At 42.2% G+C, this 228,027-nt stretch overlaps 4 protein-coding genes across 6 annotated transcripts; 3 read left to right on the top strand and 1 right to left on the bottom strand.

The window, feature by feature from the left end:
* The first annotated feature begins 17,016 nt into the window (after positions 1 to 17,016).
* Positions 17,017 to 21,926, top strand: LOC138609054 (mediator of RNA polymerase II transcription subunit 30). The gene is made up of 5 exons (XM_069681659.1): positions 17,017 to 17,143; positions 17,599 to 17,838; positions 18,859 to 19,017; positions 19,249 to 19,338; positions 21,022 to 21,926. The coding sequence occupies exons 2-5, from the start codon at positions 17,611 to 17,613 to the stop codon at positions 21,115 to 21,117; spliced, it is 573 nt and encodes a 190-aa protein (XP_069537760.1). The 5' UTR covers positions 17,017 to 17,143; positions 17,599 to 17,610; the 3' UTR covers positions 21,118 to 21,926.
* A 1,353-nt stretch (positions 21,927 to 23,279) lies between these two features.
* On the bottom strand, positions 23,280 to 127,495 carry ext1c (exostoses (multiple) 1c). Of its 3 annotated transcripts, none has more exons than XM_069681012.1 (12): positions 127,270 to 127,495; positions 113,019 to 114,407; positions 39,383 to 39,476; positions 35,897 to 36,004; positions 33,218 to 33,337; positions 30,497 to 30,629; positions 29,312 to 29,430; positions 29,025 to 29,120; positions 28,504 to 28,590; positions 28,261 to 28,421; positions 24,171 to 24,342; positions 23,280 to 24,052 (listed from the first exon to the last, which is right to left on the bottom strand). In XM_069681012.1, the coding sequence occupies exons 2-12, from the start codon at positions 113,963 to 113,965 to the stop codon at positions 23,867 to 23,869; spliced, it is 2,223 nt and encodes a 740-aa protein (XP_069537113.1). In that variant the 5' UTR covers positions 113,966 to 114,407; positions 127,270 to 127,495; the 3' UTR covers positions 23,280 to 23,866. The 3 variants fall into 3 exon arrangements, with proteins under 3 accessions (XP_069537113.1, XP_069537115.1, XP_069537114.1); XM_069681014.1 differs by having other exon boundaries at positions 127,408 to 127,476; XM_069681013.1 differs by lacking the exon at positions 127,270 to 127,495 and adding an exon at positions 126,633 to 126,740.
* Positions 127,496 to 129,418: 1,923 nt separating this feature from the next.
* Positions 129,419 to 133,022, top strand: LOC138609053 (probable thiopurine S-methyltransferase). Its single transcript, XM_069681658.1, has 9 exons — positions 129,419 to 129,563; positions 130,224 to 130,349; positions 130,633 to 130,725; positions 130,897 to 131,029; positions 131,307 to 131,359; positions 131,453 to 131,527; positions 132,211 to 132,296; positions 132,494 to 132,538; positions 132,704 to 133,022. Exons 2-9 carry the CDS (start codon positions 130,252 to 130,254, stop codon positions 132,820 to 132,822), a joined length of 702 nt encoding a protein of 233 aa, XP_069537759.1. The 5' UTR covers positions 129,419 to 129,563; positions 130,224 to 130,251; the 3' UTR covers positions 132,823 to 133,022.
* A 12,373-nt stretch (positions 133,023 to 145,395) lies between these two features.
* Positions 145,396 to 201,527, top strand: sdc2 (syndecan 2). The gene is made up of 5 exons (XM_069681977.1): positions 145,396 to 145,818; positions 191,863 to 191,977; positions 192,713 to 192,885; positions 195,277 to 195,406; positions 199,131 to 201,527. Exons 1-5 carry the CDS (start codon positions 145,759 to 145,761, stop codon positions 199,292 to 199,294), a joined length of 642 nt encoding a protein of 213 aa, XP_069538078.1. The 5' UTR covers positions 145,396 to 145,758; the 3' UTR covers positions 199,295 to 201,527.
* The last annotated feature ends 26,500 nt before the right edge of the window (positions 201,528 to 228,027 follow it).

Raw genomic sequence — 228,027 nt, 5'->3', positions numbered from 1 at the left:
AAAGCTGTAGAGACGGTTGTGGTAACCGCTGGAGGCATGGACATGGTAGTTCTTGATCCAGTAGTGGATTGAGGTGGAGATGTGGCTTCAGATGTATCAGCAGTAGGAGTTACTTCAGCCTGATTGGGAAAAGAGAGGGGAAATGATTTCAATCAGTGTTACAAACCAAAGCAATACCACTGTTTCCATAGTAACCATCCATCTATAAACATGTTTTAAGTTTAAGCTGCGTCCCAATCAAGGGGCCGCAGCCTTCAAAGAGCATATTTAAAGGCCAATTGCGTCACAGCAGTGCGTCGAAGGCTGTCCCAATTTTGAAGGCTCCTTCAGATGCGGCCGACAAATGCTTCCTCCTTTTCCGGGCCACAAAGGATCCATCTGGTGTATCCTTTGCAGCCCAACGTATCCCGAGATGGCCGACTCTTACATGGCCAAGAAATAAAGTTTTTGGTTTCAACTCAATCGAATAACTAGCGTTACGCATGTTTACAAAAACAAAAGGGCCCCTGGATTGGGACACAGCTATTTGTTATCTTGTCCTGTTATTCAAGCCAAATTTCAATGGGTAAGAGATTCATATCTGCATTTTGCTTGACTTGAATGTATCCCATCAGCACTCAAAAATGTTTAGTTTAGACAGATAGGTATAGACAATTTGCATCTATACAAAGCATTTTTCTATCACAACAGTATGACCATGATAACACATTAGATGGCTTTAAAAGACGTATTAAAGCTGCTGTGAGGAACTTTTTGTTTGTGGCGCCCCCTGTGGACAAAGCCGTACCTCTTATCTCTTGGCAGATTTTGTCCTGTACATGCTTAAGTGGTGGTTTTTAACAAAAAATCTCCTCCTGCTTTCTTTAACAGTCATATGTATCACTCACTTTAAATTGTTGCCCTGGAAAATTTTAACGAGGCAGGGTGCAGTTAATCGCTTCGTCTGACACCTACCCCCCCGCCAGCAGTTTCAGGCAGTAAAAATTACTATATAGAAATAATCAGTCTTGTCGCTGATGGTCTGGTTGGCTTTTGTAGCTCATATAGAGTCATCAGAATTAATTTCGGTCAGTTTTATGATCAGCGAAAAACTCCTCACAGTAGCTTTAAGTTTCATAAAAACCTTGTCTGACCTTTTCAGGACAATGGACTCAACAGCACTGACTAAACGTTTTTAGAGCCCCTTTGTCTCTTATGTATCGATTATTTTTTGTTCAATCTTGGTATGTATAAAGTATTTTAGCACATTTTCTTGAAGAACAAAATATTTATATATTTAAGTTTAAAAGCAGTTACCTGTCCTAAAGCCAGCAGAGCCATTACGTAAAATCCCACAGCCATCATCTTCATGTTGGAGAGAAAAAAGATGCACCAGAAGTGTTACTGAAAAATGTCCCGGTGGTTCAGAAGTCAGGCTGATGCTGTGAAAGTTCTCCTCATATGACCTGGTCTACTTCCACTCGCTTCTGGGAAACTGAGCAGAAACTTTTTGTTCCCACTTTTATACAAAAATATCACGTTTCAGGAGGGGCAGGTGTGAATTTATGACGTACAATATAACTTGGCTCTGGATCCAGGAAGTTGTTTGGGGATGCAAGTGTGAGATGCAGGTGTGTGTGTGTGTGTGTGTGTGTGTGGGTGTGTGTGTATGTGTGTGTGTGTGTGGAATTTTTCCTGTTTTGATCCATTTCTCTTGACCTTTATCTACTGACTATATAAACTCTACACAACTCCACCCACTATACGTGTTAACCATTCGTGCTGACACTGTTCCTCTTATTAAACACACTGAGGTCAAAAAATGTGGTTGAAAAATGATCAAACTTCCTCAGTGTTTTTATGACTCAGATCAGTTACACTTATTTAGATATCACTTTTGCTCCTTAAAGACAAAAAGTACTTTAACTGAGTGTTTTAGAACCCTGAGAAACTTTTGTAATGTTTTATGGAGCCAGTATTCAATGATTGGAAATATTCTGTTTCCTCACAGTGATGTTGACCCCTGGTTTAATGATTAATCTCAATAAATATATATAACAGGCCCCAGAAATAACTTCCCTGTACTGGTAGCTGCATGATAAGTATTCAGAAATTGTTGAGTGCTTGTGTTTCGTCCTGATGTATAATTGACAAAAAGATCATAAAAAAGGTTACAATATTATTTCCTTATTGGTGACGGATTGAGTCGCAGGATGAGGGTCATTTTAAAGTTGTTTTTTTTATCAGATCTCAAAACTCCACTGTTTGACACTTACCAGTATGGCTTTCTTTTTTTGCACCCGTCCAAATAAACCAGGTCAACAGGGTACACTCACACAGTAACAGAGTAACCCCAGTTTGGCTCATTTTGAGGTTACAGAGGGAACAAAGTGTCCAAAAGGTGACTGAGTTCAGCTTAAGGTCAAACTCTCAGGTGCTATTTAAGTAAAGAAATCACCAGATTAACATATCACCATGTTTTGGGAGTAACCTTGACAAATTCATACCACTTTTCAAAGTTCACTTTTACTTTTTTATTCCTTCTATTCAACCTTTTGGAGCTAATAATAACAATCAACCCGTTGGAGCCTCTGCTGGGAATATAAGCACAAGGAATGAATGACTTTTTTTTGTAACTATGTGCTATTATCTTTGTCACGGTATCTATTCACTCACTAAAATGTCACCTGTGCTTGCTTCTCTTTCATCTTTTTCTTCTGTCATGGGCTTAATAGGCCAATACCAGACAATATTGGTATTTTAATCCGCTCTGTTTGCTGATATGAGGACCAGTGCTGCAATATTTAAGGAGTTAAGTGAAAAGTATAAACTGAGAGAAACAGAAATGGAAGCTAACCTCATGTATTGGGGTGTTGGCTCGGTATTAAATTTCACTTTTAATCGTCTTCCTAAAACACAACAAAAGCTCGTGTTTAGCCTTTCATCTCTCCCCCCACATCTCCTCCGTTAGAATTTTTTATCATGCAACATGATACCTCAACCGAACAGAGAAAAGACGACACATCACATCAGCTTTAAATGGATTAGCTCCACAATATAGATTAGCTAATTTCATATTAATCCCGGGGGTCACTAAGGTCATCCTCAAAAGTTCTCTAATGTCCCAACTCTTTTCTCAAAACCAAAGATGACAAAGCTTTTGTTTGGTTCAGCTTCTTAGCTCTGGAATCTTCTACAATCCTAAATTAAATCCTGTTCATTAACAATTTAAAATCTAACTCAAAGACTCTCCTTTATTGTCTTAAAGCTACTTCGAGGAACTTTCTGTTTGTGTTGATTTTGGCGCCCCCTGTGGACAAAGCTGTGCCTCTTATCGCTCTGCTGATTTTGTCCTGTACATGCTGAAGTAGTGGTTTTTAACAAAAAATCTCACCCTGCTATCTTTAACAGTCACATGTATCACTCACTTTAAAGGTTTGCCCTGGAAAATGTAAACAAAGGCAGCGTGCAGTTAATCGCTTCATCCGACACCTACCCCCCGCCAGCGGTTTCAGGCATTAAAAATAACTATATAGAAAAAATGAATCTTGTTGCTGATGGTCTGGTTTGCTTTTGTAGCTCATATAGAGTCATCAGAATTAATTTCAGTCTGTTTCATAACCAGATAAAAACTCCAGGAGCTTTAATATCACCTCTGTCTGATTATTTTTAAGTCTAATAAAACAGTATATGTAACGTCCTCTTACTGTATTTTATTATGTTATTGGCTGGATTGTATTAAGTTTGGCTTTCCCTCCATAAAATGTGAATAGTTACATTTTATTGGGTTTATTTTATCATATAAACCTGTATTGAGGCAGTTTCTGACCCATCTGCCTCGTATGTAAATCACTGCAGGTAAACTGTTGGTTTTAAAGGTGATATATTAATACTAGGAGTTGGCTTTACTTACTATCTGTAGCTTGCCGTACCAACAATAACCTGTTAGATATCACAGACTGAGCACGTCAAATGTAAACATGAAAAAAACAACAACTTTAAACTTAAATTTAATTAAGTAATGCTCTTAATTTGATGGATTTTTCACTCTTTATCTCATGTTTTTACATTATACATTACAGCAAATTGTAATGTACATATAATTCTGCTATTACAGTTCCTTTAAAGGTTAATTCAGCAATAAGTGTGACGTGTTATACAATTAAACCATATCGTTAATTTATATAATATTTATACATGTGCAGTAGATAACATTCTTGTGCAGGACAATAAATAGGCATAAATAACGAGCAAAGTTAAATGTGATTTAGAATACACCACCTCTAAATAGATACAAACAAACATGTTCAAACTCAAACTGATTCTCATCTATTGCTGCTTCACAGTTAATAAGTAAGCTTATCAATGTCTAATCTCATAAACGACAGGCCTGTGTAAACTGTCGACTGAAAATATATTTATTCTCTCTACGGCAATCACACCTAAATATAAATTTTTAGATTAGATTAGCATGGTGTTAAACAGTAGTGACGTACTGGAGTTTAAGATTAACTTTAACTTCGAGCCACCAGAGGGCGCTCAGTGCCAAAGTGCCTGAAGACCAACGGATGCAAGCAGCAGACCGACAGAGATGAAGACGGTGCTCTGGCCGTTTGCTGTAGTCGTGCCAGTGCTGGAGCCCGAACCCAAACCCGAACCCAAGCCTGTGCCCGAGCCCGAACCCAAGCCTGTGCCCGAGCCCGAACCAAAGCCTGTGCCCGAGCCCGAACCAAAGCCTGTACTCCAGCCCGAACCAAAGCCTGTACCCGAGCCAGAGATAGAGATTGTACCCGAGCCAGAGCTAGAGACTGTACCCGAGCCAGAGCTAGAGCCAGAGCTAGAGCCTGAGCCAGTGTTGAGCATGTGACCACCACTGCTGGAGCCGGTTCCCGGGGAGACATAGTGGGTGTTGGTGTTATTCAAAGTTGAATTTAAGGTGACATTTTGAGGCATTACGGTCACTGCTGTTTCCTGGAATAGAATGGTAACACAAACAGACATTTATGACACAACATGCTATTAAATTTGATGATAAATGCATTTTTTTAATTGAATGGTGAAAAATACTAAAAGAAAATGCATGTTTACATTTTTTAACATTGATTAAAATAACAAAAATGCTTTCGTGCTGAAAAATATGAAGGTAGGATGTAAACATTTATTTTTTTATTTATTTTATTGTTTAACTAAAAAAAACATCAAATAAAAGTATTTTTGTTAGATTTTTTTAAGGCTCACTGCTCCCTATCTACTCGCTGCTCTCCCTATCTACTTCACAGCTTGTGAAGAAGATTTTTACCTCCATGGCACAGGAAAATCCCAGCAGAGCCAGCGAAAACAGCCCCAGGACCTGGTTCTTCATCTTGGATGAGAGATGATTTCCTCTTGAAGACAAACAGACCGCTGGAGACGTCTTGTTTAAAGCTCACAGCTTTTTTTTTTACAGCTATTACTCCTTCAGGTCTAGTATTCTAGTAAAATGTGTTTTCAGAAGCTGCTTTTTTATATGTCCTTCAGACCATTCACCTGATACTTATTTCCATTCTGGCCCTCCATCAGTCTCCACCCCGGCGATGGATCTCAAATGCAAAACGTCACACTGAGCCTATTGACCTCGATCGTCTCCGCTGTCTTTGTTTAGCAAAGTGTCTCCTGCCACTTTGCTGCAGCTGTTTTTAAAATGGCTGTGATTGTCAGTTGAATTTTGTAGTAATTAATAAGTAATACATGGCCGTATTTGAAGCAGCCTTGTGGATCCGTATCCCACGGAAACAGTTTGTTCCTCTGAGGCTTAATTAAACTCGCTCATTTTAACTTAAAACATGCTGCCTGGTAAAAGTGCATTGATACATCTGTTACTGCATGTAAACCTCACCCTTGGTGCCCAAACGGCAAACTTAAAGGCAAATATTTCAACCAATAAGGTAAAATTAAAGCTATTACCTTCAACTTAACTTCAACTTTAAAGCTCCTGTGAGGAGTTATTTGCTGATTATGAAACCGACTGAAATAAAGTCTACTTAATGTATATGACTTATAAAAGCCAACCAGAGCATCAGCAACAAGATTGATTGTTTCTATATAGTTATTTTTAATGCCTGAATCCGCTGGCGCCGGGGTAGGTGTCAGACGACTGCACGCTGCTTTTGTTTACATTTTCCAGGGCACAAATTTAAAGTGAGGGATACATGTGACTGTTAAAGAAAGCAGGAGGAGATTTTGTGTTAAAAACCACCACTTAAGCACGTACAGGACAAAATCAGCAAAGAGATAAGAGGTACGGCTTTGTCCACAGGGGGCGCCAAAACCAACACAAATCGAAAGTTCCTCACAGGACCTTTAAGTCTCCAAAGATAAGATTTTAGCCTACCTGACAACAGGAATGCGACATGGATATTTTCCCCATATTATGTGCCTAATTTTGATCTTACATAGTATAACACATTCTCATTGTATGTGTTATACTGGATACAGGTTTACGCTGATAGAGAAAGGGACAAAAGTACAGAAACAAACATTAAACGTGGTTCACAACAGGATTACTTTTAATATCAAAACCAAAATGCAAACTGAGCGGCAGCTCAGTCAACTTTCACATTTCCAACAGTTTTAGTAGAAGTGAAAGTTCTTGGTTGGTAGGATTAAACCAGTTTTATTTACACTTTCCTTACTAGTTACTAATATGCTCACTCAGACACTAAATGTGGTCTTGAAAATGTGTTTAGAACCCAAAAGCAATTACAACTTAATTCTCCATAACAGAGAACCGTCACATCCTGGTGTTTATATTTCACCATTGTAAATTTAATTTTGTTTTGACATCTAAATCATGTAATTATACATCATTTATTAACATTGTGTGGAGTATTTTGGGTCAACAGTGGAAAAGAGCTCAGCGCAAACAAAGCACTTCACAGCATTCACATAACAAATGTTTGACGCCACTGTAAGAGCCGATGAATACGAGACTCTGTCATAAACCCAACATTCATATTGGGGAATGTTTTGGACTTTTTCAGCCCTCTGCAGCGTAGATCAGCGCTGAGATCACAGGCATCAACAACAGCTGACAGCAAGACCCGACCAAAGAGGCCGACCCTCCTTTTGTCGTCGTAGCAGAAGCTGTCCCAGGACTCTCAGTCGGAGAATGCGGAGAGGTGGAGGGCATGACTCCACTATTTTGAGTCGCTCCAGAGGACGTTGATGGCCGCTGCGAAGAAGTGGAGGAGGTTGTGGAGTTTGAGGACGCCGCTGAGGTGGAGGAGGCTGTGGAGCTCGAGGACGCCGCTGAGGTGGAGGAGGTGGCGGAGGTTGGAGGGGCTCTGGTGGTATTAGTATTGTGCACATTAGTGGAGGTGTGGTTGGGCAGCATTGTGGTCGCTGATGAAGGTTGGGTATTGTTAGTTGTTGCAGTTGTGTTATTTGTACCATTTTGCGCCTGTAAAAGAAAACAAGAGTTTACATTGCATATGATAAGTCAAGAGTCACTTCCTATTTTAGAGTAACAATCAATGATAGATCTCTATACGCAGTTCATATAGTGCCTTATAGCCATATATTAAATTTTTATTTACTCATGTTTTGATATAAGTGTCTTGATCATTTTCACCTCCATCCCAGCACAATGGGGGGGAATAGAATTACATTTTTACAAGTCTCAGAGCGATCAAAATCAAGACCTATTAGACAATAAAACAGCAATATATTTCTTTGTGGCAACAATTTCTCCTTCACTCTGAATAATCAACTCACCCTGCTGTAAACAGTTATTACAGGGACTATTTCTTTAGCAAAGAGAAGGTACAAAACTGAGTTTCACAAACAAAATACTTTGTCATTCCTATTACTATATATGTTTGCAGTGTAAATGGAATATATCCATAATCTAATGTCTGTGCCTTCAATTCAGAGATTGAGTCGGGGTGTGTTTAGCCTAGTTTAGCATAAGGCACCATCAAAGTGAAAACACACGCCTACAAACAACGCTTTTGACACAATTGGCCAAGTAGTGCAACCTAACTGGGATAACAACCTCCATCAAGCTGCGCACAGCCACCCCACCTGGCTGTTGTTCGCCAGGAAAACTTCCCCTAAAACCCCAAAATGAGTCCTTTAAACATTTGTTATTCATATCTGTTAAAGTAATAATCTGGAAGATTTTCATTTAAATAAATGTCTGTTAAGTCACTATCTATCGCCGAATGAGGTAACACAATGGTGATTGAGCCTATGGCCCACTGATGAAAGCCTTTGCATTTGCAGTATTACAGACTGGGTGTCTGTGGTGACTTTCACGGAAAAAAATCAGAAGCAGCGCCCAGTTAGTGACTGACCATCAGCCAGCAGTGGTTGGTCTGCCAGAGAGGGTAGGCGGAGCTAAGCGGCTGCTTTTCCGCTCTCTGCAAGTGTTGCGAGTAAACAGTAATCTACTATGGCTGAACAAACAAAGAAAAGATCGATGACTACAGATACAACTTCAACAATAAGTGAAAATCCAAACAAAAAGACTAAAACAAAACAGTCTAAAAAGGAAAGCGACCGCCAGCGAGGAAAATCGAGAGTTACAACCGGAGCCAACCGTGGACGTCACACATGCAACACTGTCTGGATATCTGGGAAGTGTGCTCCCGCAATTACCGTTTATCACCACAGGTGCCGCCAAAGAGAACGAAACTGAGATCTTCGAGATTAAAACTTTAAACAAGGATGACACAGCATAATATTGGGTGAGCTTTAAAGGCGTTGTTGGTTGTATTTTTCTAAATTAGGACAGAGAAGGGCAAGCTAAATAAAAAGCTCAATTTTTTGTGCTAAGCTAGGCTAACAATTAAGACTCCAACTCCGTACTTTAGCACAGAGACATGAGATCAATTTTTTTTTTACCCTGTTTATGAATTTCTTTATTGTATTGTTGATGTGGAAGAAATTCGAGACACAAATGTTGTGTGAACTGTAGGCAAACTAAATAACAACTTTAAGAATGGGGAGATACCATAGGACGTAAATGAGAAAAAATACAATCTCAGTGTAGCAAACCTTTAAGAATCAGAGATGTAACAATATAGATGGTATGAAAAACTATAATGACATTAAGTAGATTAATTTACATTATCAGTAGACTAAATTTCCACCTTCACTCAACACTGTTATCATATCCTGCCCATTGTGCTCTCAGCAGATGCCACAGATAAAACAACAGCACAGTGTCTCTCTGTGCTGATGACAAACCACTCACAGCCACAACATGCAAAGGTCAAGCACCTGCTGATCCAACGGAGCCCATGAGGCATGAAGAATTAATCCCACTTTGCATATTTCTGTGGTTGGAGGAAGCCTGCAGCACATGTTTGCCCTTATTGTCCTCTGAGTGCACGCAGTAGATCAGCATCTGTCCCTGTGTTGTGTTTTATCTCCCCTCCAGCTTCATTTTCCGCTGATAGGTCATATCTATAAATCTGGAAGTATGAGCAGCCCAGCGGCCTACAACAAATAGCTTCCTCTAGCTAAAACAAGGATGAGTTAGGGCTACTAAATCCAAGTAGGTCAAATATATTTAGTTTTACGGAAGTATAGAAGTGGAGGAGCAATAGGTACGCAGATTTAGACATGCTACATTTCAAAATAAAAGTTTAGTAACACTTTTCAGTGGACATAAATAAAAGAGTTAATCATTTTCCCTAACCATTGATGAGCTTATCTATGAAGTAGAGATAGACCGATATGTTTTTTTCAGGGCCGATACCGATACCGATTATTAGTAGTCAAGGAGGCCGATAACCGATATTTGGAGCCGATATTCATTTGCAGTAAAAGTTAAAATATTGGCGTCAAAATTTGGAATAATACAAACTCCAACACTTAACTTTGTTTCAATGCCTTTAAGCATATGTTTATTAAACAAACAAACAAAAAGCGCAGGGAGTTCCCAGGGTCAGCAGCATCTCTTATAAAGTTAACTGAAAATTTAAATAAATAAATAAATAACTTCCTGAAGTTTTATAAAGTAAATAAAACAAAGTGAAATAAAATTTGCAAAGAAATTAACTCTTATCGACTGTCAGATTAAAAAAAAAAAAAAAGGCTGATGCCGATATGCGCCAAAATGCCGAATATCGGCGCCGATAATCGGTCTATCCTATGAAGTAACCTTTTTTTTTAAGTTAAAGGTTTAGTTTAAAACAATATGACGAAAAAAAACCAACAAAAACAATTACAAACATCAAAAAACGTACATTATTTTATCCACAGTTTCACTTATTAAGTTTTACGCATGAGATTTTTTGTTCTCAGACTAAATAAAATCCGAACGAACAAAATGTACTTTTTCCTTTTAAATTGTTGGCTTACCTATTTGCCTAGATCTTGGCATGCATGTAAATACTTCATTTACTCCTGACTAATTTGACTGTTCTTAAGGCAGGAAAACAAAGGCTGCTGTGGTTGTCTAATCAGAGAGGCTGTTTGATCTTCGCTGTCAGGAGTCCAAAAGTGTCTCTTACCTGGGAGCGGCCCAGTGACATGAAGGTCAAACACACACAGAGGAAGAGCATCCCTGTTCTCTCCATCCTGGTCTTCATGTCTTTCCTGCGTACTTTATGACAGACCCCACCTGTCCGTCTGTGCTTTTATACCTGCCAGCTCTCCATAACACGGATGCTGATAACTGTCAGTCGTCAGAGAGAGCTGGGCAGGGGGGGGAAAAAATCATGCACTTGTTTGTGCTCGAGCATTTCCAACGTGACCTGCAGTATGAATGAGAGAGCAGACAAGTAAGATATATCTGATATGTAAGAAGAAATGTTGCAAGAGGAGAAGCTTGTGTGAGTAAGACTTACTGCACTGTATTATATAAAGAGTAGATTGCACTGAATGTGCTTTTACCTTAGACAGAATATACTTCCCAGCTCAACATGCGGATGAAATAATGGACACTTAGGACTGTCCTGTGCCTCATTACAGGGAATATTATACATTTTATCCAATCTTCAAGGTATTATATGCTTATAGACTTTTTCTTGCATTTTGTCAACAACACATTCAAACTGGGCCCCTCCTCCTGGGCTCTTCGTCACCAGGAGCTCACTCTCACACTCTCGTACGAGAACACGCCCACCCCGCCGAGCTAACACCAACATGGTTACCTTTGCACTAGCATGCTAATCGCCGGTTAGCTTGTCCTACCCGGTTTGAGGCACCTTCCTGTCCAACAGAAAGAAGGCCAACTCTGCATCGCTCTTTCGCCATGTTCGCCGGTCTGAATGGGGCCCAGTTGCTAATTTGAACCACTCCCACACTCACCTGTACGCTGTGATTGGCTCAGGGAACCACAACAGCGCCCCTCCTGAAAACGTCCCGTGCAAAGCAAAACAACAGAATAAATGCAGGGGTAAGGGTCTCCCAAGGGTCTGCACACACACTCACACTCAACACACATGTATAGAGGCCCATAAGCGATGATTTATATTATATTTGTAAAAGTCTATATTTTATTTTTCTAGGAAAATCCAACTTATTATACCTTTAACTAGCTTGTTCAAATTTATGTGAACAGGGCTGAGTGAGCTGTATACGACTTTAGGGCTTGTGTCCACTACCTCAATTTCAGAGCGCTTCTCACTGGCGCTTACTGTTGCTAGGTAATGACAGCTGATGATTCGGTATTTGCCTTAACAACAGAAACGGTAGGCTTCAACAAAAAAGGCAGGCGCACTGCCTTGCCTTTTACAGCCTGCAAAACGCGTTCTGTCTGATCGAGGCCATTGTCTGTTTTAAATTTCTCTGTATGCTTAATAATTGCTTTTATTCAAGTACATTTTAAAAAGAAAACATAAAAACAATGAAAAGGAATCGTGTCCTGGCGCCTCGAAAAAACGCGTCTTGGTGCATGAGACAAACCGTGCGAGAAATGTAACAAAATGTCACTTTGTTGCGAGTCACGGTTTAAAGATTATAACATCGAGATTCAGACTTTATGTTCAATATTCACACCTCCTCCAGGTTGCATGCCATCACAGAAGAGGAAGGATGTGCCTGAGGCCTCAAAAAACAACATCCTTATCTGCAACATCACCCTCTTCTGTTTATATACAACTTTGAAACATTAATGGGCTGGTAGCTGCGACTTCTCTAATTCGTCTGAGAGCAGAGGACATCTGGTATTTTTAAAAGGTGTTTCTTTTAATTTATCATCCATATCATACATATAAACTTTGGTCTACAGTTCAATGAAGTATGAGTAGACTTATACATTATATTTTGTCCTCCCATGAAGCCACTTTAAAGTTAGCTTAGTTGTATATTTTCATGACCCTGATACAGCTGCAAATGCTAATGTTAATTAAAGATCCTTGACTGTTAACTGATATGACCTAAGTGTCCGTTGGTGTCAGGACCACTAACATTTGCAACACAATTTTCTCAGTATTGATGTTCATCATGCTGTTAACAACAGTTCTCCTTCTGTGGTAAAAGCTCTGTGGGAGAGTCTCTTCTTCTTTTTCAGAAAGACATGCCGAGCCTTGTAGATTTCAACTTTTGAACACACTTGGAGATATTTGCAGTGTGTACAAGTTCATGCTGTGATTCTCACAGTTTAAATATGTGAATGTTCAATCCCTTTAAAAGATTAGATGCAATCTCTCGTTACGTTCAAAGAGTCCTGAGTCACACACACACACGAGTCACGGTTTAAAGATTATAACATCGAGATTCAGACTTTATGTTCAAAAGAAAAACTTTCTTGGTGCAGCTGCAGTTGTTTTTTAGTCTTTAATAATGTTTTTTTATATTTCTATGTTCTAACAACCTAAATGAATCCTTATTTTGCCCAAAGAATATAGACTGGCATTTGTACTGAGCATTTTGATGAAAACAGAAACTCGTCTGTTTCTTCTTCATATTTCACTTTCGACCAGGCTCAGATAAACCATGGAAAAGAAAGCTGACAAAGTGTTGATATATGATAAGGTTATTCACCTCAAAATAAAATGTAACCACAGAAACCCATCAGCAAACACTGCCAGGCCTTACCCGACAACACAAGAATTATGTATTGAATACTTGACATTCTTTGACCCTCGTGAACACGGTTTTAAAGAAAATATGGGGAATAAGGCACGTTGGATTTCACCTTGCTTGTTGACTAGCAGCTTAAGGATCTGTTGGAGTTTCTGAAGTAAGCGGAAAGGAATGTGCTACTGCAGTGTTTGACTTTTGATATAGAAATTGTACGAATACTTAAGGTACAACTTATCGCTGGAGAGGAAAGAAAGAAATATTGCCTCAACCTCATTGAACTTGAAATAATGAAAAAACTTTGGGTGGGTCCAACATACGAAAAGGGTGTTTCCAGTTTTAAGCTAGCAGTGTTTCACTTTTACTAGCTTGTAACTGTAAAATCCAGTGTCCTTCTATAAAAGTAATCTCCTCCGTTTGTGAGGAAAAAGCAAACAGACGATCCCTCTCGTTTTGAGTTTATTGGTTAAAAGATGATGGGTGTGACAGAAAGTTACACAATTCTCACCTCAAGACTAAAACCGACTCTAGTCCACAACTTGAACCCACTGATTTTACTTCACGTCATCCTCACACCCTTTCCTCTCATCACACAACGTTAAAGACAGAGAGGGAAGCGTGTCCCTGTACCAGATTGTTCTGGTAGATAATAGTTGAGCCATTGTGGGGCTTTATCAGCCGTCTTATCACCGTGCGGCATATTTCCTGGTATCTACCATTTTAGCCTCTTGCTGATAACCTGATGTCGCGTGCTGTACCTGCTACTGGTCACTAATGCAATAGCTGATTGATGACAATTTGTGACCTAATTGTAATTTTTTCTACTTGCTGTTTGTAGGATTAGCTCCGTATTTCAAGATGATACGTTTATCAGTGGCCTTAAGTTTCCTTGTGCGGCTCTGTTTTTGACATGTTCTTGTGTGACGTGTTTTATCTGATGACTTCCTGATCGCATCAAGTCATGTTTTATTACCTTGGCAGCTTCATGGAAATTAACTAACCTATAAAGATAAGAGAACGCAATTAGAAGGAGGAGGGGCTCTTGCAAAATGTTGGAGTACATTGCGACAACAATGAACAAAGGATGATGTAAGAGACAAATGAAACTTGGCAAGCTGTAAGCCGAGTCAAATACTCATAAACGTGAAGCTTTAAAAGGCGAATAAAACTTAAAGCACAGATAATGTCACTGATGTTCATTTTGTGGTTACAGTAAAAGGAAACGAAACATGTCTTACAGGCTATACTAGCAGCTCTGTGAGGCCGTACTTGGCTGTAAATGCTAACATCAGCATGCTAACACGCTCAAAATACACTGCTATCAAGGTATTGTCTAGCAGGTACTAAGTTTACCATGTACAACATCTTAGCTAAGCATATTAGCATGCTAACATTTGTCTTTTCACAAACCCAAATTAAAAGTTTGACATGATGTTTCTGCCAAATGAAAAGAGGATCACAAAATTGTTTATAATTCATTCTTTTGGAACTGTGTGTACAACTTTTCTTGGCAATATATCCAATAGTTGGTGTGACATTTCACTTACCTATGCTAGTGCTATAAGAAACCATAGGCTAAACAAAGTCAGTATATGCATCCTGTGGGGGATAGGGTCTTATTTATGACCCCAGGCTCCCATATCTCAAGCATTCAATGTTCACCAACATTGTAAGAGTTTGGTAAGGGCTATCAAAAGAACAGAGGTAGAAGGATAAAACCCTGAGGAGGGTTTTTATTGCAGCAACGCATGGGTTGTTACTCATCATGTTTTTTGGCATGACCTTTCAATGTCATGCCATTTGAATAAAGTCTTTTCTTTTTTTTTAAACTTTTGAATTCCTGTGTTTCCCACCAAAGAGCAACTTCACGACACTTTGTTTGACCTTAAGGTAGGGGGATGTTTTGAATGCAGTTTAAATGGCACACAAATGTTCAGCCACTGTGGACAGATCATTGTTTTCTGTCTTAATGCCTTACCCTCAAATGTCAGGGAGTTTCAGGTTTCAAGGAGTTACATCAGCAGCCTATATGCTTAAGCTGCGTCATTTTAACATATTAACCAAGGGAATCATGCATTGAACGTTTGACCTAGAAAAAAAAAAATTGCTAAAAACCTAAAACTCTTCGAAAGGTCCCCTAAATGTGTCATACTCCAAGGATTTTGCGCTAGGGAACGTTTGACCCTTGTAGGATCGGACACAATAGTAACATAGAACCCTGAAGCCTTTCAGCAATGCAGTATAAATCATTTTTAAAAGTCCTCCATGACACATAATTAAAGTTTTCCTTCTTCTGACACAGAATCCACTTTAAAAACTTCAAACGAGCATTAAAGACAAAGCAACAGCATGACGGTAATGTTAACAATAGCTGTTGTTAGCTTACATGTATCAGTAGAATCTTATTTATCTGTCTCTCTGACTTTGTTTTGTTTTTACCAAACTACATTAAAACCATAATAAAAGTGTGTTTTTGGAAATTGTGTTTAGAACAAATGCTTTACTTTTAACGTCACCAAAATAAAATAAAATTGTCTGATTAAAATATATTCAAATTCAGTGTTAAATATTTGCCTATCCCTTCTGTTCATTGTCATCAGTGTCTTTCTGACCTTTGTAACGCCAGCCTCCAAACAAATCTTATTGTTCCAAAGTTCTCAAGTAAACACACATAAAAAATCATGGAGCAGAATAAAAAAAATTCCATCCCACTTTACTCATGTTTGTTTAGATGAAATATAGACCTTTGAAATCATAAACTACACCACCTGAAAGACAAAATGTACTTCTCGTCTGTCACGGTGGCTGCAACCTTTGATCCTATGTAAACAGAGGATAAAGTCAGCCACACAGGTTTAACAAGGAGAGCTGGTGGACGCACGAAACATTTGCCAGTGATGAATGTCAATGTATCCTGCTGGACAGGGCTCAATCATAGGACCTTTGTTTAAGTCTATTAAAGTCTATTATTATTGCCTATCTTTATGAAACAGTGGGTTTATTTTTATGTACATTGGTAGGTCTTGGTAGAACACACAATCCTAAAACAGGGGATGAGTTGATGGGAAATCTGTAGGCCTATAATACAGGAGACACATTTAGTACTAATGTTGTATAGTATTTCCCATAGCTATTGCTTGCAGCTGTATTTGCTCAGACTCTATGCGTTAACGCACACTGGACTTTTATATTGTCTATACACTGCATGATTTTTGATTTTATACTGTAAGCTTTTTCACTCACCAATAGCCTGCACATCTGTACAGTATGTGTTGTATTATACGTATTGGTTTTTTATATTTTTATTCTAATTACCTATATGTTTTTTATCTTCTATTTAAGTCTTTTACTTATTTTTATTCTTATTCTGTGTTAATTGTTCGGCATCAAAACACCAAAACAAATTCCTTGTATGTGTAAACCTACTTGGCAATAAACCCCAATTCTGATTCTATTAGATCTTTAAATATGTAAATAGCAGCACTCCAATGTTACATTAAGGACTATATAGGTAAAAGTGGTAGAAGGGAGTAGGTAGAGGTACTTGTACTTAGCATGACTGTTTACATTTATACTCCTTCCAGAAATGTAGGCCTATGGAAGCTAGTTACTTTGCGGTTTAAGTAACATAGTCTATAAATAAACTATGTTAATTGTCAAGATTAGATGCCCACAAAGTAGTAAAAATAAGCTTTAGCAACAATATGTTAATTCTGGGTAGGCTACACATGCAAAAGTAGTATTAGCCTAATACAATAATAAAATGTGTTATTATTAAACTGTAGCAGGTATGATACTTTGAATTAGATTTACTGATAATATTGTGTTCATGACACTACTTTTACTCAACTGAAATTGTACTGAATGCAGGATTTTTAAACAGCAATTCTTCTACCACTTCTGAGTACATCACTTTTTAAAACAACTTAATTTAGCTCTGGCTCCATCTAGTGGCGGGAAGGGGAAATGTGTCATTTACCAGGAAGTGACGCAATGAAAACAATAACGTGCGGCGCTTTTTGAAAGAAATAACTGAAAAGGTCTCACTATGTCGTACTTAAAAAATAGATAGGCATACATTATTTTTCGCAATTGTTAGAGCAACCCGTTCTATGTTTGGACCGTTTTTCGCCTAAGGACGTTAATTAAGGTAAGCATTTTTTTCAATCCCGACGAGGTAGCTTAGTCAGCAAGCTAATGGCTAACTAGCTTGCCATTGAATGAGTATTTACAATCAGGCTAGCACGTTTAGCCACCAAGATGAGCTTTTGTCAGTCAGTCGCTGAAACGCTGTGTTTTTGTACTTGAATGCGTATAATAGAAGAAGTTGTGCGGTTGTAACTTGCGGCTATGTTATGAAAAGCAATTTATGTCAATTTCAAACAAAAGTGGAGTTTTATAGTGGTTCATCTTCAGGAAATGTGAGAGTTCATGTCGTGCTGTTCTTTTAAAGTAGTTATTAACACCACTCTAATTAACTAGCCTCAGTGTTAACGTTGAAGAGTAGTCGTCGTTGTGTCACCAGCAATTTTGGAGTACTGGGCTTACAATATGTTTAGACACTTTATCAAGTTATCACGTTATTTTAATCTCCCTATGACATAGATCTGTGCAGTGATGGCAGCCTCATTACCTCAGAAGCCAGGGATGGCAGGGATGCCCCCTCAGCAGCAGCCCCACCTGCCCCCCAATGCTGCCTCAGCCGGCCCGGGACAGCAGCCCATGCCGCCCCAGGGAGCCCTGAGGGAGATCTCCCCCGTGTTCCTCTGTCGGATTGGACAGGAGACTGTCCAGGATATTGTCACTCGGACTATGGAGATTTTCCAGATCACACGAGCTACGCAGGTAAAGGACATCAGAAGCTAGCTGAAGACAATGTTTTGAATGACCGGGAAATGTCCTTTCTCTTTTTGAGGTGATGTTATTGTTTTGTAAACGGGAGCTCAGAAGTTTAATTTAGTAGGCTCGAGCTAACATCTGTTATCTCTACTGAACCGCTGATGAGAATTACCAGTTCATTAGGTCTTTATGGTCTTATGCAATTAAATTCAACTGCCCCTGTCAAGTTTATTTGTCATATGATATGATAACGTCTTGGACTGTAGTTAATCTTGCTGTTTCTTTGGACTACATTATATAAAAAGATTTAATCCAGGGCTGCAACTAAATCTGATGTTTCTAATTTATTGGGATTTTCAAAAACTCAATCTAGACTTATGGTTTACTTACTTGCTTAATCTGAAGATTTCAACCCTTATGATACTGTTATAATCAGCAGATTGAGTTTGCACAGTTTCCATGGAAATGTAGATGTATTTCGGTAGCTACTGTGAGAAAACTTTACTTAGTTTTCTACAATCTGGTCTTTGCTGTGTCCCTTCTGGTCGGTGTGGATGTTAACTGAATGTCTGCTGTTTTTCTGTCTAACAGGATTCCTCTGTTGTTTGTCAGTCTGCATTTGTCCCGTCCTCCTTTCTGGTTCATCTGCTTGGCGTGCCTGTCAGCATCTGTCTTCCTCATCCTTCCATCTCCACCTGATCCAAGTCTCTAATTGTCTTTCTCTGTTATTCTCAGTGTATCACTCACCTCTTTCAGCTTGTCCTTGTCCATTAAACTGAGCCCTTCTCTCTTATTAAGCCGAAAACTCTCGGAGCAAAAGAGCTGCATCACTCAAAATTTGTGTTGCCATCGTTAAACCCAGGCTTGATGCATTATACACTCAAATGGTCTTATTCCTAAAACACTATGAAAGCAAGGATATGTTTCACAGTATCATTTTTATGTCTTAATATTAAAACATCTAAACCAAAATTTTCAACAACACTGTAATGAATGAATGAAAGATGCTGTTTGTCCCCGATGTAGCTTCCTAACGGCGTGACCCAGAACCAGGCGACGTACCAGGACCGCTTCGGGAAGCTCCAGGAACACTTAAGACAGCTCGCCCTGCTGTTCAGAAAGCTCCGGCTCCTGTATGAACGCTGTGTGGAGATGACCTCTGACCTGCAGGAGGGGCCAGCAGAGGTCAGGAAGGAGTCCAATATTTCTGCTTGAATACTCATTTAATTCCCCCCCTCCAAAATATTTAGCTTTATTGTGAAATCAATTATAAAAACCGCTTGAAACCAGTTTCAAGTTCAATTCATTCAAATTTCAGTGCATTTTTTGCCTTGTGTTTTTTCCAGTACCAAAACTCAATGCATCTATAGACACGAGGGGGAAAAAAACTCATTAGTATGTATTTTATGACTTCAGCTTCTACCGTATGTCGGGGAGGAGCTGGTTTCTGTCAAAGTGGAGCCCTGCGGTTCTGCTGTCAACCAGGAGAGAAAAGAGGTTCTCGAGGTACGTTCCTGTTTGCTTTCATTTGGCCTTATTTGGATTCATGCTCACAGTTACAATAGAATAGAAGCAGAATTTACATTAATAACAAAAACTCAGACGAATATATTACATTTAGTCAAGTTATAATTAGCATGTACCGGTACTTCTTAAATCAACTATGGTGCATTGGATAACTCAACTGAAGTAGTTGAGTTAGACTTCCCTGTGCTTTTGTCAGATTGCAATACAGTGTGTAGTTATCCTTCAGTAACCCATGCACTGATCAACACAATATGTATGCTGTAGTGTAACCGTAAACATGTGGCAAAGTGTTACTCATGACCTTTTCACACAGCAGTGTTAATTTTGGCAGCTATTTAGTCTTAGTCTTCAGACGAAAATGTTTATTAGTTTTATTCACATTTTAGTCTTTTTTACTCTTCATAGTTTTAGTCCAGTTTTAGTCAATAAAAAGTCACATTTTAGTCATTACTTTTAGTCTAAACAATTTTCTCTCTTGAGGAAATATGATCCCCTCCAGTGTCCCTCTTCTGGTTTTTACCTGTTTGCTTCAGGTAAAATTAAGACTTTGAATTTCAGCAGATCATCCATACAGTAAATGAAGGATGTAGACACCGCATCTAAAGATGACTTTTCATCATCACTTCTCGTATAAACAGTGTGACTGAAGCAGGCAGCCGATGATCGCTCCTTTTTGTGCAGAAGCAGCATCACATGTAAAACGCCCCTTTTTCTGAGCGCACGCGGAGCCTGAAGCAGAAAGCCTGAGTGACACAGAGCAAGTTCACAACCACCTTTGTGATACCCGTTACCCACTTACAGGAATGCATTGCTTGTTTTTTGACAGATTAGACGCACAGTGGAGGAAAATATGCATTTTGAAAGTCCGACAGCTCACCAACAACATTTTAGTCCCGTCTCGTCTCGTTAACGAAAACAATACCGAGTTTTTATTATCAACGATCTATTTTTAGCTCTGCAACGTCTCGTCTTCGTCATGGAAAAAACATCATTGACAAACATTTTTCGTCATTATTTATGTTAACGAAATTAAGACTGTCACACAGGACTAGTAGTATTTACCTGATCTCAACTAGTTTGCAATAATTGTGGTGGTCATCTATGATGTCTATGATCTATGATTCCATGTCTGCATTATGTTAAGTAAACATTTCAACACAAAATATGTGTTCAGATACGACTCATTTTATGACTGTTAGACATAAAAGAGGGCTCCTCATTACCTTTTTAAAAGAAAACTCAGCAGGATATCAAGCCTTTAAAGTCCTCCCTGTAAACGCCTGTAGGTGGCAGTGCTGGCTCTGGCCAACAGTACCCCATGCTTACATGGGTGCAAAATGCAGAAATCGTGCATCATGTTAAATAAATGGTCCACATTAAGGTGTTGTTTTTGTAAACATTATTGCCAATATTTCAAATATCCCAGCAGGATGAGCATTTCAGATTCAGGTTAAGAAATTGCCGACAGGTAGCCAGTGGCAAAATACTTTTAAATGTTGCCTGCGGCAGGTCAGCTTGTTCGTTTTTATCAACAACATTCTAGCAAAGCAGGTAAAAGCAAGATGTAAAAAATCAAGATTCTCAGGATGGTAACTGCACCAAAGCTACGGCTAATGTGCGTTAAGTAGCTTCACTAATGGATGTTTTGTGATTCGCCCGCAGAGAGTGCGTCAGAAGAACCAGGAGATGAAGGTTCTGATGGATCAGATGAGGAACCTGCTGTGGGATGTCAACGCCATGCTGACGCTCAGGAAATGACGGCATGGCAAGATCAGCTGTCTGTTTAAGAGACGCTTTCCTCCGCAGACGCAGGGACCGCGTAATGGCAAAGAACAGGTGAAATAAGGGAACTTCTGCTGGATTCTCAATAGGGGATCTTCTACTTTGGGACACCTCCTTTGAAACTCACACTTCACTCACAGTTTACTTAACAACCTCTGGTGTTTATTTTGTATTATATTGGAGTTGTTGAGAGGCGAACTATTAACAAGAAAGCTGAAAAAAACCTGAAACACTCCAAGAGTTTCTTTTATTTGTAGTTTTTTCTTCTGTCTTTTTTGTGTTTTTTGTCACTCCATCTCTGTCCAAATAAGTTTTGGAGTCCTGCTTTTGTATTGATGAGTTGATACCTGAATTGCCTCAGGTCAAAACAACAACAAAAAGTCTTTATAAACACTGTATTCTGGGTGTTTTGGTCCCAGGTGCTGACTCGGCATCAGACAGACTTGAATTCATTGCAGGTAATTCTTCCACAAAGCACAGAAGCTGGTCTGACGGCTGTGTTTACAATAGGAACAATTGCCCTTATTATGCTCTGTCAGTTGTAAAAACATTATGGGCTCAGACTTCAGATCAGCCCCTTGGCAGCTATGTATCTCAGGTGCTCTGTACATAAATGTGTGTGCGCATGTGCTTAACGAGATTAGCTTCCCGAGTGCGAGACAACACACCTGTTTAGCCTGAGGCTGTTGAGACTTGCTCGCCTGTGAATTTATTTTTGTAAACTGTGGTATAAAAGGTAGGCCTACCACATCATTTCTGTTTTGTAATAAAATAAACTTTTTTTTTTAAACAAAAAGTCTGAACGTATACTTCAGAGTCCTGCCTCTAAAAACAGCGGCGCAGACTTTGCAGAAAGCGTTTCTTTGTGTCAGTGCTGACCCCGAGGGCTGATGTGGGAACGCATTATGTCACTCTGAGCTGAGATGATCTATAAGTACATCAAGGCAAATCCACCAACACATCGTGATGCATTTTCTGCCCCTGACCCTTTGTATTCATCTGTCTTTACTCGTCTGTGTAGTGCTCCTACACTACAGCGAGGCACCAAAGACCATGAGAATCATAAGAGTCACAGAATCACTAAGTCTGGAGTGGGCAGCACTTTGGCTGCTGTAATCGTATTTAGAATAATTTCACAGCTAATTCAATCTGCCCAGAAGAGTTTTTTCTTTTCATTGAATTATTCACTAGAAAAATAAATTCCCAGGATTTTAACTGTGTAAGCAAAGGCTCGCTACACACATCGAATTATCAGCCTAGCCGTCAGAGAAAAAGAAGCATGTTTCCACAACATTAACTGAGCTCATGGTAAGTTTGCTCAGTAAAGAATGAATTGCTTTTTACTCCAGCTTGTCAAAAGTGACCATTTTGGTAGTTTGCTGGTTTTCTCAAAAATCTTTGAAGGCAAATTGAATAACTTTGGACTGTGAAGCAATTTGAAGTTTCCACTGTTTTCTGACACTTTACAGGCGGGGCTTTAATGTGGATATCTGGATCATTGAAGCAATAAATCCCTCAGTGCATGCTACTTTGAACTTGTCCTTGCGCACGAGCAGCCCCGTGCCTTGTCGCGCGTCTTCCTTGTATACTCTAATTAATACAACTAAACATTCATGTCAGCCAGAACTCTGTCGGATATATCCATGTCCACTGTATTATTGGCTTATTTTCCTTACTTGCTTTTGATACATGTGAAAGTAGAGGCTAGAAATCCATGTTGACGTACCCTGTGGTTCTTTGTGGTCGCCAGCTCCATCAAATGATGGTGCTGGAAGAACAGATTCTGCAACCTGAGCCTCAGAGACGCACCAGACATGGGCAGCAACAGCAGGCGTTTTTCATGTGATATACCTAGCTCAGGAAGATCGATAGGCGAGAGACAACTGGCAAACAATCCCTGTTTTTTGCCTCATTGAATCCACATATAACTATTTTTTTTATTTGCCAATAAAATGGCTAATGAGCTTATCATGCATCCATGTTGTCTTCTGGATACACGTCGAGTTAAAGTATTTCACTATCTTTAAATGTATCATGAGGCAATCTGCTTCCTTCGTCTCTGCAGAGAATCTTTAAGTAGAGGGTGTGCGCGCCAAGTAGGGGGGGGGGGGGACTCAAAGTGCATGCAGAGCCATGAATTTGCATTTATAAATCATTTTATTGGTTTTACAGTTAGCATTTTGATGTGAAATGATCTGTTTCCATGGCAACAGTCCCTGCACAGTAATGCTCAGACACACATTGACAGTAAGAGTGCATGGCACCGATACAGCCGTTCTTTTCTTATTGTCACAGCGGTTACTCTGTCTTCTGAAGCCTTCACACACATTTCTTTTTTTTTTTGTTCACGTCCAATAGCGAGTGTCCTTTCTTAGCGAGAGGCTCAATAACAAGGACGCTCTCAAGGCCCAATCACAGGGACGCTCTCAAGGCCCCTTATTGTTCTCCTCCACGGTCACACCGGACTCATGGAGGTCGGCAGAATCCTTTAAAGCTCCTGTGGGCCTTTTTCTCTTCATATTTATACGTTGATAGTCCAGAACAGTCCACCAGGGTCTGTCTGATGATTGTACGCTGTCCTTGTCACAAACAGACCACTTCCCACATCCCAAACAGTCTTATCTAGACTGTCCACCACCGGTTGGTCCATCTGTCTTATTGAAAAGGCCACACAAGACCAGACCTCGCCTCTCCCCGGCCTTTCTGTCCATTCTGTCCGCCGTTTTCACGCCCTCTCCAGGTCTTTGTACTTCTTGCGGAGGACAGACACTTGATCTTTGAAGAGCACGGGGTCCAGGCGAAACTGAGAGTGGACCAGAGGCATGTAGCCAAACCAGCTGGCGAAGGTGTTGACACACTCCTGCCGCTGGTTAAAGTGCTCCGGGTTGGCCCAGGGGACACTCTTGGTACCCTGCGAGATGGAGCAAAAATGCTGTTATTTACCCTCCAGCTCTGACCTGACCTTTGAGTCGACAGCACCCACAGACATCAGAATTCAACACAAGTAACAAAGACAAATGGCAACATACCCCCGGACTGGGCAGCTCTTTGTACTGCTTCCTTTGAGCCACTTTGATGGGCGGCAGGTGGGTGACAGCGGAGACCAGGAAGTTCATGAGGATGTCTTCACAGTTGGACGTGCGATCCACCAGAGTCCTCAGAGACTGGGGCAGGTAGTGGGAGAACAGGTAGTGGTAGTACCTGTGGGGGAGGAGAAAGTGTTACACAGGCATGTGTATAAGGTCATTGAAAGGTAAGACTTCAAAAAACATTTTGTCTTTCAACCCCAATGGAAAAAGGGAAAGTCAGACTTTTTTTTTTGCCAGAAACGTGGAATTTGATGGCTTCCCCCTCCCAGCACCACAGTTACCACAGTAACGGGGTAGCTCCAGCCAACTCCAGGTGAGGACAGCAAGGAGTGGTCGAAGCCTTTGTGCCAGTTGCTAACTTCTGAACTTCTGGTTGATTAGTTGGTTCAAATAAACTTAGTTATAGTAGTATAAATGAGCAAAAACAAAAGTTTAAAGGGGTAACTTTAAACATAATCTCTATTTATGGGACGTGTTCGACGGCAAGTGTTCTGGTTTCCGTTTGAACTACGCTTGTAGTCCGAGTAATATTGACCAATCACGTAACAGCAGGCTGCAGCGTATGCAGGATAAACAGTCCGGCTCCCATCAGCGATCATCTAATGATGATTTCGCTTCTTATTAATCTTATTAAACAGACACCTGCATGCTAACCGCTAACAAACCGTTCTAGATCAAAAATTCAACTTCCCTGACGCGGTGTCACGAAAGCCGTTCAGATTTCCCAACTTCCTCAAATGCATCAAAATGATCAATCGGACCTCCGTTCAACAAACGAAAATCAACTAATTTTAAAAGTAGTTTTCTTCTCCTCTTGATGACCGACCTGACGAAGCCTCATTTTTACTTTCTACAAATCTGCATCATGACGTTATTTCAGCAAAGGTAAGACCCGTTAATTAACGTAAATCACAAGAAGTTTCTTTTTCTGTAATCAATGCAGCACGCGAAAAACGAAGCCTTGATAGGAAGTCGTCTATTGCTAACCGCTGGCTACATGCCCGGCCCCCAGAGGATCCGAGATTGCTGTAAACACCACTTGGCTGTACAGAACAGACAGACTATTCTGTTGACCGGAGTGCCACTGATTTTGCTGCAGATATTGACCACCCTGTTTGATTTTTCTGTTTCTCACCAAGGGAAGATAAAGAAAAATATAGATTCAATGACATCCAATCCAAGAAGCGTTAAAAAACACACTATAGTGTCTATTAAAAAGACACTGCTGGGTTCTTCCTCCTGAGCATTCATCACAGTGTCTTCAGGCATCTCATAAAATCACTGTTATCTAAAAAAAAAAAAACGTCTTTAAAAACTAAGGTGTTATTTTCTCACCTAGGAGATCTATTACACATTCCTGTGTTTATCTTCTTGCAGGAATGTTTTGTCACATCTGTCGCCAGTGTGCAGAACCTGATGTTCTGCCCCACTATAATTAGTCTCTTATCAATTTCAGCGTCTTGTACTTGCGCTCGCAGCACCGTAAATCTCTTTACACACAAGCTGCACACCTACACGCGGAGTACAGAGATCTCCACACGGTTTATCGTAGGTGGAGGCCGGGGCAGCCAGCACCTGTACGGAAACGTCTACAGAGAAGGGTAGATGGTGTGATGTATGTTGATGATATGTATCTGGGACAAGTTAACCATTTCACAAGTGGGATTTGATATTTATAGTGCACAACAAGCTGAAGCCCTGTGGAACGAGGCATATGTTCTTCACTCATGGAGCTCTGAGTGTAGTGCTTTCAATTCAGACATTTTGCATTACAAATGACGGACTCAGCACCTGTCACTGTCTTTGAAACGTGGTTTAAACGTGCTTGGGAACTTTAAAGGACCACATGTAACTTTATGGAAGTTGCTGAAATTGATTTTGGGGATTTCGTCAACTTTTTTCTTTGTAGCAAAGCAGCCGTATAGTGAAAAAGCCATTTGGTCTGCTCTGCTGTCACATCATTTAACCATAATGTGCAGCAAGTAATTAGATAATTTGCGTGCAGATTGCATAATTGAGGGTTCTCACAATGAGAAAGGCAGCCTCTAACTGACTGCTCATTGTCTTTTCACTGTCTAAGCGGTTAAACAGGCTTCTGAGGTGCTGCAGAGGAGCCTTGCAAATATCCACGGTCGTAACCTAAGGTCTGAAAAGATTCAAATTAGCATCGATTTTCAGGGAAACTGCTGACAGAAAAATGACCACTTTGTCTCACAGCGTTGCAAGGCTTCAGCAGCTTTCATAACTGTCAGTCTGTTGAGTAATTACACTCCGATTGTTGAAGAACTCGCGGCCCTCCGCTGCTGCACCTTTCGAATTCAGGCCTTTCAAATTAATCAAACTGCTCTAAGAAATCCCCGAGTAATTCACCCTCTCCTTTCTTTTGTCTCACTCACATACAAATAATTATCCTTAGTGCTACTTCTCTCTGTTTGATTGTCCCGATTTGCTTTTCTTGTTGAAATTCCCGTCAGCTGCTGCTGCAATTCATCAAGTTGTCCCTTGTTTTTAGCGGCTGACCTCTGAGAGGAAACCTGTTTTGATCACAGTTGCATAATGAAATCTGAGTTTGTATGAGTCTAATTTTAGGTGTGAGCACAATAAAAGCAGTTAATGATTAAAAAACAAACCAAAGCACATGTAGCTTGAAATGGCATGCTAGCCCACGCTACAGATTTGGGGAGTCCTCCACTTTTGTTACAATATAAAAGATGGATTGCAATGAAATGTTATACAGCCAGTCATGGCTGCCAAAGGATGAACCCTTCACGACCTTTATGATCCGCTCACCTTACAAGCAGTAGAAATGTTCCCCAAAAGGTCAACTGAAATATCTCAAAACTTTACTTTAATATTGTACACAGACATTTATTGATCCCACATTATGAAGCCAAGTAACTTTGGTGTTCACAGCTCATGACATTTATTTAGGTTTCCCGCAGTGTAACTGTTTGTAACTTTGGTGTAGAGGTCGTCATGGGTCGAAAATGACAGATCCGAAACCATTCTGAAGTTGTTTTTAAGATCTATTTGGACCCGATCGTTTCAATCATTATTAATACACGCCCCATCTTTTGACATAACGTATTGACATCTTTCAGACATGACCCTGGTCTAAAAGGAGAGAGACCCAAGCTTCACAAACCCAGTAATTTAATTGCTGGTAAAAATGGCCTTATATTGCGAAAAGAACAGACACGACTGACCAAAATAAAACGTGGACCACAACCTTACAAGCTGGGTTTGGTCACAGATCCTATGGTCTGGTTAGACCTGTAAAGAACTCAACAATCTCCTAACTTTGCTTTAACGCTATGTCCACTTTTCTAGCTTGGGACCAAATATCTACAAAACCACTGACTCTAGCTCTAAGTGGGAGATATACTTGCTTTTAACTACGTGTTCGTGTGCATGATGGCTGCCACACGTTCCCTGCGTCTGTTTGGAGCGTCGGTTGTACACGTCCTCAAAAATGAACACTACGCGTAGCCAAGATGCAGTATGCACATGACAGTAGGTGGAGTGTAGAGGCAGGGGGGATAAGAATGGCTGGATGTTTTGAAGACAAGCTGATTAATCAAGTCCGCAATTATCCACATATGTTCGATGTGTCACTACCACTGCACAGTAACAAACATGCCTGGGGACAGATTTAGAAGTCGACGTGGAAACCTGGTAAACACAATGGAAACAAGTCCGGGAACGTTACGTCCGTGCACGGAGGAACATGTTGGAGAAACGGAATGGGGATGGTGCCCAAAAGCTGTCGCTTTTTCTGTCATGATCTCAGAATTAACATTAACCTCCTCGAGTGTTGCCATGTCTGTTGTTTACATCCCGCAAATACAGTAGTTGCAAACACCCTGAGCTCTCTGGTGTGCCCTCTAGAGGTATCCTCCAGTAACATGGGAAGTGCATAGACATGTACGTGAACAATTACATTCATGACGCAGACGGTTGTGTACACGAACACGAGGTTAAAAAGCAAGTATATCTCCAGCTTTACTTTGCATTTAGTCTGTCGGTGTACCTGTGGTAGAAGGCGGCTCCAGTCAGGACGATGGAGTAGTCATTGGTCCATTTGGACGTGTAGCCCCAGGCACGCTTCAAGGGGTCCCAGAAGTGGCTCCTGGGAGGGTAACCCACGATCCGCTCGGGGAAGCTCCGCCACACCAGGAAGGCAAAATTCACCTACAAGTACAGAAATAAACACTTAGACATTGTTGCAACTGTTCGTCTTTACGTGTGTGCAGCTCTGCTGTGCGTTTGTTACCTCGCTGGTGAGCAGGACCGTATCCTCGTCCAGACTCAGCACCGCTTCCGTCTCAATGGCAACATGAGGTAGGAACCGACTGGTTGTCTGAAGGAGAAACACAGTCGTAAATCTCAGCTCTGGTACTGTGAGCTTTGTGATGTCTGGTCTGTGCTTACGGAGATTATAGGAGATGATCGTGTTACAGTAAATCATGATGAATGACTGAGATGAGTGAATCACTATAGATTTTTTGCCTCTGGACTTAAAAAAGAGAGACAGTGTAAAGGAGACCAAAAGGAAATGTTGAGAGTGAGTGACATTTATGAAAGCGAGCGCCACACGGATCAGTGGACAAGTCAGATACACATGGATAGGAAGAGAGGTGGAGAAAGTACACACCAAGGAGAAGGAGCAGGAAAACAGAGCAACGGAGATGGAGAGTAAAAGATACATAAACGGAGTGAGCATCCGACAGTTTGTCACGCTGTCACTCAGACGTCAGAGCAGAGCATGAGGCGTGAGTGACACCGGCTCCTCACCTTCCTCCTCCCGTCTGTCACAGTGAGGGGGACGGGCATCGGAGGCCATTTGCTCCGGCTGGGTGGCGGCTTCTCGCTGTTCCAGAGAATGATGATCTGGAGAGGCAGGGGGAGGATATTTTTACGTAACACATACACAGAAATATCTGCTGACATCAATCAACCAGCTGGGTTGGTATAAGCATGCTTCCTTATGAAGATATCCGGTGGGCTCATCAGTGTGGAAGTTACCATTTATGGCTACATTATATTTAATTGTAGTCTAATCTAAAGATTTTTATATTTACCTGCGAGCAGTATTTCGACTTGGAGACCACCTGAAGCAGCTTCATGATCGGCTGAGACTGGGAGATCAATGGGGAGACCGCATGGATGACAGCAGTGAACTCTTGACCTGGACTGACCCCTGAACAAGGTCACGAAAAGATAAGTCATGAGAGTACGTATAATCTGTAATTATTTTATACAAGGAACTTAATCAATGTATCCGTGTTGGTCAATCAAGGATCTTGAGACAGTTTAAAACCACTTCTCTCAGTCATCCAGGTCGTGGTAACTCTACGCTTAATCCCCAAGGCAACCGGACTTTGGTTGAAGTTCTTGAAGACGTTTCACCTCTCATCTGAAAGGCGTCTTCAGTTCTTCACTGACTGCTGGATGGAGCTACAAATATAAGCCTCTGTAGGTCTTTAGGCCACCACCTGTGTTATGGGATGGTTTTTCCAGCTTTACATAACCCGGCGCCGAGTTTGATAAACAGACTGAATGAGTACAATAAAGACCTAACCACCGTAACATCTTCACTGTTTACTAACCCTGTTTTGGGCAGGAGGTTTTGGGCAGAAAGGAGGATACTTCACTGACAATGGGAACGGAGACAATCGGCATTTATGAGCGGGTCTTCCCGGGTCTGAAAAACCGGCGCCAACACGCTAAATTTAGGTGGGAAAGGGGCATATGACCGCTTCCTTCCAGACAGGCCAGAGATGACAGTTGGTTCGAAAGAGGCGTCAAGGAAGCCATCCATGTTAACCACCCCTTAACAGAGGTGGTGGCCTAAGACATCACCTATCACCTGCTTACAATGCAGTGTTGAATTCTCTTCCCTAACAGCTGAGATCACACTCACACTCAGGATCATGTGAGCTTAACAACCCATCAACACCAGACGGTGCCAACGACTCTCAGTGATTCTGGGTTCACAGCTCAGGCTGACGACTCACCCTTGATTACACATCTATTAGCATACTAATGACCTACAGAGGCTTATATTTGTAGCTCCGTCCACCAGTCGGTTTAGAACTGAAGGAGCCTTTCAGATGAGAGGTGAAACGTCTTCGAGAGCTTTAACCAAGTCCGGTTGCCTTTTGGATTAAGTCCTGACATAATAGTCTCATCACCATCCTTAATGTACAATCAAATCTAGACTTTCATGTCGATCTGTCTCATTTAAAACTCGTGTGTGTGTTTACCTAAGCCCAGGTAGTAGAAAGGGAAATGTGCAAGGTGAGTGGAGTACTCCGGCAGGACCAGCAGACCTCCTGGCAGGGAGTTCCACATGTACTTGTTCCTCGATATGTGAGAGAAGACGCGGTCCTTAATGATCTGGAGAGTGAATAAAAAAGAAGGATGAGAGTTAAAACGTTTGTTGTGAAGTGGTTGTTGTGCTAATCTAAGCCTGCCGCACAGTCATTACTTCCCCTCTAAGCCGTCGGATGAGAGTCTCGGGAGCTTAATGTAAACTCTGCCATTCAAGAGCTGACACACTTGTGTTTGCGTATTACAGCTCTAATGATATGGTTTGTGTACTTCCCATTGTGCACCAACAGGAGGTGTCCACGCAGCATTAACACCGGCCTCCCCTCTGAAGCCCTCTGTCGCTCTGACCCCAGGCTGACTGCACATCTGTCTCCCATGGGGAGAGGTTCCCCTCTGGATGCTGTATGTATATAAGCAGCTTATCACCAACCTCCAGAACCTCTCCTTTATTATCTCTAGCATAAATCCCCAGCAGAGACAACACTAGGGGCTGCCATACTTGCCTTTTATAAACATGTGTGCAAGCCCGCCACTCACTGTGTGATTTATCTAGAAATCAGAAGGGTTAAATCTGCTGTTTCCCCACGTTTTATGTGTTTTTTATGTGCTAAATTGACACTGGCATACTGTGCAAAAACAGCTCATATAAGGCAATTTCTTTTCATGCATCGTCTAACCCTTGGGCTAACCTTCAAATGACATTCCCTTAGCTGGAGCAGCTACCTTTTGAAGTACATTTTCTCTCAGCTTGTTCAAAGACCAGACGGGAAAAACAAAAGACGGACAGAGAAGATACACGCATGAGCACGCGTGGATGATAGACCTGCGAAGAATCGAGGAAAAGAAGCAGAACACTTTTTTCTGAACCTGACCTGTAGCTTTAAAAAAGAAACATTTCTCAGAGTCTAATAACAGCGAGCAGCGAGGCAGAAAGTAGCATGCTGAGACTGATATTTGAAATGTAATGACATATAATTCCGATACATTAGGGGATTTCTGTGCGACTTCACACGGATCGGATGTGGACTGCTTTGAAACGTTCCCTTAGACCTGCAGTACCACACAGAGCTGAGATAGTAAAAAAGGGTAGAAATGCAGAGCGTTGGCCAAGATCCAACCCCATAATCATAATGATAGAAGGGTGGTTTGATTCAAATGTGGAGGCTCTGTTGGAAAGAGTTTGTGAAAGAGGACTGATGATAGCACACAGGCAGTAAACCGCACAGAGGTAGCAACTATGGCTGCTGCGTGCTCAACAGAAAACCTGTGTTTACAGCAGTGGCTGCTTTTTGTGGATGTTTTCACTGGATGCTCCTGCACATTCCTCAACAGAATTGCATGGTGGGAGTATTCGGAGTTATAAAACATAGGCTCACGTAGGTTTCTAGACGGTACTTAGTGGCCAGGAGCAACATTTCCCCTTAGTTTTTGTGGGAGATAGAAAGAAGTTGGAGTGGTGACACAAAGGGTCAAAGTTGTACTGACTAAGTAAGACATTTAAAATTCCTCATTTTAGCATCTAGCATTTCGCAGTTATCAAGGCTAACTTAGACAGACTATAGCTGTGTTCCAATCCAGAGGCTGCAGCTGTCGGAGGAGGCGGTCTACCAAGGATGCGCCACTCATAGCCTGCGTAGACCGTTGAAGCCGAATTTAAATGAGTCGGTCTTGTTTACGGAGGATTTCCTGTTTGTGTCACCAGCTGTTACCCTTGCGTGACCAAACGCCGCTCCTGTCGCTTAGCAACAGGTAGCTAGCGGGCTAACTAGCTTGCATACTAATGTCACGTAACTTAACCATTTATTTGTAAGATAATTTGATGGTGTATTCCTCGTAAGAGTCCGCCATCTCGTTTGAACTGGCGCGCAATGAATCTCGGGATACGCTGGGCCGCGAAGGATGCACCCGATGGATCCTTCGTGGCCCGGGAAAAGGAGGACGCATTTGTCGGCCGCATCAAAAAGAGTCTTCGAATTGGGACAGCCTTCGACGTGCAGCCTTCAAAAACAGCCTTCGAAGGCTGCAGCCCCTGGATTGGGACACAGCTTAAGCTATTGAATCATGTACAACTTCCCTTTTAGCCATTAGCAACAGAGCTAACAAGCTAGCTAACTGGCTTACAGTTAGCTTTTTTTGCCTTTCTCGGTTAAAAAAAAGAAGTTTGAGGAGCTTGACGGAGTAGCATGCATCTGGCAGGCTAGCATGTTAGCATTGCCAGCTCAACAGTTCAACAACTAGCCCTTGTGTAAAGTTTAAACTATGTTGGAATAAAACAAATAGCAGGAAAACCTGTTATTCCAGTTCATTTCACACGCTATTTCAAGGGGTTACTTTGAAACTCAGGCAATTTGAACGTCTTAATTTTGCAACTTTGTACAGTGATCTATTTTTAGTCTTCAGTTAGGAAGAGAAACCAGTTACAGACAGACAACAGCTGAATTAACTGTGTTAGTAATAACAATTGTTATTACTGAAATTTAAATGGTTAAATGAAAAAACACAGCATGTTTCCAGCTGGCTAGTAGGTGGGGGCTAAGGTCACCAACTACAGTAGCCAACAGTTAGCGCGTCACTACATCAAGGCCATCTGGATACATTCTATTGTGCTACTTCCTGTAATCAAACTTGTTGTGTGTGTTAAAGTTGAGGCTGACCTCCAGTGTGGTGAGGACTATCTTGTCCACAGAAGAAAAGTAGGCTTCCCATAACATCTGGGTCCTCTGTCTGAGTGCCAGGACCCTCTCATTCCCCACTGCTCTCACCGTGGACGGCACCTGAGGACAAGAGATGAGAGGAGTAAAAGATCCACACGCTCTAATGAGGAGAAAATAATTAAAAAGAACAGAGGAAAAAAGCAACAAAGAGCTTCACTTGTGTTTTTTAAAGCCAGTCTCTTAAAATAGACCGCAGAGAGAAATAGAAGGAAATGACATTTAAGAGATCAAACCTGCGTAAACTGAATCAAGTGGTTGCTTAATTTGGCCTCTTAAAGAAACATTTGACACAGAGCTGATTTGGGGTCTGTTGTTCAGACAATTAGACCTTAATTAGTCAGGACTACATTGCGGGGTTTCAAGTGATTCTCCGAAATTGATTTAATCACTTTGAGAGTAAAGCTCAGCGGCTCAATCAAAGTGGAAGAAAGCCGTGTTGAACAGAGAAAAGTGTGAGCAGTTAACTCATTTAAGCCTTTTTGTCTTTTCCCCGCTAGCACATTTTCTAATGAGCGCCGGTTAAAGAAGCAGCAGGCCGCTAAATCTCTGTCTTTCTGTCCTTGTTCTTTGAACCTCTGAGTTTCTCTTTGCATACCTCCCTTAGCTACATTTCCCCTTTCTCTACCCTTTCCACATCTGAAGGACAGCTTCTTTGTAGCTCCGTCCTCCGTCTGTTTGAACCGCGTGCCCTCGCGGAGCCTCAGATCACTGACTGGTTGAATATTTGTGTTTCCAGGTGAGAGTTCTGTAGGTGTGCAGAAATGCCGCTGATTAGGCCACCTCTTTCAATCCAAGTCCTGTCTAAATTCGAAAATGTCTCTCGTCTGAGCTTTCGGGGGCTTGTTCCTGTTCATTAGCTGAATGCCAATTCATGTCCTCCACTGGTCGAGATCAAAACGGATCAATGCAGAGGAGACATGATGTAATTTGTGCAGGGGAGAGAGATAAAGGTTGTAGCTAAAAGCCAGCCGGCTTTGCTCCCTCATTGTGTTTATTTGTGTGTGAAATGAGACGCAGACACAGAGGATGAGCGAGCGAGTGCTTTTGAACTGAAGCTGGATTAAGGCCCCTACGGGTGTTTAATCTCAAAGGGCTCCAGCCTGTAAGCACACCGTTTGATACAGGTAACTGAGAGCCTGGCTAGTCTCTGCAAATGGGATTTTGAATGCGGTTCTTACTTTTGAAGTAGTTTGGGAACGTGCCAAAAAAAACCCCAAAAAATTAAAAATTGCTCATCCTCCCTTTAGTGAACAAATTTGATTGGTTTGATAGGTAGAATCCGACCGATATTGGACTTTTGAGACCGATACCAAAACAGATATGTCGACCGATATTGTGAATTCTGAGGCTGGATTTTCCATGAGAACTGGCGCTGATTTTTTTCACCAATATAATTATGTAAACGTACTCAGAAAGCTGCTTTCTTAAACAAATACCTTAAAAAATATTTAACATTAATACACATCGTCAACCACTTCAAGTTCAGACCACTGTCTGCTTAGCTCTGATACTCTTTGATGCTACCTGTGGTGCAGACAGTGCTGAGACTGTTGTAAGATACAGTCGGAGCGTGCTTGACATCTTTTCTAAATCACGTCAAGAAATGATTTCTGCGTCTTATGTTTGTAAAGAAAGTGTACATAGGGGCACATCATAAAACATATACACCGATATCTGCGATATCGGCCTGAATATATATCCGCCAATTAATATATCGGTCTTGCTCTAATGTTAAGCCTACTTTAGATACCTGGAGCCGAGTGCACCAGCTGAGCGTATAAAAATAGGTCTTATCTCTTACGTCTGACTTCTTGATTGGAATTTACACCGAGTGCACCGAGCCTAACTGACTCCGGTCGTAGCTGCGCGTCCACGTGAACACTCCAAAAGCGGTGACTGTGGCCAAGCAACACACATCTCCACTCGCTAATTGCTCTAATCAAATGATCGGATAGTGAAATGAGGAAACATAAATAATCAAGTATGGCTTCCTCAGTGTTTTGAAAGGCCCTACTGGCACAAAATCTGAGCTCAGTCAGCACCTGCAGGGCGGGGACAGCGCTGCGTTTCTGTCCGACACATGCTGCAGCTGAGGGGAGAGCTCTTTAGTTAATTGAAACAGGACTTGTCTGTCAAAACAAAACCTTTCGATCGACTTGCTGTCCGATCACGGATGACTCTCTCGTTTTAATGCCCTTTTATTTATCCTGTAAAACAACAGGACACGCTGCCACTGTGTTTTTCTTTTAGTTTTTGTGACTGTTACTTTTACCATTTGTTATACCTTGGATTTAAGTCTGACTTTCCAAACTTACGCCTGCTCCATCCTGGGCCTAAAAGATACACCCGGCAAAATCTATCGTAACTTTCAGCTCTAAGTCAGACGTAACCTTACACCCAGGCGGACGCCCAGCTGGTGCACTCGGCTCCAGATGTTCCCCAAAACAGCCAATAAATTAAATTAAATACACCAATAAAAAATGTGTTTCACTGTGGGTCTTTCCCAATTTATTTCAAATGTTTAAAGTACAGTATTGGCTCCCTGTTGGGCCTATCAGTTAGCCCTAAATGTGCGTTGGCACCTGTAAATTAGCATGAGTAAGTGCTTGTGTGTGTTACCTGTAGTAGTAATCTCTCATCTCCCTCAATGACCGCCTGGTTCCACTGTATGACATCAGAGAAGGGCAGCTCCCAGCCGTTACTCAGCAGCACTGGGATACACGCCGCCTGGACACAAACACACAAGGTATTTAAAGAGACAGTGACACAAAAAAGTTCCATTTAATCTGTGATCAGCTGCTGACTGGACCCCTCCTTTGCTCTCCTTTGGCAGTGAACCTTATAATATGAGATACTGCAGCTGCATGCATATAACACAATCTGTACGCCTCCATTCCCAGCTGCTTGGCACTGCCATATCCCAGCTGATATGATGATCAATGCTCCTGTGTGTAAATGTATACGCAGCTGAGTGTGTACATGGCGGCTTCAATGACTAATACTCCTGTCTCTCTTTTCCCAGGAAGCCCTGGAGGTTTCTTAAAAGACTGTCACTCATATGTATTCAAACACAGATGTGGCTGACGGGGCTGAATCCTTGTGTACTAATTAGCTCCATTTACTGAGGGGACTTATGCAGGGAGAGAAGTAAAGTGAAGGAAAGAAAGGAGGGATGAGGGATGGGAGGAGAATGAGAAGGAAGCGGCTGATACGTGGAGGCATCATGCTTTATTGAAGTTGCCTTATCCCCTCGTTCACTGACAGGTGTTTGATGTTGTTCCACTTTATTTTTTTTGCTTTCCGAGCCCTCCTTCGCTCTCCATGTCTCTCCGCTGAACTCTCATCCAATCCTGCTATCTTCCTCTTTTACTTTGGTCCGGAGTCATCATAGGTCTTGGCGTTATTTATTTCTCCACTTTTTTTTTTCTAATTAATCCACCAGAGAACAGCAGCAGTGGGAGCCGAAGTGGTGGAGATCAAACGCTCCCTCCGGCCCACCGGGGGCCTCCGCGCTCCCGCATTTCATCTGAGAATAGACCTGCTGAAGGACACTCGAGCAAATAGGGCCACTCGTATGTGTGCGTACGTGTCAGAATCAGCCTCCAGGTTACAACAAGGTCGCACGCAGACTCCCAGAGTGATAATCCAAGGCCTCAAAAATGTGAAAATGCAGCCTTAGGCTAGCCTGAGTCTCCTCCCTGAGAGATGAGGCGCTCTGAGGGTGAGTTTCAAACATTTTGCCCTTCTTTTCGCCTGCAGGAAGGGTAACGCGAAGGCCTGCGTGTTTGGTTTGTTTGCATTGGGAGATAAAGAAGGGGAGGCTTTGAGTAAATGTGTATGTGGAAAGCTGGCAGTAAGTTTTTCTACCACAACTTGTAATTGCCAGGGCTTTTGTGGGCTTTGCTGGCACCAAAATAAATAAAATACACACAGAGAAATCTCCCAAAAAAACGCCTCAAATGGAAAAGAAAAAGAAAGGAGAAGATGGAGAGAAAGAAAGAAAAGGCAAAGAGGAGGAGAACAGGACCATGACTGCTGCCTGCTGCCAAGCCAAGTGGGTTGTGTGTGTGTGTGTGTGTGTGTGGATTTGTCCATTCAGCAGACATCAGCGGTGGTGGGGCAGGCTGCCACTCCTATGGATGCTTCCGGACCATTCAAGCACACACACACACACACACACACAAACGTAGCCCCAGAGAGCCGTGCAGCCAGGGAACATTTGTAGCAGCGAGAGAGTTCAGTGTTTGGCAAATCTAAAAACAGCCACTACTGCTTCCTGCTCCGGTGCGAGGCTGCCGACTTGGGTGGCAAAGAGAGAGAACTACAGCACACTGACTGCTTCAAACTGTCCTTTCACTCCCCTGCCCGCCGCTTCTCCATTGTTTGCCTGCTTGCACTTTCACTGATGGACTTAAATACCAGTGTTTGCACCCGCCCGTGTGTGTTAATGGACCCGTTTTAGTTTAAAAGGCCCGACAAATAGCAAATAAAGCCTTTATGGCGAGTTCTGCACTCAACACTACACAATGGTTGGGGGAAAATACTTGCAGATGTGACCATTAAGGTGTCAATAACAAAAAAAAAACACACATAAAGCACGGCTCTGGAACATAAACATTCTGCTCCCTGCGCACTTCCTCGCTGACTGAACTGTATACGAGCTGGATCTCGTTGAATCGGAGCCATTTCCTGTAAGAGTGTAATCTGGTCACTCTAATGTGTTGTGTTTGTGCGGAGGGAAATGCTGCAGCTAATGACTTGTTGATGTCTGCTGTGTTGGCATGTAGTATGTGGAGATTGAAGCCGTTTGTTTATGTGGGCCTCAGAGAGTCCTAAAGGGCTCAGGCAGGACGCAGGACGGACAACACCAGTTTTACGCTGACTATAAATCAACATTACGTGTCGATGTTGTGTTATTATCTATGACACAGATGGAAATGTGAAAGGAAATGAGTTTTACTTGTTAGCACACACAGTATAACTTACATTAATGATTGTGTACAGCATACAACAGATGATTTAAAGGGCTGGTCAGGGTTGTGGTTAAACCTCTGAAAACTTGGTTTAAAATCTTGTAGTTTGATGACATTAAATATAGACGGATGTGTTACACAGTGTTTTAAAGGGGCACTAATGTCTCCGATACAGTGTTAATTTGGGCAGCAATTTTAGATTTAGTCTTAGTCTTAAGACAAAAAGTTTTAGTCACATTTTTGTTATTTTTACCCTTTCTAGTTTTAGTCGATGAAAACTCAAAACATTTTAGTCCAGACAAAAAGTCGTCACATTTTGGATCACAACTAATTCAGTTAGCTTGATACAGATTCAATTTGCTGTAAAGTCCTTTCATCCGTCCTTACATTAATTGTTTCCTGACGTATTCTGCACTGGCTATACAGACCCTCAGCTGAGGTTACATGTATATGGAAACTTCTGGAACGTAACGTTACGCGTGTAAAGCCACAGAAAGAAGCCGCACAGTTACAGTCGCACATCCTGCACATTCCTCTCTTGCCTTATTTGTAGCAGCAATGTCGGTTTTTACCGTTAAAACATTTTATATTTTCATCATCGCTTCTCATTTAAACAGTTTGACTGAAGCAGGCAGCCAGTGATCGCTCCTTTTAGTTTTTTGATGGTTATGAAACAGACTGAAATGAATTCTGATTGCATACGAAATATATATGACCTACGAAAGCAAACCATCAGCGACAAGATTGATTATTTCTATATAGTTATTTTTACTGCCTGAAACTGCTGGCGGGGGGTAGGTGTCAGACGAAGCGATTAACTGCACGCAGCCTTTGTTTACATTTTCCAGGGCAAAATTTAAAGTGAGTAGATATGACTGTTAAAGAAAGCAGGATGAGATTTGTGGTTAAAAATCACCACTTAAGCTTGTACAGGACAAAATCAGCAAAGTACTGGCTTTGTCCACAGGGGGCGCCAAAAATGCAGTTAAAACTATAAAGGGTAAAAATGACTAAAACGTGACTAAAACTAAAAAACATTTTCATCTGAAGACTAAATCTAAAATAGCTGCCAAAATTAACACCGCTAATAAAACTTCCATAATGATTAGTGTTGATTAGTGTTGTTATTTACCTGTAGTGACTCTAGGAAGCGAAAGGATCCCAGGCGTCGACCTCGAGGCACCAAACAGAAGGTGGAGTTGTGGAGGAGCTCCTGGTAATCAAACCTAGAAAAGAAAAGAGCAAATTAATTAATTAATAATTCATATATTTCATTTTATTTTCAAGTTTTAAGCAGAAAAAAACTGTTTAAAAAGATGCAGGACCCTTAAAGGAATGAAGACACAAGGCTGAGATGAGAGATTTAACGGCTTCCCGTAAAGCCAAATTATTCTTATGACACATTTCTCTGACTTTATTCCATACTTCTGAACATGTACACCTGAAAAGACCTTAAGCAAAGTGTATGAAAAGCAGGTATGAGATCACATGGCTCTTGTGATTCATTGATGTCTCAAAGTGAAGAAGGTGAAGAGCTGTAGCGCTACAGAAAGTCAAAGCTATAGATTATGAAAGAACTTCACAAGTGTGCATCCAAGGACAAAGATGAATCGCTTCATTGAGGAATCAGACAATTCACTTCATAAGTTCAGAGGTGGAAAGCAACCTGGTGATAATAAAATAGGTAAGATATAACCTAATCCATCTCTTCAGCTCTTCCATACATCTTGAATATGCACAATGTATTTGTTAAGAAAATCATAAAGATGTTTGAAATTCATGAACCATGTGAGTCTGGTCGAATCATGTGTAGTGACTTCTCTGGGAGAATGGAAAGACATTTATTTCATGTCTTATTAATAAAGATTTATAGCGGGGTGGTTTGCCAGTAATATAAAGAATCAAAGTCAGAGGAGAGTTTCCCCATCCCTAACATCTGAAATAACTCGATGCCAACAATCAAATCCAATAAATCACCCGCCACTGTTGCGACAATCGCTCCTTGTGATACATGATATTTAACGTCTGTCACACATAAAATAAAGCCGGACTTTTGTGGCTATAATGGCTCCGATTATGTGCAGTAATCAATCTTCAGAGTTTTTTTTCCCCCCGTCCACAGAAATGTTGGCTCCGCTCCAGGAAGCTACTGTACGTTGGAAAATATATCCATCACCGAGCTGAGAAGTAAATATGCCCTAATCTCTGTTCTCTATTGATTTGTGCTGTAGACGAGAGAGCCTGAACTCCAGCCAGAGTCAGAAATTTTCAGAGCGCTACTTCGACGGGCTGCTGCCATACGTCAACCGTGTGAGCTCCGGCACTTCATGCTCGTATTTCAAACTGGCGCGGCGAGAAAGAAGGCGCATGGAAAGCTCTGCATCAGTGCTCGCCTTTATCTGCCGAGTGCGGCGGCAACGGACGAGCGGTGCGACGGCCTCATGGCGAAGAACTGCACAGTGAGGTAAACAGATGGTGGAAACAAACAGGCTCTTACATGAGAGGTGCACTTCCCCTTCACTCTGCTCCTCCTCAGCTCCCATTCCTCCTTTAAAGGGACAGGTCGAACTATTTGAAGTGGGGTTGTATAATACAGTGTGTTATCTACAGCCCCTGTTTGGAGAAGCCCGCCAGAGTACAGACCATTGATCTTTATAGCCACAGCTAGTAGCCAAACCCATATACAGAACATTGTGAAGTCTATATGGTTCACAGGACTCCTGAAAAACACAAGCATGCACCAAGCATGAGCTCACCACGGTGCTTTCAGAACCAATCATCTGATCTGCGTAGCGCAGCACGCGGCATGTGGAGGATCACAGAACTTTAACGGTTCAGGAAAACTAGCGCCAAAGAAAAGGGCTGTCTAGACGCTACTTGAGATACTGAGCAAACTTAAACAGATATTGTTTTTTTTTTGTTTAAGACCAGCTCAAGTCAAGTTTAAAGACATAGACAGTGCTCTGCTTAAAATAATAAATTGTGTCTGATATGTTTTTTCTGCAAAATACGTTTAATTACCTTGTAAAAATCCTCCCAAGGCATCTCCTCCTTCTCCCTCATTAAAAACTCCTGAATCTGCATAGGCCCCGCCCACTATGCAAATTTCCAACCGCCCCCTCTGTTGCGAAAACAAAACACGTCTCTGCCATTGTTTAGTGGCAACTTGTAGAAACTTAGCTAGCATACAATGTAGTAATTAGCAGTAGTAACGTTAACGTTAGTAGTCAGTAGTGAGTTTGCAAGCTGGCTCATGCATCGCCGAAGTGGTTGCCATAGGTTGCACATAATGATATGCATAGCGTCACCCCGTCCATTAACGGGATTGGCTCCTTAGGTTTGTGACATCACAAAGCCTGCCAATCTGAAAACGTGTTGTTCAGCCTGTCCTCGGTACACTGCAGTTTAAAAGCAGACAGGCCCAGCCATGGAGATGTTTACAAGGGCAAACACTTGATTTTCACTGGAGGGGGTCTTTTAAGCTAGAGGTACATTTTGCTCAAAGCCCCGCCCACAGCAGTACGTAGCTTAGCTGCCGTGTCGGTACTTGGGCTAGCTTCTCCAAACAGAGGCCGTGCTGACCGTCATCTATTGTAGGTAGGCAGGAGGTGGCTGCATCTTATCCTGCTCGCTCCTCTTCTCCCTCCTCATTTCTGCATCCAGCCCTCTGTGTTTGTTTACTTGCAGAAGGAACAACAGAGTAAAATATGCCCGCCATTAATCTTCACTCCGTCATTTATCTAACCCTCCTTGAGAGACGAGATGCAGGCCACTTTTTTTGTTTTTCTCCCTGCATGAGAAAAGTGGAAGTTCTCTGATGATGTAAGCGTCAGTGAACACTGCTTTAGCATCTTTTAGCTAATTGTTTTGGTTACAGATGATGCATTCAATGTTTTGGGTCATTCCATGAGCATTATTACAGTTGTTTTAAGCAAAATAAAAGCTTGTGTACACTAATGTACTCAGCACAAATGGCAACAAAGTTAGCGACACGCTAGTGAAAATAGCATAGCACTAAGTGGCTAACGAGTTATAAGCCTCAGAAGTTGGTGGAGAACAAAACTGAGGTAAAAGAACAGTGAATAAATGTGACCAGACAAACAAGAAAACAATGAATGTTAACGTTGTATTGTGTCTGCTTGATCTGTAAACAAGTAACTGTTGTCTAACAAACATAGCAAATATGCCACTTTATTTGTGCTGCGTCTTCTCCTGCTTCCTCCTCCTCCTCCTCCTCAGCATCCAGCTCTGTGTTTGTGTATTTGCAGGAGGAACGTTGGAGTAAAATCTGCTTCTGTGCCATTAATCTTCTCCCTCTCTCCCTCATTTATTTAACCCTCCGTGAGTGACGAGACACAGGCCTCTCTCTCTGCTCCCTGGATGACAAAATTGCGAGTTCACTGCTGATGTTGGTATCGTTTAACACCGCTGCTCTCAGCCCTGGACACGAAGATCTGAATGGATGTCAGTGTGCGAGCCCACACTCAATATGAATGTGTCAAAACAAGCCAAACGCACAAACACATACACAAACGCTGGCGTCGGTATACTGAAAGGCGGCCCTGTCAGACGTTCGCTACGCTGCCGTTGATATTCCTCCACCTGTTGATAGAGCTTTGCAATCAGCGCTGTTGTGCATATATGTGTGTGCGTGGGCGTCGTATGGATCAGCGTGCATCTGCAGAAATATAAATCTCCAGCGCGGAGCGATGATATACGTTGGAAATGAATCACCAGGAGACGCTTAAAGAGATTTAAACAATGTACATCTGAGGGATTTAGTGTCCAAATGTGGTGCTGAGCTCGGGATTTACGTAAACGCACTCGTTTAGTAATGCATGAGTAACGTATTGGTAGCATCTTCATCTGCAGTCATGTTAAAGTGTTTACTCACAGGACTGTGTTCGAGCAAGGGGAGTGAACTACCTGCAAGTGTGTGGCATTTAAAAGTATGCTGATGTGAGAATATATTAATATTTTCCTGTGCGTGCATGTGCTGAATATGTTTGTGTGTGTGCATGCATAATACCTAATGTAAGACAGTGGGACCCCTTGAATATTGCAAACATAGTGTGACTGAGCTGGTTACCCTGACCCACTTCCTCCTCTCTTCCTGCTGTGTGCGTGCGTTCGTGCATGTTTGTGTGTGTGTGACGTTGCACAAGGAGTCAGCTTATGCATGCATGGGAGTAGTTTGCGTGTGTGTGTCATGTGCACGACTTTCTCCGTGTGCAATCCTGCAGTCTAGCCAGGGCCAGTCTGCTGTTCTTTAATGAGGGACTGTACTTAAACGCAGGGAGCGAGTAAATCATTTAACAGCTCTTTGTTTCCACAAACAAACGACCAGGCCTGCTGTGTTTGTCTTCTGCTCGCTCTCCCTCCCTATTTTCTTCTTCTCTGCACTTTGTCGCAGCATTTTTCCCATGAGTTTGGATGGATTTGTTGCCTTTAAAGTTGCAGTGTAGGTTCGTTTATGCATATAGATTTCTACTGCATTAGTACATTCAACCAAATGCGATTTACGGGTCATTTATGCATCAATTTGTGTCTATTTATGAATGTATTACAGGATGGATTTTGCCCACGAGTGCTGAAACAATTAAGGTATTAATCAACTGGGCAGTCACTATTACATTTTAAGATCAAAGGGATTTTTTTGTGCTAAATTTCACATTTTCCAGCCTCTAAAATATGAAAATAACCTAATTTATTGGTGTCAAATGCATAATAGCAACCGAATATCTTCCAGTATGACTGAATAACTGGGCCAGTGTGTCTGTAATGGGGGTTGCCTGCTAGGTAAACGCAGCCAAATTACAATGACTCACTGTGTATTCATGTGTGTATGATTGCATGCATGTCATTTCATATTGTGCCTGGCGAGGAATGTACCGCACTAGCTTCCCTGCATGTTAATGTGGGAAAGCACGCGTACAGTATCTTGTGCTCTAATGTACATGTGTAGACGTGCACTTACGGTATAATGACGGGCTTTCTAAATGAATGCCGCGTGCACAGGATGGCAGTTTGCATGATCATTATCCGTAAGCACTCATTGTCAGTGCGCTCAGATCTGCCGTGTGTGGATGTGGATTATGTTAGATTACAGTACAAAAGAGATGCAGCGGTAGATTATGGTGTCAGGGTGCATATTTCAATGAATACAGTGGATTATGGTGTTAGCATCTATGAGAATACAATATACTGTACAGTTGTTAAAAAGTGTTTCATAATGGTTAAAAGTGGCCATCACGATTTCCAAGAGGATGAAGCGACATCTTTAAATCCATCCATTAAATCTAACATTGTAAAATACAGATTTTCACTGACAATGATACAAGCGCAGTTAACGCTGCTATGATAAATACTGTAATATGTACACTGGATACAATGAATGTATGTGAAAGGGGTCACTCTTATAGGCAAATCCACCCAGAAGAATGACTCGACTCGACACAGTTCCCCTCAGCTCTATGCAGCCTTTTTGGGTCTTTTAGCTACCGTAAAATCTGGAATATAAGTCCCACCGGAATCTAAGATCAGCCTGTTTTAGGGGTACCCCAGAGGGAAAAAGGTTTTCTATAACTATTTATTATAAAAAACCAAAGCAAATACAAGTTATTTCGACACTATTTTAACTTATTTCCATTTGAAACATGTTCAAAACACACACATTACCACTCACCATCTGTTTTCGCCAAGTCAAGTTTGCAATCCTGCTAACTACCGCTCCGCTAGTTGAGCTCAGTCTACGGTAACATTGATAGTTGTGAGGATGGCAGCTGCACTGGCTACATGATGCCGCATGTCCTTGACTAAGCTTTAGCTAGATTATAGCGCCACCGCCTGGGTAAAATACCGTAACACAATAAAATACCCCTCTCTATATTTTATACTGGTACATTGGTCGCACTGGTATATAACACGCAGTACGTCTCATTGACTGAATTTTATCACAGTTGTTTTGGTTCTGCAGAACACAAGTTTTTGTTCCACTCTCGTCAGCATCATTTTAATTGTTTTCAGTAAAACAAAAGCTCTTAAAGCCACAGTACACTGCTTACTCAGCATTAAAAAGCAGACAGACAAAGTTAGCAACTAGCCAGTTTAAATTAGCATAGCATTCAGCGGCTAAAGAGACATGTTTTTCTCAGGAGCTGGTGGAGACCAAAACTGAGGTAAAAGTGTGAATATTTGAGTTACATTTTTCACATGACCCCCCCAAAAAAGACTTTTTATTGAAATAATTGTTAATCTATGTCTACTAAATCAGTGATTCTCAGCTGGTCTCGCCTCCGGACCCACCTCCTCCTTAGTGATAAATCATGACCCAAATTTCAGATTTTTTCAACCAACCAATTTATTTAAAGAAAAAATTGTGCAGTTTGGACCTGAGACGGAGCGTCACATCACAGCATGTCGACTTCCCAAAACGCAACAGTATAATAGTCAAGCAAAATGGTGGCCGTGCATGAGGGGAAAATATTCCCTCTGCAGAAATATGCTAAAAACAGCCACATAAATGCAACTACTGTAAGACTCATCAAGTTTCAAGAATGTAACTGTAGCTGGGATTACCCAGTCAGTGAATACATGAGTGTGACTAAACTACGCTACCACTGCACGCACATCATAGGAAACCCATGTCCTTCAAAATAAAAGCGCAGCATCGACTATTTGCCAACTTTTTTTTCTCCAAGCACACATCTGCGTCCCACTGACAACAGCTCTGCAACCCACGTTTGGGTCCTGATCCACTAGTTGAGAACCACTGCACTAGATGAGATATAAGCGACATATATTTGTCGTTTTTGCTTAATTAGAGTTGAATGATGTTTCAGTAATCAATCAGCTGTACAGTTAATCAAGTATTTGTTTTTTGTTTATGCTTGTCGAATCTGCAAAAGCATGGTGTACTTAACATTTGGACTCCAGAGGTTCTCTGCATACATTTACATCTCATTTCTACGGTCGTGATTGCATATTGAGCGTTTCTGTTTTTGATGAAAGATTCTGATTGTGTACACGTCAGCACCGCTCTGTGATGTGCCTGTGCGTATTTTTGTCCCTGTGTGTGTGTGTGTGTGCGTATTCCTGGATGTGTCTATGCACACATTACTTCCTCCCACCTTCTTCCAATCCCCCGCTGTCCCAGGGGGACGGATATAGTTAAATATTTAACATCCAATATGCAGCCCATCTATGAAGAAGGATGGGAGTAGTTGATTGTGTAGTCAGGACGCACACTCGCACACACAGATTTAGACCTGATGTCGTTATCCTGCTATGATTTTTTTTATATTTCTGCCTCATAGGGAGACATAAATAGAGTCACAGGCCACACAGTTTCTCACACCCACACACACACACACACACACACACATCACAGCAGGCTTTTTCTCTCATGTCGAGGCATTGGACTCAGTGTGACACCACTATCATCAAAGCTATGTTTACTAAGATGGCACTATTCGGAGCTGCTGACTGCGCGTGTGTGTGTGTGTGTGCGTTTGGTGTTGTCTGATAAGCAAATCTGCTTCTTTCTGACCCTGTCAGCTCCCTCATCTTTGCTCTCCCTGACTTGGTTCTCTAAAACATTTCTCTGTTCTGCCTTCATGCGTGTTTTTTATGGTCTTAAACAATAAAAAAATATTCTCCGTCCTTTTTTCCCTTTCTTATGTTCCCTCATTTCTCATGTACTGACTGAATGAAAGCAGAGATTCGACGGATGGAAGGAGGGAGGATGGATGCTCCTTGATTGACAGCAGCTTCTGGTCAGTTGATCTCCACTCTGCTTCCTGTAAAAGGTCAGGTGTCAATAGAGCGCGTGTGCTTCAGCATATGTGTGTGCGTGCACGCTCGTTCCGGCTCGAGAACACAAGCGTGCGGTTGACCGAGGTTATGGATTAGCCGCCACCGCGCTAACAGGCTACTGTCAATACTTTTCATTCTCATGTCCACCTCATCGAGCACAACAAGACCTGAATGACAGCAGGGACTGTCTTGTAATGTCAGCACAGACACACGTCTACACCCTGGTAATGCATGGCCAAAGCAATAAGCTTCACCGATACTGTTGATCCACTGCTGCCTCTAATGAAATGAAAGATGACTGTTTATCACATGCATAATCTTTATTTCCCATAAAGTTTCACAGTGAAAAGCTGCCAAAGAAATTTTCTTTGATTCACATCAATGACTGTAGATGGACGCAGGTCTCCATCTGCTCTGATTGCATGAAAGTAATGCCAAAATAGCCCCTGTGATCTTGCGATGGTGACATCATTTGGAGCCAAAGTCTGCGCAGTAGAGATCGGCAGCCGTAGCCACCTCCGCTAACCAAAACACACACACTTAACTTACCGAAAAAAGCAGCAAAGATCCGTTGGCGTATTAAAGAGCAGAACAGCTTCTTGTGTTGGTCTGAGGTTAACGTTCACAGATATGGAAACTTCAATGACTGTAGTGATTGTTTTAGTTACGTCTCCTCTCGTCGTTCCTCCTCTACTCTGCTCACACGGAACAGATTGGCTGCAGGAGCCGCCTTTGTCAACAGAGCTGTCAATCATCCTTTTTACAGCACCAAATAACTAATTAAAAGTAAACTTGTCAGAAAAATAAACACTTGGACGTAAATCAGCATGATAATAACTAACTATATTGACAGAAACCATGTTTGAGAAAAATGTATCTGGCGTGTATTTTGATTTTATAGATTGACTCATGTCCCATCTGTTAACATGGAGGAGGCGGGCTTTATGACCTAACTGCAGCCAGTCAGCAGAGGGTGCTGGAAATGTTTTGGCTTCAATTTTAGGGAGCTGTCATGTCGTCCATCTTTTTATACAGTCTATGGTTCACATGTATCAAAATATAACAGAGCACCTGATGATATTAAAGTATAGTAGTTCAGATAGACTGTGTCCCCAGTTAGACCCACTTTCTCTCCCCACATTTCCTCTCATCTCTCCACTGAATGCAACCAAAATACTTAAAAAAACACAATAAAATATTACTACAGCTTTAACAATATTTTCTACAAACTTTGGCTGAATCCATACCAGCTTTCAAGTTTGTTGCTGGTTCCTTGTCAACTGCTAAAAGTTAATTTGAGCTCAGTGCAAACCAAACAACAAAAACTTTTCTCTTTCTTGTCTTGCTGCTGAGACTCCGATCCAACCCTTCGTTGCACACCGACTCAACCACTGCAATAGTATATTCTTAAACACCCTTTGAATTTATATCCAAAAATCTGCTCGCTCCCTCCAATTCTTGTGGCTACAACCCTGACCGCGTCCCCTTCAACCTCATGTGAACTCTCTGCTGCCACAGTCCTTCCCGCAGGCTCCAGTCTCACATACCAGCCTCCTGTCTATGTTACCCAGGAACGAGCACCCCATTCCAGGGAGTATAGCCTCCTCTAACCCCTGGATAATCCTAAAAATAGATTTATTTGTTATGCTGCTTTCCTGTTAACCTAAACCACAATATTAATAGAGTGTAATACTATAATTATATAGTTCAATTAAGTCTATTTTCAACAAATAATTACACAAGGTGCTCCTCAAAATAGAGCACAAACAATGTCCGTATTTAAGACAATGAGTAGGATAGAGGGAGAACAAAGAGCACAAAAAGACGAGAGGAATCAGGGTTAAAACAGGACAGAAAAAGGGATAAAAGAAAAACACAGAGGGAGAGAAATATATATACATATGTAGCCAGCTGCTGCTTCTGCCTCTGGGACTCATGAGACAGGGAGGGTTAGAGGAGAGAGTCACAAAACTACAGCTCTGTCTGCAGGCAATGGGTCAGACGCTGGGCTACAAGAGGCAGAAGCAGAAGGGTAGCAACCATGTGACTGCTGTGTTTTATTTGGACGAAAGAAAATTTAAAGAATGAGGCGAGTGAAAAATGTTAAAAGATTAGAGGGCATGGAAAGGGAAAAGGCAAGACGCAGATTTCTGGAATAGGAAAGATAGACGGAGTTAAAGCCAGGAGTTTAAATAGACAGTTCAGGTTTCAGTGTGCAGAGGAATGAGGTCTTCCAGTATCCGCTTACATTAAACACACAGAGACAGAAACCGAGAGAGGGAGGGAGAGACGAGTGCTCATCTTTGAGTGGAGGGGGGGGGGGATGTGTTACAGAAGCAACAACGTCTGTAATCTTTTTCTCCTCCTCATCCTCCCATCTTTCCTCTCATTTCAGTAATCTCCACGCAGAGAAAGAAAATGTTAGTGTGTGTGTGTGTGTGTGAGAGAGACGAATCAAGAAGAGAAAGGAGAAGGTGTATCCAGATGTTAAATCCTCTCTTGCAGCTGTTATATGTAAGGAGCTGTTTCTCCTACACACACACAAACACACACAAAGCTACCTCCCAGTCTCAGAAGCAGATGGATGGATAAGCTGTATCCTCCAATCTTTCTTTCTTATTCATCACCGTCTCTCTCCCTCTGTTTCGTTCTCTTTCAGCACCTTGATGGCGACATAGTGTAGCTATCACAAAAACTCCTTTCGGCAGGTGTAGAAAACTGTACGCACAGACAGCGCTCGCACAAAATTAGCAGTAAACTTTGAAGGACAAAAAGAGACAGATTAAGCAGAACACGACTCACAATCTTGTCAGTCAAATCAGATGTGGCTGCTCATCCGGAAACTTCCACTCTTGGTCCCTTTTTGTTAGCGCTACAACAAACTGCTTGAGTCTCATGTTTCACCACGCACGCTAGCTGTCAACTGTACATTAATACACATCAAGGCAACTACTTTCTTAGTGTTTCAAGTGTCACCATCTTTTTTTACAATATACTTTAACTGGATTGACATTCCTTAGCTAGTGAGCTAAAGTTAGCTACAGTTTGTCACGCAGCCAAGCTAGCTGCTCCAAAGAGTGTCTGAGACGCTGATTTTAACTTTAAACAACTTTATTCAGTGTTTTTACTGGATTTAATTACCTGCTCTGTTTATTTTGTAGAGACTGAGACCTCTGATACAGTACTGCTCTGGAAAAAGGACAACAAAGGAATCCTAACCTTTTAGCATCATCAAACAAGCTAACGACAGCTCGGCTAACACGTGTGTTAGCTGAAGAAAAGAGCATTAGAGAGACACAAATTCTTAACACTAAACTACTTTGTTTCGTGTTTTTGCAGGTTTTAAAAACTGGGTGTGTTTGTTTTTTTTGTCTTCCGGTAAAAACCTTGTGAACATTCAAGACCTTAAGGGTCTTGTTTTTGAGTTTTGAGACTCTATAGCCGCTTTCCCATTGGTCAAACAACCCGCTAACAACCGCTAACACCTGGATTTTTTGCTAAGAGGGAAAGGTTACAAACAGCATTCAGACCCGGGTCAAATGACTCTGCAGTAGACCCGGGTAATTATCTCCACAAAACCTGTGTCAACGCGCTAATCTCCACCCCCTTTCCGGCGTGATGCTATGCATCCGTCGGTAACTTCTGCGACTCCTCGTCATCTCAGCTACAAATTCCACCTGTCTCCATCCAAGCAGCGCTCGAACATCGTTCCAAAATATGTCGGCGCTGAGTTTAATAAGCAGACTGATTGAGTAATAGATACAACAAAGGGTTAACCACCGTAACGTTTTCACTGTTTACTAACCCTGTTTCGGGCGCGTTTGTGACGTCGGAGCAGAAGAGAGCGACAGAAGTATACTTCACTGGCAATGGGAAAAGAGACAATCGGCATCTATAAGTGGGTCTTCCCAGGTCTGAAAAATCATCGGGCTAATTTCGGTGGGAAAGTACATTTGTAGAATTTACAGCCTGCCATGCTGTTGTTCCTGCACTGCTGTGTGTACAGTGACATTAAAAGTGCAGATATTTGACTGACAAAATGAGAACTTTCTCTTTGGGACTGATGACAGGACTTTTAGGAGGAAGCTGTAGTGTGTCGTTTCTGGTGTTCGCAGAAGCTGGCATGAAATTCTGAAATATTGAACAGTTACTTCCACACATTGAATCCCAGTGCAGCTAAACTGGTAAATGGAATTTATATTTAGAAATGAACCAGGAGGGAGTCGGCTCCAGCAAAAAATGCCAGACAAGCATCTTCGGCAGTAGATTGATCGTCTGCTGCGTTATTGATATGGTATCAAACCTTGAACAACGTCTATCCCAGCAGAACCTTGGTGCTGTACATATTCTACGTTTGAAGCTTTCACATAAACCCTGTTAGGTCTGACAGGTTATTAAGTTTGATTGGAGTAGAAACATAGAAAAAACTACTTTAGGGATTGCGCATCAATTTTTCACCTCTTATTAATTAGTTATGACGTCGTCCTTAGCGTGTCTGCTACATGTTAAACTACAAACCTCACAGACACCAGTGGCGGATTACTCTTTTATAAGTGCTTGATGCTTAAAACATATATTTTCTAACTGGATTTTTTGGGGGGGTCTTTCACTTTTTATTCTTACCTTTACATCTTTTATTGCTTTTATTGATCTTTTGTCTCCTGTTATTGCTTTTATTGTTTTATTCTCTTCCATTGCTTTTATTTCTTTGATTGCTGCTATTGATTTTAGCTTTTCTATTGTTTTTATTGCTTTTACAGCTTTTGTTTCTATTTGCTTTATTTCCCTTCTTTTTCTCTTCTAGTTATTTTATTTTATTTACTGTTTCTACTTCTTCCTGCTTCGTCCCCTTGGTCTTAGTTGTGTGGGTTCTCCTATTGCCTGTTGGGTTTTGCGCTTTGCTGGTTTTGTGTGAGTTGCTAATTTTATCATTTGCTGGTTTTGTGTGAGTTGCTGGTTTAATGATTTGCTGGTTTTGTCTGAGTTGCTGGTTCTGTGTGAGCTGCTGGTTTTGTCTAAGTTGCTGGTTTTATGATTTGCTGGTTCTGTGTGAGTTGCTGGTTTTGTGTGAGTTGCTGGTTTTGTGTGATTTGCTGGTTTTGTGTAAGTTGCTGGTTTTATGATTTGGTGGTTATGTGTGAGTTGCTGGTTTTGTGTGAGTTGCTGGTTTTATGATTTGCTGGTTCTGTGTGAGTTGCTGGTTTTGTGTCAGTTGCTGGTTTTATGATTTGGTGGTTATGTGTGAGTTGCTGGTTTTGTGTGATTTGCTGGTTTTGTGTAAGTTGCTGGTTTTATGATTTGCTGGTTCTGTGTGAGTTGCTGGTTTTGTGTGATTTGCTGGTTTTGTGTGCGTTGCTGGTTTTATGATTTGCTGGTTCTGTGTGAGTTGCTGGTTTTGTGTGATTTGCTGGTTTTATGAGTTGTTGGTTTTATGATTTGGTGGTTCTGTGTGAGTTGCTGGTTTTGTGTGATTTGCTGGTTTTATGAGTTGTTGGTTTTATGATTTGCTGGTTATGTGTGAGTTGCTGGTTCTGTGTGAGTTGCTGGTTTTATGATTTGCTGGTTTTATGATTTGCTTTGCTTGGCTGTCAAAGCACTTTGTGTACTCTTGTTTTTAAAGGTGCTATATAAATAAAGTTATTATTATTTAAAATGTAAATATTTTTAACTCAAAAGGCTCTTAAAATCACAAGTGGCTTCTTGCCGTGGACAATGAAGTTGTTCCTTCACAAAAGCTTTTTTGTGAGAAATTTATTTGTGTTTTTGAAGTGGGTTTACTTTTTTTTTTGAAATCTTATATAAACTATGAACTTCTAAAAAAACGTTATCTTTGCTAATTTAGTCATTATTTTATTATGTTTGTGATAAATATTTCAGTGTAGGCTTTAAGGCTCTGGCCATACAGCACAACTGCAAAGTTTCCCCCTGCTTTCTTTTCCCATAGCTCTATACCAGTCTATAACTGAAGCTAAAAGGAGGCTTTAAAAGACGGTTAACAGACACACATGCTATATTTGAAACTGAGACTACTGAATTATCAATATTCTGGTGTTGTGACTGCCTTTGCTGGTCCAATCCCCAAACCTTAACCTCCTTTTCCCTCTGTCCCTGACCCTGCACACACCAACTCTGACACACTCACACACCACGGCTAGACTCCACACTGTTGCAGATATTACTCATCCAGCGGCGTTCAGACACGGGGGATAACTTGTGCCATCCCATGAAAAAACGGAAAACACAAGGCGTTTATTTGTGATGCCTCCAAAGCAGTCGACCTCGCAGTATCAAAAGCCACCATTCCTCTGTGTCTCTTTGCTATCTCGCAGCAGACGCGCTAATGGATTTTCTGCCACGCAGCTTTGTCTTCCTCAGTTACCAAGAGTCATTACTGCTGAGGTCTCGAGTGCCGGGCTAAAAAGGAAAGTTTTTTTTCTCCCTTTGCAATTGGGTACATTGCTTTCCCCTTTGTGACAGTCCACCGACTTCCGATTAAACTCTGTTATAATAATTAATCTACATTTCCCGTTTATAACAAGCGTCTGCAAATATGACACCCTGGTTTTAGATATCTTAACCTTATGTCAAAAAACATTGTTAGCTTACTTAAGCTCAGCTGGACTCCTCCATGTGTGACTTGCTGATACAGCATTATCTGTTAGCAATGTTGCTTTCGTTAGCATCAACTCACATTTTCACCTTTTAAATTAACACTTATTAACACCCCTCACAGCATTAACAGCACCAGAATCACCCGACGCACCTGCGACCAGAGTTTGGGCCTCATCTTTGTGAAGGGACAACATCTAAGACGATCTACGACCTCGTAGCAGGGTAAAGATACATTTTAGGTTTCGCAAAGTGATTACAATGATGAACTGCTACTTTAAAAAGAGTTTGATTACAAAGTGCGGCTTTCTTTTGGTGAAATATTTCTTCTTGACATCAATTTTCTCTACTTAGATTGGTTAATTTAAATCCTTTCAGAGCCTGAGAAGTTGAGAAGCATCAAATACAGCAGCTTGGTCTGTGGCCCTAAGCTTCAAAATCAGACTATCTAGGTATCACTCAAGCATCGTGCAGGGCTCTGAGGTCTAATAAAGGTATAATAAATATGTAAGGTACCATTAAACTGTCAAAATAAAGAAGTCAAGTTTGCAATAATAAGTAAGGTTTCGACATAAAGCACGCTGCCAAACATTTCCTGAAAAGTTGCTCAATGGTTGAACTTCAGTTATGCTTAGGCACCAGAAATATTTTGTAAGGTCTGAGAAAAAGATCAAGGTTTGTGTGTGTATAATTTCTTACATTTGTACGCTAGTGCCATTACAAACATAACATATATCAACTTACGCACCATATAGAATATAAGTAATAACCTTTCTTCTGTAACTAATGTAGCTTCTGAAAAAGAAGCCAACAATGACTTTGTATCGTGGATCTTAGTGGATCTTAGTCCTGTACCCCAAGCGGACTTAAGCCACTTTCCAACTGGTTAAAAAACCCACTGCTTTTTTGCTTAGTGGGAAAGTTACAATCTGCATTCAGACCCGGGTCAAATGACTCTGCAGTAGACCCGGGTAATTATCGCCTCGGCTCCAATCGGCATTGATGGGAACACATATCGACACGCTAATCTCCGCCCCCTTTCCGGCGCTATTTTATGTGCCGTCGGTAACTCACGTTTGTGACGTCAGACGGTGACGCAGCAGGAAAAAGACCGACAGGAGGATACTCCACTGACAATGGGAACAGAGACAATTGGCATCTATAAGCGAGTCTTCCCAGGTCTGAAAAACCTGCATCAACGTGCTAATTTTAGGTGGGGAAGGGGTATTTATTGGAGTCTCTGGTTCTGACAGCGTCACACCCGCTTTACGGCACCTTGCGCTCATGCTTTCTATTTCTATTGTTATTTACTGGCGCTTAGCAAACAGCTTTCAGATGTGTTACAGCCACCGCCTGGCGGTAGGACCACATTACAACTAGGAGTTGGTTAAAAAAATAAATAATAATAATTAATAACTATTTGAATATTCTATATTGTATATATATTCTAGGATGATGACCCATCCTTAGAGAATGGTCTGTCACATAAATTTATCTTCCTACATCACACAAATTTCTTGTTATTACATTTGTTTAAAATTTGTTTTGCGCAACTTTATTGTTGTGTTACGACAAAGATTTAAAAGTCAGCCATATTTTGCTATTAAAAAGGATATTGCAAAAAGAAAAGAGATTGAAAACGAATCTAAAAGAACTCCTATTACAAAATGAATTGATCCTGCTACCATGGACAAATGTACTGTTGTTGCAAATCAAACAAATGTGTGCTTGTGTATTCAGATTTCTGTGTCTGCTGTATTTAAAGCTTTGTGCGGCTGCATTCCTGCCGTCCTGCAGTTATTATCCCCGTCAACGCTATCGAGGTCCTGAACTCTGCGAGACGAACCGCACAACCAGCCCGACCCCTTTTATACCCTATCTGCTGTTGTTTCTGGACGCGGCGCTTGGCTGCACACACGCTCATCATGTACACAAATACACCGACCGCTGTGCACCCTGTCATTACACACGATCCCCGCTCTGCTGAGTGTGTTCCTGTACGTGTGTGTTTCATAATACCTCTCTCCGTACTTACTCCCCTCTTTGACTCTTTGTCTTTATCTGTTTCTCTCGCTCTCGTTAATTACGCGGAGAGGGGAGGACTAAGCTCTCTAATCTGTAAGGATGCGACCCCACCACCAGCTGATCCCTTAACACTGTTACTTATACCTCCGTCCTGCGCTCGCACACACAAACACACACATACGGAGCATGTAAATATTAAAAACACATAAGAGGGGGATTTGTATTTTTAATCGTGTTCATTTCATGACGCAAAATGAGAGGCAGACGGAGCAAACTTTCTAACTTTTAATGCCTGTAAACGTCTCTAAAAATAAAGTGGACAATTGCATCATTTTACAAGAAAAATTATGGCTTTATACAGATTAGAGCTGCATTAAATACTGTATTTTAAGTAGTTCCAGTAAAGCTTACCAAAGTGCTTTCACTAAATCTATTTAATGCACCTTTATTTGTTCATAAAAGCACATTTTCTTCATGTTTAACTAAAACAGATTAAATAAAAAGTGCAGGTATTTAGGAGGGAAAAAAAGCTCCCGAGATATGAGCACCAAAGGGTTGCAGATTAAATTTGTGTATTTAGGCCTTATCACTACACGAGCACACACTCTGACACACACAGAGCTCCTCGGGGCATTAACACAGCGGTCAGATATGTGGAAGCTACAAAGAGGGTGCGACAGACTTCATCATGTGGGGTTGTTGGTTTATATATAGAAATGGGAGCACAGCTGTCCGTCCATTAGGCTAAAAGCACAGCAGCACAGGAACACGAGCACCAAGTCGGAGGCCCGCTTGCCTCTGTATGACAAGACGAGAGAGGCGGGCAGGAGGAGGAGGAAGATGGAGAAAGAGATCTCGGCGTACAGCTGCCGGGAGAAGGTGCAGATAAAAGATGCAAGCTAAGGACAGTGGACAGTAGTTGGGTTTGATTTGAAGGGTTTTAGACATCTGTGTAGAAATGTTTGCCAAGACAGTAGCCTTAACTGACTCAACATGATGCAACGCAAAAAAAAAACAAGCTAGTATTCTGAAAACTGCCTCGAGGGCCCGGATCCCTAAAGCCCAAATAGCCACAGTCTTACTGCATGTCAAATGATTTTTGGTCATTGGATTAATTGGCTGTTTCTAAAAGAAACTGCAGCATTAAAGTATAAAACCGAACCTGCATGCAGCCCCTATTTTGAAGACGAACCCTCTGCTGAAGTTAAGTTTTTACTGCATCAATAAAGCAAGATATAACTCGTTATGAATGAACCTTAGACGTGTTGTTAGGTGTATTTTACTACACTGGAATCAAAGCAGATGTTTCCAGCTATGCTAAGGTAACAGGATACCATTCATTGGTTGTTATCTGACCAATAAATGATAGTTACTTGTTGTCATTGCGAGCATTTTATATTGTAATAGGGCCCTACTGTAGCTTTAAGTTTGCAGAGCAGGCCCTTGTCATCTATTAGTAAGATCCAAGCAGTCGTATAAAGATTCAGGCGGCGGCAGAAAGTGGAAGGATGTAATTATGACGGGAGGAAGTCAGGAGACAAAGGACAAAGAGGGAGAAAGTATGTGTCAGGAAATAGTTTGGGGTGGATGATTCAAACAAACAAACTAACAAACAATAGGCTTTTACACAGGAGACTTTGTGTCCTGAAGTGAAAGGTGAGTCATTTTAAATCATATAATTTGAATCTTCTTTTATAGTGTCCTTAAATTACCCGAACCAAACTGTAACTGTTTCATGAACTTTACCAACTGTTATTATTGTTGCCATGACGACAAAGGTGTGGTTACATTCCCCCCCGTAGCTGCAGACGTGTTGATAATTATAGCCCCTTGCAGCCCATTGTTTGTTGGTTGCTGTTGGCCCCCGTCAGGACTTAGATGTGTCATTTAGACCTGGATACTGAACCCAAACATGGATCCTATTCAATCCAATAAGAATTCCTTGCCTGGCGCTTACACAAAAAAGGTTTTAGCTCCCTGGTTTACTTCCAGGGTATACGACCAATAGCCAAGCCTTTAATGTCCTGTTACGCCTGTAGACTTTGGCTTGATGTGATGTCACAGAATTTAGGCCGTGGAAAGTTTTACAAATATAAAACCTCCATCAATCAGAGTAAGGTCCCGAATTTGTTTCTTTTTCTTTGGATTTTCACTTATTTTTGAAGTTGTATCTGTAGTCATGCATCTTTTCTTTGTTTGTTCAGCCATAGTAGATTACTGTTTACTCGCAACACTTGCAGAGAGCGGAAAATCAGCCGCTTAGCTCCGCCTACCCTCTCTGGCAGACCAACCACTGCAGACAGACAACAGACATTTATTTCTGAAAAAGTACGAGATTATTACTTTAAGGCAACCACCGAATCATGAGCTGTCATTAACCTAACTGTTATTTTGTTAACTGACAGATCTGTTCCCTTTTATTTTGGCTCGCTAAAATAATTAACTTTGTGCTCAATAGATTCGTTATATCTGCATTAAAAACTCAACGGTAAACTCGATGTCGTCAACCCCCCAGAAAGCCCACTTCTCCTTTCATCTGATTAGACAATGAAAAAAACCGCCCATGACGTCGGGCGCTTTTCTGCTTTGAGTTAAAGTTCTTTCAACTCGAGGCGCTCGGAGTGTTTCCCCAAAAACGCGAGGCGCACAGATCGTAAAAACAAGAGGCGCATTTAAAACATCCAAACAGCTCCAAAAATGCGCTCTGTCTGATCGGGACCTTAACGATAGAAGTCATTGACCATGTTATTATTCGAGGTGTCTTGTCAAAAGTTTTACAAAAGTCTCTTTAATGATGTTGCCCTATTGGGAAGTGCTTTTTGGTTGCAGAGGAATTTGTCGTTGCAATACCGCAAATGGCCACTGGGCCAAGCTGGAAGCAAAAATACTGAACAAGCATCTGAAGCGTTCTAGTGATCACAATAAGTTGTCCCTCAGTCTCCCTTGAAAGCATCTTTATGATGCTGCACACAAAACAATCTTATTTCAAAGATATCAGAATCAAGTCGCAGCACAAAATATGACTCAAAAATTTCAGGGTGGAAATGATTTTATAACACTGGCGGCTTTTTCTTTCAAGAAAATAAAGTAATCAGACAGACAAAAGACTTTTGCAGTGTGGAGAAACTGCACTGTCTGTGTGTAAGATGGGGAATAGCAATAGAGCTGGAGGTAGATAAGGACACATATAGAGGCAGGGAGAGGAAGCAAAGGTATGTAGAGAGAAAAACACAGCATGCATTCTTTGCAAGAGAGGATAGAACGAAAAAGCTCAGTGTCTGCCTGCCGTAGGTGTCTGCTGCAAGTCTAGCGTGACTGATCTGAAATCAGGTTTTCTGCCTATAAATATAGAGCTGAGCAAGGCAGGGACTCTTCCACTTCTCCTGTTATTCACACCGAGCGAGAGCGTAGGCCACAACCCTGCTTTCAGTTTCCATTACGGCTGGGTACTTCCTCCAATGTGCCCGTCGCAGAGTGAAGGAGGGAGGGAGGCAGGGACGGATGACTGAGTGGTCTTAGAAAACACTGAACATGAGAGTGTTTCATTACGCTGCTTCATAAGTAATGATGCTGGGAGGGATGGATACAGGGAGAGTGGGGGTAAGAGAGAATAAGATGGAAGAAAAGCAGGAAGCAGGAGCAGCAAACACACATCAAGACGGTCTTTCGGGTGAGACGGGAGAGGAATTATTTATACTGAATTTACACATCAATGACAGTTTTTTCCCCCTTATGATTTCTCTGCTGCATGCTGAAAGTAAAACGTGTTGGGGAACCCGCGCAGATTGTGGGGTATGCCGCATTTGTGGGCGCACGTATAGGAAAAGGAAAGAGCGACAAACAGAGTGTGTGTCACTGTGCATCTTCAATTGTTCAACCTCAGGGAACAGCCAAGAAGTGTTTTGTTTCTTTCCTGCCTGAGTCACGATTGCCAAATTTTCGGAGCTGGTGATGTGACGAGCCAACTGGCGGCTCACTGGGAAGTCTATTAACAACAGAACCCTCACACACACACACACACACACACACACACACACACACACACACACACACAAATCCAATCAACTGCAAGACTGTCAGTGCTGGACCACCTATGGGCCACTAACGTTCCAACTACCAAAGCAGCCATTTTGACTGTTAAGTTGTGTAATGTGCTAACTTTATTTAACTAAACCCACATAATTATATGATTTTCTAAATGAATTTATTTTAACATATACTGGTAAGTATTTTAACCTTGAAATAATACCAGTAGAAATTTTGTCTTTTTGTTTATTTTATGCCTTTAGCCTTGAGCTAACACCATGTAGGAAATTGGCCCCCAAAAACAAACCGGTAGTCTGTTCAAGGGAGCCTACTGAAAAGACTTTCATTGTCATATTTAACTTAAGCATGATACTTTCATTACAATTTTACAGCATATTCTGTCTGACTTTAAAGCTGTAATCTCGAAGATTACAGTTTCGTTGTCTTTGGCGGCATCTATGGCGATAAACGGTAATTGCGGGAGCACACTTTCCAGATATCCAGACAGTGTCACATGTGTGACGTCCACAGTTGGCTCCGGTTGTAACTCTTGATTTTCCTTCAGTGCGTCTTCATCTGAGCGTTGAATTTGTTTCTTTTTCTTTGGATTTTCACTTATTTTTGAAGTTGTATCTGTAGTCATCAATCTTTTCTTTGTTTGTTCAGCCATAGTTGATTACTGTTTACTCACAACACTTGCAGAGACCGGAAAAGCAGCCGCCACTGCTGGGTGATGGAAAATGCGTCACTAACTGGGTGCCACTTGTGTGATTTTTTCCATGAAAGTCACCACAGATACCCAGTCTGTAATACTGCAAATGCAAAGGCTTTCATCAGTGGGCCATGGGCTCAGTCACCATTGTGTTACCTCATTCGGCAACAGATAGTGACTTAACAGAAATTTATTTAAATGAAATTTTTGCTCTCTAAATCTGCTTGATTTACTGCTTTTTCATGAACTCTCATATTATTTTCCTTTGACAGTTTTAGTAAAATGGGGTATATGTGTTTCATACATGTCCAAATAGCTTTTTATTATGCAATGAAACACACATTGGTCATTTTTAACAAGTTATGATGGAAGGAAGAATAGGTAAGAAAATATTTATAATATATATATTTTCATATTTCATTTTGATTATTGAAATTCAATGCAAATAATGTATGAGCAGCCAGAATGACCGCCAAGGCCATGCCAGTGTGGAGTGGTTAAAGTGTTAAGCCGAACAGACAACACCAGACATTACATCAGTAACAATGGGTCTCCTTTTGAGCGCACACTGTCATTAAAGCTATTTAAGCTCTGAACAAATATAGACAAGCAGCTGTACTAATAGCAGAGGTTGAAACGCCCATACACAGGTGGGGCTACAATAGGTATGGCTGTCATGTAGCAGCTTCTTTTGAAGTCAAACGAGAGGGAAAGTTTGCAGAGACTGTAGGATCATTAGTGTGTATGTGTGTGCGGCCATCAGTCATACATATAAACCTCCTTTCATGTCCTCACAAAGCCCAAAATAGCTCCTCTGCTAACATAAAGGGCACAATGTGTATGTTCTTTCCCCTAAAGTACACACGAAATGTAAAAGCAACCAACTCAACCACAGAAGTTTCCAGACTGACGTTAAACGCTGCTTATTTTCTACCTTAATGAACATCATGTCACGAGAGATTAACGGCCGCCCGGCAAAACGAGAGAATGAATCTCATTCTGGGATTTCAAACAGCGCTGACCTTAGCTTTTATGACGAAACATAAAACAGTGGACGGCTGCTTGTTTTATGGAGCAATCTCTAAATAGAGCCGCTATTCATAAAGTCGGCCATTTATCATAAACCTTCACGGTCAAACAAGTGGGATTGACTCTTCAAAGTGGCTTGACTAAACTTATGATTGAATGGCTTTCACTCTTCGGTGTCCTGCAAAGAAGTTTTTGTTTACTCAGAAGGCGATATAGATCTGGAACTTTCCCTAAGCAAACTAAAAATGTCAAATGATTATTTCAGAGCAGGTTTAAAGCTGCTTTTATCAGATTCATGCATCAAGTGACTCTGTGTAATGTCAAAGGGAACACTTATAAGGATGAAGCAACAGAGAATGACCATCTCTGCTCTATATAGCGTTAGCATAACTCAGCCAATTGTTTAGATTTATCGCCCACAACTTAACTGCTACGTTTCACGTTTAGCACTATCATCAGCAATGTTACCGTATGCATAACCTCATTAACCCTTTAAATGCCAGCCGAATAGCACCGAATGGCACACTGGCAAAGCTAGCTAAAAGAAACATTTAGCATTTAGCTAGTCAAGTGTTGGGGAAGACCAAAACAGAGCAAAAAGGAGAGTGAATTTTGTACTTCCAGTCATCAGGTGATATATTAAGCAAACAGTTGATGTGTAAATAAGCTAATATGTCATCTATTATCTGTGTTGCGCTAGCTAAACACATCAATTGATACAAATGTTTAAAAGTTCAACATCTTAGGGATTGAGCTTTTTTTTTTGGAGAGTTAAATAAGAAGACGGACACCACTCTCATGTCTGAAGTGTAAGAAAAGCAAAAGAGCAAGCAACCTGTTAGCTTAGCTTAGAACAAAGATAAGTTAGGGTGTGACTATTTCCTGAATTTCAGCACATACCTGTTCATAAAATTACACATTAGCTTTCATAGTGAGAAAAGGGCAATGTATTATTTACTTAGCTTTGGATGTTCAGTGGGTTTTGTAGCCTAACTGTTGCCTCTGTTTTAAGTCTTCAAGGAAGGCTAACCTTTAGCTAATCTGTAGCTTAGTTTGCTGAAGCTTTACATTGATCTTAGAGACATTCACGAAGTATCAGTTAATCAAACACTTGGTAAGAAAGAAACAAAATGTGGACCCACCTTTAATGTCAAAGCATTAAACAATATTATTCAATTACTCAAGTGTATTTGGTTTTTTAGGTTGTTTGGATATATATGAAGAATATATTAAGTTGCAAAGCTCACTATTCGATTTTTTTTTTGCATTCGTTCACAATTGTCGCCTTGCTAAACACCATAATGAAGCATACGCACTGTAATTAAATAATATTAACCCAGATTGTTTTTGGAAATGGGGTGTTATGCATTGTTATGAGGGACTGCTAAAGATGGTTGAGGAAAATTCTCCGCCGAGACTCCCTGCTGCGAACATAATCTGCCTCAGTGATATTTCTTCTTCTATTAATAGTCTCGCGGTTTAGAGGATTTTGCATATATCAGAGCGCCGCACTGAAAACCTGAGTCATGATCAAGCCTGGCTTAACGCTGAACTGTCGATGTGTACTGTTATTGTTAAGCAGTCAGTCGGACTAACGCAGGCGTGAAGTTTGGATATAAAAGCAGAAAATAACAACAATCTGAAACTATTCCAGGGTGTCGAAAACTTTAAATGACCTTCTACAGATAAAACAGATATTACAGTCACAGAAAAAACATATTAATGTTGAAGTGAAGCACAAATCTAACAATTTTCTGCCTGACTCTTTTCACCTGTGGAAGATATTCGCTAGATACACACAGCCCTTATTTTAGAAGGGGTTTAGAGGATATTGGAGCTCGCTGTGACCCTGTCACCTGTGAAGGATATTGAATGGACAAAAGACAGTCTGAGGCGGGTTTGCAGCAGACGTGTGCAGACAAGTGGAGCAGAAAAGAGAGAGAAAAAGACCAACAACAGTGAAACAGACAGCATGGGATGGGCAGAGAACAGATGTGTTCCTTTGTAGGGGTCATAAACATGAGCCATTCAACTCTGAAGATGGCTGAAGGGCACAGAAAACAGGAAAGAAAAGTGTCAAGACAGGATGTATAGGGGAAAATAACGGCGGAACTGAATGACGGCAAATCATGTTTTTACAAATTAACATTTTGTCATTGCAGTCTCTGCGCTCTTGTTTTTTTGCTGCAAGCTACAAACCTTGTCTCAAAATATATCAAACCCCTCAGAAAAAATGGAAAAACATTGACAAGTGATCAGAAGGGGCTGTTAACTGAGCTACAAACATGCTAGCTGCAGCCTGGCTTCTGTTTTTTCGCTGTGTCATTGTACACAGAGCAGTGCAGGAACAGCTGGATGGTAAGCTGTAAACTTTACAAAAGGAGTCTCAACTTGTGCCACACACCTTTCAAAAAAACTTGTAAATACACAGAATATAAAGTAATAAGTATTTTTATGTTACACATTGGTGTCGGCCCAATGATATTTGGCACAGGAAGACAGAAGGGGCTGCTAGCTAAGTTGCAGCTAGCTTGTTTTTTTGTTAGGATTCCTTTAGTGTTCATGAGATTTTTAACCAGGTCTCCTCTTCTTAAAAAAAAGGCCTGGTGATTAAAACCAGAAAAGAGGAACAACATTAAAGCAGTTCCACGTTAAAAATCATCAAAGTGTGGCTCCTATGATCTAGGAGGGCACAGGATGTCAGGAAGGCTGTTAGCCGAGCTGCAGCTAGCTCATTTGTAAGTCTGCTTGTTTTTTAAGGTTTGATTCCTTCAGTGTTTAACGGTCTTGTCTACTCAAACGAACAGACAAGTTTCACGTTAAAAATCTGTCATTGGACGCCCCATGTTTGGTCTTGTGGGATCACTTGCTGAGCTAACTTTAGCTCAACTTGAGCATGACATCAAAATATTCAGGAAGTTGTCGGCCAGAAATTGTATTTATTTATGGAAAACCCTGATTTACACGTGTTCTGCAAGTGATAGATGAGACTTGTGTGACTGATACAGGACTTGAGTGTGGTGTTGAGCTGAAAATAAAGTGACCAACAGTCAAGCTTCAGCCTATTTCGGTTTGACTGACAAAATTCAGAGTCAGGTACAGCTGTAGCGATGTGATAGAGGAAGCAAGAGAATAAGGCAGAAGTGGAAGAATTAAGAGAGCACTGAGGGTCAAAGAAAAAGCGGCAGGGAGACTAAATGGTCTGTTTTTCGGCAGCAAATGTGCTCTCAGTGAAATCCATCACAGGAGGTGCGGCTGGCAGCTCATCTACACTGCAGCCTTTGTTTTATGGCGTTGACACCACCACTGCTGCTGTGTTTTCATCAGTCAGGGCGCTGACACCACCCTGGGGAGTCTGTCGCACACGAACCGGCAGCCGTGTGGGCGAGGAGATCACATCATCTGCATATCTGTGTTTGTGTGTGTGTGTGTGTGCCTGCTCACACTTGTTAGTCTGTACCTGTATGTCCCTGTGTAGTGAGTGATAGAGAGTGTTAAGATTTTACAGATTAGCGAGCTAGACGATACCGTGGAGGGGAAAAAGGAGACACTGCAGCATTGTCGGCCCCTGATTAAATCCTTAAAATACTCAAAGTAATCTACATAAGAACCTCAATGTGCTGCGACCGTCGACTTATTTCTCTTCCTTTCTAGTGGAGGATTATACTTTTTCTTTGTGCGAGCCTTGCAGCTCCTAGCAGTTTATATTTCAAACACTAATTCTTCATGCTCTAAGGACAGCAGCAATATTTCCAAAAGAAACTCCCGTGGGTGTTTATTTAGGCCACAAATACAAGTGCGAGGGCTGTGTTCAGCAGTTACAAAACTGCAGAGCTACAGTTTAGAATAAAATACCTTTTCCATTGTGTTTCTGAGCGTAAAGGGCAAATGTGGCAACTTTTAATTCTTTTAAACAACGGTAGCCGTAACTCCAGTTGCAAGAAAATAATCTCTCTCTTGTATTTGGTGCATGTTTGTCTTGCATCATAGCATGTTTTTTTATGGTTACAAGATTAAAAACTACATTGCTCCACTCTTTTATATCAGTCAGGAAACTCTCCAACAAGCAGAATAAAGCAGTAACATCATAAATTATACATCTAAAAACGGCCAAACACAACAAATTCAATTTATATGAAGTGTCACAGAGCCTCATCTTTCCCCCTGAGGCCTGTGTTCATGCTAATGCAGTGTCCTAAATCCATACTAACTACTTATGATATGCAACATGTATATTATATTGAGTTACAGCGTTCTAGTTTTGCAGTTGGTATACAACGAAGTGAACATACTCAACCACTTTGTACAATTAGACGCAAACAACACGTAAGAAGTGAATGTCTTTCAGAAGATGTAATACTTCTTTACGTTGTCTCTCTGCTTCCTTTATGCATTGCATTCTGGGACAATTATGCACATAAACAGGAAACCAGGTGTTCTGACCTTTTTCTGTGTACTTGATTTAGTCAGTTAACAATATATGGTAAATAAAAAAAAAAGGTTGCAATGTCATTTTTGAACTCAATATTGTAATAGTCTTAATATGACAGAGATAGTGGTAAAATATTAAACATTGACAAATTATCTTTATAACCTTAAAGAGGGGGTATTATGCTGTTTCACATTTTAAGACATATATAGATATAATGTCACAATGTTGGATGTCCGTACTAAACGTGGGTGAAGTTTCAAATCTGTAGATGAAAGTATTGTTGGAGTAATCCCTCGGCTTCTCAGCTCAGTCTGCAGGCTGCCGTGAACGCCAGGTTTCACACAGTTATTTCCACACTGCACCAGGCTGCACTTTGTGACGTCACAAAGTGCAGCCTCAGCAGGCTTTGGAGAGCTGGCCAATCAGAAGAAAGTGGGCTTGTAGGGAGCGGGGTTTCTTAAAGGGACAGAGCTGACTGAGTCGTTTCAGGCAGAGGCTGTATGAGGGCCTGCACAGAGCCCTCAAATCTGTCGGTAAAAGTATGTTGGAGTAATCTCCAGGCTCCTCACCTCAGCCTGCAGACAGGTTTCAGACAGACTCTTCACTTTGTGATGTTACAAAGTGGAGGAACTCTGTATTTGGGAATCTGCCCGAAATGCAGCAGCCCCTGCCCCAGTTCAAAGACATGCCCACACAACTGCTCAGTCTGCCTCGGATATTTTTTTCACTCCACCACTGTGCTCAACGGCTCTATTCAACTTGGTTAAGAATGTCTTGGAGAAAGTGTTTCTTTGGACAAGAGCACCAGACATTCCTTTCAAATCGTAAAAGGGAAGTTTACTCTTTGTCGACAACTCTGTAACACGGCCACAGGGTAGGAGGCGTGTCTCAAACACTGAGTTCTTCCACTCAGCAGACTTTCCACTCTACAGAGGCTGTATGAGGGCCTGCACATTTTTTTTAACTGTAAATTATGCTAAGCTACTCCACAGGTATCACAGAGTGAAATATGAAGCTTGAAGTTAGCATAATACCCCACCTTTAAACGACAGACTTCTGCAGACATCTGTGCATTGAATGCATTTTGTAAGATTGAGGCCAAATTGGAGATAATGAAACTGTCAGAAAATGCACTAACGCAAGCAGTAACTTATCTTTCCTCACTTTCCAACTTCCAAGACCAGACAGTCTACATTGCTTCAGCGTCCCATCCTGAATCCCTAATCCCAACTCTTAAAACTTCAAACCTGTGTTCTCGTCACCTGCCTCCCTTCTTTCCCCCTTTTGGAGTAATTTCCCTAATTCTGACAGCCTGTAAGACGTCTTCATTGACCATGGATTCCAGGAAAGTAAAGCCTTTAATTCAACCTGCTCAGCTTGAGTTTCTGCATTTATATCATCTTGCTTGTGGCCATGTACCTAACTTTGACAGCAGTTTATCAGCTCTTACTCCCATCGTGTTCAGATTATCTAAACACTCTTGCAACATGAAGCAGAGCGCAAATATATAATTCAAGAGCTCATGTGTGCATGGGTCCATAGGTGTGTTTCCATGCCAAGACAGCAGGCTAGGAGGTGATTACTCGTGGTCTTTAGGGGATGAAGGAGGCCATGGCCTTTAAGGAAGAGCTCAGCGTGAGGTGAAAGGAGCTTGCTGACCAGCAGGATCTTCTATTACTCTGAGTGCTCCTGTCAATGTGTGTAATTTACACAATTTAAAAGCCGTCCAGGAATAAATGTTGACTATTTTTTTTGCATGTTTTTCTCCTTTCTACATTATTTGTATGATTTTTTTAGGCCTGAAGAGGTGAAATAACCAGATAAGCTGCTTTCTTATCCTGGTATGTGTTTCATGACTCCTCTGATTTATCTTGTGACCCCTTGTGGGGGCACTGACCCCAGGTTGGGAACCACTGAAGTAGAAGATCATCAGTACGTGCAGCAAATCCAGTGATGCGGCTAATCTGGAAAGGTTATGGTTTATCTTCACGCATGTCTCTCTCCCAAGGACATTTAGGCATGCAAGGAGCATTGAAATCTGTGTGTGTGTGTGTGTTTAGAAGTGTGTGTGTTCATAATGTGTGTATGTGTTTGTATATATGTACATGTGAGCAAGTGGAGACAGTATGACTGCGTGTGTGACACTTGCGTAAACACAGATTGCTCAGATAAATCGCAGACACAAGAGGTCATGTCAGCGGAGCCAGTTGCATTTTATGTGTGTGTGTGTGTGTGTGTGTGTGTGTGTGTGTGTGTGTGTGTGTGTGTGTGTGTGTGTTTGTGTGTGTGCGTGCTGCAGGGCAACAGTTAGGTATGTGCATGTGTCTAATGGCATTCACGCTCACTCAGACGGTTTTACAGCTTCCAGGCACAAACGCCATCGACTACTGTCTCTTACGGAGTCGCCGGTTTATCTACATCACAACAGAACACACACGCTCAAAACAGTCTGCCCACAAAATAGTCACACTCACACAGACACACGCTATGAAGTAAACCACGAAGCTTATGACCTCAATTGAGCTGGACACACAGGCCCGACGCTGTGACCTCACTTGATTTGCAATGACCAAACAATATATCACCAGCCTCCTTTCACACACACAATCACACACACGCACACACACAAACACACGTCTGTAGGAGGCTTTTATGGTATGTCAAGTATTTGCCTGCAGTCGGCATTTCTGTGGGATTCCTACCAATTCTCGGTGTGTTAGATGAATTGTCTCCCCTGTGCTTCTGCTTGCGTGATTTGTGCGCCCGACTCTGAGTCATGATTATGTCGTCTCCATTCTGTTGTAATTTATAGCTCAGATACTCGGTTAATAAAGGTCGTATGTTACTGTTTATTGGGATGTTGTAAGGAGCGTCAGATTTATTGGCCAAGTTACACACAAGTAGTTTAGTATTACACACACAATAGACAAAACGACAAAGCTGAACGTAAATTAGAAGAATTGACAGAATTAGCGTAGCATAAATGACAACCCCAGGATATTTCATAGGAATGACGTGATATTCTAGGAGAGATTTAAACGAGAAGTTTGATACCTCACTCGTGTCTGTGCAACACTTTTCAAGCTGGAGGAAGTTAGCTTAGCTTAGCATAAAAAGTGGAAGTAGCCGAAAACCTAGCCTGGCTTTCCCACAGGTATAAACAACCAGTTGCCCTTTTCACTAGGATTCAAAAGAAATTTAGAAAAGTGAGCTTTAAAGTTGCTTGAAGTTGGATTCAGTTACTTATAGCTTAGCATAAGGACTTGGGTAGAAGTTAGCTAAAAAAAATTACCCACATAATCACTTTTTTGCTGACGTGCTCATAACCAACAGAAACATGCATCTGTTGTTGACGATGTCTCAGGTCGACATTCCTTTATTTATTATTTTTATCCTTCAGTCAAAAGCCAAACAAGTTGGGAACAACTGCCCTAAGCACTACTATTTCTGCTCACCGACCCCACAAATTGTTCAAACTCTTTCTAATCTGTCCACACAGATAATTCATGGAGGCGTTTGATGCTATTTTTAGTCACATCACTTTAAAGATAGGGTCACCTTCTGCCACCAGACTGAACTGTTGCTCCAGGGTCGAACGTCAACCTCCTGTGTGCGTCTGTCCCTTCATAGAGCAAAATACCTCCAAGTTAAACCTCAGCTAAACCGTTTGTGTTCATAGCAGGGATGTAAATTCAGTCCTTTGTTGAACTTTCTCCTCCAGAAACACTATCAGCATCATCGGTCAGTGAGAAACAGCAAAGGTTAACCAGCCGCCTGCTGCAACAACTCTGCCTTTGAAGTTTGGTACGAACATGTTTTCTCCTGCAGGACGGCGAAAGGTCATTTCCCCAAACATACGCTGAGCCTGGTGCTAACACGACCATATGCTCCCACTTTCACCTCAGGACCTCTGAGAAAACAACCGACCACACAACACGCGTTCATGTTTGACTCACTACCAGAATACAAACTGTTTGACTACATACTTTTTATTTTCACTTACTTTTCTGTCCCCTTCCTTTTAAAAAGATGTTTGCCGTATCGTCTTAAAGGCTTGTGCGGCTCATCCCTGACATAATAAGAGAAGACGTGTAGCTTTCAGATAAATGGTGATTACACAAAAGGTGGTTTGGGCAAACAACATTTAGATTTCTCAGGTGATAATTTGCCAAGCTGAAGGCCGTCTTTTTCTCAAAGCCTCAAAGCCTCTCTTTGTGCTCAACACCAGCAGCTCGGCTACTTCGCGCTCGCACGGGGTCAGTCAGTCCGCGCTGAATAATCAGGAATTCACATTTTGCCAATACACAAGCAACACTGTTTGCTCAAATCAAAACAGTTTCTCTGTTGGGGATTCTCAACGCTTCACCTACACTTTTAAAGGCAGTGTGCTCAGCAATGTGACTCCTGAAACAATTGATTTTTACCTGTGACTTGTTGTCACAGATTACAGCAATAAGCAATTCAACCAAAAAGTGATTTTTCCTTTTTAAAATGTGTTTTATTCGTTAGACTTTTACATATCCAAAAGCCAAAGGGACTTACTATTTTACAAGAAAAGAAACTGAACTGGGGCAACCTAGTCTTCTAAGGCACTGACCATGAACCACAACATAACCAGTTCAAATCCTGCTGGGGCCTTTGCTGCATGTCATTCCCCATTGATGTCTGCCCTGATTTCCCTTTAAACTCATTAATAGCTTCGTCCTAAAATACTTTGGAAAAAATAAACAGAATTTTGTGTAACAGATTTTTCTTTTTACAACCCTTCAAATGAATTGGGATCCCTTTGACGGTTTTGGGACCTCTTAAAGGGCCCTTACCCCCAGATTGGGAACCACATTTATTCACATATATTCAGTCCATGAAAACAAGACCTAAAACGCGCTTTGCTATGGGCTAGGTAAAAATGTGTGGTTTTACCTGCTACATAGTTGACTGTTTAGAGGGAGGGTATTATGCGTCATATTTCACTCTGTGATACCTGTGGAGTAGCTTAGCATAAAGTACAGTTAAAAAAACTCGGTGCTCTATGCAGGCCCTCATACAGCCTCTGCCTGAAACGACTCAGTCAGCTCTGTCCCTTTAAGAAACCCCGCCCCTACAAGCCCACTTTCTTCTGATTTGCCAGCTCTCCAAAGCCTGCTTTGTGACGTCACAAAGTGCAGCGTGTAGAAAAAACTGAGAAAACTGTGAAACCTCGCGTTCACAGCAGCCTGCAGACCGAGCTGAGAAGCCTGGGGATTACTCCAACATACTTTTACCTTTAGATTTGAAACTTCCCCCACGTTTAGTATGAACATCCAACATTGTAACATTATGTCTTAAAATGTGAAACAGCATAATACCCCCTCTTTAAAGCTTGTAGTAACAAATTTGTTTGGTCACTTAGGTGTAGCAACACCCAACACGGACATATTATCACTTTTATAATAGACATGATGAACCTGTTAGCAAACAATGGCTTACCTACACATCCAGCAGTCAGAAAGCAACATGATCATAAATCTGGAGTCATGTTTCTGGCCTGCTAATCAATGCGAGTCAAATATTTTCTCTCTTTTAGCTCTATTAAAAGCCGTAAAGCCAAGGTTACCTGCCTATTGGAATCTGTAGGTTCAGCACAACGAACAACCATTTTCACATTGTCCTCTGATACATTGCTTTAACAAAATTTGGATCTTTTTGGCTGACAACAACCGTTATGTTTTCTTTAATGTAGTAACATTAATGCAGGTTTGTAAACAAGTATCATTTACAGTGTAGTATTGCCACGTATGCTTCAAGTAGAGCTTAAGAATCTGAAAAGCTCTTTACCCCCTCGTAAACACAATACAACGCATGCAGAGCGGGTTTCTTATGACCTGTGGTTTTGAAAGCAGTTAAACCAGCGCGGACACTTCCACTCTCACACACACAAACACTCTCAGGCTTCCTTATTGGCCGTGCCGTCCTCAGCCTGTGCAGTGAGATGAGGAGACAGTGGGTGCAGTGTGGAGAGCCTGGCCTCGCTCCAGAGACTCTCCAGAACATTCCACTGAGACCGCTGGCTGCTGGCAGGCGGGATGGTTGGTGGTAAACAAGCCAAACAACAAACAACAACACCAGCTCGACATTATTCCTACAGAGAAAAAAATGATTATGACAGGGGATTAACTCCTGTCATATTATTCCTGTGATCTCTGACAACTCTGCTTTAATTCATACGTACGAAAGAAGTCTAATTTCAAAGGAAGATTATGCTATCTTGTGGAGAAGTGCTCTGCTGGTTTTATTACATTGATTGAATATTAAATAAACAAAGATACAACTATCCCTTTTTGGGACACTTTTAAAAGGTATCAGGGCTTATTTTCTTACTTTTCTGAATCATCAAAATAGCAACAGACTATAGTTTAACTGTTAAAAAAGGTGGTTATTGATATTTTTATTAAAAGATGATTTCAAAATTTTTGGGAAATAAACTTTTTTGCTTTCTTGTTGGGTGTTAAATGAGAAATTTGACACAACCCTCATGTCTGTACTTTGAAAATAAAGCTATGGCCGGCAAGTGTTAGCCTAGCTTAGCATAAACACTGGAAACAAACCTTAAGAGCTAGCCTGTCTCTGAATATTGAATAGACAAGGATATTGTAACATTTTTAAGGGTAATATTAATAAAAACTAGCGACAAAGGCTACTTGAACTGTTAAACAAAGATCAAAGCTATAGCCGGCAAGGGTTAGCCTAGCTTAGCATAAACACTGGAAACAAACCTTAAGAGCTACCCTGACTCTGAATATTGAAGAGACAAGGATATTGTAACATTCTTTAAGGAAAATTTTAATAAGAACTAGTGACAAAGGCTACTTGAACTGTTAAACAAAGATCAAAGCTATAGCTAGCAAGTGTTAGCCTAGCTTAGCATAAAGACTTGAAGCAAGCCTGAAGAGCTAGCCTGGCTCAGTTTAAAGGTTAAAACAGCACCTCTAAAGCAATTAACATGCTATCAGTTATCATCTATCAGTGTCTGTGCAAAAACAAAAGCTTATGTTCATTCAACATTTATGTTTTTAGTCGGCTTTGACAAACAAAAATATTCTAACATTTTTAGGATAATTTTAAAAGGGATAAACGCTTATTTATTACAGTTCTGAGTCTTAAGAATTGTATAGTTCCTCTCTTCTATTTCTCCGGCTGGATTTTCACTTCAGCGTCACAATAAGTGGAAATGCAGAGCGTGTCGTACAGCTGTATTCATGTCAGAAAAGGCTGTTAAACGCAGCCACTGACAGAATAAGTGATCAGTGTTTCTCTCAGGCGCCAGCTGTCGACCAGCAGGGACTATTTGATTTCTTTCCAGACATTTTATTCCTTTTAATATGAGGTTTTTGTTCATAAGATCAACAGTTCATGCTTATCTGCTTGATCACTTGATGGTATATCTGCAGGGGTTAAATGAGGATTTGTTAAATGACTTAGCAGGGTTCACAGCAGTCTGCAATTGTGGCAGCAGTGACAGACTTTGTGACAAATTTAAGTTCACACAGCGTAAAAAAAACGATAATTAACATAACAGTACACACACACAATTCTAAACGACTTGCTTCTTGTAAATTACGGCCTGTTATAGCAGTGTTGTCACCAGATTTACTCAAAATCTCAACAACTTAACCTAATCAGTAACCCAGACGTCCATAGACGACACAGACTCGCCCATTCATTTCTAGCTTAGCTGACCTCTGCAAGATTGACAGCCTCTGACTGACTGCAGTGCCACGCCAACCGCTGCCAGTCCACACACATTAATCATGTCATTATGTGCTGAAACAGCACAGAGTGGGTGCAGAGTGCCATTAAAACCTGGAAAAATAATGTGGCTTAATTGCTGTGTGCACTTAAGTAACAATCATGTATAACACTTTCTCCGACAGAAAGCTCAAGTCTATGTCGGCCGTAGATTTACAGAATCACAACGGGTTCATTTTGGGATATTGTGAGGGACAAGACCAGCACCAGAGGGTGCTTTAAATGTTAACAAAGAGCAAAGAAGTTTTCTTTTATTGGGTAATAAACGTTTTTGGGGTAGCGAGACGAGAAGATTGATACCTTAGTCATGTATGTTTATTAGATATGAAACTACAGTAAGCAACCTTTAGCCTAGCTTAGCATTGAGCATGTAAACAACGGGATGCAGCTAGCTTGGCTCTGTCCAAAGGTTAAAAAAAACAGCACTTCTGAAGCAATAAGCATGTTAGCAGTAGTCACATTTGTACAAATAAATGAAAGATCTTTGTCAACGGCTGCTGATTGACAGATAGATTGAAGAAACAAATATATGAGATAATTCTGCATAAAACTAGCATCCTCATGTAAAGCTATGAAGTGAGCCACTTGACACACAGTTTAGTTCCAAGGCTGAATTATTCATTATTAGCGTTGTTACAAATGTCAGTGCAACTTCCAATCAGGTCAGCACTCTATGGCTTTTAAATCAAGGCGTGTTAGGGGTCCTGGTAGGAAGATTTTGCTACATTTGGTCGGATCCAGGCTAGCTGGTAGACCTGTTTCCAATCTTCATGCTAAGCTATGATAATCAGCTGCCAGCTTTAGCTTCATATTTGGTAAAACATCAATATTTAAGCGTTCTTCTCAGCTTACTTGATGGAAAAGTGATTTTGCATTTGGATATTTTGCGAATCACATACAATTAAAACAATATTAATGATGAAAATACAGATAATCTCTTGTAAACACTAAACGGTGCACTGTGGGTGGAGGAGAACGCCTGCAGCTACGAGTGACTGTGTTTTAATGTGTTCCTCAGAAATTGATGAATTACATCAATGAAAAACCAGGTGGCATATGGAGCCGTGACACTGCTGCACAGCTGACACAGCAACAGTCGTCTGCCGCAGAAAACAGAAAAGATTAAACTTCGACTGAAAGTTAAAAGCCATTGAATCCAACCTTTATTGATTCTCGCGTCTCTGAGCAAAAAGGAGTGAAGTGCAAAAGTGTGGAGGCGTCGTGTGTGGGACTGAGAGCAGGTATAATCCATACACATTAATAGAAATATTCCATTAGATCTTCGTGCTTTTAGACACGTCTTTCTGTATGTCTTGTGTGTATTTGTCTCTTTTATGACAGTGTTCCATAAGTATATGTGTGTACGTGTGTACAGTTGCATGACATTAAGTGTGTTTGTCTACATTTTTTCAGACAAATGTAGATATGTGTTTGTTTTAGCTTTGTGTGTCCATGAGTGTGTGTGTGTGTGTCTTCCGGACGAGCGAACGTCTGTGTGAATTACCCCTCGTGGTGCTGTACTACAGTCGCAGGGTTTGAGTTGCGTAGAGAATTCAAAGTGGACATGTGATTAATGAGTAAATACAACAGTGACCACAGGAGGCCGTACAGAATGATTGAACCCCACTGAGTCTGCGTTGTTAGTATAAAGCCTGTGTGTGTGTGTGTGTGTGTGTGTGTGTGTGTGTCAGTCACTTCCACTTGAGATAAAATCCCGCTCAGCGTGACGCCTCTATCGACAGACCTCCTACTTCCTCCTACACAAACTCTCACCTATACGCACACGCAGTTATTATCACGTTAACGCTTCTTATTCTTGCTGTCGCCTCTCAAACATCAACTGCCTGATGTCTGACGGTTCATCTGTGACCCTGAAGCCACATTTCAAAGTCAGTTATCAGAGGATAACTCTGGTTTATCTGAAGATAGTTCTTCTTTTGTAGGTTTGGCTCTTGGTATTCGTTATCGTCACATTGTACTCACTGAGTTAATTGCTGGCGGCATCACTGAAAATAACTTTATTGTAGTAAGAAAAGAGATCTGACAAACTGACCTTTGACCTTCCGATGTGAATTCACTTTTTGTTTGACATTTTTTAGATCTTTCTGCAGATTTATGTCCGCATTGCTTTGAATTGTGGGACATTAAATCAGTGAAGTCTTGTGAAATCTGCGACCCAAGGCAACGAAAGTCTGACGAGAGTCTGCTCGAGGACCGTAGAGAACTGGATGTATAGAGGGTCCTAAACATACACAGACGGCTCAGCAACATGTACGCAAAGAGCCAGAGCAGGGATGTCAGAACATTAATACAAAATATGTATTAATCCACAGCTGAAAGTAGTCCCAAAAACGTAAGTATTTGCTCCTTGGATTTTGACTTTGCTGAAACTACATGTGAAAGTTTATTTCTGTAGACTTTACTTCAATAAGACTAAAAGACTCGGGCCTGAGGGCTAAAATCAGGCAGGAAAGTGTTGAGAGACGGACAAAAAACTTCTTGTGTTTCGGTCTTATCACTGGTTTTGCCAACAGTGAGAAAAATATAGCCTTACACCAGCCTTACATCTGTGATCTGACAGATTTTTTAAACAGGCAGCGTGAAGCTGTTTCAAGGCGTGCACATCTACAGGTAGGCGTTAAAACAACAGAACTCCCAGCGCTACCTCGCTGAAAAGACGTCTCAGCGGCAGAGCAGGGCTGTCCGAACAACAGCAAATGGAATTTTTTATATCATTTGACCAAAGTGCAGGACTTTGTGCACGGTGTGATAAAAGTAACCTGAATGAGTGCCCTTTGCTGTGGAAGAATGTGGCATGTGATCAAATGCTGGAGTAACAGCCGAGCCTTATTCCTACTGATGTGTTTTTGCATACACAGATGTGCTCACATGGCAACCAAAATGTCCCGACACTGACCTTTGCAGCCTGTATATATGCCTGTAATAAACCATGTAAGTGAGCAAATCTGTTTAGCACTATTTTTAGCCTTTGACTTTGTAAGACAAATCGGAATGATGGCTAACACGACTGGAATAAGAGTTAGGGCTGGAACAAACTGAGGCAAGTAAAACACACTCACGTAAACAGTGACAACACTTTGTTCTTCACATCAACCTCCCACAAAAATACCCCCCTCCATCTCTCTCTCCATCTGAGCGCAGATGATCACACGCTCGTCACAGCTCTCCCTCTCTCTCCCCTCGTCTCCGTGTCCTCCGCCTCCCACCTTCTGCTGCAATACCAGTCCAAATATTTCAGTCTCCTCTTAAATATTTCACATTCAGTTTAAATAATTCGCTCTCATTTTTAGCACCGGCAAAATAAGCCACAATACACAGCCGAGCCCACACACACACACACACACTCACACTCACAGAGACACACACGCTACACAAACACAAGACAAAATGAGGCGTAAAGTTAATTAGACATGGAGCTGAGAGAGAGCCTCTTCCTGCTGTGACACAATCATCTACACGGCACCTCAAGGGGAGAGAGGAGTGTGTGTTTGCGCCTTAATATACACTCTGTTGAATCCGCACGCAGACAAGCTTATTTACATCCAAACACATCTAAAAAAGTGAGGAAGAGACAAATATAAATAAGTGTGCGCTCAGGCCGACTAAAAAAACACACACAGAGAAAAACAGTGAGTCAGTGTTTGGTTCACGGCTGTGAAACGAAGGAAAATACAGCACAGAGTTGAATCATTATCAGACTTCATAAACTGCTTTCAGATGATACACACACTTTGTTCCACACAATACATTCCACAACAATCTTCCACTCTTCCACCTGCTCGGCGTTTCTTTGTATCGAGGTGAAGTGAGGCCGCGGCAGGTGAGACGACTTCCACGCGCAGCTCGTCAGAAGAGTTACGGAGTTTATTTTCCTCCGTTTACCCCGCTAAATGTAGCCTCGGCTCGGCCATGCTTTGAATTCAAAGCAGCTTCTTTTCGTCCACATGCCTCCTTTAGTGTGCGTGCATATGTGTGTCTGTCTATGTCCTCGTTAAGACAGAGAAGTATCTGGATTTCTGCCTCCATCCAAAGTCATTCCAGATGAATCGACTTTCATTTGTGCCTCACCAAGCATTACAAATTACAATTTAAACATTCAACAGTGATGTATCTTTGCAGAGACAATGTTCTGGTTCCTCAGGACGACCCAAAGTCCTCATTTTAATCACTTTTTGATAATCCTGTCTAGAGAAGTAATGGCTGCTAAACAGCTTGTCTGTGCTGGCTTTAAATTAAGAAAGTTAACAGGAAGTTCTAAAGAGGACATTGTTTCCTGCATCTTTAACTTCCCGACACATGTTGCTTCTGTAGGTCAGAAATAAACATTTCACTTCAACATACAACATCCTGCTGCTGTAAATACTCACAAAAGTGCAAAATATATATTAATCCGCAGCTGAAAGTAGTCCCCAAAACTGAAGCAATTGCTCCTGTTGGATTTTAATCTTGTTTAAAACTATGGTGCCCAGATTTAAAGAAAAATTGTTTAACTTTTTTTTGTGGTAATGTTGAATATCTCAGTTTTGAATGGCCATAAACAGTAATTGCGGGAGCACAGTTCCCAGATATCCAGACAGTGTTGCGTGTGTGATATGTGTAACTCTGATTGTCCTTGCTGACGGTCGCTTTCCTTTTCAGACTGTTTGCTTCATCTGAGCGTCGAGTTTGTTTCTTTTTCTTTGGATTTTCACGTATTGTTGAAGTTGTATCTGTAGTCATCCATCTTTTCTTTGTTTGTTCAGCCATAGTAGATTACTGTTTACACGCAACACTTGCAGAGAGCGGAAAAGCAGCCGCTTAGCTCCGCCTACCCGCTCTGGCAGACCAACCACTGCTGGCTGATGGAAAACACAGTGGGCAATAGGCTCCATCATATTGTGTTACCTCATTCGGCGATAGATAGAGACTTAACAGACATGAAAATCTTCAGGATTATTACTTTAACAAAAATGAAATTGTATCTGTGAAACTTTATTGTTGTAGTCTTTGCTTCTATAGGACTAAAAGGACCGGAGGCTAAGGGCCAAAAACAGATTAAGGAAAGTAACCAGAGATGCACTGAAACATTGATTTCATGAGTTTTGCTAACATTAACAAAAAACAGACAACCTGCCTTACATATGCAATCTGACTGATTTGAAAACAGTAGCATAGAAGCTGTTCTAAGGCGTGCACATCTAGCACAGGTAGGTGTTAAAACAACACATACAAACACAGAACTCCCAGAGCTACCTCGCTGAAAACAAAAGAACTCGTTCTTGCAGCTTCAGTGTATAAAACACAGCCGACAAATAAAAAACAGAAAGAAAAACCAATTCATGAGGCATCGGTTGCCATCTGCTCCTGAGACGCTGTTTCTGCTGATAAATCTCTCTCCCCCCCGTTAATCCCTCCGTCTCACTTTATTCCTACCCTGCCAAAACTTTCCTCCTATTGTGTGTAAAAGTCTTCTTTTCCCTTGTTCCTTGACTTTATTTGTTGTTTCTTTGCAACTGTCGTTTTTTATTTCTGCTCTGCTCTTTCTGCCTCACGTTCAGTCAGGGTCACGTAGGACATTAAAGACAGCGAAACGCTCGCATTGTCCTTGCGTGAGGCGATAAAACGGAAAGAAGAATGGAGCAACAGGGGAGGAGCTCAGGAGGGAGATGTCTAAATGTTTGTTTATGCCGCGGATGAGCCAGCGGCCATCTCAAATAACAGTCCACCCTTAAGGAAGGAGGAGACATCATGAGGGGAAGAGAAGGAGATAGGGAATACAGCAGAGGAGAAACGAGGAGCAGCGGCCGGGTTTGAAAGAAGAAGAAAAGAGGAAGTAAATGTTTGGCTGTGAGGAGAGAAAATCAAGGACGGCACTGAGGAAAGGGGGATGAAAGAAGCTGGAGTGAGGAATGAAAGCAGTGGCAGTGGTACCTCGAGGGAAGTGGTATCCAGTAATTAAACAACAGGGCCCGTACAGCGTGTGTGGCCGCACAACAAAAGTTTCTTCACGGCTCCCCGCTGAGCACGTTCAAAATGGCACATTGCGTCTAATTAGAGCAACATATTGGAGCTAACGTTCCCGCTGAACCTGCCTGGTGGGCTCGCACTGTAGAGGTGCAGCAGTAATGTACAATCAGACATGAAAGGGCACATCCAAGAAATATGCAAATATGTTTTAGTGCATTGCTACTGAATTCGCCCGAAGCTAAAGGGTTGACGGGAATGCTAAGTTCAAAGTGGGTGCTGAAATGGACAAAAAAAACAGTCGACAAAGGAAGCAGAAAGTTTGTACTGGAAACAAAGAAGGGAAACACTCCTCTGTGTGTACTGTAAATACAAGCTGTGGGAATGTTTGACTCTCAGTGTGACCTCCGCAAATCAGTGCAAGTGCCGATGACCGTCAGTCTGTGGTTTCGTGTGAAAGGCGTCCTCCTGTCGGTTTGACACAGGCCGTGTGAGCGGGTAATTAGTTTACATAGTGGAGCGACTGAAACAGGCAGCGCAGCACATTTACATTCTCCTGCTGGAGTCTGGTTTGTGACATTAAAGCTGCACACATTCATATTTTTAACAATGGATTAAATACTAATGTGCAAATTACTTTTGGGGGTACAATTAATTCAACAGCTACTAAAATAAGACCCAATCTGTTCTTTAAGTTTTCTAAATGAACAGCATGCAAAGATTTGGTGATGTCCAGTCAACAGAGTAAAAACATCCCCACACTCAGTCCTGCTATCTGCTGTTGTTCCCTCTGGACAGATTCAGTGCACCAACCAAAGGCCCGGTCTGACACTGTGAGAGATCCTTTTATCTTTCGCATTGTCAAGCTGTTAAAATGGGAAAGTCAGTTGGTGGTGAGGGCAGAGTCATGTTTTACTGATGAGGGTAATGATGGCGGGATGAACTCTAGGGTGCACTGCGTTTTTTTTATAGTCGTTTCACAGAAAATTCTGACATAGGTATCTGCTGTGTTCGAAATCGGATACTACATACTGCATACTGCGTTCAGCGGTAGTATGCAGTACGGAGCTGTTCAAATTCATTTTGCCCTATGCAACGCCAGGCGCCAGTTTCCGGTTTTGGAAAGTGGAAGTAAACAATAGCCCGCCAATAGCAAAAGGCTGCTTCTTTAGCTATAGCGCCCCCTTCCGCTCGAATGCTGCTGCCATCCGCCATTTCAACTGCCGTTGTGACGCTCCAGTGCTGAGAGCTCTGCTGTAGTTTATTGTTTAGGGTCAGTTTGCCTTTGAAGTCAGTGACAAAGTATAAAGAGCGTCAAAGTGAGCTTGGAGGTCGGCAATCTTGGATCTCAGCGGCTATAGTCTGACGAGGATATAGCCTCTGAGGACGTCTGTGAACATGCCGGGGCATGAAGCCGGCGCTCAGCGATAAACGACTTCCTTTTCCACGTGCTGCATTGTTTACAGTAAAAGAACATGTTTTTCTTGTGATTGACTTTAATTAACGGGTCTTACCTTTGCCGAAATTTCAACATCATGATGCAGAGTAGTAAGAAGTCAAAATGAAGCTTTGTCAGGTCTGTCCTCAAGAGGCGAAGAAAACTACTTTTAAAATGCTCGTTTGTTGAACGGAGGTCGGATCAATCGTTTCTAATGCATTCGAGGAAGTCGGGAAATCTGAACAAATCAAGTTGAATTTTAGATCTAGAACGGATTGTTAGCTGTTAGCATGCAGATGTCTGTTTATAGAGATTAATGAGAAGCTAAAGCGTTGTCAGATGATGCTGATGGGAGCTGGGATGTCATTACGGCGCATTACGTTCCGCCTGCTTTGGCTCTCCTCATGGACTGTTTTTCCTGCATACGCCGCAGCCTGCTGATACGTGATTGGTCAATATTACTCGGACTACAAGCGTGCTACAAACGGAAACCAGAACACTGACTGTCCCTAAAATCCAGGTCCCTGCCTACAGACTCTACATTTCTGTGTAGAATCTGTAAATAGAGATTGGGGGGTTGGTAATGGGTGATGATAGATCAGACAAAAAGGAGTCTTTTCGAGTTACTCTACTGACGTTAATTTCGTAACGTATGTACTTTAGTTCAGTTAAGCATGGTGCGTTAGTCACGTTAAATTAGCATCTAGCTTTCGCTTGCTGGTAATTATTCAAACCTCAATCTACGATCTTTCTCCCAAAGCCAAATCGTGTTTTGTTTTAGTACATCAACACTTGCAATTTGACCTGTTAATGATTGTTGCGCGTCCAAAAGTCGTGAAATGTGAAAAGTGAATCAGCAAACTTTATTTTGAAAACCTAACCAAGTGTTGTAATTTATTGTTAAATTGGCTGCTTTATTTTGAAAGTCTAACTGGACGTTACATATTTATTATAGAGCCCTGCACATGCCACACTGAAGCTAGAGTGGGACCCAGATCATCCTATTTTGAAGCTTAGGGCCACAGACCAAGCTGTCGTATTTGAGGTAGGAGTTAGAACATGTTATTATGTTTTATGTTTGTTTACATCTGTTTTTCTGTTCCATGTTTCACTTGCTTGCTGGATAAAGTTCCCGACAGGGACAACAAAGTTAAAGTCGAAGTTGAGACCAAAGAGTGAAGGAGCTATCTATTGTGCTGCCTTTGAAGGAAGAAAAGTTTCGACTGAGATTTTTTATGTCTGAGAGCAAAATGTATAAGGGTGCTGCGCCTCCTGTTCGCCAGCAAAACATCTTTCATCTTTAAGTAAGCGGAAACAGAAACCTTTAAGGAAAAAAACATCTCAATTAAATTTATTTCGAGCAAAACTTGCCGAAAGCAACATGAAGCAGAGAAACAGGAAAGTCTGCGGTTTCGATTGCAGGTGACTTGTAGACTAACCACCCTGCCTGTGTAACAAACGCTGACATCAATACCCCCCCACACCCCTCCACCGTCATTCCAGCGGAGAGAAATTCATTACATTCCTCTCCAGCTGTCCGTCAACTACTCCCTCCTGGCAGGGGTGACTTGTCTTGCATTATCTTTTTTTTTACACGTTAGCGAAAAATTACAGTGCCTTTTCACTCTCTGTAACCCAGATTTCAATTTCCTGTGGGTGGCTGACGTCTGCTGGCTGTCGAAGCGGGACGACGGCGGGTATTTGATGTCGGCTGTTGTGCGGTTGGGTTTGGGTGCTCTCTACAGGGACCCTGAAGCTCCTGGGAAAAAGTACAGAGAACAGCGGGAGATTGAAGTCACTCCAGCTCCCGCCTCAGAAGCTGACAGCTGAGAGATTAGTGGTTAATTAAGTCGGGCGATTTGACTGGCATGCAGGGAACAGCCCCCCCAGCCAATCAGGGTTTTTTCATTTGGTCGGAAAACAAGAGAGAACTACCGCAGCCTCTGGGGAGGGCTCTCTGGAAGACACTAAAATGTAGCCAGAAGCAGCACAAATACTTCCTGACTCCCCAGTTTGTCATCCCTCCCGCACATCTGGAGAGGCTAGATAAGGAACACGTAATGAAAACAAAATGGTGATTGACACCTAGCTTGCTATGTGAATATTTGAAGCCATGTTAATTTACATTTCAGGTGCAGACGGATGCAAAAATTGAGGATGAGAGGCGAGAGGAAGAATACAGATACAGTATGAGAGCTGAATGAAAGGGAGACAGGAGATTTGCGTGTCGTATTTTTAAAATGTCACACCCCAGTAGGACCGTAAACACCTTTCTCCAACCTATCCCATAACCACACACACACAAACACACACCTTCTCTCGAGCTGGCCACTTCACAAAAACACTACAGCTTTTCCCTTTGATAGCTCCATCAAAGAGAACTTTCTGCTTTTGAAAGACATGTAAATAGCCTTTCAAAAACATCAAACAGGTCATGAAAATCACATCAAAAGGACGGCGGGTTCAAGGTTTACCTTGAGCAAGGTCATCACGATGTTTTTTGGACCCACTAATTATGTTGTACTTTAAAGATAATTAAATATTCTATCATTTAATGTGAAATCAAAGGTTTTGTGTAGAAATAGTTGGACAGTTGTCATGTGCTTTGATGATGAGAGTTAGATGAGGATCCGCTTTCATGTCCGAACTGTAAATATGAAGATACGTCCAGCAACCTGTTAGCACGGCTTAGCATAAAACATGGAAACAGCTCACCTGGCTATGTGCAAACAACAACCTTAACATGTTTTTTCCTTGATTTTCAATATTATTGAGCTTTAACTGGGCTAGCAGGCTGATTTTGTTACCTTTGGACAGAGCAAGGCTAAGTGTTGCCCCACGTTGTCTTTATGCTAAGCTAAGCTAGGTGTCTTAAATTTAGCGCACAGGCATGAGGGGTATCAATCTTCTCGTCTCACTCTTGGCAAGAAAGTGATTTGGCATATTTTCTAAAATGACAATATGGCTTTAGTATGTGTTTAAAAGTTTAACTTCCAGAATAGTGGCAATTTCTCTTTTCTCAAACTAAAAAGTTGTTTGAGCACGAACATTTTCAGGATACAATTCACAACATAAGCACACAAAATAAACCTTGAATTTTTCCATTATAATTTAATTTAATAATTTAAGTTTTGTACCCCCAGAACTTTGTGTGCTCTATTTCATATTTCTTAAAAAGCAAATATCAAAACAAACCAAACAGACTGTCCTGAAGGCTTTAAGCTTCAATTTCTTCATTCTGGATTCTTGAGAAATCGGCCTGTATAAATAAATGGTTAAAAACCAGCATTCAGACGTAGACTCTTTTTAAGTGTCTGCCCTTGGTAAAGCTACCACAGGCACAACTCTAAAGGGTTTACTTTAATTGTAGCCACTGTGTTTGGGAGGTTGCCCCACCTGGCTTCAGATGATGAATGAGGGAAGAAGTGAGCATCCTTATGTTGCAGTGAGGGAGTTAGGGACGAGAGACATCTGAGAGGGAGAGAGAGGGCGTCGTGGCCTATGGCCTGTGTATGTGTTATAGAAAGAGATAAAGAGGACTCATCAAATACACACACAAACAAACCAGACTCTAAAATTGTTTCCCTTTGGACATCTATCCATCTTTGCAGTAGGGTCTGTGGTCCCTCTGTCCCAAACTGTTCCAACTTGTTTTCTAACAGGATAAACAGACAACGCAATTATTTGTGTCCCTTTTTTAACTTGATTTTGAAAAACTGATAAAAGAAATGTACAATACAATTGACCTTTAGCTAAGTCCCGCCCCCCCCCTTGGTTACTGTTGCTACGCCTGTCAAGCTTTGCACCGGCCTGTAAATAGTATGGCGTTTTCAACTATAACAGTGAGAGAGTGTTCGAAGGGAAATGATAGCAAATCTCTGGAAAAATAGTTCCCAAATATCAGAGAGAAGTCGACAGAAAGGACGACAATACGCAGGTCAAAGCTACATCCAGAATATAATGTGTCAGCGGAGTGTTGAGAATGAAGAGGACTTGACAGCATCTTGACAATTGATGTTAAGGACAAACAGGAACAACAATGTTCTTCACAGCAGGGTAAGTCAACATATTGTTTTATTTTAAGCTAATGTTTAGTGATGACTTCCTGTAACTTTCATTATCTAATATGTTTTAGCCCACTGCTAGCAAAACGAAATCATTGTTTTGTTTAAAGCGCATCAGGATACTGTGAGCTTGATCCATGAACTGGATCTGGATTAATATTCAACCGTCTTTGTTTGCGAACATGCTAACCTAGCCAAGTTAGTTAGCGTCTTACCTTGGAGCAAACAAAGGAGTTTTGATCTCCGATGGACTAAGCTGCGAGTGAGGTCTTCCACAATTTTTAATCCACGTCCAACATCTCTCCTCTCGAGTTTTTGGCTAAGGAAAAGTGAAAAATATGACGCCCCCGCTCTAAACTTTGCGTAATCTGAGACCTTGACAGGCCTCCCGCACCTAGTTACGGTTGCTAACGCAGGATTGGACAGTGGCCGTTCAAGGGAGGGGCTTTAGCGAAGGGTCAATTGAATATCGACAAACAACATTCATGGAAAACCAGAAAATATTTTTGCTTCTATTTTTACATGTCCCCCTGCTGCATCCAAACACAAACACAGTCATGTGCATCAGGCCTCTTCACATGAACAACTGCAAAAACAAAGTAATGCATTTGTTTATTCTGTTGTCACACAAGTTGAGCAGAGCTTTGGCAGGATGATACACAGAACCAGTATGTTGGTACTGTTCCCCTCACCTCTAGTTAAGTTTTTTCGTTTGCATGCGAGTTAAATTACCTTGACAATAAAACTCCTCATTCTCTATTTCAGTGCATTTTTATCATTATGCATCAATCACATCTTTGCAGCTGCTGAATTCTAATCAAGAGCTACCTATGACTTAATGAGCGGCTTTACGACTGAACCAGACCTCATTTAATATTTTTCCACTTTTATGATTCTGTGGATGAAAGTACCAAAGAATGAGAAGGGGGGGGGGATTAAGTTAGGGGTCATCATTAAAATTTAATTTGTCTGGAGTTCATCATTTCAGGAAGTTAAACTGCTGCAGAAGTTTTCATCCCAACTTTCACATCGCACCCACACTGCTGCAAGCGCTGCTCATCAAATCATCGCTTTTACAGTCTCAGTTCACTTGCCACTTGTTCTCTGGCGCTGTCATCATTAGCACCAGTTGCTGCAGAGGACGAGTCTGCCTCGCCATTAGCCGACAGCGGCCCCGCAGCGCTATGAGTCTGAGGGGTTAAGCGTGTCCGGTTCGGGGCGCTGGTTAGAGCTCAAAGAGAAAGGGAACATTAGGGATGAACTGGTGCAATCAGCCCGCGGCAGAGCAGAGGCTGAGCAGGGTTCAGTGAATTAGCAATATCTTTTCCCAGCATAGCTCAATGGAGCATTACCGTAAGAAAGAGGGAAGAGATGGGAAGAGGGAGGGTAGAGACACACAGAGAGAGAGACAGTTACAAACTAATAATTTGTCTCTGCCTCGAGCATGCTTTCTCTCTCTTTCTAGTTCTCTCTGTTACTTTCAAATCCCACCAGTGACATCTCCAGTCAAATAGGAAGAGCACAGAGGCCGGATGGCAGGTTTCCAGCCGATAATCACGGAGCAAAACCATTACAATCCAAATAAAGGCCTGATTATAGGCTTAATGAATTAAGAGGCTACCGGTGGCTAATAGCACTATTGTACACCCACGGCAAGGTAGCCCACACGCGCTGAAAATTGGATTTTCCACAAGCCTAATTTTCTACGAAATCCAGCAATTTTGTGTCATAACTGTGACCAAAAGCCTCTCAGGGTGATGATGCTGTTTTTGGCCGAGCTGCAGACACACCACTGTGCTGGCCTGCAGTTTAATTATCGGCTAGTGTAACATTTAGAAATGCACAAGAGTGTGACCACAGTGGTTTGGACAAGTTTTTCTTTCCTCTTTTCAGAATAAGACTTTTAAGTAGTCCGAGTTAGATAATCCACTGCACAGGATTTTATTTCTATTCTTGACACTGTAGTTTCTACTTTAATTGTCGATTCATCACACCTGGGTTGAGATTTTATTTATGTCCATGTGCGAATGACATTTCACTCAGTAATCACTGTCGGTCGCCTCACCAATCTGTGTGAGTCTTCATGAAACCAGGAAATAACACCTATAAGAAGTAGCTGCACAACCTCACAGCCTGTCAGCTGGTGACAAATGAATGGAAAAATGTGAAATATATATCTAATATAATATAATATAACATACTGCAGGTACTTTCCTCAGAGACAGGAACCTTTGGAGGACGGTTTCCACTGCAGGGACCAGACTTTCTAATACATTTTGGGACATAGTTTTACCCTCAAAAAAGTACTCCCCTCCTCGTGGGGGTGGAGCTTACAGCCAGACCTTTACTGATTGGTCGAGTACTCGCTGCATTTAATTATAGTGTTGCTTCATCTTTCTTGTATGTCCCAAACAATTATGTGTTAAAAGTGCCATCCCTTTTTCATACGTCAGTGGACTCATTTACCAAATCTTTTGGGACTTTTTCCTGCAGCTGAAGAGTACTGAAGGAACCTTTTGAGAAAAGTAGTTCCTTGGATTTATAGCTCTGAGTACTTTTGGGTACTTTAGGTGGAAACGTGACTTATGTCGAGGAAAGTTGAGGCTCTTCTGGTGGCTTGTGGTGGCCTAACACCTTAATTAGATGCTTAAGATATTGTTTTTATCATTATTAGTCACCTATTTGGCCTCATGTGACCAAACTATTTCTTTGTTTGCTCAACTGCTTTTGTCTTTTAATTTGCTACCACCAGTTGATATTACCAGAATCAGTTCACATTCATTAAAGGGGGGGTATTACGCTGTTTCACATTTTAAGACATACATACAATGTTACAATGTTGGATGTCCATAATAAATGTGGGTGAAGTTTCATATCTGTAGGTCAGAGTATGTTGGAGTAATCCCCTGCTAAAAAAGTCTCTGTGAAAAGGCTGCTGTGAACGCTTGCTTTCAGACAGACTTCTCCAGACACATCACTTTGTGATGTCAGAAAGTGGAGGAACTTCATGCCCCTGGCACACTTCAAGGGCACGCCCACCCAGCAGCTCAGTCTGCCTCGGAAAGATTTTTTCACTCTGCTCAACGGCTGTGCTCATCAAGTGGGTTAAGAATGTCTTGGAGTAAATGTTTCTTTGGCTGTGAAGGAACGACATCGCTGTTTACTTTTCCAAAGGACAAGAACAGCAAACATTTTTAAAATCGAAAAAGTGAAGTTTACTTTTTGCTGACAATTCTGTAACACGGCCACAGGGTAGGAGGCGTGCCTCAAACACAGAGTTCTGCCCCTCGACAGGCTTCGTAGAGCTGGCCAATCAGAAGAAAGCGGGCTTGTAGGGGCGGGGTTTCTTAAAGCGACAGAGCTGAGTCGTTTCAGACAGAGGCTGTATGAGGGCCTGAACAAAAGCACCAGTGTGAGAAAAATAAGGCGTTTTTTTAACTGTAAATTATGCTAAGCTACTCCACAGGTATCACAGAGTGATATATGAAGCTTGCAATAAAGATAATACCCCCCCTTTAAATTTCTTTAAACATGTCTGTATCTGTAAGGAGCTCACATGGACCGATGCTGCCGACATATATCTTAAAAAATGCAATCTTTGGTACAACCACCTTTTTTGTGTATGTATTGCATGATGTTTTAGTTGTTTAACATTATCGGCCTTGTTCACAAACAGTCTCTAAACTGGCTGCTTGTTCTACTTTCACCCAACTCTGTAATATATAAAGGATTTCATTCATAATATAATGAGCAATAATCAGCTTATTAAGAAACGCTCTGATTTATTAAGCTTCATACAGAGACGTGCGGAAAAAGTTCAGATGGATCACAAAATTAAATCTCCAGCAGTGCCAACCCTTACAACTCTTTATAACATTGTAAATCTAGTGAAATATACACTGAAATATTTTCACAAGGTTATCACAAGCATCAGATACTATACACTCCCAGTTTGTGCTGTGGAGACAGGAAGTGAAAGACCAACTACTGCAGCAGGGTCTTTTTTCTCCTGCTGTAGATCACAAGGCAGATAGTGTTTGAACTGAAGTCCAGAACAAGCAAATCAAGCCCCGTATCCAGCAACACATCGACACCACCCAAAGTAAATAACGGCTGAAAAACTCCAGATGGTGTAGTGATCACCTGTCACTGTGCCGAGGCGTCACTGCGTAATTCATCCAGCGCTGACACCTGTCCTGCAGCTCCTCCTGATCTCTGAATAGAGAGAATTTTTCTACAGGGATCAATAAAGCTCCACGTGTTTAATCATCATTGCATTAACCTAAGAGAAGATTTGGCCGCTAGGGTCCTCTCATGGGAAGTCGCATTTTATGGGACGCTAATATTGTTACTCCCTTTTTCTCGTCTGCTGCAGTCGCCCTGTAGTAACCCGATACCCCGCAACACTGAGAAAACCAAGCCTCATTACCTAATCCAATCTCTCCTTTTCTCTCCCCGACTCTGTCGCTTTCACTTAGTGGCTCTCCGTTACACACTGAGCTGCAAATGCCTGCACACAAACCTCCACTAAACCAGTGGACCTTCTTCACCGATAAAAAATGACCACATTCAGACACTCGGCCTTCACAGAAAACAGTCAGTGCCCCGTGGAGTATTGATTGCATTCAAGGGAGGGTGCCTTCATAGATCACAGTGCGTTTATTGGCTCCATGGATTCCCTTGAGTTCATCAGGCTCCAGAGGAGGAAGAAGAAGTGCAGAGACTGAATATAGATTCTCCCTTCCACTGTCTGCTGAGCAGGCCCGGCTGCTCCATCAGCCTTTACCCTATTAGAGGCCATGATGGAGTGTGACAGAGTGTGCGTAAGTGCTTACATGTGCATAGTAAGTGAGCAGAGGCTGTGTTAGTGCGGGTAAAGAAGGGGGGCGTAATGCAATGGACATGCAAAAATATTAGAGGCAATTTCATGCTGCAGCCACTTTTGTGTGTCTGAATGGTTTAAAATCCTCTGCGTCACCCACAGTTTCTCAACTGCTCTCATTGTTAAATCAATATAGTGCTTTAGCTAAATTCACCCACTTTGCATCATAAAAAGGGAAGAGTGGATAATACATCCGTGTTTGACTGTTTGTGTGGCTGTTGGTGAGGTTAACAAGGCCTCAGTGCTGGAAAGCGAGTACGTACATTTAATCAAAGTGAGACTATGAGGTATTTTAAATGGAATGGTAAATGGACTGGACGTATATACCGCCTTTCTTGTCTTGCGACCACTCAAAGCGCTTTTACACTAATTGTCACATTCATCCATTCACACACTGATTGAGGCTGAGTGCCCAACTGTCAATCAGTCATCACATTCACACAACAAAGGCTCTGCCACCGGGAGCAATTTCGACATGTAGCCTGAGGGAGTTTGGGTTTGAACCACCAACCATTTACTTGGGCGTGACTATTTTTTGCCACATTACCTCTGATATGTTGTGCAGAAGAAGTTTAAATATAATGTACTTTTAACCCTACCACATTTATATTCGATCGCTTTCACACATGCACTACAATGCTGAATTTGTCTGGATGTTACCCCAAGGAGCTGCGTGTGAGAACGCAAATGCCCGGATCCATTGATATGGATCCTAACCTTGCCACCTCCCTTGTACAAAGTGCTGATGTCTGATTGAGACATTAGCTTTTAGTCAATTAGTCATTCTGATTGGAATCATTCAGGTCAACTGTTAACGTGGTGCGATCCATTACGATCTGGTGTTTACATGCGCCGACGCATTTAATTGGAACAACTGTGTGACATGCGCAAATTATCCAGGTCTACACTCCCTCCCGCCCACTACGCTCTGTTGCTAACTAGACTCTTCTCCTCTGTAGTCCCCCGGGTGGTTACCAAACTCCATTTGGTCCGCAGAGTCCCTTTACACCTTTAAGAAGAGGATATTCATGATGATGATGATGATGATTATAACAAATAAAAATACGCCCTATACACTGCCTGTCGGCACCTGTGTCTGATTGCACTTGAAGCTGTTTTTTTGTACTTACTGACTTCGTTCTCTCCTGTCTTGATCGTTGCTCCTGTTGTATTAACTCTCAGATGTACGTAGCTTTGGACAAAAGCGTCTGCTAACTGAAATTGTAACATTGTAAATTATGCATTGGGTTCGGTGCGTTTTAGATCACCTCAAGATAGAGCTCTATCGTCTGTTCAGCGCGGTAGTTGCTGTTGTTGTGTTGCTGTTAAGCAAGCAACAGTGTGACGCCAACGTGTGCTTACTTTTCTTCTGTTTAGCCATCCAATAATATCAAGGTGTATTAGTGTTTGAATTAAGGTCGAGGTTATGCAGTTTAACGTGGATGCCGCTTGTGAAATGTACATCACCACGCAATTACGTGAAGATGGAGGACATGCGCAGGTGAACGCAGTCCAAGATGTAATCGTGTGAGATTGTTTACACGATACAATTTATCATTAGACCGGTTTCTGCAACCGATTTAAATCTCAACCGGTTTGGGCCTTTTTATACTAATTGAGGTGTTTATATGGAGCATTTTATTCGGTTTGGGGTTTTAAACCGATTATAATCAGAATATTAGGCTCAGGGTAAACCCAGCTAATGTTTGAATAGAGCATTCACAATGAGCGGGTGGTTTTTAGCTTGTGTATTGACTTTAACGCAACAACAGTCATGGACAAGTCCTACTCCTCCTGCATGCTCTACCCAGGTGCCTCCCTGTATTCAGTATGTAGCTGACAACGTGCCTGACTCAGACAATCTTTCACCGTGTGCTACATGAGTGCAACCTCAACTCCAGACGATGTCCATCCTTGGTTCTCCAGACAAAAAGGCCATGTCTCGTTGGGGCCCTTTGTCATGTTTCGATGTCTCAGACTTCTTTTCAGATCCACCAAAGAGTGAAATCCCATCAGATGGTTTCGTTTAATAACTGCTTAAAGCTAAAAGGATTAAATGTGACACTGAAAGATTAGATTCTAAAAGCCCATAAATTAATACAAATTTCAGATATAACTTTAGTGTACGCTTCAACGGAAGAAGGTTTAACATTAGAACCATTTCATTCATCTTATAAGGAAATGGATAATAACAAATCAGTTGCACTGAAACACTTTGATGGCTGATAATACGTGTGCACGTTTTTCTATGATTTTGAATGCAGAACTTTAACTTGGTAAAAAAATTCTTTGTGTTTTTGCGACTTTTTCAAAGTAAAAGGATCTAAAAACTGCTTCCACTACTTCATCCGGCTATTCACCCAGCAATGGAGGGATTACCGAGAGGAGGAATACATGAGGAAAGGATAAAAAGAGAGGAGGACACAGACATAATCTACTTTTTGAAGTGAATATTACCAAGATGGTTCACACACTCACACTGCACCTGATCACATTACATCCTTAAGAGCGGAAAAGCAAAGGGGATAGGGGAGCAGGGGAGCAGGGGAGTGGCGGACAAAAGAGGAGCAAGTATGGAACTGACAATATTCCCAAGGCGGCCATTTTCCTCTGACATTCGGCTCAGGGTAGGAAGCTAAATGAGGTTAAAATGTCAGAATGCTGTCTTCCAGGTTTTTTAAGTTATATAAATTTGGGATATCTGATAAATCTTTATCATCTCGCAGCTCCTTGATTGATCAGCAACTAAAAAAAAAATTATGTAGGGTGAAAATGCGGAGGGAAATCTGGCCATATTTCAAGCTTAAGCAACATATCTAATAACCAATTCAGAACCAGGTTCAGTTTTGTCGGTCAAGTATGTGTGAAGACAAAGAGTTTGACTCAGTCTTTACATAACAGTCAATGCAGAGACACACAGATAGACATACGCTTAAAATCAGCTACGGTCCGACAACATGCTAACGTTAGCATTCAGACGCTTTCTAGCTAATATTAACATTAGCTAGAAAATAGCTGAAAGCTACGAGTACCTTTTGCAGTGTTATGCAGTACAATAGTGTAGCGTCCACTTTAGAGACTGCTCACTAAAGTAGCCCTGTAGTTCGTGCCACTCACTCCCCTCGTCTGAGCGCGCACCGCAGCTTAAAAAGGTTTAATCAACGTAGCAAATGGCTTCTGGCCGTCGCCGGCTGGAGCTCCACTTTAACACGCCACGGTCCCTGTCCATGAAACAGTTCTACCGTGACACTCGTCTCCCACATCGCCATCCATACTGTCACACTTCAGTCCAAACATGACGCTCCAATGAGTACAACTAGCTAGCTTAGCCAGCTGGAAAGTTCAGTAATTGTCCAAAGAGAAAGTCAATCCAATAGAACAAAAACACACACTCCAATTACCGCTGCCACCAATGTAGCGTCCGAGGTGTATGGGGCTTTGACTATACTCTTAGGTACAAAAACTCAGGAACTTGTTCTCTTGGAGCGCCGTTCATTTATTAGCATACAACACAACAACTCCTCGACTCTCCCCCTTCACTCCAGGCATTATCAACAGCTGTACAGTCCAGTGCCTACAATAGGAAAGGTGTAAATTCCTAGCTAACATTACATTAGCTAGAATTTTTTTTCCAGTGGACGTTATGTTGGCTAGAAAGTGGTTGACTGCTCGCATATGCTGTTGTATCATGGTAGCTAATGGGTTATCAAATGGGCTATGCTGCTGTACAGTACAACAGTATAACAGCAGTTGAAGGAGGAAGGAGAAAAATGGCCGCCATGTGAATTTGGTGACCAGCAAATCCCCTGTCCTAAAGGATATAAAACAGAAATAGAGCGCGGAAGGAGAGACAACAAAGAGAAGAAACGAGGCATGTGAAGACTCATCTTACAGTTAGAGAAGGGAAGGTCACTGCATAGAGACAGAGACGGTGGCAGAGTGCTCCGGTTACTGGCAGCCAGTGGACACAGAGACAGAGAGAGTGATAACCAAGGGACAGCTGGACACACAGAAGCAGGGCAGCACTGCCGGCTGGGCACACAGCGGGAAACATGAGCAGGGGCGTGTGTGACTTCATGTATCTTGTCCTTAGAGGACGACCAAGTGAAAGACAGAGCAGCAGCAAAGACGGGAATGAGAGAAAGAGTGTGTAAGGGCACATGAGGGGTATGTATGTTTGTCATCTGGGGCTTGGCACTGGGTGAAAGGTTGGGAGTGACACTGAATGCCACTGCCGGACTGTTAGAGGTCCTTATAGTAGATGCCAACAGCAGGCTAATAGTAGTAATGGCATAATCCCAACAGGCGATAAATACACCAGGCTAAAGGTGAGTGACTCCAAGGGAAGTGGAGGATCATGTGGGACAGCCTGCAGGAATACATCACATATCATTGTATTATTTAAGTCTCATTTTAAGTGGCCTTGTTAGATGTCTATGAAGGTTCTCAGTCATCAAAACTTAATCCAGAACTGAAGAAGCCTTTCGGATGAGCGATCAAACGTCTTCAAGAAGTCCAGTTAACTTTTGGATTAAGCTTTGAACGGCTTTGTTAGGAATGGCAATTTTGGTCTGTTGCTTTGTTGGTCCGCCATTTTGGTCCAGATTTAAGTATCTCAAAATATTTATGGATGATGAAATTCATGGTGCCCAGGAGATAATTCCTTGTGAGCGTGGTGCTCCCCTGTCTTTGAATCTTATGCCACAGGAAAAATGGTTTAAGGGTGAAATTCAAGGTCCCGTCCTAAATCTTAACCTCAGATATTGTGTTCATATGGCATGCAACTCAACCGCTCGGTTTCCCAACAGACGCTCCCAGGGTAAATTAAAACTATGACCCATGACCTTTCATACAGCAGGAACCTCAGCTCTGAATTATAAGCGGTCCAAAATCTGCGAAACTAATGGCCTTCCCATCAGGCTCAGGGGCGGCTGTGGCTCAGCGGTAGAGTCGGTCGTCTCTCAGTTGGACGGTTGGGGGTTCGACCCCTGGCTGCTACAGTCACATGCCGAAGTGTCGTTGGGCAAGACTGAACGCCAAATTCATCAGGTATGAATGGGCAAAGATCTGATTGAAGATTGCCACTTAGGTCACTGCTATTAGTGTGTGAATGAGTGCAGCTTTCAGTGGTTGGAAAGACTGGAAAAGCGCTATATGAGTACAGTCCATTTACCATTTTACCATGCTAACTTGGAAATGTCAGCATGCTAACACAAGATGGGCAACAGAGAAACATTATTCTTGCTTAACAACAGCAAGTAAGCATTATCATTTTGAACATTAGCATTCTGTTGCTAGCTCAAAACACAACTGTGCCATAAAGAGCCGCTAGCACGGCCGTGGTTGAACTCAATTGAATCTTTTAGATAATATTACATTTATATAATTTGATGATGCAGTGTTATCTCTAACTTTTCCTGACGTACCTGTTTGCTGCACATGGATAGCTTCATCAGTAAGAGCATGAGACAGCGCAATGGCTTGCATTGAACTTAATATGCTTAATGGTGTGTATAATGTAAAGGAAATGAGGATTGAAATGAACGGCGGATCGGAATGAGTCAGGGCCTGCTGTAGTGTGAAGGGGCTCAGTGTGCCGAGGTTTTAATCTCGAGACTTTTAGGTTGAGCAGGCGGAGGGAAACATAAAGCCCATTTTTCACCTGACGTACAGGCCTGACAAAGTGTGTGTGTATCCGGCGCGGGGCCATTTGGAGGAAGACTGTTTTGTAGCGTGCTGTAGGTGAGTGTTCGGAGTAGTAGGCCATCTGACAAGGAAGAGCAGCAGGCCATACATCATGCACTCTGAAGTGCAACTCCGCTTGTAAGGTTTGTGTCTGTGGTGCAGTTTCTAAGAGACTACAGCGCGAAAGACATTTTGGGAGCAACTGAGGGGAAGTTTTGACTCACTCGCTCTTCCTCTCCGGACTTGTTTCTCATTCATCAAAGGTGATGAGGAGGGAGACAGGCGAGAGGTACAGAGCGGTCCCAGCACGGCTATCATTAAATAAGAGTTCAACACCAGAACTCATGAGTAATTCATGATCTTCTGCACACATTCTTCATTTGCTATAGGTGGCGGGAATAAAAGCCCTTATCTGGGGCGCACATACTGTACCGTCTGCTGCAGGGCTGGGCAACAGTGACGCACACAAACACACGCTTGCACGCAGGCGATTTGCAACTCGTGATGAGCGTATTACACTGCAAAAGACGCAGGAAACAGGTGAGGCTGCTGAAAGAGTTTACTTTTAACTCTCTCTCTCTTCCATGCATTTTCACTTACAGATGTAACGATATCATTTTTTCCTTGCCGATACTGATTCAGACTTAAGTATTGGCCGATACTGAATACCCAAAGATGTACATTTTATTGGTGGAAAAACACTGATTGCTAGCACCCGAGTGTTGTTTTTGCAATCCTCAAATGATTGGTGGTCTTATTTTTGGGGTGGCTTCTACGTTATGGTATCATATCGGTTCATTGATACCCAATAGGGATAGACCGATTATCGGCCGGGCCGATATTCGGCATTTTGACGCATATCGGCATCGGCCTTTTTTTTTTTTCTTTAAATCTCACGGCCGATAATAGTTCATTTCTTTGCAAATTTTATTTAACTTTGTTTTATTTACTTTATAAAACTTCAGGAAGTTATTTATTTATTAATTTAAATTTTCAGTTAACTTTATAAGAGATGCTGCTGACCCTGGGAACTCCCTGCGCTTTTTGTTTGTTTGTTTAATAAACATATGCTTAAAGGCATTTAAACAAAGTTAAGTGTTGGAGTTTGTATTATTCAAAATTTTGACGCCAATATTTTCACTTTTACTGCAAATGAATATCGGCTCCAAATATCGGTTATCGGCCTCCTTGACTACTAATAATCGGTATCGGTATCGGCCCTGAAAAAACCATATCGGTCTATCTCTACCCGATACCACCTTTAAGGCAGAGGCTGATACCAACATTACTCTACAGTAGTTAAACTAAAGAAGAAAGTAAATATAAGAAGGTTTTTCCAAATCATATTTAAAGTCCTCTTGTACAGCTTGGGCAGTAATTTCCACTCTCATTCCAAGCACAACAGCAGGAGCAGGTCCAATTTCAAAACCTCTCTGATGTTTCTGAAGTCATTGTAAATGGCGTGCTCGCAAGCCGCTTCAAGAGATGCCCTTTTCTGTCTGCTCACCTATTTATTCAAAAAGTACCCAGTGTTCTTTAATAGCAGCAAAAGAAGGACTATAAGTACTCCTTAGATGATGGTTTTGAAAGACAGGTCAGCCTCTGAACAATCTTTTATCCACTAAAAAGCCATTTCAAACACCTTAAGTGGAGCTGAACTATTTGCACAAATGAAAAAGCAGAGGACGGTCTGTACGTGAGCTGTCAGTCCAAGTAGATTGTCAGGAATGATGAGGTGGAGGGAAGCTTACGCAAACATTATTAAAAAGGAAAATGCACTTATTTATGAAGCGACCGGGAGCACAAATGCTCATATAAAGGACAATATGTGAGTGAAATAATTAAGCAATATGCATGGAGGAATTGTTTGCATCAAAAATCCTAGACGCCCTCTCATCCAAATCCCAGTTTAACCCCAATACCCCACTGCGTTATTAAAAAGTGGGGTACATACAGTAGATCATTTTAATGCTGATCATGCAGCATACATTAGCGAGTCCTTTGAACCCTCCAGTGGTTGGGATTATCACTTTGTATCAGTCGTTCATCTCCAGACCGGCCAATCAGAGCGCTTCTAGCAACATCAAAGGGAGTAAAAAAAAAAAAAGCCGCTGTTATTAAAAAGCCTTTTCATCTTATTGCAAACTTACGCTACACAATATTTTCTGACCTAATTTCACGCCATATATCTCAGGCAATTTGGGGGTCCTGTGAGGAAGCGGTTGGATCTTCAGAGTGTGTTTGGGACGGACTAATTGAGGCGTTGAGGAACGCTGTGTGTCTGTAAGTAATGATTTGGCTGCTAGCTTCTTCTCCACGGTAATGGTTTGAACTGTGAAACCTTGACATTTTAGCATATTTCTTTCTTCTTATCTTTTTCCTGGTGAGGATGAGTTTTTTTTTTAAAAGCTATACCACAGTATGTCTCACATTTCATCAGGAAACTTGCTGCTAGCTTCCTGTCGACACTTATGGTTTGAACCTTGAAACGTACACAGTGTCAGCATATTTCTTCCTTTTGTGTGAGTGTTTTTAAAGCCTAATAAATTAATAAGACAAAAACGACACTGAATTCAATAACGTTTGTTCCTTGTAATCACAGAATTTCTCAAATGTATTCAGTAAACTTGCTGCTAGCTTCCTCTCCATGTTAATGGTTTGAACTTTGAAACGTTGATACTGTTAGCATCTTTCTTCTTCATGTTTTTTTTCCTGGTAAGGTTGAGTACTTTTTGAAAGTTATGTTTCCAATAAAATAAGCCACAAACAACACTAAATTTATTAATATTCTTCCAAGAGATGACATCATTTCCAAAATTTCATCAGGAAACTTGCAGCTAGCTTCCTGTCCACACTAATGGTTTGAACCTTATAACGTAGACAGTGGCAGCATATTTCTTCCTTTCTTCATAGTCAGGTTGAGCTTTTTTAAAACCTAATAAATTAATAAGCCAAAAACAACACTGAACTCAATATAATTTGTTCCTTTTAAACACAGAATTTCTCAAATGTATTCAGGAAACTTGCTGCTAGCTTCCTCTCCATGTTAAAGGTCTGAACTTTGAAACTGTTAGCATCTTTCTTTCTTTCTTCCTTCATGTCTTTTTTCCTGGTCAGGTTGAGCACTTTTTAAAACCATGAATTAATAAATATTCTTCAAATATATGACATCATTTCCAAAGTATCATCAGGAAACTTGCTGCTAGCTTCGTCTCCATATGGTTTTAGCTTTCAAACTGTTCTTTCTTTCTCTCTTTCTAAATTCCTTTCTGGTAAAGCTGAGTGATTTTAAAACCTAAGCAAAACAAGTTATAAGCCACAAAAATGTAAATTCAACATCATTTTCCTTGATATCACAAAATTGTACAAATATGATGAGAAAGCCAAGGACAAATAGATGTAGCTCTAATCTCTCTGCTAGCCGCTAAGCCATATGCTCACAACATGTGCTGGGAAAGCTAAAGGTCAAATAGATGCAATCAAAAACCAGTAAACAAGTAAAATCCAGGCCACTTCAGCTCCTTAACTACATAAAGATTGAGAAATGTCTCCCTCCATGTCTCTCTCTCTTCTCTCCACTAACCACATTGTCATTGTCAAAGCCTTTTACGCTCCAGTTGGCCGGGACAAAAGCGAGCAAGGTCGCCAGAGGCTTTTCCTGCTATGATCGCTGTGGTGTTAGCAGGGGTTGATAAAGGGCCCATTACGGAGCTGAATGGACACCCATTAAGAGGACACCCACACCAGTGAGGGAGCCTCGGGGCCAAACGGCTTTCCTTTAGAAATCTGATAGGCACCTGACCGACCGGGGACGCCCAGTCGATATATATATATATATATATACTGGTGTTTACAAGAGAAAACAAAAGCATGAGCTGAAGTGACAATGAGGAGCTGATAGTGAAATCTGCTTTGTGGGTGTGATGCTCACGTTGCTCACAAGCAGTGGCTCCAAATTATGTAAGGCTTGGTATTTCCCTTGCAAATATACAGTGCAACCTTAACCAAACCTCAGACACCCAAACATGCAAAGAGGCTGACAGAACAAGTTTCCGATGTGTAGGGGGCTGCGAAAAGGCTGAACAAAATGTAACTCCTGTATTTAATTAATTAAGACATTTCAGCCAAGAGAGAAGAAGAGGTGTAAAGAAGAAAATACTGACAGCTAACAAAATGTTCAAGCCAAAACCCTGCTGGAGGTGTGAAGCCAAGAATTTTTTACATCAAAAACAATCAGCCATCAGAACTGACTCATCACTTTGCACTGACAGGAACACGGTGATAAAAGGCAAGTGTCTCCAATTCAACACAAATCAGAGGAATGAACGGAGAACAAATCATGCAGACCGCGATTAATGGAAGCTATTAAAAAGTATTTTAAAGATTTTTCTTGAAGGCCTTTCGCCTTTATTGATGCACACTGAAAATATGAAAGGAAATGTTGGGAAGAGGCCAATGCAGTGAGAACTTTGCCTCTGTATATGGAGCGCTTACTCAACCGCCTGAGCTGCAGCGCTCTGCAGATACACCCTATTCTTTATGCTATAGGCCTACCCAAGAATATGTGGTGGACCCAATTAAATCCATCATAAGTAAACACTTGGCAACAGCAGCTAGAAAAACTTCCATTTAACAGGCCAACAACTCGAGCAGAACCAGGCTCATTGGTGGATCGCCATCTGCCTCAAGCAGGTTTTGCTGGTATTCCGCTTGGTATTTTGAAAATGTATATCCTCATGACCTCACAAACAAGATTTTATGCAGGCTTAGAGGAAGTTCTTCTGTTCTGCAACAGCTCAAAACACCAAAGATGTACAGTATATAACTAACGAACCAAAACGATCAATTGTGCAAAATATAATTCCTGCATGTTTTTACTTTTGTTCAATCTTTCACTCTGCACTATTTTTTGTTCTAAAATTCTAGCACTTACACATCCCTCCGTAACTGCCGTCGTAACTTTGAGCCAACGTTATCAGTAGGACGCACGCAGAGCCCTTACGGTATCTGCACGGCAGCGCTTATACAGTCTACCTGGATTAAACAGATCTTCAAATCCTTTGAAAGAAATTGAGGTTATGCTCTCCAGGATTTTTCAGCAGCTATGGATTGTTCCTCTACGACCTGCGTAAGCTACTTTTACTTTCCAATTCTCCACAAAGATTAGAAAATAGATTTTAACATGATCACTGTTTGTATGTCTGTTGTCAACAGACAGAGAGAGGATATTACAGGTAAGGTGATATTTGCAGCAGCTGGACTGTATGAGCTGCACAATATGACTACCTTTTTTAGGCCTTTCTATCCAGTACGTACTTCGTTTTGTTGCCTCTACTGACAAAGCATGTTTCGACCCAAATTGCAATATCATGCATTCACAAATGTAATGCATCCTTAGAGAAGTATGTGAGCATAACTGTAGAAGTTTTTGGCCAAAATTTTAGCACTGAGGTAGCATTTAGCATAGCTTACTTTAGGGGTACTGTCTCTATAAGTCATAACTAACAGCAACAATATTGCTAAATAATGCTCCCATGGGTTAAAAGCGATTAATAAAGGAAAAGTTATTTTCCAGTTTGTGAAAAATTGTGTGTTTTGTGAAAGAAAATTGATATCACTCATGTTAAATGAGGCTACAGGCATGAGCAGGTTAGCGTAGCTTAGCATTAAATAAAAAAGAAAATGTGGGAAAACTGTGATGCTATTACAGGAAAATAGTTATAAAATCCCCCACATGCACCAGCACCAGGTGTTCTCACATTCTGTACAATTGCCCCCCTGCCGGTCAGCTTTCACATTAATAATTTCGCTCCGTACCCGAGCACACTTGCGGTAGGACTCCGAAGCAGAAGGTGGTGGTAATGAACCTCAAAAACAAGATGAAGAAGAAAACTGTCATCAACTACGGAACACTGTTTATGTTGTCGTTACAGTGTCGAAATGTGTGCAGCCGACCTTCTTTCTATGTCTGCTATTATTCATATTTTGGAGCAAATCTCAAGAACGACCCTCTCGCCTACATTCCTGCGGTATCAGCCCTGGTCGTGCAGTTCAGAGGATGAGATCGGCGGTGCAGCGTGAGTACGCGGATTTCGGAGGGGACGTTATAAAAAGCAGTTCACAGCAGTGTTTTGGTACAGTTAGCTTTCACACCTGATGCATACCGTACCTGAGTACACATGAACCGTACTCGAGACCACCTTTTCAAGAAGAACCGTGCACGAGTGTTCACACTCATCAAACAAACTGGACTTTTTGGGGTCAAGTGTACCCGGGTCCCTAATGTTAAAGCTCACATTAACCAAAATGTATGTCAAAACTCTTCCTTTCGGCATTTATTTCTAGATGTATGTTCTATGCTGCATGTTTGTCCAGGTCCTCCGAAGGTCTGTTGGTCCTATTAAGTGTCCTTTTGGAAATGGAGACATCAACACAACAGCAAAAGAATAAAGTAAGCCGGAGTAGAGTAAAACTAGGCCTGAACTAATCAAACTTTCTAAGACTTTCCTCTCTAAAAAAAAACAGAGCTTTAACAAAACAAACACAAAAGGTGAAAGCAGCCAATAACCTTCGAGTTTCCAGGCATTGATTCCTGCAAAAATTTAATTAAAGGGTACCGAACTTACCGAGCATCCTCAACCTCCAACCGCAAACCTTAGTTCCTATATATTCTCAACCACAACTCAGACAGCCTCCGGGCAGACACCAAAGAGAGACGATACCTAATAAGTATCTGGTCAATTAAAAGCTGGTTTCATTTATGGCTTAAAGCTGATCTTCAATTTTTAATGACATTAAAAAACCCTCCATTAAAGGTGCTTTGTTTCCATAGTTACTAATCAATCCATCCACCTGTGCAGGGGCTGAAAAGTGCAGTCGTCGGGCCCTGCTGATAGAGGGCACCACGCTCGAGCACAGCTTGGTATCTAATTTGTCGCTCCTTATAGATTGGATTAGATGGCGCCTCGTCTGACTCTCTGACGCTGATGTGCTGTAAGATCTTTCCCCTCTCCCAACCTTTCACATGCTGTCCGGCTCATCATAACATGCATGACGGGAGAGCGGTGGGGGGAGGGGATGGGGAGGCAGGAATGCGCAGATTATCAAGTAAGAGCGAAGAAGGGACAGTTAGTGTGTGTTTGTGAGCATGCGTATGAGCATTCATGTGCACGGAAGCAACACAATGGCGTGCGAGACAACTGTGTGTAACACTGGAGACAAAGCACTGCTGTCAAAAAAAGTTCGCCTTCATGGAAATCCCTGGTCTGGTGATAAATTATGCATACCGGAGCGAAGGAGTATGGGAGGAGGCTTGCAGTCAGCTGGAGGAGGACTCTGTGGAGTACAGTGTAGGGGGTGGAAAAAAGAGGAGGAGGAGGACAGTTCAGAGAAGTTCTGGGGTCGTGCAGAGGATAAGAAGGTGTGAGCTAGAGACAGGGAAATCATTATTAAGCTGCGAAATCCGTGCATGTACTCGTGCACAAACGCCACACTGACATTAGGAGTTGTTTTTAAAGCAGGGATTCAAATTAAGACGTGATAAATTGTAGGTTACATTTCTGATGTTGTGTCTGTGTTAAAAACATTGGAGCTGTTCAGAGCTTGTACAACACAAAGCCACTGAGACCTTGTTTGACTCGTGCGGTGGTGTGGCCACACTGGTTCTGCCAGTGTGACTTGTAAACAAGCTTTTGTCACTTTAAATGCCCTCAGACCAGACGGATAAATTCACAACTCATTTGAGAGGAATAGAGGAGCAGGACTGCCGAGAAACTAACCGAAATAGCGCCACGGAGGAAGTGGGAGGCAACCGACAGTGAGCAGAGGGTGAGGAAACAATGAGCGGGATGAAGAGTCGACCACAAACATTTAATGAGAAATGACAAGCAGGTTGCGACTGGTTTGTATTTGACCAAGAATGAGGGTTTTTGTTTTTGCAAGACGGAGGAATGAAAGCTGCGGCTCTCAGAGGAGCAGTCTGACTCCGAGTGAAACCTCCGCCAACACAGAGCCAGCGCTCCGCCAAGTCGACGTTACAGCCAAAGACAGCATTACTGTGAATTAATTTGGAGCTAAATTTATTTCCTGACCTTGCAGACGTGCCTTTTGGAATTGGTATCACGTGTCTCGCTCTCTCACAGTCGAGGCTGAAACATAATAACTAAAAGCTGGAATTTCACATATGGTCAGACTAAAAACTTACAAATGATTCCTTGGATTGAGAATGATCTGTTCACCACAGCTCAGAGTCTTTTAAGCAGTGAAAAGATGTTGAGCAACATCAGCATTAATATGAGGATTGCAAATCAAACAAGGCCTTTCTCAAACCACTCCTAACACCCTCTCCCTACACACTCGCGTGGAGGGGCCGCCACATTGAGTGCCATCCAAAACCTCTGAGCGTAGAGTGCCTCCACCACCAGCAAGCCTGCACCGATGCTGACTTACTGACCAGGTGCTTTTTTTTGTGTGTTATAATCGTCATGAGATGAGAGACGCTTTAATTAAGACGAGAACTGCTTTAATTAAGATAAACAGGAAATAACATACTGACGTCGGCGTCTTCAGGTGGCTGCACTCTGCCCAGACGATGCCCAACTCACCTCAACATTCTAAAGTTGGCAGTTGTTGGTGGAAGTCTTTAGAATGTTCCGGAAACCAACTGCCAGCTCCACACGGCCCAGACATCAGCTGACAGGACAGACTTTTGTTTTTGTTGTCGTGCGTACTGATGTTCCACACGCGAGAATAGGCTAGTTGTCATGGGAACGCACTCTCAGAATGTTACGGTTTGTTGGGAAAAGGCGCACATTGGTCCGACTTTACACAACTCCACCAAACCCGTCTGGACATGTCAAACTCGAACAACTCCATCCGTCAAACACAGACTGTCGGCACACTCTGACCCGCCAGTTGGTGTTGGTTGGAGTTGGTCGGCGTTTGTCTGGGTCATTTTCTCATCTAGAAACCATACAAGTGAAAAGTTTAAAGTGATTATATTTATAGGGACGGCTGTGAAAACTCAGCAGTTCATTAACATCAGAGGGAAAAATAAATTTAAAGATCAGAAAAAGCCACCAAGGGAGCTCAGGATGAAGTTTATTTTCCTCCTAATGTGAGTGATGTTATTTGTGTGACATGAAACCATGGTTACACACATGCCCTGAGTTCGTCTCAAAGCTCAGCTCTATATTTAATCCCTTCACCTTAACGAAGGGTGCTCCTTTAGCTGTGATTGTGACGTCAAGCGGAGTTCACTCCGTGCCGGAGTGTGAGAGGGGACAGTCCAGTTTGAGAAAGGCCCCTAATCTCCTGTCAGTGCTGAGCTAGTGTCCACCAAATAGGCTACGTTCACCAGCTAGCTGCTAACCAATACAGTCTTTTGGTATGAAGCGTGTAGAGTGGCTCATTGGATTATTATTAACGTTCAGTTTGCAAAAACAAAGCTAACAAGAGCTGTAAAAGTGAAAGTATTAAAGTTACAGCGTGTAAAACCAAAACAGCTAGCTTAAAGGTGCTAACATGCTAAAGCTAGGAGAGAGGCAGTGTATGTGGGTCCAACACATTTCACCCTCCATGTTGTTCTTCGATCCATTGTTTATTTAAAAATAATGACTGCAGCAGCCTTAAATTAAAACTTATTAGCTTTAGGCTAAAGAGAAAGCATGCTAATATGACGCACTCTGCACAACCTCTGCTGCTCTGTAGATATATTTGACCAGACTCGCAGAAGCCCGCTGAGGGAGGAGGCCGATGTGTGGGATTAGAGAGACACGAGCCGGCGCTGGAGAGGGAGAAGGAAAAGACCGGATGGAGGACGAGTGCCAGAGAAACACAAAGCTGCCTCTCGTTTCCAAGTATTCTAAACAGAGAGCAGAGACGGGCCACACAAACCACGCACAGACACACACACACACACACATGCTCAAACCACAGCATCTTCAGAGGTACAATTTCACAGGCTCTAATTACAGCGGTGTGCTGCGTTTCTTATTCGGTTTGCCGACATCTCTCACACTGTCGTATAGAGTTTACACACACACACTTTGCATGCACGCACCCGCATATTCATTTAAATTGTGCCTGTACGGATGTAGATACACTACAATAGGAGGCCTCTTTTATGTCTGCAGGCAGATAACAATGATTCTGTTTTTCTTTTCAGTGCTGAGTCAGCTTTCACGCTGCACATTAAAGTCCCTTGCAGGAATTGTTGGAGTGTTTTTAACGTGCATGAAAGTCTGCAAATTTCCTCTTCAAATCCCGTACGCGTAGAAGCGTTTCTAAAGCGTCTAACTTTTTCCCGCAGCCAATATACTTTCTTTAATTAGCATTCTGCATTCATCCCCGAGCTGCTACCCAGGTTTGAAAGTCTGATTGCTCACTCTTTCTCTTGCGACAACCTTAGTTCCTCCAAGGAGGACTTTGAATAATGACCCATCGGTTTCCAGCAGCAGCGCTTACACACCGAGGTGAAAGCTAAAAAGAGAGACGCAGCATTTCACACACTTTCCCCGTCACCTGATTTCCCTCCATCCCGTCCTGTCCATCTCTAATGAACGCTTGTTCCTCTCCGCACAAACTTGGTTTTTAGTTGGTCCAAAAGGGAGCTGAGAACTTTGTGTCTCCTGGTGTACCTTTTGTATCTCCCAAACACTGTTTTTCACACTCCTGCTCATTTACATTCACTGTACAAAGCAACGTTTCTCCTTCCTTTCTTAGAGAATTCTCCAAAGTGAGGGAAACTAGGCCATTAGGCTGCAGCACAGCTTCTCCCTTTGCTTTAAGTATCCTCTCTCTTCCAATTCCCCTCGTTCTCCGCTCTGTCTTTTTCTCCCTCGCTTTGTCACCCTCCCTCCTCCCTTCCTGCCCCGTCTCATTTCCCCCTCGAGTTGCCCGCGGTATCCCTCGCTCTTTCTCCCAATTTTTTTTGTTATCTTTATCACATGACATTCTCCTTTTCTTCCTTTCTCTCTCGCTGCTCTTATAGCCTTGGGTACCACTGTGTCCTACCTCCAACTTGTCTCTTTGCTGCTTCGTTCTGTTCTCTCCCCTATCATCTATAATCCATGCACACACACACACACACACGCTCAAAGTTACACACCAATTCAATAGACCAGAAAAGTATTTCCAGGCACCTTCTGTTCCTATTCAGATGTCTTTTTCCCTATGGCAGATTTTAATGGGATTTTTGGGGACCATTTACCGATCATTCTGCGCTTTAAAGGAGTGAAATTATGTTAATAGAAATGGCTGGGACAAAAGTATTTAAAGTTAATCTGTTTTTTAAACTATTTAGCTAACCATGGAGGTATTATCATTGTTTCACAAAGGCAAAAGATTGAGCAACTCCCAACAACAGTTTTCATTTCAGCTTTTTATCAACCAGAGAAATATACACAATCGCTGCTGCTGACTCTCTCAATGACAACAAAGCCATTTCATTTCCCACCATTGTATCAGAGGAGCGGAAACATCCCAGGTACACTATCTGCATGGTTAAATACTAAGGTTGGGTAATATCTACCACATTGGCATACCATGACGTCCAGAGTGAAACTTAAACAGCATGATGGGCTGTAAACTTGAGTCTCAAAATGACCTCAAACCACAGAATTAAGCAAAGGAGGCTTAAAGGTCTGTTGGCTGCTCCGACGCTCTCCTCTTCCGGTGATTTCAGCTAAAGCACTAATCAATAACACAGTGGTCACTGTACATTACGGCAGGCCCTGCCGCCGTCTGAGAGGCCGTAACACGATGAAATTATGTAACTGGATATGAGCAGGACACATCATTTCACTTTCGCTGAGTGTGTGGTGGACTTACAGTATGTTTTCATAATAGACAGGACAAAGAAAGGCATTAAACCGTAAAGATCTCAGTTTCGTTCTCTTTGGCGGCACCTATAGCGATAAACGGTAATTGCGAGAGCAAACTACCCCGATATCTAAACAGTGTTGCATGTGTGACGTCCACGTTTGGCTCCGGTTGTAACTCTTGATTTTCCTCGCTGACGGTCGCTTTCCTTTTCAGACTGTTTGCTTCATCTGAGCGTCGAGTTTGTTTCTTTTTCTTTGGATTTTCACTTATTGTTGAAGTTGTATCTGTAGTCATCGATCTTTTCTTTGTTTGTTCAGCCATAGTAGATTACTGTTTACTCGCAACACTCACAGAGACTGGAAAAGCAGCCGCTTAGCTCCGCCTACCCTCTCTGGCAGACCAACCACTGCAGGCTGATGGAAAACGTGTCACTAACTGGGCGCCGTAATACTGTAATACTGCATAATGCAAAGGCTTTCATCAGTGGGCCATAGGCTCAATCACCATTGTGTCGCCTCATTCGGCGATAGATAGAGACTGAACAGACATTTTTTCATAAATGAAAATCTTCAAGGTTATTACTTCAAGGCTGATAGAGGAGTGTGGTGCTGAAAAAAAAGAACAATGGTTCGACAGGCTGAGAAGAATTACAATTAAGCTGCACGATATGAGAAAACTCTGATGTGCCATTACGTTCAATGTTGAGATAACAATATGTCGTGCCATAAACAAACAAATATTAAAGAGAACAAATTGGCAATAACTCTTAGTTTCTATATCTACCTGCATGTCTCACACAATACATGTGTTTACAACATGTCCTTCATGAATCTAATATAAATGCAAAAAGCTGTTTTTGTTTCACCACTAAACTGACACCAATTAATCTGAGGGTAGCCGATAGCTAGCTCTGGCTTCATCTGATCGCATCAAAATGGACATTATTACAGAGTGCTCTGTGGTGACTGTCAGCCTCAACCTGGTCCTACAATGGAAGATCGTTAAACGGCTCGACCGCACTGACCTGCACCAAACGTAAGAGAGAAAATGTGTTTTTTGGTGACTTTGGGTAAACTTACTCTTTAATATCTTTTGCTGCCACCTCTGTTAAACAGTCATATGTAAAGAGCTTCAGTGGCAGACTGCAGCCTCTGTGAATGGTAATGACTTGTGCAGTGTTGTCTCACTGACAGGTCTGCATAAAAAAGACAAAGAGTTAGAGGCACGGCAGCCTTGTTCTAGTTACCTGACAGACAACGATGCACAACGCAGGAATACCAATCGGAGAAAAAGACGCATGAGTTTGAGACAGAAAACACTGCAGATTCGTGTTTGTTATAATAGGACGTATAATAATAATTAGATTTTACAAATCGAGAGAGGTATCCGTGCGCTAATCTCCACAGTCGAGTAAACAGAAGAAGTTTCTGCCAGGAAAAAGTGATTGCTTGCAGAGAATAACTCGTTTGCAGCCAATCAATCAAAATTATTATGAGAATTATTATGAAACTTTTGCCATGCTTTCATTTTAAATAAAGTTAACTATAAAAAAATCAATAAAACAGTTTGTGTAATCTTTTTAAGCAGTTCCTTTAAGGCCCAATTTATTTTTGTCATTCCTTCCATAGGGAGGCCGGATTTTCAGGTTTATATTTGGACAGAAAATGATGTCATGACGGTCTATTGATCCGGCTGAGTCCCACTTCATCCTACTTCCTCCTCCTCCCCCATCTCTTCGTGCCCTTTTGTTGGTGTCTGTCTTGTCCAGGTCCCTTCGGGCTAATCTGCCGGTGTACCAGATGCATGGGCTCATTAACCTGGTGCCACCTTCTAAGAGCCTCACTGACCGTGTCACACAAAAACAATCTCATGCATAGCCGAGACAGTCGCACACGAACAGACGCAGGCTCGCTGTGCGACTTGAACTATTATTTTTAGTCCCTGCGTGTTTTTCAGGTGCAGCGTTTTTGGCAAAAATTGAAGAGAAAAGAGTGAAAGAAAAGGATAGAAACATAAAAGAAAGGGAGAAATGCCAGAAAAGCAGATGGAGGCAGGGGTGTGTCTCTACCTGGCCCTGCTTTGCAGACAGAAACCCTCCTCACGCTTTGTTTATTGTCCTCGTCTCTGTTTCTTTAATTCTCATGCTCTCTCCTTTGAAATCCCCTTCTGAGATGGATCCCTTACCTTCCCTCCCTTCCTTCCCTCCTTCACACCTCTCTTTCCGAGGCAAAAAAATCTCCAAAGAAAGAGACTTCATACAAAAGAGAAAAAAAAAAAAAAACTATCCAGCTTTTTGTGTTTTGTCTCAAAGCGGCAGCTGTCTGTCACATTGCCTCCCCCATTCACACCCTTACACCCTCAGAGCCGTTAGCCGTAGCTGAATCTACCGCAAAATTCCACATGGGACCCTCCCCACCTCCCCCACTATCCTCCCCTACCTCCCTATCCCACACACACGCACCCCTGCCCACCCGGGTGTCTGAGTGAGTAGTGGGTTGTGTGGAATAAATGAGCTCATTCATACAGTGTCGAGCAGCCCCATCTCGTCGCTGCCCGGCCCAATGTAAACAAGCTGAAGGTAGCCTGTGATAGGCCACAGCAGCTAGGATTGTGCTTGGGTCACAACCGCCCTTCTTACTGCTGAAACAAGGATGAATGATATTTGAAAAGTCATATGCAGAAAAGTCTGAGCATTCATTTGATTGTAACTGAAAAAAACTGCCACTTCTGAGTAGCTTAGATTTGAATTGGTGATTAGAAGTTTAGCAGGCTTCTCTTATGCTAGCAAAGTGTGGCTAGCCCAACAGAGAAGAAGGATTTCAATGATGTAGATGCAGTTGATAAAAAAATGTTTAACGCATGTTTAATGCAGGACTAAATCAAAATGGCACTAATCTTTTAACAAGTTATTACTTTTGATTAAGTCTAAGTGAGCTAAACATCAAGACTTGAATGTAGCTTGCTACTTAGTAAAGCTAATAAGATTGACAGTTCATAAGTTGTCTGAGTCCATAAGTTGTCTGAGTCACCTTCAAAGCAAAAACATAATTTATATATATATATAAAATAGTTTAAAATAAAAATATTTTTGAGCTGAATCCATTAACGTAGCAGATTCAGATACTATTTTAGTTAGCTTGTTAAGGCAAAGTAAGCTAGGCTATATACAAACTTTTCACCTCCACTACTGGAGTTTTAACTACTCTAAAAGAGTTGTTTTAAATAAGTCTGACATTTAATAAGGTTTAAATACATCTCTTAACTAAACTGTGTCCTTATTGTCCCATTACCGGCTTGCTAACATACAGTTACTAACTAGCTAGCTCAGAACATTTGTGACAGACTAGTGCTAGCATGCGCTCAGCTTGCTAGCATTCTAGCTTTTAAAGTTGTTCACTATGCGGACTTGAGAAAGGTGACTGGGTCACCAAGCTTTAAGCATGACATTATTAACAAGGACACTCGGTAGTTCGCTCTGCCAAATCCGGATGTGATCCGACCTTTTCAGTGCAGCACAGTAAGAAGGATAAGGCTATTTGATATATTTTTGGAAAAAGACGACACAAAATCAAAGCTGTTTTCTGAGACCTAGAACATCTTCGAGCTTTAAATTGACTTAAATCTGTCTCTGTACTCTGCTGTCTTTGACTTTAAAGTGTATTCTGTTTTTGTTTGTTAAATCGGACAAGGGATTAATTTCCCACAAACTACTAAACACTTAACATTGTCTGTCTTCCATTATTAGACAATTAAGCCACTTCAAGATATTTTGATAGCTGTTTCGAGTTTTCCACTGCAGTTTTATTGTCTTTGTCGTACACTCCAGAGGCTCTAACTCCTTATTATCATTGTTTCCCTTATTTTTTTACTTTAACTGAAATCTTCTCCTGTCTGTGAATGTTCCGCACCATCAGACCGTCCTGCTCTTGGTATCTGTGTATGAATGGACGGGCACAGACTTTATAGCTAATGAGGAGCTCTGTCAGCACTTCAGCTTCAGAGAGTTTCTCTGCAAAGTGGAAGAAGTGGAAGTGAGGCAGAAGGGGTATGCTATGAGTTGGTATAGTCATTAGGCTACGACTGTATGATAATGACCTTGCATGAAACTAAATTTCACTAGTACTTCTTATTCAAGCTCAAATCCTGCTCACAGGACCTCGACCCTTAAAAGTCAGGGTCTTTTACAGAGACTGTTATGGGAGAATGTGACTTTTTTTTAAATCCAAAGTTATGTGTTTTGAGTCCATGCATCTTTTTCCATCTGTTTTTCAAATCACCGCCTAAGCTCCTATACTGCAGTGGGAAAAAGAGGCACAGGAAGGATAAGGCATGTTTACCAAACTGATGCTGCAACATGTACATTAGCAGATGGGTGTGTTTCCTAAAGCTTTTCATTATAACCCAACAATGGCTCTCACATTCCACTCTGTGAAACAGCCTGCACAACACATAAGGCTGAAGCGGAAACATATACTGTGTAATGCAACAGTACGCCTGTTTTCAAACCCCAGCAAAGGTCATACGCTGAAATTAATTGGTTTCAATAATAAATCATTGCTGTGAGTATTGCAGATATTGCCAGAATCTCATTTCCCAATGTGTTTCCATGCACTCCACCCACCATCTAATCAGCAAACTCTAAATTATAATTGAAATTAAAGTGGAAACCACACGCTTATCTCTTGACGCAAGACGAACACCTTTATAAAGCACAAAACGACTGATTAAAGAAATACTAATCATTTACACCTCCCACCCAGCAGGGATTTATTCACTGCGGTAATCAGAGATTTCACAAAGCCATTCTTTGTGTTGACCTTTGCCATGGCTCATTACACAGTGTAGTTTCATCTGTAATTAATTAGCGGTAGCTGTGTTATTTCTTTGTCTTGCACTGGTAAACACCCAAATGCAAAATGGATTTCGCTGCATGCGCTTCCTTTTTCACATTTTTTGACAAGCACTTATTGTAATATTTATTCACGCTCTGAATAATAGAAAAGGTCAAGGTCAGTTCTTACAAGCTGGCCACATTGCAAGCGCTGTTCAGCTGTACCTTTACAAACACAAGAACAAGAAATCTGCTTTGAACAGTGACCTGAATCTAAATTTCCAGAGACTTCAGAGTGCGACTAAAATCTTTGATCTCAAACGCAACTGCCAAACATCATAAACCCAAACAGTCAGGAATTGTGCAGCTATAAAAGAGAGACAAAAATAACCAGTGGGACCCAAACACTACCACTGACACTGCTTGTAGAGAATCAGTGACATCTAAAAGACCAATAAAACAGCATGTAAAGTTCAAATAAGACGGCAAATGGAACAACACCACTGTGGATTCCCCAATAAAAATGAATGCTTTACACTCTGTTCTTTGTAAATCCCTGTATAGCACCAAACAGGCTCACATCTCGCTTCTCATTTTAACATCACTTCAATGGCACCCTCCCCCGCTGGTCATGCGACCTTTGTCTTACCTCTCATATTCCAGGTTATCATGGTCACAGCGGGCGTCTTTGTGCTTCTCCCAGTCCTTCCCGTGGCGGCACGTCGTCAGCGACACAATGTCCTTCCCGTTGTGGATGTGATGAAGCGCGTTTCTGGTGTCCGAGCCGATGCCCGTCAGATAGCGCTTCCCTTTGAACATCAGCAGGTACTTTCTCCGCGGCGGTATGGTGTTCCTCACCAGCCAGCCCCGCTCTCCACCCTTCTGCGGGTGATCCTTGGAGAACAGCGGGATGGAGACGTCAAAGCCTGGCCTGAAATGTTCCGTGTTGAGGCTGGCTTTGGCTAGGATGGCCTGGCCGATGTTGAAGCCCAGGTCCTCCGTGTAGTTAGGCCAGGTCCCCGAGTACAGGTTGAAGATCAGGTGGTTCCGCCCGTCATTCCACAGCGGGTAACCTCGGATACGTTCGTCCACATTGGGGACAAACTGTCCTGACAGCTGGTCCCGATCTAAGGTGTCTATCCCGAGCACGAAGAGGCACGCTTCACGGGGGTCAGATGTGTAGTACCGTGACTCACCTATCGACGTCAGGATCTTCCTGTAGCTTTCCGACACACGATCATTTTTCTCGGACGGATATATATACACCCTGAACCCTTCCCGTCCTCTGCGGCGGCACCGCGAGAAGTCAAAACATGTCTCCATGCGGCAGCGACTGTCCTTGTAAATGGCGGACCATGCCTGGCGGCGCTGGCGGGGCGACTCGGCCGTCCCCGGGTCCGTCTGGAGCTCATCTAGGTGGGCATAGCGGGGCAGGAAGGCCCGGTCAGTCCAGTTGGGCCAGGGGCGCACCACTTCCCCCCGGTGCCGTGTCAGCAGGCGAAGCAGACGCAGCTGGACTCCTCCACCCCAGTAAAAGAGGACCAGCCAGCAGCACGCACACAAGCCCAGCAGAACATACTTCTTACGCGCCTGCATGGGGGCCCGTCACAGTCTCTTTATTCTGTTCTCTCTCTCTCTCTCGTCCTCTCTGTTTCCTCTCCTCAGCCCCTCAGCTCGATAGCCTCACAGGGGCGGGGGACTGATTTGTGATTTCTAACAAGGAGCTTCTAACGGAGGACAATGTGTTAACAAGGACATCCCTGCCTCTGAGTGCAGCACAGTCCACTTTGCCATTTAGGATGATGCAATCTAAGTTACTTACTACACTCTCAATCTCTTCCTGTCTTCCCCATTTGCTCTCCACTGTACTCTCAGATGAGCGTATTAGCCCGTCTCTGCTGCTGCTGCTGCTGCTTCTGTGTGCATTTCCTCCCCTGCCCAGTCCAGTTGAGAGTGATGAAGGGTGATTTCTCCGCTCTCTCAGGCCAAGCTTGCTGCCTCATGGTGCCTGGCGCGACTGCTGTCTGCAGGGCCTCTCCTGGGGAGGAGTAAACAAACAAGAATACAGATCAGTACACAGACAGAGTGGCCGCTCTGCAACCAAGAAAGAGAAGCACTCTAGGGTAAGTCGTGAAACTCTGTCTTAAGAGACGCCATAAGTAACACTTTGGTCGGGCCAAAGGGTATAAGCTTTCATTTGATTTTCATTCGGGAAGACAGATGTAATTTGAAACCTCAAACGGATTTAAACACCCATATAATCAAATAACATTCACCATAAGGCATTTCCCCTTAATTCAGGCTCAAAAGCTCAAATGCTGTTATAATGATGTACTGCTGGGTTCCACTTTTGCAAATGATCAGACACATGAATATGACAAAGCTATAATTTCATCACGCCTGATGGATCAGCAACAATGGATAGTTAGAGTTCAGAGGGACATAAGGCCATGATTCAATTTAGAACACCAATTAGAGGGCTGCTTGGTGGTGCCGTGGTTACTAGCACTGTCTCCTCACAGCTAGACGGTTTTCTAGTTCGAATCCTGGTTCGGACGTAGGGTGGCCTTTCTGTGTGGGGTTTGCATGTTCTCCCCGTGCAAGCGCGGGTTCCCTCCGGGTACTACACCTTCCTCCCACAGTCCAAAGACATGCTCGTTAGGCGAGTCTGGTTGTAAGGTTGTCTGGCTCTGTGTGTCAGCCCTGTGATTCACTGTTGATCAGTTGTACCTGGCCTCTCGCCCAATGACAGCTGGGATAGACTCCAGCCCGCCCGCGACCCTGAACAGGATAAGCGGTATAGATAATGGATGGACAACATATTGGACAACTTATTAGCTATAGTTAGACAACAGCTAACCACTCTCTAGCGGACATACCCGCTTTAATAGTGTTAAACTCAGCAACAGGACATTTCTAGCTAACGGAAATGTAAGCTAGCTAACGGTAATGTTGGTGAGAAGTTAACTTTAGCTTGTAACAAAGCTACAGGTACCAAATTAAATAGGTTTAAGATAGATATATGGCCTGATATCCCTCCAGATTATCACTAATCATTGTCTTTTCAGTCAGTCCAGCAGCAGTGAAAGTTGTCAAACTCCCTATACAATCTGCAAACCTGAAATACAGCGGTGCATCATTATATGAGAATTTGAGCTTTCCAATCTGACGGGGTGTCAGGAAAATGGCCGTCGGGTGAATATAGTGAATTAAAGGTAATTTTTCACAGGCTGTAAGTGATTTCAACCTGTCAGAGTGCTTCTTCCGCGACAGCTCATGATGACAAAAAATAACACGAGTTGGACTCAGTGCTCTCTCAAAAGGGCATCCATCCCTGATTAGCCACATATCAAAAACCATCTCCTCATGATGCCCTCCTTCCCTCTATCTCCATCGCTCCCAGACTGCCACATTCCTCCGTAAAAGATGGATATTTACAGGCTCATCTGCGCCGCGATGTGCGCGGACTCCTGGAACAGGTCTTTTTTGCGATAGTACGTTAAATCTGGAGCAGCAGACGGGACTAGATATTATCATGCTCTTCAAGCTCCAGTTCAGCTGAGCCAGATACAGTTGATGTGCAGTGGAGGAGAAAATAAGAGTGGGTTAACCATCTGAAATGAAGATTTAGAAACGCAGAAGAAAAAACAGAGCCACTTTATGGCTCTGAGACGTCCGTTAACCTTGGAGCAGCAGCGTGAAGGCCTTTTTTGTTACGTTTTCAAACTCGTAACGGATTTTCAGCCTCATGTTTTTGCCAAATATCCCCCCATAACTCCCCAACATGTACAGTATACTAGTGTGCGTGTGTGTGTGGAGAACACCTCACAGTGAAGGGTAGTGTTCGTACTGCCAGCTGCCACACAAAGGCAGCTTTCAGGTCTCACCTGGCCGCTCCCTCGCTACCCCTCTCATTCACATTCCCCATTCCTGCGTCTTCTCCAGCCAAGCAGAAGTGATGCCTGCCTCCTCTGCTTGCTATAAAACAAACTGCGCTCGGGTGATGCGGGTAAACAATACATCCTCTGATTTCCTCACGTCTAAAGGAAATAAGGAATTATGTTTAATAACCACAAGCATCAGAAAATCATGTTTTAGCTTGACCACCATTTTCAGTTTAGCTACCCAACAGTAACAAACTTGTGCTCTGCCTGTGTGTCTCTATGGATATGCAAAAGAGATTGCACAATGGCAGTGTCTGTCTGGAAATATGAAGGTGTATATGTGACTGTAGGTGTTGCAAAGTGTGTGGAAACTATGTAAATGAAGATGAATCTAGTACTGAGGCAGGAATGACTTTTCCAATTTCTACTTGTCATGCGAGGTGTTTTATCTTAGTTAATAATTAGATTGATGATGGGATTTTGCCAGTTGGTTGGAAAAAAACATGTTAGCTTAAGTTCCCAAGCTCAGAAACCTTCGAGTATTACACACAAAGGAGATTCAAGATGTTAAAATCATCCACCAACAGATAAAACAGATTTTTTACCAATCAAACTGCCGGGGAAACATCTGTCTGTTGAGTAGAATTAGAGCTACCGCTAACCGCTAACTGCTAACCGCTAACCGCTAACATTCAGTGACACAAGAACAGGGGAGCTTGCAGCCTTACATTCTCGACAAACAAACAAAAATAAGGCAAATGCGGATCTGTTCAAATGTAATGTTCTCAGGATACAACAAGCTTTGCCTGTTCTCCTTCAGGCTCTCCCAAATTGCCACTCAGATCTGCTGTTGTTCTCTCTGCTAACGTGAAAGCTAGCAAGCTGTGCTGAGTGGATAATCATGACAACAAAGCATCGGAGAAGTTTAGTGAAGAGACGGTTTTCAGTTCAACACCACAGATGACAGAAATGAAGAATGAAAGGTAGAAACATTTGATGACTTTGAGGGACTAAACTGCCTGACAGCAACGTTAGCTTGTCATGATGCAGCATAAATAAATGCTAACATTCCAGAGTTTACAGCTACAACTTGGTGTGTGTTCAGTGTTAGTTTGAATTCATTCATTCTGCTCTTGTACTCAACTGCCTGGCTGTAGCAGAAGCATCTGGGCACATGAGCGTCTCTGGAAATGATTTCTTACTGTACTAGTGTGTCAGCCAAACGGCACCAGCTAATTCAGGTCACCTACTCTGCCAGTGGAGATATAAGGGGGGGGTTGTTTGGCACCTTCCTCGTTTCTACTTCACCGGCTACGACTGTGGCAGCCTGCTTGAGCAGCAAGCAGCAGGCCAAGTCGGGGGAGAAATAGACACTTGGGATCCCATTACAAACTCCTCATCAATAATTCACTCACTTCTTTAGTTAAGGCATTGATTTTCTCTGTCTTTATTTTTTTCCCCCTGCTTTATATCCCCTGCCACCAACGCAGGGTTAGACCTCAATCTTCGTCAGGGTTGCTCTCCTGTGAGGGATCTGTTTGGCGATCCGTCCTGGTGATTTGCGGTTTTGGGGGGATAATTGATAGTGATGGGAAGAAGGTGTAATGGAAAAGTGATGGAGGGCGTCATTACCATGATGGTAATGATGATGGGCGTGAAGTATTTATTCGAGCACCTTATCTAATCGAACGCCTTTGGACACCTTTGTAAAAATGACAGTCTAATAAGGATGTTTACATCGATTTAAGCGAAATGAGGGCTCTCTGTTGGAGTTTTTATTTCCACGCTAACACTGCAATTTCAAAATAAATTGAGATTAAAAAAACCTTCACTAGGCGCCCCTTTGTTTAATTTAACTTATCAGATAACAGCAGCTCAGAGCTGGAATCTGAATTGATTTCAAAATTACAATATGAAGAGAAACAGCTGAGACAACGAGGTAGAAAAGATCTAAAGAAAGATGGAGGGTAACAAGTGAATCGAACATAATCACGGAGATAATATTACAGGATATTAGCGCATGAAAACAAATCCATTCCCTCATTTGACTTCCGACGGCTCCAGGTGTGCGAAAGCCTTTTGTTGATCCCCGCCATCCTACTTTCGTGTAGACAAACCTGCACAGTGTTTGGCCACAAACACGGAGCCGGCGATGATGAATGTAAGCCGGTGAAAACTCTGGGACAAGCCTGGATCTGACCGCGCCTGACAACATCCGTGCAAATTGGCAGGAAAACACACACGTATGGATGCACACACAGCCACACACGTAAGTGGCTTTAAGTGGTGAGAGAAGTCCCTCTGTCATGGATCAATGATGGATCATTATGGTTGGGTGACTACTGCTGGAAAAAGCCACAAGGCTCATTGAATAGAGGGGCCTGAAGGTGGAAGGACGGGGTTCAAGGAAAGGTGAGAGCCCGACATTTCCACCCCTTCTCATTTGTTTCCCGTTTATACCTTCTTCCCTGCCTTCCATCATTCCCTTCCCTTGCCTAATTTTCTATCCCACTCAGCCCGACTGAGGGTCTTAATAAAAAACAATACCCCTTTACTCTTTTCAATTATCCCTGCTTCATCCTCAAAAGAGAATGGGGGCTGAAGGAGGTGAGATAAAGCAAGGGGGCCCAAAACACTTAATCACAGACATGAGGAATGAACCGAGCAAGGCCAGCAATTCTTTGATGGTTGGCTCGCCTTGAGTGCAGAAGAAAACTTTGAGGTTCATTTAGAGTGTGGCAAGCGAGCGAGCAATGCAATTGTGTCAACACTGCAAAGAGAGAAACGTATTAATGCACACTGTGTGAAAATCAGCCTATATGAAGTGGCAGGTGGATCATGTAGCACCCGAGCAGGACAAATGAGCTTTTCTTCAGCCTATCCTTCCTGCAGAGAAAGTACCTAACAAGCTATTTCCTGCTTACTCTGCCTCTCTGTATGCTGCAGCTTTTAGGTTCTCTCCTATTAATAAAAACTAACTTAAAGCTGCAGTCAACATTTTTTAAACTGAGCTGAATTGATGATACAATTAATCTGTCTGTCTGACGTCTGTTTTTTCCTGCAATAGTCATTCATGTATTTACTTCCTTTAAGTGGCTCTTTAGTCCTTTTTTTACACAGGCAAGTGATGCACGCACATTAACCTGTCCTGTGATTAAATGGAAAACCACATACGATTAACTAATGGTATCAGATCGGTGCATTAGCTGGCATATCTGTCGATACCTGATACCGCATCGAAGGCAGTATCGGAGGCATGTAGCTAATATTCATACTGAGGTTCCGCCACAGCGCCGTGACGAAGCTCCGCCGTCATTCTGCCTTTGCCATTGTACATTGGACCAAGCAATGTCCAGTGTCCAGTGTTTAACCTTTTAAACATCTCCATGTGGTGTTCTTCATGTGCTACAAGACATATCAGGGACAACATCAGCAGTCATCTCCATGGCTGGGCCTGTCTGCTTTTAAACTGCTGTGTACCAAGGACAGGCTGAACAACACGTTTTCAGATTGGCAAGGTTTGTGATGTCACAAACCTAAGGAGCCAATCTCGTTAATGGACGGGGTGATGCTATGCATATCATTACGTGCAACCTATGGCAACCACTTGGGCGATGCGCGAGCCAGCTGTAACCATCATCATAATTTATGCAAACTCAACTCACAAATTTTTAATGAGGGACTTCCTGTTGAGTCTGGTATAGAGGACACGGGAAGGTCAGTGCTTAGACAGACAGGACAGGAACAAATCAAGGGGAAATAAAAGGCGAGTATGAAAGACATTAAAGTGGCATTGAAGGAGACACTGACAAGAAGGAGAGGGACTTTAGGATCGATATTTCATGGATGACAGCTGCACCCATCCCTACACTTCCTTCCTTCCTCTTCCGTAAGGGCTTCCCTCAACTGTTTCTACCTGCTGCGGTTTTCCACACAACTACGCTATTAAGCCATTCATGGAAATGGAATCTAACTTTGTCATCCCACCTGTCTCCTTTAGATTGTGTTTACGCAGCAGCTCATTCAGCTGTGGTTATCCTGGCTTTGATAGAAAATGAAAGCTGACGTGCTCAGAAATGGATGTCGGCGATGACGGCCTTGTGCGGGGAATTCTGAATTTGTCAATTTGCGTTTATCTTGCACGAAATGGGTGATTTTTTTTGCCGTTCAATGACATATTGGCTCTTTCCTTATTTGTCCAATTTGCTGTTTTCTTGCCACAGCACCAGAGCCGAGCACCACTGACTGAAATCCACCACCATTAGAGCCATTTTCCATTCATTGCCACTGTAACAGAAGCGGCAGCAGCAGCATTATTATGTCAGGGTAGTAACATAATGCAGGTTGTAAATTGACACTGGATGAGCCAAATGGCTGCGAAAATGAGATTTCCATCCCTTCACAAATGACACGGTTAGCTTGTGAAGACAGTTCACCTGAATGATGGAAGCCTACAGTATACTGATGCAGATCCTGGGTGACTGCGCTGAACAAACGCAGCAGGCCCTTCAGTGACTTTTGTGGTCGTGTGTGTGTGTGTCAGAGTGCGTCTAAACTATACTTAAACACACATCTGGCGTGTGTGTTTTAGCCGGCGATATATTAGTTCAGCAAAATGAAGCATTCTGAAGAAAACACAAATCTTGTGGTGAGGTGAAAGGCTCTGTCGGGCTAAAATTAAACCCCGGGCTCTGTCATTACGAGCCTGACAGATATGACAGCGTGCCCGGGGAGCAGAAGATAGCCGCACTGCGTTGTCTCTGTTATTGCAGTGGTTCTGAATCGTTTCTGCTCGTGACCTCCCCAAAAAGGTCGCACGTGTAGCTGAATGGAGGCCAGTTGGACCAGAGAGTTTTCCTGCTCGTTTAGTTGTGAAGACTACTACTCCCAGGATCATAGAAACAGTAAGTGCACCATGTCAATATCAGAAATAAAACATCTTTCTTAACACTGCAGCAAAACTAGCGCCCGATTCTGCCGCACCATGAACAACCACAATCTGATTGCATGCTGCACGTTATGCAGCGAGCTCTCCACAAATCAGCAGCTTCCAGATGAGTCGGTATTCTTCCAGAGGAGTTTCACATGTGTACTCTCGTAACTTCTATCTGCTCCGTGCTCCATTGCTCCCTCGCCAAAATCACAATCTTGCAATCAGGAGATGCGAGAAACGACAGCTGTCCATTTGCAGTAAAAGTCAGCTTGTGTTTTGCCACTTGAACGCTTTTAATGTGAAGCAGCAGCAGAAGGAAACGATGGGTTTTTGCAGTAAATTAATACAACCCAGATTCAGTGTAAACAGAGTGGACAGAGATAAAATAACACTGGATCACATGCTGTATTGTTTCCTGATGGCGGACTCCACAACTAACAATGACATCTACTATGAAGGCACGAAAGCAAACTGGGATAGGATTTCAAGAAACTGGGGTAATATCTTGCAGAGCCTGGAGGTATCAGATGATTCTGCATAAGTATTCACCCCCCTTGACCTTTTCAATTTTTCATGTTACATCTGCAGATTAAAATTTATTATATTGGGTTTGTATGTAATGCACCAACACTTTGCTGTGGACTGAGAACCGGGGCAACCAACTGCCTCTCAGTGAATACTTGTGCATCCAACAGATGTCTGCTTTTTGGACCGCTCTTGTTTGTCAATCAAACATTTAAAGGCCCTAATAAGTATCCTCAAATCCAAAGTTGTAACACCTTTCACTGTGGAAAAGTCCAAGGAGATAAATACTTGAATATCACAAGCATAAATCACATACTAGAAAAATAAACCTTGACTTTTTGGCTTTGACATTTTCAGCTTTTGGTTCCTTGGTGTTTTTGCACGACCTCTCAAATTATCTTGTGACCCCGTGGAGGCTTCTGACCCTCAGATTTGGAATCCCCATGTTAGACCCCTTTCCCACCAAAACTAGCGCGTTGACGCAGGTTTTTCAGACCCGGGAAGACTCGCTTATAGATGCCGATTGTCACTTTTCCCATTGCCAGTGAAGTATACTCCTGTCGATCTATTTTCTGCGGCGTCACCGTCTGACGTCACAGACGCACTGGAAACAGGGTTAGTAAACAGTGAAGATGTTATGGTGGTTAGATCTTTATTGTGTCTATTACTCATTCAGTCTGTTTATTAAACTTGGCACCGACAAATTCGGAACGATTTTGGAGCGCTGCTCGGATGGAGACGGACAGAATTTGTTGCTGTGTGCGTCATAGCATCGCGCCGGAAAGGGGGCGGAGATTAGCGCGTCGACCCGGGTTTTGTGTTCCCATCAATGCCGATTTGACCCGGGTCTGAATGCCGTTTGGAACCTTTCCCACTGAGCAAAAAAGCCAGGTGTTAGCGTTTTGTTTGACCAGTGGGAAAGGGCTTTACTGCTTCTTAGTTTTAGGGACTAGAGCAACAGAAAGTCCAGCCAGGAATCTGTGTGTGTGCTCATCAGCTCTGTGTATTATTGGAATGAATTTAACTGGCTGCTAATAGCACAGGTTACAATCTATTTCTGACTGTTTCAGTCAGTTTGTGGCGTGCCAAAGACAAAACGACTGCAGTAAAAAGCAGGGCCAGTCTCCCCTGACAGACCTGCATTAAGGGCTTACAACTGGGATGTGATGCATGTTCTATTTTCTGCCTTCACCTACTAGTCGCCCTTAAAAATTGAGGAACTCTTCACGCTCCCACACACTGTATGCATATATAAGCAGCAACACACACATGCTGAACAAATGCTTTTTATTGGAACGAAAGTGATCTCTCCTGCTGTCTACACGCAGCTACCAGACTATTTTTCCATTAGCTCGACCACCTCTGAACCAAAATGGCCGTAAACGTAATCAAGCTCTGGTTCTTTTACAAGGCCATTTCCCTAATACGGATAACAGCACATTCGTCTCCACCTTAATAAAAGCGTACAGGGACTCTGACACGGTTAATAAGATGTTTACCTCGAGCCGTACGCCCTGCAAATGCAACCAGCCTCCCAACCGAGCTCGCATACCAAAAACCCGGCGTAATTACAAGCCGGGTTGATTAATTATGTCTCAACAATATGCTGCACTCCAACGCCACAAGGGCTAATTAACAGAACGAACAAGATGGGTAGGAGCAGTTATTAGAGGGGTTCAGGCTCGTGCTCTTAATTTGAAAGGGCTGTTTACAGGCCCAGAAAAAGAGTGACAGAACATTTGCCGTATCACACACAAACACAAAGATCAGAGGTAACAGCAGAGAGTGGGGGAAACCTACTGGGGACACTGATTCAGCAAGTGCACCGCGATGCGTTCAGGGAGCCTGCCTGTGCACCTGACAACACACAGCAGCAGCGGCATGTAGTGAAATCCATCTGCCTTATTAACTGGTGCTGCTCACAGTGCATCCTTCCCGCTACTCGTCTTATCTGCAGCTCCTTCAGCCTCGAGGCATTCCTATTGCAAGACTCAGATCAGATCGGCCTATAAACAATCTGACCTTGGCAACGCGGGAATGATTCACGATCTGACCCTGGGATAAGTAAAAGTGAGCACATTCCAGGCGGGGTTAAATTAGTACTGAGTCCCTGATATGTACGATTAAAGCAGAGGTTTTTGGCAGAATATTGCTTGGAAAGATTGACGACTTCAAAGCTTTCCGCTCTCTGAGTGTGGCTGCAACTACAACGATTATAGATATAGATTACAGATTTTACTCGCCAAATATTTTTACGATTATTAGAATCATTTGGTTTAGAAACTTCAACAAAACATCTCCATTTCCAGGAGCCCAAAGTGACGTCTCCAAATTGTTTCTTTTGTCAAACAAATAGTTCAAAAACGAAAGACTTCTCATTTACAAAACACCAAAAAGTCGCAGAAAGTTACATATAAGAAGCCACAACCAGCAAATGTTTGACATGTTGGCTTGAAAATCACCAAAACCACTCATCAAAAATCAAAATATTTGGTAGCTTCAGAGCTTTTCCTCTCTCTGAGTAAAGTGGCAATTGTTGTTAGTTAATCTGCCGATTATGTTCACGATTAATCAATTAATCGTTTAGTGTTGAAAATGTCAGAAAGTTGTAAAAAATGTTAACCAGCTGCTTCTTTTGTCAAACAGCTCAAGTCCAAGGACAAAGATTTTTGTCGGCGTATAACTGCAACTGCGATTATTGTCATTATTGGTATAATTTTGAAAATTCTTTTTACGATTAATCAATTAGTCGTTTAGTCTATTAAATGTCAGAAAGTTGTACAACATGTTCAGAATAAATATCCAGAGCCCAAAAAGACAAAAGACTAATAAGCAGCAAATCTTTACATTTAACAGCTGAAACAGGCAAATGTTTTATGTTCTTGCTTGAAAAATCATCAAAACGATTAATCGATTATCAAATAATCTGGCGATTAACTGTCTTTCAAACAATGAATCAGTTAATCACTGCGGCCTTGTTATGACTTTTTTTGGCTTTCCTTTACTCTGACTTGAATATCATGGAGGAACCTAGCCGTTGTTGTTAATCTGCTGATTATGTTCACGATTAATCGTTTAATCGTTAAGTGTTTAAAATGTTGTAAAAAATGTTCATCAGATGCTTCTTTTGGCAAACAGCTCAAACTTCAAAGACAAAGACTTTTGTCTGAGTATAGCTGCGATTATTGTTGTTATTGGTATAATTTTGACAATTCTTTTTACGATTAATCAATTAATCGTTAAGTCTCTAAAATCTAAAAAAGTTGTGAAACATGTTCATCACAAATCTCCAGAGCCCAAAAAGACAAAATGACTAACATGCAGCAAATTTTAACATTTAATAGCTGAAAGCTGTTTGCTGTTCTTGCTAGAAAAATCATCGAAACGATTAATCAATTATCAAATAGTTTAGTCTTTCAAACAATTAATCGATTAATCATTGCAGCACTTCCTTTGTTGTTTCTACTTTAAGTATATCCTTTACTCCCTGGCTTGAATATCATGAAGGAACATAAGAATACGTGATTCTTATGCTGTGACCCGTTGAGGTTAGCTGCTTTTAAGATCACACACTGATATTCTCCTCTAATAAAAGCCTTTCTTATGAAAATGCCCACCCTCTATGGAATGTAAATATTGCCTCTATTGGCCAATTCTTCGACAAGACGAGATTTGTGCTTCTTTTTAATCACCAGGGATGATATTACAGAACCATCATGAATGCAAAATCCCATTAAGACGAGGGGGTTGCCGTTACAATGGAGCCATTTCATAAATCAGATGAATCTGTGCATATCTTGCCACAAGGATCCATCTTCCCCAGAGAGCCATCGCTCATCCTCGCATCCCTGATAATGACAACATTTTACACAGGATCGCTGAAGTCTTCATCTTTTTTTATCAAAAAATAACCAGAGAGTTGTAATTAATTGCTACAATGAACTCGGGCAGCCTTGTTTGCTTCTTTGGGATTCATTAATACAGCACGTAGGGCACTTAGCAGGATGTGAAAGCAGGTAATTTTATGCTCGTTCCTGAGCTATTAGCCGCTATATCTTGAATGCATGAGGGACAGCTCAGAAGAACAAAGTGTTTTTAAATGTGGACTGCATCAAGTTAAACAGCCCTGTGGTTTGTTTCTTGTTAATGTGAAATGAAAATAGTAGACAGCAGTTCAAAATAGCTTTCATGTAAAGAGAAATTCCCTACAGCTCTCGAGGAATACTTTGATTTTAGTCTCGGAATTGGACCTAATTTGTTGTGCTGGTGTCTGAGGACTTTAGGGGGAAGTCATGTCTTACAGTTCTTCTGATAGGTATAGATCTGTCTCTGTCTCCTGTTAAAGACTTTAAATTCAGTGTACTTTAGATTCTGGTGTTGCCTCCCACTATTTTGCACCCAGAAACAGTGTGACAGCTGAACTCGTAGGAACATTATTTAATATTCTTGGATGGTGGCAGAGAAATGTGCCACCCGCAGCCCATCTGTCCAGTTGGAGAAGCTTGTAGATCATCTGCCAAAAAGATTTCTACGTGTACTGAAGATTTCCCAAACATTAGAGGGCTGATATAAAGCAGCTAGATAAAGAAGAGTTATCCACAGTAGCTGCATAATTACAGTTAATCATCAAGGTCCATGAATGCATCAATCATATGGAATATGAAAGGGAACGTTCACTGTCAAAACATGCCTCCTACTCAGCCTACCTGTCACACAGGTGACTCAGATCCGTTGCGAGTGGCGGAAGCAGGTTCATCTAGTTCTGGGCTCGGAGATCCAGACTCTCCATTCCTCTCTGAAGCGGATTCAGTAGCGAAATAAGTGAACTGTTGAGCGTCCTGCTACAGCTCCGTAGCGGCTCCAAACACCAACTTCTCGATTTACGAGCCCTACGATCTGATTAAGTTACAAACATACGCACCGTCCGGGAAAATAATCCGAGCCGGAGTGTCCCTCCTCCTCCTGTCCGTCTCTCCCTCCAAATATCCCAGATCGCTCACTTGTGCTCCTTTATTATCCAGCATGCACCTCTCTCTCACGGACCTGCACATCATCACTCCCTGCTGCTCTGACAGCCACCCAGATTTACTGGCACAGGCTGTCAGATAGGCTAAAGGCTGGCATGATAATCCAGTGGTGAATTAAAGTGCCCCTGTTGCACTTACACTCAGTTTAGGTTACAATGACCTTCTGGGATTATGTTATCTCTATACAGTAGCTAAAACAAGACAAAATATGTTGTAGTTCGGCGTTTTTCGTGAGGAATCCAACATGTGTGATTCAAATGTCAACACCAGAGCAGCGTGAGTGACAAAGGCAAACAATACATCAGGAGCTGATAGCAGTTAAAGCTAATTTAAGGTGGAAAGGCAGAGGTATAGTCTTAATGTTACAATGGCAACCTGTGCCGTCACAATATGTCAGAGGGAATTAAGCGTTCCGGTGTATTTATATGAGCACACGCTTGCATTTCAGTCTGATTTAAATTAAACAAGAGGATAAGATCCATACGAGCCATAATAATGAATACTGTAGAACTCTGAACGCAGATCATGTACCTTTAATCTCTTCAGGTTTATCCGTTGTTACTCAGATGCACCTACAATGAACACAGCCTCCACGCACAGACAGCAGAAATCACCCAGCACCAGCCCCGCTGCGCTCACTCTTCTCCCCGACACAGAGCTCGCCCTTACCGGGTGGCGAGCCGCGCTCTTCCCCTCTCTGCTGATCTTCCTCTTCACACCACGGCCGGGCATTTGCGAATCAATTCCGCGTGCGAGGGGCAGGTCTCCCCGTCGGGATATGAATGATGAATGTGCGTGTTAAATTGTCCATTTTCCATATCCACAACAGTCCTCACACACGACCCGCCCCCGGGCGGTGCTGATTGGTTCAGAGGCTCCTCGACGTCTTCGTCGCACCGTAAAGAAAAACACACATCTGGATGCGACCCCGCGCGACTGGAGCGCTTTGGAAACACCGAGTTACGCACAGGAACTGAACCGACGTGGAGGGGCGTTACACTTCTCAAGGCCCCTTTATATGCAGTCTATATTTATTGTAACTGGAAATAGAAATCTTGTCACATTCGAGGACATGTTTGCAAATACATCTCTGTAAACACAGAGCCACATGATGATTTTGTATGGGGCACAGGTCTGGTTCGTTTCATGGTTAACTGTTGGATTCTCCTACCTAAGATAATAAGTGTTTGCTATGAGCCAGTACCGTTGACTATGTGACTATGTGGACTATTTAACGCATTATTATTATAAATAAAAGTAGAATTAAGTAATAGTTTCACTAATTTGGCCACAGACAAATACTAACGACCAAGTCAACGCGTAAAGGCCTAACATTTTGACTGTAGGATTTAACAATAGGTTATTCTAAAACACACCACTACCAGCAGTATTTTTATTGCATAGGACACTAGCTTATACATTGTTTATGTGAGTGTCTTTTAGATGCTTTATGGCTGTTTAACGATTAGATCTTTGCTAATTTAAGGGGGCACAACATGATAATATCACGGGAAACGCTTCTGAGAGTGACAGGCGCCTCATTGCCACAGTGAAACCGGCATTTCTGAGACTTTTGCGCCGCCTTGTGGCCAGACAAAGTCGACTTCTTTTTTCTTGCCTTTCATACTGTCTTGCTCTGGCAGATTATTTTATCTCTCTCTGGGTCTGTCTCCTCCTGGCTCCAGCGCAGCGCTGAACCGAGGCAGGCTGGGCAAGCGAGACTAATCACTGAGCGCCAGTGCAGAGTCCCTGAGGAAGATTAGTGACAGCTGTCACAGTCTCAGCGTGGTTTTCATTCTTATTTCACATAGAAGGGAAAGGGGAAAATGTATGCATCGAAACACAATTATTGTTTGAGAATAGTTACATAAATAAATACACACAATTGAATTGAGGCCTAGGCTATATTAAGATGACTATTATGTTCGCATAGGATCTTGAATAAGATGCGTCTGACAGATCCACAGATTTATTTAAGGACCCTGAATTAAGAATTTAAGAATTAAGAAAAAAAACTTTTACCAGGGTAAAAACAACAAAACTCCTAACAAGGGTTTTGTTTTGAAGTAAAGTTTAGATGGGACATATTACAACTAAGTTGATGAATGAGATGATTCTACATTGATTTGACTATTTTTATTGCAAACGAGGCTTTTTTTCTTATTGTAATGTGGGATTATGTTACCAGGAGCCCAGCATGAAAAGATATCCAGAAGTCATAACAAACGCACTTGTTAATGAGAGAGTATGCACCATTCTTTAGTCTGAAATTGAATTAGCCTCATGATTTTTCCCGGAAATACGCGAAGACCCCTTCAGGGACCATTACTGAACCCCACAAAAAACAAAGCCAAAAAACAGGCAGGATTTATCCAGCGTAGCCTACTTGGCAGAAGGGGCGCTTTCGTCTTCACTGGTTGAGGTGATTATTATGCTTGTATAAGATAATCAATGGACTAAGAGATAGGCTAACTATTTAAAGTGGAGGCATTGTTATTAAATCGATACTGGTATCTCCCATATTACACACGTCATTGAATGCAGCACTAGGCTCCTCCCAAACCAGAAGTAAAACCGAGTCACGTAGATGTTTTCGCCCGGAGTTTCTCCTGTCAGGCAGAGCTTCATAGGTATCCCTCACCACTGTCGGCAGTCTAACCACTTGTAGAGATTGCCTGACAGACCGCACTCGGGATTTGTATTCTGAAAGTAAAACCTCTCACTGTCTATTGATCGGGCAAACAGTTGCATCCAAGACTCTCATGATCACCACTGCCGCCTGTGTGTGCTGCTGAACAAATATTAGCTGTCTTCATTCAGGAAAGGTAATGTCATTGTTTCAATTGACAAACATGCGGGATTCCGATTTCCTCTTTAAAATACTGTGGTTGGTTTTGTGCCAGGCTGCTGCTAGGTAAGACCGGACCTACATACAATGTTATGTTTTACGAATATAATCACTGCTTGTCATAATACGACACATTCGCTTGAGCTTCTTTGCATATTATAACGGTAAGATCTCATCTGTTTACATTGGAAAAGATTTGTCCTGTTATGCAAGCCGTTTGACAACTTCTCCTGACGTCACAGTTTGGTTACTCACGTGACAAAATATTCAAACGCTTTTATATCAGAAAGCTGTATATTTGAATCTTACATAAAATCATAGCGGCTAAAAGCTGTGACTTCATACTTTAACAGTTACACATTAGAGGTTAGAGATTACTCTGTATACATGAACTTTGACCTCTTTCCTGGCAGCCGCTGATTCTTCAATTATTATCTACCATTTCATGTTTTTGTGACCTTACAAGTTTGTTAACTGCTCTGTAAAGGCTTGATTTTACCCAAACGTATACATTAAATATACAGCTTTGTCTATATGCAGTATTGTGTTACTGTGTGTATCATATGTCCGCACCCCTGACTTAATCCATAGATATGAATGCTCCGTTCTTTGTGTCTCTTTCTTTGTTATCCTACAGTAGTTGCAGTAAGACTAACATAACCAGCATGCTGGCACCGCAGGCCAATCGGGTCATGGCAATCGGAGAATGGGAAGAACGCTGGCAGGAGGACAGGACTGGCTTCCATCAGCAGGATGTACACAAGTAAAGGCACCAGGTTTATCTACCGCCTCAGAGGGATAAGGGAAAGTTTTAGAAATGCCTGCATGATTTAACAAGATGAATGTAAATTTGTCATTGCTTTGATCTTATTAAAAATGTCAGAAAAGCTACATCAAGGCTATTTCAGCCAAAACACAGCCATCTCATTCAGATATTACAGGTTTTTAATTTTGAGTGTTGCCATAGAAATGAGAGGTTTAAATTGGCAGATAATGAAAGATTAATGTGTAGCTATTTTGCTGTTAATGTTTTATTGCTTTGACAGGATGCTGGAGACTTATATTGATAAAGTCGTTGCCGGACGGACAGGCGTTCGCTTCTTCTTCCCCCTCTGTGGGAAAGCTGTAGATATGAAGTGGTAAGAAAAAGAGTACCAGTACTTCATCCAGAAAGAAAGTCTACATGTGGTGCTCTCATTTTTTAAGTTATCACTTCTACTTAAAATCAAGTCCCCATGTAAATATATGAACACCATAAAATTAAACATTTACAACGTTTGAATTTCTTCTACTTCCTGTTTGAATCCCAGGCTGGCAGATATGGGCCACTCAGTGGTTGGAGTGGAAATCTCTGAGAAGGCTATAAAGCAGTTCTTTGAGGAGAACAATATGACTTACAGCGCAGAAGACGTCCCTGCTTTACCTGGAGCAAAGGTTTACAAGGTAGGGAAGTGCACATATTTATAAGCAGCAAGGGTTCAATGTACTTTTATACTCATAAAATCTGGATAAATGTCATACCTATAGAGTACATAACAGTTTATATTACACTGTGAAGTTGTGCAAGTAGTTAATGTATTGAATTAAAGAACTGACAAGGCCTATGTGAAGAAACAGAAGCCCTTCCCTGAGATTTACGACTCTTACCAATTATAATGCACGGAGGTAATAAACTTGTAATCAAACAGATATGGGTAAACTGTGACTCTTTGTTCGACAGGGCTCAGAGAGAAATATCTCCCTATATCAATGTGACCTCTTCAACTTCTCCAGGTTAGTAAACTTGTACATCCCTTTTAAAAGGTGATACGTTACGTTCATGGGTAAATGTTAAACAGAAACTTGTGTTTTTTATTTACTCAACAGTTCCATTGGGGGTCAGTTCGGGGCAATTTGGGACAGAGGATCTCTAGTGGCCATCAACCCAAGAGACAGAGAAAAGTAAGTAAGATTTAATATTCCTTTTTTAAAGTTCAACATAGTTTATTTTATACCATAATTTTGATAATCAGTCAACCTAAAAAAAGGAAACTTTTTAAATAAAATAATTTAAAGTGCTAATCTCGAAGATGCGGGAGCACAGTTCCCAGATATCCAGACAGTGTGTGTAACGTCCACGGTTGGCTCCGGTTGTAACTCTTGATTTTCCTCGCTGACGGTCGCTTTCCTTTTCAGACTGTTTGCTTCATCTGAGCGTCGAGTTTGTTTCTCTTTCTTTGGATTTTCACTTATTTTTGAAGTTGTATCTGTAGTCATCGATCTTTTCATTGTTTGTTCAGCTATAGTAGATTACTGTTTACTCGCAAAACTTGGAGAGATCGGAAAAGCAGCCGCTTAGCTCCGCCTACCCTCTCTGGCAGACCAACCACTGCTGGGTGATGGAAAACGCGTCACTAACTGGGCACTAACTTGTGATTTTTTCCATGAAAGTCGCACCAGACGCCCAGTCTGTAATACTGCAAATGCAAAGGCTTTCATCAGTGGGCCATAGGCTCAATCACCATTGCGTTACCTCAATCTGCGATAGATAGTGACTTAACAGACATTTATTTAAATGAAAATCTTCGAGATTATTACTTTAACTGTACTCCTTGTTGCCTCACTACTCTCCCAATATACAACAGGTATGCTGCTCTCATAACTTCCCTCATGGCCAAAGACTGCAGATACCTTCTGGACACGCTGTTGTACAATCCTGAATTATATGCAGGTAACTGTCCATATTGTGGGTAAAACACTGAGCACCGTATAAACAGACACACACATCCCTGGTTTTAAAATAGAAGACAATATCCTGCCGTTTAATCATCATCTATTTGGCAATTTACTATGTCTACAAGGGCTAGTTGTGTTTTATGAGTGTGGTCAAATATAAGGCATATTACACTGATTGTATTTGTGTTTTAGGTCCTCCCTTCTTAGTTCCTGATGAACAAGTACAAAGCCTGTATGGTGAGTGTTCAATGTTTTTCTACACGTGATCATAAAACATAGGCCTGTAAATTAACCAAACTATGACCAGCACTATTAAACTTTAGGAGGTGATACACGTTGGATATTGACTATGGGGGCTGAGATTAATTTGCTGGTTTATATGATGTATTTCTTTTTTCTTAGGGAGTAGCTGTAATATCGAACTCATGCAGTCGGAGGATATCCTGACAGAAAGAACCCGAGGATGGGGACTGGACTACCTGACTGAACACATTCACCTCATCACTCTAAAGAACATTTAAAAATCCTGGGCACATTATAGCAGACGCGGGTCCTCAGCATTTTTAATTCGTGCTTAGACATTTTTTTTATACAGTTACTTTTTTGGGGAAGGTGCATGTGAAACATGTAAAGGGAATTTCTACAGTTTCAAGCTCAGTATTTTTCTCTAAGTACTCTAAAATACCAAGTAATGCCTGACAAAATAAAAACTTGTAACAAAGTGTCTGTGGCCTTATTTAAACCAAATGGTCAAAGCAAATGAACATTTTTTCGTGTAGGAGTTCATATTTTTTGAAATACAAATTAATTGAGAAAACAGAAAACAAGATATAAGTTGTAAAAGCTGTTTGTTTGTTTTTGTTTGAGCATACGCTGGTGTGGATATGGTGTACTTCCTAAAAATCTAAAGTCACAATGGATTATGCCTATTGCAATAGAGTAAAACTTAAGTTCAATTTCTTTGAAGAAAGTTATCAGTCTACAGCTAGGTGCTGGCGAATAACTGAAGTTTAATGAAACCTTCTACAAAAAGCACGTACAAATGGACCAAAAACGTCATTTTGGATCTTCCGTCAACGACCAGAGTATTAGATATCTGTTGTATTCAAACTTTTTTTTACAGCTGAGATTTCTAAGACACTAAACACAAGTAATGTGTCTTTTTCTGTACAGGAAAGTGTTTACATATTACTTTCATAAAATAAAAACAAAGTCAATGTGATAAAAAATGTTATTTTTGAGCGGTTTAAGAGGACGTCGGGACCCCCGGAACCCAAGAAAAGGAGATACAAATGTCGATAGAATTTAAAAGCGACACGTACAAATGCCTCATGGCGCCAGCTTCTTCCTCATTGGCTGTTGCCTGGATACAGTGCCTAACATTAGCAACCGGCACTCAGAAAAGAGCATGAGCTAATGTGTAGAACATTTTTGTTTACAGAAATGCCGAACTATCCCGAGATAAGAAACGTAAGTAGACAAAAACTAAAAACTTAACTTCAAATGCCCAAGTATCTTATTAGTAAAATAAATAATAAATATTGACAATTTATGTTAAAGTCACGCATTAAAAGTTCAGGCTGACAACAGAGGAATACCTTTCAGGTGAGTGTGCCTCCTCCAGGCCGCTGGGTGTGGAATGATGAGGCAGAAACAGTGGAGTTTGTCAGGTAAGGGGACGGTCCTTATTACCAGTTGCTAGCATACTGCATCTGCTAATAGCCACATGGCGTTATTTAATTATAACAGGGAACATTTCCCCCCTTTACCAGCTCTAATCCAGCAGAGGAAGGTGTTTCGAGGGGAAAGAAGAAAGCCAATGTTAATTTCAAAGAGCTTCAGCTGCGGTCACAGTGGTGAGTTAGGCCTTTTCCCAACAAGCAGCTTACAAAAGTCTTTCAACACGTTATTAAACCGTGGTAATGCCTAAACAACAAGCAGAAGTAATGTAGCTAGCTCTATAATAAACTATTTTCGTAAATACACTTCACATGAAGTGTAGTTTCTTCTCACACTCAGGGGACTAACCTGCACATGCTGATCACTGCCGTTTCCACAGGTTGGCTGATGTCTGTACATCGAACCATAGAGGGCGCCAAAGCATTAGAAAGGTGCTGAGCCCCGCTCATCTGAACGCTTACAGGTCCTCAGTGATGAAGAGGCAAGGGGAACACGTCACCACTGATGATGTTAAACGTAAGTGTCAATTTGTTGTTGAAACTGCATGATGGCGTGAGTCAGCTTCTGTCTCTAAGAGCATGCAGGAATTTAGAATTGCTTTGCGATAGCTTGGGTATTGCACGCATGTAATATGCATTTCATTTCATAGTTTCAAAATGTAAGAGAAATCCCTGCATTAAATGTATAATACTAAAATTTTCTCTTTAGCCATTGTGAAAGCATTTATCCAGAGAATTAAATATTTCTACAGTGAGTGCTAGATGACCTTTGACCCTGTTGTGACAAAGCTCTCTGTTGTGTAGAGGTGGCTGTCAGTTTGCTGCAGGAGAACTATTTGCTTCCCATTCCTTTCTGCTTCTTGGCACTGTTGAAGTAAGGAACACAAAGTCAATGTTGAACATAAATATGACAAGACAAGTCCAACACTAATAAACATTGTTTGTCTTTGTTCAGGAGTAAAGAGCTTGATGAGGTCCTGACTGCCCTTCTCCTTTATCTCTCTTGTTTCTTTGAACACGAGTCTCTGAAGAATAAATCCAATCCTCTAATGGCGTAAGTATGCTAAGAATGGAAGAGTACTGTCTCTTACAGGCCAGTGATTACTGCTGTTGTATTTGTGATTTCTTTATGGTTTTCCGTCTTTAATTTTCCTCCTGTTCTTCTCTTTCCTCATTCCTTGTCTTACATACATACATGCCAGTGACTTCATCACAGAGCGCCAGATGATGGCCAAAGCGTTGGCCAAAAAGGGGATAGCTCAAAGAAAGCTGGCTGCCTGCTACTTCAGCCTCATCATGGATCTGGAGATAGAAAAGCATCAACAGACATCGTATCGCAAGTAAGTATTTTCTCACGTTTAGTTGTTAGGGAGAGAAGGCAATATTTGTAGCATTGCAGCAGCAGTTAATGTTGTCCCAAGAGACAAAACAGCCATTGCAGACGCTCAGCTGTCACTCAAGCTCAGAGTAAAGGAAGCGTCTAATAGTCTCAGGTCTGAAAAAGCTTTGCTCTCACTAAAGTGACGTACCGTTGAAATATAAAGGAGCTATCTGCTAGAAATGTAGTCATGCAGCTTCCTGATTCTGAGCTAAAATAAGCTGAGCAAAGACCCAGTGTGGAAGTTATCACGTCTGATTGAATAAAGGTCAGTCTCCTGTGTTTTTTCTAGGGGCCGGACGTCGTCAAACAGTACAGAATGGCTGCTACATGCAGTAAGTGCAACCACCTGTTGTAGAATGTGTCTGAGGTTATTCTAAATGTAAGGAACTGATTAGTGAGTCTAATTTGTCCCTTTACCCTCTCCACACTTGATTAATTTGACTCGCTAATGACCTGAAATGTCTTTCCTCGCAAAACATTTGAGACTGTATTTCGTCATCCGCGCTGAAAAGTCGAGCCTTCAGCCGGTCAGAGCGAAGGCCACTGCACCATCTGTGAATACAGTGAGCAGAACAGGACGACATTGAGTGCTGGCTTTGCCTGGTGGCCTTAATGAATAAGTTAGCGGGAGGAGACTGTTGACTCAACACAGGTGCTTTGCTTTGACAGGCTCCCTCCAGTATTTAGCCAGGTGGGTGGACACGGAGAGAAAGATCACGCTAACATCAGCGGCTTATTGCCTGCTCTGTATGTGACCTTTCGCTTGTGACCTTTTAGAAACACAGAGGAACAAGTGGTTGCCTGGGTTTTTAGTCACAAAGAAGGGAATGTTCTTTCAAAGAGGCTATGAACATAACGGAGGGTTTTCTAACTGTCAAATTAATTAAGGAAAGGATTTATTTGAGTATTAAAAACCATAGGTGACACTCTTTACTCTCTGTTTGTAGTGTTTGTACAGCTTCTTCTGCTATGTGGCCTGGGTGACGTTCAGCAGGAAGGACCTGAAGGACATCCAAGAGGAGGTGGGGCGTCTTTTATACTCCGACGCCTTTAACGCAGCAGTGAGGAACGGGGGTTACTCGGGAATGACCTCCTCTACTGATGACGGTTCAGTGAAGACGGGAGAAGCTGACCTCAAGGAGACGGGACGTAATCACACGCTCAAGCACCGGTATGTTAACATGAGGTAAAGGTTGGGCTGAGGTTACTAACATTACTTAATGCCTCTTTTTTTCAGTAGTATTAAGATCTTTGTGAAATTATACTCCATATTTTTTATTGCCCATAAGAAATATCTCGCCCTCAAGGCCAGTTTGAGAATGCAACCCTCTGTCTAACTCTTGCAAGCATTCATTTTTTATTAACCTTTTGCCTTGTATTTATATGACAGCTGAAGAGAGACAGGAAGTGTGGGGAGGAGAGAGTGAGTGATGACACGTACCAAATGGTAGGCAGATCGAGAGTCGAACCTGCGATCAGTGCGTCAAGGGCTATGGGGTGCCTGCTCTACCAACTGAGCTAAACCAGCGTCTCTGCTTTGCACCTCATTAAAAACTCAATTCAGTGACAATTTCACAAAACCAGTTGTGGTTTTAGTTAATTTCTTCCTCAAGTAAAGGGACTGTGACCTTGTATTTAGCCAACAGAAACACTGCTTTAGGCGAGCAACGTTTTAGCTGCTAGATGCTACACTGTGTGTATCAGCTAGTTGACATTTTGTTGCTACATGTTGGTGACTCTGAACTAAATCAGTCAAGTCTGAAAACCAGCACAGTAAGCTAAACGACTGAAGAAAGCTGCATACAGCTGTCGGTAACCACAGGAAATATTTATCTTTGGATTCATCAACACCAGCAACGACTTTCAAATAGAAAAGAGTCATGTAAACAATTGTCAATACTGATTAGAGCTGCTTTAACTCCTAGCATGTATTTCATGAGGATCAATATGTAAACCAGTCTGACCCTGATTCAACACAGTCTAAAGTAAATAACTTAATAGCTCAGGCAGTGTGGCTGTCAGCGTCTGATGGATATCATGTCAGACCTGACACTGGGATATGATTGATGGAGACAGATTTGTGGCTCTGTGTGTCTGACAGCCTGTTTTATGTTGCTCTGCTGTGTCTGACTCGAGTTGTGTAAGCTGTCAGAGGCGCCGGTGCTTTTTTCCCCCTGCTGTCAGGTTGAGACCAAACAATCCAAAGCTGGGCTCGAGGCTTGCTCTCCTTCAGAGGCTGGATGTTCATGACATGACTTGGACTAGATTCAGCAGCGCTTCCAGCTGCCTCGCAGACAAATAAAAGCCTGTGATAAAACAAACATCAGACTACAATAATATTATTAGTTATGATGTAGCACCTGCATCTTGACAATTTGGTGACCATAGCAGCCTTCCTGATGAATTAGTTCTGGATATTTGTTTAATGTTTCACCATGAATACTATAGGTATGTATGACCAAATGGAATATATGAGGAATGTCTCCTGGTGCTTGTACAGCTGCTGTCTGAGCGAGCATGAACGACCATATAGACACATTTTTTTGTAGTATAAGATTAAACGTTTACCTTGTTGGGTATGAAAAAAATAATTGAAGAGATATTTGTACATATTTGTTTACTTAATTTAACTTTTTTTAACCTGCACGTTTCCCTATGGTGTTCAGTACGGAAGCCCCGAGAGGCAAATGAGAAAAAAGAATCTGCTGATCTATTTTCTTCGTCTGATGAATGTAATTTTGGCTCCTGTCTTTATGACCCAAGAAAAAGTGAACAAAAAGGTTAGAACAGTGGTTCCCAACCCTGCACACCCGTACACCAAAACAATAAAGTGTTTCATTCCAAATCTTTATTGGCAAAAATTAACACCAATCAGCCTGTAGTTCTTTGTCATTTTAGTTTATCAAAGTTAGCTTTAGTTATTATAATAAACATCCCTTTTAGTTCAATTTAGTTCAGTTCAAATATGTGGATGTAGGCATTTCTGCATGCATGTGTAAATGTATGTCAAAAAATATATCTGTATGCATACATGTGTGTATGTATGGATGAGCATATTTTTTAATATTTAACCTGCAAATCTAATCTTGACAATCTCAGTGCTGACAAAGCCTCCACAGCACCCCCAGCGATCTTTGGCGCCCCCCTAAGGGGGGCCTGGACCCCAGCTTGGGAACCACTCGGTTAGATAATAATTTTTTCTAGGTTCCTTTATTTTTTTTATTTGTGATAACCGGTGGAAAAAAATCTTTAGTATCGTTTTTGTAAGTGTCTGTAATTGTTATACTAATTTCTGCCACAAGAGGCTGACGTGCATAACTACCCCATGTTCTGAATAGGGCTAAAAATATAAATGGATTCCAGATGAGATTTAATCCCTCCATGCACCGTGTACACATCGTACTGCATTTTGTGTGTTAGCAAATTGTGTTAAATTACTGTAATGGCTTTATTTGGCTAAATCTCATGCATACATTCTACATTACCTTGAAGGAAACGTCTTATTTAGAGCATTGAATATTGTTGCACATTGATAAAACAGTATATATTTTTTTCACCTGGTTTCAAAAGCAGCTTTCCCACTGGTCAAAAAACCCGCAGCTTTTTTGCTTAGTGGGACAGGCTCCATTCTGCATTCAGACCCGGGTCAAATGACTCTGCGGTAGACCCGGGTAATGATCGCCTCGGCTCCGATCGGCAATGATGGGAACACAAAACCCGGGCCAAAGACTTTATTCTAAACTGTCTGTCTTATATCACCTGTTTTTTTAATCACTTGCCTCTCAGGGCTTCCACAGTTTAAAACAATTTGTTCCAGCCTTGCTTTTTGATCTGACTCTTCTCCCCAGAACATCCCACAGGCATCCACCCCTCAGCACTGTAGTTAATCAGCGATCCCCGCTGATGGTGTCCCTGCTGCCCTCGCCCAAAGAACTTTCACCCCATCTGTTCCTCAGCAGCCGGGCCAGGAGGCTGAGCCCGCTGCCGGCCGGGCGCTGTGACACCGAGGCTCTGACGGAGGAGCTCAACCAGCAGCTGGCCGATGTCAGGTGGGGTAAAAGATAATGGAAAACGTCACATGGAGCAGCCAGGAGGAGGGGGTTTGTTTTATTCAAGGAAATGATTAAACTGGTTCACTGCTGCAGTACCAGGAAAAACTTGTGTGAGATGATGTTATTTGGGGACATGAAGTGATTTGGGAAAACTAGGGGGGGAGAAAAATGTTATAATATTTAGGAATTTCAGTGACTCCCAGATGTGATAATGAAAGCATCTGGTTTTAACTGATCGATTTGATCATTCGAATCAGTATCTTCCCTTGAATCACTTTTGAAGACCTATTTTTATGAAAAGTGGCAGTGAGCAACATGAACATTTCAATGTTAAAAACCTTCTCCCTCTCTGTATCACTCCGCTACACCAAACATGCACGTGCATTTTGATGCACTGATTTGTGCCGTGCAGAGAGAGAGAGAGGAGAGATGCTGTTCATTCCAAAAAGTTCACTTTGTTGCTGCAAAATGTTCAAATACTACAAAAGTTATGGTGATAGTTATGATTCTTGGTGTGGACCACCTTTTTACCGCTAGCTGTTACCATAAGAGCTACCGTTACCTGTCAATAAGGAACAGAGCGACCTCTTACACTCCCTCTCGTCTGATCCCTCTTTTTATTCAGGGCTCTCTTTGTAGCTTTTTCCTTCCTTCTTTCTGCTTCTTTAGCCGTATACGCCGCTGTCAGCAAAGGAGGTACAGGAAATTTACCGCCACAGCTCCTGACTGACACAACCTCTCCCTGAGTTTGTACAGAGTCGCTGTGATTGGCTCGTTATGTGGAAAGCTAACCCTGATTGGTTGTTTGATTCAGACTGGATACATTTTTTGGCAAGCTAAATACAAAAGGGGCGGGCGCTCACAGTCACAGATCAGCCATCAATATCATTTCGATTTAATACTGTTCAAAAATCAAAATGTGTTATTTTAACCAAATTCTTATGAAATAATTTTTATGTTATATTTATAAAAAATGACTTTGTGAAGAAAACAAAACTTAATCCAACTTTTCTCTCTCTTCATTTATTTATTAAATCAGTTTTGGGATTCTTGGCAAACCATCGACTCAGTTCAGCCGCAGCACCCTGATACCCCACGGAGAAACCAAAGACAACAGCGAAGACGAAGAAGATGACCACGAACTGAGGAGTTATGTTAACAACGGCGAGGATCACCCTGTCACACGTGTTGGAGGTAGCAGGTCGTCCTTCACTGGACCCAAGTCGACAGGCATTACCAGATATGGCATCACCACACAAGTGATCGCTAGAAACTCTGCAGCCGCCACAGAGGCAGAGACCTCAGACACTGAGTGACTTGCATCATGTGTGTGTGTATGTGTGTGTGTGTGTGTGTGTGTGTGAGAGAGTGGCACATATCTTGTGTGCAAATACATTCCTCAGCACAGCTAACAGGGTCAAAAACAGAGAGTGAGGGGAGCAGCATTCTGCCTTTCAGTAGCACCTCCCTGGACTGTCATCACACCCTCCATGTTTTTTGGGATTTGCTGAATTTTAAATCAGTGTCTTATTTGCCAGCTGGTGAATAAAATATAATGAAATCCATGACAACTTTTGAAGGTCTGCGCTCTCAATACCGTCTGGAAGAAAGCAATTCGTGTATGAAAATGAAGGAGTTGCATGCATTATTCAATTCAAATAATGTGCGTTTGGGAAATACAATCATACACGCTTCATGCGGTCTGTCATCCCCATCAGTGTTCACCTGTTTTTATAGTTTAGATTCTTGAAGGCTTCCCATCAGACCTACTAATTCTGTGTCCTTGTGCTGCCTCACAACAGGCTGACAATAACTGGTGCCACAATCACACACACACTGTCTCACACACACACTGCTCTCTAGGCAGGCTTGGTAGCAGAAGGGACTTTGCCTTCGCCCTAATTGGCTGCGTAATCTGGGACACCAGGAGTAGAGTTAAGCCTTCTGAGGAGGAGGAGGAGGAGGAGGAGGAGGAGGCATGGGAAGTTCATGCATTAGGATGGGGGATGGTTCATAAATAGTTTTAATTTATAAAAAAAAAAAGAAGTGCTCTTGGTTTAAATAAAAACCTTTCCAAACTAGAAACGATTAAGTCAAGTACTCCCTTTTTTAATCCAAGTCTAGCTGGAATCATTTTTAGATCAAACACGACCTGTTGCTTTCTCCACTCTTCTTCTGCTGTCTTGTCTTTGTCCCACAGTTGCTACTTTGAATTTGCTGCTCTGTCTCTGCCTACGTTTTCCTCCTCGTCTTCCCTTAGCACAATAAGTGAATACCTTGCAAACAGTCAGTACTTGAGGGAGTGAAGTGCCTTATTAGTTGATACATCTTTATCCCTGGCCTGAGTGAATCGTTAAAGAGGTGTTTGCTTTGGAGCAATGTCTACATCTGTAGTCAATATGAATTACAGGATAAGTAACCTTAACTACAACCTTAAATAAATGGAAATGTGCTTATTTGATTCTTTCCGAGAATTCAGTGAGACGATCGATACCAGTCTCAAGTTGAAATCCGAGGCTGGGGCTTGCATCCTGTTAGCTTAGCTTAGCAGGCAGACCAAAAACAGCTAGCAAAGGCGACAAAACCCACCTGCCAACACCTCCAAAGCAAAGTTATGATCATTTCACGTAGTTCTGAAGCAACCAGCACAAAGGTCCTGTGCATAAACCGCTGTAGAAAGTGTTTTGTATTTACACGTCCATGTTTGTACAGATAGAACAGGCACAATATAACGTGTGGTGACCTTTAGAAATGCTAATAGGGGTGCCGGTTTAGCTCAGAGGTTACATCGACGACCATATATAGAGGCTTTAGTCCTCGATGTGGCGGCCCGTGGTTCAACTCCCAACCTCAGCCCTTTGCCGCGTGCCATCCCTCACTCCCTCTTCCCCTGCCTCCGACACTGTCCACTGTCCTCTATCACAAAAGGCCAAAGAAATAATCTTTAAAAAAAAGAAAATAAATGCTAATAGGTGGACTTTGGACAGAGGCATGCTATCCGTTTGCCCCTGTTTTCAGTCTTTATGCTAAGCTAAAAAAATACATAATACTTACTTCAAAGTCATGTAAAGTAATGAAAGTCATGTAAATACATTTCTGTTAAGTCACTATCTATCGCTGCTTTTCCGGTCTCTGCAAGTGTTGCGAGTAAACAGTAATCTACAAATTCGACGCTCAGATGAAGGCAAACAGTCTAAAAAGGAAAGCGACCGTCAGCGAGGAAAATCAAGAGTTACAAACGGAGCCAACCGTCAACGTCACACATGCAGCACAGTCTGGATATCGCTCCCGCAATTACCGTTTATCTCCACAGGTGCCGCCAAAGAGAACAAACCTGAGATCTTCGAGATTACAACTTTAAAGCTACAAATCTACCAAATAATTGAGAGCGTTCTCATCTAACTCTCGGCAAGAAAGCATTGAGTACTTACCTATTTGTTTCACTATACAGAGTTACCATTTGGATACCTTTGTGTATTTAAAATTGAATGACTAAAAAGAAGTCTTTTCTTCATCAGTAAATGCAGTGTGATTCCAACTCTCATCAGAGCATCCTCTTACCTGATATCTCCACTTCCACTTGAATTTGTCCCTGAAACTGAAATGCTGGGTTTCAAAACTTTTCTTTGCTGTAAAAAATAACAAGTAGAAGTAGAGTATTCACATTTCAATCACGAGTTGTGAGACAGCATCACCCAGTCAACTCCATACTCATTCTGTAAAACACACATCTATATGTTCTTTGGCCTTTATTTTGAAGGGGGTCCCCGTGTGTATTCAGCCCTGACTTGCTGTGTATGTGTGGCTAAACAGAGCCTCAGGAATCCAGTTTGGCAGTCCTTGTGATCAGGAGAGTTTTGGGGTTTACTGTGCACAAAGGGTAGACTGTTAGCGGGTGGGATTAGTGGGTTTCAAAAGGTTCTGGGATAATGCTGTTTTCCAGTGTTCTGAATGGATTCTAGTGAGCTGGAAGTTTGACTGCACGGTGGAAGATTGTGCTCGCAAAGGTGTTCTCAGCAGACCATTACAAAGTGGCTTTGTGGAAAAATCACACCTTTAAATAAAGTGGATAATTACAAAATTGCCTCTCAAATTATGCATTAGTCACACATGTTTAACATCTTATTATGTGCTGAATATCTTTCTAAGGGTATTCCCTAAGTGACATCATTACTATGAAATAGTTCTTACCTGCAAATTTAAAAGTTTGTATATTCAGGCTTCATTTTACAAACCGGGAAGCATTAATGTGTATGTGTGTTCACTTCAAAAGTCTTTTAATTGTTTTTTAAAACAGCTTCGTGAAGAAAAAGGGATTTATAGACAGATGTTATAAGATATTAAACTTCCAACTCTGAAGTTTCTTTGGAGTGTTGTGTCTAAAAGGTCACAGGCCAGGATGAGGCCTGATCCCCCCCTGACTTGACACTTAATTTAAAACTCTCAAAAATGTTAAAGGTCTAAGTTGGGAGTCAGACGGAGCATAGCATCGCGCAGGAAAGGGGGCGGAGATGAACGTGTCGACACAGGTTTGGTGTTCCCATCAATGCCAATCGGAGCCGAGGTGATAATTACCCGGGTCTACTGCAGCGTAATCTGAACGCAGACTGTAGCTGTTCCCATTAAGCAAAATAGCCGGGTGTTAGCGGGTGTTAGCGGGTTTTTTGACCAGTGGGAAAGCTGCTTAATAGAGACGCATCCAGCTGCTTGTGGCTGGTTCCTGCTGAGGAGTCTGACTCAGTCAGGACTGCTTATCCAGGAGTCTGACACTGTTAAGACGGAGGCAGAACAGATTTTCAAAAAATGGCACAAATAATCATTGTAAGCTTTAAAGCATATGATTTTAAACACACTGTTACCAGAATACATACTGTTAACACACAAGATGAATATGGTTTTTCAAAATTGCTTCAACAGGACCTGGACAGAAATACCTGCTTTTAATAAAAAACATAAAAACGCAGATGTGCAGAGTTTTCTAAGCATTGGATTAAACATGACTGTACAGGACATTTGAAGATTGAATCGCTGTCGTCCTCTGACCACTTGCAGTGACACAGCTGGAGCCAGCTGTGAGTCACATTCTAGTTTCCCTAAACATTTGCTTAAAAAAAACATCAAAATGTGACCTCTGATTTTGTAGAAACCCTGGAGCAGAGATTAAAGATGGGCAGAGGACGGTCATTTAGATTGAGAGAGAGAGAGATGTCACTTTGAGGTATGAGGTGATGAGGTAATGAAGAGAGTGCAAATGTAAATACAAACATTATAAAGACTTACATTTGATTTAATTTAAAGCAGGTTTAAACTCTTTTACAAGACAATTATATTCAAGTTTTTAGCTCACTTCTGTAGATAATGATAAAGATAAAGTTATGATTTTCCACCAGCAGGGGGAGACTTTGCCCATAAATGGCTGAAATTAGTGAGGCTGGGAGCTAGTGCCAATTTAACACCTCTTAGTGTTCAATTCCATCTCTTTTGTGTGATGTGTTTCTAACAGGATGTTTTGTGGTGCATTCATACATAAAAGGTGACGCTATTATAACATTACGTGCAGAAATGCAGCAGCAAACAAAAGACTAATCTGGATGTGTTCATAATATTGATGCACTGTAAACGCGAGGCTTGATTGTAATTTAGTGCAGTGATTGAATTATCTTGCGGAATCCTCATTAGGGTGCAATTAATGATCATTATCCAGACGTGGAGATAAATGGTTCAATTAGCTGTGAGGCTTTTCCTCGCGCAGTCTGTTATCCAATCTCCCAGTGGAAGGAGAATACAATAATCTATAGTCATTTTTATAATGAGTTATTGTGCGTCAATATACGACGCAATTGGTTTGTTTTGATTGCTGCCTGATTATTGGCTTCCCTTTTCGCCACTTTGTCGCAAGTTCTCCCTCCGTCTCGCGGTGACATGGCCGTAAGGAGCGCACGCACTCAGCAGAGCGTCAGTCGTGCTCGTGCCTTACTTACTTTGTCCTCGTTATTTCAAGTGAGCGCTGAGGGAGAGAGGAGAGGAGAGCGAGCTAGGTGTCTCGTGCGGATTTCACTCACACAAGGCGCGAGGACCACTTTGCAATTAAACCGTGCTTTATTTGTATATAGTTTGTGCGATTTACACAGGGGGGGAAAAAGAAGTGCCTAGAGAGAGAGAAGGGGGGGAGGAATTACCAAAACGCAACACGTATCCGGTGGGATCCCACTCCTGAGAGAGAGAAGCGGCAGGAGTTGTGAGCGAAGGGTGCAAGGAAGGAAAGCGAGAGAGGAGAAGAAGACGAGGGGAACAGATTTGACATTTCGCTCGTAACAACGCGGTTTTGATTGATAAAGAGGAATAATGAGGAACGTTTGGATACTTTTGACCCTCGCGCTGACCGTCTTCCTCTCCGGGGAAAGGGTAAGTTTTCTGGAAAGCAAACTTAAAAAACGGGGTGATAGCTGTGGGGGGAGAACTAAAGTCCACGTATGGTCCACTCGCTGCTTATTTTTGTAGTTTGTTCGAGGAAAAACCTCGACCCGTTTGCTGGTTTCCACGTTTGTTTAAGTCATTTAATGGCGAATGCTGCTTTAATATGACGGAACAAACACTGAAAGCCGTTTAATTTGTAGTTTACCGAGTAGTCAGACTGTTTGTCCATTGACTCTGTCTGTATGACAGGCCCATTGCTGCCACTTTGCACTAGTCTTAGCATATAGCAGTTTTGTTTATATTATAAAGCATACTGAAAAAAGTCAAGGTACTTCTCTCACTGCTTGCCTTTAGGTGTTCAGCGTCAGTTATTCCGTGTTTTAACCTGGAGTGATACTTTTAACGGACCTGCTTTGCTTAAACTATGAATCACTGCTGATAATGACACCTTTTAGATGGACCCCTCAGAAATATAACATAAAGTGGGAATGTTACAGACTTTGTGACACTTAAAATGAAGGATAGGATCACCACACTGACTATTAGCCTTCACAAAGCAGCTCAGTGACAGTAGTTAAGCTGTTTTTCAGTGATTTGTTGATTCCTATGGCATCAGTGCAGGTCAATGCTCGCTGAAATGGATGCATTATTGAGTAAATGTCATCATTATTTGAATCATGCAGCTCACTAGACAGATAAATCTTTGTTTTCTTCTTCCTGTGTGGATCCATGAGTGGATGTGACATTTGCACAAATATGGCTCCTTACTTTTACTCTCCATTCTTCTTTTGATGGTCTCATTTTAAACTCAAAGATCATCTTTCATCCCTGCTGTTGATCCAGCTTCATGTCACCGTTAGCTGAGTGTGCATCGCCCTGCAAATTGGCCGGGTTGTGGGAATGACAGATTTTGGCACTTTCATGTGCTGCCCCTGTCATTATTGTCCCCTCCTGTTGTTTCTCTGTGGGTTGTGACTTGTCGCTTGGCGCTGTGCCTCCTCCTCTGTTGGAGCCGCTTGTCCAATTAGCTGATTCAGACACTGTTGTTTTAATGACTCATTGTTTTGCATGAGGTCACCCTCGTGGGTACAGTTCTCACATGTTTTCTATTATGTTTACTCCATGGCTGTGAATCCACACACAAAGGTTAGGTCCTTAAAACTTAAATACACTGAGCGAACCAGAAATTTCTGGCACAAAATTTACCGACTTTAGCAACTTAAAAATATCCACTTAATTTGGTAAAATCTGAGGCAAACTATTTCCAGAATTCGGGCGGGATTGGCACGTGCCACCAACATCATCTATGCCTTTACGCAGACAAATCCAACACACACAGACACACAAATTTTAACTTAATCAATACCTGCCTCTGCTTTATTAGCGTCCCCTGAAGGCCTCACTGGACGTTGACACGTGACATTGATTCTCAATATCGGCTCTGGTGTTGACAAGTGGTTGAGAACCTGCTGTAGGCACATCTGCCTGTGTTTTAATTACTCCATCACATCACAGGGGGACAGTTTTAACTCTCAGCGGCTTTTGAAAAGTTTCGGATAAAACCCAAAGCTCCTGGCTCTCAAAAGTAATTATTTCATCACTGAACGGATTTTTTTCACTCTCCCACGGCTTTATACTGTCATATAAAATGGATGTGAAATCATTATTGTTCCTGACTCTTTAGTTGGCTTGTCTGCTCGCCGGCTAACTAAGCTAGTAATGCTTTGACAGGAGTGCAACATGTGAGGTCAGTGCACATGTCCAAGCCTCTAGTTGAAGGGGAACGCTGTTGTGCAGATGTGTTCTTATCATATCAATCAATATGAGATCAACAAAGAGGATGTGGAGCTCCTCATCTTTCCAGAACTTTTGTGGAACGAGGAGGAGGAGTTTGTGTACGCCGCGTATCGGCGCAGGCCACTCACCAGATGTTGCGGTCTGTAATTTGTGTCATGTTTTTGGTGGGAAGCGTGGGTGTTGTTCACCTCCCTGTGCATCTGTGATTTACAGAAGGGCTGTGAGTGCTCTGATGGTGGACTGAGGAGAATCACTTCAGAGGAAGGAGTGAGCCTGGCCTCAAAGGACGGTCGAGGAAAAGTGGAGTTAAGCGAAAAAAGATAGAAAGGAGAAAGGGACTCAAAGTCGACCAAATATCTGTTAAATTTCAAAGCGTTTTTGTAAAGCTGTCGGCTGAAAGTTGACAAATGAACACCTTGGACCTCGGCTGTAGTATTTTTCAGCTGAATCTCTGCACATCAGTTATTTTTCTCAGCAGCATCACAAAGCAATGCAGGAGAAACAACATGGCAGGCTGTAAACTTTACAAACCGAGCCTCTAAACGACCCTTGGGCGTCTTAATTAGGAGCTGAATTATCCTCAGAGGTCTTCTTCTCTCCAAAACCAACTCACCTGGACATTAAAGGTGTAATAAGTAGGATTTTTTCTTGCATTTTGTCAACAACACATTCAAACTGGGCCCCTCCTCCTGGGCTCTTTGTCACCAGAAGCTCACTCTCACTCTCTCGTGCGAGAACACGCCCACCCCGCCGAGCTAACACCAACAGCATCACGGTTACCTTTGTGCTAGCATGCTAACCGCCGGTTACCGTTGCGCTAGCATGCTAACTGCCCGTTACCTTTGCGCTAGGATGCTATCCGCCAGTTAGCTTTGTGCTAGCATGCTAACGCCGGTTAGCTTTGCGCTAGCCCTCACAAGGGTCTGCACATACTCTCACCACCACACATGTATAGAGGCCCATAAGTGATGATTTATATTATATTATATTTTTAAAACTATATATTTATATATACTATATACCTATTAAATAATAAAAACATTGGCTACTGCCATCGGCGCATGCCACCTTATTTGCCGATGTCTGTCAACACGGCCGATATCGGGCGATTCCGATGTTCAGCCGATGCATCGGTGCATCCCTAGCAGTTTCCCGTTAAAAGCTCTTCTGTGTGGGTTTGAGGGCTGTGAGCCGAGCTGTCGCTAGCTTTAGCTCACTAGCTGACGATCACCCTGCAACCTGTTTGATGATATAAATACAAACGATGGTGCTGCAACTTGAAACTTAGAAAGTAGCCTGTTTGAAATGTTTTATGCCGCCGGGGCTTCTGGGAAACTGATAAACGTATGTCTTAAAGGTTGATACAGGACTTAAAGAAATAAAAGACCAACTAATTGAATCGTCTGATTCAACAGATAAACAGCCGTAGATTTCGAGCCAACAAAAGGAAGATTTCACGTATCTGTTGATTTTTTTCCTCCTGGCCTTTCGTTATGGCCCGACTCCATTCATGAAGATGATGCACGGTGAAAGCTGTCTCAGTCTTTTATTAAAAAGGCCAAGTGAGGTCGTATCGCTGATAAACTACCCTGAAATAGTAAAAAGAAAGGCACGCTAAGCCTGAGAAATCCCTCCTTGTATCATTTCTCAGGTGAAAAGGCCAAGGCGTTTAATACACGAAGCCTTTGATGGCTTGTGGAGGGAGGGGAAAGGTGCACGCTGTGTGTTGTTGGGGCTGTATTATCTCGCTCCCACAGCGGTATTCCAGTTTCATTTTCTGGCTTGAATGTTAGTTTAGTATCTGCTGATTCGCTGGTAATGAAATGAACAGCACAGATGTAAAAGCTGACCTTCCTGTCAACTTAAGGCAATCCAGTTCATCCAGACAAACACGCACAAACACATCTGCAACAGGAACCCACACTACTATTTCCTTTTTATTTGAAGGCTCTATGAATCCTGAAAGCCTGTTATTTCCACCTGCTCCTAATGTTTTTGTAATCCTCCCGACACCCTCTCCAAGGCTACTGAACTGAATGCGACGCTTCGCTTGTTTTGTTTCACAGCACAAAGCTTTCAGCGCCTGAATGAGGTGTGAGGACATGGAAATTTTCTCTCAATTCTCCGGTGATAAAAGCAATATGCTCCGTCTTAAGCACTAAATATCCAATGAACTTCATGATGAATAAGTAAAATGTATGTCTGCAGTTGCTGGACAAAATATTTCCCCATCGTTTTGCATGCAGGCGGAGGAAATGTAAAGGGACACGGGAATAATTTGGGAGCATAAAAGTGTCAAAATAAAGGGTGTAAAAGAATTTAAAGTGTGAGAGGGTACGAGCAGAGGAATGGATGTAGTGCCACAGAGAAACACAGGCCAGATGCTGTGCTGTGACTGCAGCTTCTGCTGCTGTATATTTAATGATGCTCTTTTATTTTGCATTAACCTAGAATTCCTCAAACTGAACACACAACCAGCTCCCCCTGCATGCATGCAATTCTCTGAAAAACCCACTGCTGTTCTTTTATTTCTCTAATAAATCCTCCGCTGACACACATGGGAACGCCGAGTTTTCTTTCCTACCTCCCTCGCTGGTGTCCGACCCTTCAGGGGGTTGCATTCACTGTGCCGGTCCCTGTCTGCCAAGCATTATGCAATCACTAATGGACTCTACAGAAGGCAGGAGGCAGGGGCTGCTGGACCACTGAAAGCACCAACACCACCAACCCAACCCCCCCCTTCTCTCTCTCTCTTGTTTTTTTTCCCTGAATCCATCTGTGTCCACGCATGAACTCCTGTTTTGTCACTGAGCAGGCACACACGCACAAGTAGATAAACACACATTCGCACACATGGTCTCTCATGCCTCCCCCGTGTTGTTTTTTTCCCCCTCTGTGCTTCTCCACATCTCTTGGCCAGCACAGGCAAGATGCTGCCTGATGTTACCACACTGTCTAAGAAATGTGGCGATATGTTTCCAAGTCATGGCTGACTTTTTTTCTACACAAAATGCACTTTTTTTTTTTAAACTGCACCCCTTTTTTTCTACATATAATACACCTTTTTTCTTTTTTCCCCAAACAAAAGCACACCTTTTCCTCTTTTTTGTTTATTAAATGCACCCTTTTTTCTTTAATTTCTTAATTTGCTTTCCCCAATTCCCTTAGCTTGCTTTTAGGGATGCACAATAATATCGGCACGTTATCGGTATCTGCTGATAATGGCTTGAGAATTACATATCGGCATCAGCAAATATGTCATTCATCTGCCGATAAAACAACGCTGTAATTCTGCCTAAAAGCTTGATTATTCCCTAAAAAAGCTTGACGTAATGCTACGTCATTAACTCAGCAGGAGTGTGCGCGCGCACTGCCTGCGCAAAGTTCTCAACAATATACAAATAAAGACTAAAAAGTCACTGAAACTCGAGCCAATGAAAGAAGTTAAACAACTTTCACAGCTCTTAACTAGCTAACAGTTAGCTCACATTCTCGTAATTTTAACACGCCGAAAAATACACTCGCAGCCAAAGCCGATGCTAACAGAGCGTAACATAAACATCAGTGCCAAACTAACTTACATGTTCGTGGACGCACACACGATAAAAAGAGTCAGTCGGCGATCACTGATGTCTCCGTAGTAGGCGCAGGAAACAAGTCCGGGCATGTCTCGCTCACTGCCGTGTTCGGAGGGATGCTGCATTCAGGTGCGCTCAGAAACGTGAGTGATCAGATACGTGACCATTTGTACAACGCCTCTTCCGTCAAGCGTGAAGAAGGGTGCAGGATGTCTACAGTATGGCAGTTTTTGGACACTACAATAAGAGTAGGCATGATATCAGTTCCACTACGGGGGAGACTTGATGTTCTCTGCAGTCAGGGCGAAAAAACGTGCCTAATATATCGGTGTTGAAATCAGCAATTGGCAAAAAGGGTTGAAAATTTCGGCATTTCGGGTATCGCCAAAAAATCCAATATCGTGCATCCCTACTTGCTTGAATTTGCCAACATCTGCAGAACGTACGTGTGTTGGAAAGGAGCTGCCTTCCTCTCTCCTCCTCCTCCTCCTCTCTCCTGTTGACAAGTTAGAAAAGGCTCTTATTTTGGCAGGGACCTGTGCACACTAGTAAAGACTCCCAAATAGCCAAACTGTGTTGACTGTGCACGTGTTTGTGTTTGCTGGGTTTGTGCTCTTTTTATGTCCCTGCGTGTTGTGTGTGTGTGTGAGTTTATAGCCACATGTTTTAAAATACACTGCCGTCCCCGCCGCCGAGGCAGAGGGAAAACACATTAGGGAGATGTGGCGACAGCAGCGCTGGTTTGTGTTGGGCCGCAGCCGCCTTAGTGTGCAGACTGTCAGAGGCTGCAGCAGTGGACACCAGAAGGCCTCTGCGTGTGCTTGTGGCAGTGTGGATGAAAATGTTTAGATATCCTAGACCTGGAACATAACTTTTTTTCCTCCTTCTTCCTTCTTCCACCCTCTTTCTTCCTTCTTTTTCTTCTATTTAATTAGCTTAGCAAATGGAAACTTCCTTGGCAGCACTGCGGTGGAGGGGATTGTGGTTGTGACAAAGAAAAATGGGGGAAAACCCTGTGTCAGGACGTCTGTTTTCTTCCTCTCTTTCTCTTTTTTTACTGCCTTCCAGTTTCAGCTGGAAAAGAAGGAGATGAAGGGAAAGGAGTGGGGGGGAGAGTGTGAAGCCAGCCTCCCTTTTGGTGTCCAGGTTTTCTTACCCAGACAGACAGACAGGACCTGTCTGGAGCTTTGCTGTGTGAGGTGTGAAAAGTGTCTAACTCTGCAGGGGGTGAAATGACAGAGACAAACCCGTGTAGTAAACGGAGTGCTGCTAATGGTATGTGACTACAGGACTGGTCTGCTTTGTTCTGTGAGACCTTAAAGGGATGCTGCCCAGTGCTTTCTAAAGACCAAGCTCTTCAGTAATTGTTTAATGCTCATATCAAACTATTCTCACTTATTTGACAATTTAAGAGTAGATCAATGCCAACATAAAGACGCTTTCCCACTGGTCAAAAAACACCTGGCTTTTTTGCTTAGTGGGAAAGGCTACAATCGGCATTCAGACCCGGGTCAATCCAAATTTATCTGTGCTGAGTTTGATGCACAGACTGAAAGAGTAATATAATATAGTAATATATATAATAAAGACCTAACCACCGTAACATCTTCACTGTTTACTAACCCTGACCCCGGCGCGTTTGTGACATCAGACAGTGACGCAGCAGAAAAGAGACTGACAGAAGTATACTTCACAGGCAATGGGAAAAGAGACAATCAAGTGTGCTAAAAGAGCAGACCATTTAGACTCAGACTTGTTATTGTAAATCAACAAAGGAAACACCTTTACCTACATGTGTCATGCATAAAATGATGAGTCACTTTTAATCCTAAAAATGGCTCCGGACAATGGTATTTCCTTGTTGATAATAAGGACGATTCTTTCAGAGGATCATCGCATTACTTTTCTGTTCCAGGCTTGTTATGTGAAGTTTGATTGCAGCTAATGATAACTGCAACAATTAACTCATTACCAGATCATTTCTCATTACGCACAAAAAATGTGTGCTTAAAAGAATGTAGAAGAAAGGGAAGTAGACAGATCTTATTTTCCGAGAGCACAAGGTTTGCTGTGTAAAAAAAAGAAAACTGATTTGGCAGAGCAAAACCAATCGCCTCGTCTGACACCTACTCCCCCCCGGCAGTGGTTACAGACATAAATAACTATAAAGAACTAATCAGTCTCGTCTCTGATAGTCTGGTTTGCTTTCATAGCTCATATAAAGACGTCAGTATTAATTTCAGCCTGTTTCATTACCAGTTAAAAACTCCTCACAGGAGCTTTAAATGACCAAAAACACGTCACAGAAGTCGGGATCTTCACAACTCAGAAATGAGCAGTTCTAAAAACATTAGCGGATGTATTTTCTTTTGAACTAATCCAGACATCGCCGTCAGAGCACAGAGAAAAACAGAAAGATACCAGTACCAGAAACGCCTCAGATATAAGTGTGATCGGCAAGTACGCCAGTCTAACGACCCAATGCGATCATTTACACAGCAATCACTTACAGCAATCACAGCTCTAAGAACCAGTAATGGAAAAAAGGTTAAATGAAAAAACAATCATACAATTGAAGTTGCTGCAATTTATTATAAGGCACAAATTCTGACATTAGACAGCCTGTGTCGCCACTCTGCTTCCTTTAAAGCTGTATTAGATATCATTAGCCTGGGCTGTGGTTAGTTCAGGTTCTGTTGGTCGCCTTGTTAAAGGATGAAGTGAAATCAAACGCTGCTTGTAAAACACTCTTTTTTTCCTCTGCTGCTCTGACAACAATCTCAGGTCTAAATGTGTTCCACATGTACACTATCCGCAGAAATATGGTAGATATTTGAAGCCATGACGTCAGTGAGTTTTTCCGTCCAGCTCCCAGGATTGCTGTGGAAAACAGCACGCCGCATTTAACACATCTGCGCTCGCTCATATTTACGAGCGCGCTTTATCGCCTCGAAAAGGCGCCAAATTGATATCTGCCCTGGCGGTCCTCCAAGCTAAAAAAAAGTGCTCCTAAAGTGTGGTGTTTCCATTATTCCAAGATCTGGAGTCAAAACAGCGATGACTGAGCTTAAGTGTGTAAATCATGCTTTCTGCGCGGCGTGTTACACCAACCGCAAATTACCCTCCGCTTTATTTAGGGCTGTTTTCATGAGGAAACTTTGAGCTGAAGCGGTGGATTCGTCGGAGAGCTCCCCCACAAAGCGCACGGCACTTCTTTTTCTCAGCGCACACTGGTGTGTAGGCTCATCTCTTTTGACTGAGAAGAAGTGCCTTTTTAAAAGCTCCAATCGAGAGCTCATGAATATTCACCGCCGAGATGTGTTTGCAATCGTAATGAATCAGAGAAAAACAGGAAGTAGATGTGTTTCCATGCCTGTCTCCACGTGGGAAGTCTCAGTTGACTCGTGAACGCTTCCAGCTTTTAATAATTTCCTCATGAGCGCATACCCTGTAATTTAATATAAGCCCGTTTCTTTCCAAGCTTTGAGAAAAAAAGCGCATCTGTCTCCAACACTCCACATTCCTAATAACAAACATTCAAGTCTCGAGTTTCACATCCCCAGATTTTAATTCAAAGGCCAGCGCTGACATCGCCGAGGTTTGCTTCATATCCTTATTTTGATTCGGAGGGACCGGGATGTCGGGACCCCGGATCTGCTTCCAGATGTGTCTGTGTACTGTTGTGGCAGACATCCGATGTTTGAAAGTCTAAACTGTGACCACATCAGCAATCGAGTCCAGACAGTGACTCACACTGTAAGACTGAGTGAGCTAACAGTAGGGGGGAAAATAGAGTGTGCAAACAAATATAGAGGGGACACTGCTGGTCACAAGGTTAAAAAGAGAATACTTGGAGTGGAGTTTATTTGCTACTGAAGGTCTGTGCTGTTATTTCAGAAAGAAAACCTGATTTGTACATGAATCTTTTTTTCTTTTCCCAAGCTAGTAAGTGGATGTTGATTGAAGATAATTTGGTCAGCAGTGTCTGTCTAAAGTCTAAGCTAACTTTAGCGACCATAAGCTAATGGTAATACCAGTCTATGGTAGGCGGTAACAGCAAAACCTTTGATCGTGTTGAGCTAAGGAACATTAATATCGTTTGTTTGTCTTAAGGGAAGCAGCTACTAATTGTTATTCTTATCAATTAATCCGACAATAACTTTCATAATTAAGTGATTAAAGTAATAATCTCAAACTTTTTCCATTCGGCTTTGCATTTGCAGTATATTGTATTTTTATGGACTGGGTGTCTGTGGTGACATTTGCGGAAAAAATCACAAGCAGCGCCCAGTTAGTGACGCGTTTTCCATCAGCCAGCAGTGGTTGGTCTGCCAGATAGGGTAGGCGGAGCTAAGCGGCTGCACTTCCGGAGTAAACAGTAATCTACTATGACTGAACAAACAAAGAAAAGATCGATGACTACAGATACAACTTCAAAAATAAGTGAAAATCCAAAGAAAAAGAAACAAATCCGACGCTCAGATGAAGCAAACAGTCTACAAAGGAAGGCAAAAGAAAATCAAGAGAACCACGACAAAGGGAGACAGCTGTAGACGCCTGGTTAAATAAGGAAGTGTGCTCTGTAATTACTTATTATCGCCAGTGGGCGACACTCAAGAGCACGGATTTGAAATCTTCGAGATTGTATCTTTAAAGTTCTATAGGGAAAGAAGAAACATTACTGCATATTTAGCATCTTTGCTACATTGTTGGACATTTTGTTAATTTCCAGTTTTCTCCAAAGATCAATCTGAAAGTGAATTTGACCTACGCATCTAAGTGTGCATCCCCAGCTCAAATCACACGGCTTATCAGGCCACACACCGCCTCTCTGCCGTGCTTGTTAACATGATCAGAGGCACTAATGTGGCGATTCTACCAGGCGAGTTAATCTTTACTAATGCATTCTGTTAACAGCCATCTGTGTTCTCAAAGCTGACTGTAAAACCCTTTTTAGCAGAGCTCCGCGCCGCATTCAGGGCCCCGGCAGTCACCGCTCCATTACGCCGAGGGATTGGGTTTATTATTCAGCCCGGAGAGGCTTTAGACCAGAGAAAACCGTGTCAGATGGAATCCATTTTGATTTTAAATGCAAATACCGCTGACACGCTCATTGGCCAGCCACACAGCGCTCTTGATGGGTGGAAAATTTCAGGCGGAGGTCTCTAAACAAACACAGGCTGCCAGTCAGAATGTGTCATGTCCACAGTCAGGTACACGGTTAACTCTTTGACCCCTTTACTGGAAAGCTTTTTGTTGCATGATCGACCGTGTTTAGGTCGCAGGCTTCGCCGTGCTTGGACATTTAAAATTGTATATTCCTAAAAAAAATTTTTGGGACGTGTGAAAACCAGCTTTCAGTGACACTCCGTCTCTCTTTCTTTGGATATCTTTCTCCTCCTCTCTCCGTCTTACTTCCACCCTCCCCAAAAACTGAATCCCCTCTGACAGCGACATCAGCCAAGGTCAAAGCCTCACTTTTAATCTGTATGGTTTTCATGCCACGCTTTAACCGGTTTTCACGGTGTAATGGAAGCTGGGCCGGCAGGGTGCAGAGCTTGATGACTTTGATGATGATAATTTGTTTAATCAAGTGACTGGGTGGGTGAGAGGAACGGCTGCACGACCGCTGCCCTCCAGACTCAGCAGGATGTCCTCTCTCCGTGCAGCAGACGCTCGAGCCTCCAACGCAGTCTCTGTTGGGCTTTCAAGAATCATCACAAAGAATTAAATAGTGGATGTAAAGAGAAGAGGGGAACTTCAGAAGCCTTTAAGCCTCATAGACTCCTAACATTTTGGGCTAAGTTTAGCGATGGTCTCTTATATTCAGTAGTGCTGCTTTAACAAGATTTGGAACCATTTTAAGAGAAATTTACTCAATTTTTCTAGTATCATTGTCGAGTTTTTGACCACTAGGTGTGTTAAAAAGCAATGTTTAATGAGTGAATGTATTACCTCAACACATTTGGAGATGGCTTGTGTCTCCTTGAGGTCCATCAGTGTCCTGAAACCCAAGGTGGGACCTCTTATCGTTGCCTTTTTCAGTCCAACTTATGGCTGCCATACTCAAGAAGACTTTAAAACCTTTAAAAAGTCTGCAGTACAATGCAGTGTTTATCTTTCAAGGTCACTATTTATGAGTCTACAACCAGATTCCTCTTGAGATTGTTTCCCATCATGCCCCTGGTGGAAACTTCCAATGAATGGCTGCCCTTGCGTGTTCAGTCGCTTACATTATCTGCTGTGTTTGAATTAGCTGGGTTAGCTGGCGAGCTAGCTCGGTATTTACGTCCTACTAAACCCTTCAAACTTCCACCGACTCTGCAGAGCTAATCGTAGTTGCGCTAACTTCCTGTCCTAACAGCAAAGGAGGATCAATCTATCTTGTCTGATTCAGACCAACTGGCTGCAGCCCTTGTGTGTGCAGTGGTTTGGGCCTCCCCAAGTCGCCGTTATGAAGCATCTATCTGGTTGGCCACTTCCTGTAGCTGCAGCACGCACCATAGTTCATGTCAAGTTTACTATTTGCCTGAGCCAAGACTAAAAAACTCGTTATACTATTTAGAAAGTTTCCACCAGGGCCTCCGGCTTCCTCCCACAGTCCAAAGACATGCTCTTTGCAGGTTAAATAAGACTCGTTATTGCCCGTAGGTGTGAATGTGACTGAATGTCAGCCCTGTGATTGACGAGCGATCAGTCCAGGGTGTACAACGCCTCTCACTGAATGACAGCTGGGATCGGCTCCAGACCCCCTTGACCCTGAACAGTATAAGCGGTATAGATAGAATGCATGGACTTGGATGCATCATTGATATAGCTTGAAAAGTTCACAAGAATTACCGTCACAAAACACAAAGGAAGCCAAAAGAAATCTCAAGCTTGAGTTTGACTCAACAATGAACCGAGTATCGAGACATTCTTCTGTGTTTAGGAAGGGAAAAATCGGTCACAGCTTCGAACTCTGAAGTGTCCGTCTGTTTCACAGGCTGAGTTCTCTCCACGACTAACAAACTGTCTCTGTGGCTCTCGTGGAGCTTTTGTCAAGTCTGCAAAAATATCTCGGCTTGTTATCGAGTTGCATCATGGGAAGAAAACGCGGCATATCTCGACCTTAACTGCTTCCACTTGACCTTGACGTGTTCTTTTTAAACTCCTATCCACCCATCTAAAATCCATCCAATGAGTCCTCACAGCGTTTTTGAAAGCGGAAGAATAAATTGCTGGAATACTCTTATTATCTGAAGGTCAGGATGTTCTGATCTTCGTAGTTCCCACTGTCAATGAGATAAAAAGGCCGCTCTCACATCCTGAGACCAAAGCGAAGGAAGCCACAAAGACTCGTTCTGTCGTACGAGGGGAGAAATACATGACTTGCTGAATGTTCAGGGTCTCTAACTGCGGTTACTCCAGCCCTCTCCTGCTTTTAAGACTCCTTCTCTGTAGTCAGTGCGGAGTGACATTGTGGCAGACAGAGCTGCCTACACATTCGCTGCATCATCACACAGCTCGACTGAAGATGTCTTTTTGAAGATGATTGCTTTCTGTCGCAGCCTCTGCTTTTGTTTAGTGCGGTTTCACTCTGCTATCTGCGACTCTGCGACCGCAGGAGGCTTCGCGACGAGTTTTGTTAGACCTGCAGAGCAAACGCAGCTGGAAACATCTGTTGCCTGGTGGGGGGTTTGATAGATGCTCCTCTTTAGTGTGGGATGCACCACCGCAACCTCCGTCTTCTGGCTTTCACAGCATATCTGTTTATACTTTACACATACAGTACCTTTGATTCCAGCTTACTCCATTTAACAGTTCCCAAAAGGGCTGTTTCAAGTTCAACTCCCTGTGACCCTGCGTCGTAGACCCATTGTCCTCATTAGTAGACACTGTTTGATGTGTTTTAGTGGCTGCAAGAGAATACACAAATAAGTGTAAAAACAAGATGGCAGCCATCTCAGCCGAGTCGTCCTACAACGTGATCCCAAGACAAAATTGGAAAATCTACAAACCTACATCTCGTTAAATGGTTGGAACCTTTTTATTTATGCCTTATAACATTTGTAGTTTAATATTGCATTTAAGCGATAGCAAATAGCTAGATCACCGCTCATTAGAAAGTACTCGTTTGCTGGCTTTAGGACTTAATGCTAAAGGAAGATGTAAAAGTAGGTAAATTTAGCTTTTGAAGAATTGGGAAGAAACCTGTTTTATTTTTCATTTGTATGTGATACATTTCCAGGGCATATTTCTCTGTCAGGAGCAGGAAAGTGGCTGATTGCAGTAGTAAACATCTTTAAAGTGGTAATTTCGAAGATCTCAGTTTCGTTCTCTTTGGCGGCACCTATGGCGATTAACGGTAATTACGGGAGCACACTTCCCAGATATCCAGACAGTGTTGCATGTGTGGCGTCCACGGTTGGCTCCGGTTGTAACTCTTGATTTTCCTCGCTGCCGGTCGCTTTCCTTTTCAGACTGTTTGCTTCATCTGAGCGTCGAGTTTGTTTCTTTTTCTTTGGATTTTCACTTATTGTTGAAGTTGTATCTGTAGTCATCGATCTTTTCTTTGTTTGTTCAGCCATAGTAGATTACTGTTTACTCGCAACACTTGCAGAGACCAGAAAAGCAGCCGCTTAGCTCCGCCTACCCTCTCTGGCAGACCAACCACTGCTGGCTGATGGAAGACGCGTCACTAACTGGGCGCCACCAGACACCCAGTCTGTAATACTGCAAATGCAAAGGCTTTCATCAGTGGGCCACAGGCTCAATCACCATTGTGTTACCTCATTCGGCGATAGATAGTGACTTAACAGACATCCATCTTGGATGTCTGTTAAGTCACCATCTATCTATCTACTTTAATGGTGAGTTATGTTTTTACATGTTTCTTTCTTTGCTACATTTTTGCTCAGCAATGTTAAGGAACGAAAGAAACACTTTCACTTCTTCGTGTTAAGTAAATTTTCCCCTATGAGGACATGATTATGTAAAAGAACTGCTCCCTTTTCAAAGATAGTGCTTAGTTATTACACTTAACATATCCTACCAAGCCCAAATAGCCAGGAAAAAAGCACACCAAACCAAAGCTCGGCTCTCAGGAGTTTAACCTTCTGATTTCCTTCCATCCACTCATGATCCCAGCATCCCCCGAACCATCAGTGAGGAGGTGGTGAAGTAAAAACCTGGAGCACAGGGTGGAGCACCAGTCAGCGCAGCGCCAGCACCGCCTCTCGTGTTGTTTCTGGACCTTTCAGGGAAACCAGACGGCCGTCTTCAGAAAACCTCACATTCTTGCAGAATTACAGCACAGGGAAAGAATTGGACGACGGCCGCGCAGTGAGGACGGGAGCAGAGGTTTTGGCAGACACATTAAAAGCCATTTTTAGCTGCAGGAGTTTTTGTTAGCGATCTCTGTCCTGCTTCCAAAGGATGTGGAAGATTGGGGCTCTTGCTAATTGTGTGTTCTCTCAGTTGAAAGTGTGTCTTGATAATTTGGCACTCGCTCAAAGTCCCAGTGTATTTCTTCCACAAAGTCATTAAAATTTAAAAACGCTGCCGAGCTGCGGTTTGAGCGTTGGGCCTATTTTGGTTGCCAGGATTCAATTATTTACATAGGATGGAACATGAATAAGAATTTCACCCCGGCATTTCAAAATAAGAGCCCGGGGCAAGAACATTTTAGTCCTTTTTTTTTAAGTCACAAATAATATCCCCAAGAAACCCAAAATTACACTCATCTCTAAAAGTGAGACAGTGTGATTTTATTAAAACATGTAAAAGCACTCTTCATTAAGGGTTTAATCAAAGCTGCAAATGTAACGCACCCTTGAGGATATCATGCAGAATGATGGGACTGTTTTTTTTTAAACGTGTGGTCCCTCTGCTGCTTTGTTGATAAGACTTGAATCCATCCAGCATCAGGCAGCTGGCCTGCAGATGTAAAACATGGAAGTTGTTTTTTTTTTTCTTTCTGTTGTGGAGCCGTTTGTTTCAGCAGCGCAGGAACCGAGCGGACCGAGCTGTGGCATTTCTCTGTCAAACATCGCTCATGCACGCCGACACACACACACACACGCAGATGTGCGTAACAATGGCTTCCTCTCTGTTTGATTAGTGTTTGATCCCTAAGGCGGGCTGTTTACTCTCAGCAGAGTCGCTGTTTTTCTACAGTTCTGTCTGGACTGCTGCAGCATGTGCGGTCCAACTGTTAGTTCACAACCAATTTACACCACAAGCCTTACATGGTCAACAGTAGAACTGTAATATTTGTACTATATTCTTTGAAAATTGAGGGCTGCAACCTGTAATTATTTTTTAATTTAATATTAATTTTCCTTTTTTTTTTTTTAGCTATAATTCAGCATTTTTTTGCTAGTTTTGATTTTTTTTCTCCGGTTTGTTTCTACCACACCAAAACAAATGCTTTGATTTTTTCAAGATGTGTTTTATACTTTTTATTTTTTTTATTTTTTATTTTTTTTTGGGACAGATAAAAGGACTACAGATGCGAATTAGCTTAAAGCTATAATCTGGTACGGTGCATCAAATGGTGACATTTATGTTTTAAACTGTACATGGTCCCTTTTAAATAAAATAAAAAAAATAATAAAAAAAATATTTCATTGAAAAAATGACCTATAATGACCCCTTACAGAAAAACTTCCAATAATAAATAACTAAGAAATACAAAAAATCGTAACATTTCAGAAGCTCAAATCAACAAATGTTTGCCTATTTTGCTCGTTAAATGCTGCCAATCAATCAGCTATAATTTCAGCTCTACATGCCAATCCTATCTGCTCTTCACTCGCTACTCGAAACCAAGTTAAACGGGTATTAACACCATTAGAGGAACAGGCTTTGTTGTGCGGCGTGTGTTCAGGTATTTGCACGCCAGGTTTGCTCGAGCTCAGACTACACAGCTCTTCAGCAGACTAATCTTTAGCATCTGCCAACTGAACCTCAGCCAGGTGACTCCACCAGCTCTGTTAATCCTCACAGGTAACTGTGTCACTGCGGGGATGTCTATCTCTGCAGTCTGAAGTTCTGCTCCAAATGAGGACATCCGGATATAATATAGATGTATTAGTGTGACTGTACGATCAGAGCTTTAGTGTAAGTGACGCTAATCTAACGTGCACATTAATCAGCTTCAGTTTTAGCTCGGGAATTATTTGTTTGTTCTCTTAACAAATGAGTCCAATTTCTCGCAAAGAAAAAGGAATGACTGTTTTGCATTTGAAGATATTTTATCTGATTGATGGAGACAGCAGATTAGATAACTTGTGGGTTGTTGTGGACCCTACACTGAGTCTGGCAGGCAGCTCAGCTCATGCACCCATAATTAGACAGAGTCATTAATGTGCAATTACATGAGTCATGCTGAACCCACACTGGATGCACTCGCTGTTCACGCCGGAGCCCACCGAGAGTTGCCCTTCTATTAGTCATGATTTTACCTTACCCATCTTTGGAGAGAGACGTCCCTCCACGGAAACACTCAATTAATTATGTAGCCCCTCTAAAGTCCGGGGGTTGGTCGAATTTAAAGGGTTAGAACGTTAAGAAGAAATGAGGGAATTCTTACTGGAGTCCCTAATTGGCACATATACTAGCAAGAACAGCCTCAACACACTAACGTAGCAGAAGCTAGATAAAAGGATTCCTCAGCAAACAGATTTATGCATGAAGAGACAAAAACTCCTAAACAAGATAATGGTTCTACACTGACTTTATACAAGTTTTAAGTGACTTAAATTCACATGTGCAGTAAAATAAAACAATAAAAGCGCACAGAAAATGCCAAGACAAAGAGGGAGTAAATCTAACAGGAAGTGCAGCACATTAAGTTTGTAAAGTAAAAGCTCGCCTTACTCTCCGCAATACTCCCCGAGGAGTTCCTCTACTGAAAGGTTTTCTAACGTTATTCACAATAAACAACAAACCTTAAAAAACAGAGAAAACTTTATAGTGGAAATGCCAGCACTCCTTCAAAATAAGAGTCTGTGCTCCATACCAGATAAAAACTATTACACTCTGTAGCACTTCAACTACTTTTTCCTTCTTCTAACCCCGTAAATTAAACGTTCACAATCCATCAAACTTTAATATGAACTCGAGTTGGCGCCTGACTTTAAATAACAGCAGTTTAGTGTCTAACTTCAGCCCTATCACACATAGTCTTTGGTTTGAATGAAGAAGGGATTACAGTGTCTTTAGTCAGACATTGTGTTTCGGGGCTTAACATCTTAGCATAATAATGACCTGCACATCTACATCTGGAGCTGCTGTCGACCCACATCATCATGTGACGTGCCCGCCCAGACTGGATTAGAGACATAAGATAAACTCTTTATACAAAACAATGCAATGATGACTTCTCATTTGATCATTTGACCAATATTACACATCATGGAACAGGAACATTAAACTGAGTTTAACTTTGACCTACTGGTGGTTTTCATTGCACTGCCTATCAGGAATCTAAAACCTCAGGATTTTAAGGGTTAAGGGTTAGCATTACAAGTCAGTGATAAACAATTCAATCTCATCTATGCAAAATGACATCGTTCCATGTCGTCCTTTTTTCCTCTATCACAGGACACTGAATCGAATCAAGTCCTGATGGCAGATTTTGTGATACCAGTAAATATTGTATAATTGTCCAAAGAATCAAAATAATAACATGTAATGGTGAAACATGAGATGTACAACCCTAAAAAGGGGCGTATACGAAGGACGTATTCGAAGGCCGAGTGCGTCACAGTGGCACGTCGAAGGCTCCTTCAGATGCGGCCGACAAAATGCGTCCTTTTCCATCAGGTGCATCCTTCCTGGCCCGACGTATCCCAAGAAGACCGGAGCGGAAGCTTTGGGGTAAGGATGGGAACAGCTGGTGACGCAAACAGGAAACCCTCTGTAGACCAGGCCGCCTCATTTCAGTTCGGCCTCAGCGTCTGCACAGGCTCGAATGACCTTCTCTTTAGCCGGTGACAATTACTACAACTATGCTCAAGGCCTTATGGGAAATGGTGTTTGTTACAGCTACAAGGCAAACATGAAATAATTCCTTTTCCCCCCATAAAGATGCCATCTTTACTGAGTGAATCACATGACATGAAGCTGTTCCAAAGCTGGACTTGTATGTCTCATTACAAAAGTCGACAGAGATGTTTTCTGTCTAACTTATAATGTTTGTCATATATATTCTAGTAAGACAGGAAATATGTGATTTAATTATTCAAACTGTGATTATTTGTCATACGAACATGCATGCTGACCAATCAAGTGTTTGGATGTGCCCTCACACAAACACATTGTGCCCCCCACACACACGCCGACTAGCTGGCTATTAATACACTGTGTGCATGCCGTACTGTAGGTGACGGCACTTTGGGCTCTCACCGAGGGGCTGCCAAGTCTCATGACTCACCCGATCACACACTACCTGCTGTTTGTCAAACTCTGAAAAGTTTACTCCGGAGTTTTATTATTTCGCGGACGCAAGCCGAGACGAGCAGCGCTTCATGTGACGCGCAGAGAGCTGTCAGGAGCGGGCATGAGATGGAGAGAAGGCAGAAAAAAGGAGTGCAGATTCAAAAGAAAATATGTATATCTATCACATCCTTGTATGTAGGTTGTATTATATGATGGTGTTATTTGGTCTAAACGGTGACATTTTTCTGCACGTGTTCTGCTTCAACACATTTTTCTAATCACCCCTCGCCCCATTTCAGCAGATCTCACTCTCCGTTTTTTTCCCTCAAATGCGGCTTCAGGTTCTCTGACAGACCTGATGCGTCAGTGAGTGTCATGCCAACAACAAACACACACACTCGTGCACACCGGCACACTCGCAAACACGCTCACTGCTGGTCAGGATTAGCCCTGGATAATGGGATCAGAGATCACCACCTGCCGCTCCTCTCCCGTCGTCTCCTCCTTTCTATGCCTCTGTGCTCCTTCTGTTTATCTGTGATTTTAACGCGTCGCCGTCCCCTTTATTTCCCCATCTCACACTCGTAACGTGTGCGACTTCTTTCATTAACCTTCCCCGCCTTCTTTTCTTCCTTCCTGTCTTTAAATAGCCCACACATTATCCCTGCTAGAAGTGATAACAAGTTTCGGCGTCTGAGCGCAGGACTTATCCTTGACCTTGTCTCGTTATTTGTCATCCTGGTAAATATAGATTGCCTATTTATTTTTCTGCAATTTCCTCCTCCGCTTCCTCTTGCCTCCCCTCTCCCCCATCGCTCCCATCACGGGTTCCTCCCCTCACACTGTAGTCTTGTGGCCTGCCGACTCCCATGAGCCCAAATCCTCTTAAGGAAAAGGCTTGGATGGGAATTCAATCGCTGCGCCACAAGGATTGAACCAGATCAGCCAACAAAGCGGCAAAATCGTTCTCCTCCCTCCCTCGCCCCCCTCCTCATCCTCGCCTCGCATGCCTCTGCCCCATCTGCTTCCCTTTCTCTCTCTCTCTCTCTCTCTCTCTCACCCTCTGGCTTTCATCTCAGGTGATAAAGGCTTATTTGTCAGAGCTGGCAGCAGTGAGAGATTGGCGTCCTGGATGGAGGAATGTGGCACATCATCGTTTTTTTTTCTGTCCTGCGTGCTGATAAAAAAAACATGTGTGCTGCATTAACAGGCACGGAAATGTTTTTGATTGTAGACTTTGGTTATCTGGATTTTTACTCCAACAGAGTTACGTGATTATCGGCCAAGCATCTATTCGTGTAATCTGAAATGCATGACATTGCCTGACAGCAAACCAATATGTTGCTTAACATCAAACATCTGTGTGCACTATGAATTCGTTATAACCATGTTCCTGTTATCAGTCATGTGCGTGTGGTAACGACTACATGACACATTTGTCATTTTTAAACAGAAAACACACGTTTCATATTGAGAGTTTTAGAGGTTTTATTTTTACTCAAATTAACATGAAATATAGCCAACATGACGTTTGTTCTTAAGAGCAACCCGACACAAAACACAAACTTCAACCATTCAGCTGCCACCTTATTTAGACGACTCTTCATTTCAACTTCCTGAATCAGCTGATTCTGTTTATAAGATATACCAGATTTTGACTCGAGAGTTCTAATGTAATACATTAAACCGTAACAAATTAAACTTTAACAAAATCGACGCATCACATTCAAAAACAGGAAATACAATCAAATACAGAAAGGCTGCGACTTGCACAGGGCTCAACAGACAAGTTACAAAATTATTATCATCATTTAAAAAATAATCTTCAAGTTATAATCTCGAAGATCTAAGTTTCGTTCTCTTTGGCCGCACCTATGGCGATAAACGGGAATTGCGGGAGCACACTTCCCAGATATCCAGACAGTGCTGCATGTGTGACGTCCACGGTTGGCTCCGGTTGTAACTCTTGATTTTCCTCGCTGACGGTCGCTTTCCTTTTTAGACTGTTTGTCTTCATCTGAGCGTCAAATTTGTTTCTTTTTCTTTGGATTTTCACTTATTGTTGAAGTTGTATCTGTAGTCATCCATCTTTTCTTTGTTTGTTCAGCCATAGTAGATTACTGTTTACTCGCAACGCTTGCAGAGACCGGAAAAGCAGCCGCTTAGCTCCGCCTACCCTCTCTGGCACACCAACCACTGCTGGCTGATGGAAAACGCGTCACTAACTGGGCGCCGCTTGTGATTCTTTTTTTTCCATGAAAGTTGCCACAGACACCCATTTCCCCAAAGAATTCTGTATATCTGAAAATTGCATTGCGCATGCCCCGTGTATGAGGCACAACCGTCAACGCAGCAGCCCCCCACCGACACCGACCCTCGCTCCCTTTGCTCCATGTCATCCCCACTCTCTCTCCCCTTGTTTCCCATTCTATCCACTGCCCTATATAATACAGGCAAAGGCCAAAAACCTCCTCTTTCTCCAGTCCGCTTTCTGTACCTGTATTTTATGTAGTGAGGAAGACATGAGGCCACCTTTGACCTCTGTCAGTCCTTTCATGTTGTGGTGTTAACAATCTGGCAATGAAGAGGTCAGGGCTGCTCCTTTTCTTTGGCGACAGATTGATTAAAGACGCACAAGAGACAATGAAGGAAAATATCCAAACAAATCGCTCTCACTTTCTCGTGCGTGTATTTAAGGGCGCACAGCGACGTGCGTGCACAGATGCTGAGAACACAATCACACACACCTTGCCCCGGGGACTTTTACAACACCAGTGAAACACACACACACACACACAGGCTTTTAAAAGGCAGAGATGATGGAAACCATGCCCTTCTTTTGACAAAGTGGCAGAGGAAAGCAGACTGCGAGAGGTGTGAGAGACAGGCTCTGTGACACCGGAGCCGCACAGGGTTGTGTAGCGGCTTACGTCACACCATCTATAGAAACTAGCCTGATTGCAGGTTTTCTTTGCTTACTGCAGATTCAGTTTCCGGACAAGTGATCGACTAATCGGCTTCTTTACTATCCGGCGGCTCAAGTGAATTAACTGTGCACCTTGATTGCTGTAGGACATGTTGATTAGCCTCCCTCTTAGTCTGGAGCACATGATCGGCGATGAATGACCCCACCTCTTGAGCTGGAGACTATGTGCATGCCATTGTTTCCCAGATTAAGGGCACTGAGTTTAAAGCACTCAGCAGTCCCCCCTTTATGTTTGCACATTATGTGCAAACGGAGAACAGAATGTCTTTTTTTCCTTCCATCAGACTGAACTCAGGAGCAGCAGAGACGTTTACAGTCTTCGGCATGTCATTTGAATGACCAGCATTTGGCAAGAACAAAGAGCGTGGGGAGAGAGCACGCGCAGGCATCATGGAACAAACGCACACACATACGCAAAGCCTAATTATAGAGATGGGGTTCAAACAAAAACACATTCCAGTGTAGTGTTTTAAGCTTGTTTACCAAGTACAATCCAGGGTGAAGTCGGGGCTTTAACTCACCCCATGTACCCCTCAGGTGATTATGATAGTTATGTTTGAAGCTGAAACCAAAAGGCAGCTGCACTTGGTTGAAGTTCTTGAAGTTGTTTCACCTCTCCAAATTACCATGGGGCCTGGCTGACAGAGAACCTTCACAGACACGACTTTATATTAGTGAGAAATGACCTCATACAAAAATATTTTATGCTGGCTTTTTCTGTGATTGTTGGGGCCTGATTTTTAAAAACGTTGCACTTGAAGGTGTGATGTTTTTAGGCCTTTTTTGTGAGCGACTGCCACAAACCATCTACAGGCTTAGCACGATGTCTGTCTTCTGACAGTACTTCTGGTTCCAGACACTTTCTGTGTCAGTATGCCAAATTAAATGTGTAAAACTGATGTGAAAATGCTCATTTCACTCTGTGCGTGTCTACTGCCGATCTTCATTAATGAGAATCTACAGATTATTAATCACATTTACGCTGTTCTGCTCGTTATTTCAGGTGCTACGCTTGTATAAAACCAATGATTAGTGAGAGGTGGATTACTATCTCACTGGAGTCAGCATTAACGCAAACGTCAAGCTAACACCCGGCTTTCTTGCTTAATGGGAATGGCTACAATCGGCATTCAGACCTGGGTCAAATGACTCTGTAGTAGACCCGGGTAATTATCGCCTCGGCTCGATCGGCATCGATGGGAACACAAAACCTGTGTCGACACGCTAATCTCCGCCCCCTTTCCGGCGCGATGCTATGCTCCGTCGGTAACTTCTGTGACTCCTTGTCATCTTAGCTACAAATTCCGTCTGTTTCCGTCCGAGCAGCGCTCGAACATTGTTCGAAATTTGTCGGCACCGAGTTTGATAAACAGACTGAATGAGTAATAGATACAATACAGACCGCAACATCTTCACTGTTTACTAACCCTGTTTCGGGTGTGTTTGTGACGTCAGACGGTGACGCAGCAGAAAAGAGACAGAAAGGAGGATACTTCACTTGCAATGGGAACAGAGACAATCGGCATCTATAAACAGGTCTTCCCGGGTCTGAAAAACCTGCGTCAACATGCTAGATTCAGGTGGGAAAGGGGTATAACACAGCCTCTGGTTGATGGAAAGCTAAGAACAAGGCTTCTGATTGGCCGACAAACTCAAGGCAAGGCTAGCTAATTGGATGGCTAACGGTTTTAAACAAGGAAACATGGATTAATAATCACAAAAATATATTGAGTACCGGATTCATTATTATTGATTCACTGTTTGGAGACTACAAAAAGACACTGTAATTCGAGGCCGCATGCAGAAGCCTTAACAGAAAGAGAAAGTACGTCTGTAGAATGCAGCGGTCAGAATTTATTAAAGGTACAGTGAGTTCACCACTTCCTGGAGGGACGGATATATTATTAACAGTATTGAAAGATTTTCTCATGCACAATGTATGTTTGATAGTTTCATGTAAACACAAACATCTCAGTGGAGCAGCAGCACCTGCGTTAGTGCAGGAGTGGTTGATATGGCCGGCCTGCTGCAGCCTGAGAGACCACATCCATCCGTTTCCAGAGCACTGACTGACACACGAACGACCCGGTGGAGGAACAGCACGCGTGCATGCACGCGTGCGTGTGTGTGTGAGTGTAGGTAAGCCAGCGAGAGGGCCGTATGTGCACACTGTATGAAGACGAGTCAATGCACAGGTCAAAGGACCCTATAGCTTGTGTTCATGAACATGTGCAGCTCATGTGTACATATATATCTGAGGCGTGTGTGTGTGTGTTTGTGTACCCGAGGCACAGCACCGACAGCGCGTGTTTGCCTGTGGCACAGGTGTGTGTATGCACAGCAGAGGTTTATATAACACACAGCGTGATAGATCTCAGCTGGGAGCCCCGTCAAGCTTTTGAAGCCTTTATATGTTGAATAATGGCGCTTATATTTACCCAGAAATGTGTTTTCTAGTGCGAAAAGAACATTATTCCATTCATCTGTCAGTTTATGTGATCAAAGAAGCACCCAAAGCACTCATTATTTATACTGATCAGAAATTCTCCACATAAGCAGTAAGCTTTGTAGTCTCTTACCTTTCTTTAAGCTGTTAATAAATCAGCCATTTTTGATATTCCTGTGAATATAAATCGGTTGTTTGTTGGCATAAAAGTCGGCTGGCAAAGTGGCAAAAAAATGAGCTCGACCGCATCCAGAAACTAAACTTTGTGTGTCAGACGCAGGATGTGTTATATTTAGCATTCATGGCTCTGGTGTGACCTGTAAAAGATAATTTTGGCAGCTCGTTAAAGCAGCAGAAGCTCGACGCTGCTGGCTCGGAGAGCTGCTGAACATTTCCAGAAAGAAACAGGAAGTGGTGAGATATCAAATGGTGAGTGCAGGTATGTGCAGCAGGGAGGCCTCAGGGTCACCGGCGGGGGGTCAGAGGGCACGAGCGTCTGGATGCTATAATTGGAGACTTCCTCATCAGCAGAGAGACAGCTCTCACAGGGGCTATTATTTGTTTTACACTTTTAGTGGTTCTCAACTGGTGTAGCACCACCGCCTCGTTAATGAAGAATATTTCACCATTCAAATTTATTTCACTAAAGTCGGCGCAGTTTGGATCTGAGACGAACGAAACATCGCAGTATGTCACCATCACAAAACACAACGGTATAATGGTCAAACAGAATGACCAGCAGTGCATAAGAAGAACATAATAACAGCAGTTTTCCAACAGAATTACGCTAAAACAAGACTCGGTCAAACCTCGTATGTGGCTGACCGCATCAGGTCAATGTGCGCTTTTGTGGGCAGTGTGTTACAAGGACTGTCCGTATGAGGCCGATGACACCGTGTTTGAAAGCAGGTGCGCGCTGCGGACATAGGTGAGGACAGCGGAGGAGCAGCCTCGCCTGCTCCCCGAACTAAGTATCCAGAGCCGTATAGACAGAGAGTCGCGTCAGTGGATGTCCAATGTGCTCCATGAAAAATGCGAACCACTGCATGCACATCATAGGAAACACATGTCCTTCAAAATAAAAGCACAGCTTAGACTTTTGGCCAGATATTTTGTTTTTATAAGCACACATCCACGACCCTCTTAAAAAAGCTCAGCGACCCACTTTTGGGTCCCAGCCCACCAGTTGAGAACCATGGGTCCATATGGTTGGTTTAAATTTTTGTTTTGAAGAATTCTGTCAAATATGATCCGGACAGAAATATGTGTAAATACCATAAAATGCACATTTACTCTTAAACGTACTCAGTTTTTGCAGATTAAGTAAAATTTTTGTGCAAACGGAATATATATTACTTTATTTCTTCATCAAAGGCGAAGTAAGCTAGGTTGTAAAAATACTTAACTTAACCTTTGACCACTCTTTTCTGCTGTAGCTAATGAACTATATTGTCCCTGATAAATAAAACCCAGTACGTGTCATTATACCCTCAGTATGTGCAGTGTACTTCTCCATAAGCCTGAGCGTAAGCTTCCACACATGATTGTAAAAAGGTTTTCCATCCGTCCACCCCCGGTCCTGTTAGCAGGCCGGACCAGGGACATGAGATAAAGAGGGACCTGTTTTCTCTCCTGCGCTCCCTTACAGATGGTCTTGGCACCGTCTGTGAGTAGTCGTCCTCCTCCTGCCCAGCTTTTAAACCAGCAGAGTCTGTGTGTCTGACAGCAGCTGAACACAGCAGAGCTTCAGTGCTGCATGCGCTGCAAAAAAAACAACCCTGTATGCTTGCATCAGGGGAGCAGGAAGAGGTAGATAACACTCACACATGCATTTAAATAGAGGTTTACATACATAGCAGGTCTCATAGACCGTATACAGGCAGCGACGGGGGACGTTAAACAGGCTTTACGTCCTCTTATATACGCTGCAGCTCCGGTGAGAATACCTGCTGTATTCATTTCCTGCTCCTGCACAGACAAAAGGCTATGCTCTTGTATAGTGTGCACCTGTGGGCTAAAAGTTAAGCTAATGTGACACAGGTGAAGGGCTGCAACGAGGGGAAATGAGTATCTGCACCCATAGAGGGCCAGATGCCTGATTGCCTTCATGTTATATTAAGAGCGAGTGAACAGAGGAGGGTCACAGAGACCTTTTTAGGAGAGAATAAGCTTTTGTCACAATGCTAATGTTCCCCACGTGCTAAGTGGGCACTGCAGGCTTAGTCATTTCCAGCCATGATTTCAGAGAAGGACACAGAGGGCCTCTTTAGTCCGGCTAAAGGTTGCCATCAGAGCCAGAGGTGGCTGAAAATTAAAGGGAGGAACTGGTGATGTCAAAGGAAATCTTGTCTCGGAGTGCGTTTGTTTGTTTTTGTTTGTGTCAGCTGTAATTTTGCTTTACCTGGGGCTTTCAGATCCCACGTTTTAAACATCTCTTATTTGATGTGTGCTTGCTTTTCTTCATCCCCCAGTCTGTGAGCCGCTTTTGAAGAAGGACGGTCACACAAACACAGGTTCCCTCGGGTCCTCAGAGTCCTTGCAAGCTTAAATTAGTGGCGAAAAAAGCTGTTTTGTTTTAAATATACTTAATATTAGAGCTTGAACAGTTTCTGACACAAAAATAATTGGCCGTTATTTTATAAATAAAGTGCCCTTTTATCGCCTCTATTAATATTAAAGGTTGATTAGTTTATTATTCAATTAGGTCATTGATTGGAGAAAAAAAAACCCAACTTATTTCACCCATCCATCCATTATGTGTACCGCTTATCCTGTTCAGGGTCGCGCAGGGCTGGAGCCTATCTCAGCTGTCATTGGGCGAGAAGCGGGGTTACACCCTGGACTGATCACCTGCCAATCACTGGGTCCAACGTATTACATCCACTATTAATCTTTTTCAATCATTTGCAAGCACACCTCTCTCCTCAAATGCTTGTATCTTCTGATTTCTCTGTGATTTGGGTTTTTGGACTTTTGGTCAAACAAACAAGATATTTGAAGACGTCCCCTCGGGCTGGGGGAATTTGTGATTTGTAGTTGGTAGGGACCAAAAACGGAGCTAATGTCTGGCCCACAATAAAAGATGTTTCAAATCTTAACAGATGTTGAAAATGTGAGAGAGTCACACAAACAGACAGAGTCCAACTCTCACAACTGGAAATCTCGCAAAACTCTCGCGGTCAAACGAGACTTTAGAGTAAACAAACATGGCGGACGACGGGCAGGAAGGATTGGCGATGATTGGACTTTTAACTGAAAGAAAAGAAAAACTGTAGATGAAGTGGTGGAGACGGCGAGAACATGTTACTTTATGCTTCTCGTTTGCTTTTGTCGCCATGGCGGTGGTTGTTGTGCTTCCTTCTTTAGTCAGCTTGCTTCCTGATTGGCTATTGTTTCGTTACGTTTAGTAACACAATCCACAGACTGCGTGCTCGGCTGTCCTCGGCGTTCCCCCCAACACAACTGGATAACGCTAAACATTGAAGATGTTTAATATTTACGATTTGAAATCGGCGCTGTTAAGACGGCCTTCCGAGCAGATCGGGGGAAGTAAAATCACTCTTAACATCCCTCACACCACAGGAACATCTGGAGAGATCATCTTTAGAACCATCAACACATCGGGACTTTGCTTACGATTGTCGGAAGGGGGCACAAAAGCGGCCCGATTATCTTGTAGTGTGTAACCCGCTTAAGAGAGAGTTCAAGTCAGACATACAACACAACCTCCAATAAGGGTAAGGGCCTAACAAGTTTATCAAATCAACTTAAAAGGTGATTTTAGGTGGCGCTGGTTTAGCTCAAAGGGTAGAGTAGGCGCCCCAAATCCCGAGGCTACAGTCCTCGCAAGCGGGCGCAGGTTCAACTCCCGCCCTCGGTCCTTTGCTGCATGTCACGCCTCACTCTCTTCTCCTAATTAATCCTGTCTCTCTTCAGCTCTCATGTCTTAGAAAAGAAATATCTTAAGATCAATATTGTTTTCACATCCTGTTTCTGCCGCCCCAAAGAGGCCGAAACAATCCATCATGGCAAATTCTTGTAGGAAAATGTTCTACTTTGTGGGTAACCCAGAATGTGGCGATACTAAGGTTTATATTTGTGAATGCAGGTGCTCTTTTCAGGATGAAACTTAGCTCGTACCTCTTGTAGAATGAGAGAAGTGACATTTACAATCCACCCAGTGAAGGTCACTCTGAAGCCACGGAGCGATCTTCTGTACTTCCAGCAGAGTGTTGAACCGTCCCCCTTCATTTATCAGCTCTTGTTAAACAAGCTTTGGCTCTTATTCACACAGCTGCTCACGTTCGTGTGTACATGGCTCGACTCCATTTTGAGTCCCTGCGAGTGGTTTGATATGTGCCGTTCATGATACGGGCCTCGCTATCACTCCCAGCTAAATAGAGAAGGTCTAGATTGTTCCCATGCTGCGCCTTAGTGCTTTCAGGTTACTGGAGTCTTTGAGGTATAGAATATGAAACCTGTTTTATATAACACACTTAAATCTCTCACTCTCTTTCTGCGTTCGCTCTTCTCCCAGCTTTTCTCTTAAGCTTCGTATTTCTCTCCTGTCTGGAGGGAGGAAAGCTGTCGTGCTGCAGCAAATCTTTCTGTTTTTTCCCCTCCCTTCATCAGCACCACAGATGACTGGAAGGTGAAGCCCTATTTCCCAGTGTCTAGAGTTTCACGGCTGACAAAGAATCTCGGCTTTCTCGTGCGTATCGGGAGCCGTTTAACGGAGCTGAGGAATTTCCCCAATTCCCAACCCGGCGCACGGGCAAGCAGGGGAGGCGCAGAGGAGGGCGGAGAGCGCCTGGGAATGTGCCGCAGAGCTCCTGCATGTGCACGAAGGCAGAAAGAGAGTCGGTTACGGTCCACGAGGCTGGATACCGCAGCACTGAGGTATTCACTAAGCAGGGCCATGTTGAAGCCACATGAGCTCCACATTGTTCCCCTCCCCTCTTTATGAGTTCTGGCGGCGTTGAGGGAAGTTTCACAGAGGGAAGGTTTACATTAGCTTTACATTAAATCTGATCAGGGCCTCTGGAGAGCCACATGACAGCACCAAACTGGCTTTAATTAGAGAATCAGCTTTAATGTGTTGCAGCATGTGAGAAATCTATACGCTTACACTCGTAAAGATGCACAGAAACGAAGCCGCAATGTTCGTTGATAGAAAAATCTGCAGCTTATTTGATTTCTTTCAATGTTTAAGTCATTTTGCATGAAAAAAACACACAAATTTACTGTTTTTCTTTGGTTTAATTTGGTTAGTATGTCGGTGAAATTAATTCTTTTGTTTTGGACTTTTAGTTAAAAAAGGAGAGTCTTTGATGGCGTTGGTAGGGACCAAACATGGAGCTAAAAGAGAGTGAACGTCTGACTTAAATTCATAATTTAGCCAGAAACTCAACTTTAAATTGATTGTATTGAAGCTGCAATGACACAATGTTAAACTCTCTTTCTCATAAGTTGCATATTCCATTGTTACCTACATTGTCTTCTAAACACAACTGGACAGGTGCGTTGGGGGTGAAAGTGAGGCCGCCCTCGTTCCCTCTTTGTCTGCGAGCGGTCCGTCAGCTTGTGTCTGTTTTTCCAGGAAACCATGAAATTGACTTTCTTCCTGTTGGGAAGCAATACTGCAAGGGAGGAAATCATAGCGGCTCCGTGTTGTGTCTCACTGGTCTGTGGGAAGGGACAAACAGGGGCGCCTGTGGTGCTCGTTCAAGAGCCTCAGGATATGATAGGCGGGGTTATGAGTGTAACCGTGTGCACTGATTTGGAATTATATAGAAGTACAGATGACTCAGTAAGCTCCTCTTAAACTCTCTGTTTTTATTGTTGTTAGGTTAAAGCTAGCATGGTTAAAACAATTACCTACTTTATTTTATTATCCACTAATATCCACTAGTGCTGTCAAAATCGGCTACGTTTGATTTTTCCTTCTAAAGACCCACAAAGGTTATATGGCAATATGTCCACGAGGGCATCCCAACACATCGAGGGACAAAATTACTTGCAAAGATTTAAACATAATGCTTTTTAAAATATGAACACAGACTTCCTGTTTGCAAAATAAACAGATAAAATAATTCAGCTAAGGTAGAACAGACATTCAGCGCTCTGAGCGACATAAACATGTTTTTTTGTGCTCGGGGTGATAAGCTCTCTCTCTCTCTCTCCGGCCGGCAAAGGATTTGAATTCCCCGCCATCATTACCACACGCCACATGGTTGTTGTTCTAGCTGGACAAAAGTTAATTAGTAACGTATCATAATAGAAAGTGGCGTTGTGTGCGTTCAAAGATTCTACGTAACCAAGAGAGTGCGTGCACGGACATACGAGAACACAGGGCAGCCGCGAGAGCTCGGGAGACAGCCGTGGTAGTGCTGACGAATATTAATTATAATATCCAAATATCCGTTTTTTTATTACAAGTCCAGTCCATCAAACACACCAGGTTTAGTTCTCAAGTCTCTCCCTCTGGGCAGGACACGCTCTAGTTGTGCGGTGAGAAACTATCCGTCATGTTGTATTTCAGAAAGTCGGTATATTTGCTCAGCAGCAACGGCCCCGAGCCAGTCAGCTGTCAGCGGCAGGTCTGCTGCGTTTGACTGTCCTGCACTTTTAGACCGTTTACTCGAGTCTTTATGGGGACATAAAGTTCTGCTAATGCACCCGTAAAAGGCCGCTCTCGTCCTTTTTAATAACAGAGTGCGGGGCAGAGTCATGGGGAACAAAAGGGTAACTCTTTTAGTCACCCTCATTCTCAGGCTGGTGTGAAAGTCTCGTCGACTTCTCGTCCACAGAGATCATAAAAGTTTAACATTCAGAGGGGCTGCTTTCAGAATTCCCACTCTACACAGATCAATTATAAGATACAGTTGATCGTGATTAAGGTAGTACCAGCTGTCATCAACCCACAGGTATAAAACTACAGCTTCCAGCATGGAAGTTTACCGTACACCACCTGCTCAGTGCAATAAACAGGAGGGAGCCAAAGTTACTCAGTAGCTGGTGAAGACATCCAAACATAAGTCAAGGAGACCAGATGTTTTCCCTCACAAGCTCAAACCCATGTTGTTATTATTGGACCTGCATTAGAAAGCATGTACGGGATGCTCTGCCATGTTTCCTGTTGATCATCCGAGAGGCACAAAAAAAGACATCTGTTAGTCAGAGCTTTTTCTGCCTCAAACCAAAATGTGCTTCTCCATAAGTTCACCTTATCCGGGGTTCTCAGCCCCCGGGCCGTTTTAATTCAGACTTGAAACAAAGAATATGCTCTTTAAAAACTCTTTAAACATCTGTGCAGTGAAGTCGTAAGGATTCAGCTTTCATTTGGGGAACAGCTTTTCTTTGGGGATTGTTTAGCGCTGCGATAAATACACATGTGGTGCACTTGTGAGCATTTGAGATTTAGTCAACAATGGAGCTCTGTGGTTGAGAAGAATAAGCTATATCAGGCCTTTGCTATTTACTTTATAGTACGATTAATACGCTGTTGCTTTTGGGCCTTTCATGGGATTTGGTTAGTGTCAGACAAATACACAATACCAACTTTCATAGCGGTCCACCTTCAGTTTCAGGAAGGCTGTGTAGAGAACAGTGCAGCAGCCCCTGGACGTTAGAGCAGGAAACCCCTCCTATGGATCGGCCTGAGCCCTGTGGAATGCGGCGTATGCCTTTCTATGTCAGACGGACGTTTGTTTGGGAACAGGAGACGATATGAATCTGAGCTGAACGCAGCCACATGCTCAGCTTGTGCTCGGGTCGTTGAAAGGGGGAGGTGGGGGGGCTTTCACCTACAGAGGCAATGTGACCTAATCCTGCAGGAGCAGCGAGGGAATGAAAGGAGCGGGATTATATCTCCTCAGAATATTGTACAATGCGGAGCCTCGGGAGTGAATGCATCTTAAAGAAATCATGTTGACACACATTTCTGTACAGCTGTCGTTGTGCGTTTACTTTGTGGAGCGTGACTTGTGTAGAAGTTATCTCAAGACACTTTACATACAGAGCAGGTCTCGAACATATTCTGGACGAAATTGATGCCAAAATAGCCCCCGTGACGGGCGCTGCCATCTTGCGCTGGTGATGTCATTTGGAGCCAGAGCTGCGCTGTAGAGATCGGCGCGTGGAGCTTGCACGCCGGAGTATGTAACAGCAGAACAGTCAATGACTGTAGTGATTGTTTTAGTTACATCTCCTCTCGCCGTTCCTCCTGTACTCATCCAGAACAGATCGGCTGCAGGAGCCAACAGAGCTGTCAATCATCTTTTTACAGCATCAAATAACTAATTAAGAATAAACTTGTCAGAAAAATGAACACTTGGATGTTAATCAGCATGATAAGAACTAACTATAAAGACAGAAACCATGTTTGAGAAACATTTATTTGGTGTGTGTTTTGATTTTATAGTTTGACTCATGTCCCATCTGTTAACATGGAGGAGGCGGGCTTTATGACCTATACTGCAGCCAGTCAGCAGGGGGCGATAGAGATGTTTTGGCTTCACTTTAAGGGAGCTGTCATGTCGTCCATCTTTTTATACAGTCTATGCAGAGACCCAACAGACTCATTGGCGGACGGCCATCTGCCTCGACTGGAAGGGCCGAGAAGGGAGAGGAAGAAAGAGAGATGGATAGTAGACGTACAGACTTGCATTAAAAATAATAATAGATGCCAATAATAATGAAAGACATGATTAATATTTGCAACATCCTAATGTAGCAGTCGGAGTCAAGCACGTCAGGAGCAGCAGGCGGTTTGCAACAATGATCCACATGAACCTGCAAGACAAGACAGAGGACAAACTCCTATGAAGATGCAAAGATAGTAAATTGTATTCATAAATACATTAAAGGGAGGAACAGCTGCAAGGGGTATCTACAGGTGTACATGGATAGGTAGGGTGATGACTTATAGCTGCATGTTTGACACTTTCAGTTCATATTCTGCCAAAAGCAGAGACTCGTGCGGTTAAACGACGAGGCGACATCGAGGGAAGCAGACAGTAAATTTCAACCCCAGAGACTATCTCTCCTTCTTTATCGCAGTCGCACTCGTTCACATTTCCTCTCTCGTCTTCCTCTGTTTCTCTCCTAACCGCCCACACACACACGTGCACACAGCGACTGTTACCCACCACAACTCAGCTGGAGCAGCTCCAGACCCTTAAGGGCTCAGGGAGAGTTTGATTTGTGTTGACTTCCTGCAGGAACTCCCCCTCTCCTCAGCCCCGCGGCTCAAAGACTATCAATTAGTTCCTTATTATGATCCCTGGGAGGGCAATAAAAGTTAGAGTGGGTTCAAAGAGCACAAAGGCGCACACACACACTTAGCTTTTTTTGGCCTTGTTGTTAGAGTTACAGTTGGGCATCCTCTCTTAAAAGTCCTGCAGGAGGCTTTTACTTCCTGTTCTTCCTTTTTTTTACTTTTCCCAAACAACGTCCGTCCTGCTGCCAATGTGTTCAGTCATCAGCAGGTGTTAGTGGGACAAGCTGAATGTGCTCCTGCTGTCGGGTTTCTTTCTGTCTCTAATAACAACAGCGACACGGATCCAGCTGTTATTCATACTTCTTCCATGAAGGCTGCAGCTGTTGGCGCTCGGCGCTGCGTGAATTCAGAGAAGCCAATTTGTCTCTCCATATAGCTGTCGAATTCTTCCGGACTCTTCTCTTTCTGTCACAACCTCTTTTGCTCGCCACGTGTCCAAGCACCAGGGAGACTCTACCAGTGGTAGTTGGAGAAGTAATTTGGAGGTTCTTCTTCAAATTATATCCCCAACTTAAAAAAACAGGAAGTCTCCAGGATAATTAAATGATGCTGTATGTTCATAATATGCCCATTAATTTAAAGTGTTTCAGAGACGATGGGTTGAATTTTTCACCCTGACTTTGTGCAGACTTTTCCCTGCCAGCCCTCCTCGTAAAGTGTCCGCAAGAAGTCGCTGTGAGCCGACGTGTGAATGCAGCGGGTTATAAGCGAGTGGGCGGAGTGGTGGCGCTTATATCATGCGACTGGTAAGAAAACAGAAGAGCGGCACGTAACGGGACGATTGAAAACATCCGAGGATGAAGAGGAAGGATCATTAACAAAACGCTAGCAGCAAAGATGTTTGCAAATTGGAGAGATGAAGAAATTTGGTCCCACTATTCGATAGGGAAAATCTTGCACTGTGAGGGATAGACTCCGCCGGGGACAGCCCTACACACGGGTCTGTATGTGACTGAGTGAGTGATGTAGAGAGAGAGAGAGAGTTGCGATCATGGAGCATGTTGGACCTCCACTGATGCGACTCTCTGTCTACACGGCTTTGGATACTTTGTTCGGGGAGTAGGGGGGGCTGCTCCTCCGCTGCTCGTCCGCTGTCCTCACCTACGTCCACAGCGTGCACCTGCTTTCAAACACGTCATCATCGGCCTCATGAGGACAGTCCTTGTAACACATTGCCCACGAAAGCACCTGTAGCTCGGCCCGCTGTAACTCGGCCCGCTGTAGCTCCACCTCAGCACACTCCGCCTCTCTCTCCCCCCTTTTCTTCTTCGTGTCCCTCCAGCTTTATTAGGACAGCCCTGATACCCCTCTCAGCCCACCTCCTCTTCTCTGCTGCTTCTAAGTGTCCTCTCTGTTGTGCGGTGATAAAGTTCAGGTCAGGAGGGAGGCAGTGGGAGGAAGAAGAAGAGAGCGGAGTTTGGTTTGAGGACAGCAGAGTGAAGCAGATCCTGCCAGCAACTGTTGCTCTATTGACCGTGTGTATGGATCTGCGGCAGGCCAAGTGGAAGAGATAAAGCGAAAGCCAGCGGGCCGATCGGCCACCTAACAGGACTTTGTTAATTAGGGATTAACAGGCTCTTTCTCTGTCTCCCTCTCACACACACACACTCTCTTATTATTGAGTTCTCGCACAGATGCAGATATTTGTTTACCTGGTTGTGATAATGAGATCTGATTTCTTTCACAGGACAGAGAAAAGCAGACAATACGCTCTCACAGCTTGCATAGAAAGAAGCCTAATTATTGTGAAAGCTGAGAGCTGGAGAGTCCAAATGTGTCGCTAAAAAGAGGCTGTAGTAAACTGGAGCTGCACCTGGTGATGGTGTTCCTGTTGATTATTTAGTCAACGTATCGTCTTCAAATTGCTTGTTTTGCACATTTTTAGCAACACACACTCACTGGCTTTCAGTGTTACAATGTCGCAATTTCATTTAGCCGACACTTTTGTCCGAAGCGACGTACATCTGAGATTTAATACGACACAAGACGGAAGAATAACTGATATCTAATAAGGGCGGCGTGTCGGCCAGTAGAAGACGTCCGTGACGGCTGCTCTCGTGCATCCTCGCCTATCGCTCCTCAGAACTCGCTCCTCCGAGCAGCAATAAGAGCTTTGAGACGGTCCTCAATATGGCGGGTCCGGAGCTACTCCCGAGGAGCGAGGAAATATCAAACAAGAGACTTGAGCTCCAGCCTCTAGCTGGCGACTTAGAGCCCCGTTGTGATGGGAGTACCAGGTGCCTTTCAAGCTACGTCCTAGCTAGCTTAGCTTGGTTTATAACAAAGGCCTTCTATAAGGCAGCTTCAAGCTGATATAAGGGCAATTCAAATGTTTGAGACATTGTATGTATGTATTATCTCTCTATATCAGCTTCCATTGGACAAACGTTAAAGCCACTCCCACAATATCTTTTGAATGAACTTCCTCTGCTGCTCTTGTGCGGCTAGCTTGCTAGATTATCCTGTAGAAAAGGGAGAGTGTGTTCACGTAGGCAGCTACGTTAGCACACAGGCAGGTGAGCGACCCTACCATTTTATGAGGAGCTGCAGTTGCTGGACTTATTTCTCCTTTTTTTCAGAGCACTGATTTATTGATTGTCTTCTGGATGCTGAAGAAAGTTTCGACTATTTGACAAAAAGTGCTCCTAAGATAAACTGCCTACCCCAAGTGTGTTCGAGGTCCTTATTTGTGTCTTTTAAAACCTTGTGGACGGCTAGCTGTCGTTCTTATCTAACTCTCAACAGGAAGGCTACTATCGCGGTGACTTCTTCCTGCAAGGAAACTAGAGCGACAGAACGTTTGCTCGATAGATGAGTCAAAGGATAAATCAGTTGTAGTTTAATCTCTCTTAGTTGAGCGCTCGTACCACTTCCCCAGAGTCAATTTGTAAGCTGAAATAATGTGTAACAAAAAAGTGGCGGGTTAAATTAAATATTGAGGCGTGTCTGTAGATATTCCTATTAAATATAGATGCCTGTATGGTGTATAACAATGCTTGGATAGCAGAGAGGGATGCTGTTGAGCTCCTCTCTAAGCTCCGTGCAGTCCTGAGGTAGACTTAAGGAAATGCTTAAGAAGCAGAGACGGCAGCAGACTGATGAAGGAGGATCTGAGAGGCAGTCTGTCTGCGAGCCTCTGTGCACTTGTTCCCCCTATTTTTTTTTCCTCCCTCCCTCTGAAGTCTCTCTATGATGTGCGTCTGTGTATTCGTCTCACGCCTTTCAGATGTGAGAGCTGGATAAGGGGTTGTGTGTGTGTGTGTGTGTCTGCGCTGGCACATATGTGTGTCCCATGGGCGCTTTCATGGACACGCAGATGTTCAAGTGTGTGTGTGTGTGTGTGTGTGTGTGTGCATTCCTTTGAGGAAAACTATTTCCCCTGGCCTGGCTCGGAGTTGAGCTAATATTTGTTGTGTTAGAAGTGAGAGCGGTGTGTACACAGGAGGAAGTCAGGAGCCCAGGGTTACTTCAGATGACTCCATTTTCCTCCATGAATCCCCTTCATCCATCTCCGTACAGAAAGGAGGGAGAGATGCAAATACTCCACTGTCACACTCGTACTGTAAGGAAGATCTAGTGCCTTTTAAAGCCCCGCGAGGCATGTACATGCTGCTTTTGACAGGCTTTTAACAGAGCAACCTCCAGGCAGCAGGATTGTCTACAGCAGCGGGTGACTTCCCTCCTCCTCTCTCTCTCTCTTTCCTCCCCTTTTATGTCTATTTTATCTCCTTTCAATCCCCCTCTCTCTGCCTCTTCTGTCGTCCTTGTTTCGTCCAGTCCTGCTCTGCAATTCCTTATGTCCTCTCCAGGTTTACGGGTCAAACAGACACAGCGTTGAGGCTTCCCTCCTGCTGGCTTATGAGTTCATTAGCAGGCAGAGATGCCAGTAGCGGCAGCTCTTCTCACAGCTAATAGACGGCATACATCGCTAGCTGCTAGCTCATTATGGCAGCTCGCCCTCCTTCTTGTTCACATCCCCTTCCTCCCGCTCTCTCCGTCTCTTCCCCTTTCACCGTCTCCTGCACGGATGATGTCGGATCCGCTTGTTAAGGTGTCCAAATGAGGCTGTCTTTGTGTGTGAGTGTCAGTGAAAATGTGTCCTTGAGTGTGACTGTGCATGGGACCAGTGATTCACCCTAATGATGAGCGGAGTTCCAGCAAGGCCAGGCCAAAGCCCATTGTAACAAGAGTATCGTTAAGAATAGAGTCTTAAAGAGGGGGTATCATGCTGTTTCACATTTTAAGACATCATTTCACAGAGTTGGATGTCCAGTCTAAACGTGGGTGAAGTTTCAAATCTGTAGGTAAAAGTATGTTAAACTAATCGCCTGCTTTTCTACACTCTGCACTTTGTGACATCACGGCTTCGGAGAGCTGGCCAATCAGAAGACAGTAGGCTTGTAGGGGCGGGGTTTCTTAAAGGGACAGAGCTGACTGAGTCGTTTCAGGCCGAGGCTGTATGAGGGCCTGCACAGAGCACCAGTGTGAGAAATATGTGAGGTTTTTTAACGGCAAGTTATGCTAAGCTACTCCACAGGTATCACAGAGTGAAATATGATGCTTGAAATTAGCGTAATACCCCTTTAACCTCTATCATGTGGTCTTTGTTGATGATTTTATGGGTTAAAACGATGCAGATATACAGTCACTGTTCTTAATTGACTATATAACTTAACAGCTGCTTCTTTAGGACACATGGTATAATTACAGAATAATAGTAAATGCCAGGTCATAGTTTAACTGCAGTATCCATCTGAAGTCAGTTACTTTGATCCAGCAGTTTGTTGACTTCTTTTACTCTTGTACTGCTCTCCCATCGAAATTAGCCGGGATGACCTGCTTATAGATGCTAATAGTCTCTTTTCCCATTGCCAGTGAAGTATACTCCTGTCGGTCTCTTTTCTGCTGCGTCACCGTCTGATGTCACAAACACGCCGGAGACAGGGTTAGTAAACAGTGAAGATGTTACGGTGGTTAGGTCCTTATTGTATCTATTACTCATTCAGTCTGTTTATCAAACTCGGTGCCGACAAATTTGGAACGATGTTCGAGCGCTGCTCGGACGGAGACGGGCGCAATTTGTAGCTGAGATGACGAGGAGTCATAGAAGTTACCGACGGAGCATAGCATCGCGCCGGAAAGGGGGCGGAGATTACGTTTGGGTTTTGTGCTCCCATTAATGCCGATGCGATAGTTATCCAGGTCTGAGCCGGGTGTTAGTGGGTTTCTTCACCAGTGTTATGTCTTATTTCTTCTTTCGGATTTTACACTGTCTCCGTTTAAGAACCAAACGATCAGTGACGGAGCCGCTTAAAGATGAGAGAGTTGCTTTCAAAGATGGCAAGAAGCTGCTTCAGTGGAGCGATGTTTCAGATAATGCTGACATGATGCAATACGATCGAGCAAATCCAGTTTGATCCAAGAGTTAAAATCGGTTGACCAACCCAGAACCTTGACAGACAGTGTTACATTGTGTTTTGGCAAATGTAAAGTGAGTTAAACTTTTGATTTGAAGTCATAAATGTCTCTATAAACTTGACCCAAGCGATGTATGGCCGCGGTCAAGGCCTGCTTAGATACTAGTAACACCAGGCAGAGTACATTTCATGTGTTGTCGTACCATTGACCTACTTTCTTTTCCTCTCTGTTGCTGCACATAAAGCCAACATGTCACTCTGAGAAAGTGTTCCTTTGTGTACCCGCTGCACTCCCGACTGTTACTCAGCAGCATTTATGTCGGCCTCCTCCTCCCTCCGCCGCGCTGCTCCAAGGCCTCTTCTTTCCGCACATGGTCTTTTTTTAGCCCGCTGCAAGGTGTACGGCTCGAGCCTGAAGAATGACACTTGTCAAAGCAGGACTGGGGGAAAGTTAAGCTTCATTTTGAAGAGCAGCTGAGTGTGACTGAGTGCGCCTTGATGCATTTCATTCCCAGGAGACTGTCTTGTTTTTGATACCGGTTTTCGTAGAGGAAGTTTTTAGAGCCTCTTCTACGTTGCTGTTTGTTTTTTAGACACAGAGGCATTCACTGTGGGCTGTTATTGATTACCATGTCTGATAAAGTTTGGTTTAAATGTGAGCATACAAAGGAAATAACTGTTCTAACTTCCAACTGCATGACCTCCTCGCCAACTATATACAACAATTTCTGGGCTAAATAAAGCAGAAAAAGTTGGACTTCTGCGTTCCGCATCCGTTAGCTAACTGCTTTATCGGTGTCCACTCTGCTTTCCTTGTCTGGGATTGATGTCTGGTTCAGCTCAGAGTCTGAGATAAGCCCTGAAAGCAGACTACCTGTAAATGTCACTGGGTTGTTTATCAGGACGTCTGTGTCTGTGCACACACACATGTGCGATAGGGAAAGACAGCTTTATCAAGTTTATACTGTGTACACCAGCAGACACACACGTGCTGCTTCTTACTATCTGTGTGTCCCTGTGAGTCAGATAAAGCGAGTGAAGTTTATCGGGGTCAAACAGTCCGTTTCCTCCTCTCAGATCTGCACTGATACGTTGTTGCCGCGCAGCTTGTTCAGTTAAAAAGGTCTTTTGCGAAAGCTTTTTTCCAAAGCGGAGAAACATGAAGATACAGAAGGAGTCAGAGGACTTGTGTACCTGTGAGTCAGAAATAAACTCGGCCTCTGAACGCTCGCGTATCTCGGTGCTCATCTGAAAGGGAACATAGCCCTCGGTTGGATTTGGCCTCGCTGTCGTTGCTGAAGGAAGGCTCCTCTGACATTTGGGTTCAAACACTTAGAGGAGAAGATTCCACTTTCATGTCTCAGTTAGCTTAGCTTAGCACAAAGGTGGAAAACAGCCAGACTGACTTTAGTAACAAATTCCACGTAACAGCACCTCTTAACCTGACTATTTTAAACAGCAAACTTGTGTTTTTGTTATTTATACCTTAAAAAATAGCTCGTTTTGATCGTGAGCTCGAGAGGTGCTGGTTTGAAGCCTGTGCAATAGAGCCAGACTAACTCGTTCCTCTTGTCTCCAGCCTTTATGCTAAGTGAAGCTAACCAGCTGTTAGCTGTACCCCTATATTTACCCTATATTTATTGGCAAAACAGCACATTTCGCTGAATTTCTACCTCATTTTTTTCAAAGGTTAATAGCATCTCTGACCTCCTTTCTGCCCGTCTGATCAACATGCTGAAGCTCTTTTTGAGTGATGCTTTCAAAGGACTTTTGTTCCAGTGCTTTTTACTTGAATTTGATTGTATACCTTGAATTTATTTAGCAATTTGAATTATTTTGATAAGATACTTAATTTGAAAAGCAAAAGAGATATTGTATAGAGCTAATTAATTAACATATTCATATTGATTATTTGTCTTTTGTAAACAAAAAATCACAGGCTATAGCTTCAATAATGTGAATATCTTCAGTTTTGTAAGTATTTTTAAGATCGTAAACTGAATATCTTTGGGTTGTAAACTAAAGGTCAAACATAACAAGACATTTAAAGACATGACAATGGGACTCTGTGAGCTTGTGATGGCCATTTTTTTGGCCCACTATTTTCTCACATTCTATCCATAAAATAGAATAATCACTAATTGTTTGTTGTGTTACTTTTATCGTGTCTTGAGCACTTCGTGGTTAAAGACTAAGGGTGGGAATTGCAGGGTAACTCATGATACGATGCGCGATACGTGGCCCACGTTAACGATATTATCGCAATACAGCGATTCTGCGATAACTGATAGATCATATAACGATACATCCCGATATCTAATGAAGTTCTTTAGCCAATTAATTTCCGTTAATGTTACCCTCATCGATGTCATAAGTCCCACCACGAGGAATCAAAAAGCAGTCGAGCAGTAGTAGTAGAGTCAGGACGACGATACATTACCGTATCAATATTTTGTCCCACTCCTATTAAAGACAGACAAAAAATAATATAACATCACTATATCTATTATTCATCCATTTATGCATCAAACAAGGCAGGTGAAAGTGTATCTCTCTAAAGTGGAAATCAAAGCCACTTCCTGCATTTCTTCACACGTTGTCATGCATGTCTGTGTGGTGTCATTTTATATGCTCAATTGCTCTCTCTAATGTGTGTATGTAAAACCGATGAATCAATGAATGCTTGCATACATTTGTAAAACATGTCCAGTCATGCGTGTGTGTGTGTGTGTGTGTGTGTGTGTGTGGCCTCTATCTCATTAGTGGCCTTTGTCACAGTTTGATCTGTGGCCTGCCTCCTTTTGGTTCATTGTGCTCACATTGCCAATACATAAAGACCCGCGGACCCCATGCACCGATGAATCGGTCCGCCGGCTGTTGCAGCCGAGGGTGAGGGGATGGGGGGGGGGTCGTGTTTGGAGGAGAAGAAGGCAAGAAAGGTTAAGATAAAGTTGCTTTGAACAAATTCTCCCTTTGATCAGACGGCTCGGCGGTGAAAGGCCTTTCTCTGAGAAGTCAGAAGCAGTTGAGAGAGGCGAGATGGAGATACGCATTGTTCTGTTTCATCTCGCCTCTGTCTTTCTTTCTCTTTCACGCTGTTGTAAGCTGTGTGTGCGCCCTGCCTCTTTGTTATGGAGAGTGCCAGGCCTCTCTTTCATCAAGCCACACAAACACACACATATGCATATACAATGACTTGAAAGCACTGCTGAACACACTCATTGTCAGACACACAGAGAGTAATTGGAAATGCTATGAGATGAAGCAGGGATGTAACTACAAGATGACACTTTATCTGTCCTGGCTTTTATTGCTTAAAGGATTTGTTGTTTCATTGATTACCTGAAAAGAAAATGTACTCCATAAAAGATTCATTTATAGAGCTTGACTGATATTGGATCTTTATGACAGATACCGATATCACTACCAATATGCAGCCGATAGTGTTTTCATTGATATGATTATGCAAAGGTACTCAGAAGGACATATATCTTTTATTGATGTATACTAGGGATAGACCAATTATCGGCCGGGCCGATTATCGGCGCCGATATTCGGCATTTTGACGCATATCGGCATTGGCTTTTTTTTTTTTTTAATCCGACGGCCGATAATTGTTCATTTCTTTGCAAATTTTATTTAACTTTGTTTTATTTACTTTATAAAACTTCAGGAAGTTATTTATTAGTTTATTTAAATGTTCAGTTAACTTTATAAGAGATGCTGCTGACCCTGGGAACTCCCTGCGCTTTTTGTTTGTTTGTTTAATAAACATATGCTTAAAGGCATTTAAACAAAGTTAAGTGTTGGAGTTTGTTTTCAAAATTTTGACGCCAATATTTTCACTTTTACTGCAAATGAATATCGGCTCCAAATATCGGTTATCAGCCTTCTTGACTACTAATAATCAGTATCGTCCCTGAAAAAAACATATCGGTCTATCTCTAATGTATACAACATCATTGTACATTGTCAACCAATTCTAGTGTGGACTTCTTACTGCTTACCTTTTCTGCATCGGCTGCAAACAGTCCTGAATGTTGTAACCTATTGAGCTAAAGGGTGGTGCATGGCAAACCTAAGTGATGAAACCATTTCTAAATCACCTAAAGTATTGTTTTCTGCATTATGTGTTCTTTAAAAACCATTTAGTTGTTGTTTTTTTTTTGCATGTGTTGATATAAAGTCATTGGCCTATATCGGCAGATAATATCGGTCAACTGATTTATCAGTCGGACATTGGTGATTTATCAACCAAATGTTGCACATGCTTGTTCCAGCCTCTGAAAAATACAGATTTGCTGCTTTTAAGTGTTTTATATCATCGTACGTTGTCTTTATTTGGGTTTTGTATTTAAGGTCAGACAAAACAAGCAACCTGAAGATACTACTTTTATCTGCGCTTGAAATTGTGATGGGAATATTTACTCTGATTCTGACTTCATTCAGCCTAGAGAAAAATATCAGCCCGGATAAAGATAAACAGCACATGGAAAATAGAACCCACTGCTCACACCAACATAAAAGCAGCTAATGTTATGAGATCATACACTGAACAAAAGTAGTAATTTAAAGGCTATTCAGTAATGAAAACATCCATACAAAGTCTGTACAAAAAAAAGGTAATGGAAGATTATTTCACATTGTCCATTTTCTTAGCTTTCTCACAGCATGCCTATTCTTCACTGTTAATAAAATAACTCTTATTTCCTGCCGGGTAAATTGATTATTTCTTCTAGTTCAGCTTCATTCAGCCTCGACTTTATCGGTACAATCGGAGCAGACGTGGAGCTGTAGAAAGCAGCTTAATGGGTTGGGATGAGATATTGTGGGGACTCTGTTGTGCTCATTATATCTGAAGCAGGACTATCAGGGTAGAAGAGGCCGTACAGCTGACCGTATTGGTGAATGGTTGTTGCCATGGATGCTTTTGTAGCAATTCCAGTCAAACACTCAACCCAACATATAATAGAACCGTACAGACGCTTGTATATCAGCTGTAGTGTCCTGCATACATCCGACTCTGCAAACCACTTAGTGTGAAAGCTCCGTTTTCTTATCTTATTTCTCGTTAAAATCTGGACTCGCACACCATGTGAGGGGCTGCTTTTTAAACAAACAGGCTCTGTTAAACTGGGGGTCCTTTTCAGCCAATTACTCCATTAAGCCAGAACACAAACATTCCCACCACTCGGGCCTGTCGTCCGGACAACGGTGCTGTGGGAGGAGCTACATGTTCTGATTGGACAGTCACCTGTGCTGCTGGGCTTCATTTAAGTCGTAGAATGGGGATTGTTTTAAGCCTCTAGTCTACAGCAGTGTGGTTTCATGGGTGGCCATGTTGATCTGTTGGTCTGTCCAGAGCAAAATATCTCAACAAGTATATTGGCGTGAAATGTTGTCCAACCATGCATGCTCCCCCCAAGCATAAGCCTCTAATGACTCTGGTGATCCCCTGACTTTTCTGCTAGTGCCACCATGAAGCTGGCATTGTGTTGATTTGGTGAAATGTCTCGACAAACACAGGGTGGTTTGTCATGAAATTTGGCACAGTCATTCACAATACCGAGAGGATAAATCCCAGAGATTTTGTCGATCCTCTGACTTTTGCTTCATAGTGAAAGCACAAAGTTTACATTGTATTAATTTAGCAAAGATTTCTCAAAAACTACAAAATAGATTCCAATGAAATTTGGTACAAATATCCTTTATGCCACTAGGATGAACTCTACTGACTTTGGTGATCCTCTGACTTTTTATGTAGCGCCACCTGCCAGCCAAAGCTTTAAAGCATTAAAGCTCCTGTGAGGAACTTTGGGTTTGTGTTGATTTTGGCGCCCCCTGTGGACAAAGCCGTACCTCTTCTCTCTTTCCTGATTTTGTCCTGTACATGCTTAATGGTTGTTTTTAACAAAACATCTCATCCTGCTTTCTTTAAACACTCATGTATCACTCTGAATCTTTGCAGTAGAAAATGTAAACAAAGGCAGCGTGCAGTCAAACACTTCCTGTGACACCGACCCCCCCGCTAGCAGAAATAACTATATAGAAATAATCAATCTTGTTGCTGATGGTCTGGTTTGCTTTTGTAGCTCATATAGAGTCATCAGAATTAATTTCAGCCTGTTTCATAACCAACAAAAAAACTCCTCATAGTAGCTTTAATTCCATGAAATATCTCGACATCTACCAAATTCAGTTTTCCAACAAAATGTATCTCTATTTCTTGACGTTTTCTTAAGCGCCACCAGACAGCTGACACTTTTGATATGTAGTAAAATTACTCAAAATCTACTGAATACTTTTTCCTGTAAGTCTGGTGATCCCTTAACCAGTTTTCATCAGGTCAAAAACTAATTTGGCAACAAGCAAACTGCAAAATCAGCTTCAACTCTACTTTGGTTTATTCCTACCTAGCAAACATCATCATGCTGAGATGCTAAACCAACATGCTGAACATGATTACACCTGCCAATGTCAGCAGGGTAGTACTGTCATTGCGAGCACGTTGGCATGCTCAAGTTAGCATTTAGCTCTGAGCTTCGCTCTGCATAAGTGCAGCCTCACAGAACCGACTCTGTCCTGTCTGAGAGGAAGCTCTTCCAGCTCCGATGTTAAACACAGGGTGACGTGTTGATACTAGCCATCTCTTAGACACACACTCAGCTAAACATTTGTGTCTGCACCGGGCACTAATTCTTACTTTATAGCAGCTACAAGAGACAGATTGTTATCTAGACTGTCTCCACTGCACATGGCTGTTGCAGGATTGGCAAATTTAGCAAAGATTTGTGCTGTTTACAATGAACTAATGATATGAGCTTTGAATTGCCACCCAGGAGGATTTTATGTTTGCCAATTAAAGGAATAATCGCCCACTGAAGTGTGGATCTCAGAGCAAAGAGGCTGTGTTAAATGATTTAAAGGCTCGAGCAGAAACTAAATATTCACACAGTGAATGCGTGCCGTGTGGAAGCAGAGAAAGATCCGCGCGTTATTGATTTAATCGGGTGCGGAGTGAAACATTTTCTCATTAAAATGAGAACGTGTAATAATAACGCAGACTTACGTCCTCACCGCCTCGTTATCTTGTTGTCTTGCAGATAGCAGACGCAGCTAAGACTTCCTCTCAGGCTGATGACTTGTACCTGGATGACATGGGCTCAGGAGGCTACTACCCTGAAGACGATGACGACTTTAACTCAGGGTCTGGCTCAGGTAAGACACACACGCACACACTCGCACACTTGCAAGCTCAGCAGACAATTACACAGAAGCGTGATGACATTAATTTTCACCTGTGCTGCGGGTAAGAACACTGAGTTATTTCATCTTCCACCGGCAGGCTGACGTTGTGCCTTCACTTTCTCCCTCTTCTATTTATTACTCTCTGTTCTTTTCCCCTCTCTTCAGCCTTTGCTTTTCCCTACCCCTTCTTTCTTTCTTTCTCTCTCTCACTCGATTTGAATTGAGATTGCCTTGTCACCCAGACTGCCGTGGGCAAGTGTGCGTATTTTACATGTCTTTTTTATTACCTCCTCTCCTGCACTCGCTTTAAGCACCATTACAATTCTCATTCCTTTGTCGGGGTAACTGTTCTTTCTGAGAGAGTTGTACAACTGCAGTGAGAGAAGGTCACACCAGGTCAAAGGAGACAGGACTGTGATCAATAGCCCTTCCAATACTGTATAGGTGGCCTATTACTCTGCTCTGCCACTCTGTATTCTTCATCACATTCAACCTATAAATAATACATTACAATTAAATCTATAGTGTGAAGTTAAGTAAGACAAACTATAGAGCTGAGGGCATCAAATATTAATAACATGCATTTAACTTATTTGCACATGAACACAACATATTTATATGTCTTGAAATATTGTCCTGGAGGCGTTTTACACGCTGCCTTTTTATGTAGAGACATTATTTACCTGTGACTCGTTTTTACCCCAGGTGGAGGTGAAGAGGTGGTGGAGGAAACAATGACTGTCAGTACGGTTTATATCGAGCCCAAAGCAGCAGAACCCACCCAGGACTCCACCAAAGATTTCACCCCCAGGGTGGAGACAGCCACGGTCAGAGAAATAGCCAGGGAGTTCACACCCAGGAAACCACTCAGAACAGAGGTAAGAAGAACGGCCCGACTGGTTGATTTGATTTTAATGCTAATATTGATATTTACAATTTACAGTGTTTAAAAATAGAGAAATATCTGATTATTTAGATTTTCTTTGCACAACCCATAACGGAAATATTTTGCAAAACTTGCTTACATTTTTTAGAAAATTCTTTCCAAAATTTTTTTATTTGTCAAGTGCCTAAAAGAACGACAATGATCTAGATAGGACATTGACTTAAACTGTTTTAGGTTTAAGATGGCCAAAGGTTTGACAAAAAAAATAGAACAAAATTTGGCGAAACGTTTTGACTGTTTGAAATCGAAGCAATTTTGGAAAATACACTAATTTAGTGTCTTACTGAGAGTTCGTTTAGGAGATCCACAACACTCCATTAGTAACATAAAAGTCATGCCAGGAGATAGATAGTTAGCTTAGCTTAGCATCAAAGCCGAAAGCAAGGAGACATAGCTAGGTCAGAAAGAAGCCACTGTCCAAACAAAAAAGTAGTCCCCGCACAGAACCTCCTTAACTTTGAATAAGTTTTTGTTTGGATTACACTAACAAGATATAATGTGTTAATTTGTGAGCTTTAGTGTGTTGCTAGGTAGATTTTCTTAGCTAGCAGGACCCACCCTGCTTCTCGTCTTTCTGCTAGGCTACGTTTAGCTAAACATCTTTTGGCTTTTATATCATATTTTAGCTGCAAGATATGAGAGTTTAATCAATCAATCAACCTCTGTAATTCTTCTGTAAGTCAGTAAGCATACTTCCCAAAATGTTCCCAAAAACGTATCTTAAATGCCCTGATGTATTTTTGCCTCATCTGTGGCGATCTGAGCTGTCCAAAATCACAACTTTCAGAGCAAAGGTTTAATATAGTTAAGTGCTAAAAGGATGTTAAAGTGTATGAAACTATTACGAAAGCCTGTGTTTTGTTAGTAACCAGGTTTATTGTTAAATGATGACATCATGCACCTTAAAGTTATTTATCATGGCGGCTCATTAGTAACTATCATCGCTGACCCAGCAGAGAGCAACCCGGGGCCTCAGTGTGTCTCTAGATGACCCAGATGTCACCAAATCCCCCGTAATACCAGGAGCTGTGAGGTTGCTTTCAGGATAAAGATCAAGTGCTCACATCATTTCTCGATGTTTTCGCTCCATTGCAAATTATGGAGGATTACATCTCTTTAGGACATAATCACATATTCTGGAACCGTCCTCGATCTCACGTCTGCACTGCACTCTTACTGTGCTGGACGGGACGCTGCATCTGTTTGGGATTAGTCTTAAAGGTCTCTACGCCCATAAGCCAAGCATACCTGGCCCCATTCCATTTTTTTTCTCCTTCGCCTTAGCCAAATTCACTGGCCTGGTTCCATTTTGGTCCTTTGTTCCCTACTCTAGTGTTATTGGAAAAAGGCGAGGAGACAAGGGCCCGCGTCCATTCCAGATACTTTGTTTCTTTTCCTAGATTCAACTCCCAGAAAAACCTCATGGTCACTAGCTCTGTTTTCATTTCCTGGGCCTTGCACTAATCTTTTTGGGCAATCTGGACTTGTTCCATTTTCTCCTCTGGCCGGCCTCTATAAGTTTCAATGGCCAGATTCCTTTTTGTTCCCTGTTCTCCTCCTTTGAATAGACGTTCTGTCTAAGTGGACTTAAAGAACATGAAGAATAATTCTACACTTTTAATCTAAGAGCTAGCATAGAGACCTGCTGCATGTTCGTGTGTTGATTGTGAAGCTATAGAGCCAGCAGCGAATTAGCTTAGCTTAGCATAGTGTGGGTAACAACAAAGGGTACAAAGATCCGCCTAACAGCACCTCTAAAGCTCACTAATCGAATTATATCTCAGTTGTTTGTATCTTGTTTGCTGTGCAGTGACATCATGGAGCGTTGTCCTCTCCGTGAGTTAATCAGATAACCAGCAGAGATTTGAGGAAGTCACTGCACCCCGCCAAAAAATAATCCTTTGTAAAAGCACAAATTGTCATTTTTACGCATCAGTTTTTCCAAACTAATTTAAAAATGTGTGAATAATTGTGCTTTGGAGTTGCTGGTTGGCAGATGTTGTTACCTTTAGACAGATCCTCACTGTTTCCCGCTTTTATGCTAAGCTAAGCTATCCATCTGCTGACTGTAATTTCCTTTAAAACAGACTTGAATTTGAGCGGTAGCAATAAAGTATATATTTCCCAAAGGTCAGTCCTTTTATTTGATATTAACAGCCGCAATCCTACCAGGAAGAAATTTAAGGATTATGCCAGAACGACCCGAATGAACCCGAGTCCTCTAAACACACACAGACACGAAATATTGCAGGTAAGAATGTGAGCGTCAGTTTTGCAATAAAGCAACTAATATTCTCTCTTCTCCTTCTCTTTCCTCCTTCAGGCACCTTTGCTAGTTACGGAGGACACGCAGAGGAACCAGCTGACTAGTACGACTAGTGCCCCCGGCTCACCTCAGGAGGCTGTTGAGGTCCGCACTGAAAACCTCTTCCAGAGGACAGAAGTGCTGGCAGGTATGTGTCACAAAACGCAACGACAGCAGACTTAAATACACGCTGAACATTAATAACGTCGCTCCATTTTAAGCTTTAAATTTGGTACGTTTATATATCTGTACATTCGTTGGATGGTGCAGGAGCTTTTCCGTCTTTCCTGTGAATCTGAGCACAGATGGGATGAGGGATATTTTAAAGGAATAGTTCCACATTTAGCTTATCTTAGCTTAGCTTAGCTTAGCACAAAGACTGGAATCAGGGACGTTGCTAGCATGGCTCTGTCTGAAGGTAATTGTTGATTAGTGAGCTTTAGAGGTGTTGAAAGGTGTAACCTTTTGACAGAGACAGCCTAGCTTATTCCACCTGTTTACACTATTTGTGCTAAGCTAAGCTATCCCTTTCTTGCTTCGTATAGGGAGTGGTATGAATCTTTTTATCCATCTCTCATCAAGGAAGCCTCTGTCTCAAGATATCAAACCTTTCTCTTCGTATTTTAGTGCGTAATGAAAGAAGCTGTCAGTGCGACGCTCCTCTAAAGAAGCCTTTGAAGCGTTTTGGGAGTGTTGATTTAATTTAACGTCTAAATTCTCATTTGCTCAAACATGTCTGCATATTTCTGAGGTCTTCAATCTCAGAAAATATGTTCCATAATGTCTCCCACCTGATCCACGTCTCAAAATAACGACTTTTAATAAACTCCATCTGCTTCCCTCGCTGGGACCTTGCAGAGTTCACAGCATTGTGGGTGTTTCAAGTGTCTGCTGCTCACTTTGAATACATGAAAGAGGGTGGAAGGGAAATTATCGGACTGGAAATCAGTGTTCTCTCTGATGCCGCCTCTCTTTCCCGGCGTGTCTGAGGCGAACATTGATTGGCACCTCACTTTTACTTTGTTGTGATATCCATCTGGTGTTGGCAGTATACAGAAACAACTTCAATAAGGACAAACCAGGACAGCTTTAGTTAGAGAGGAACTCGGCTTACATCTCTCTGCTGCTGATATTCTCGCTTCGTCGTTTGCGCATTGTTCTTGGATTGAGATTAAAATAAAGAGCGTTCCCAGGAAAAATTAGGCCGCAGAAAATGTAAATATATCTACTAAAGCAGCTTCTCATTCAGCCACGTGAACTTTTCCCCTCCTCTGCCTCGTTCTCTTTCCCCTTCTCCTCGATTATAACCATTAATCTTCATCTCCCGTATGACTTCTATAAAAATAATTGGCCATAATCTAATTTTCATTTATTCACTCTGTATTACGTTACCGCTTCTCGGAGCTTAGCAGCGGGGGTGTGTGCCAGCGTTTTCACCCATGGGGCCGTGGGGCCAGTCGACATGTGGAAACCTTAAGTGGAGCAGAGGCCCGATTGTAGCACCAGGAGAGAGCCTAAACAGATTAGGAAGCTATAAAGAACCTCATACAGGCATAATTGGGAGGCAGAATGAAATAAGCCCATGTGGCGTGTTATGAGCATTAGTGAGGGTCAAAGCTGGAGGATTCTTAACACAGCCTGGGTGGATTTTATTAAGTTTCCCCTTCATGTTTCACCACTTTTGGCCTCTTAGTTCACAACATGTCCTTTAAAGAGAGTTTGACCTTCAATATTTCACCCTCTGTCTCTTTGAGGGCTGCGCAACCTTTGTTCAGGGCGGCGTGCCGAGTCCTTCTGGATATCTCCCAGACATTTCATCATCGCAGTTTAGTCATCCAAATTTTAAAAGGAAGAATGCTGAAAATTTCTTCCAACAACACATTTTATGAGAGGATCGCTGGCTGAGCTGTCCTACTTCCTGGAGGTCTATATCAACACCTCAACACTCCGACACTTGCCTTCATTCACACACCTGCCTGCAATTATCTGGAGCCTGCACATAAACAAAGGCTCCACCCACTTTTTTAGTCTAATACAAAACAATCAAAAGTGTCTCATGTTAAGATTAAACAACATAAAAACCACATTTTGGCTCCAACAGCCTCTTTAGCATAGTGTGTACAGGAACAATCAGACAAGTGTAGGTGCATAATTGTTGGGTAGCAACAAGGTTCTTTGGCGAGCCCGCTGCTGCCTTGGTGTTCAGGCACATCAGGAAATATGGATGAAAGAGTAGCAGGCCAAAGTTCCCAATTATAACCAAAACAGAAACAAATGTAATTCCCTGTGGAGTGACTGCCTCAACATGGCTGAGCATTGTGTCTGTTGCTTATCCCGTGTGAAAGAGGTGAAATGTCGGCTGGACAGGGACAGGGTTTTTGACTTGCATTGTTCCATTTTGGGGTCAATTATCAATGGGTCTTTGAGCTTGATCAATAGCAGGGACCTTTAGCTACAGTAGATATGTCTGCTTCTGCTGCTCTCTTATGATTCCTCAATGTTTTAAGAGTGCGGTAGTCGCTACCCATTTAAAGGGGCCACATCTTTTAAATGGATATTCTCATATTCTTACATTTTTGGGTGCTAATTGTTCACAGTGAAAAAGTGAAAACTGCATAATTTAAATGTTAAAAAGGTCGCCTCTGAATCGGGCCGTTCAGAATAGCTGCAGGTTTCTACGTAGAAACTCGCTTTCCCTGAAATCGACCAAACGTCATTCACCGTCATTCACCGTCATTCACCTCAGGCTGCCGTCTTGCACTCGCTTGTAGTCAAGTCGTTTTCGAGTCAAGATTTCAACTTACCATTCTGATAACTGTCGATTCTGGCTCGTACATATAAGGCCGAATAGTGCAGTTACTCCAAATACTGTCAGCCAATCGTGGGGTCTGACCTATGAATGGCAAAGTGGCTTGTTCGTTTCAGGAGGAAGGAGAGGCTCTGAAAAATAATTAAATTATGTTTAAAATTTTTAAAACGAAACACACTTCCTCAACATGATTCAAAAACACATTAGAATAATAGAACATTGATTGCATAGATAAAATATGTCCAATTTAAGACCTCTGATGTGGACACACTACAATAAAAAGAGCTGTACACTGGTACTGAAAAGTACTGTGTCATATCTTATTGTAAAAACACTTCGTTATATTATGTATTCAGTGTACTGGGCATTTTCAAGTCCCTAGCACACATGGACTCACAGCAGAAGACACCAAAAATACTTTTGCAGTCTTAAAAATATTTGTCAACTTCTTGGATAACGATGCTAACTATTTTCTCTTGACTTTGAAGTCTACAAACAATCTGCTGCCAAACTGATCCCACTCCTGAAACTCAAGTTATTTATCATCCAGCTGAAGAGCTCATCAGAGATGAGATGGTTTGGTGTTCGTGTCTGTCGCTGTCGATGAGACTCATCAGCCAGTTCACGAAGCGCATAAAGGATTAGGTTGAAGCCACGCTGGACTGGTTGTTGTTTGTTTGTGCCTATTGGATTTATTCATCCAGCTGTTAAGTAATAGAACCAATACCATCAGCTTCTTCTTCTTAAGCCCCAGTATACAAGACACTGATTGGAATACAGAGCGTGTCGAATCAGCCGTGCTTGGGACAACACGGAGCATCAGAGCCTTAATATCCTTTAAATGGAGGGCTAACTTTTAAGCTCACACACAGGACACTCTTTGGAGGAGATGAAATTAGCCGGAGAAGATCTTTGACTTTGTATCTCGAGACAAATCGAGGGTTTGTGCATTGACAGGAAGTAGGCTGCTAAAAAGTGGTTTCTGTCGGCTCATTCTCTGTCGGGATAAAAAGTACATGCTGATTTGACCCTCACCTTTTCTCTCCGTCTCTTCCTCTCTCAGCTGTTATCGCAGGCGGCGTCATCGGCTTTCTGTTCGCCATCTTCCTCATCCTCCTCCTGGTTTACCGCATGAGGAAGAAGGACGAGGGCAGCTACGACCTGGGAGAGAGGAAACCCTCCGGCGCCGCCTATCAGAAGGCCCCGACCAAGGAGTTCTACGCATAAAGCCCCGCCCCCTCCCGTCATCAGAACGACACATCGCGAGTGACTGTAGAAAAGCAACAGTCGATGACAGCAGCAAACCTGTTCACACAACAACGATTAAGGAAAACTAGCATAAAGGAAAGCTTTTGCATAGAGTATTGTAATTAAGACCTTTTCTTTCTTTCTTTTTTAAAAAAAATGAAAACCAAGCATTTCTCATTTTATGGCGAATCTCAGTGTATTTAAACATTTTGTGTATTATTTGAAAAAGGCAGAAAACATTGAAAAACAGGATCTGTAAAGGCGAGGAAACGAATCGCATCTGTCTTCTGTCAGAGGAGCTGTTTTTAGTCGCTGACTACTTTTAACTGTAGCAGTCTGTTATTTGTAAAGAAAAAAAATTTAAAGTGGAAATAATTGAATATAATTATTCTGTATCAATCCTACTTTCTTTTTTCTTTTTATTTTGTCCTAGCATGTCTGATGTTGATCTCTAAAAGGTGTATAACATTAATTTATCTTTTCTCTGATGTTAAAAAAAATGCCTTTGTAGTTTTGATGAAGCTCTTTTGTCTTCATATTAACGCTGTTAACGGTCAATGTAAATGTTCTCCCTTCAGGTTACAATGTTTATTATTTGCTCTCACATCCGTTTTTTTGTTTTTGGTCAGACGTGAGCGTTTCATGATGTCTTGTTTATTTGTTTGTTTCTTTTTTTTTTTTCGACAGCGTTTTTAATTTCAGGTCTTTAAAAGATAAAACTACGCGTGTCAGGGCTCGAGAAGAATCACAAGTCTCGCTTCTGTTAATGTCTCGCTGATCTTCTTTTTCTATTTAAACGCATTCTCGTTCGCGTTGCACATTCACTGCTTTCGCTTCCCACTGCAGCTTCGCGTGTATGTCGAGTGTTTTGGGGTGTTTTCAGCCCGTAGTCGCCTCCCTCCCCGATGTGTCCCTTGAGTTACTGACGGCACCCTCACTCTGCTAGCACCCTTCACCCTTACATCTCCTCCCCCTCGCTCTGTTTACCCTAACCCCCTTCACTCCCACCTTCTTTTTAAATCAGATTGGAGCACCGCCAGTTCAGTTGTCAACCCCCGACCAGCCTCCCCCCTCGCCCTCTGGTTCGGCTGTATGGAACCACCCGGGGAGCTCGGCGGCATTGTCTCTGTCCCGGTGTTTATCCGCTAACTAAAAGGCCTGCTTCTGCTTGGACACAAACACACCAGGCCCGGGCCAGAGTCCCCACATGCAGAGCACATACCTCTGCAGCAAACACCACCAGAAACCCCCCTCTGGAAACCCAGTTTGTCTCAGAGGGGCTGATAAACAAGGCTGCACAGAAAATGTAAGACTCGGGGTAACAGAGAGTCACGTTGAGGGCTATTGTTGTTTTTGAAGTGGTCAGCACAGGCATTTCAAAAGTGGTGAGAGTCGAGGTCGTTTACCAGGTTTAAAGCCTACACAATGTTTGTTTTGATGCCATTTTGCATCCCTAAATGAGTGTGAAAGGCCACACATGGCTGTTACAAAAAAAGACGCAGCTACATCGAATGAAAACTTAAGTTACGATTACATGACAGCACGTTACTGTCTTCTCCTGTTTTGTTTTAACCTGCTGTGAAGAGACGCATTTTGTCTGGCAGGTTTGTAAAATTGCCTTTTTCAGCTGTGTAGTAATGTGAAGTAGAAGCTGTCACATCGTCTAAACCCCTAACACTACCCCCCATGAAGTTCCTCTTGTATTATTTCATCCTGTCTGTTGTCCACTTCCACCCTCTTTCTCCCCCCTCATCTCTGTTGTCCTTTCTTGTCATAGGACGTAAGGTACTGAACTATACTGAAAAACCCAAAGACTCACAGTATTTCTACTCCCACCATCCCCCCCTCCACCATGGCCACATCATGTTGTTTCCTCATTCTCTTTCTCTTCACTCTTTAGTTCTTATTTCTCTCCATTAGAGACCTGACCTTTGAGTCCAATTGCTTATTAGTATATGAAAAGATATATAAATATATATAAATGTATATTCACAAATGTTTTAAACCTTCAAAGTGCCTACCATTTGGAAATGTACTTGCTCACGGTGAGCTTGTGGCAGGTGTGTACACATAGGAGAGGTGTGAACGACTTGACTGGCATTCTGTGAGCATGGATGACTGTAATGGTAACTTTTTTTTAGTCTTACAAAAGCTGACAGTATTGTACCTATAAGTTGAAACAACACTACTGAATAAACATTGTGGCCTAATATCCAACTGCTTCCGCCATCTTGTTTTTTTATTTTGTCAATATTAAATGATAAAATCCTGATAAAAACTTGTCACCATCAGTATAAACAAAACATCATTTAGAAATGTTGTGAAATATACAAGATTGTTACCATTCTTATCTGTCTGAATACAGCCAGGATTAGCCTAGCTTAGCATAAGGACCGGTACAAAGGACAAATGGCTGATTTGTCTCTCGCCATAGTTTCCAAAAAACAAGGTACAACATATCAATATTGTTTTAATTTCCAAGCCCTATAAGGCAAGTTTACAATCTATAGGCTAGGCTATAGCTAGGCTAAGCTAGTCAACTACCAGCTCCATCTCTTAACTTAACGGACAGACATTATCGAGTTTGAATCTGACGAGATACAACATGCACATTTGGATTCACAGGTCCTAGAAGGCAGACTTTAAATTGTTTGTACATTGGACACAGCCAGCTTCAAGTCTTTATGCTAGGTTATAGCTGAGCTTAGCTTAGCTTAGCTTTTGGACTCCTGGATCCAGCTCTTAACAGATATGAAATTGTTTCAATCTGACTTGTTACAACATGATAATTTTTTGGATTTACAGGCAGACTTTACATTTTTTATACATTGGACACAGCCAGCTTCAAGTCTTTTTGCTAGGTTATAGCTAAGCTTAGCTTAGCTTAGCTTAGCTTATGGACTCCTGGCTCCAGCTCTTAACAGATATGAACTTGTTCAAATCTGACGAGATACAACATGCTAACTTTTTGGATTTACAGGTCCAAGAAGGCAGACTTTAAATTGTTTGTACATTGGACACAGCCAGCTTCAAGTCTTTATGCTAGGTTATAGCTAAGTTAGCTTATGGACTCCTGGCTCCAGCTCTTAACTGAACAGACATGTGAGACGTCTCAAGTAGTATTTTTCAACAAAAAAAACTGATTTTATATTAATATGACTAAATGAATATTAGATACTGTATCATGTCACTCTGTTCTGCTGAAGAGCTGAGGCTGCAGTAACAACTTGACTTTATCCTTCTGTTAATGTACAGGTTAAACAAACAGACAACATGTTAGAGTATCAGAGATGCTGCTAGGCAGATCTTGGACAGCTGGCTGCTTCCAGACTGAATGCTTAACTAAGTCTAACCAACTAATCGCCTGCTGGCTCCAGGAATGAGAGTGGCATCAATCTTCTGATCTAAATGCCTTCGAGAAGGTTATTAAGCGGAGCACCCAAACTGTTTCTTTAACATACTTGAAACTGCAGGCTTACTTTTACCATTAAATTAATTAAACATTTTTATGATTAGCAGTTTATTCTAAAAGCATGAAAGCACAGATTTCTCCTGGGATCCATTACCACGTTTTTGTCTCAAAGTTGAGAGCAGACGCCTCGCTTTACGGCTCATTAACTGCTTTAAAAAACGTCTTCAACAAAGTGCTCATTTGGATAATTACTCAGAGGTAAAGCTTACTTACTATGGTTACCCTGAAGCCACAAAAACACCCCAAAGCAAAGCCGCCCTGAAAAAGAGGAGTATCTGTTATAACTAGATATAAATAGAGCATTTAAAATGTAGGGCTGCTTTAATACTCTGCAGCACATTCGCTCTCTTAACATTACTTAAACTCTAAGGGGATTATAAATGTGCAGATGAGTAATCTTTATGTGGTAATGTGCCCCACCATATCATTTTAGTGCCCTAATCTCGCCCTGTTACAGAGGGAGATTAGAGGAATGGTGGGGATTAATCTGGCACATGGGTTGCACATCTTAAATGGTGCCACGAGTGGAAAGAGAAACCATGAGGCAGGCAAAACTCTCAGAGGGGCAGGTTTATTCTCATTTACAGGTTTATTAATTCAGATAAGACACTGATAAAGTCAGTGTGTGTATCCCCCTCAGGTTGCAAAGGTAACACGCGCTGAAAATCTTGTGATTTTACCGGCTGCTTCGTCACAATGGGGTCATTCATACTCCCCCAAAGACCTTCACGTGTGCAACAACCACCTTGTGATGTTTTCTTTGAAGATGAGAGAAGACAAGAGGAACTGAACGTGCATGCATCCAGAAGTGTGTCTGCATGCATTTTGCCTCCTCTTACCCGAGGGGAGGCGGATCATTGGGGACAGGATAAAGCTACCTCTGCTTCCTGATATGTTGTTTTAAGTGAATACTCCTCTTTCTGCTCTTTTTCTAAGGAATCGGGTCAGTATGTTCTAATATGGTATGTGATATTTGCCCAGAGGCAGTTTGTTCAAGACATCCCACCAGGGTAGGACCCATTCAGGGGGGTGGTGCAGCAGGGAACCAATAGGAGAAGCCTTTTATATTGAAGCTGGTGCAGAAACCAACATTTCCCAGTGTGTCTGCTCCACTCTGTGTAGATATGCTGCGTGTGTTTGCCCTTTTAGTCTCCAGTATGTGTCACCAGGATGTATATGCTGTTTGTGTTTGCTTAATGTAAGGGGTCGGTTTGTGTTTATGTCAGGGAAGAGGACAAAAATGTAAACAAAACTTCTTTACAACCCTAATTTTCTATCTTTCCCTTTGTCTCGTTTTTTTTCTTTCCCTGCCTTTGTAGCTGCAGAGCTAATTCAATAAAGCTGCCGGCCATCAACTGCTAGTCAGCGCCAAACCATGCAGAAACGTCAAGGAAATGGCGTCCAAGGTAAACAGGCTGTCAGGCCACATAAGAGCTCATGGCTGGAGACTGAGCCCGGGCCTGAGCAGGGCGGACACGTTGCACCTCGGTGACCCAAACACAGAGTACAGCAGCAGAGCAACCAGACACAACAGCGCAGTGAATCAAATATGCAAGCTCGGCAAATGAAACTGTGATAATTATAGTTTGATGAAGCCCAAACTTTAGTCCAAGCTCTGACCTCAGGACTGTATTCTTGCCTTGGCTGTCGCTGCCACAAGCCTCAGTCTCGACTCCACCAGCTGCAGCCACTTCTGCATTTTGCTTCAACATTCAGACTGTTATTGTTTCCACTGAAGTGCATAAAACTGAAAGCGAGGTACCTGTAGAGGCATGAAACAGACACCAGCCTGAGAAGAAAGAAGTAAAGTTACATTAAAATTAGACGGGACAAAAAAATCAATAAGATTGAGCTTTCAGCACGAGGCACAGTAAGCTGTATCAGTATCTTGTGGTGGCGATTCGAAAACACAGCATTAAATAAATGTTCAAAACCAGACAAAGCTGCTGCTTTTTCACTCTTAAATTGAGAACGTATTTTCATTCCCACTTTACTCTCACTTCAAAGCATTCCCTGACAAAAGAATAAAGAAACTGAACTGAACAAAGAGCAACACACAAAAAGTCAAATTAAAGCAACCAAAAGTTCAACAAGAGAACGACATAGCCATGCTAGCAGCTCTGCTATACTCACCTTGCTCACATCCACATGCTAACATGCTGACGATAACAACGCTGACATGTTGATGTGAAGCAGATGTAATGCTTGATATATTCACCATCTTAGTTTACTGTGTTAGCATGCTAAAATTAGCTAATTAGCACTAGAATCAAAGTATAACTGAGGTTTGCGGGAATAATATAAGCTAACATTTAATAAAGTTAAATTCTGAGCCGATCATGCTGCTTTATGGAGAGTGAATGGATCAATAAAGTTATTACAATTTATTCATTCCATTGTGAAACAAAATTGGTAGACAGTCTGAGCAACAATGCTATACCCTAAAACATTGCTGCTAGCATGTCTAAAAATGAATGTTAGCTTGCTAAAACTACAAAAAGCAAATTAATTTAGTGATATAAATTAAGTTAAATTAAGATATTATGATATTTATTGATTTTGTATTTAGTCTGAAACAAAAGTAGTAGAGCAACATAGCCATCAATAAAGCCATGCTGCTAGCATGCCTACAAACTAACGTTAGCTTACATAAACTACAAAAGCTTTAGTTTATTTAGAGCTGACTGATGAATGCAGGTCAATGTTGAAGCATTAAGAGGAATTTGAATTAGATTGTATTCTGTCTGAAACAAAAGTGATGAGCTGTTGCCTTCCATACAGCAATTCTGCTAGCATGCCTACAAACTAACGTTAGCTTGATGGACAACAAAAAGCTATGTAGCACGGGAAACAAAACTTCAGGTCAATGTCAAACAGTCAAGAGGGATTTGTATTTCTAATTGGCATCCACAAATGTGTCCACAAACTGTATTTCTATTGAGCAAGGAACATATTTAAACGAGGGATCAAATGCATGAATCCACATGGGAGTGGGTCAAACGATACTGGTTGCATATTAGTTGGTTTTGCTATGAAGTCAATAGCTACTTGCACATCCCTGCCTGTATCAAACTAAGTCTGTTTTGTTGAATGCTCCACTGGATTAAGGACTGCAGGTCAAAGAGCACAAAGGCATAACAGCCTAGAGTCTTTCCACACCTTTCCTGGAAGCAAAGTAGTCTAAGAGCCGGTGTAATTTACCTCTTTGTGGGTGGGGGACTCAGCTGAGTACTTCTTAGGAGCAGAGGTTTTGGTGCTTAGCGATTCTTAGGAGGTAAATCACATCTAAATGTGAAGAAACTGCTACAATGTGTTGAATTTGGACAATTTTGCGTGGGCTGAATCACCATATACCTTATTATCGTTGCACTTTTTAAAAGCTCTGAGTCATGTAGAAAAAGGTAATTTGGGTCTTGAGGTTTTAAAGTTTAATGATGCTTTTTACATCAGGCAGGGAAGCGTAAACTAATTATGCAACAATTTCGCTAAGTTTGGATGATCCACGAGGGAATTTGAACAATTTTAATTCCTTGGTTTAAACAGAGCTGGTCCTGGTTTAGGAGTACAATGCTGGGCCGCTATTGTAATTTGGTTGTTGAGTTTGTTTTGAACATTAAGCAATTCAGCCATCACTGCTGAATAAAAGACATTTGGAAAAGGAGAACATTTTTTATTACTACAACTAACGAGATGATTTTCCAGCGCTTTGGTGGCAAAACAAAAGCTGCCATGGAGCTGAAATCCATCAAGAGCTGTAAAAGAGCCGCGGTTGAGACTCTTCTGACTCTCTGAAACATGATTCTCACTTTGTTTATGAAAGTAGGTAATGAATTATACGACAGTCAAGGCTTTTTCACTGTTACTCACGCATAACAGAACAATAACTAAAGCCTTAGACAATGTAATCTTTATAATACCACACGTTTCAAATTGTAGAATTACATCTTCATTGAACTTCGACCGCTTTTGTTCCACTTTTATATCGGCCAGTGTAATTTAACAGACTACATAAAAAAGTTATTGGTGTTGTGCAAACGCAAGTTTGGCCTCATGCCCTATTTTTATACATTGTTTCATAACCTCATAATTTAATGAGGTAAATGTAACAGTTTGTAATCTAATGAGCACACAAAGCTCATTATAAGTACATAATGGTATATTTTACCACAAAGGATGACCACTCCCTTGCTCCGACAAAACATGTCCCACTTGGTTTATTCAAGCCAGGCAGAAGTATCATTTTCCACACTGTTCTTTATATAAATATTGAGCCAATAAGATCTAAACATTGCTTCAAAGATTTACAGTGATATGCATGAATCGGAGGGGTGAGCATACAGACTGCATTGTTGAATGGTGGCAAGCTCCCAACGAACACTGCGGTCTTAAACCATTTACCAGGAATCTGCAGAATATACAAATGAGGACACACTAAACCAAATAAAAACAAACATTATTTCTCCCAAGACAACACTGCAAATCAAAACGAACAGCACTAAAGCTGTGTCCCAATCCAGCGACTGCAGCCTTGAAAAGGTCGTATTTGAAGGCCGATTGCGTCACAGAAGCGCGTCGAAGTCTGTCCCAATTTTAAGGCTCCTTCAGATGTGGCCGACACATGCGTCCTCCGTTTCGAGGGGTGCCGCTAAGGATGCACCCGACGGCAAAATGTATCCCGAGATTCATTGCGATACAAACGAAATGGCGGACTTTTAAACGGCAAAGGAATACACTTTAAAATGTACGTTTTTGGTTTCAACTCAATCAAATAGCAAGTGTTACACACGTTTAAGAAAACAAAACGGCCCTTGAAAAAAAAAAAATTTAAAATAAGAGGTTAAGTTACGCGGCGTTAGTTATGCTAGCTGGTTAGCCCGCTAGCTACCTGTTGCTAGGCCACAGGAGCGACATCTGATGACGCAAGGGTAGACCAGACCGTCTCATTTCAGTTCGGCTTTAACAGTCTACACAGGCTATGAATGGAGCATCCTCTGTGGACCGCCTCCCTCGAAGGCTGCCGCCCGTGGATTGGGACACAGTTTAAGAATCTATAGCCATGCTAGCAGCTCAGTGAGGCTGCATTAAGGCACAGAATGCTTTGCGCTAATGCTAACATGCACACAATGACAAAGCAGACATACTGATGTTCAGCAGATATAATGTTTACTATTGTCACCTATTGTCATCTTGGGTTAGCATGCTAACATTTGCTAGTTAGCACTTAACAGAAAGTGCAGCTGAGGCTGACTGAATGCCAAATATTTTTACAGGTATTTTTTATAACAAGTCAAAGTACTTGTGATGATGATAGTAGATGAAGACTTTAGTGATCACCAAAGTACTTTGTAGTGACCCTGACGGGAACACGAATGTCTGCACCAAACTTCAGTCCAATCGTTGGTAAGATTCACTCAGAACCACAGATTGTGATCCACAGAGTTCATCAACAAGTCTAATGGGAACCATGAATGTCTGTACAACTTTGTGTCAATAGAGACTAAGATATGTCAGAGGAGAGGTGAAAATCTTGATATGCTGGAAGAGCTAGATAGAAAGTAGAGAAGTCACCAAAGTCAGCGAGGTTTACCCTCTGGGGACCATACATGTCTGTATCAATTTTTATGGTAAAGTGTCCAAAAGTTGATGAGATATTTTACTCTAAGCCAAAAGATTGGACCAAATAATCGATTGACACTGCCATCCCTAAAGTCACACTTCTAGCATGGCTAAAAATACAAGCGATCAGAAACCCCTAGAAAAGGGGGATAATTCTTGTGACTAAACTCTTCCTGGAACAATTTAGAAACAGTTAATATAACCTTCCACACACACGACAAACTCAATTTGGAGAAACGACAAGCCGCTCATTTCCCCACTTAATCACCGAGTTTCTTGATTAAACACTGTCTGATAATGAATGCCAATGTGCCACCTTGCTTCCTCTTGATAGGATTTGAAAATCATTTCATTCCCCTCGCACCCTCACATGAGCACACACCATCACTTCCCATTGCTTGACTTCTCATCTTCCCCGGCGAAAGCCTGTAACATGATATTACCATCATTTCGTTTGAATTCAGCCCGCTCATTGGAGGTCCGTTGGGGGGAAATGGAAGTTTTGTTTTTGATTAGAGTGCCCGCAATGGGAACGTTTATAACCATTATATAGTAATTAGATCTGAAGCTACGGGGAGGAAAAGTCATATGGATTTGTGCTCAGAGCCCATGGGAACGCTCCGTTTTCCTGGAGTGGAATACTTATTTTGGGGATGGTTTGAATTATGGGTTTTAGTAGTGTTAAGGCTCTGCATCTGCCCTCTTTCACTTTGTAGTACATTGAGTATTCTGTGTAATGAAATATGAGCCTTACAGTGAATAGCGAATGATTTCAGACACGTCCATACTGTTCTGGTAAAGATCAAAGCTGGAGAGGAAAGTTGAGTTTGGATGTCAAAGGTTGTGGATTAACTTCTTCATAAAACACATATACATTTCAGGGAGAAGTTTCAGCAAAGTTCCAACATGCTGATCCAATCTTTTTTTATTGTTTGATTAGATATTCATCACAGAGAGGGGATACTTTTCAGCCGCTCAACTCCGGCAGACCTTTCTCAAGAACTGGCTTTGCACTGCTGCCTTTGTTCTTATAATCACTGCAGCGCTGTTTGATGAGAGCCTCATATCTCCACATATATCATCTATCCACGATGTTACAACCAGGGGGCGAGGAAGGGGATGTGTCTTTGAAGTCGAATCTGGATTGAAAAGTTTGTGGGATAATGAACACTAGTGTAGGTTTAGGGTTAATCACTTATTTGTTGTGATGGTTTGCGGCGTGGTTTCGGACAAGATCCGTCAGATTTATGTGCTGGTATTGGATGCAGTGATGTGAGTCCGACACTGCAAGCAACTTCTGAGAGGCAGGGACGTTCTTTGGTAAGAACAGTCTGGGCAGATCATTAACATCCAGGGCTTCAACTGTCTGTTAATGATCTGTCCGGTCCTTCCTGTGGTCAAGAGCTGCAGAGAAACTGTGAAGCTACAGGGTCTCTGCGATGTTGGACTCTCTTAAGGTCTTCTATTTGCACGCCATTCAAATCATGAACTCAAACGGCATTGCCAGTAGCAATACTTCTATCCAACCTTGGTCCACCCCTTGACCACCGAGGTCAGCATTTGTGGTTTTGGTGGAAATTTGGTACAGACATTTATTTCCCAATCAGAATACATTTTACTAACTTTGGTGACCCCATGGCATCCTCTACTTTGGGTTATGGCCAAACACAAGCAAATCTAATGTCCTTCCCATTGACCCACTTTGTGCTTAATGCTAATTTGCCAATGTTACAGAGATGTGCATCGCTACGTGCTAGACTTCAGTGTTGAACATGGTGAAAATATTACATGCTAAATATTTGTGTTAACGTTGTATTTGTGAGCATTGGTATGCGACAGACCTTGGTTTAGTTGATTTAGTTGTGTGCTAACATTATCTCAAGTGTTGCCTACAAAATTCAAATCCAGAGAACTACAAAATGTAACGATTGCTTTTGTGGTAGTTTGTTTGCCTAAGTTAGCAGCAGAAAGTGCAAACTTATGGATGAACAAAACAACCCAAAAAGATTATGGGACAAGAAGAGAGATGAAATTAAGTTAAACTCTCATCAAGAATAGTGGTTGTTACATTAAAAACAACAACTCCCATGATCCCACGTTACTTCACAATGCATCGAACACTGTTATTGTTTTGAAAGAGAGGCCCTACAGAAATAACATACTGTACCTTTAAGGTAGTGGTTCTCAAAGTGGGGTCCTGGGACCCCTGGGGGTCCGCGAACCATAGCCAAGGGGGTCCGCAAATAATTATAATAAATTTATAATACATTTTAAAATTATGCTGCATCATTAAACATTGCATGTCAGCAGATGAGGACCATTCGCACCAATGAAACAAGCATATTGTGTCCATTACTCCACCCATTTTAGCTTTGGACCAATAGAAACTGACATGATCGTGACACATCAAGTCAATCTGTCGACGAACCGTTTCCTGTTTCCGTTAATTTTCTGAAAGCTTTAAGTATAAATGATATCAAGTGGAGTCCACAAGCAGCTCAGATAAAATTATTGTTTTAAATATATAAGTGGTGTTAACATGATTCAAATTGTAATGTCTTTATGTTTATTACAATGAAACAGGTCTGAAGTATTTAGGTTGGTAAGTTTTACAATGCAAATAGTTCCAATGGCATCTAAGAGTGGAAGTGGTAGTAAGCATATGTTTAATTGGTGTCACGATTATGAGGGGGTCCTTGGAAAATGTTCTCCCCTGTAAGTGGCCCTAAAACGTTTGAGAACCCCTGCTTTACGTTATATCTTTAGCAGAAATGATGCAGAGCTTTGGAATATGGATACTATGATCGTCATATCTAATGTAAGACATATGTCAAAGTTAGAAGTTGAGCTAGACGTGACTATAAAACAAGTTCTTTGAACCACTGAAAAGCTCTGTTTGTATCAGAAGTCTTACCTAAAGGAATTGTAATGCACTTCATCAATAATATATGCATTACCAACAGCTTTGATGCCCGTGTTTCTGTACGTGTAATTGGTGGAGCCGACAGCAGGCGCTTGGATTGCATACCCACAATGCTACTGATGTGACAGTCTGAGCAAACATTCAACTTGTGATGCCAAAATTGGCTCCTGGCGACTCAGCTGTGCGAGTCTCTCGTTAGATGTCGCCTTTACATTTGTCTGTCGCCGCTTCCATCACGGCTTCTGATGCGTCTTCCTCAATTGTGACAAATACAGTGTTTCATCCGTTATTCTGCCTGACAGGTGACCACGCCCGCACGTCCAATCAGAGCAAAATGAGACTTTTTCTTTGACTCCCTTTCACGTTTCTCTGGAGGGTTTCACTATATGTCTTGTCATCATCCTGCTAATGATCAGCTGTGCTTCTAGTGAGTATTTCATTGGACCTGATGTGTTCAATGCATGTTTGAAAGCATGAATCAAACATATGTCATCTTATCATTTTAAGCTGATCAAAAGCAGGAGAAAAGAAGGTCAGAATTTTAATGATGCAGCATTATTTAAAAATAAAGTTTCATGTCAAACACATTTACCAATTTCACGATTCCTAATGCCTGAGATTGACTTTTTGGGAGCGCGGCGTTTTCATGTGACAGCTGATAAGTTATGTGACACATCACCCCGTCTCGGCGGGCTTCAAACACTGCGAAGCATTCGTCTCTGTTTCTATTCTGATTCTTCACTCAAGCCTGTGCACACCTTTTCATCCGTCTCTGACTCGACTCATTCAAGCCATAAAGAAGAAGAGCGAGACAACGCCGCTGATTGAGCTCCAGCGACAACAAAGGAAGATAGATTCTAAGAAAAGACATCGCCCGTTTGACTCAACAGACATGGCTTTCTGTTTTCCTGCATGGTTGATCCTCCTCCCTTTGTGTCCTTTTGTCTCCCCCCTCGCTCTTCTTCTCTTTCAGTCACATCTCTACCTGCTGTTTTTAATGGCTTGGAGGAGGCAGGGGAGAAGGAGGGAGAGGGTGAAGAAAAGAAGGATGAGGATGGAAGGGAGAGAAGGGAGGGGAGGGCTCTCGTCTCCAGGCAAGGCTTTAATGAAGAGCCTTTGAAGTTTGCTGTGATTGAGCAGCGCCCGTGTCCTCTTCAAAAGGGACCAGCACCTCTCCGAAGACATGCCGTCATTTCCTCTCCCTTCTGCATCTTTCCCCCTTGATTTCCATCCTTTTGTCTCTCTCAATTCCATATGAGATCTTCACCTCCTCTTTCTTGGATCTTGTGCAACTTGTTCCTTTTACCACCAACCCCCCCATGACCTCCTGTCCTCCTCTGTGATCAGGACATGGATCATGTCTTTACTTAACTAACCGTGGTGGTCCCATCCCGTTAGCTTCAGGGCTTTGAAGCCCATGACTGCAGGATTGGGGAGGGTGTGGAAAGAAGAAATGAGTGTGTGTTGGTTGCCCAGGTTCTTGTATCGATATGTATGACATGCACACATTCACAAATGCACATGAATGCCCCCAGCACCCAGGAAGAGATAGTGCCTCCCCTCCCATCTCGTCCCAGCGCTGCTACTACTCTGTTATCTTAACAAAGTGGCTCCGTGGGCGATTTCACCGCTGTCCACCCATCAATGCAACCCTCCTACGCTCCTTCCTCTTCCTCCACTTCTTCCCGCAGGTCATCCTCTTCACTCGCTTCCTCCATTTACCCCTCCCCCAGCTAATTGATCTGTAGTCCACTGTGATGTGCTGCTGCCATGTACAGTCTATGACTCCCTGCCTAAAGCAATCTACTTAGGCCATATGTTATCAAAAGGTAAGCTATGCTGTGCTGCACGTGGTTTGCATTTCAACTCTGCTGAAGTGAACTTCAGATTATAGTACGACGTTCACTATCCTTGTGTGATGTGTGTAGCAGCCATTTAAAGGACCATACTAGAGGTGTGGAATGTTTTAGCCCATGTCGGCAATAATAGTATTCAAAACAACTTGTGCTTTGTGGTCTGAGACTGTATCTTCTGGTGCGTTCCATTTGTACTCGGAAGTCGGAAATTTCAACTGGAACACCCCCTGAGGTCGGATTTCCAACTCGGAAAGTCGGAGGAACCTCACCAACCCCGACCTCACCACCTCCGTGCATCAACAGTAAATGAAAGCTGTAGTATCAACTGTTTATTATCACTTATCGCCTTATTTGTGTCTCATTAAATCAGCTTCTATCTGTAGACATGTTGTCGACCTCTTATTTGTTCTGTAGTTGTCTGTATTCCAAGAGCGCAAGCACAATAACTGTTTTACTGGAGGCGTCCAACTTGGTTTTCCGACTTGTTGTACTGGGACGCGATCAACTCAGGTGTGATGTTCCGAATTCCGACTTCCGAGGTAAATGGAACGCACCATTCGTTTGGGATTGGCCCCTTAGTTCCAATCAAAGGCCTCCTATAAGAAGTGGACATCGCCTAAATGATATCAGGCATTGGCTTGTGGCCTTGCATTCTGAAGCCCCAAATTTTGAACTTTGACTGCCACCATCTTGGTAGGAGCCGCTACGCCTTCATCCTACATAACAGGTCACTGCGGTGGCAACAGGTCAACCAAGGATAACCTTAAAGCAAGGGTCTCCAACCTTTTTTCATCTGAGAGCTACTTTGAAAAAAAAAAAGTGGCCTAGAGCTACTTGCATTACATCACTGTACTTGCTGGCGGCGCCCTGTGTTGATTCTTTTGTTGACTGAAACGTTGGTCCCACCGATGAGGCACACACACTTGTCCTTCACGTTCATATATACAAACTTGCTTTCCCACTCCCCACTGCTTTTTCTTGGCGTGGCCACCTTCACTGTCCATCATAAATCTGGCTAAACAGGCTGATAGCACCGAACTCCTCACTTTAGCTCAACTAGCATCCAGCAAAGCTGACCCGACCTGACGATGGAGCTGCAACATCAGACGATGACAAGCTTGCCAGGAGCATCACCGTTTTTGCTGATAGGCCTATCCTATTATTTTGTATCGGAGGGGGTGGGACATCTGTGTGTTTGATTGAATTGAAGTGGGAAGAGACTTTCAAGGTGTATTTATTGTCGTCTGATTTTTTGTACGGAGTCTGTGAACCTCTTGGAGAGCTACTAAAATCCAGGCCGCGGGGTACCTGTTGGAGTCCCCTGGCCTAAAGCATATGTGGCATCTTGTATTTTACTTTAAATGGGACCACAGAGTACAAAATGAACATCAGTCAATTCTGGTTGATTTTTATAGAATCTGACTCTTTTTGTAACCATTTGAGTCGCCCCCTACTGGCCATTAGAAAAAATGCAGATTTAAGGCACTTCTGCATCTTACAGTCTTTGGTTCTAATTATGGAAAATCTTGCCATGGAAAATATTTCAGCTTGTAAGTTCATAGCAACAACAACATAAATGATTCAACAAGCTGCCTTTACACTGGTGCCACTTAGTGGGTCTGTGGAGGCCAACGTGTGAGCCACCAGATGTTGGGTTAACGCTGCCAGCCCCCTGGTGTCTTTGAACGTGTGTTTTTGGTCTTCCTTTGTTGGATGATGTAGTGTATTTGTTCTGACACTCTTGCACAGGTGTTCTGCCAGGCTGATCTATGGAATGCCAGAGGTTCAAGATGGATGGGGTTAGTATTGCAGCGCTTCAGGAGGTCTTTGGTGTACTTCTTATAAGGCCTCCTTTGTCCCACAGGGTTTTGCATCGCTGAGTTTCCCATAGAGCGCTTGGTGGGGTACGTGGTGGTCAGGCATGCACGGAGCCCAGGGAAAGTGTTTGTTTGCCCCTGCTGCCTCCAAGCACATGGAGCTGGTCATAGAAAGAATTTTCGGTATGAGGAATTTGATCTTCTCAAGTCAAGCGAAGGATCTTTGGATGTGGAGAGAGGTTTGTAATATGCCGTCTGTATGGGGTCCACATGTCGGCCTCTTAAAGCAGGGTGGAGGCATACAGCCTCACATATGGCAACCTTAGTGCCTCCAGGCTTTGTTTTTAAGAAATGTCGAACACATTTCTTCCAAATGTTTCACATTATTTATTCAGAGTGGCCCTGCTATTGATTTATTACACAACTGGATCACTGTTATAACGTATTGATTAGAACGATAGCTGGACTTTAATGTTGTGGTGTCTTTATGCAGCTTACAAAATTACAACATGATGATGAAATATATATATAACAATACACTTAATTTGCAAAGCACTTTCTGAACAAGGTGCTTTGCAGAAAACAAACCAAAGAACGGCAGCCAGTCCAGAGACCTCCCCTCCATCAGACTCGCCTTCACTCAAGGCACTCAGTAAATCTAAGGCCTGATTCAAGCATCTCTTCCTCGTATCCATGTTGAATTGGAGTTTATGACTTGATGAGTAACTTGATGACACACAGTAGTAGAAAAAAAGGCGTTGCCATAGCAACATACAATGTATCAATCTAGGCGCACGAAAATGACGCCGTTCTATAGCTGTGTCCCAGTCCCGGGGCTGCAGCCTTCGAAGGAAGCGTTCCACGGAGGATGCTCCATTCATAGACCGTTGAAGCCGAACTAGAATGAGACGGTCTGGTCTACCCTTGAGTCACCAAACACCGCTCCTGTCGCCTAGCAACAGGTAGCTAGCGGGCTAACTAGCTAGCATAACTAATGTCGCGTAAGTTAACCAATTATTTTAAAGATAATTTGTTTCAAAGGCCCTTTTGTTTTCTTAAACATGTGCAACACTTGCTATTCGATTGAGTTGAAACCAAAAACTTTTACATTTTAAAGTGCATTCCTCGGCCGTTTAAAAGTCCGCCATTTTGTTTGAATTGCTACACAATGAATCTCTCTCTTGGGCCATCGGGTGCATCCTTAGCGGCCCGGGAAACGGAGGACGCATGTGTCGGCCACATCTGAAGGACCCTTTGAATTGGGACAGCCTTCGACACGCTTCTGTGACGCAATCGGCCTTCAAATATGGCCTTCTAAGGCTGCGGCCGCTGGATTGACATTTTTTAACAATAGGGGGCGCTACCGAACACACAGTTAGGAAAAGTCAAAGACTGGGGGGGCTTGAATATTTCCTGAAAAAAAGTTACATACAATCAAAAGACAGCTGCGGGTAAATTTTACCCGTTGGTGGTTCTAGTGTTAAAAGGTTACTCCAACTGTTTGATACAAGAAAATAGACAATATTTCCCTCTGAATTGTAGAGCAGTAGATCTGAGTCTTTCAAAACTGTTGTGAAGTACTAGCTTACATTTAAATCATGTTTAGTTACGTCCAAGAAATATCCACACGGCACCTTTAAATTCAAATATATTGCACAACAAAAGGTTGCAACTGACCACTTGAAACGGCCATATGCCAGCAGTTCAGACTATGAGTTTATATTGACAGCATTGGACTTGCAGTCACGTGCTGTTGTGCTTGCTGAGGCCGAGGCTGGCATGCGTGAATTTAACTCTGGATTTCAGTAGACGGACAGGAGGACGGGGACGGTCAGTCAGCCACTGGCAAGCTTAGTCTGTGTGATTACAGCCCCCTTCTCGTCCAGGCCCTGTTTTTGTGGCGTGGCCAGCGAGAGATTAATGGGCTGAAAGAAAACATTAGCGAAGCGCTACGGTTCACGCTCACCTCTCTGATTCTGCCTGTTTGAGCGTGCCGCCCCTCGCCCTTGTCTCACTCTATCTCCCTTTTACAGTGAGCTCAGAAAAACCCTGCGTGAACTCATCGCTTAGCGTGGAGGAGATCTTCGAAGGACGTCTTAATCACAAACCCTTCAGGTCCTGCTACTTAACATGGAGCTAATCCTGCTATTTGACATGGAGTTTTGCATAGAGTCAGATTCATGCAGCCAAGAGTCAAACTAAACCATTTAAAAAATCTGTTTGCTCTCTACAGAAAACAACACAATAAAGTAGTATCACTTCAGACAAAATAACACCAATTAACAGTGGCTATAATTAGTGTAACCGGTACCTAAAATGTCCATGACCAGGACTGAAGCTACAAGAACACAGCACAGGGAATAAAAAGCATCTTCAGGCTGGCTGAAGCAAAAGATTTCTGTAACACTTTTTTCTTAATGTTCCCTCTCCTCACTATCAGCTGCTCAGCGAGGCAGATGTCTGAGGTTTTGAGTCCCGCCGTGCTGCTTCATGCCTGGAGAACAACTTTGATTGTTATCCCATAAATGATTCACGGAGTCATATTTTTAGGCCGTAGCCATTTTGAATGATGTATTTATCAAGTGAGCTCAGTTCAGCATGTGTCCATGTTTGAGTTGGCAGGAATATATTTTACCAATGAGATTTAATCTTTGTGTGCTTTAAAATGCTTTAAAATATTTATATGACTGCCTTGGTTTGGTGGATTTATATTCCTGTAGAAGACAGGGAGTTTAGAACGAGGGATTGGAATAATAATATTGTCGAAACTTTAGTACATTCAAGTTGATTGAAGTCGACCTTGAATTAAAAAGCCATTTTGGCTTAGAAGTCCTTATGTGTGTCTTTGTTTCGACGTACAAAATACTTCATAAGACAAAAACATCACAGGTATCAAAGGCACTTTACTAGCTTGGTGGCTACACTAGCTGTGCATAGTCTGTATTTTACCCTATGCAGTATAAAATAAGGGGTACAAAGTACAAATAGGAAATACCCCACGATATCCCTAAACTCATTGCTGTGAACTGGTCATTTGCCTCTTGACCATCTAAAGAGAGCTAACGTTAGCTAGACTTCTCTCCCGTGTAAAATGTGGTCCCAACACAAAACTGAGTGTGTAGGAGCCTGAGATGTGGACTTGAGACTCGAGTCGACTCGAGTCACTGTTTTGATGACTTGCGACTTGACTTGACAAAAAATTAATGACTTGAGACTCGACTTGGACTTGAGGCATGATGACTCGGATGACTTGCGTGTGTTTATAAGTTTGAATGCTAGCTGTTAAATATAAAATGATAAAATTGTCAAGTTTCTGTCTAACTATCAAGTATGTACGCAGCGCAAACTAGGATTCATGATTGTGCGACTCAAAAAGCTCCCCGGTATGTTAATGGATGACTGGCTGTTAGTCAAACTCCTCGCTATGGCAACAGGCAACATCAAAGCCCCCCGCTACCGGATGTTTTTCCCCAAAGAGAAGCCTCATCAGTCGTACTCGTTACTACTCAACACGGTCTCAGAGCAGACCATCATCATGGCTGCGTCTGTGCCAAGATAAAACAGATACAATTCACTGTCAGACTTTTTGAACAGGTTATTTAAATTGGCCAATAATATCATTATTAGACGAGCTGCTAACACCTTGTCTTTTCTCTTTATAAAGACCGGATACTACAGGTAAAAGTGCTGCATCTTGGGTGGAAAAAAAGTGACTTGTGACTTGACTTGCCGAAGAAAAAGTGACTCGAGACTCGCTGGAGACTTAAGCAAAGATGACTCGGTCACAACACTGAAAGGAGCTGCCATTTACTTGGAATACTGTGTAACACAAACTAAACAAAAACTTGCGATTTCAAAGTCTGGTCAATAACTTCTCGACTATCGAAAGCGAGCTAACGTTAGCTAGAATTCTCTCCTGTGTAAAATGTGGTCCCAACACGAAACTGAGTCTGTAGGAGCTGCTATTTACTTGGAATACCATGAATGAAAAGTAATGCTTTGTCAGGGCTAATGTTAGCAAGCTAGATTAACTAGCTACCACTGCTCTATGGAAAAAGCCCTCCTTAAAACAGTCATGGTCCAAGTTGATGCTACCTAGTTTAGCTAACTAGCTTACTTTCGAAGTAATAAACAACAATAGCTCCTCCATAATGTTCATTGGGTGTTGTAACCAATGCACACAAAAAGTGGGAAATGCCTTGAATCAGTGTTTGTTAGCTCAACAGTATGATAAGCCAGTAACACACCACAGAAGTTGTAGCAAATATATTTGTTTCTGGTTTTAACCTTTTTAGAACAAATTGTTTCTTCACAGCAGACTTTGACCTTACTTGATTTTGACAGGAAGTTTAGAAAACATCAAAGAAACGGAGGACTTACAGGATAAATCTACAGAAGGTAAACACTATTTCTTCAAAGCTCCTCACAAAGGACCACATGATTGAACTGTTCTTTGTTTGGTTTCCCACCCTGGAGCCAGTATGTAGGCACTAATGTACCTGTCACCAGAACTATAGACCACACTGAAGTCCTACGTCAAACAGAGTACTTTCAGCACAAACAACACAACTACGTGCCTCACACACATGCACACTAACACACATGACATGTGTAGACCTGTAAGACAAATGAAGCCATGCAGCCACGTTTACCATGAATGGATGTCAGCTGGGAAAAAGGAAATATAGACGGAGAGGTTGTTTTTTTCTTAGCATAGAAAAAAGGCAGGTGTTACATTTGACGTCTGAGCGGGGTGACACTTCTTTGTGCGTCTCTTAAAGACCGGTTCTTCGTGTCAAAACCTTTATGTTGCAATGAGAGATTGATGTTAAGTTTAAGAGGGAAGGTCAGTGAACCTCTCCTGTTCAAACAAAGGCTTTAGCGTTAGCTTTTCTGTGTCCCAGTTCTGTCTCTCAAATTTTACAAACCTCTGTCCCATTTCCCAAAAGAGACCGATCTGAGGACTGAAGCTCAGAGAAGCTTGTAGATTTTTTAAAAATGTTTATTAAGGCATTACTTAAGACTGAGCCATGCTTTCTTGGTGCTAAAGAGGATGCTGAACCTTGATTGATCGTTCAAGTCGAACACGGGGCCGTCACATTGAGGGCTGGGCCTCTATACATGCCGCCTGCGATTTAACCACTGAGCTAAATCCACGCCCCAAATACAATTTCTAGTATCTTTTAAAAATCTAAAATACTTACATTACAAAGTGTAAGTTCAATAAATTACACGAGGAAATGTTTTATTTTTTTTATTGTTAAACAATTAAGAAGCTTAAAGCTCCTGTGAGGAGTTTTTATCTGGGTATGAAACAGACTGAAATTAATTCTGATTCCCCTCTATGACCTACAAAAGCAAACCAGACCATCAGCAATAAGATTGATTATTTCTATATAGTTATTTTTAATGCCTGAAATGGCTGGTGGGGGGGTAGGTGTCAGACGAAGCGATTAACTGCACGCTGCCTTTGTTTACATTTTCCAGGGAGATTTTTTTGTTAAAAATCACCACTTAAGCATGTACAGGACAAAATCAGCAAAGAGATAAGAGGTACGGCTTTGTCCACAGGGGGCGCCAAAATCAACACAAAATGAAAGGTTCTCACAGTAGCTTTAATATGCAGTTCACATTCAAAGCTTTGATCCTGCTGCCCTTCAGAATACATGTCACTGGGTGAAAGTTAAGAGAGTAAACTTTTAAACTTCAGTGTAGCTACTGCGCCATAGAGAGCATTTCTTATTCTGTCTGTATTCCTGTTATAAAATGTTCTTTTAATGACATTTCCAGCATGCTTAATATTATGACTCCTTCAACTTTCTGAGAAATCATGTTTTGTCCGTTTTGGAGAAAATACTGCATTACCCAGAAGCCCAAGCTGAAGTCCTAGAAGTACCCAGTCAGAAGCGTGACAAGGGTTTGGGGCAAGAAATGCTTTGTTGAAACAGTTGTAAAAACAAAAATAGCAGGTTTTAAAACCCCGTCCACACCAGCACGGTTATAAAAAAATCCCGTCCAAGCGAAAATGCTAAAACACAACAGAGACGCTGTCATGAGGATGCCACACAAACAGGCGGCGATATAACCCGGTCATACAAAGAAGAAGAAGAAGAATCATGGCCAGTCAAAAGTCTGAAAAAATCTATCCCAACGCCTCTGTTCCTCAAAATTGTAGACAAGTAACTGTACATATATGTGTAAACATGTAAAAAGTCCCGTTAAGCATCGCTGTTTATGTCACGTCCGTCATTTTGCAAGGAATGTCGCCTCATTTGTGACACCTCACAAAGGAGATAACGGTCACGAGCCAAAAACACTGTTTACCCCGTCTACACGTCTCCGTGGAAATGGAGTTTCTAAAAGTCTTCACCCTAACCGGAGTTTTACAAAAGATCAGTTTTCAGTGACCTAAAACAGAATTTGTGTGGACGAAAGGTCAAAACACAGAGAAAAATCTACGTTTTGGAAAATACCTGTTACCTGTGGACATGGCCTTAGTTGCTAAGTTAATTTCAAATGTAAAAAATGTTAAAATGTTTTGACTTTTGCTTCTGTAACAGAATTTTTAACTTGTTTAATGTTTTTTTTTTTTTACTGAAATCAACCTTGCCTTGTGTAATTAACTTTTCTCCCTGAAGCTTTTATGTGCACAGATTGTATTTTCAACTTTATATTGAAGAAGCACATATTTTTAAGTCAGTTGTTGATTTTTTTGTCCTGATGATTCAACCTGGACCTGCAGTTTCGTGCCCATGCAAACTGTAGAAGTGCTAAATGTGAGTCATATAACATCACAACGAGACTTTACTTCTGAAGAGCCCCTTAGCTCGAAGAATGTTCTCCATACATTACAATAATTTAAAGCGTCATACATTGTGATGCATTTGGGAAATGGTGTGAAAAAAAAGGGCCCTATTCCAAAGATGAAGAGAGAGAAAAAAGAGGAGATATGTATGACACATCAAAGTAAAAAAGGGGCTGAAAGACGTAATCTGATGGGCCTCATACACACCGTTACACACACTCACAGGCACCGCTGTTTTCCTGTTTTGACTTATTGCTTTGCGATGCACTTTTCACCTCCCAAACATCATGAAAAATAAATACGTCCACCTCTTGCTCAAGACCGCAGATAATCCGGAGTGCTGGAGATGGGCCCTGCATATTTCTCCTCCTCCTGGAGTGTATTAGTCCTTTTTTAGAAACAATTACTTTGACGAGCAGCAGTTGTTGTACTGCGATGACACATTTCATAAAGAAGAGGGATGCGTGTTGAATGCGCTCCTGGCTCCTCTACCGGGAGTTATTCAGATATGTCACAGGGTTTGCACGCTCTTTAATGGCACTTTTCCGTGTTTTCAGGTACCGAGCGCTTCTCCATTTATGATAATGCATTTCTGAGCTCCCCCGTTCTCTTATTACCCCAAGCTGGTGGTAACGACTGACTGTAAATCACATTTGTAGTGTGGGAAAGAGTGGGTGTTAGAATGTGAATAATCTTTCATTCTACTACTTCTGTGGAAATATGAATATATTCTGTTCTTTTATTTCACAGGAACATCACATAATCTTCTAATGCTCTGCCTCCCTTTTTGTCTCTTCCCAGGCCTCCCTCCATTTCCCGCTCCCTCTCTTAGTTGTGAAATCAATGCAGAAGTCTAATACTCATCACATGGATCTATACCGGGATGCCAAGTTGTTCAAAGGAAAGTTCTCGGCTACAGAGGCCTCTCACTTGTGATGTCGGCCTTTTATTGACAGATTTTGCATCAAAGTTCGGGATATAAAAGACAAACAAATCTGGGAATCAAGGCCCGTTCTTGACGTAGTTCCTCCCCCCTAAACTCTGCTTGAGGAACGCCACCATAGATGGATGAAAAAGTGTAATAATGTTGCTGTGCCCGTATATAGAAGCATCTCTCAGTAGGCCGTGATACCGTGTTCATTACAAAAACAGAGCGATGATTGACTGGTAATCCTTCCAGCAGCAGTCTGAGCTGTCAGGGTAAGAGGAGCTGTGGTATGATATCACAGCAGTGAGTTTGGTAATGTGTTGGTTGTACAGCTGCAGTGTTCAGGATTCAGAGATCATACCAAAAGGCAAACAACATTACACTAAATATTATACTATCTCGCACATTTCAGATTTTGTGCTCTTGAGCGCCACCCACTGGTGATAATCAGTAATTACAGGAGCACACCTGACGTCCACGGCTGGCTCCCTTTGTCATAGTTCTAATTCCTCGCTGACGGTTGCTTTCCTTTTTTAGTTTGCCTTCATCTGAGCGTCCAATTTGTTTCTTCTTCTTTGGATTTTCACTTATTTTTGAAGTTGTATCTGTAGTCATCCATCTTTTCTTTGTTTGTTCAGCCATAGTAGATTACTGTTTACTCGCAATGCTTGCAGAGACAAGAAAAAGCAGCCGCTTAGCTCCGCCTACCCTCTCTGGCAAACCAACCACTGCTATCTGATGGAAAACGCGTCACTAACTGGGCGCCGCTTGGGATTTTTTTCGCCACAGACACCCATTCCATGAAAATACGACACACTGCAAATGCAAAGGTTTTCATCAGTGAGCCATATGCTCAATCACCATTGTGTTACCTCATTCGGCGATAGATAGTGACTTAAAATACATTTATTTTAATGAAAAAGTCTGAGATTGTTACTTTAAAGCTGCTGAAATCAATATTTTAATAACACAAGGGATTCAATGGCTTATAAGTAATGAAACAGGCAAATACTAGTAAAAAAACTACAACTGGCCTACAACTTTACTGTGTCATTTTACTTTTATCACCTCATCTTTGAAGGCAGCTGCTACAGTCAGTGCCTCTAAAAAAAACCCCACTGTAACCTTCCTGCCCAGCACCAAACAGGCAAACACAAAATTAGCAACTACTGGATGAACATAATGAAGCACTTAGCAGCTTTGGTGCGAGATATTTCCCTCAGGAGAGGACAAAACATAGCGAGAGCGAACATTAAAACTAAATATGACAGGTGGACACAAACACCACTCCAAATGAATGCTAAATACTCGTTAGCTTGTTTCTGCTGCCCCCACAGGGCAGGTCTGAGTTAGAGAGATGACAGTTTTGTGTCACTTTTTGATTGTTAGCCTATCCTAGCATCCCTGTAACAATTTGAAAATGTGAATTAGCCTGTAACTTCTCAGCTCATTTTTAGTGGGCGTCGATAAAAATGCTACAAACAATCACAGCAACAAAACGTGCGATGTAGCAGTAGGTTGCTAGTCTAGTTAGCTAGTTCTCACATCCAATTTGTAGGGCTACTACTAGTTCAATATAATACACAGACGTTTAGCGTGACATTATTTAGAAGCCAACACTTTCATTACTTAAAGCAAACTATGGTTCAGTTAGTTTGGGACTGACGCAATAGCAAATATAGAACTTTCCAAATGAGAGGCGGCCATCTTGTTTGTTTACAAAAAATGTCTCAGCAGCGCGATCAGCCCCTTTATTAGAAAAATGCTTGTGATTGGCCCGACCACAATCAGGTTTCATGGAGATCTGTCTGAACAGGAGGTCCTAGACTCAAGCAAGTTCAAGAAAGTCACACACAGGTCATTTCACACCAACATGTTCTCCAGTGTTTAAACTGAGTGTCGTGGCAGTCCTGTAATGCTGGAGTCGCTCCACACAATGACTCTACTGAGCTCAGCCTTTCTGTTTATGCTCTCAAATGTTCTGTGTGGGTCCACACACAGATAACAGTTTGTTTTAGGTCAAGAGCTGCTAAAGTGGTTACGCTTCGACCTTGACTCCACCCTGAGCCGTAGCACCAAATCTACCCCCACCTCCAGCGCCCTCACACCCATCTAACTACAGCCTTCTTTGAGAAAATTGCATTTCTCGCAACAGCACTTAGAGAAAACCACTCCCTTGTAAAGTTCTAGTGGTTTCATTCAACTGCTTATAAAAACAGACAGCGGCCTATTAGCACCAAATTAGCCTTTTACACAGTGTTATGAAAATGGGAGGCCGTACATCTATTTGGTTTCAGCATGGTTAGCTGAAGTTTAGAGACGGGGAAATGTTGGCCGTAGAACAAAGTGGTTTTTATTCTTCCTCTCTTTATTTCTTGTCGACCTTCATCTCTCCTCTCTCCGTCACCATTTTTATGCCTTGATTATTTGATTTATCTCCTTTTATGGCCTTGCTCTGGTCTATCCTCAAAGATTCAAGTCATACACAAGAGATGAACTTTGTCAGTGTGGAACAATCAAACTGATACCATAGGTTTTCAAAATAATGTGTGTATGTAAATATGGGCCCAAAGGAAACATTTCTTTGTTGAGCAGTGCTTTTTTAAAATGACTACTATAATTAAAAATGATCAAATACCAAAATGTTACTTTAGATAAGTAAATGTCTTGCTTATAGTTTAGTTATTTATCTTGTCAATGTTACCTGTTTCTTACCTTCGTAATTCTTGTATTAAAAGGTAGTAAACAAAGAAACAAAAATGTCCTCATGCACTCTCACTTAGCACTTATAGTGTATTTATAGTACAAGTATTCCTGTGATACTGAAAGTAGCTACTGTAAACAGGTTTAATAGTTTAATGTCATATCCCTCAAGACTGAAGTCCTGGTTGTTTCTGCAGTAACTGCTTACTCGTGGCCCTTTTATCATTGAATTACAAACAGTTATGCTGGATGACATGCTGCATCCTTTCCATTAAATTCCCATGAATCAATCTGCTGGGAGAAGTAGTCTTAAAGACCCCCTCCAGTGAAAATCCAGTGTTTAACCTTGTAAACATCTCCATGTGGTGTTCTTCATGTGCTACAAGACATATCAGGGACAACATAAGCAGTCATCTCCATGGCTGGGCCTGTCTGCTTTTAAACTGCAGTGTACCAAGGACAGGCTGAACAACACGTTTTCAGATTGGCAGGTTTGTGATGTCACAAACCTAAGGATCCAATCCCGTTAATAGACGGGGTGACGCTAAGCATATCATTATGTGTAACCTATGGCAACCACTTCGGTGATGCGTGAGCCAGCTGTAACCGTATTGTAACTTTTGCAAACTCACTACTGACTACTAACGTTAACATTACAACTACTAATTACCAGTGGTGGACAAAGTACACAACTTCATTACTTGAGTCAAGTATAGATAATCCTGGTCAAATATTACTTTAATAGTGAGAGTGAGAGTTACTCAGTCAAACTATTACTTGAGTTAAAGTACTGGAGTACTTGCTTTTAAAAATACTTAAGTATTGAAACTACCTTTAAGAAAAATCTAAAAACATTGTTGTATTTTCACAATGCATGAGTGTCGTCAAGAAAACATTGGTGTACATTCAGCTGTTATGTTTAATTTAGAAAACATTTGAAACTCACATGCTACAGATTTCCTGATTTGCAGCTCCAAAATAAAAGGAACGATAATAGGAACAAAAATGTCATCCATCCACCACCGGAGTGACGTTTGTTCTGCGTTTGCTCTACGTTCAACAATGGAGACGCGCGAGGTACAGGTACGGCAACACCACAAAGACAAACCACACGCAGAACTAAAGGAACACAGATTATTGTCTTTGGGATTTTAGAAAAGAAAAGAAAGTTCATCAGCTGACTTCAGAGCAAAAGTAGCGAGTAACGAGAACATTCATAGAAATGTAGTCAAAAGTCCGATATTTGTCTTTCAAATGTAGTGAAGTAAAGTACAGATACTCAAAAACTATACTTAAGTACAGTACTCAAGTACATTGACTTTATTACTGTCCACCCCTGCTAATTAGTCGTTTTAAGCTAGCTAAGTTTGAACAAGTTGCCACTAAACGATGGAAGAGACGTGTTTAGTCTTAAAACATGACTGGAGCTGGTCTTTACTGGTTTTTGTATCTCATCACAATTTTATGCATTGTTACTTTATTGTCTCAAAACCATCAGTTGTGTGTTTTTTGGGGTTATGTAAAATGAAAAAGTATCTTCATATTTCTTCCGCTGACTCCTGCTGCTACTTGAAAAATCTGTGACAGCTACACTTTGATCTCTGAAACAAACACAACCTTCAAACTGTTTGCTTTCAAAGACCCCCGTTGTTCGTACACAAATACTGATGCACTTTAACCCTCATTCCAGTCGTGATGCACCAACAAAGCAGCAGGATCTCAGAACTCGCTACATGTTAGTTTTTATAATAAAGCTAAAAAATAAGACCGCATATTTCTGTCTGTATAAATCGACTTCATGCTTTAATGCTGGATGTACCTGCTCTATATGCTTTTGGTATCCAGACAACTTTATGCGTTTCATCTAACTGTCTGGGACTCACTGCTGAGAGTCGGGCCTCATACAGTGGAGGAGCGTGTTTCTATTGTTACCACAGAGGAGGAAGCTGCCCGGGGAGCAGAAAGCCTCCTTTGTTTCTCCTCTAGACGAGAGACGTGGGTGCGCCATCACTTGAAAAACTCCTCGTCTGGGCTGCGCACCCAAAAGACCCTAATAAAGCTCTCAGGTTTTGTATTACACCCAATCAACATACCACGAGGGTGTGCTTCAGACGCACTCGTGAGGAGCAGAGGAGAGAAGAAGATGAGTCTGGGTTTCTTTTTTTTAAAGGGAGATTCCACTCAAATTAATCCTCTTTGATCTGTGCTGTGCGTCAGCGCTCTGCTGACACAAAGCGAGATTAACATCTTAAGGGAAAGTGCTGTATATACATGCACCTATAGTACGTGCTGCAGCTGCATTTACTGGAAGAGGAGCGTGACGCTGGTTTGTGGCGCAGGATGTCACACTTCAGACACATTTACGTGACCCATCTGCATACTTTCACACACAGTTGTGTATTCACATCGAGTAATAGGGACGTCTTCAAGTGTGTGAATGAGAATGTCTGGAATCTATGACTGTATACAAAGATGGGACACACACAGAAACGCTGGTGTAAAAAGATGCACACACACACGCAGGTCTCTCTGGACTCTCAGCAGTTTTTAATCACAGCTGCAGATTTGTGATGGTGTCGCTCAGAGACTCTT

This window comes from Semicossyphus pulcher, unplaced genomic scaffold (genome assembly GCF_022749685.1).
Source record: "Semicossyphus pulcher isolate SPU_LCO1_2020_fin unplaced genomic scaffold, fSemPul1.0.p SCAF_5, whole genome shotgun sequence".
In the NCBI taxonomy this organism is placed as follows: Eukaryota; Metazoa; Chordata; class Actinopteri; order Labriformes; family Labridae; genus Semicossyphus; species Semicossyphus pulcher.
Note: the sequence above shows the minus strand (reverse complement) of the source record. Positions and strands in the feature narration are given on the sequence as shown.

Bases quoted from the DNA above. Each gene is read 5' to 3' on its own strand.
- LOC138609054 (XM_069681659.1), top strand. From the start codon at position 17,611: ATGGCAGCCTCATTACCTCAGAAGCCAGGGATGGCAGGGATGCCCCCT. The intron at 19,018-19,248 runs GTCAGGAAGGAG...TTATGACTTCAG, and splicing joins TGCAGGAGGGGCCAGCAGAG to CTTCTACCGTATGTCGGGGA. The intron at 19,339-21,021 runs GTACGTTCCTGT...ATTCGCCCGCAG, and splicing joins AGAGAAAAGAGGTTCTCGAG to AGAGTGCGTCAGAAGAACCA.
- LOC138609053 (XM_069681658.1), top strand. From the start codon at position 130,252: ATGCTGGCACCGCAGGCCAATCGGGTCATGGCAATCGGAGAATGGGAA. The intron at 131,528-132,210 runs GTAAGTAAGATT...AATATACAACAG, and splicing joins AACCCAAGAGACAGAGAAAA to GTATGCTGCTCTCATAACTT. The intron at 132,297-132,493 runs GTAACTGTCCAT...TTTGTGTTTTAG, and splicing joins CAATCCTGAATTATATGCAG to GTCCTCCCTTCTTAGTTCCT.
- sdc2 (XM_069681977.1), top strand. From the start codon at position 145,759: ATGAGGAACGTTTGGATACTTTTGACCCTCGCGCTGACCGTCTTCCTC. The intron at 192,886-195,276 runs GTAAGAAGAACG...TTCCTCCTTCAG, and splicing joins GGAAACCACTCAGAACAGAG to GCACCTTTGCTAGTTACGGA. The intron at 195,407-199,130 runs GTATGTGTCACA...TTCCTCTCTCAG, and splicing joins GAGGACAGAAGTGCTGGCAG to CTGTTATCGCAGGCGGCGTC.
- ext1c (XM_069681012.1), bottom strand. From the start codon at position 113,965: ATGCAGGCGCGTAAGAAGTATGTTCTGCTGGGCTTGTGTGCGTGCTGC. The intron at 30,630-33,217 runs GTCAGCCTCAAC...TTCACTCTCCAG, and splicing joins TAGTCCTCACCACACTGGAG to ATCATTAAGGACCGCGTCTT. The intron at 29,431-30,496 runs GTAAACACACAC...GACCTTGTTCAG, and splicing joins TTTCTACTACCTGGGCTTAG to GGGTCAGTCCAGGTCAAGAG.